This window comes from Agelaius phoeniceus, chromosome 35 (assembly GCF_051311805.1).
Source record: "Agelaius phoeniceus isolate bAgePho1 chromosome 35, bAgePho1.hap1, whole genome shotgun sequence".
Taxonomy (NCBI): Eukaryota; Metazoa; Chordata; class Aves; order Passeriformes; family Icteridae; genus Agelaius; species Agelaius phoeniceus.
In genome coordinates, this window is record NC_135299.1 from 3,162,011 (window position 1) to 3,419,143 (window position 257,133).

The 257,133-nt window shown below is 53.9% G+C and overlaps 15 protein-coding genes and 2 pseudogenes across 33 annotated transcripts; 6 read left to right on the plus strand and 11 right to left on the minus strand.

The window, feature by feature from the left end:
- Positions 1-14,538: 14,538 nt before the first annotated feature.
- LOC129130589 (keratin, type II cytoskeletal 73-like) lies at positions 14,539-20,231 on the minus strand. Its single transcript, XM_054649095.2, has 9 exons — positions 19,776-20,231; positions 18,575-18,789; positions 18,142-18,202; positions 17,425-17,520; positions 16,674-16,838; positions 16,469-16,594; positions 16,004-16,224; positions 15,719-15,747; positions 14,539-15,257 (listed from the first exon to the last, which is right to left on the minus strand). Exons 1-9 carry the CDS (start codon positions 20,229-20,231, stop codon positions 14,782-14,784), a joined length of 1,845 nt encoding a protein of 614 aa, XP_054505070.2. The 3' UTR covers positions 14,539-14,781.
- Positions 20,232-24,787: 4,556 nt separating this feature from the next.
- LOC129130563 (keratin, type II cytoskeletal 71-like) lies at positions 24,788-31,057 on the minus strand (annotated as a pseudogene).
- Positions 31,058-65,762: 34,705 nt separating this feature from the next.
- Positions 65,763-69,513, minus strand: LOC143696447 (keratin, type II cytoskeletal 6A-like). Its single transcript, XM_077192660.1, has 9 exons — positions 68,860-69,513; positions 67,791-68,005; positions 67,584-67,644; positions 67,328-67,423; positions 67,030-67,194; positions 66,796-66,921; positions 66,458-66,678; positions 66,145-66,179; positions 65,763-66,037 (listed from the first exon to the last, which is right to left on the minus strand). Exons 1-9 carry the CDS (start codon positions 69,367-69,369, stop codon positions 65,763-65,765), a joined length of 1,704 nt encoding a protein of 567 aa, XP_077048775.1. The 5' UTR covers positions 69,370-69,513.
- A 4,304-nt stretch (positions 69,514-73,817) lies between these two features.
- On the minus strand, positions 73,818-77,666 carry LOC129130565 (keratin, type II cytoskeletal cochleal-like). Its single transcript, XM_054649068.2, has 9 exons — positions 77,082-77,666; positions 76,090-76,304; positions 75,883-75,943; positions 75,627-75,722; positions 75,294-75,458; positions 75,060-75,185; positions 74,638-74,858; positions 74,258-74,292; positions 73,818-74,173 (listed from the first exon to the last, which is right to left on the minus strand). Exons 1-9 carry the CDS (start codon positions 77,664-77,666, stop codon positions 73,818-73,820), a joined length of 1,860 nt encoding a protein of 619 aa, XP_054505043.2.
- Positions 77,667-82,056: 4,390 nt separating this feature from the next.
- LOC129130764 (keratin, type II cytoskeletal cochleal-like) lies at positions 82,057-86,828 on the minus strand. Its single transcript, XM_054649366.2, has 9 exons — positions 86,217-86,828; positions 85,378-85,592; positions 85,122-85,182; positions 84,722-84,817; positions 84,423-84,587; positions 83,395-83,520; positions 82,925-83,145; positions 82,505-82,539; positions 82,057-82,400 (listed from the first exon to the last, which is right to left on the minus strand). The coding sequence occupies exons 1-9, from the start codon at positions 86,826-86,828 to the stop codon at positions 82,057-82,059; spliced, it is 1,875 nt and encodes a 624-aa protein (XP_054505341.2).
- Positions 86,829-91,030: 4,202 nt separating this feature from the next.
- On the minus strand, positions 91,031-96,542 carry LOC129130566 (keratin, type II cytoskeletal 4-like). The gene is made up of 9 exons (XM_054649069.2): positions 95,979-96,542; positions 95,054-95,271; positions 93,913-93,973; positions 93,426-93,521; positions 93,169-93,333; positions 92,826-92,951; positions 92,233-92,453; positions 91,992-92,026; positions 91,031-91,890 (listed from the first exon to the last, which is right to left on the minus strand). Exons 1-9 carry the CDS (start codon positions 96,489-96,491, stop codon positions 91,640-91,642), a joined length of 1,686 nt encoding a protein of 561 aa, XP_054505044.2. The 5' UTR covers positions 96,492-96,542; the 3' UTR covers positions 91,031-91,639.
- Positions 96,543-103,924: 7,382 nt separating this feature from the next.
- Positions 103,925-111,429, minus strand: LOC129130606 (keratin, type II cytoskeletal 8-like). Its single transcript, XM_077192717.1, is given in 10 exon segments — positions 103,925-104,852; positions 104,855-104,955; positions 104,957-105,070; positions 105,739-105,959; positions 106,376-106,501; positions 108,035-108,199; positions 108,277-108,372; positions 108,492-108,552; positions 109,202-109,410; positions 110,260-111,429. Coding segments are annotated over 10 exon segments (1,536 nt in total). The 5' UTR covers positions 110,587-111,429; the 3' UTR covers positions 103,925-104,736.
- A 3,234-nt stretch (positions 111,430-114,663) lies between these two features.
- Positions 114,664-120,609, plus strand: KRT18 (keratin 18). Its single transcript, XM_054649178.2, has 7 exons — positions 114,664-115,116; positions 115,910-115,992; positions 117,372-117,528; positions 117,598-117,762; positions 118,397-118,522; positions 119,258-119,481; positions 120,504-120,609. Exons 1-7 carry the CDS (start codon positions 114,664-114,666, stop codon positions 120,607-120,609), a joined length of 1,314 nt encoding a protein of 437 aa, XP_054505153.1.
- A 1,094-nt stretch (positions 120,610-121,703) lies between these two features.
- EIF4B (eukaryotic translation initiation factor 4B) lies at positions 121,704-132,532 on the plus strand. Its single transcript, XM_054649151.2, has 15 exons — positions 121,704-121,809; positions 124,978-125,115; positions 126,268-126,476; positions 127,510-127,626; positions 127,821-127,875; positions 128,045-128,188; positions 128,581-128,691; positions 128,857-129,024; positions 129,443-129,677; positions 130,142-130,260; positions 130,340-130,550; positions 131,192-131,259; positions 131,564-131,651; positions 131,762-131,816; positions 132,351-132,532. The coding sequence occupies exons 1-15, from the start codon at positions 121,797-121,799 to the stop codon at positions 132,426-132,428; spliced, it is 1,809 nt and encodes a 602-aa protein (XP_054505126.2). The 5' UTR covers positions 121,704-121,796; the 3' UTR covers positions 132,429-132,532.
- A 1,977-nt stretch (positions 132,533-134,509) lies between these two features.
- TNS2 (tensin 2) lies at positions 134,510-149,410 on the plus strand. 3 transcript variants are annotated; one of them, XM_077192724.1, is made up of 27 exons: positions 134,510-135,010; positions 136,393-136,504; positions 136,964-137,001; positions 137,088-137,126; positions 137,510-137,548; positions 138,068-138,111; positions 138,456-138,624; positions 139,052-139,102; positions 139,607-139,729; positions 140,095-140,159; positions 140,436-140,519; positions 140,879-140,991; positions 141,065-141,125; positions 141,795-141,861; positions 141,961-142,084; positions 142,679-142,744; positions 142,832-142,936; positions 143,333-145,135; positions 145,560-145,818; positions 146,173-146,297; positions 146,638-146,730; positions 146,933-147,010; positions 147,513-147,590; positions 147,961-148,147; positions 148,558-148,626; positions 148,722-148,751; positions 148,847-149,410. In XM_077192724.1, the coding sequence occupies exons 1-27, from the start codon at positions 134,945-134,947 to the stop codon at positions 148,986-148,988; spliced, it is 4,230 nt and encodes a 1,409-aa protein (XP_077048839.1). In that variant the 5' UTR covers positions 134,510-134,944; the 3' UTR covers positions 148,989-149,410. The 3 variants fall into 3 exon arrangements, with proteins under 3 accessions (XP_077048839.1, XP_077048838.1, XP_077048840.1); XM_077192723.1 differs by lacking the exon at positions 134,510-135,010 and adding an exon at positions 135,639-135,757; XM_077192725.1 differs by lacking the exon at positions 134,510-135,010 and adding an exon at positions 135,840-135,935.
- Positions 149,411-149,510: 100 nt separating this feature from the next.
- Positions 149,511-156,051, minus strand: SPRYD3 (SPRY domain containing 3). 2 transcript variants are annotated; one of them, XM_054649311.2, is made up of 11 exons: positions 155,895-156,051; positions 154,804-154,977; positions 154,492-154,567; positions 154,245-154,369; positions 153,578-153,713; positions 153,116-153,304; positions 152,440-152,589; positions 151,995-152,052; positions 151,149-151,268; positions 150,926-151,077; positions 149,511-150,376 (listed from the first exon to the last, which is right to left on the minus strand). In XM_054649311.2, exons 2-11 carry the CDS (start codon positions 154,962-154,964, stop codon positions 150,242-150,244), a joined length of 1,302 nt encoding a protein of 433 aa, XP_054505286.1. In that variant the 5' UTR covers positions 154,965-154,977; positions 155,895-156,051; the 3' UTR covers positions 149,511-150,241. The 2 variants fall into 2 exon arrangements, with proteins under 2 accessions (XP_054505286.1, XP_077048848.1); XM_077192733.1 differs by lacking the exon at positions 155,895-156,051 and adding an exon at positions 155,805-155,861.
- A 420-nt stretch (positions 156,052-156,471) lies between these two features.
- SLC61A1 (solute carrier family 61 member 1) lies at positions 156,472-160,180 on the minus strand. Its single transcript, XM_054649310.2, has 2 exons — positions 159,629-160,180; positions 156,472-159,095 (listed from the first exon to the last, which is right to left on the minus strand). The coding sequence occupies exon 2, from the start codon at positions 159,069-159,071 to the stop codon at positions 157,755-157,757; it is 1,317 nt and encodes a 438-aa protein (XP_054505285.2). The 5' UTR covers positions 159,072-159,095; positions 159,629-160,180; the 3' UTR covers positions 156,472-157,754.
- A 2,525-nt stretch (positions 160,181-162,705) lies between these two features.
- RARG (retinoic acid receptor gamma) lies at positions 162,706-171,325 on the plus strand. 3 transcript variants are annotated; one of them, XM_077192734.1, is made up of 8 exons: positions 162,711-163,392; positions 165,777-165,922; positions 166,446-166,587; positions 167,002-167,156; positions 167,986-168,162; positions 168,729-168,933; positions 169,306-169,464; positions 170,147-171,325. In XM_077192734.1, the coding sequence occupies exons 1-8, from the start codon at positions 163,272-163,274 to the stop codon at positions 170,320-170,322; spliced, it is 1,281 nt and encodes a 426-aa protein (XP_077048849.1). In that variant the 5' UTR covers positions 162,711-163,271; the 3' UTR covers positions 170,323-171,325. The 3 variants fall into 3 exon arrangements, with proteins under 3 accessions (XP_077048850.1, XP_077048849.1, XP_077048851.1); XM_077192735.1 differs by lacking the exon at positions 165,777-165,922 and having other exon boundaries at positions 162,706-163,392; positions 166,446-166,568; XM_077192736.1 differs by lacking the exon at positions 165,777-165,922 and having other exon boundaries at positions 163,297-163,392.
- Positions 171,326-172,855: 1,530 nt separating this feature from the next.
- On the minus strand, positions 172,856-176,921 carry ZNF740 (zinc finger protein 740). Of its 4 annotated transcripts, none has more exons than XM_077192742.1 (7): positions 176,791-176,921; positions 175,160-175,291; positions 173,908-173,994; positions 173,745-173,804; positions 173,487-173,601; positions 173,245-173,363; positions 172,856-173,163 (listed from the first exon to the last, which is right to left on the minus strand). In XM_077192742.1, the coding sequence occupies exons 1-7, from the start codon at positions 176,806-176,808 to the stop codon at positions 173,071-173,073; spliced, it is 624 nt and encodes a 207-aa protein (XP_077048857.1). In that variant the 5' UTR covers positions 176,809-176,921; the 3' UTR covers positions 172,856-173,070. The 4 variants fall into 4 exon arrangements, with proteins under 4 accessions (XP_077048857.1, XP_054505112.1, XP_077048858.1 ...); XM_054649137.2 differs by having other exon boundaries at positions 176,677-176,817; XM_077192743.1 differs by lacking the exon at positions 173,745-173,804.
- Positions 176,886-184,802, plus strand: CSAD (cysteine sulfinic acid decarboxylase). 7 transcript variants are annotated; one of them, XM_077192728.1, is made up of 16 exons: positions 176,886-177,005; positions 178,678-178,912; positions 178,986-179,449; positions 180,326-180,452; positions 181,103-181,193; positions 181,554-181,660; positions 181,763-181,878; positions 182,373-182,452; positions 182,529-182,583; positions 183,162-183,278; positions 183,353-183,417; positions 183,529-183,610; positions 183,695-183,894; positions 183,962-184,013; positions 184,293-184,382; positions 184,488-184,802. In XM_077192728.1, exons 3-16 carry the CDS (start codon positions 179,306-179,308, stop codon positions 184,659-184,661), a joined length of 1,500 nt encoding a protein of 499 aa, XP_077048843.1. In that variant the 5' UTR covers positions 176,886-177,005; positions 178,678-178,912; positions 178,986-179,305; the 3' UTR covers positions 184,662-184,802. The 7 variants fall into 7 exon arrangements, with proteins under 7 accessions (XP_077048843.1, XP_077048841.1, XP_077048842.1 ...); XM_077192726.1 differs by lacking the exon at positions 176,886-177,005 and adding an exon at positions 177,822-177,899; XM_077192727.1 differs by lacking the exon at positions 176,886-177,005 and adding an exon at positions 177,917-178,390.
- Positions 184,803-185,238: 436 nt separating this feature from the next.
- On the minus strand, positions 185,239-186,847 carry LOC143696452 (uncharacterized). Of its 4 annotated transcripts, none has more exons than XM_077192738.1 (2): positions 186,428-186,847; positions 185,239-185,916 (listed from the first exon to the last, which is right to left on the minus strand). In XM_077192738.1, exon 2 carries the CDS (start codon positions 185,878-185,880, stop codon positions 185,239-185,241), a length of 642 nt encoding a protein of 213 aa, XP_077048853.1. In that variant the 5' UTR covers positions 185,881-185,916; positions 186,428-186,847. The 4 variants fall into 4 exon arrangements, with proteins under 4 accessions (XP_077048853.1, XP_077048854.1, XP_077048852.1 ...); XM_077192739.1 differs by having other exon boundaries at positions 185,239-185,935; XM_077192737.1 differs by having other exon boundaries at positions 185,239-185,913; positions 186,428-186,845.
- Positions 186,848-198,514: 11,667 nt separating this feature from the next.
- LOC129130568 (cyclin-A1 pseudogene) lies at positions 198,515-201,755 on the plus strand (annotated as a pseudogene). The gene is made up of 2 exons (XR_013185912.1): positions 198,515-198,906; positions 199,664-201,755. The product of XR_013185912.1 is annotated as a cyclin-A1 pseudogene (transcript).
- Positions 201,756-257,133: the final 55,378 nt, after the last annotated feature.

Below are 257,133 nucleotides of genomic sequence, written 5' to 3' on the forward strand. Positions count from 1 at the left end.
TTTAATTACATTTCAAGACCTCCTGCAAAATGTCGTGGGGATGCCGCCCCTTTCAGGGTCCACGGCCAGCTCCGGGCGGGCTCTTGAGCAATGACCGCTGCTGACAGGGAGAGGGAAGGCGGATCCAGCCCGGCTCAGCACTGACGTTGTTGGGAGCGCTCTCGTAAGCATTTATTCCTTCCTCTTGTGGGGATGGCTGTGGCTCTTGGAGGGAGTTCGGGTGCTGACCGTCAGGATGGGGTTGGTGGTTTCCATACGGATGGAGCAGGAGCCGCGTGAGGTGGCGCTGAGGATGAGTTTGGTCAAGGGGAGGATGCTCTGGGAACCTGGGGGTTCACAGAATCGTGTAGTTATGGAATGATTTGGCTCAGGAGGAACCTTAAACCTCATCTCATTCCACCCTCTGCCCTGAGCAGGGACACCTTCCACTGCCCCAGCTTGTTCCAAGCCTCATCCAACTTGGCCTTGGTCACTTCCAGGGAAGGGGCAGCCACAGCTTCTCTGGACAACCTTTGCCACAGCCCAATGGGGCTTACACTGCCCCTTAGCATACCTGAAATTGAAGATAAGGCATTTCTGGGAAATGAGAGTGATTTATTACTGAGTTATGTGCCCAAGGAAAGTGCTAAATTTTGAACATGGGACCGGGGCAAACAGCAGATTCACTGGAACAGGAGAAGTAACAAAGAAGGGAAGTGTTACAAGCAGGTTGAGAAATGCCAGGTGGAGTGAAGGTTTTGCCTGGTCATCCCTTGACACACCTTTTTGACTTTAAATCCATCCAGTAGTATCTGGTAATGAGAAGGCATTGTCCCATCTTAATTAAAATTCCTAAAAACATTTTTGAATTTACTTGGAAACAAAGTTCCTTTTTTGCCTTAAAAAGGGGGTCTGATAACAGAAACAAAAGGAATTGCAGAGCTTGCCCTGAGAAATCTTTACATCTTTGCTGGGGCAAAATTAACTGGTTCTGAGAGGATTCGGTTCTATTGTCAATGTGAAATGCACAGGAAGTCAGGAAGAAGAATCAGGATATTTAGAATATTTTTGGAGTATTTCCTGGAAAGATCTTTCCTTTTTTTTTTTTAACAAATCTCATAATGGGTTGAAATGAAAAAATTACTGTATTTAATTATAATCATGTAGTGGTTCCATTATAGCTATGTTGGTCTGAGTATACACAGATGCACATCTTGCAATGAGATGTACTTTCATAGAGTCATGGAATCATGGAATGGTTTGGGTTGGAAGGGACCATAAAACTCATCTCATTCCAACTCCCTGTTGTGGCCAGAAACACCCTTCACTATCCCAGACTATTCTCATTCACAGAGAGCTGGAGAAATCAAATGAGCTTTTGGGCACCACATCCTTCATGTCCCTTCGAGGTAACCCAGGCACTGGGACCTCTTGCATGCAAGTGAAAAGAGAAGAAATATTTTGGAGATGAGTTTTATTTTGAGCCAAAGCATTGGTGCAATCCCTGGAGAAGACTCTGGGTGTGCGAAGCCAAACATGGAGCACTGCCTGGGGACAGGGTGTTCACGGGTAGGACAAAGCATCACTGAGCCCTTAGGGAGGTCCAGACATGACCTTCATGAACTCTTTTAGGCTGCCACAACCACGGGCAAGCTGAAAAGAGGGAGAAGCCAGGCTCCAGTCCTGCTTTCCATGTGGCTCAGCCCTGCACAGCTGCAGGATCCAGAGCAGCTGCTGTTCCGAGCTCTGCTGCCCAGCAGAACCACAGAGACACTGCATCTCCTCTTCATGGCCAGAAAGACGTGGCCCTTTTCCCTTGAGGACAACAACTTTCCAGTTTTTCCAGCTGTGAGAAATCTGCATCTGGCTGGGGTCAGGCCCCAGTTATCCCCCATATCTCTGCTCAGCCACCGTGGAGTGCCTTGTACCACATGAGTGACACACATTTCAGGGCTCTAGACCCTCCAAACCCCTGGCTTTGTTGGAAAACAGGGAAAATGCTGCTCATGGGACAATCGTCCTCCACCAGCTGCAAGCCCTGAGATCCCTTCTGGTGTATGAAGAGTTGTTGGGCTGTTCCTCCACAGCAAACCTGATCTTCAACCTCTGGCTCCTGCTCCTGTCCCTAAGAAGTGGCTTTTCCAGGTGCCCAGCCTTGCACATCAGAGGAAGTCAGTCCAGGGCAGCACCTGTGGTTTGCAGCTGCTGAGCTTTCACAAAGCCGGTTCAGAATCACATGGTGGAGGTTCCACCAACTTCAAAGCAGGAAGGACTCCAATGAGATTTGGGCTTCCCAAGAGAAGGTTTGCAATGGTTTTCATGCACAGGTCATCTTCCTTGAGACCTTTTCATGTGTCCTCACTTTGTCCTGGCTGTTTGTGGATGAGATGGTGTTGGCAGAGAGGGACCCAACCTTCCAAGGAGGACATGAAACCGCTTCTCTCAGGGATTCATCTTTGATTTAAACCTACAGTTTCCACCCAGGTTTACAGGGGAAACCCCTGAGCTGCTTGGCCCTAAACATTCCTTGAGCTGTGGTGGCTTTCATGAGACTTTAGAACCTTTGAGTTTTACATGTGCCCAGATAAATTCATTCTGCTTAAGCACCTACTAAACTGGGACCTGCTAAGCCACCCCTGCAGACAGGGAGAGCCTGGGGACATTTCCAACCTATTGTTGGGATTCTGGAAGAAAAAAAACATCCAACAGCCTCCCAAGTCTGCTTTGTCCCAGTGAGAAAAGCTCTTTTTAAGACCCTCTCCTTGAAAAACAGGGCTGTCAGGGCTGCTGGTGGTGGTGTGCTCCCTCCCTCCCTGCAGGCTCAGCAGTTTTTGTGGCTCCCTGCCAAAGGGACACAAAGTCACCATTCAAAGGGTTAATGAGGCTCCCAGGACACCTCCCACTGGTTTTGCTGGTCCTGCTCTCCAAAGGTGGCTGTTCCATCTCTTAAGTGCAGCTTGATTTGGCTCCCACATCAAAGCAGACAGGGATTAGTGGGGACAGGGGTAGAGATGATGGTCTGAAACTGGGAACCAGTAACACAGCTCCACAGCCGCTCCTCACCCTCAGCCTGGGTCATCCCCATCCATTTATGCTGCTTTGGGCAAAGAGATGGAAAAGAATTCCTGAGGTTCCTTCCAGGCTGTTCCATGATTCCTGCCCATGTGTACCGCTTGCATTTGAGGTGTTTCCAGGCACAACCTTCCCAGAACTTCACCCTTCCTTCTGCTGGACTGTGGGTGACCCCTGTGGTCCCATCACCAGTGTTGGGGTGTTGTGACAGTCTGCTCAGAGAACAAGCCGAGGGAACAGGATGCACCTGTGTGCCCAGGCAGCCAGGAGGGACACCACCTCCTGGTGGCACCAGGCCCGGCCTAGCCAGGCCAGGGAGGAGGATTGTCCTGCTTTGCTCTGGGCTGAGGCAGCCTCACCTCCATTTGGGGGGCAGATTTGGGTGCCACAATATAAGGAAGACCTAAAGATGCTGGAGAGGGTCCAAAGGAGGGACATGGGGATGGGGAAGGGTCTGGAGGGGCCACACGGAGCCAGCCTGGAGGAGACCGAGGGAAGACTCGTCAGGGGCTGCATCTTCATCTTCATCTTCATCTCAAGGGGCATCTCTGCTCTCTGCGAGCAGGGACAGGACCCAGGGAACAGCTGGAGCTGTGTCAGGAGGGTCAGGCTGGATATTGGGAAAAGGTTCTGCCTGAAGAGTGTGGTCAGGCACTGAACAAATTCCCTAGGGAATCGTCATAGGCACAAGTCTGCCAGAGCTCCAGGAGCCTTTGGACAGCGCTCTCAGGCAGATTATTGGGATTTTTGGCATGTCTTGTACAGGGTCAGGAGCTGGACTGATGATTTGGGTGCGTCCTTTCCAACTCAGGATATTCCATGGTTCTATAAAATGTCCCCCCTCAAGGTGGTGTCTCACAGGAGGAGCACATGGAGCCGCCTTTTGGAAGAGACAAAGAGGTTTCATACCAACAACCACAAGTGTCCATGCCTTTCTTTGTAACATTCCTCCTTTGCACAGGAATTTGTGAGGCATTTTGACATCATTCAGAGAACTTTGTGCCAGTGCTCAGGGCTGAGGGACCACAAGGGCTCTAAGTAATGGGGTGGGATCAGAGTGGTGGTGTCACGATGAGAGAAAAACAGCCAGAAAGGAGCACTGGAGAGAAGGAGCCCCCCAAAGGCACAAGGTGTCTACTGGAAGAGTTTTTTGGGTAAAGGTTGGCAAAAAATCTCCCATGGGGAGTGCATCAGATGTGGAGGTGGGAAATAGGGCTGTGCTGTTTCACAGGATAGCTGTCTTGTCTCTTCTATGGTACAGATGGTTTTAATCAGAAAAGGTGCTCCTTCATGCACAGAGCCAACTGGGGATACTGGAGATGCCTTCCAGTGGCTGAGTGAGAGGGGAGAGTGTGGGAGGAGGGAAATTCAGCCTCAGAATTTCAACTAATTCCCATCGATATGTGTGGAAATGTCTCTGTGTCATGCCAGTATCTGCAGTACCACAGGGAGGAGCTGCTCAGTGCTCGAGGTAACAGAGTTAATTTTGCAAACTTTTGTTTTAGAGTTTTCTTTAAAGCAAAAGTGAAGTGGAGACGATGCACAAACATTTCATGCTGTTTGCTGGCAGCAGAGCAGAGAACACTGAGAATTTATCAGCAAAACGATCTCTGTGCTGAATTTAAAAGTGAAGAAGGACAAAGAGAGGTATTGGTTAGAGAACAAAGCCTCTCACAGGCCATACAAAAACAACTCCACAGGTGAGATCACCAATAAATAAAAACAATTCCAGCGTGGGAGTCCTTTACCTAAATTCAGATGACTAAAAAACAGGCACCAAGTTGAAGAGAGACACTGTGAATAGCCAATGAGAGAGCTTGGGATCACCAAGGAAAAGATTGTTTTCTAAAGCCACCATTGCAGGAGAACCTGGTGACAGGAGTCAGCCCATGGAGGGTGATCCCAGAGCAGAAATTCAATCTTCCACAGCTGCCTCAGCAAAATAAAGGAACAAATTCGAAGCAGGAGAAATAACAACGGTGTGGTGAGCACCTATTCATTAAACTTCCCAGATGGACACTCAGATTAAGGAGATGACAGAAAGCTGAGCTTCTGGAGGATGTACCTATTACCTTAATGAATGGTTGAAGTCACTTTTGTGATTCATTTTGTCACCAACATGCAGAAAACCTCAGTGTGTCACCCCAGCGGTGGCAGCTCAGTGTGTGTGCTGTGTGTGATGGTTTCTCCACTGAAATAAGTGGAGATAAAGGCAGGATTTGTCCTGGAGGAGTTGGCAACCACCTCCACTGCAGCCCTAATACTCAGGCACACCTGCTCTAACGTTCCCTAAAGCCCCAGTGCCCTGGAGCAGCCAGATGGAGCTCTGGGCTCTGCACTCTTTATTTCCCTGGCTCAGCAAAGCCTGCAGGGTTGGAACCTTCATTCCCAGAGATTAACACCCTGAATTGCCACAAAACCACACGTTCCTGGAGATGCAGCAAAGCAACAGTCACGGCACCTCTGGAGTGATGATCCCTCCCCCCACCGAGCAAGGTCATGGAATTGCAGAACCACGGGATGGTTTGGCTGGAAGAGACCTCAAAGCTCCTCTCGTTCTGCCCCCTGCCATAGGCAGGGACACCTTCCACTATCCCAGGTTCCTCCAAGCCTCACCCAGCCTGGCCTTGGACACTTCCAGGGAAGGGACAGCCAGAGCTTCCTTTGGAGGTGCCAAGGCACACTTTGATTTCATTGCTTCTGATGGAGATTCCTTCACTGCTTGACCTAATCTCCTGTTTTGGGAAACTCTTCCTTTCATGGCCCATGCTAGCTTTGAAATCCAGCTGGGCCCCATCTGTTGGCACCAGGCTTGGGAACCTGGGCTGCAGGAAAACCCAGCACTGAGTGACTGGAAAAGAAAGCCAAGAAACAGCACAGATAAATGGGAATGGAAAATCCTCCTGTGAATCCTGCCCTGGGCTGAGACCCCATCGTGGGCAGCACGCAAGGGGGGCGGTTCTGCCACTGTGCCATGCTCAGGTGAGACCCCACCTGCAGAGCTCCCCCAGCCCTGGGAGCCAGCACGGGCAGGACATGGAGCTGCTGGAGAGAGGCCATGGAGATGATTAAAGGGATGGGGCAGCTGCTGTGAGGAAAGGCTGAGAGAACTGGGATTGTTCAGCCCGGAGAAGAGAAGGCTCTGGGGTGACCTAATTGTGGCCTTCCAGTGCCTGAAGGAGTCAACAAGGAACATACAAAGAGACTATGTGGAGTGCCAGGGCAAGGGGGAATGGCTTCCCACTGAAAGAAAGCGGAGATTAGGTACGAGGAAAAAATTCTTCCTTGTGAGGTTGGGGAGGCCCTGGCACAAGTTGCCCAGAGAAATTGTGGCTGCCCCTGGATCCCTGGAAGTGTCCCAGGCCAGGCTGAACAGGCTTGGAGCAGTCTGGGAGAGTGGGAGGTGTCCCTGCCATGGCAGGGGTGGCACTGGATGCATGTGTGGGTCAGACTGGAGAAGAGAAGGATCCAGGGAGATCTTGGAGCCCCTTCCAGTACCTAAATGGGCTCCAAGAGAGCGGGAGATGGACTTTGGACAAGGGCCTGGAATGCCAGGACAGGGGGAATGGCTTCCCACTGGCAGAGGGCAAGGTTTGGGAAGAAATTTCTCCTTGTGAGGGTCCAAGGCCAGGTTGGACAGAGTATGGAGCAGCCTGGCAGAGTGGAAGGTGTCCCTGCCTATGGCAGGGGTAGCATTAGATGATCTTTCAGGTTCCTTCCAACCCAAACCATTCCATGAATCTCTATTTCCTGCCAACAAGACTCTGGCCATGCTCTGTTGGAGGATCAAAGAAAGCACTTTAGGTAAACCTACACTTTTCTGGGCAAACTGTGCTGAGTGGGATCTTAGAAATTCACATTTTCATTTCTAGCTCAGCCCCTGGGTGATCCCAAGCTCCCTCTTCCCCCTCGGCTTGGCAGGATAGACACACTGGGGACATTCACTGGGGGAACTCCAGGGCAATTTCTCAGAGCAGCAAACACACATCAATGTTTGGCCTTGTTATTCCCTTTGTTCTTGTTATTATGTGGTTGATTTTTCTCCCTTAATATCCCATGGGGAAATCCACCTGCTGGGCACTGCGTGTGATCCCAGGGAGGGTGAAGCACCTGCGTCTCTTGTTCCCCATGCAGAGTGGTTTGCATGTGGAAATCTCAATGATCCAATGCCAGCTCGGTGTTCAAGGCATCCCAATAATTGCACCCCGGGTATTCCAAGCTCCTCCTTGGCTTCACCTGGAAATCGTTCCATGTTTTTTTTCCTCCCGGGCGTTTTTGCAATGCTGTCACTGCTCAGCTTAGCCTTCCTGATCCTGTCTGCAGCCAGGCTGCTCCCAAAGCACAGACAGGAGGCTTTACTTTCCCTTTAATTACTGAGCACGACAGCTGTGGCTTCCTCAGCCTCATTTCATTAAGGGCTGACAAACACCTTGGGCTGTCCCCAAAACATCACTGCCCCTTTGAGCAGCTCCTTTCAAGTCACTCCAAGAGTTCATGATAAAGGGGACTCGTTACTTCTGACATTGCTACTGGGTTTGGCATAAGTGCCTGTCCCCCTGCAGGGTTTAGCACCTCCTTCCCACCCAAACCCTTGTCACTGTCACACACAGAGCTCTGCAGGGCAGCCTGTTGGCCACCACTCTGAATCCAGACGTCTTGGCTGCACAGCTCACTCCTTTACCCTGAATCCTCATTCTTTGACCCCAAAACTGAACAAGAACCTTGAAATCTGAAAGTTTTTATCCTTTCCCTTCTTTCCCCTTACTTTATTCACATAGCAATTGCCAATTTAATTTTTGTTGTACAAAACAACCCATTCAAGGCAGCTGGCAGAGGTCCTGTTTAATTCCTTATCCCAGATCAACATCTGGGCTGCTCCAGAAATGGACATTCTCTTGTGCAATAATATTCAGTAGCTGATTCCTCCTTCCTTTACGGTTCCAAGTCTCAAAGCCTGCTCTGGGCTGTGCCCTGTGATTTCTGACAGGACCTGTATCCCAGAAATTGTCCATTTTCTCTGCAATGGAGGCATCACAAACCTTGTGCCTAAAGGTTGTAGAAAAGCTGCTGTCCGGAGTGAATCCCCCTCATTTGCATCACTTTTGGGGAAATGCAGAAGTAATTATCTAATGGGAGTCTCCCTCTTGCAGCTACAGCCCGGATTGGGATGATTCAGTGCAGAAGAAACCACCAAAGCCTCCTTTAATCCCAGAAATTAATAAATCCCCCTACTGTGCTGGGCCATGGCCAGTGAGTGCTGGGTGGAGACAGAGGATTCCCCACCTGAACCCTGAAGAATATTGGTGGTATTTCTGCTCCCATATAGAACCAGCCTATAAACCTTGGTGGGTAACACAGCCCAGCTCTGTCACCACCAAACCAGGCTGTGCTGAACACAAGGATGTTTCAAGAAAAAAAAGCAAATCCAACCTGCATTTCCCTATGGACAGAAAGGCAGGGATTTCTGCTCTTCAAACCCATCTCAGCAACCCCAGCTCCTGCCTCCCCCAGGGCACCATCCAGTTCCCAGAGCCAGGGCAGGACCGGTGACACTGGTTCACGCTTGGCTGCTTTGCATGGCTGGCTGGGGCATGGGTTCCTCTCCTTTCTTCTGAGCAGATTTGTGGAGGGTGTTGTCTGTGGTCAGGAGCTTCCTCGAGCCACCTCAATGACACAGACCTGGACAAAGCAGAGAGGAGGAATCACAGAATATTCTCAGTTGGAAGGGACTCAAAAGGAACACCAAGTCCAACTTTTACAGAGATAAATCTGCTCGTCTGTGCTCTGGGAAGAGCAAATTTCCTGAGAAGGTTTCATAGTTGTAGAAAAAAAAACCCTGAATCCCTTAAAATTGGGTCAGAATTTACCCAGATGTTTGGTTTGCCCACCAAAGAAATAGGTCCAATGTTCCCCATGTTGCAGGGCTGAAGAATCAAAAAAAAATTTGGGACTTCCACTGAAACCACCTTAAAAGTGAAGCCATGTTAAGCAGAGGAGGAAAAAACCCTGCATGATCCCACTTTGCTTTATCCAAGGAGGTGGAGAATCCTCCCCACATGCTAAGCCCAAACCACAGGCCTGGAATATCTTTGTCCTGCCCTGATCCACACCTTCACAACTCAGATCTCTGACCAAACCTTCCCCCTCCCTCCCATTAGTAACACTGACCACATCACAGGGAACAACTTGCTTTGGAATAAAGCGTGGATTGTGGAGCCATCTGACTGCAAGGGATGAGTGTTGGCAGGAGGAACTAATTAGGGACTAATTTCTTACCTATCTATCCACAACCTGCTCTGTTTCAGGCTCTCTGGGTCTTGTTTGTTCCCACCTCCCTGGGGCTGCAGGGCTGAAAATCCAATCTTGGATTTGCCATCAGGGCCGCTACGAGTCCACCATTTGGCTCTAGCAAAAATGAAGTGAAGTAACAGGTGTAGTAAATGGTGTGTTTGGTAATTGATAGAAAGCAATGTCTCAGGAGAATAGACATCTCATTTGGGGCCAGAAAGGGGAAACAAAAACACTGGACTTCCCAGTAGCTGGAAACAGACTGATAATTGGCTAGCTGAAAACAAAGAAGCCCTAATTATTCCTGAAAATCATTCCCGAAAATCATTCCCTGGGTAAAAGATGCCATAAATCTGCATCCACTCCACAGAATCCAGGATCGCTGAGGCTGGAAAAGCCTTCCAGGATCACTGAGTCCAACCTCTGACTGATCCCCACCTTGTCACCCACACCAGAGCTATAATGCCATGTCCAGTCATTCCTTGGACACCTCCAGGAATGGGAACTCACCGATCACCTTTTGTCCTCAGGAACAACTTCTGAGACATTTAAACCTTTTTGTTAACACCTAAAATCAAAAGCTGAAATGGCACAAGTTGATTTGGTTTAAAGTGAGATTATTGCAAACCAAATCATTGTGGTGTGACTGGGAACTTCCCAGTTTGACTTTGCAAGGAATCCACCATAAAGTGGAGTAAAGCAAAAATCCCACTCCTACATTGTCAGCAAAGGAGGCAGATTTGCTCCTGAGATTTCTGTATCTTTCTCACAGTCCCGGCTGATTCATCCCAGGATCTCTGCTCATGCTCCAACTATTTATTTTTCTTGCAGTGTGGGAGCAAATGGGATCACTGTAACCAGGATTCATCCTCCAACTTCTCTGCTGCCAGAACACCAAATCTCTGCACTCCCCAGGTTCTGAGGTTGTTAAAGCCAAGCCTAAGGCACAAGCGTCCTCTCCTTGTGCCCTCTTGTCTCCTCCTGATGTGTTCCATCACCAACATCTCCACAGAGGCCAAAGAGGGTTCTTGTTCCTGTAAATCTGATCTAATTTTTGCTGTTGCTGTTGATTCAAAGTCTGGATGAGTTTGGGTTTCCCTTTTCTGCTGCTCCTGAGCTAAAAGGCTTGGAAAACTCCTCATTCAATGCTAAAGTGCAGAGGTTCAGCATCTTTATCTTATTCCAGGTCAGGAGAGAAGGAGGGGAGAGAGAGGCCAGAGAAAGAGCGTGTCTAGTGACAGACTTAAGAAAATGTTCTTTATCTTGGATTCCTTATCCAGGCTGGATGGAAGAAATGTCTCTTGAGCCTGCCTGGTTTTGTTTGGCTTGTGATGGTTGGTGTCAGCTTTTGACGTAAAAAAACATTTTGGTAACTCTTACACACGGGGAATAATGAGCAAGTGGAAAAGCTTAAATGACAGCCTTGGCTCAGAGAATATTTCCTTGTTCCATTCATTCTGCTGGAGTTAATTACCAGCTCAGCTGTTTACTGGGATGGGTATTCTTCCTGCTGTGGCTGCAGTTGTGCTGCTGTTCCTGCCTTGTGCTGCAGGGACACGCTGTGGCCAGGATTTCTGAGAGATGATTTTATGGGAGATGACTTTCTGAGAGATGATTTTCTGGAGATGATTTTCTGGGAGATGACTTTCTCTCTGTTCCTGTCAGAGTCCCACCTCTTCCTCCTCTTTCTGCATTCCAGTCTTGGTGCAATCAGTGCAGAGAGATGATGTGGGAGAAGAAGAATCCCACTGAAGGATCTTAAAGCCCATCCCACTGCAGGTTGCTCCAAGCCTTGTCCAACCTGGCCTTGGAACTTCCAGGGATGGGGCAGCCACAGCTTCTCTCAGCAACCTGTGCCAGGCCCAACCCTCACCTTTCTAGTCTATAAATTAAGCTCAGGTTGGGTGGGTTGGTGCCATGAATCTCTCTTGTTTTAAAAATGAATTTATGGCAGAATTTTCCCACCCTGCTCAGGATGGTTGAACTGGAAGATGCCTATTAGGAAGGGTGGGGAGGGGTCTGATGCAGGAGGAGAGTCTCCCTTCACCTCATGCTGGTCTTCTGGCAGCACACGTTTGTTTTGTGAGGGGGAGCCCTCTGACTGGTCCGTGTGTCCCCTGCATGATGGAAGAGACCTGGACTGTGCACTCAGCCTGGATGGATTTGCTTCTCCCCTTTCTCTTCTTCATCTCCTCAACCATGGTAGGCTTTGGTTTGATGTCCTGGGTTTGGTTGGGATTACATTAATTTTATTAAATTAGTCAACCAAATCCAAGCCATTTAATAGAATAAAATTCCTGGAATGGTATTTCTAAATTTTTTTTTCTTGCTAGAAGAACTTCATGAAGACATTACTCCAGTAAAAACATGTTTTCTTTGATTATTTTTAATTGAAATTCCAGTTCCCCAAGTTATAACGAGTGTTTGAACTTGTTGCTATTGAAAAGGAAGGGAAAAGCAGTCAAAACACTCCTTAAGACTAAAAAGGAAATAAAAATAATAAAGTCAAAACAAGATTAAAACACAAAATAAATATTGGAAAGACAGGTAGCAATGCCTTGCCAGGAGAGAATTTTGAGCTTGTTTTACAGCTTTAATGAATGGTTTGAAAATCATTTGAGATGAACCTTTTCCCTTTGCTCCCGATATAAAACTTTTAAGAGCTATAGCCAGAGAGAGAAAAATAAATGCAGCCTTCATTTCCCTCTTTGGTTTGCTAATATAGCTCAGAATATTTGGGTGTTGGCTCCAGGAGGAGGAGGAGGAAAGGAGCTGCCCTTGTTTTGGATGAGGCAGGATCACCTCCCTTTCTTCTCTCTATTATTCAGGCTAGTAAAAGTTAATTATTCCTCTGAAATTAGGCAGTCATCTCCCGCTTCCTCAGTCAGGAATGAGAAGAGTCACCCTTGGTAATGCTCCAAATATTTCAGGCTTCTGTCTGAGCTCAGCCCAAGGCCCCACAGGGACAGCCCAGGCTCGAGTCCTCTCTCACCTGGGGCTGCCTCGGTGTCTGACTTTAATGGTCGGGGGGGAAGCTCTGGAAATCCTGGGGCGTGCCAGGCCCCCACCCCTCTGAGCTGGGAATGCCTTGCAAAGCTGGTTCCTGTTTGTCCAGGCCATGAAGGCAGAGAAGGCAGGGGAAGAGCAATGGGCCAGGTCAACCAGGTGAGGACCAAAGCCCAGCTCCAAAGCAGGGCTTCCTCCCGCTCCTCTTCCTCAAGGAGCCATCTTTTTAGCAAACCCAACAGAAAGGGACCTTGGCACAAAGCCAAGATGAATCATGCTGGGTATGGATTGTGAAGGGATGGCCAGGCCTCCTCACAGACACAAGACCCAGATTTGGAGCTGCAGAGTTTCCTGAACACTTGGCCAAGGCTGAGTGACATCTGGACACCACACCATGAATCCATGATGTTCACACAATTAATGGAAGCTGCCTGATGGGAGGGACTCCTATTTGCAAATTCCATTTGCAAGTGGTGAATGAAGCAAGCTCAAGTGCAGAATTCCCCACTGAGGTGGCTCCATCCCATCTACTTGGAGCCAATTAAAATTGAAACTGCTGAACTGGGATTCCTCGTTGGAGAGAGGGCACAGGTGGAGGACAAGTGTCCACCTCACCATACCAGGGTCTGACACGCAGCTGGTCAGAGCTGGATGAAGCCTTTTCCACTCTCAGCACAGAAATTACATCCCCTGCCATTCGTCAAAGGTGCTGATCTTATTCCCCACCTCACCCTTTAATTGTCCCCTTTCTTCAGGTTGCAATTAGAATGTTGCCCTGTGAGAGTGGAGAGATTACTGGGGCTGTGTGGCCTGTAATTCTTCCTGGGCTGGAGACAGGAAGAAATTCCCTGTGATAATAACGTCTGCAAGTCCGGCGGGAGAGGCAGGGAGGATTCCTGGGAATTTGCAGGCGCCTGGCATGGGACACCCATATTTGTGTTAATCCCCCTGCCCGGGGCTGCCTCCAGAGCCAGGACGGATCCCATTGGTGCAGACAGCCTCAAGCTCCATGCATTTCATGCTAAATTATGCACCTGTGTTTGGCTGGATGAATCACCCCGCGGAAATGTCATTTTTTCCAAGAAATGAATCCCCAGCAACCCTGCTGAGCTCAACATGGGAGACTCCAAAACCAGGGCAAAGTCAATCCCACCTCACTATGGCAAAGAGATCTCAGTGCTTTTTATGTCACACAGTTCAAATAACACTTTGGCATCACCAAAGCCACTAAAGCCAAGTTTTTGTGTCTGAAACACATCTCTGGTCTCACAGCCAGACCTATAAGCCCAGAAGGGCACTGCTGAATTCATCTTCAATCAACTGCTCGGACTTGAAAGGATCAAAGAAATACATTGTTTGGAGGTTGCAATAGGTTGGAAAATACTACCGTGTGGTGCTCAGGATTATTTTGGAGGTTTCTAAAAATCTTTGACATCAATTGTTAATTGGTCTATAAAATATCTTACATGATATGCTATGAGGAGATAAATAAACCACAGTTACCCCCAGTGACACCTGAGCCCCACAGCGTCCCAAACTGCCCACAGAGAATCCAAAGTCTCTTTGGTTCTTATTCTCCTCAGAGTATTTTTTCACCTATTTTGTAGTTTCTTTTAATACCATCTATGGAGAAATTGAGAGACAAAAGATGTCCTTTCAAAGCAGTTTATTGAGGACTCAGTGAGAAGCTGGGAAGTTTGAGCAGTCAGTGGGAACAGCTCCATTTGTCAACATGTCAACATGGACAATTTATGCACCAGTAACTTCCCTTGGCATTCTGGGGGAATGGAAAAGGAAAGGGGGTGATCTCTTCTAAAAATTAGCACTCCTTGAGCCAGCCACCCCAACATGCAGAAGCAAACAAAAGTACTATGTGTTCATCCACAAGCAAATTTTACACACAAAAAAAAAAAGCTGATGGCTGTGAAGTAACCAGCAGGTGCTTTGAAAATTGCTTTGTTTCAGATTTAAGCATAAATTTGCAGTGCAGGGTTTTCTTGGACCAAAAAAAGACAGGATAAAAATAGACGGAGTCTGCTCTTTGCAGCATCTCCTGGGAAGGTTTAAGCAGTTAAATCCTCACTCTCTTTTCTGAAATGCTTTGGGAGGAGCTGGAAGAAAAAAGAGGGCTCTTGGAGGGGGGAATATTGTTAATTAATCTACTTGTTATGGGAAAAGACAGAAGGGGAAGCAGCGCAACAAACAAACCCTTAAAACTGTGATAACCTAAAGTGAGTATTCAGAAATCACACTGTGCTGAGCACCTGCAGAAGTTTCTAGAGGGATCTTTGGGCTTGGGCATTCTGAAAACACAGCTCGGGGGGATAAATCTGGGGCTAATAAATGTGGGAATGGGTTTGGTGACAAATGTTGCTGCTAAGGGGCAGAGGAATCACCCTGCATCGCACGGGGCTGGCGCATCTGAGCGCCGCTGTCCTATGGGACCACACAGGGGTCTCTGACAACCCCAAAATTCCCCACCATGCCGTTGTTGCACCCCACGACCTCAGGGCCGCTGGACACAACGACGGGGGGCCCTGCCAGCTGCCGGATGACGCAGCCCTGGTTCCCAAAGCTGAGCACTTGTCCAGCCTGGCAGGGCGTCATCCTGGCATTCATGCCCGGGTTCCCAGCGCTGACCACGGTGCGGGCTGGGTACCCCCCGCTGCGGGAGCTGAACCCCCCGGCTTTGCAGCTGACCCCTCCAGCCTGGCAAAACACCTCTGGGATGCACTGCTTGGCCACGGAGCTGAGGACTCTCTTGGGGTGGATGCCGGCGCTGCGGGAGCTGAATCCGCCGGTCTGGGAGCTGTGGCGCCCGGCCCGCCTGCCCAGGGAGCCGTAGCCACACACGGCCCCGTTGGCCATCATCCCGCAGTCATCAGGGACGTTGTAGCCACTGCTGACCACAGCTGCAACAGAGCCCATGGGAGGCAGTTAGGGAGGAAAACTGGACGACTTCCACAAGGCACGTTGTTTCTTGACTGACAGAACCAACCAAACCCGATTTCCTCCGGATTTGTCCAATGTGTCTGAGCCCCTGCTCCTTCCTACTCCTGCCCCGTGTCCCAACACATCCCCTCATGCATCCTCCCCCTTCCCATGTTGCTGGTGCTTCCCAGGTTCAGTACATATCCCATGGTCCCCAGGACATCTCCCTGTTGCCTCCAAGGGTATAAAAGGGTCTTGAGTTTGACCTTCTCCCCTCACTCCAAAAGCTGGGGTTTTTTTAATTCAAAGGTATTTGAGATTTCTGGGGCTAAACTTTCCAGAACTGGAAAAGGGAGGCAGAGGGACCTGGGGCAGACAGATAATGTTGCCCCCAAAGGTCCTAAAACAAGAAATCTTCATGGCCGAAAATGCAGTTACTTACACACGCTCACAGGGTTCCCCACACATATCCTGTGGGGAGAAAAGAGAAACACACATTACTCACAACTTCCAGCCACAATCCAGACCACTTAGTCCCTTGTTGCAACATGCCTCACTATCCCTAGGACAGGAACTGTTTTTGCTGGCACCCATGTGGCCTTCATGGCCTCCAGGCACCTCTCCAGGTCCAGTTTCTGTGAGCCTGGGGAGACCTTGGAGGTAGAATTCACTTGGGAGCAGGAACTGCCATAGCCTCAGATACATAGGAGGGAAAAGTGTCACCAACCTGCTCTCTTCACCCTCCAGCAGAGTCTTGTAGGTGGCAATCTCAATGTCCAGGGCCAGCTTGACATTGAGCAGCTCCTGATAGTCCCGCAGCATGCAGGCCAGCTCGTCCTTGGCCTTCTGTAGAGCATTCTGCAGCTCAACGTGCTTTTCTCGAGCATCTTTGAGGGCACAATCCCCACGCTGCTCAACGTCACAAATGGAGGTTTGCAGGCAGGAGACCTGTCAGGGGAAGACAGCAGTGTAGGAGTCTGCAAAGCTTCTTATCCTGGTTTTTGGACGCTCTGCGTTTGGATAAATCTGCTCATCTAATTGCAAACAGGGAAAACCCACCAGCATCCCATCCCTCTCCACCCACTTTGCACTTTCCAGCTAGGGCCTCGAGCAGATGTCAAGTCTTCTAAAGATCAATGAATCACCTTGCCCTGTGTCTGAGCTGTCCTACTTCTCTGGAAATATCTCCTACCTGCTTCTTGACGCTCTCCAGCTCACACTGCAGCTTCTGGATCATCCGTGTCAGCTCTGAAATCTCACACTTGTTGCTCTGCAGGTCGTGGCAGAATTTCCCTCTCTTATCCTGCAGCTCCTGAAACTGGAACCAAGAAATAGGACAATCGTCACTCTTGGCCTGTGACACTGCCAGGCACAGAGCCAGCTGCCCTCTTACTCACCCTGTTCTGATAGAAAGCATCGACTTCTTCTTTGCTCTTCTGGGCAATCTCCTGGTACCAGCACTCGACATTCTTGATGATGCTTTCCATGTCCAGGTCTCGGTTGTTGTCCATCTTGACGATGACCGAGGTGTCACAGAGCTGGCGATCGACCTGGGCCCTTTCCTGGGGGTAGGAAGGGCTTTGTCAGCTCTTCTCACCTCTCAAGCTTTGCAGGGAGGGAAGGGCTGGGACATGGAGTGGCTGAGGGATAGAACAAGTCAAGAAATGTCCCTCGGGAGGGCTCAGCAGAAAATCCTGCGGCAGGATGAGTTGCCACCTGTGACTGCTGACCTACGTGCTGACCTGCAGCAATTCTGTCCACATCAAGGGCAAGAAATTGGAGTGACTTAACCCTTGGTATCCTCTCATCTCCTGCTGCCTGAGTGATTTAATGACAGGACTGAGCTGGGAGTTGCTTCAGCTCTAATCAGGCAGCTGCAATCCGGAGGAACGAGACGGACTCATCTTCTCTCCAGGGTAGAGTTAGGACACAGTCAGTTCCTACCTGGAGCTGCATGAAGGAAGGGGGAACCACCCTATCTCCGGCATAATCATGTTAATTTTATATCAACCTTGTACTTCCATGCTTTTAGTTATTCAGGGCTTTGTATGAGACACATCCCAGAGGAGTTTCAAGCAGTAGAAATTTGGAGCACCTGAAGGATAAGACAGGACCACCAAAGTCCCAGGATGTACCAGAGGAACTCACCTCCTCAAACACACATTTCAGCAGCTCCAGCTGCCTCCTTAACAGATCCACCTTCACCTCCAGCTCCTCCTTGTTTAAGAAGATGCAGTCTGCATCCTGCAAGAGGAGACACACACATTCCAGCCCAAACCTAGCTGTAAATGTTGGAGAAACACACAGAGGCAACACCAATAAGACAGAAACGTGCCTCAACAAGATTTCAAGAGAAAAAAGGTGTGAGAGGGTGAGTCAGGATATCCTGGTGCCTCCTGAAGGAAAACGAAACCATTCCAACATGACTTACAGGAATTAGTTGATTTATCACTTAGGACGCAGCTACAAACCCACAACTGTCTAATGAGTATTTAAACACAATTTTTAATATTCTTCAAATGATTCCTGCTTTTCTGATGTCCAAGAATAAAGGATGTGGAGAGACAGACAGAAATAACCTGGTGTTCTGGTGTGACCTGTCCTTCTCTGTCCCCCTCCCACACTTCAGGAATGTTTTTGAGGCAACAAAACTGGTGCTGTAGTGCTGATGATGTAAACTTTGGGGAGACATTATTTTTACTTTCTACTTGCCTCTTTTCCCAACCCTGTGCCTCTTTCTAAGTCTTCCTCCAACTCATCATAACACTTTTGTGGTTTTTTTGTTAATAATTAACTATTTCAGCCAAGTTTTGCCCCAAAAAAACTACTACAGGTAAACCTATTCATGTCATTTGAGCTTCTCACCTTTTTGAGTGCCACAAATTCATTCTCCACAGTTGTGCGCCTGTTGATTTCCTCTTCATACCTGTTGGAAAAGGAGGAAAAAAGGGCTGAGGAACAAAAAATGCTCAGACACTCAGACATCAACCATCAGGTATAAATTATAATGACTTCAGGTATAAATGACAAATAACCACCAGGTAAAAATGACAACTCTCTCTTGCTGGGACTGCCACCAGGCACTGCCAGATCAGTGTCTGGAGACCAACATTAAACCATCTCAAGATCAGAAGCTTCTTCATGAGCAACAACAACATTACCAATGCAAAGAGCTTCCCAGTGAGACAGAAGAATGTAGCACTCCCAGAGGGGACATGCCACAAGTCTAGGAGAAGTTGCCCAAGATGAACCAGAAAAGCAAAACGCCACCAGCTAGAGGAGCTCAGAAGGTCCTTACTTGCACTTGAACTCCTCCACCAGCTGGCTTGTGGCACATTCTTCACTGCCCAGTTTCTGCTTTTCACACAGCAAACAGTCCAGGCGCTTTCGCAGGTCACAGATGTAATTCTCGAAGTACAGTTCCAGATTTTTCCCTTTTTTTGGCAGCACGTATTGCTGCAGGAGGCCCCACTTGGTCTCCAGCACTTTGTTCTGCTGTTCCAGGAATCGAACCTGAAGGCAAAAGATAGCAATTCTTCAAGTAAAGAGGTGAAGGCAGGGACTCAACACCTGTTTAACTCTCTGGTCTTAATCACAGGTGCAGGAATGGGGTCTTCAGGAAGTGAGAGATGATACAGCACTATGATCTGAAAGTTATCTGCCCTTATTAAGAGATCTTTATGTCACAAGTATGAATTATTTCAAAATCTAGAATTCAGACATGTAAATTATTTAGAAATCTAAATGTCATGTCTACATTATTTAGAAATCCAGGAGGCTGGTGTCTAAATCTGCATTTCTTAACAAGTATTAGGAACAAAACTCCAGGCAGTGCCTCTGATGTATTTTAGGATAAAATCAAGTCCCCATCTGATGTATTTTAGGATAAAATCAAGTCCCCCAAGATAAAATCAAGTCTGTTTTTTCTACAAAGGGATCCTTGGGTGACAGATCAGATTTCATCTCTAACCTTCACATGTTTGGATCAAGACTAACCACCTTTGCCTTTGGGAAAGTTTTTGGAACTGTCACTATATTTAAAGTCAAAGAGAGAAGGAAATTATTTGAATTATTTAACACAGGACAGAAAGATGAACCAGTCAGGGCTGTAACTTCCACCTAAGCTGCAGCAAGAAATCCAATTTGAACTGAGACTGTCCAAGAGGAAACACGGGCGAGAAAGTCCAGTGGCTATGGTTCAAAGGCCATGGAATGCCAGAGCAGGGACAGGGCTGAAATGAACCCCATTAAAAAGATCTCAATCTGGATCAACATGCTCTTAAAATTATTATTAGTTATTAAAAATTGTTAGAATTATCTTAAAATTTTCTGTGGAAAGCTGGACCCCTGCGTGGATCCAGCTCAGGGATTCATGGCAGAGCTGGACTGAGGCTTAGGAGGAGGTCGATGGACTCGTGGCACAAGGTGGGTTTGGGAGGGGTTCGGTCAGGTTTTGTTTTCCTCGAAGGAGAGCAATTCTGGAGCAGGACTGCACTCACCTTGTCGATGAAACAGGCAAACTGCGTATTGAGGGTCTTGATCTGCTCCTTCTCCTGGCAGCGTATCTCATGTTCCAGCGGGTCCACCCCAACGCAGAGGGGCTTCAGCAGCCGCTCGTCGATGCAGATCCCTTGGATGCCGTCGGCCTTGCGCTCGGGGTACCCCCGCACGATGCTGTATCCACGGGGGCCACACAGGCCAATCCTGCCTCCTGCAGCGTTCCCGTAGGCCATGCCTCCGAAGCCCATCTCCCCAAAGCAGGCGGTGCCGCAGCCCCCGTTGACATAGGAGATCCTCCTGCTGCCGCCCAGGTTGCAAACGCTCCTGCTGCTGTAGGCGCCGCAGCGCACCGGCTGGCTGGCCGACGCCGCGTAGCTGCGGCCGCAGATCTCCGAGGCTGAACTGAAGCCTCTTCGTCCCAGGACAGATCTCACCGTTGGTGCCTGCCTGCTCATTGTGGCTTATTTGAAGGTAGAATAGCAAAGTTATGGGGCTGCTCTGGTGCAGGATAGGAACAGGGATCCCACTGGAGAGATGCAGGGATGCTGTCCCTTATATATATTTTGGGAAGCTGGCCTTGATAGGATCAGGACGGTAATTTAAGTACTTAAGGGTTTGGTTTGCCTGGCAGCAATAAATGCTCCTCAAAATGCAAACCAGCCCGGCAAATAGTAACTACTGAGGAAATAAAAAGGAATCTAAAAGTGCTCTGTTTGCAAGTTGCCTTCGAATACATTATGGTTTGAAGTGCTCCCCTAACTTAGTGCTAATTATAGTTTAGGAACATTTTTGAAGAACTCTTTGTGATTTGTTTGCAGTGTGTCGTTTGGGGTTTTGTGTCTCATAGGGCTGTGTGTGATGGGATGTTTTGCGGACTTGCACTTTGTGGGGGTAATTTCACAATTTTGGGTGCGGAAAAGTAACTCAAAGGAAAAATAAAAGAAGAAAGTCAACTGTAGAAGAACAAACACTGTGGAAGTTGTGTCATAATGGATCATTTCTGTATCTGAAACACCAGTAAATTCACTGAGCTTAAGGTCTGGATTTGTATCCAAGGACTCAAAATATCTCCCAGTTACATGCACAGAATCACAGAATTCTGGGAATTCTGAGAATGTGCAGAAGCCTGCGAATGTGCAGCATTTCACGATGACCTTCCCTGAAACACCAGTGAAGCAGATCAGGTTTAGTCCAGGACCTGTGACTTATTTCTGTTTGCTCACAGATGTATGTTCTGTGCCATCAGTGACCATTTTTTCTAGAATTGTGCTGGAAGTTCTTACTTGTGACAGTTAATTCTTTGGCTTTCACTATTCTGGAGCTTCTTCCAAGGCTGGGTGTCAGAGTCCTTTCAGACTCGCCTCCTGGAACTCTCTATGGGGAACAAAAAAGGAACAATAGTCTGTTCCAGCTTGGCAAGATCCGCCCCATTCACCAAGTGACAGCTGAATTTGGGTGACTTTGCCAGACGTGTCCTTGAGACTTGGGGAGACAGCTCCAAGGCAAGGAGTCCCTGGGGCTGTGCTCAGGGGAATGGGGGCAATTTGCTCTCCGCAGGGGCTGGGCTTTCTGCACCAACAGAGGAAGTCTTAATGAGTAGATTAGGCTGGACAACAAGGAAGGCTCTGACTCATGCTGGGGAGATGAATCCCTCTCTCTCCTAATCACTAGCCCAAGGAGGTGAGGCAGGAAACCTCTCCAGGCCTTCTCCAAACTGGCAGTTGGAAAGTCAAAACAAAAGGGCTCTTTCAGCTCTTTGCAGAAGAAGTGTTTGGGAGAAAAAAAGGACACTATAGTTCAAACAACTGAACACCCTCAGTCCTTCCTCTCGAAGGGAGCAATGCTTGGAGGAATCTCCATATTATATAATGGGGTGGCAGCTGGAGACCCAGGTTCTATGTTCCCTCATCCTCATTTACCTTCTCCAAAAACATTTTCCAAGAGTCAAGATGACAAAAATTATGCCAAACCTCCTCCAAACATGCAACTTTCTAATATCAAGTGGTTGAAAAGAAGATGCACAAGGAAACTGTGGGATGTGACAGCAGCTCCAGGATCCCCAAAGCCATTAATTGAACCTGTAATTGCAACTTCTGTGAGTTTGAGGGGCTGGTGGTATAAATTAGTTGTGTAAACTGCTACTTTTGCTGTATCCAAAAGGGATAATTCCAGATATTTACAACATTCAGATGACACCTTTGTTTGTAGTAGTTCAGGCTTACAGTGTAAACTCGGCTGCCAGCACAATTGGAGATATCAGATTAAACAAATATGAGAGGCTTCAAATGCTGCAGTTTGGAACTTCCACAGTCCTTGAAGTTCTAAACAGATTTATCAGAAGCAAAATACAGATTTGACTCCAAAGAAGAGCACACGTTCGGAACCCTGTGGAGGAAACCAGCCTCATCGTCAGACTGAAGATGTGCCCCGTTCCCACTCTGCACCCCATTATCCCAGTCGGATGTGTGGGAGACACTTGGAATGCAGCATAGGCTGCAATTAAACATCCTGTGAAACAGCTGTGCTGCAGCAGCCCCAGTGCCCAAACTCATCAGAGCCACTGGGTTCCTGAGAGGGAAAAGATTTTGGGTAAAGTTGCTCAACATTGGGTTAAATGTGAGTGTTAGCCAAATTCCTGTTGTTTCTTCTGGATCCCAGTGTGGAGGCAGCTTCATTTAATGTCTTTTAGGTCCTTCCAAGGAATAATAAGTGGTGCATAAGACCTCAAGAATAACCAATTTGTTTTTGTGAATATGGATGTGGGAAAGGGGAGAGCACTCCGAAGAAAAACCTGCAGCTTTTTGACTCGAAAGAAAAAAAGAAAAAAGAAAAAAAAAAAAAAGAAAAAAAAAGGAACAGATGGGAATAAGTGAGGAAATCAAAAAGGAAAATATTTTGATGAGGGATTGGATGAGTCATTTTGACAACTTGCAATCGCTTCCTTTGTCAGCATTTCACTCCCTTGAATGCGCTGCCAAAAAGGGAATTCATTAGAGGAACAGTGGCGTTCACTAATTTGTTTGTTGCCTCTGGAAATGAATCCAGATGAGCTCTCAGAAGGTGTTTTATGCGATAGTCTCAAAGGGCTCTGTTATTATCCTGAGCCATTGAGAGCTCCTCACAGTCAGGCTGGACAATGGCAGGAATCTGCCTGTGCCACAGTCATTTGATCCATGTAAGACTGGGTTGGAACATGGACTTCTACAGTTTCTTGGACTGGGCAGATTCTTGTCCAAGTTATTAATGGCATGTTGGAGGATTGATTTGATTAGTGCAGTGTCTTGTATCCTAAAGCCAAAGTTATCCAAGGCAATTCAGTCTGGTCACATGTTTTTGCCTCTCATTAAGAATCCACGTGAGGAGTCAAAGCTGGGATTTTTCAAGGGATATTCCTCATAAAACTCATCAAACACTGGGCTTGGGTGCACTTTCCTCCTTCCTTCAGCCATCAACCTGGCCACAGATTCTAATTTCCTCTTTGAGACTCCGTCTCTGGCTCATGGAAAGAGATCTGGCATCTCCAGACAGTGATTCATCACCTCCCAAAATAGGCAGTGGAAGCAGGTGGGAGGAATCCACCTCTGCAGCTCCTTCCCTCTGTTCTTCCTGGAGACCAGAGGCCGTCTAGACAACCAGACACCGGCCCAGCGCCTGCTTGGGGAGGTTGAGAGAGGTGAAATGAGTCCCACCCTTTGGGCACTAAATTTCTTCAGCACCTTTGAAGTCCTAATGAGAGCCCCAGCATCCCACACTCCTGGATCCACTCGTCTCGTGGTGCCACGTCGCCCGATCCTGTGATTGGAGGCATCAGAGTTCAGGTTTCCAACAAAGCAAAAGCTTGGTTTGATCTTCCTCCTATTGTGATCTTCCTGCAGTTGTTTTCTTTCTCCTGCAGTGGAAATGATTGTGGGATGTATGGGAACCCTGGGTCAGGATGGTGTCCCACTGCCTGGCAAAGCAAAAGTGTTAGAAAAGGTGAGAAAAGTACCTCAGTTGTTAAAAGGTTACAGAAATGTCCCTGTAAATCCACAAGATTGCTGATTCCTTCCAGCTGAAGGGGTTTTCCAGTTGGAGAGATTCCCTGAGCCATCCTAGGAAGGAACTGCTTGTGGAAAGTGGGAAGCATACTCAGCCAGGAGAAAAGCTCTTCCTATGCCAAAAGTCCAATGCCCAAATAAAGGATTGGATTGGATTGGATTGGATTGGATTGGATTGGATTGGATTGGATTGGATTGGATTGGATTGGATTGGTGCAGCTTTGGGAGGTGCTGCAGAATGTCTGATGTTCAGAGAGGCCAGGTTTAAGTTCAACACTAGCCAAGTTAGCTTATCACATCTTGAAATTGTGATAGGGGAGTTTGGAGGCAAAGAAATAACCCTAATTCCATGTCATTGCACTGATTTATTCTCCTCTTGTATAAAAAGTGAGAGGATGGTCTGTTTCTAGTGGGAAACCTTTGGCAATCAGAGCCCTCCTAATGAATATTTATACCTGTTTGATTGCTCTTTTCTTGTCAAATCTTTCTTGTGGTTTCCTTCATTAATGATTAAGCCTGATGTATTCTGTGCTTCTCATATTTGATTGGGAAATAACTTCTTATCACATGAGAGTGTGGGGGGAGAGGAACCTCTTGCAGTTCTGAATCCTGATAATTTTGGTGAGGAAAGACCTTTATTCTCAATTTTGCCTTCGGTAAAATGTATCTGCCCAACCTCAGGTTCATTTCTTTGTTGTGCTCTTTCATCAGTCTAATCACAGAACATTTTAATACTTTTTTTTATTATTGATTTTATGTTGATTTATGTTACTCATTTCTAGTTTCTTTTTTAATCTGCTCAACTGTACAATGAAACAAAAAGATCCCCATTTGATCTTTTTGAAAACCTGAATCATATTCATAGGACCTCGAAAACAATGTTGAAAAACCAACCAAGCACATTACAAGGCTTTTCCCCCCATAATAACCTCGTCCAGCAGATTTTGAAGAGCTATAAAAAATGTGTTTTGTCATCACATGTCTGCAACAGACACGACATAAAAACACAGAGGCTGACATGATTTCATTCTGAATTTTAGAACACCCATTTGAATCCAGGTAGGAGTCAAATTTGGTGCAAATCATCTTAAAAGACCTTAAATTTACACCAACCAAAGACTGGATCTACATTATTGATCCCCATTGCCGCAGCCCTGGAAGTCTCCAAGGCCAGGCTGGAAGGGGCTTGGAGCCACCTGGTCCAGTGACAGTTGTCCCTTCCCATGGCAGGGTGTGGAACTGGATGGGCTTTAAGGTTCCTCCCATCCCAAACCGTTCCATGATTCCATGACCCTCTCCAGACTGCTCTGCCTCCTCTGTTTAATTAAGACTTCTAATCATTAGATATGTCTTGTGCAATTAAGGAATGGCCGTTTGTGTACTTTTGGTAAACACCTAAAAGCAAATAGTAACATGTTGGCTCTCCATTAATTTTACTGGAAAAGGAGTAAAAGGTTTAAAGTCACCCAGGAGAAGTGAGGGTGGTGTAATTTATGTGTGTCCAAGGAGCACCAGTGGAGTAATTAATCTTTGTTGACTCCAGCAGGTGGAATTCTGAATTAAGATTTTCTTTATCGCTTCCCTGCCTGCACATGCATGACCAGTCATTCCCAGGACATCACTAAAATCCTTCCTTCCTCTCCGTGACTCTGTGTGTCCCACCACAAAACTCCACTAAGTCTCCTAAAGCTACATTGGAGAGACTTTGATGAGCTCCTTTTCCAGAAACACTTCCCAGAACACCTTAGGGAAAAGATTCTGGATTAAATCACACTGTTTGGCACAGAGATAGCAAAGTTTTAATGAGGAAAAATAAAAGGGAAACAGGAATTGAGTGATAAGTGCTCCTATCACTCAAAATCACACAACCAACAACCCTTTAAAGAAAGACTGGAAATCAAAAGGATTTGGGGGATTTTAATGTTCCGAGTGTCCCTTTTTGATGTGATCCCAGTGGAGGAGCTTTTCTGATGTGGTTTCCTGATGCTCCACTGTTCTCACACCCAGTCTGCCTCTCCCTTGTGTTGAGGTGGAGTTGAGGTTACTTTTAGCACTAAAAGTGGAGCAGGACTTTGATTCTTCTGCTTTAGCCCTTAAATCCTGCTTGTCACCACCCTCACAGCTGAAGTTCAGATCTGGCTGTTCCTGGGACAAGGAGGTCCAGTTGAAATCCTCACTCCTGGTCCACACATCCCTCACGGTTAAGCAGAGCTACCCATGCTCTTGGCAGCCCTGCAGCTCTTCCCACACCTCCCAAGTTCCCCATTGTCTGGAAAGGCTGAGCCCCCAGCTCTAGCCCTAAATTCCTCTCTCCTGGGGATGCAGCCAGGAGCACCAGGGATAAATTTCCTCACTTTGGAGCCAGCCACACTTCTGGAGGTGAATCCTCTATGAGGGGCACAAATGTTGTGGGGTGGGGATGCAGCACTGCAGGAGGACTGGAATCTTCTGGGCTGTCCAGGCCGACATCCCAGGTCAGTCCCAGAGCTGATGGAAATCACTGTTGAAAGAAAACACAACAGGAATCACTCATGGGGAGGACACAGACTTCGTTCTCCTCCTCCTCCTTCTTTTCCTCCCCCTCCAAGCCACAGTGAGATGATTTAATTTTGTAAGGAAATTTGAAAACCTTTATCTTACTTACATTCTCCAACAGGGTTCCCAAGGCAGATCCCAGAGGAGAAGGAAGTCACAAGGTTATCCATGATGCAATGAGCATTTCTAGCACTTTTCACCTTCCTGGGGCTCTGGAGGAGGAGCCCCAGGACTGAGCACTGCCCACACACGGCTGTGGTGGAACCCACCTGCCTCTTCACCCTCCAGCAGAGTCTTGTAGGTTGTAATCTCAATATCCAGGGCCATCTTGGCATTCCACAGCTCCTGGGAACCCTGCAGCATCCATGCCAGCTCATCCTTGGCCTTCTGGAGCTCATCTTGCAGCTCACTGAGCCTCCCCCAGGCATCTCTGAGAGCATGACCCCTGTGCTGCTCAATGTCACCAGGTGATGTTTGCAAAAATGACACCTTCTGGGGGGATGAGACATCCTGCCTTTTTGTGTCTTCTTTCTCATCATTCCCAACTTTAAAAGAAAAAATCCTGCTTATTTTGAGAGTCTCAAACTGAGGGGGTATCAGGGCTTTTTTTTAGATAAGCAAAATGTTTCCAAAATCAATAATCAATTATAAAATACTCCAGGAAGTCTGAACATTTCCCTGTACTGCCAGACGGGTTTGAGTTTAGTTTGGAGGATACCAGTACTCTGCCCTAACTGGAACTAATAATTAAGGTTTCCCATTGCTTCCCGTTATAAACTATATAATGAATTAGATGGTCTGGAAATTATACCAGTTTCTACAGGTGCTGAATTACTGGTGAGTCATAATTCTACGCATTTGCTGAGTGCTTTGAATCCATGTCAGAATCCAGAATTCCTGCTGAAGCAATTTCAGCAATTTTCTGAGAGCTGTAGCTAATCCCATGATCTAATTTGGTGCACTTAGCTCTTTGCAATAATCAAAAGGATCCAGCAGAAAATAGGCTGGGAGATAATCCTTCTTCCTTGCTTAGCTCTGGGAAGAGCTTCCTTAGACCAATGGAGCCAGTGTGAGGCAACTCACTTTGATAAAGATGAAAGTAATTGTGGGATCATGGAATTGTTTGGGTGGGAAAGGGCAGTAAAGCTCATCCAGTCCCACCCCTGCCATGGGCAGGGACACCTCCCACTATCCCAGGTTGCTCCAAGCCCCATCCTACCCAGCCTTGGACACTTCCAGGGGTGGGGCAGCCACAGCTGCTCTGGCATATCCATTCCAAGACCTCATCACCCTCACAGGGAAGAATTTCTTCCTCAAGTCTAATCTAAATCCACCCTTCTCCAGTTTAAAACGATCACCCCTTGTCCTATTGCCGCAGGCCTGTCCTATTGCCGCAGGCCCTACTAAGAAATTTGTCCCCATTTTTTTATAGATGCCACAAAGGTGTAGAAAACACAACTTGCAATGTGACACGTAGGATCCAGATGTTAAATCCCACCCTTCCCACCTGATCCTTCACGTTTTCCAGGTCACACTGCCTCCTCTAGATCACAAAGCTCAGCTCTTTCATCTCTCGCTGGTGGGACTTCAGCTTCTTGAAGTGCCTCCGCTTTTCCTCCTCAAGCTCTTGGAACTGTTAGTAAGGAAGGAGAGAGCTGGGAGTTGATACTTGTGGCTTACATAGGAGCCTTGAGTCTCTTTCCAGAGTGAATTAAACTCAGTTTAGAGAATAAGATTTGTGGATCCTGAGAGTGCTAGCAGAAAATAGTCAATTCTCCTACAACTCCCCATTCTCAGCACATGCCATCACCTCTCTTCCAGGGGTGTTCTCCCAGCTTTGAGACTCACAGAGTTTATCAGAAGGGGAAATTAGATCCAGAAATCATTTATTGAAGACAGGAACCAAATCCCACCACTTTTGCACTGTTATTTCTGACAGTGAGAGTGTTAAGAAGCTGTCACCAGACCTACCCTGTTTCAGTACAATGCTTCCAACTGGGATTTGCTTTTCCAAGCTATACCCTCATGCCAGCTGTTGTCCATTTTCATGGTGACAGAGGCATCACAGGGACTTCTCTCCAGCTCACTTTTCCTAGAAGCTGTGCCAGGCAGCCCTAGGTCACCAGAGCATCCCTGTCCCTGGATTTCTTATCTCACACCCCAGTGGAATTAACACCACCATGTAGAATCTGACCTGAGACACAGCCCAGGAGTTGAAACTGGGTTTGGTTTCTTTTTTTCAGATCTCAAAATCTTCCTGACTGGGATTCCCAAAAAGAGCCTGATCGGTTAATCAGGCCAAAATTCATATAGACAATGAGTGGATGGGAGGAAGAGCTGCCATGAGGAACAGTTGGGACAGGAGCGTCCCTACCTGAGCAGAAATACATTTCAGGAACTCCATCTCCAGTTTTAGGGTTTCCACCTTTGCTTCCAGCTCTGCCTTGGTCAGACAGACACACTCCACATCCTGAAAGAGTTTCCAGACATTTAGGAGTCAAAATTATGCCTACACAAGGATCTAAGGTAATTCCATTATATTTTTGGAGTAAGAAATTTTGTTTGAGAAACTCAGTTATCTCCTGACCAGCAACAGCTAAGGGGTTCCCAAGAATCCCAATATCCAGCATTGAAGAGTTCTTGCTGAAAAACCATCATCATTCAAGCATGAGTAGCAAAAAAACACCAGTTTAGAATGAAGTATTCTCTCGGTGACATGTTTTTCCACACCCCACACCTGTCCAAGGACTTCTAAGATTCTCTAGACCTGCCCCTTGCCTTGCAAGGAGTGGATCAGAGGAAACCCCTTGGATCTCTGCACCCAAACCTTCCATTGATCCCATTTCCTTACCTTCTCCAGCAACACCCAGTTGCTCTCAGCAGTAGCGCATCTGTGCACTTCCTGCTCCTATCTGGTGGGGAAGAGAGAAGACCAGTGAAGGGGTCATTCCAAGAATGGAATGACCACACTCTTTTGAATGGATATTGAGGGGACAGTGCTTTGGATCTCATCCTTTTGGATCTCAACCTTTTGATCTCAAACTTTTGGATCTCCGGCTCTTGTATCTCAATATTTCAGGTGTCAGGTTTTTGGATCTCAGGTTTTTGGGTGTCATCTTTTGGATCTCAGCCTTTTGGATCCCAGATTTTTGCACATCATCCTTTTGGATTTCAGCTGTTTGAGTCTTAGCCCTTTGAATCACAGCTTTTGTTATATCAGTTTTTTGGAAGTCTATTTGTGCAGCCCAAGCCAAGAGTCCCCTTAGTGCAGCTGTTGGATCTCCTGCCCCAAGGGTAGTTTCTCCTCACTCACTGGCACCTGAACTCCTGCACGAACTCCTCAGAGTGGCTCAGCTTGGGCTGCACCTGGTCCTGTTCCCACTGCAGTGAGTCCAGCCACTGCCACCAGCAGCAGGCAATGCTGCCCAAGACAGCCTTGATGTCCCTCTGGGCTGGCAGCAGCTGCTTCCACAGGACATCCCATTAGGCAACCAATGCCCTGTTCTGATGCTCTGGAAGTTTCCCCTGCACTCAGAGAGCAAAGCCACCTGTTCAGGTAGGCATGTTGGGATGACTCCTACTGGGACCACAGGAGTGGGGCGGGGGGGGACACAAGGAATCTGCTCTTCTGGGTCAGAATCACCAGGCTCATTGAGGAGGATGAGAGGAAAAAGAGGGTCAATGTGACTTTCCTAAACCTACAATCAAGTGGGAGGTGTCCCTGCCATGGAAAGGGATTGGAACTGGATGATCCTTGGGGTCCATCTCAACCCAAGCCACATGTGGTGGGATTGTTGGGGTGTGGTGCATGGGGCCAGGAGCTGGACTCAATGATCCTCATGGGTTGAGCCTTCCAGCTTAGCATATTCTGTAGTTCCGTGATTCCATGAATCCTAGAGCAAGGGGAGCCTGCTGCTCATCCCTTCTCCAAGGAAGCCCTGGACAGCACAGCCTTTGTGGTAGCTAACAAAACCCAAAGTTTTAAATAAATCTGCATCAATGGGCTGAAAGTGGAAACCCTCATTCATGAACAGGAGACCATGGAAGAAAGAAGCCAACAGTGCCAAAGCCCTGCTGGACACTTTGGAGGAACAGCCCCCTCCCACTATTAATAATAAAACCAGATGCAGTTCATCAAAGTATTTTAAAGTATAAATCAGATTAAAAAAACATAACATTCTCTACCTGTGGTCATGGCACTGGGGTCATACATACCAAAACCAGCTCAAGGCTCATGAACTGCAGTGGAGAGGAAGAGATACCAAAGTCTGGAATGCCAAAGTCTTCTCTCAACTCTCACTTTGTCAATCAGAGGCAAATTGGCTGTGGAGGCCCTTCAGCTGCTCCCTCTCCTGCTTTCAGATCCACTGGATTTCAGGGTTGGCCTTCACATCCAGAGGCTGCAGGAGGTCCCTGTTGACCTGCACGAGGTGAGCACCTCCACATTTGCACACCAACCCACAGGTGCCCCAGCACCCCTGACCTCCCCAGAGCCCAGAACAAACCCATTTCCATCCCTTTTTGTTTTGGAGTCTCTGGCCGTGGCTCCAGGTTCCATAGCCTCTCCCAAAGAATGCCAGGAGGCAGAAGTGCTGCTTCAGCCAAGGGTCAACCCACTAGAAGCAGAGGATGGTGAAAAGAATATTCTCCCATGGGAAGCTCACCCAGCTGACAGCTGCTGGCTCATGCTGGAAGGATGTCCTCACCATGGAGGAGAGGACACAACCCAGAAGGATCCCTTTGCCCAGACATGTCTGTGCTCCTCTTTTACACACATATCAGGAGTGGAGCTTGCTTGATGAAAAGGAATAATTTGGGGTTTTCCTGGGGTTTGCAGTACCTGGTAGAAATTAGGAAGTTTCAATATACAATACAAGTGAACATTTGAGAAATCCAGTGGAATTTCTCTAGGTGTAAATGCAGTCAGCTTGGATTCTTTTATTGAGTTAGTTTGTTCTCCTTCCTTACAGTGAATACAAGCTAGGAAATGGCCTGGAGAGTGTTTCTTTCTTCCAAGGACAGTTTCCTCTGCCATGAAGATAAGGTAGGAGAGCTGAGGGTGTTAGCCTGGGGAACAGAAAGCCCCAGGGAGGCCCTGGAGCCCCTTCCAGTGCCTAAAAGGGCTCCAGGAGAGCTGAAGAGGGACTGGGGACAAGGGATGGAGGGACAGGACACAGGGAATGGCTTCTCACTGCCAGGGGGCAGGGATAGGTGGGATATTGGGAAGGAATTCCTCCCTGTGAGGATGGGGAGGCCCTGGGATGGATTTCCCAGAGTAGCTGTGGCTGCCCCCTCCCTGGCAGTGCCCAAGGCCAAACTGGATGGGGCTTGGAGCACCCTGGAAGTAAAAGATGTCCCTGCCCATGGCAGGGGTGGAACTCGACAAGTTTTAAGTTCCCTTCCAACCCAATCCATGATTCTGTGATTCTTGTTAAGTCTTTGGCTTTGATTGTGTAGAACAGCTGGAGAACAAGACTCACTTGGAGAAGGTAATAAAAAGATTTGAAACTAGGAGGCTCTATCCCAAGTCTGTTATTTGGATGCTGGTTAATTATTTAATTGAGAGCAGTGTTAAGCTGGTTGTGGTGCGTTATTTTGCAGGATACAGGTTAAAGCAACCTGTATCCTGCAAAATTCCTAATTAATCCATCTGCTACTCCTTGTCACTCTCCTTTATATGGGAGCTTGTAATTAAAACCCTCGGGATAGCTCAAGGCAAATAAAAAGGGATTTATTGGAGTGTCTTGACAAGTGGAGAAGAAAAGGCTGAGAAGTTTCACAGAGTTGCTGAGAGCCCGAGAGGTGGAGCCAAGATTCCATCTTTCTGCTCGTGCCTTCCTGCCAAAGTCTCTTTCAAAACACAAAGTGGTGAAGGTTTCATTTCAGATCACCAAGAAGAAATCACTTTCCTCTGCTACTTCACCAGTTCAATCCTGAACTTTTTCAATAGGCTCAAACCTTGGTCAGTGTTTTTGTGGCCATTAAACTTTTAAACATTTCAAATCACCAAGAAATGGGATAATATTTCCCCTGCTAATTTCTCGCCTTGGTTTTTCAGGAATTTTTAAATTTTTTAATTATTTTTTTAGTTCCTGGGCTTGTCAAAGAGGTTTTCACAAGAAAGCTGATGAAAAACCAATCTGGTTACCAGGAACCTTGCTGGAATTCTGTTTCTGAGAGCAGCTGATGCCGAAGGTTTCCCTGTACCTCATTATTTGCAAATGTTCTGTTCTGGAACACTTTGCCCTCAGCCCAGCAAGGGAGATAATTGATAGGCTGAGGCAGCTGGAAAGACAAGCAGCTTAATTAGGGGTTCTTGACAGCGCTATCAATTACACCCACACAGGGCAGCAATTGAAGTCTGGATGTTTAATTTAAACAGAGGCAGCGTCCATGGCATTCCCTGCTGGAAGAGCAGGATTGGAGCCCAGGGGAGGACTTTTGGCCTGGAGCTGCTCTGATTCAGCTTCATTTTGTGCCTCCAGCTTGTCTCTCCTTGGGCTCTGCTGAATCCCCCTCCTGGTACTCCTGAGGTACCCCAAGGGTCCTGAGCAGGGTTCTCACAGCACCTGCCTTGAAAATGTGGAGCTTTTCAAACAAAGAAAGAGTTCACATAGAGTCTTTATTTCCTTCCTGTGGCCAGAGCCAACAGGTTCATGGCTGGGTCCAGGCTGTCCTCCTAGAATAAATTGCAAAATGTCGTGGATGGTTTAATTGAGTTTTCTTCTACTTTTCTAAGCCAAACTTTTGAATTTGAGCTTTCACAGCCCTGGATGTCACAAAAGATTCATCCATTGGATCACCCTCTCTTCTGGCTCCCAGCCCACTTGACCCCTAATGACCCCGAGTCCCCAAAAGGTACCTGGGGCCACCTGATGCCACCCTTGGGCTGTAGCTTACAGGGCCACAACATCAACTCTGCCTCCCTCTCCCAGTTCTACCCCATCCCACACAAATTGCTGTAGGAGACAAAATATTTATGCCTCATTTGACAGCCGAAGGTCCCCAGATGTGAGGCACACCAGGCCATATCCACTTCTCCCACCCAACTGGTGGAACTCGGTGTATCTGTGCCAGAGCAGTCACCTTTCTGCAGCTCCCTCCCATGACAGGGAGGGCTGGATGTGGCCTGTGTACCAGGGTAATCACAGCTCACCGGTGCTCTTCTAATCACCAGGAATTTTGGAAAGAGGCCCAGCAATGAGCCCCACAATTTTGATGGTGCTACAATACAGCCATGACTAATTTCACGGCTTTTTGCCAAAGTAAATCAGGAGGGAACGTCTTGTTCTGGTCACATCTGCACAGCAAAGATGTAAAAAACTCCACCAGTCAGACTGGGAGAACTGGGGCAAAGACCAGCTCCATTTTAGCACAGCACAACCTTTTCCTCCCACTAGATGGTGGTATCTCGTGCATTTGGGCCCCTGCTTGGGTCCCTGCGGGTGCCAGGAGCATCCTGGAGAATCCTGGAGCACCCAGAGTGCTGTGAGGATGGGGAAGGGTCTGGAGAGGCCACACAAGGAGCAGCTGAGGGTTGGTTTGTCTGGCTGGAGGAGTCTGGGGGGAGACTCACTGGGGGCTGCAGCTTCATCCCGAGGGACAGCTCCAATCTCTGCTCTGGGGACCAGGAACAGGACCCAGGGAATGGCTGGAGCTGTGCCAGGGGAGCTTTAGGTTGGATATCAGGAAAAGGTTCTTCCCCAGGGAATGGTAGAACACTGCCCAGGCGCCCCAGGGAATGGACATGGCCCAGAGGCTGCCAGAGCTTCAGGAACATTTGGACAATGCTCTCAGGAGGTGGGATTTTGTAATTAGTGGGACTTTTGGGATGTTGGTGCCGAGCCAGGAGTTGGACTCAAAGGTCCTTGTGGGTCCCTTCCAGCTCAGGATATTCCACAGTTCTGTGATTCCATGGGATGAGCCAGTTCCCTGGAAACAGTCAGGAACCTCCCAGGACGCCACAAGCAAGAGGTTGTTACAGCAGTGGGGGATAATATTTAGGACAGCACTTGGACAACGAGGTCCTCAATCCATGGAAGCTGACATTGCCCATGGACTCATGCTCTGAGGCTGACTCATCCTGGGATGTTCTGTACAACACGTGTGAGCCTCTGGCATAAAACCAGCAACGAGACAGAGTCACCACCAGCTCCAAAGAGAACTGACCTTCCTCCAGCGCCTCCCTTCTCCCTGTCCTCCCCCCATTCCCGAGATCCTGCTCATCCACCAGCACTCCCAAAGGCTCCTGCTCTGCCTGGGCACAGGGTGTCAGCAAACGCCTTCTCTCAGCATTGACAGCTCCGTGGTGATGGAAAACACACACCAAGACATCAGCCAGGGCCCCCTTTTCTTCTCATGGCTTCAGCTCAGCCCCTGAACGCCAAAACTCGAGATGTCTGCAGCCTTATGGAGTAAATCTCGTGACATTTTCACGGGTGATCTCAAATTGGCATTTGAAACAGAGGCTGGACTTGGATGATCCTTGTGGGTCCCACCCAGCTCAGGATATATTCTGCTGTTCTATGAACTTCGGGATGAGCTAATGAGGAGCCAGCAGTTGAAAACATCAACGTTGCATCTTTTTTTGATGCCTTCCACACATTTTTTGATGCTTTCCACACATTTGAGTACGCTTTGGCACTGGAAAGAAAATAATCTGGTTGATCACCGCTGCTCAAATCTGAATGGTCCAAAGAACTGAATCTCAGCCTTTGTCTTAAATTTCTGTGGTCCATAGACCTAAATGCTGGTGTTGGTCTTAAATTTGTCTGGTCCGAAAACCTGGAATTTGTGCTTGGCCTTAGATCTCTGTGGTCCAAACCCCTGGGATTTAGCCTTGGTCTTAAATTTTTGTGGTCCAAACACCTTAAATTTGACCTTGATCTCAAACTTGTGTGGTCCAAAGACCTGAATGTTGGTGTTGGTCTTAAGTTTTTGTGGTCCCAAGACCTAAAACTTGATCTTGAATTTAAACTTGTGTCTAAACCCCAGAAATTTGGTCTTATCATTAAATTCATGTGGTCCAAAGACCTAAAATTTGGTGTTGGTCTTAAATCCGTGTGGTCCAAAGTCCTAAAGTGGGCCAGACGCTTTCCTTGCAGAACCAGCAGGAGGAAAAGCTCACGGAGGAAAGGAGCCACCATAAATATTAAAAAATATGGTATTTTTAGGCAACTCAAACGCCAGATGAGATTTTGCCCTCTGACTCCAACAGGTATAATTGGATATGGAAGGAGGTGCTGGAACACGTCTCCAGAAACTAGGCAGCCCTTGATGGCTCCGCTGATGAGCAGAACAGGCTTGGATATTCCCTCCCAAGCCTCCCCTGCAGTACCTGGGACACTCCCAGCGTGTAAACAGCACAGAACCCCCTCGGGGGTTCCCAGCTGCTGCTCTCAGTTCTCCTCGGAACCTCAAAAGTCTGGCGGCACCTGGAGCAGAGGCTGTGTCTGATCCCCAGCAGGTGACTCATCCCCTCCAAGGCAAAGGCATGAATAGGATGCTGCAATTCCTCCAGAAGTGCTCATTTCTTACCCATTTTCTTCCTTTTTGTCCTTTCACACTAAAAAAGGGATCAGTAAAAAACACTCAGGCCTGATCACAGCACTCATATTTTTTATTATTAATAAAATATTTTTACTATTAATCAGATATTTCCATCATAATTCCAATTTTTTTTACTAAGCAGATTTTTTTTGTTGGCAATCCAATATTCTAATTATTAATCTGATGCATTTATTATTAGTCTAATATTAATCAAATATTTAATCCATAATCTAATATTTACATTATTAATCAGATAATTATATTATTGATAGGATAATTATATTAGTCCATTATTTTTACATTCAATACTTTTATTATATATTATATTATATTATATTATATTATATTATATTATATTATATTATATTCAATATTTTTATTATCATACATCTTTATTATCAATAATTTTTTTTCAATACTCATTTTCATTGTCAATATAATATTGTATTATTAATCAGATAATTTTAAATTAATTATATACTTGTATCATCAATCCTTTTTAATAATAATCCGATAGTTTTATTAGTTATGAATTTTTATTTCTTCTGATTAGAGATGAGAAACACCCTAGCTGCACAATTAATTTATCCATAAAACTAAAGCCCTATAACCATCCAGACTGTGTGGAATTAGTCCATTTTTTATCCTAAAAGATGAAGTTTTGCCTGAATTAAAGCCTAATCCCTTGGATTAAAAACAGAATTGTGATGATGCAGAGTGGCCTTTCATTTAGATCCTGAGGTTTCACCTGGATCATGAAGCCTCTTGAGAGCCATGAAAGTGAGGCCAGGTGAGAGCCAGGTGAGACCCAGTTTTGAACTACAACATCTGGGGCTCCCTCATGCAGATTCCAAAGTGCCTCCAGACTTTGCTGCAAGCTTGGTTTAGCCCTTTGTGGCTCCACATGGAATCATGGAATGCATTGGTGTTGGGGGTTGGGTTTTTTCTTGTTCTTTCCTTACCACCTGTGGAATTTCTTCCCATTAAGCTGCTAAGAAGCACCGATGGCTGGGCTCTTGAGATGGGGAGAAGGAACTCCCCTGGTTTTTGGGAGTTTGTCTGGGGCGAAGGGAGCAGAGATACCATGAAAATGGGGGCAGGTAAAAAAAGACAGAGTTGGGGCAGCCACTCTCTCGCTGCTGGTCTTCGTGGGAGGATGGTTGGACCTGCAGCTTGAGGAAGGGAGTTCACTGCCACCACCATAACCCAGCGGGGAACCCTTCTCCTGCTGCTCGCCCCTGTGGCATTCACATTCTCTGAACACGATTCCTTCGCCCAGGGCTTTTTCTCTTGGTAAGCTGAAAGGCTGCAAGAGGCCTCAGAGAAAAGAAAACCAATTCTTATCTCATTTGCTTCTCCTGTATTGTGCTCATATGGAATGTGTTTGGAAATTGTTTATCCAAGGTGATTGCTTGATTGGATGCCAGTGTGAGTTATTTTGACTCATTGGCCAATCAGAGCCAAGCTGTGTCAAGACTCTGGAAAGAGTCACAAGTTTTCATTATTATCTTTTTAGCATTCAGTAAGTATTTTTTCTGTATTCTTTAGTATAGTATTCTTTAATATAAATAGTAATATTACAATAAAGTAATAAATTAGCCTTCTGATAAGATGGAGTCCTCCTCCTCATTCCTTCCTTCGTCAGTTGAAAAGGGCAGGAGATCTTTCTCCTTTTTAATGCCTTTATTAAAAATCAGCTCGGGTGGGGAGAACCAATGGGTCGGGCTCACACCCCTGCCGCTCCCAGGAGTGGCATGGAGGGAGAGGAAGAGTGCAACTGTGTCCGCTGGTATGCAGGCAGAGCTGGGGGTTCCATCCTCACGAGAGCACCAGGAGATTCCTTGGTTTTTCAGTTTGACATTCAAGGTCCTCTTTCCAGCTGACATCTTTTTAGGTTAGGGTGAGGGGTAAAAAGGGTCTTAGCGAACATGTTCCTCACGTTTAGACATCACTCTGATCTCTTAATTCTGTGGTGGCTCGTTGTTTTTAGGGGTTTTTCCTGCTAGATTTGGTGAGGGGTTTCCTCCTTTGCATGCCAACCCTGATGTCACCTCCTCCTCACAGTCCCGAGTGCCATCGTCCAGGAAGCAGCAGGGTGATACTCAACAAAAGGGGGATTTCTAACCATCAAGAACAGGTAATTAAAGGAAAACTATTAACAACAGGGGATTACAACATGAAATTATTAACAACAAATAGTTACAACTCCAACTTGGCAGCAATTAGTTTAACTTGTGAACTCTGCACCCTTTAAAAAATTGACAACTTTTCTACTCATAACATCAGTGGCCCTGCATTCACAACAGGCCCTGTATGCCCCTGCCTTGCCAGGGCATCCCAGAGGTTACAGCTATTGTTGTGGAGTTTTGATACATCTCATCCACTGCACTGGGATTTCTGTTCATCCCTGCCGTTGCATCCTGCTGCTCCTGAAAGTCCTGCTGGGGCACAGGGATCGGCTGCCCCGGGGTTTGTGGATCAAAGCCTCCGTCTAGGCCCAGCCGCCATTGCCGCGTGCTCCCCGCGCCGCCCCACAGCGCCCCCTGCAGCCACGGAGGGATCACTGCACCTGCCCCGCCCACCGGGAGCCAGCAGCACCCCTGCTGGCTGTGCCCAGAACTGCACCAAACGGAAAGTGCCTGTCCTGGTTTAGGGCAAATTTGGGAGAAAACCTCCAAAGGGGCCCCTCCAAAAAGCAAACCCACACAGCCCCTCCCCGCAACCAGGTCAGGAAAGATTCCTCAGAGAGAAGTGGAAAGAACCTGTTTATTTAACAGGCAAAACACCCCCAACACACAAAATTAACAATACCGGATGACACCACTCTTTCACCATTCTGAAAAAGATTACAAATTCAGAAAGTCTCTCTTGGGGGTGGTCGCTCTGTTCTCAGTCCCTCTGACACTGGGGGTAGCTGCTGCAGGCCACAAGGTGCAAACTCTCGGTGTTTCCCAGGTCCCAGTCCGGAGCAGGTTTGAGTGGGTCCAAAAAAGGGAAAGGAGAAACAGTTCAGGGAAAATTTGGACTGCTTAGCTAAACTAACTAATGAGCAGAAGCAAAAAGCAAGAGCAAAGCAGGAGCAAAGCAGAAGCAAGAGCAAAGCGAAAAGCAAAGCAAAAAGCAAAAGCAGCACCAGGCACTGCCCTGTCTGTGTGTCCCACCAGCCATGGGGGAGCGGCTGAGAGCAAAACCAAAACAAAACATTCGCTCTTCAGAGCCAGTCTGGAAGGCACAGAACATGATATCCAGCATAAACAGAACACAGGAGTGGGGATACAAGCATCAGAACGTCATGACAGGACAGTGCCACAGCCCAAAGGCTGGGACTGGGTTTGGGTTCTGTTTGGTGTTGGTGCCGGAGTGGTTTTCATTTGTTTGCTTTATTATACACACCCGTATAATAAAGAACTGTAGCATCTCATGAACTCTCTCCTTTTGGTCAATCCCCAAGCACTCAGCCCTGGAAACATTAACTACTTACCATAGTTAGCCCTCCCAAAGGGAAAAACAGACTCCCCCATGGAGTTGGTGTGGGAACTTCCTCTGGTTTCTCCCTCCTTTGTCACTGGCTTGGCGTCCCTGGTGGCCACCTCCCTTCCCCTGGAGGCCAGTCCCCTCTGACCAGCCCTTAGCTCTGCCCCCTACCCCTTCCTCTTTATAAGATGACTGCTCCACGTGGTTCATCCTCCTTTCCCGGGTTTGTCCTTCAGCGGCTGTGTTGCCCTGCTGGAATAAAACCTTGCAAAAGAGCCTTTCTTGCCTCTATCACTGAGCCAGCTGCAGTGAGTGTTGAATGGAGGTTTGACTGCATTGCCTGAATGTTCACTCAGCTTGCTTTTTGATAGGAGAGGCTTGCTGGGGACAGGGATAGGCAGCAGCACCTACCATTCTAACACCCACATTTTTAAAGAATTGTTATTCCTATTCTCTTATCTTTGCCTGAGAGCCCCCTAATTTCAAAATTATAATAATTCGGAGGGAGGGGGTTTACATTCTCCATTCCAAGGGAGGCTTTTCTGCCTTCCCTTGCAGACACTTGTCTTGTAAATCAAGACAATTGGGATGGGAGGGACCTTAAAGCTCATCCTGCTCCACTCCCTGCCATGGGCAAGGACATCTTCCACTATCCCAGGCTGCTCCAAGCCCCATACAACCTGGCTCTGGACACTTCCAAGGATGGGGAATCCTTCGGTAAATCCATTCCAGGGCCTCACCACCCTCACAGGGAAGATCTTCTTCCCAATGTCCCACCTAACCCTCCCCTCTTCTGTCCTCTAACCCACCCCTTGTCCCATCACTTCTTTCCAAGTCCCTCTCCAGCTCTCTTGGAGCCGCCAGTGAAGGAAAATGACCATTAAAGATCACTTCCTATCAAAATAGTTCCATAATTCCATTGCATGTGTGGTTGTTTTTGTGGCTCTGCAGCCCTTTGCAAAAGGGTCTCCACAGTATTTGCCAGAAATCTGGGTCTCTCCTCATCACCCTCCTGCCCCTCCCAGGACTCTTCACAGTTGGAATTCTCTCCAAAAGAGAGGATCCTCCTTCCCTCCAGATGGGGAAAGGACATGATGTATTCCCAATGGGATTGGGACACTCCAGTAGTCTTAGTGGAGTGTTGCTAAACAAGGGTGACATTATTAAATTGAGCTTCTTGAACAAACTTTTGACATAAAATCAGCTGCTCTGTGCTTTGTCAGAACTTTTGATTGGACTTTAAGGAGGTTCTGGGAGAAATTTAGGGAATATCTTGCTTCCTGTTATAAAAACCACCACTGAATAAGATCACATATCCTGTCTTGGAAGTGGCACACAACAATCATCAAGACCCTGCACAGGACAGCCCCAAAATCAGATCTGGCCAAGAAATGTTTCCTCAGGTACACCCCATCTCACTTTAACTCGGGACTACAGGGGAAAACTGAACCAAAAGTGAGATGAGACTTTGTTATTCCCAGACTTTCTGCTCCTTTCTTCATCTGCAGCTGCAGTGACAAAAAAAAGCTATGCAGAGGATCTGCCCCCAAGTTATTTAATGAGTGACTCCTGGAGGGAATGATGGATCTGAGGTGTAGCCATGAGTCCTGGCTGACTGGCCAGACCAGACACAAAGGACTTGGCCCTAAACCCTATTTTTACAGCAGACAATCTGCATTTGTCATTCTTTTCCAGCCACTTTCTTCCACTTTTTAACTTTTTCCAGAAGCTTTTTTCTGTGGTTGGATCAGATTTCCATTAGTTTATTTATATAGAAAGTTCTATCAAATGTCTCATCAGAGACATCAGAGTCCTGCCCTCCCCAAGACCAAAACAAACACATCAGACAGGGTTTCAAGCTTTTAGTTGCCAAAGATAAAAGTTCCACACAGCCTGAGATTAAAAGCCCTGAGAAAGCCCAAGGAAGGGACACCATCACAATATCAGCATCCAGCAGAGGAGTTGGATCCCTAGAAAGTCCAGGGATGGTTGTGCAGGGAAAGCTCAGGATGATGCACAGCACGTCCAGACCAGTGGTGACAGCAGGAAAGTCCCATTGCCCCCGACAATGAGGGGGGACAACTTCATCCTGTTCCACTGGTGAGATTTTCCATCCAAGTTTTACTTGTGGGCAGCATCTCCAGGGGAACCTGAGCTGCTTCCATAGCCAGACCAGTAACCTGGGCTTGGAGAAGACCACTCTGCTCCTGACAGGCATTCCTCAGTCTTATCTCTGCAGCTGGGTGTCCCATATTCACAGGTCCCTCCCCCATAATAACTGTCCCCTCCAGAGCAATCCCAACCTCCTTCCCCCCCACTGCCAGGGCTGCAAGTGCCAGCAGAGCTCGATCCCCAAACTCCAGAGGAGCTTCCACCTCCAGAGATTGATGCTCTCCTGCCTGAGCTTCCTCCTCCATACCCTGAAACTCCACCAAACCCAGATACTCCCCCATATCCTGACCCTCCTCCGTACCCTGAACCCCCTTCTCCTCCACCAGTGCAGCCGCCACTGCCATAACTGGATCCACCATAGCCTGAGCTTCCTCCTCCTTCCCCACCACCAGACATGGAGCCTCTCCTAACAGAGCTTCCTCCTCCATACCCTGAGCCTCCTTCACCCCCACAGATGGACCCACCACTGCCATAGCTGGATCCACCATGACCTGAACTTCCTCCGCCTCCAGACATGGAGCCTCTCCTGCCAGAGCCACTCCAGCTTCCAGAGCTCATTCCCCCACTATGGGGGCTGCAGTTGCCAGAGCCTGATCCATATCCACCAGAGCTGTGACCACCTCCAGACATGGAGCCTCTCCTGCCTGACCCTCCTCCGTACCCTGAGCCCCCTTCTCCTCCACCAATGCACCCAGAGCTTGATACTCCACTGCCTGAGCTTCCTCCATACCCAGAGCTAATCCCTCCTCCAGAACTGCTCCCACCGCTGCCAGAGCCTGATCCCAACCCACCAGAGCTGTGACCACCTCCAGACATGGAGCCTCTCCTGCCAGAACTGCTCCAACCTCCAGAGCTCATTCCCCCACTGTGAGGGCTGCATCTGCCACTGCCAGAGCCCGATCCCAACCCACCAGAGCTGTGACCACCTCCAGACATGGAGCCTCTCCTGCCAGAGCCTCCATATCCTGAGCTCCCTCCATAGCCTGAACCCCCTTCTCCTCCACCAATGCACCCACCACTGCCATAACTGGATCCTCCATGACTTGAGCTTCCTCCTTCTCCAGACATGGAGCCTCTCCTGCCAGAACTGCTCCAACCTCCAGAGCTCATTCCCCCACTGTGGGGGCTGCAGCTGCCAGAGCTTGATCCATATCCACCAGAGCTGTGACCACCTCCAGATATGGAGCCTCTCCTGCCTGACCCTCCTCCGTACCCTGAGCTCCCTCCGTACCCTGAGCCTCCTTCTCCTCCACCAGTGCAGCCGCCACTGCCATAACTGGATCCACCATAGCCTGAGCTTCCTCCTCCTTCCCCACCACCAGACATGGAGCCTCTCCTAACAGAGCTTCCTCCTCCATACCCTGAGCCTCCTTCTCCCCCACCAATGCACCCACCACTGCCATAGCTGGATCCACCATGACCTGAACTTCCTCCGCCTCCAGACATGGAGCCTCTCCTGCCTGAGCTACCTCCATACCCTGAGCCTCCTTCTCCTCCACCAATGCACCCAGAGCTTGATCCTCCACTGCCTGAGCTTCCTCCATACCCAGAGCTAATTCCTCCTCCAGAACTGCTCCCACTGCTGCCAGAGCCCGATCCCAACCCACCAGAGCTGTGACCACCTCCAGACATGGAGCCTCTCCTGCCAGAGCCACTCCAGCTTCCAGAGCTCATTCCCCCACTGTGGGGGCTGTAGCTGCCAGAGCCTGATCCATATCCACCAGAGCTGTGACCACCTCCAGACATGGAGCCTCTCCTGCCAGAGCCACCTCCATATCCTGAGCTCCCTCCATAGCCTGAACCCCCTTCTCCTCCACCAATGCACCCACCGCTGCCATAACTGGATCCTCCATGACTTGAGCTTCCTCCTTCTCCAGACATGGAGCCTCTCCTGCCAGAACTGCTCCAACCTCCAGAGCTCATTCCCCCACTGTGGGGGCTGCAGCTGCCAGAGCCTGATCCATATCCACCAGAGCTGTGACCACCTCCAGATATGGAGCCTCTCCTGCCTGACCCTCCTCCGTACCCTGAACCCCCTTCTCCTCCACCAGTGCAGCCGCCACTGCCATAAGTGGATCCACCATAGCCTGAGCTTCCTCCTCCTTCCCCACCACCAGACATGGAGCCTCTCCTAACAGAGCTTCCTCCTCCATACCCTGAGCCCCCTTCGCCTCCAGCAATGCACCCAGAGCTTGATCCCCCACTGCCTGAGCTTCCTCCATACCCAGAGCTGGTTCCTCCTCCAGAACTGCTCCCACCACTGCCAGAGCCCGATCCCAACCCACCAGAGCTGTGACCACCTCCAGACATGGAGCCTCTCCTGCCAGAGCCACCTCCATATCCTGAGCTCCCTCCATAGCCTGAACCCCCTTCTCCTCCACCAATGCACCCACCACTGCCATAAGTGGATCCTCCATGACTTGAGCTTCCTCCTTCTCCAGACATGGAGCCTCTCCTGCCAGAACTGCTCCAACCTCCAGAGCTCATTCCCCCACTGTGGGGGCTGCAGCTGCCAGAGCCTGATCCATATCCACCAGAGCTGTGACCACCTCCAGACATGGAGCCTCTCCTGCCTGAGCTCCCTCCATAGCCTGAACCCCCTTCTCCTCCACCAATGCACCCACCACTGCCATAAGTGGATCCTCCATGGCTTGAGCTTCCTCCTTCTCCAGACATGGAGCCTCTCCTGCCAGAACTGCTCCAACCTCCAGAGCTCATTCCCCCACTGTGGGGGCTGCAGCTGCCACTGCCAGAGCCCGATCCCAACCCACCAGAGCTGTGACCACCTCCAGACATGGAGCCTCTCCTGCCAGAGCCACCTCCATATCCTGAGCTCCCTCCATAGCCTGAACCCCCTTCTCCTCCACCAATGCACCCACCGCTGCCATAACTGGATCCTCCATGACTTGAGCTTCCTCCTTCTCCAGACATGGAGCCTCTCCTGCCAGAACTGCTCCAACCTCCAGAGCTCATTCCCCCACTGTGGGGGCTGCAGCTGCCAGAGCCTGATCCATATCCACCAGAGCTGTGACCACCTCCAGATATGGAGCCTCTCCTGCCTGACCCTCCTCCGTACCCTGAACCCCCTTCTCCTCCACCAGTGCAGCCGCCACTGCCATAAGTGGATCCACCATAGCCTGAGCTTCCTCCTCCTTCCCCACCACCAGACATGGAGCCTCTCCTAACAGAGCTTCCTCCTCCATACCCTGAGCCTCCTTCACCCCCACAGATGGACCCACCACTGCCATAGCTGGATCCACCATGACCTGAACTTCCTCCGCCTCCAGACATGGAGCCTCTCCTGCCAGAGCCACTCCAGCTTCCAGAGCTCATTCCCCCACTATGGGGGCTGCAGTTGCCAGAGCCTGATCCATATCCACCAGAGCTGTGACCACCTCCAGACGTGGATGGTCCCCTGCCAGAGCTTCCTTCTCCTCCACCTCCAGACATGGACCCTCCCCTGCCACAGCTGCTCCCACCTCCAGAGCTCATCCCCCCACTGTGAGGGCTGCATCTGCCACTGCCAGAGCCAGATCCGTGACCACCAGAGCTCTGGCCACCTCCAGACATGGAGCCTCTCCTGCTAGAACTGCTCCCACCTCCAGAGATCATGCCCCCACTTTGGGGGCTGCATCTGCCACTGCCAGAGCCAGATCCGTGACCACCAGAGCTCTGGCCACCTCCAGACATGGAGCCTCTCCTGCTAGAACTGCTCCCACCTCCAGAGCTCACCCCCCCACTTTGGGGGCTGCATCTGCCACTGCCAGAGCCAGATCCATGACCACCGGAGCTCTGGCCACCTCCAGACATGGATGGTCTCCTGCCACAACTGCTCCCACCTCCAGAGCTCATCCCCCCACTTTGGGGGCTGCATCTGCCACTGCCAGAGCCAGATCCGTGACCACCAGAGCTCTGGCCACCTCCAGATATGGATGGTCTCCTGCCACAGCTGCTCCCACCTCCAGAGCTCATCCCCCCACTTTGGGGGCTGCATCTGCCACTCCCAGAGCCAGATCCATGACCACCAGAGCTCTGGCCACCTCCTGACATGGATGGTCTCCTGCCAGAGCTGCTCCCACCTCCAGAGCTCATCCCCCCACTTTGGGGGCTGCAGCTGCCAGAGCTGGACCCCCATCCTCCAGCAGTCTGGCCACCTCCAGACATGGAACCTTCATGACATGAACTTCCCTGTCGTCCACCTCCAGACATGGAGCCTCCCCTCCCAGAGCTATTCCCTCCTCCAGAACTCATCCCCCCACTTTGGGGGCTGCATCTGCCACTGCCAGAGCCAGATCCGTGACCACCAGAGCTCTGGCCACCTCCAGACATAGAACCTCTCCTGCTAGAACTGCTCCCACCTCCAGAGCTCATGCCTCCACTTTGGGGGCTGCATCTGCTGCTACTGGAGCCAGATCCGTGACCACCGGAGCTCTGCCCACCTCCGGACATGGAACCACCACTGCCTGAGCTTCCTCCTCCAGATCCTGAGCCTTTTCCTCCTCCAGACATGGAACCAGAGCTGGATCCCCACCCTCCAGAGCTGCTGCCTCCCTTGGACATGGAGCCTCCTCCACCTGAACTTCCTCCTCCTCCACAGATGGAGCCTCCACTGCCTGAGCTTCCTCCTCCAGATCCTGAGCCTTTTCCGCCTCCAGACATGGAACCAGAGCTGGATCCCCACCCTCCAGAGCTGCTGCCTCCCTTGGACATGGAACCTCCACCACCTGAACTTCCTCCTCCTCCACAGATGGAGCCTCCACTGCCTGAGCTTCCTCCTCCAGATCCTGAGCCTTTTCCTCCTCCAGACATGGAACCAGAGCTGGATCCCCACCCTCCAGAGCTGCTGCCTCCCTTGGACATGGAACCTCCACCACCTGAACTTCCTCCTCCTCCACAGATGGAGCCTCCACTGCCTGAGCTTCCTCCTCCAGATCCTGAGCCTTTTCCTCCTCCAGACATGGAACCAGAGCTGGATCCCCACCCTCCAGAACTGCTGCCACCCTTGGACATGGAGCCTCCACTGCCAGAGCTTCCTCCTCCTCCACAAATGGAGCCTCCACTGCCTGAGCTTCCTCCTCCTCCTCCAGATCCTGAGCCTTTTCCTCCTCCAGACATGGAACCACCACCACCAGAGCTAGACCCCCACCCTCCAGAGCTGCTGCCTCCCTTGGACATGGAACCTCCACCACCTGAACTTCCTCCTCCTCCACAAATGGAGCCTCCACTGCCTGAGCTTCCTCCTCCTCCAGATCCTGAGCCTTTTCCTCCTCCAGACATGGAACCAGAGCTGGACCCCCACCCTCCACAGCTGCTGCCTCCCTTGGACATGGAGCCTCCACTGCCTGAGCTTCCTCCTCCTCCACAGATGGAGCCTCCACTGCCTGAGCTTCCTCCTCCTCCAGATCCTGAGCCTTTTCCGCCTCCAGACATGGAACCACCACCACCAGAACTAGACCCCCACCCTCCAGAACTGCTGCCACCCTTGGACATGGAGCCTCCACTGCCTGAGCTTCCTCCTCCTCCAGATCCTGAGCCTTTTCCGCCTCCAGACATGGAACCACCACCACCAGAGCTGGACCCCCACCCTCCAGAGCTGCTGCCTCCCTTGGACATGGAACCTCCACCACCTGAACTTCCTCCTCCTCCACAGATGGAGCCTCCACTGCCTGAGCTTCCTCCTCCTCCAGATCCTGAGCCTTTTCCGCCTCCAGACATGGAACCAGAGCTGGATCCCCACCCTCCAGAGCTGCTGCCTCCCTTGGACATGGAGCCTCCACTGCCTGAGCTTCCTCCTCCTCCACAGATGGAGCCTCCACCACCTGAGCTTCCTCCTCCTCCAGATCCTGAGCCTTTTCCTCCTCCAGACATGGAACCACCACCACCAGAGCTAGACCCCCACCCTCCAGAGCTGCTGCCACCCTTGGACATGGAGCCTCCACTGCCAGAGCTTCCTCCTCCTCCACAAATGGAGCCTCCACTGCCTGAGCTTCCTCCTCCTCCACAAATGGAGCCTCCACTGCCTGAGCTTCCTCCTCCTCCAGATCCTGAGCCTTTTCCTCCTCCAGACATGGAACCAGAGCTGGATCCCCACCCTCCAGAGCTGCTGCCTCCCTTGGACATGGAGCCTCCACCACCTGAACTACCTCCTCCTCCACAGATGGAGCCTCCACTGCCTGAGCTTCCTCCTCCTCTAGATCCTGAGCCTTTTCCTCCTCCAGAGATGGAACCACCACCACCAGAGATGGATCCCCACCCTCCAGAGCTTCCAGCTTTTCCGCCTCCAGAGATGGAACCACCACCACCAGAGCTGGATCCCCACCCTCCAGAGCTTCCACCTTTTCCGCCTCCAGAGATGGAACCACCACCACCAGAGCTGGATCCCCACCCTCCAGAGCTTCCACCTTTTCCCCCTCCAGTGACTGGCCCTTTCGTTCTGCTCCCACTGCTACCACTGGAACTCATTACACCCTTCCCACTTTTTATGCCTCCAAAGACTCCAGAAACTCTGGCACTGTGGTCAATGACACCTGGAAGAAATGGAAATTACATTTAATTTATTCGTTTTTACCCCAAAAAATTCTGAGCGGGGCTGATTTAAGCATCATCCTTCCTACCCTGGTGGTCATGGACTTATCTTTGAAGGGGCCAACAAGAATCTCCCTGAGTAGACATCAACGTATGGAATATTTTCTCAATTTTCTGTGATTTTTAGATTTTTTTTAAACATCATTTATCTCTTATTTCACCCATGAACACTCAGTGCAGCCTATTCTTTACAAAGGCCAAAACTGTTTTTCTCTCTCCTTCAGCTTCCTCAATTTTCCCACGAATTTTAGGACTAGTTTTTATTTCCTTCCCTTCTGCCCTGCATCAAAAAGACCTATGGGTTAAAGGCGGTATTTCCCATTTCCTCCAAATTTATTAGGAATTAGCCAATAATTCTAAAGCCACTTGTTACATTAATGTGTGTTCACAAACTCCCCTTTGCATCCTTTCCTAAATTAAGATGGGAACTGGGATAGTTTGTTCCAATGGTGTCAAGACCACAAAGTAGGAAGAGTTTCCTGTGAAAAACCCTGAGAAAATCCTTGGGATACTCACAGATCGTGGCTGGTGATCCTTCCTGGATCCTGTGGAGGAAAAGTGACATTGAGGTAAGGCAGCCAATAAAACCAGAATTAAAATTCAGGTTAGGCTTTATCAGTGATCTGCAGAAAGGCAACTCCTCCCAGGGCCAGTGCATCCCAGAGATCCCAGTGACAGATCCATGGACATGCTGCTTTGTCTGGGTGTTTCACCCAGGATGGATTTTGCCCCAACCTGTTCTCCTCCTCCTCGAGGAGTGAGCGATACATGGCGATCTCAATGTCCAGGCCCAGCTTCACATTCAGGAGCTCCTGGTAATCACGGACAAGCTGAGAAAGGTCATCCTTGGCCTGTTGGAGGGCATTTTCCAGCTCCTCTAGCTTTTCCTGGCCATCCCTGACGGCCGAGCTCCCACGGTGCTCAGCATCTTTAATGGAGTCCTGGAGGCTGGAATTCTGCAGAAGGAACAAAGGGAACGTGACCATGTCCCATCTGTGGGGAGGATTTTATAACAGAATCATGGAATATCCATTATCAGGAGGGAACCACAGGAATCATCAAGTCCAACTCCTATCCCAGCACAGGAAAACCCCCAAGTCCCATAATTTTCACACCCTCCTGCCATTCCTTGGAAATCAAAAGGCTTTTCTCAGTGACAGAACAGCAAAAACACAGTTGACTGGGTAAATAAATGCAATTAAACCCCAATATAGGTCCCAAAAATCTAAATCTGCTTCAATTGGAAGAGAAAACTCCATCCCTACATTTGCCTCCAAACAATTGGCTGCTACATACTGCACTGAGATCCCATTGAAAAGGGGCTTAAGCCATTTAGTCAGGCTGGAAAGTATCAGCTTTACCCTTTTCCTTGCGATTTCAATTTCTGGTTGGAGTCGTTGGATGTGCCTGGCAAGTTCCTGGATTTCCTGGTGACTGTTCTTCAGCTGCTCTTGTTGACTCACCCACATGTTCTGCAGGTCCTGGTACTGATGGGAAGAGGACACAACACATTTTTGGCTTCTTTTCCAATGAGGAGATTTGTATTCCTGTTTCCCTGGTGTGCACTCACCCTGCCCCGGTACATGGCATCCACTTCAGCTGTGCTCCTGTGGGCTATCCCCTCGTATTCCCGCCTGACCTCCTCGATGATCCCATCCATGTTCAAGTCCCTGTGGTTGTCCATGGACAGAACAACGTCAACGTTCTCAACAACCGTTTGCAGCTGGGACAGCTCCTGCAGGGAAAACCAGATTAGGGATTTTAACAGTCCTTGTGGTCAGTCCAGGTCTTTATGAGGAAAAAATGGGACCTTGCGGCCAATTTCCCACTGGAATTTCTCCACCTGCTGCCCCCAGGTACCACTGTACCCCCAGCACTTGTAATTTGCAAGGTCTTCTAGCCTTTGGGACACACCAGACCCTTTTTCACTCACAAAAGGCCAAGGATAATTAATTCTCCAAGCCAAAAAATCCCACCCAAACAAAATTTCTGAGAATCTCCAGAAGGTGTGTCCTTCAAGACCTGAGGGTAAGATTTGAATCACTCACAGCTTCGTATAAACACCGGAGGAACTCCAGCTCCTGCCTCAGGATATCCACTCGGACATCAAACTCCATTTTTCCCATGTAGGCACTATCCAGTTCCTGTAAAAAAACCCAAAAAATATTGTAATATATTTGCATGTTGTTGACCCAAATGCTCCACTGAAGTGCAATTCTTGGGATATTTCCATAAAGCCTTCATTCCTGGGATCAAATAGTGGCCTAGAGATCTCAGATTTCATTTGAAAAGCAAGAGGAACAAAGGGAAAGCATTTAAGATTAAAAAATTGGCTGGGAAATGAGTACCACAGCTGCAGCAATAAATCCATTTCTGGGGAACATGAGAAATGGCTAAACACAATTTTTATTCATACTTCTAGTAAAAAGTTGCCTAAATTTTCTTTTCACAGATAGTTTTATTTTTCTAAGCCATCTACAGATATTATTTAACTTAATGACAATATTCCACCTGGACTGGGATTGAGTGAATAGGGAAAAACCAGCACTTTTTAGATATTTGTCCTACAAAGGACTGATTCATTCTCTAGAGGAAATAATCCATCCTCAGTCTTGTTCTGGTTTTCATTTACTTTGGTTAAAATTAAACAAAGCTCAATAAAAACTTAAGCTTTTGAGAACCTTGGCAACCATCCAGATATGCTTTTATTTCTAAGGCTTTGATTTGCTCAGGATCTCAGGTTAATTCACCTTTTTAAGCTCCACAAACTCCTCCTCCTTGGATGTGCGTTTGTCGATCTCATCCTCGAATCTGGGGGACAGAAGGAGTTAGATTATTATCTATTATCTATTATTAATTAATCTATTTAATTAATCTATCCATTACCTTTAATTATTGATATTAATTGTTAAGTCAGGTGGACCAGTAAACAATAGAATCAACCAAAGACTGAATGTGTTGAGTTTTCATTTTACTTTAATTACAATTTCTGGCAAGTGCCAGAAATTTTCTCCTCTGCAAAAAGAGGCACTAAAACAGCCCAAAAAATGGGGTCAATACAGATCACTTCTAAATTTAGTAATTCTGAACTAAACTGTCCATTTTTCAGATCTGTGGGTGGACATAAATTATCTAAGCCAGAAAAGGTGACAACTCTTCCCAACTTGACTCCAAGCTCAGCTCTGTCCCTTCCCACCAGGGCCCCGCGAGTGGAATCTTGGGTCACTCACTGCTAGGGGGAAGAAAGAAAAGGAAGAGTCTGGGAAGGAAAAAGCATGGGAGAGATCATCACAAACTTTGGTTTTCCTCTCATTTTTGGGAGTTCAACCCTTACCAAATTCCTCCAGCAGTAAAGTCAAGCCCCATAATGCACCTGAAGCGGAGCAGGGCTAAGAAACTCCAAAGTCCTGCAGATGCAAAGTTGAGCTTTGCCATCCAATGGCACAATGAGCATCACCTAGGAAAATCCTAGCACCTGTTTTCCCAGATTTGTGACTATTCACCTGTTTTTATAATCCTCAACAAGCCGGAGCATGTTGTAGGCCTCAGGATCCAGCTGCTCCTTCTGGCTCTGGAGCGTCTCGAGCTGCCGCTGCAGGTTGGTGATGTAGGCCTGGAAGAAGTTGTTGATGTTCCTGCTCTCCTCAGGGCCAGAGCTTTGCTGCTGCAGAAGTTCCCACTTGGCCAAGAGTGCCTGATTCTGCCGCTCCAGACATTGAACCTGGAAGATGAAGCAGATCCAGAGGGGCTGCATGTCTCCAGTGGGCATCTCTGCCATGGAGACAGGCTGGGAGAGCTGGGGGTGCTCACCTGGAGAGGAGAAGGGAAAGGAGACCCTGGAGCCCCTTCCAGTGCCTAAAGGGGCTCCAGGAGAGCTGGAGAGGGACTGGGGACAAGAGCCTGGAGAGAAAAGACAAGGGGGAATGGCTTCCCACTGCCAGAGGACAGGGATAGATGCAATATTGGGAAGAAATTCCTCCCAGAGGGGGTGGTGAGGCCCTGGAATGGATTTCCCAGAGGATGCTCCTTTCTTGGAAGTGTCCAAGGCCAGGTTGGATGGGGCATGGAGCAGAGTGGTCTAGTAGAATGTGTTCCTGCCCATGGCAGAACTGGATGAGCTTTAAGGTCCCTCTCAACCCAAATCACTCCACGATTTCTATAATATTGACCAGGTGATAACCTGGACACCCAAAAGTTTAGGAGGGAAAGAAGAGTCACAGACATGCTAATTTTTCAGGACTATGGAATCTTAAACCTCCTCAGTTTAACCAACACATCCTGTCCAGTGAAATAGGAAACCCTGAAGTCCCCACATGTAAAAGAGAGAAGCAGAGACAGAGACACCTCCCAGATACCAGCGGGATGGAAGAGCTTTTGTGGCTGGTTTGAGTAGATGCAGAAGAGAAGACAAAACTGGAGAGACAGAAAGTAATGAAAAAGCTGAAGATTGACCACCTAGTAGAGGGCAAGGCTTCCAAACCAAGTGATTTGTTTAATAATTCAGAGAAACTGAATTCACTTGCAATTTCTGGTAAGTACAAACCCCTGCAAGAAAGGCACTAAAACAGCCTGTTCTTGCAAGGTTTGGCTTTGCTTGAGAAAAAAAATACTAACTCATCAAGATGTCTGTCCCTCACCCACTTTTTCTGCTGGCATCAGCAACCTCCAGGCACCAGAATATAGGAATATATATTCCCAGAAACCCCTTTCCTCAAAAGAAGAGTGAGTCTATGTGCTGGTGACATCTCGGCAGTTTACTGTCCTGCCACAAAAGACAACTCTGAGATCTTTACCCCAAGGCAAAAAGTGATTCACAGAACAACGTTTACAGGGACCCATTGTGAGCTTCACAGCACCATTGGGAATTCAGCCAGTGCTGGGATATTTTGGGGGGAGAAGATGGAACATGAAGGTGTCCCCATGACTCACTCCTACCTTTCACCTCCCCCTTTCCAGATAACAGTACAGAGACCAGGACTCACCTTCTCGATGAATGAAGCAAATTTGTTGTTGAGAGCTTTGATCTGCTCCCTCTCATCCGAGCGCACTCGCTGGAACTCAGGGTCCACCTGGAGCCGTATTGGCCTCAGCAGGTTGGTGTCCACATGGACTTCCCCAATGCCTCGGAGAACTCCAGCCTGTCCCAATCCCTGCCCAGCCCCTTGCACCCCTGCGCCAAGGCCTCCTCTGAGTACCTCCCTGCCTGGACCTCCTCTGTAGGTGCCACCAACTTGAAAACCTCCCACGAAACATCCTCTTCCACCAAAGCCCCTCTCAGCCTGTCTCCAGCCACCAAACCCAAGGCATCTCCCATATCTTACTCCTTCTCCTCCGTAGCTTCCACCAGTATAGACATTCCTGAACCCTCCAAGGTTGTGGAGGCTCCTGCTTCCATACCCATGCCCAAAACCTCCGAATCTCCCATCTCCACCACCCAAGGTCCCACAATGAGCAGAAGAAGAACTGAAACTCCCATCCCCATATCCGGAGAAATATCGTCTCATGGCAGCACTTCCAGGTGGGAGAGCTGACGTAGAAGTTGGTAAAACAGGAGGAGAAATGAGAATGAAGGATCCTCAGCTACTCCAGAGGAGTATGGAAGTTCTCCTTTATACGTTCTGGAGGAGCTCATCTCCATTCCGTAGTAATTAGCAGGTCTCTAATGTTGTTATTGGGTTTGGTTCATCAGGCAGCAATTAATGGCTGCCCAGAGAGGTCAGATAAACACCAGCACCAGTGGGGCAGTTATGAAATTCCCCAAATCCTGCCTGACTCATGAGCTTTGCTGACGGATGTCCTTATCTCATTAACCTCCATCCGTAATTACAGTTACCCCTGCTCATCCCCACAGCTCATTCTCCCCCATATTTCCCCACCTCTTTTGGAATTTTAAGGGGCACAGGACTTTGATGGTCCTTGGGGGTGTCTGACCCTTCACTACATCACCAGGAGCACCTGCTGCACCCTTTGTTTCCCATTCCTGTCCTTCTCTCTTTCTCAGAATATCCCAGGAGCAACTTTTGCTTCTCACAGGGAGGATCCATCCCTCTCCCCATCTCTGTGCCAGACTCCACCTCTCCAGCATTTAGTAGCTATGGACTAAATGCTGGAAAAGGGAAAAGCATTTGGGAGCCAAATCCCACTGCTGGCAGCACCACTTGGAGGCTCCAGCCTGGGTTAATTTCTTGAAAAATAACCAAGATGTAGTTCCTCCAAAACCACCTCTGGAACCACATCCCCATGGGTAGAACCTCCTCTCTGACCCTTACATGACTTTAGGAGGAGCTGGACTTCACCTGGCAGGATTCTCTTCCTCCCAAAGGAGCTGGACGAAACCAGGCTGAGAATCCACTACACATAGAGGTTCTGTGGTCAGGGCTGTGCAATCCTGGCTCCATTTGGAAAGTGCCTCATAAACTCCCTAAATTAGGGGGTTGTAGCTGGAGGTTATTAAAACAGCTGGATTATCTCAAGATGGACAAGACTTTGGATGCTCAGACACTTTTCTCACCTGGAAACACAGTGTTTTCCAGGAAAACAGCTGAGAAATCCACTTTTCCCTACCAAAATCCCCTACCTCACCTTACACCAGGAAAAGCCAAACTGGTATCTCAGATCTCCCTTTTGTGCTAGTTTTGTAATTAAATTTTACTCATTATCAACATTTCCTGCAGAAATTCAACCATATTTCCAGCTGATTTCCCCCTTTTTATAAACCTGTAAAAAATTCTGACTTGGATTGAGAATTCTGTCTCCTGCAGGAATTAATTACAATGAACATTTTAAAATGGTGCAATTACCAGTATTTTAAGAGAAGGGGAGAGGGGAGGGAATTCCCAAAGGAGACTGGAAAGGTTGGAGCCAGGTGGGGTCTGACTCTTCTCCCAGGTTATGAGTGACAGAATGAGATGATATGGCCTCAAATGGTGCCAGGTTTAGGTTGGAAATAGGGGGAAATTCCTTCCTGGAAAAGGTTGTCTAGCCCCAGCACAGCTACCCAGGACAGGGGTGGAGTCCTCATCCCTGGAAGTGTCCAAGAAATGTGCAGATGTGGCACTTGGGGACACAGTCCGTGGTGGCCTAGGCAGTGCCAAGGAAATCATTGGACCTCATGATCCCAACCTAAATGATTCTGTGATTCAGAAGGGCTGGTGCTGGCTCCAGTGCGATTCCCCTCTCCACCCCTCCTCTTCTCACTTTGCAAGTGCCTCATCCCAGAGCTGCACTGGGCAACACTCCAGGTAATCCCCATGGATCATGGAAGGAAGTGATGTGACCCCAGAGAGTGGAACACCTGTGAGAGACAGCCCATCCCAAAATCCTGCCCTGTGCAGCAGCTGAAGTGAACCAGGTGTGAATTCTGAGCTTTCTGTAGCAGCTGGAGCCCAGAGCCCAAGCAAAGAGAGCAGCCATCCCACCCCACGTGCCGTAACCCAGAGTGTGGGCAGCTGTTGTGATCGCAGCTGACACCGGATCAGCCTTGGCAGCACATCCCAACCACACCTGGACCTGTCAAGCTGGCTCCAGAAACAGGGATGCATCCCAAGAGATGTCTACGCATCCTGTGGAAGAAAGGGGAGCTTCCTGTCATTCCCTCTTCTTTCTGACACAGCTGGGACAAAGGGACCACAGGTTCATCCATCATCCATCCCAGGGAGATGGATTTTCATCGGACCAGGGTGTTACAACCACAGGGTCAACCTGGCTCTTTGTCTTGGGATTTTAAGGATAAGTTTAAATTGCATCCCAAAACTTGATCCATTAAAATTGCCTGCCTGGGCACCTTGTGCAGCTGTTGGAGCAGGGGCTGAGGGCCCTGTGTTGTCCTGCCCATCCAAAGCAGTACCTGGGGCAGGTGGGGAAGGTAGGAAAGTTCCTCCCACCTGGAATAGACTCTGAGACAGTGACATGGGTGTGACTTTTTGTGGACAATGTGGGAACCAGAAGAGCACCAGGATGGACATGTTGAAAACTTCCAGAAATTTAAAGACAGACCCAAACTGGAGATTTTTGAGCACAACCTGCCAAACTCCATCACCCTCATCCACTTCTGTCCACCTTCAACTCAAACCCTAAAATGGACTAATAAATCCCAGTTCTCAGTCTGATGCTCAAGGAGATGCCTCAATATTCCCACAGGATCATCTAAATCAGCTCAAAATAAGGTCATGGAATGGTTGGGAGGGACCTTAAAGCTCATCCAGTTCTGCCATGGGCAGGGACACCTTCCATTATCCCAGGGAGCTCCAAGCCCTGTCCAACTTGGCCTTGGACACTTCCAGGAATGGAGCATCCTCTGGGAAATCCATTCCAGGGCCTCACCACCCCCTCTGGGAGGAATTTCTTCCCAATATTGCATCTATCCCTGCCCTCTGGCAGTGGGAAGCCATTCCCCCTTGTCTTTTCTCTCCAGGCTCTTGTCCCCAGTCCCTCTCCAGCTCTCCTGGAGCCCCTTTAGGCACTGGAAGGGGCTCCAGGGTCTCCCTTCCACCAGACCAGATCGCTCCAAGCCCCATCCAACCTGTTCTTGAGCACCTCCAGATGAGGCAGCCATAAACTCTTCAGAAAATAGAAAGAACTAAAAGAAAAGGGGGGAAAAAAGAACTATGGAAAACACAAAACCTAAAATTACTGAAATCCTGAGAGTGTCTTGGAAAACCAGATCCTAAATACAAATGAAGGATCTTTGCAAGCCCCACTGGCAGAAAAGAGTGCATAAATAAGGATATCAACACACTTCTGACTATTCAAGAAGTATGCCAGAGCCATACAGTAGCACATGAAGAAATCCAGTATTTAAATTTAATAACTGCCCGAATGAAGAAGATAAGTGAGCACGAGAGAGATCTTGATCTCCAGCTGCCAAAGTTCCTGCATAATAGGGCCCTCAGTCACTTGGAACTGGGGCTGGGATGACACAGACACACTCATAAAAATGCCTGTAGCCCGCAGACTTTCCTTTTCTCCCCCTCTCCCTCCCTGGAATAACCACAAACTCTCCCTGTGGTCAGCGAAGGCAGCAAGGACTTGGAGAAGGAAAAAAAAAAGGAGAGAAATGTCAAAAAACCTTGTGTTTTTTGCAGAACAAGAGGTGAAATGTTGATACTCTCCCAAAGTCTATCCTATTTTCAGCCTGAGGTTTCCCAGCTGCAAGAATATATATTTGTCCTAATGATACAGATAATCCAAAGTGGATCCCACATTCATCCTTTAGGGGACAGGGAGACCAGATGGAGTTTCCCTCACACAGACCTAGAGGTGGGTGAGACTGGAAGTTGCTATTAAACCACAGGAAAAAACCCCTCTATCAGGAAATTTTTAGAATTCTATGAATTCTCAACACTTTGTGATAAATAGTGAAGTTTTCTGGTGAGAAAACTAACTGGAGGGTGTCTGGAAGGCTCTAAATGGGAGGGATTTGTCCTGTGCAGACAGGCAGAGCTCAAGTGGTTGGGAATGACTTTGGTGGGGGATATCTTCCTTTGCCTTTGTTGAACAGCGGTGTTTGATGGAAACGCTGTTGGAATTGTGGGATCCAGGGCAGGGAGTGCAGGGAGGGAAAGGAGCAGTGCTGGGTGCTCCAGACAGGACAGGTAAGGAGGAACAGGACCCATCACTGGGCTACTCCATCAGGAGCTGCTCCCAAACACGAATGGAAGGAAGCAGCTGGGGGATCACAGAATTCCAGAGCAGGAGGAACGACTCTGCTACCACAGAGGAATTTTATTTGGAGGGAAAGGAGGACACGAGAAGATGAAGTGGAGATCAAGATCTCTGGGGCAGCAGGGAATAACCTGGTAGAGGTTGGAATCGAGTCCAAGATCCAATGAGAGCAAGGGAAGCAAAGGAGATCAGTGTGGGAAGGGCTGGAAAGCCCTCAAAGAGCAGGAAGAGCTTCCCTAGAGCCAGAAACATTTGTGCAGGGACTGGCCACAACCTCTCGCCATGCTCAGCAAAGGCAGGAAGGGAAATGCCAAAAACATGGTAATTTTTTCAGAAAAAAAAAGGTGAAATGCCCTGGTGAGAACTTTGAACTGGAATTTTGACTTTGAGAAGGCTAGAGGGAGCTTCCAGAGTGGATTCCACCAAGAGAGGGAAGGGAGGTCGTCACCTCCAGGGTCGGACAGTCCTGGTGTTGTCCCTGAGGGAGGGGGTCTCTGGTGAGGCTCATTTAGGGACCAATGACCCAAAACCTGACTTTAATCTGTGATCCTCTTAACAAGGGCCTGATGGCTCTTTTAATCTCTTTTAATAAATGGTTCGTGACTTGTGGTTGACAGGAAGGTAAGACAATAATGTCCTCAATAACACCCTTGATATTAAATCACCAATTCAGAAAATAACAACATAATTATGATATCATTTTTATTATATCAGTTAATCTCCTCTTTCCTCCTGACAATAATGTGAAAGTTTATTAATTAAATTTAATATGATTTGTGAATACACTGAAGTAATTTTTCTATTGCTCTTATTATTAACAATAGTGGCGAGTGGACGAAGGACAAGCTCATTAATTTTTTTGCTTAATTGGCGAATGCCAAGTATCAGCCTCTGATCCCTGAGATCTCCAACAGGCTGAGCGTGTCCGGGTGCCTCCACACACAGATGATGCCCTCGGGCTTGGGCGGGAGGTGCTGGAACAAGGCAGAGATAAAATCTCCAAAGGGTTTCAGAAGGAGGAGGTGGAGGAGGAAAGTACAACCTGCAGAGAAAAAAAAGATTAAAATAAGAAAAAAAAAAAAAAAAGAAGAGGAGGAGGAGGAAACTGGGTTGAACTCCAGGTCAAAAACACAGGGAGACGTGAGATTTTTTTTCTATGTGCACATGTTTTTCAGCAGAAAAATGGTCCATGGGCATGGCAGTCATGATATAAATTTATTTTCATTTCTATTAGGGCAGGATATTGATGAGGATCTCCAGGTGACCCAACAATCAGAGGTCTCAGGAATGGCCTCTCCAGGTGTTTGAAACCTCGGGAATCTCTTCACTTGGTCCCCAAGGTAAAGAAGAGTCTGTGTTCAGCAGCTTCAGAAGCTGCTGTGTGAGTTGAGGATGATTTTAATCACATCCTGTCCCACAGGAAGTTGAAGCAGCTGGAGTTAATTCTGGCAGATGTTCCAAATCCGGTAAACAAGGTGATTACCAGCAGTGGGTCTGGTGCTGCTCTCCCATCAGCAGCAGGAGGGTGACTACACCCAGCTCCACCTGGGCTGGACTACAAGCTCATAATTAGCCCAATCAAGGTCAGACTTTGCGATCAATTGAGTAAATCCCTCTCTTGATGGATCAAAATGGCTGTGATTGCCTCTGCAGCAGCAGAAGGAGCGGCCACAGGACAACGAGGCAGGTGCAGAAAAGGTAAAGCTGCACAAAAAGCACCAAAACCATGATGGTTCCAGAGGAAATCTCCTGCCTGGGGAGGGAAAGGCCTGAGGGTGGGGTGGGGAAGGCCATTTTAAGGCTTCAACAGGTATAGAATCCCAAAATATCTAGAGTTCCGGAAGGGACAGACAGGGATCATCAAGTCCAACTCCTGGCCTTGATCAGGAGAATCCTAACAATTCCACCATGAACCTGAGACTGTTGCTCAACACAGGGAGGATGAGGAGATGCTGGAGTGAGTCCATAGGAGGCCACGGAGCTGCTCCAAAGGCTGGAGGCCCTCTGGAGCCAGGCTGGGAGAGCTGGGGGTTCTCACCTGGAGAGGAGAAGGGAAAGGAGACCTTGGAGCCCCTTCCAGTGCCTCAAGGGGCTCCAGGAGAGCTGCAGAGGGACTGGGGACAAGGCCTGGAGTACCAGAACAAGGGGGAATGGCTTCCCACTGACAGAGGTCAGGGTTAGGTGGGATAGTGGGAAGAAATTCCTCCCTGTAAGTGTGGTTAGGCGCTGGAATGGATTCCCAGAGGATGCCCCATGGAAAGCAATGCAGGTGAAGGGCTGAACTCCTTGGCTGCCAGCTCAACCTTTACTCCAGGGGGTCACAAACACCTGCAGAGCCTGCCCAAAAATGGAAGAATTTATTCAGGAAGAAGTTTTGTGGGGGTGGAGGGAGGGAGGCAGCTCCAAGGCCCCCCAGGGCCAGCAGGAGGTCCTTGTCCAAGGCTGACACACAGAGCACTTCCCATTTCAGCTGATTCTGGTCCCAAATCAAATCCTGAATGGATCATACTCAGCAGAGACACCCCCCCCCCCCCCCCCCCAGCCCAGAGACACCCATCACAAAAATGGGCACAACCCACCTCTTCTCCTGTCACCTTCCTGCTGATTGTCTGCTGGAGTCATGACCTGGAGCGGTGGTGGGTTTGGGCCCAACCCAAAATTCCTGTCTCAGCCTGACCCATAACTTATGGGAAAGTAAATTTGTCATCGACCTGGAGGACAGGGACAGGTTCTGGTGTCAGAGCAGCACCTGGAGGTCATTGTCAGGTTGAGTTGTCAGAGCAGGATGGAGGACAGCAACAGATTCAGGTATGTCAGAAGGTCTGGAGGACAATGACAGGTTCAGATGTTTCACAGCAGGACCTGGAGGACAGTGACAGGTTCAGGTGTGTGAGAGGGGTCTGGAGGTCAATGACAGGTTCAGATGTTTCACAGCAGGACTTGGAGGACAGTGACAGGTTCAGGTGTGTGAGAGGGGTCTGGAGGTCAATGACAGGTTCAGATGTTTCACAGCAGGACCTGGAGGCCACCATCAGATTCAGCTGTGTCAGAGAACTTTCCCTTGCACAGGCTCCAAACCTTCCAGTGACATTTTGTGACATTTTGTGGCTGTGTCCACCCCCACCAGACCAGCTGAGTCCCCAGGCCACGGGAGAGGTAGAATTGATTCAACCCATGCTCCAAGAGAATTGGTCATATAATGTGTGTTTTGGGGTCCTGCCTGTAGACCTTGTGGAATATCATTCCACTCCAAGGACAGAACTAGGGAGTGTGGAAGGAAGATGAAGCTCAGGAAGCACCACCATCCCAATGGGTGGGAGGAGGAAGAGGAGGAATGGTCTCTGTCAGCAGCAGGTGTGGATGATGCAGTTGCCATAAGTTGTGCAAATCTGGCTCTACCTGTCCCAGATGGAGCTGAGGCAGCCCTGGATGGAACAGGGAGGGAGCGGGAGGCACCACATTCCCAGGCAGCTCATCCAGGTCATGGGGCTGGGTGGCAGCAGCTGTTTTATTCAGAGGAGCAGGGTCAACATCCAATAGGGGCCAAGTCCAGCAGGAAAAGTGCTCAGATGTCAGCTCAACCTGTCCAAGCAAAGCTGGGGTGAATATTAATTAGATGAAAGGCCTAAATTTTTCTGCACAGCCATAGATGATGTTCTGGGACACAGATTCCTCTGGATCCCAGCACAAGTCACCCCTGGAGCCTGGCAGTGGATTCACTCACAAGGAATCCAAGGCAGGGTCCAAAGAACAGGAAAGGAGGTGATGGAGTATTCAGGATTAAACATCAGGAGCCTAGTGTGGAAAGCAAAGGGAAGAGCCTCCCTTAGCTAAATTTCTTTGGAAGTTGCACAGCTTTAGGTACCTTTGTCAATGTATGAGCCCACAGGAGTTTTAGACCTCCTCCCAAGCCCAGATACTCCGTCGCTGTCACTGTTTCCATAAGCTGCTGATTTTGGTCTCTCTTGAGGAGGTCAGAGGGTTTTCTAGTGCACATCTGAGCTGGTTTTTAGGCCAGTCGAGTTGGAGGTGACAGAACTGGGGGTGTTGCTGTTTGAAGTGCAGAGAGAGGACCAAAGGATGTTGGTCCCCAATTTTAACCTCCTTTAAACTCTCTGCTCCTTAATTCCTTCCCCTGAATGTCCCATCCTCAAGATCCCAAAGGACTCCAGCTGCTCAGGAGAAGCGTGCCAGGTAAACCCCAGTCTAGAGGATGCAGAGGGTGGTCTCCTCCCAGGTGACAAACCAGTACTTTTCACAAAAGCAAATATTTCCTGCTCCCCAGCCAGCCCAAACTGGGGGAGTGTCCTCCATGTTTGCACAATGACCCACCCAGGGGAAAAAATATGGTGGCTCACGAGGCCCTCCCACCATAAACGTGATTAGTAACAATTAAAAACTCATTCCAGCTCTAATTACAGCCAATAAAATCCCACTTGGGCTAACTTCCTAAGGAGCTCATAAAACACGGCACCAATTCAGTTTCTTCCCATGTTCTAATGCAAAAGATCCTGCACAGCCCTGACCCCAGAGGAGCAGTAACTTTTCCCTGCCCTCCAACCCCAACCTGGCTCCCTCTTTTCAGGGAGTTCTGGAGAGTGAGAAGGTCTCCACAAAGCCTCATTTTTTCCAGGCCTCCACATCTCCTTCAGCTGCTCCTCAGGAGCTCTCCAGACCCTTCTCCTTGTGCTCCAGCCCTTCCCCAGCTCTGTTCCTGTCTCTGGACATGCTCCAGCCCCTCAGTGTCTTTTGTGGCATCCCTGGATGGGATCCAGCAGCTCTCACAGTGCCCCACTGAGCGGGCAAAGGGGATCCCAACCCTTTCATCCCAACACGATGCACTAGAGCAATTTCCTTCAACTCCCTTTTTCATGATTGCAGCAGGTGGGAATGATAAACCCCGGCATCTCTTGGCTCCTCTCCAGGAAAAACTCAGGGAACTCAGAAAAATCCCGTGTTTTTTGGCAGGATGGCATCAGCACCTTTGGCTCCCAGGGCTTCAACAGGCTGGAGATCTCTGTCCTCTCTGCCACTTTCCCAAGGGTGTTCTCAGGACATTCCTGGGCTTTGAACCACCTGGGTACATTTCTGTCCCTGAACTCTTCCCTGGGATGAGGAAGAAGGAGATGATTTCAGACTCTTCCCTGGGATAAAGAAGAGGGCTATGACTTTTTGGTCTTTCCCATCCCAACTTATGAATTTTAGAATCAGAAATGTTATTTTTGACTCAAACAGCAGGATAAGACACATTGCAGCCTGGTGTAAACATCCTTCAGAAGTCAGGAGGGTGAACTGGAAGGAAATTTGGGGGTAAATAAGAAAAACAGCAGGAAAGTAACACTAGTTCAAATGAAAACAATCATTTCTTCCTTATTTTGCTCATTTAGATGATAAGGACTTGACAATACTGATCTCCATTTCCATATTTTTTTCTGTGCCAGATCAATCATAGAATCATGGAATGGCTGAAGTAGGAAAGGACCCTAAATCCCATCTGGTCCCACCCCCCGTAACACACACACTGCTGAGGAGTCAGGGCTGATTCATCTCTTGCTCCTCCCAGAGCTACAGAAGAATCCAGTCAAGCATTAATCAAATTAATTTGGTTGCAGTGGGATGTAATTTGGAGAGGGCTAATGACTAAGCTGGCTAGGCAACCTGGAGCTCTGATGGCAGTTTCTGGGCTCTGGCTTATTCTTTCATGCTGTTGGTTTTTTTTTTTTTTCTTTGTGAGTAATTTGTGTCCACTCAGAGTTGTCAGACCTTCCCACCGCTCACAGGAGCTGGTGTAAGAGCCCAGCCAGACAGGCAGAGGGTGCTGCTCATCCTTGTGCCAGCCCTGGGGAGGATTTATCCTCCTCACCCTGGCTCCAACCCCCCACTGGAGACTCCTCCATGGCAGGAGTTGGAATGAGATGATCACATGAAGCCCATGCAGTTCCACCCCTGCCATGGGCTGGTGCAGTGTGCCAGGGTGGTAGAAATGCTGCAACCTTCTTTGAGGCCTCTCCTTCAGGAGCTGCTCAGAGAAAGGCCCCAAGAACAGCCATTTCCAGTCCAGGCACACACACACACACACCTCACAGATAGCTCAGGAGAGGAAAGACAGGAAGGGCCTTTGCACGATGTATTCCAGACAAGGTTTATTACATCCACCACGCCAAAGGGATCAGAGATGAAGACAAAATAGTGTGGGGTCAGTGACCAATGTGGGGTCAGTGACCAATGACCTGAGGGCACAGGAGTGGGCAAAGGGCAGGGTCAAGGGCAGCAACCTGTAGGGCCAATGAGGAATGAATAATTGGAGTGGGCAGTGTCAACTGGCCAATGGGAGAGGCAATCTGATGTAGATTGGCAGTAGTGCTGCAGAGCACCATGGGCTGAGTCCTCTCTTTCAGCCTAAGTGGGGAAAATTCTGTGATCTATTCTTCCAAGGCAAGGCCCTGGGGATTTCCCTGAGTGGGAGGATTCAGAGGATTCCACAATGGGCAGGGACACCTTCCATTAGACCAGGTTGCTCAAAGCTCCCACCCACCTCCAGCCCAAGCCCAAGCCCTAAATGGGAATAATGAATCCTAGTTCTCAGGGTGATGCCCAAGGAAACACCTTGACATTGCCGCAAGATCATCTAAATCAGCTCAGAATAGGATCATGTAAAGGTTTGGGTTGGACAGGATCTTAAAGCTCATGCTGTTCCACCTTCTGCTATGGGCAGTAACACATTCCACTATCCCAGATTGCTCCAAGCCCCATCCAGCCTGGCCTTGGACACTTCCAGGGTTGGGGCAATCTCGTGGAAGTCCATTCCAGTGCCTCACTGCTCTCACAGGGAGGAATTCCTTCCCAACATCTCATCTAACTCTCCTCTTTTCCATTTTGAAGCCATGACCTCTTGTCCCATCACCCCCTTTCCAAGTCCCTCTCCAGCTCTCCTGGAGCCCCTTGGAAGGGGCTCAAAGGTCTCCTCTCTCTTCTCTGCAGGTGAGCACCCCCAGATCTTCCAGCCTGGCCCCAGAGGAGCTCCAGCCCTCGGAGCAGCTCCATGGCCTCCTCTGGACTCTCTCCAGTAGCTCCACATCCTTCCCCAAGGCTGGAGCAGCTCTGCAGGTGGGGTCTCACCTGAGCAGAGCAGAACAGCCCCCCCCCACTGCTGCTCATGTTGGGGCTTCAGCCCAGGCTCGTGGGTCTCTGGGCTGCGGCAGGTCCAGCTCTCACCCACCAGCACCCCCAAGTCCTTCTCTCAGGCCTGCTCTCAATTCTTTCTCAGTTCAGTTTGTGTTTGCCCTGCAATCACTCTGGCCCAGGGCAAACCCGTGTTTCTCCTCTGCTGGGGAGCATCAAGTGATGAGACAACACAAAAATATCTTCATATCTCTGCATTTTATTGGTACTGAATGACCCTGGGCCAGGGCACCAGCAGGAAGCAGCTGATTCACACGACAGAGGGGGGCAACAGGGCCACACACTCCAGGCAGGAAGGAGAGGAGGGAAAAGGATCCATAAAACATTAAAGCTGTCAAATTACTCCACCTGGGGAAGATGGACAACTCCAGACACCTGTTTCTCACTCCTAAATCTGACTATGGGGCATCATCTCCTTCCTTCTGTTCATGTGGGCTCCTGACACAGCTGGAGCAGGATGAGGGGGACCCATGAGGGGTGCAAGGGAAACACAGGCCTTAAAAAGTGACAGGAAAGAGCGGTTTTCCACAGGCTACTCCCCAGCTGGTGCAGCAGCGCTGGGAGCTCTGCAGGGCTGGGGACCCACAAGGGAGATGATTCACCCCAGTGAGGCTCAGTGAGAGCCAGGCTGGGCCAGAGGGATGTGTCTTGATTTCAATCTCACTTTAGGGAGATTTCCCCCAGAAACAGTTTCTTTCCTCCTGAGTACCGATGGGGATGGAAGGGGCTGTGCTGCTGGCGGGAGGAAGAGGAAGGTGCTGCTTTCCCTGGGAGGATGGAGATGAGGGCTCAGTATTTGACCCCGGAGGATTTGACCGTCGTGGTGGTGACGCATCTCCGCACAGAGGAGGAGCCTCCCCCGGCCATGAAGCTGCCACCTGCAGTGCTGCACATCCTCCCGCTCCCGGAGGAGAAGCCTCCACTGAGGATCCCTCCTCCCACACCACAACTGCCGCCAATGATGTTTCCGCCACCAACCGTGCACACTCCTCCTGCACTCAGGCCATTGCTGGCTCCAAAGCTGCCAGATCTGCCTCCGCACACGGTGGTTCTGCCCACCACAGCTGGAAGAGAGGGAGAGGCTCACTGAACACCAGGCAACATCCTGGGAATCTTTACAAAACCAAGGACAAAGGTAATTCAGCAGAGAAAACAATGTGAGAATACTTACAGACATTCACGTTGGAGGGGTTCTCTAAGCAGAGCCTGTGTTGGGAGAGGAACATCAGTTGTAAATCTGTATACAGTCAGAAGCAAAACTCTTCCCCAAATATTCCATTTATATCATGTTTCATATAAGATCAATCAAGCCCCCTGAGAAGTATTCCCCATGGGAACCATGTTTCTGTTTTGGCGTTAAAATTGGGAGGAAAAAAGGAAAGTAACCAAGTTTTAATATTAAATGTGTTGTGAGGGATGGGTAAAGATGAATCTGACCCAAGGGGAGACAGAACCCTGGCCCAGCCAATGGTAGGAGGTCTCACCTGTTCTCCTCTCCCTCCAGCAGCTTCCTGTACATGGCAATCTCAACATCCAGTGCGATCTTGATGTTCAGCAGCTCCTGGTACTCCTTCAGCAGGCGAGCCAGCTCCTCCTTGTCCTTGCTCAGAGCACATTCCAGCTCTTCCAGCTTCCTCCTGGCATCCTTGGTGGCCATCTCCCCCCTCTCTTCAGCCTCAGCAATGGCTGACTGCAGATGATGGTTCTGGGGAGAAGAAAGTAAATTTCCTAATTCCCTCTGCCCATCCTCTACTGGAGCATCCTCATGGCACAAAGAGGAGGGAAAACAGAAAGAACCCGTGAGACACTGGCCAACCCCCACCTGTTTCTTCACATTCTCAATCTCTGTCCGCAGCCTCTGGACATTCCTGGACAGCTCCTGGATCTCAATCTTGGTGTTGCGGAGGTTGTCCCCATGCCGGCCGGCCGTGCTCTGGAGCTCTTCATACTGGATAAGTGGGGACAAAGACACCCATCAGGACCAAAGCTGACCAAACGCTCAGGTGGTTCAGACAGTGGGGACTGTCCCAGGAGCCTTGAGCCCTTCCCAACTCACCCGGCTCTGGTACCAGGCCTCGGCCTCAGCCCGGCTGTTCTGAGCGATCTGCTCGTACTGGCGCCGGACCTCCTCGATGATGCTGTCCAGGTCCAGGTGCCGGTTGTTGTCCATGGACACCACCACGGACAGATCCCGGCTGATCGTCTGCATCTGAGCCAGCTCCTGCAACCAAGACATGAGTCAGAGGCACCATCCACCATCTGGAGGCCTAAATCCACCCAGACACCCCATCCAACCTCAATGTTTGGCCTCCTCATTGCAACACCAGTCCCCCAGGAGAAGAGAGAGCTCCTACCTCCTCGTAGATGCACCTCAGGAAGTTGATTTCGTCTGTCAGAGCTCCCACCTTGGCTTCCAGCTCAACTTTGGTCATGTAGGCACAGTCCACATCCTAAAGGAAAGATCTCAGAATTAGACCATGGCTTCCGTTCATCGCACAAGAGCTGTTGGCTCTTCCTGTTGGGATCTGCCCATCTTGGAGCTGAGTCCTTCCCATGTCTTTACCTCCTGTCCCCCCTCACCCTATCCCTGCTGGTGTCTTCCAGACTCACCTTCTTCAGCACCACAAACTCGTTCTCAGCAGCCGTGCGACGGTTGATCTCCTCCTCATACCTGTGGTGGGGCAGGACAAAGTGAGACTCTGAGACCCCCTCAGAGACCCCTGGGGGTGCTCACCTGCAGTGGTCACTCCACTCACGGGGTCTCCTCATCAGCTCCGCTCTCCCCGCTCATCCCTCCCTGTCTGTCCCCACACTCACTTGGTTTTGAACTCCTCCACGTACTGCCTCATGTTCTGCAGCTCCGATTCCAGCTGGCCCCGCTGCCCCAGCAGAGAGTCCAGCCTCCTCCGCAGGTTCTGGATGTAGTTCTCAAAGATCACATCCAGGTTCTTCCTGGGCCCTGACGGCCCTTGCTGCTGGAGCAGCTCCCACTTGGTGGAGAGCACCTTGTTCTGCTGCTCCAGGAATCGGACCTACGGCCAACAAAGGGTGTGTGAGACATTCACCAGAGAGACATCCCACTGCTCGAAGCTCCAGGGAGCTTTGAAAGGCCATGGGAATCAATCCCCAAAACCCTTCCCACTGCTTCCAAGGGGAAAATTCCTCCCTTTTTTCTCCTTTTTTTCCCAATTATTGTTAAATTCCTCTTTCCTCCTCCTGTATTTCTGCTCTCTTTTTTTTTTTTTTTCTGGGGGCAGCTATTGAAATGCTTCCATTCCAATCCTACAACTTATTTCCAATACCAGTCAGGATTTTTTGACATTAATTTTCAGGAGCATCAGATCCTTTTTGACCTACCAGTGAATGACATCCCAGTGGTCTCCATATTCAAGAACATTCCTCTTATTAGACAGAAATTATTCCATATACACATCATATATTTAAAAGACAAAAGAGCACGCTTATAACTAACATTCTCCCAGTTCAGATTATTTAAAGGGAGCTCATCTGCACTTAAACTGAAAGAAGAAATGGTTGGGAATTTTTTTTTAATTTCATTCCTAGATTTTAAGTTCCTTGAGAAAAAAATTATCCCAGAGAAAGGACAGACTTAAATAAACACTTTGGTCACTGAGTATATCCCCATCCCTTTGGCCTGTCTACACTGGAGTGAAAACCAGTGTGCATCCACCAAACCTGGAGAAAGTTGTTCAGTTTCTCTGTGCATGCTAAATTTTGACACTTCCTCAGGAGGAAACCAGGTGGAACAGAATGGAAACAATTACAGCCCAACACTGAGCTGAGAAGGATGTTATTTCCTTCTCCAGAGCACAAGGAATTTCTGCAGTTTTCCCATTCCCAAGCAAATCCAGCTCCAACCTCTCACCTTGTCAATGAAGGAGGCAAACTGGTTGTTCAGAGTCTTGATCTGCTCCTTCTCCTGGCACTTCACTTGCTGGATCTGAGGGTCAATGTCAACGTGGACCGGCCGCAGGAGGGTTGGGTCCACCTGCACTGGCTGGATGCCTCCAGGGAACCCGGGGCCACCTCTGATGGGGCCACAAAAGCCACCCATTCCTCCACCAATGACACCTCCTCCAATGCCACCGAATCCTCCTGGAAATCCTCCACCAAAGCCACCAATTCTACATCCGTAGCCACTGCCGTAAGAGCTGCCCATGGAAATCCTTGTGCTGCCACCCAAGTTGTGGAGGCTCCGGCTGCTGAATCCTGCACAGCGTCCGCTGCCACCTCCAATCCCCCTGGATGTGGAGAACGAGCTGTAGCTGATCCTGCTCCGGCCGCCACCTCCAAAGCCACCACCAACAGCAGAGCAGGAGCTGAATCCCCTTTTGCTCCCAACTCCGAAGCTTCTGCAGACAGATTGACGAGACATGACTGCTTCTCCTCAAAAGAGCCCAAACTGGGGAAGGTGAGGAGATCCACAGAGCTGAGCTGGTGCTGAGGGCAGAGAGAAGTGCTCAGAGTCTTCTCTGGCTCCACAGCTCCAGGCATTCCCTTTTATCTGCTCCTGGAGGTGGGCTGGGACAACTTGGGCGTGAAGAGGAAACAAATTTACTGTCTTCATCAGCTTGGTGCGGTTAACAGATTTTTTGCCAAATTGGTGACTCCACCCAGAAATCCGCTTCACCATGCAGAGGGAAAAGCAGGAGCACCGAGGCAGGTCTCTGTGAGTAAGTGGACTCCTATATCTTTATGTCATCTGGAAAAATATATTTTACAGTGATGTTGTCATGTTCTTCCCTCCTCCCACTTCCCTGCCTGCTCCTAACGACTCCACAGGTTGTCTGACTCCAGATTTTTTGCCTGACACTCCACACCAGGCAAGGATTTTGGTGAAACCCAGGTAGAACGAGTCTTTCACAATTCCCCCAAGCACACATCGCATCTCCTTGTTAAGCAGAAAATTCCCAATGGCTTTCCAAGTAGAAAAATGCTGCATCATTAACATTTAATGGGTCAGCATTTCTGTTTTAACCAGAAAGGAGCTGCTTAGTTCCTTCCTAAGAGCATCAGGTGGAATTTTTCCCTCCAAAATGTGTCCCACAAAGTCTGAGACAATCAGGTCCTGGGATTCTGAGCACCAGAGCAAGAGGACAAGGATGTCCAACTCTTTGCTTGTGTTTTTCCAATGGCCACAGGGATTGTCAAGCCACAGAGGATGGAAAGGACGCTCCAGGCAGTAGATGTTGTAATGATGACTGACAATAATGTTTCATTTCATGTACCAGCTCCCCGGCAATGGGTTTGGACACTCACGTGAAGGACATCTTGTAATGTACCTTCTGAGCCTCACTAATCAAATAAATATTTTTGTTACATTTATTGATTTTATTGGTAAAAAACACTAACATTTCCTTCATTCTTATTTCCTTAAAATCATGAATAAAAGTCAAGGGAAATACATATCTTGAAGCACTTCAGCACTCAAAAAATACCCTGTTTTTAAGCTTCCCAGCTGCATGTTTTGAGTTTTCATCATCATACCAGAGAGATTTGGGCAGGTAAATGTGGTTTGAAAGCATCCCTAGAATCAGCTGGTGGCCATGGACACAGCAAACACTTTGGAAAACCAGCCCAGGAAAACACTTCCAAAAGCCACTGGAGGAATCAGAAACATGAATTGTATTGATTGTCACTGGGATGATGCTTCTGGAACCACAGACTGTGTGGAACGGGAGGAAGGAGAGGACATTACCCTTGTCGTGGATTCAAATGTTGGCCAAGATTATCCCACCCTTAGGGACTCAACTGTTGCCAGCAGTTATTCAGCAATTGAAGTACACAACAGGTCACCAAGGATTATCCCTCTTTAATGGACTAAACAGTTGGCAAAGGATTGTCCCACCCTTGAGGGACACAAGTCATGGTTGGCCAAAGGTTGCCCAGGTGTGTGTTCCCGCAGCTGGAGAATGGACAGCACCCCCAAAGCACAGAGGGGACATCCTCCTTTCCAAAAGCAGGTGCAATCAAGACGGGCTGGTTTCTCCATGGTCATCTCCCAGATGGACATTTAAGCTCTCCAGACCATCCTGCAGCCCAGCTCACTTGCTCATGACGAGCAGCCTGGGACAGCTGCAGAGTGGCTCGGGTTTAGGTGGAGAAAGCAGGTTGTCCCTTCTCCTGGCCTCCCTCCCAGCTGCCAAACCCATGGTATGAAGGCACCAGCACTTCACTGGAATATCCCACAAGGAGGTTCCACAGCAAGGAGGAAGATCTGCAAAGTCAGCCAGATGCCTGGGTGCTGACCACACTCAGCTCCTGCAGATAAGACGCCCAGATTGAGTCACTCTGACGTCTTCAGACAAGATGTGCAGATTATTCCAAACCTGGAGTCACCCGAGTCTCCTCCAGGTAAAACTCGCCAGGCAGCTGGGCTCCAGCCATGCTCTCAGATCTCTTGCGCAAGGAGCTGTGCACAGCAGAATCATCAACACCAGAGAAAATGTGAACTCGGCAGAAAACATGGATGAAGACTGAGCCACACTCCGGCTTCGCATCTAACCCAGCCAGGAGCACGGAGGAGGTGTCGCAATGACTCTTCTCAGCAGCGCTACAACGCCATGTAAAGTTTGTTGTAAAGTTTAGAAGAAACAGGCCCTTAAAATTATACACCGAAACAGGTGATTAAACACCAAAACAGGTGACTCTTGCCCCAAGCCAAACCTCAAAGTGCTCCTGGCACAACACCAGCTTTGCACAGGCATTGCCTACTCAGCATCTTTATTTGGGCCAAACCCAGCCACAATTCCAGCTCCAGCACCCTTCAACGTGGGGAGAACCCCCTTTTCCAAGAGCTCACTGCCTTTCCTGGACCTCTTCCTCGGTCTGCAGCTTCCTGTCCCACTCTAGGAACATCAGCAACTCCCAGAGGCTGTTGTGGGACTCCTGAACCACCACTGGCAGCATTTTCTGTCTCTTTGATCTCTCCAGGTGGTGGAGAGACCACAGATCAAACACTCTGGACTCCCCTCCCAAACCCTCCTGTAGGAAAGACATTTTTGTGCTGTTCTTGTGAGCCAGTGAAGGCTTCCCGAAGATAAGGAAAGCCTTGTATCTCCCTCAAGGAAGGTACCAAGGCTATCACCATGACAATGTGAAGAAAGAGAGAAAGTCAAAAGATAAGGACTTTAGTTGGCTCACATGGCTCCTTTTCACCTATTGAGAGTTTTGTTTCGTTTTCATGACCAATGGGCAGTGTATGTGTTTGTTAAGCAAATGTAATTATCCTGTAAAACTATAAAGGCAACCTGTTGCTTTAATAAATAGCCCTATACAGCCTTCTGATCTGAGTCTTGGTGCTTGCACTGTGTCGTGCTCTATAGCAACACCCCCGCCTTGAGCTCCTCCAGATCTGTCCTGCTCTTGGAGCAAGGATGAGCCGCTGGGGAATTAATCAGCTTCTCAGGGAGAGGATGGTACCTGAGCTCATGGATGAGGATGAATCACACCTTCCCAGCCCGTCGTGTTCCCATGGCTGGTCAGGGATGGTACATGGCTCTCCAGTGCTCCCCCTGCTCTTGGGTGCCAAGCTGTGCATCCCACCTGGCCATCCCACAGCCCAGGTGTGCACCAGAAGCAGGCACTTGACCAACATCCTGATCCATTGTTATCCATGTTCACCAGCTCCCCCACCCAAGGGGCTCCTACCCTGCCACTTCCTCATCACAACTTGAAGACCATTCAGAGGCAGAAAACTCAGATGACTCTTATCCAGTGTTGGCTCCCACCTGCTGCTGCTGATTCTCATCATCCATCATCAGGCCCTGTGGGTCTCTACTGGTCTGGCAACAGGGCACTGGGAATGTTCCTGACCAAGTCCCGGGGCACAGGTTTCACAGACCCTTTGCAGAGCTTCCAAAATCCAAGAGGGATTGAGAAAGTCCCTTTCCTAGAGCTTCAGGAATTGGAGTGTTGCCACATGTGGAGAGATGTGACATGGGCACCAAGGCACTGAGTGCCTCTGTGTGCCTAAAGCTGAGCCCAAAAAACTGGGGCAGGGCAGCTTGTATTAGCTCAATGACTGGGAAGATACTGGAACTCTTTGTGCTGGAGCTTTCCAGATGCAACAATTGCAGAAATCTGCTGTGGGAGTAACTTTACAGGATTCTAGGGATGAACTGGATGATTCACTATGTCAGGAGATGCCTAAAAATTGAGCAGGCTCCTGTATTCCTGTTTGGTCTTCTGCTGCCTCAGTTACTGAGTGTTGTGTGAGCTGAGCATCCAGCATCCAGCACCCAGCACCTGGACTTGTGCCCTCAGGTAAGAGTCAGTCATCACTTGAGCTGTGATTGCTGCCCTGGTCCACCCTACCTGTTCACCTCCATCAAAGAGCAGGTACGACACATTGAGCAGAGAATGACCCCCCCCAGCTTCACAATGAGCTGCTTCCCAAAGCATGAACCGCCCTTCCCAGAGTGGCTCCCGAAGCATTGACACAACAACATCATGAATGTTCTCTGCAATTTATTGGGAATGGCAACATCCTAGGGAAGGAGGGCAGGACACACACACAGAGGAAGGGAGCTGGGGATGCAGAACAGGGGGAGAGAGGAGGAAAGAGGAGTTTTATACACATTTGCCAAAAGAAATGTACAACACAGCAAGGAAGGCAGGGCAGCCCCTCCTGCCGGGCAGCTCCCGGTGCCGGGACGCCCACGGCATCGCCACCAAACCACCGGGTGGGACCAGGATCTGGGACAAGCTGGGCGAGAGGGACACAGTTCATCCCATTGCAGGACACCAGAGCTGGGCTTCAGGAGGCTGGGCTGCTGCCAGGGGGAGAGAGGAGGTGCTTCTTTCCTTGTCAACCTTCGGGGCTCAGAATCTCACTCCCGAAGATTTGACCGAGGTGGTGGTGACGCATCTCCGCACGGAGGAGGATCCCCCGCCAGAGCCGCACATCCTTCCGCTTCCAGAGGAGAAGCCACCAGAGTACATTCCTCCCCCCATCCCACAGCTGCCACCCATGCTGCCTCCTCCAAAGCTGCTGCCTCCTCCGCAGATGCCGCCTCCTCCCATTCCTCCTCCCATTCCTCCTCCCATGCCGCTGCCGCCTCCGAATCCTCCTCCCATTCCACAGCTGCCGCCTCCGAATCCTCCTCCCATGCCGCTGCCTCCGAATCCTCCTCCCATGCCTCCTCTGCCTCCAGAGACAGTCGTCCTGCCTACCACAGCTGGAAGAGAAGCACAGGTTACTCACCTGTTGCCCAAAAGAACAAGTTCTACCACTTCTGAAGGACCCCAGGGCAGATACTTACAGACATTGACGTTGGACATGCTGTCGTTGCACAGCCTGTGAAGGGAAAATGGGACCAGTTATTCCTCTGGGAAGTGCACGGCTCTTCAGCTAAGAATTTCCTTTTCTTGTACAAGTTTATGTTTCTCAATTATTCTTTAAAAAAATCAGCAACCTATTCAATTTTTTTTCAGAATTTTCCAATTATTCTTTAGAGAAACAAGCAACATTCTTTTAAGATGGAAAACCCACTCAAGTATGTTTAAGCCTAATATAATTAATATATACTTGGGAATTAGAGCATGAATGACACAAAATCAGTCTTTAGTGTGGGTTCAAAAGTTTTAGCCACACATCTTATAATCCGTCAAGAATTTAGTCAAATAGATGCCAATTAGCTACCTGTTCTCCTCTCCCTCCAGCAGCTTCCTGTACATGGCAATCTCAACATCCAGTGCAATTTTGGTGTTCAGCAGTTCCTGGTACTCCTTCAGCAGGCGAGCCAGCTCCTCCTTGTCCTTGTTCAGGGCACATTCCAGCTCTTCCAGCTTCCTCCTGGCATCCTTGATGGCCATCTCCCCTCTCTCCTCAGCCTCAGCGATGGCTGCCTGAAGCTGCTGGTTCTAAGGAAGAGAAAACCAGTGTGTGAGATCCCTTTTGCCCACTGGAGCATCCTCATGGCACAAACAAGAAGGAAAACAGACAGACATAATCTATCTTCTCCAAAGGGTTTGAATTTTCATGATTACTTTCCCTCTCACCACCCAGCCCCATTCTGACCCAGCACACAGCTGTTACCCAGTGAGGAGCTGATGGTCCCTTACCTGCTTCTTCACGTTCTCAATCTCAGCCCGCAGCCTCTGGACATTCCTGGTCAACTCCTGGATCTCCATCTTGGTGTTGCGGAGGCTGTCCCCGTGTTTTCCAGCAGTGTTCTGGAGCTCTTCATACTGGATAAGTGGGGACAAAGACACCCATCAGGACCAAAGCTGACCAAACGCTCAGGTGGTTCAGACAGTGGGGACTGTCCCAGGAGCCTCGAGCCCTTCCCAACTCACCCGGCTCTGGTACCAGGCCTCGGCCTCAGCCCGGCTGCTCTGGGCAATCTGCTCGTACTGGCGCCGGACCTCCTCGATGATGCTGTCCAGGTCCAGGTGCCGGTTGTTGTCCATGGACACCACCACGGACAGATCCCGACTGATCGTCTGCATCTGGGACAGCTCCTGCAACCAAGACATGAGTCAGAGGCACCATCTCTTGAGGGGAGAGAAGAGCAGTAGCTCCAGGCAACCTCTCCAGATCAAATCCACAAAGACGCTCAGTCCAACCTCAGTGACTTTGGCCACCACACCCTCATTAAAACTTCACCAAGGGGAAGAGAGAGCTCCTACCTCCTCGTAGATGACCCTCAGGAAGTTGATTTCATCTGTCAGAGCTCCCACCCTGGCTTCCAGCTCAACTTTGGTCATGTAGGCACTGTCCACATCCTAAAGGAAAGATCTCAGAATTAGACCATGGCTTCCGTTCATCGCACAAGAGCTGTTGGCTCTTCCTGTTGGGATCTGCCCATCTTGGAGCTGAGTCCTTCCCATGTCTTTACCTCCTGTCCCCCCTCACCCTATCCCTGCTGGTGTCTTCCAGACTCACCTTCTTCAGCACCACAAACTCGTTCTCAGCAGCCGTGCGACGGTTGATCTCCTCCTCATACCTGTGGTGGGGCAGGACAAAGTGAGACTCTGAGACCCCCTTGGAGACCCCTGGGGGTGCTCACCTGCAGTGGTCACTCCACTCACGGGGTCTCCTCATCAGCTCCGCTCTCCCTGCTCGTCCCTCCCCGTCTGTCCCCGCACTCACTTGGTTTTGAACTCCTCCACGTACTGCCTCATGTTCTGCAGCTCCGATTCCAGCTGGCCCCGCTGTGCCAGGATTGATTCCAGCTGCCTCCGCAGGTTCTGGATGTAGTTCTCAAAGATCACATCCAGGTTCTTCCTGGGCCCTGACGGCCCTTGCTGCTGGAGCAGCTCCCACTTGGTGGAGAGCACCTTGTTCTGCTGCTCCAGGAATCGGACCTATGGCCAACAAAGGGTGTGTGAGACATTCACCAGAGAGACATTCCACTCCTAGGAGATTTGGGAGCCCAGGGAATCATTCCCCATCTATGTCTCATTCAAGTACTCAAGCTCCTGAGGTGCATGAGAAGCATTATTTAATTTATTTGTTATTAGACAATTAATTTTGAGTCATTCTGAACTTCTCCCCTGGGGACAAAGCAATGTTCCCAGTAAAGACATCATCCCAATTTTCCATAGCATCAGGATTGGGCTTTGTCATTATCTTTCCAGCACTGAAGTCAAGAAAGATTAAATTTTTATTCCCTAACTGGCCATGCATTCTCTTGGGAGGGATTTTCTATTTCTTTGGCTTCTATTTGAAATTAAAATAATCCAAGAGTATTGAAAAGGGGTTTAATGCTCTGCAGTTTCTTGAATCAGGCTTTGAGAAGAAAGTTTCATCAAAAAGCAAATCCCAGCAATGAGAACTCTTAGGACAATTAAATTTACAGTCATGACTTTGCCCTGAATCACCCAAAATGAGGCTGCAGAAGTGCCTTGGCTAGACAATCCCCAGAATATCCTGCAGATGTTCTCTTTAATCTTCCATTAGCACAAAACCTCCTCTATTGTTTAGTGTTACTTATTAAGTAAACCTGACTAATTACAATTTGATGCTGAGGCATTGGTCTGACAACTCCAACAACTCTTCGTAGGTGAAAAAATTCCCTGTCCATAGCCCAAGGAAGTTGTTTGACATTCCACCTCCAAAAAGACCCTGTCCTAAACTCTCACCTTGTCAATGAAGGAGGCAAACTGGTTGTTCAGGGTCTTGATCTGCTCCTTTTCCTGGTTTTTGACTTGCTGGATCTGGGGGTCGATCTCAACGTGGACCGGACGCAGGAGGCTGGGGTCAACTTGCACCGGCTGGATGCCTCCAGGGAAGCCTGGACCACCAAAGCCACCCATTCCGCCCATTCCCCCACTGCCCATTCCACCACCAAAGCCACCCATTCCTGCCCCACCACCCATTCCACCACCAAAGCCACCCATTCCCATTCCTCCACCGCCCATTCCACCACCACCCATCCCTCCACAGCTCATTCCTCCACCAAAGCCACCCATCCTGCCACCGTATCCACCACCACCATAACATCCGCCCATGGCAATCCTTCTGCTGCCCCCCATGCTATGGAGACTCCGGCTGCTGAACCCCCCACAGTGTCCTCCTCCACTTCCTCCCCGGGATGAGGAGTACGAGCTGTAGCTGATCTTGCTCCGGCCACCACCGCCTCCAAATCCACCACCAACAGCAGAGCAGGAGCTGAATCCCTTTCTTCCCCCGACTCCAAAGCTCATGCAGACAGACTGACGAGACATGGCTGGTTTCTTCCAAGCAGAATCAAAATCCAGAAGAGCGGAAAGACCAACAGAGTTGATGAGGGCAAAAAGAAGTCTGCAGTCTTCTCTGGCTCCAGCAGCTTCGGGCATTCCCTTTTATCCACTGCTGGAGGTGGGCTGGGACAGCTTGGGCGTGAAGGTGGAAAGCAATTTAGTATTTTCATCAGCACGGGGTTGTTGACAGATTCTCCATGAGCTTTGCCATATTTGGGACTTCCCAGAAACACACCCTGTAATCTAGAGGTGAATAAAAAAAGAGCTTCGAGACACGTTTCCATGACTAAGTGGACTCTCATATCTTTATGACATCTTGGAAATCAATTTTATTCATAAACCCCTTTTCTAAAGCCCCTCATTGGCTATCCAGCCCTCATTAGTAACTCCCAATAATTCCAGATAGAGATCTCCCTATCAAAGCTCCACAGAAAGACAAAAGTTTTGATGAAATCCCAGCTATAATATGGCTTTCACAATTCCTTACACACACCCTTAATCTCTTTTTTATATGTTAAATTGCATTTGCGTTTCAGGAGATGTTTCCCAATCCTGAATGGGAATTCATGACACCAAAATTTGAGGAGACTCAGCATATTCTCCTGCTAGAGAGGAAAAATATCTCCTTGGAGCATGTGGTGTCACTACTGTGGGAGTGTCTTCTGCCTGTAGACTGAATTCCCTCCACTTGCAACTCCGCAAATCTGGGACAACCAGCTGGGGCTTTGGATGATGCTGGAGCAGAGGGAAGAATGTGACTGGAATCATCCTACTCTCCTCAATGTTCTGAGGGTGACAGAGAATGACAACTTGAGGAAGAATGAAGGGACACATTGGGAACTCTTTGGCGACAATGTCAGGGACAGACAGACAAAGACTATGGAGGAGGAGCAACAGATGAACAATTTGAAGTGGTAAGGGGTTCCTGCTACTCTGGTGAATCCCACAACTTCTGAATTACCTTTTTTTTTTTCCCAAAAATGAGATGACTGACATGGAAAAGCCTTCTGAGAAATGAAGCTGTTACAACCCCCAAGGCACAGTATAACCTTTTGCTTCCAAATAACTTATTGGGAAAGGAATGTGGTTTAGGAATGTGGTTTAGAAATGTATTTTATAGAATGTCTCTGAAATAAACCCTTTTTGTGTGTGTGTGTTACATGTAAATGAAATTTAATTAATTACAGAAAATACAAATAATATCAGTGGGTTCCAAAAAAAAGTAGATTTTAGTTTAAAAGGAAGCCAAGTCTGTAAATACTATATAAGAGGCATTCTAAAGGTTTTATCTATCTGGATATTATCAATTAAATACTGGAACAATTTAATGAATTAAATAGAAAATGAATATTCACATTTTCCTAGAAAACAGCACAAGTAATGAAAAAATTACAGAAAATGCACATTCTAGCCCTTGAAACATGAATTTAAGGCCATTCAAAAGACTCGTATATGAATGCAGAACTTGAGAAGGAATTTTCAGAGTCCCCAATGAGATCTAGGTAACTAAATGTGGTTTGAAAGTAACAAGAGGCATCAAAAACCGAAATGTCCCTGACTGTCACTGGGACAGGGGTACTGAGCCCCCCGGTCAACCTGGAACAGGGAGGAGAGAACATTCCCCTTGAGGGAGTCAATGGTTAGCCAAGGGTTATCCCACCCTCGGGAGACTCAACAGCTGGCCAAAGTTATCCCAGTCCTGGGGGCTCAGTAACACTTGAACAGAGTTGTCCCACTCCTAGCTCCTGGCTGGTCAAGATTATCCCTCTCTCAAGGGATTCAGGTACGAGTTGGACAAGGTTATCCAGATTTGAGGGGGACCAATGGTTGGCCAAAGGTTGCCCAGGTGTGTGTTCCTGCAGCTGGAGAATGGACAGCACCCCCAAAGCACAGAGGGGACACCCTCCTTTCCAAAAGCAGGTGCAATCAAGACGGGCTGGTTTCTCCATGGTCATCTCCCAGATGGACATTTAAGCTCTCCAGACCATCCTGCAGCCCAGCTCACTTGCTCATGACGAGCAGCCTGGGACAGCTGCAGAGTGGCTCGGGTTTAGGTGGAGAAAGTAGGTTGTCCCTTCTCCTGGCCTCCCTCCCAGCTGCCAAACCCATGGTATGAAGGCACCAGCACTTCACTGGAATATCCCACAAGGAGGTTCCACAGCAAGGAGGAAGATCTGCAAAGTCAGCCAGATGCCTGGGTGCTGACCACACTCAGCTCCTGCAGATAAGACGCCCAGATTGAGTCACTCTGACAGCTTCAGACAAGATGTGCAGATTATTCCAAACCTGGAGTCACTTCAGCCTCCTTCAGGTGAGACTCAACACCAAAGTGATCCTTCAGATCTCTCACACAGGGAGTTGAACACGGTAAGATCAACACCAGGGAAAATGTGAACTCGTCAGAAAACATGGATGGAGACCAAAGCCATGCTCCGGCTTCGCATCTGACCCAGCCAAGAGCTTCCGTCATGGATCTTGCACAGAAGAAGTGTTGAAACAACTCCTCACATGGCACTACAATGCTGTGTTCTGGATTTTAAAGCTGAGAAGAAAGAGACTCTTAAAATTAAGCACCAAAACAGGTGACTCTTTCCCCAAGCCAAACCTCAAAGTGCTCCTGGCACAACACCAGCTTCTTAGAGCCTTCTCAGCATCTTCTTGTTGGGCCAAACCCAGCCATGTTCCCCAACCCTGGCACCCTCCTGTTGGGCTTCCAATGGTATAATTGTCTCTTCCAAGAAGCCTGTAGTCATTCCCTGTTGCCTTTCCTGGACCTCTTCCTCAGTCTGCAGCTTCCTGACCCACTCTGGGAACATCAGCAACTCCCAGAGGCTGTTGTGGGATTCCTGAAGCACCACTGACAGTGTTTTCTGCCTCTTTGATCTCTCCAGGTGGTGGAGGAACCACAGCACAGCTCAGATCAAACACTCTGGACTCCCCTCCTAAACTCCAACCTTGAGCTCCTCCAAATCTCTCTCCCTCCTGCTCTTGGAGCAAGGATGAGCCGCTGAGGAATTAATCAGCTTCTCAGGGAGAGGATGGTACCTGAGCTCATGGATGGGGATGAATCACACCTTCCCAGCCCATTGTATTCCCACGCTGAAATCGTGGCTCATCCTGGGGCAGATGAGTTTGTGGCTGACTGCAGCCAGTGGCAGGTGCATCACCAACATCCTGATCCATATTCACCTGCCCTACCACCACTGCACACGGCAACACTGGTGCCATCTCCTTCACCTAATGCAGGTCAAAGTCTCCTGCACCTGGAGATGATCCCAAAGGAACCTTAGAAGCAGCAACTTAATTTCATTGGTTGGTCCAAGGGATGCGACAACTTCTGTCTAGTGGAAGGTGTCCCTGTTCATGGCAGGGGTTTGGAATTGAATGATCTTTATGGTCCCTTCCAATCCAAACCATTCCATTATTCAAAGATTCCAGGTCTCCAACCTGGGGTCTTATTTCTTATTGTTCAGCTGGAGGATCCAGACCTCCACCATTCCAGATATAGGCTTGTGCCTTCAGGGGAGAGTCAAGAGCATCATCTGAGCTGAGGCACCTTCCCTGATCCATCCCCACCACTGATCTGCTCCCTCAAAACATAGGGACAGGCTGGAGAAAAACCCCCTCTCCCACCCTGCCCAGAGCAGCTCCTAAAGCAACAACACAACAATCATGAATATTCTCTGCAATTTATTGAGAATGGAAACATCTCGAAGAAGGAGGGCAGCCCACAGAGGAGGGGGGGAGGTGGGGACACTACACTGTGTCATGGGAGCTGGGCACTGAAGGACAGTTTTGTTCTCCTTAGGAATAGTCCAGGTGTGTGTGCGGTGTCCCAGGTGTCACTGAGAGCTGGGACTAGTGGATTGGAAGCTGTAGCTCCAGGGAAGGTGTGCTGGCAGCATGCCTGGGGCTCCCAAGTAAGCAAAGCTGCCCAGAAGCTCGACCCTGGGCCACCTCCTCCCTCCAGCCGCTGCCTGAGATGCCCCCTCCCCAAGGGATGAGTCCCACTTGCCCCACACCCACCCTGACCCCAAAGGCCTGCAAAGGGAACAGCAGGATGGACACACACAGAAGCACCCCAGGGACACAGAACAGGAGGAGAGAGGAGGAAAGAGGAGTTTTATACACATTTGCCAAAAGAAATGTACAACACAGCAAGGAAGGCAGGGCAGCCCCTCCTGCCGGGCAGCTCCCGGTGCCGGGACGCCCACAGCATCGCCACCAAACCACCGGGTGGGACCAGGATCTGGGACAAGCTGGGCGAGAGGGACACAGTTCATCCCATTGCAGGACACCAGAGCTGGGCTTCAGGAGGCTGGGCTGCTGCCAGGGGGAGAGAGGAGGTGCTTCTTTCCTTGTCAACCTTCGGGGCTCAGAATCTCACTCCCGAAGATTTGACCGAGGTGGTGGTGACGCATCTCCGCACGGAGGAGGATCCCCCGCCAGAGCCGCACATCCTTCCGCTTCCAGAGGAGAAGCCACCAGAGTACATTCCTCCCCCCATCCCACAGCTGCCGCCCATGCTGCCTCCTCCAAAGCTGCTGCCTCCTCCGCAGATGCCGCCTCCTCCCATTCCTCCTCCCATGCCGCTGCCGCCTCCGAATCCTCCTCCCATTCCACAGCTGCCGCCTCCGAATCCTCCTCCCATGCTGCTGCCTCCGAATCCTCCTCCCATGCCTCCTCTGCCTCCAGAGACAGTCGTCCTGCCTATCACAGCTGGAAGAGAAGCACAGGTTATGTTCCCATTGCCCAGTCACAGGCTCTGTCTCTGATAAAACAGTCTGATGCTTTTTCTGAAGGACCCCAGGGCAGATACTTACAGACGTTGACGTTGGCCATGCTGTCGTTGCACAGCCTGTGAAGGAAATTGGACATTTTAATTACCCAATAAAAGAGGGGTTGTAAAAACTTTAAACTGTGTTTTGACTGTCCAATCATTTTCCTGGTTCACCCTCGTAAACCCCTTTGGAATCACTAAAAGATTGGAGGACAGAAGGGGTTGGCAATTCCTCTTTACAATGAGGTTTCTCCAGATTTGAGGTTCATTAAAACCTCAGCAGTGGCAGACATGGGGCAGCAGCTCTGCCATCTCTAGGGAGCCAGTTAAGGGTTCTGACCCCCAGAATATCCCACAAAGTATCAAGCACAACATTTACCCTTTAGCCCAAAGAATTGGTTTTGGATTTCAGTTAATATTCCAGGTGTAGATCACAGCACCCAATGAGAGCTCAGTTGTTTACCTGTTCTCCTCCCCCTCCAGCAGCTTCCTGTACATGGCAATCTCAACATCCAGTGCAATCTTGATGTTCAGCAGCTCCTGGTACTCCTTCAGCAGGCGAGCCAGCTCCTCCTTGTCCTTCTGCAGGGCACTCTCCAACTCTTCCAGCTTCAACCTGGCATCTTTGAGAGCCATCTCCCCCCTCTCCTCAGCCTCAGCAATGGCTGCCTGCAGCTGTTGGTTCTGGGGAGCACGAAGGGAGTTTTCTCAGACCTCATTTTGTCCCTAATGATCAGTCCTCAGACCCCCAAGAGGAGAAATCAGGAGGCAAATAAACATCTGCATGAAGTGAACTTGGGGTGACAGAAGGTTTCTGCCCCACTCATGGTCTTTTGTGATGCAACCTGCTGCCATCTTCCCCTGAGACACCAACCAGCCCCTTCCTTTCTTCATGACCTCAATCTCATCCCTAAGACATCAACCAATCCCTACCTGCTTCTTCACGTTCTCAATCTCAGCCCGCAGCCTCTGGACATTCCTGGTCAGCTCCTGGATCTCAATCTTGGTGTTGCGGAGGTTGTCCCCGTGCCGGCCAGCCGTGCTCTGGAGCTGCTCATACTGATGGCACCAAGACAGAATGACCCATCAGTGACACATTCCTGGTGCCTCTAGGAGATTTGTCCCCATTTTCAAGGCTCAGGTGACACTATGAGGACCCACTGTACTGATGATAGCTGCTCAGCTCAGTGGTCAAGGTGGCTCTGGGACTCAGTCATGGGGTTTGAGCTTTGAAATGGATCTTAGTGACACTATAAAGCCTCTCTTTGCTTCTGAAAAGTCACTTGGGCTGGAATTTTCTCATTAAGGTGCATTTTGGGCCATTTTTATTGAGAGGTGCCTTAAGTTTTAGTGTTCATATTGTCCAGATTCTGTACTGCATTAGTATGTAACTCTGAACTTCATAAAAAGTGTTAGCAAGTTCTCCTCACAGTTTAGTAAGACAAAACAATCTTTTTCCAACCCAAAAACCAAGCTCCAGGCCCAAAAAGCATAAATAACAGCAAATTGAGGAGCACAATCTGGAAGGATGGGACTTCATAACCTGAAGCTATAATTGGACAATTAACCTCAATATGTAAACAGACCAAAACCTATAAAAGTGATAAAACTCATGACCCGTTGTCCATCTTGGGTCCACCTTGGTAGCCCTGGCTGGACTCTTGTACTGCCCAAGGTGTATCGTTTGAAGGCCTTTTTAATAAATACCTACTTTATTCCTTTAACAGTCCGGCCTCTGTTCTAGGCAGCCTCCCAAGGCATCAGTTTGTGCCACACACCTTGGTGAGTTTGGGACGCATGGGGAACAGTGAGTCAGATCCCTCAAAAGCAGTTCAATCCCTCTGGACCTTCCTTGCACCACAAGCTCCAGCCCCGTTAGCTTGAAAAGGTGTCTCACCCAGACATAAATTATTGTAAATAACCCAGCCACACCCAGGAGTCTCGACTGCTCCCTGACTCACCTGGCTCTGGTACCAGGCCTCGGCCTCAGCCCGGCTGTTCTGAGCGATCTGCTCGTACTGGCGCCGGACCTCCTCGATGATGCTGTCCAGGTCCAGGTGCCGGTTGTTGTCCATGGACACCACCACGGACAGATCCCGGCTGATCGTCTGCATCTGAGCCAGCTCCTGCAACCAAGACATGAGTCAGAGGCACCATCTCAAGCCTAAATCCACCCAGACACCCTGTCCAACCTCAGTGTCCTTGGCCACCACACACCTGATGAAAATTTCAGCCCCCCAGGAGAAGAGAGAGCTCCTACCTCCTCGTAGATGCACCTCAGGAAGTTGATTTCATCTGTCAGAGCTCCCACCCTGGCTTCCAGCTCAACTTTCGTCATGTAGGCACTGTCCACATCCTAAAGGAAAGACCCCACAGAAAATAATATTTTTCCTCTTGGGAATCCTTCAGGCCTGTGGGAATCGCTGCCTGTGCTGAGGGTTTGATGTTATTCACTGGGACATCATTATGTTTATATATAATTCAGTAACCATATATGCAAATAATTAAAAATAAATAATGTTATGGTGTCATCCACTTATGCAAATTGAGTATAAGGAGTTCCAGATATCAGCTGGGACATCTTAAAAACTCCACGATTCCCATTCAAGCAGAGGTAAAGCGAAATATTGAGGGATTATTTTGTGATGCCTGTGACTCACCTTCTTCAGCACCACAAACTCGTTCTCGGCTGTTGTGCGCCGGTTGATCTCTTCCTCATACCTATGGAGAGGAAAAGTGCAAATTGTATTCCTGAACTTTCCTGCCTAAGGCCATTAGAAACAAACTAAAAGGGAAAAAATCACTAAATTAAAATATTTAGGCTGAAAAACTATCTCCACTATCACCATAAAAAGCAGTGGGGGAAAATTAAAGTGACCAAAAGGCTGCTTGAGCTGCTCCTGGCTCTGCACTCACTTGGTTTTGTAATCCTCGACGTACTGCTGCATGTTCTGCAGCTCCGATTCCAGCTGGCCCCGCTGTGCCAGGATTGATTCCAGCTGCCTCCGCAGGTTCTGGATGTAGTTCTCAAAGATCACATCCAGGTTCTTCCTGGGCCCTGACGGCCCTTGCTGCTGGAGCAGCTCCCACTTGGTGGAGAGCACCTTGTTCTGCTGCTCCAGGAATCGGACCTACGGCCAAAACACGGAGGACCCACCATCACACAGGAACAGCTCCCACCAAAACATCTCTTGGATCACTCACAAAGATTTGTATGGTGATCAGAGAACCAATAAACTCTGGTTTTTTAAACTTTCTGTTGGTGCCTAAGCTGCAAAATCAGGAAAAGAAGGAAATTTCTAATATTTTTCTACTCAAAGGAGTTTTTACACATTGCCCTTACTCCAAGTCTGTCCCCATCACAGGTAGTGTGGAAATCTGATATCCAGCCTAGATTTAAAAGCCTAGAGATTTGAAAGAGAAAAATATATAAATTAATACTTAAATGGGAGGTTGTTTGGGCAGAGAGTGGTGGAGGAGGGAGAATCTGTGCCCGAAACCTGCGGAGGTTGAAGGTGTTGAACCTGCTTGAGAGTGTAACCTCAGAGTAGAGCTTGGTGCAACAGGACAGATGAAAGCCCTGGAGACACGGCTTTGATCTTGTGTGGAGGAGAGATTCCCATCTCTTCCCTTAATGAAAAGGCTCTGCTCAAGCTTCTCTGCCTGCTGGGATTTAGCTCCAGAAGGACATTTCTGCGCAACTGTAAAGTTCCTCCTGATTTTGGCCTTAATCAGGCACAATCCCCCCCTCTCACCTTGTCAATGAAGGAGGCAAACTGGTTGTTCAGGGTCTTGATCTGCTCCTTCTCCTGGTTTTTAACTTGCTGGATCTGGGGATCAATCTCAACATGGACCGGGCGTAGGAGGGTCGTGTCAATCTGCACTGGCTGGATCCCAGGGCCACCTCTCCCAGGTCCACCCATGCCAAAGCCTGGGCCACTAAAGCCACCCATTCCTCCACCACCCATCCCACCACCAAAGCCACCCATCCCACCACCAAAGCCACCCATTCCTCCTCCACCCATTCCTCCAAAGCCACACATTCCTCCTCCTCCTCCTCCACCCATTCCTCCCCCAAAGCTGCCGAGACCCCCGTAGCTCCCGCCAAAGCCGCCCATCCTGCTGCCGTACCCACCACCATAGCACCCGCCCATGGATATCCTGGCGCTGCCCCCCATGTTGTGGAGGCTCCGGCTGCCGAAGCCCCCGCAGCGTCCTCCACCTCCGAATCCCCTGGACACGGAGTACGAGCTGTAGCTGCTCCTGCTCCGGCCACCACCTCCAAAGCCACCACCAATTGCAGAGCAGGAGCTAAAGCCCCTTCTGCTCCCCCCTCCGAAGCTCCTGCAGACAGACTGACGAGACATGGCTGGTTATCCTCAAAAGAGCCAAGAATGGAGAAGCTGAGGAACTCGACGGGGTTGTGGGTGAGGAGGTGGATGGAAGAAGGGAAGTCAGTCCCTCTGGCTGGAGGGCAGCAGACGCTCCCTTTTATGTGTTTGTGAAGGTGGGCTGGGTCTGCATGGGCGTGAAGGAGGAGACAGGTCCTGTCTTCATCAGCGTGGCGTGGCTAAAGATTTCCATCTCCAATTTGCCAAACATTGACCCTACCCAGAAACACACCCTCTAATGCAGGAGAAAAAGCAAAAAAGATCCAAATGGAGCTCCCAGCACTCCATGACTAAGGAATCCTACACCTTGTGGAGCAGCAAGAGCCTCCCTGGGATATACAAGGCATTTTTTTCCACCTTTCATCCACTGGGGTTGTTTCCCTGCTTGTGTTTATCTTTAAATCTCTCACTCCAAAGCCCCATTGCAGGCAGGCATTGCGGTTTATGCCAAGTTGTAGCCCGACTTTCACAATTCCCAAAACACACCTAAGTTACACCCTCAGCCTTCTTTTTACTTGGAAAATTGCCTTTGGCTTGGAGAATTGAGTTTCTCAATCTACAGCCAGAGCTCAGCAAATTGCATTTTGATGAGGCTCTGCACCTTTTTGATAAATAAAACCTCACCAGTGACGAGACGCCGGTGCTGGCACTGGAAATTCATTTATTGTTGGACTAATGCATGTCCCACTGTCTTCATGCCAAGATAATCTCAGCACTGGTGAGGAAATACCCTATCCGGGAAACCTGTGTAGGATTTTCTGAAAGCTTCAGGACCATAAGGAGACACCAGGCACCGGCTGCCATGGTGGGACTTGCAGAAAAATGGAAGCACAGCCCCGGGAGCTCAGTGGGAGGAGGGATCCCAAACCTTGCTTCCCACATCACATGCCCTGGAACAATTTAAATGCAATTAATAGAGCTCAACTCATTTATAGAGATGTGAAAATCCGGAGAGCACAGGGCTTGGAGGAATCACCATGCTTTTCAGCCGTTTCACTTATTTTGGTGTTTATATGTAAATATATCTTTGTCAGATGTAGATTTTAGAAAGGCAGGAGTTTGTCGGAATCATCCAGTTCAGATCCCCAGCTGAGGGTGGATTCAGACTATGATCCCTCACAGAATTCCAGAATGGTTTGGGTTGAAAAGGACCTTAAAGCCCATCTCGTTCCACTTCCTGACATGGACAGGGACACCTACCACTATCCCAGGTGGCTCCAAGCCCCCTGTCCAACCTGGGCTTGGACATTTCCAGGGATAGGGCATGCACCACCCTTCACAGAATCATGGAGTGATTCAGACTGACTCTGTAAGTCATTTAATCCAAAAATCCATCACAGATCCACCCTTTTGCCTTGCTTGTCAAACAGCAATTAGTCTCATTTTCTTTTTTTGTAGAAAAAATAGATTTTTTTATTACTTTTCAACATTTTAAAGCCACCTAGGCCATATTGAAGTCCAAACCCACAGCTCTGGAGACACCTAACTGTGCTGGCAGCCATCTGGTGCAGGTCTCAGAATTCTCACAGGACACATGTTAATTAAGAGCTTCTGGAAAATCCACACCAGCAACTTCTGGTATCATCAGATGTTTAAATACCTCTAAAAATATTGCCCAGACACCCATTTCCAAAAGTGCCTTGGGACCTGGATATGCAGCTAAACTGGCATTTCCACTGGAAAACATGACATTTCCTGTGTTTATCCCACCTCCAGGACCTGTGTGGGTCTGGGAGGACTCAAGGAGATGGATTAGGGGGGTAGATAAGGCTAAGAAAAATCAGGGAATCATAGAATTGTTATGACTGGAAAAGACTTTCAAAGGTCATCAAGTCTTACTTTTGAAAAAGTATGTAATATCAAAACCTCACTGCGAGAGCAAAGAAAGAGAGGGGTTGTGGGTTGGACAGAGATTTTTATAGGCAATAAATCAGAAAAATAGACAAGAAATCAATACACAGACAATAAAAATGGGGGCTGGGGCACTGCCCAGCCAAAACCCACCTTCCTCAGTGTTATCAAACCTCTGGTTACGCTTTCCTGGGGGATTTTTGTTGGGATTTTTTTCTCCTTCTGTGGGCGGGATGACACGATTTGAAAGTTCTCCTGTTCCCAGGGGAAGAGAGTTCCCGAGTCAGCAAACGGCAGAGCCCCGAGCGCCCATGGAGAGATAACGCAGAGCATTGAGTCACGGCCCTGGCTCCAGCCAAGCTTAGGAAATCGAACTGGAATTTGGGTATTGATATCCCTTCCCGGTTCAGACATGATGGGCAGAGCTGGAATGGCTTGGTGGGAAAAGAGTGGAAAGATCATCCCATCCTACCCCTGCCATGAGCAGGGACTTCTTTCAGTGGACCTCACTGTTCCAAGCCCCATCCAGCCTGGACCTGGGTACTTCCAGGGATGCAGCAGGCACAGCTTTTCCAGAAAATCCATTCCAGGACCTCACCACCCTCACAGGGAGGAATTCCTTACAGATATCCCATCTAATCCTCCCCTCTTCCAGCTGGAAGCCATCACCCCTTAGCCCACCATTTCAGGCCCTTTCCAAGTCCCTCTACAGCTTTCCTGGAACCCCCAAGGCAGGAAAATTACCTTCAGAGGTCACTTCCCACCCAAACTGTTCCATGTTGCTGTGAAAATAAACAGGCCTTGAATAACTGAGAGGAAACCATGAAATAACAGAATCATGGAATGATTTGGGCTGGAAAGGACCTTAAAGTTCATCTTGGTCCATTCCCTGCCATGGGCAGGGACAAACCCTGATGAATCCAATCCTATTTTCAGACCATGGAAAACATTGTCTCTCCTCCAACCAGAGGCAGGAATTATATCACCTCTGTGTCCAGCCTGGGATAATTTTTCCCTAATTGCTGGTGCAATCCCAGGAACAAAAAGGGAGGGACTTGTAAGTATGTTTGTTGTAGCGACAGCCTTTGTGCTCCTGGAGAAGCCCTTTGTCTCTCCTCAGGCAGGAGTCACTGCTGGAAGCAACTTTGGATTGGGGTGACTCCGAGGGAAGTCAATGCCTTTTCATTCAACAGCACTTCAGGTCACTTTTACAACTCCCTGAATGTTTAACACCACTCAAACCATGTCCCCACCCAAGCAGTGACAAGCCCGTGCTGGCAGCATTGTGACATTCCATTGTGACATTCCGCCTGTCACTGCTGGTACTGGATGTCTTCAGCCTTTACCAGCTCAGAATGGAACATGGGAGAAATGGGATGAGTCACCCCAAGCACAGGCTGTGGTTGGCCAGGGATGTGATTCAAGGTCTCCTGAGCAAGAGGTCAAACCACAGCAGGAGTTCGGGGATCGAAATTCATCCAAATACTCTGCTTTTGGGGAGAGGTGTGGTTTGATGGAGCAGGGGGGGAAGGTCTCCTCCCATGGTCTCAGTTACCTTTTGGAGATGCCTTAAGAGCAATCCATGGATCCTTGATGAGTGCAGACAGTAGGAAAAGCTGCAGGGCTGGCTCCAAAATAATGTACACCAAGGAATTAACTCCAAATTATTTGGAGGGGTGATGATTGCTCTTCCTTCTCCCACCTGGAGTGCACACAAAGAGTGTCCTGGGAGCTCCAGCTGTGGCACCCCAAGCTGGGGCCACCTCAGAAGACAGGATGGGCAGTTGTGTGGTCAGGCACAGTGGCCAGGGAGAGGTGGGATAGCTGGGGAACATCCCAAATTGGCTAACTCCAGCATGGAAAGGGCTTAGGAAGAGAAGAAGGAAGGGAAGAGTCTCCTAAAATCTACAGAGTCTGAAAGTCTGCTCAGACCTGGTGGGGACAATGGTGGAACAACAATCTCTGCCATGTCCAGGGATCCTGCAGGACACGTAGGAGGATCCAGGGGCTGCCTCTTTCTCTCTGCTAGGAGTAGGCTCATTCCCAGGGCTGTCACCAAAGTCACCCCCAACTGTGTCACTGTCATTTTGTACCCAGCGTCCCTTCACCCTCCCTGGTGAGACCCTCCTTATTCTGCAAAACTCACAAACTCCCCACATTTTTGGAGACAGAGGGGCGAGAGGAGACCCGGTTGCCCCTTCACCTGAGTTCCTTTAAATTCAGACTTCAAAGGGCAGGAGAAAGTCAGGAAATGTTTTCAGATCTCATCAGAAGATGAGACTTGTTACAACATGAAACTCTTTGGTCGGGGAGAAAACCACACCAGGTTTCTGCCTCTTATGTTTATTGGGGGATGGCACATGCCAAGGAGAAAGGCTTAAGCAAACACACGTGATTGTTCCCATGGTCCCAAGGAAAAGGTGAACCCTGAGTAAAAATAAACATTTTACAACAGGACGAGTGAAACTTCCAGGGGAGCAAACTAAAAAGTCAGTTGGGTGACAAACATCTTCAGCCAAGGCACCAGGAGGAAATTCCTGTTTTGGAGCTCGAGCTGCGTCTGATGAGTGACGTTGATTAAAGTTGCACCATGGCTGGATCCAGCACAAGAGCTTGAGAGAAGCCAAGGCTCCCCTGCACACTCGGAGCTGCGCTTGGATCCATCCCTGCTCCTGCCTGTGGTCGGGCGCCTCTTGCTTGGAGGGTGCTGGGCTCATCCCAGCCAGGTTTGCGGCTCCCCATGAATGGGCAGGTCCCGCTCCCAAAGGAGAGCTGGGCACCTTGATGTCCAGCAGCTGGACGGGAGCACGAGGGATTGAGCTGTTCTTGGCTGCTGTTGGGAATCTCAGTCCTTACCAGGTGGTCACTGGGGGGGTCATCGTGCAGTTTGTTCCCTTTCTCCTCTGGCTGCCGCGGTCGGGGGGTTGATCCCTTTCCTATGCCCTCCTGGTGGGGCCACTGTTCTTCAGGATGGTGCCAGATCCCCCCACCACCACTGAGTTAGATCCCCCACCCAGGGAGCCAAATCCACCCCCAGCACCAAATCCACCCCCTCCCAGGCTGAAGCATAAACCAGCACCGCCCGTGTTGCAGCTGCCTTTCCCGCTTCCAAAGCCAATTCCTCCTCCTCCAAGGCACAGTCCGCTGCCATATGAACCTCCCACAGAGCTGCTGCCGCCCACCACAGCTGCAGAGAGGAACAAAAGGCACCAGGTTACCTCTGATGCCACCAAGAAGTGTGGGAGCACCAGTCCCAGCCCACCACACTCCTGTGGGAACAGTACTTACAGATGCTGACAGAGCTCTGGCACTCTCCAGACATCCTGCAAGGAAACGAGATGGAGTGTCAAATCCAGCCAGAGCATCTGGAGTGGTTCAACTCCATGAAGTCAGGATTGGTCCACTGACACAGCCACAGGACCACGGTCCACAGCTCATAACAATACTATTAATGTTTATGAAGACGATGGTATACATTTTTCCCATTGACTGATCAGGATACAGGGAATTCCTGCTGTATCCCACCCACCTGCACTCCTCGCCTTCCAGCAGCTTCCTGTAGGTTGCAATCTCCACATCCAGGGCCAGTTTGACGTTCATGAGCTCCTGGTACTCCCGGAGCTGCCGGGCCATGTCAGCCTTGGCTTTCTGCAGGGCTGTCTCCAGCTCGGCCAGTTTATCCCTGGCATCCTTGAGAGCCACCTCCCCACGCTGCTCTGCATCCGCAATCGACGTCTGAATGGTCTCACACTGGAGGGCAAGGCATGGGGGGGATGAGTGGGGTGGGAGCAGCCAGTGAGAGATGCAGCCATAATCCCAGATCAGAGAAACATGTAATGGTTTGGGTTGGACAGGACCTTAAAGAGGATCTGGAGCATGCACAGGAACACCTTCCACCATCCCACTTTGCTCCAAGCCATGTCCTACCTGGCCTTGGACACTTCCATGGATGGAGCATCCATAACTTCTCTGGGCAACATGTGCCAGAGCCACTCAGGCTCAGCTATTCCCAGGTCCCTCCCATGCCCAACAATTCCCATCACACTTATTTTCCTTCAGGGAAGTTTCAAAAGGCATGACCAAGAGGTCCTCCCCCTTTTGCTCCAAAAACATAACCCCCACCTGCTTCTTCACACTGTCGATCTCAGCCCGGATCCTCTGGATCATGCGGTTGAGCTCTGAGATCTCAGTCTTGGTGTCCTTGAGGCTGTCTCCATGCTTGCCTGCGGTTGCCTGCAGCTCCTCATACTGGTGGGATGAAACAGGAGGAGCATGTTGAGTCCACTGTAACCTCACAGCTGCTCCCACATCACCACAGAGAAGCCAAGGAGAGCAAATAGGTGCCAGGTCCGCTCTGGATGGGCCAGCACCAGCAACGTTCCAGATCTTGCATGGCCAGACCTGCTACCAGTAGCTCTCCCACCCCCTTGGACACTGGAGAGCCCCAGCAGAGTGCCACCCTCACCTTGCACCGGTACCAGGACTCGGCCTCAAGCCGGCTGCGGTTGGCGATCTCCTCGTACTGCGCCTTCACCTCGGCAATGATGCTGTCCAGGTCCAGGTTCCGGTTGTTGTCCATGGACAGCACCACCGAGGTGTCGGACACCGTCTTCTGCATCTGGGCCAGCTCCTGCAGGTAATGCCCAACCCGGATTTAGCCCTTCCAGAGCTTCCTTATGGTGCCACAACCCTCCCCCATCCCGGTTGCCCCACAGTACTCACGGCCTCGTAAAGACACTTGAGGAAGTTGATCTCATCCAGCAGAGAATCCAGTTTTCCCTGGAGTTCCACCTTGGCCATGTAGACTCCATCCACATCCTGCAGCAGAGATGGGATGAGAAAAGCTGCTCAGCACACACCAGTTAATCTAAAATTTCATGGAATCATGGAACAGTCTGGGTTGGAAGGGACTTTAAATGCAATTCCACCCCCTTCCATGGGCAGGGACACCTTCCACTCTCCCAGGCTGCTCCAAGTCCCATCCAACCTGGCCTGGGACACTTCCAGGGGTTAGGCAGCCACAGCTTCTCTTGGAAATCCATTCCAGGGCCTCCCCAACCTCACAGGGAAGAATTCCTTTCCAATATCCCATCTATCCCTGTCCTCTGGCAGTGGGAAGCCATTCCTTGTGTCCTGTCACCCCAGGCCATTGTCCAAAGTCCCTCTCCAGCTCTCCTGGAGTCCCTTTAGTTAAAAAGCAAGGATTGACCTTCTTCAGGAGCACAAATTCATTCTCAGCTGCCGTCCTTTTGTTTATCTCCTCCTCGTACCTGTGGATGGGAAGGAGGGAGATGGAATCTGGCTGCTTGTTTTGGCTCAGGCTCAGGCTAATGAACATTGTTGGCCTCAGACTCATAAACCCAGCAAAAATAGATCTGCCATGAGGGAGATTTATGGACAGGGAATTGCACTTCGCCTTTCAGGACAAGCCCTGGCTCCTGCACTTCCAGCACCTGGGTGAGGAAAGCCTGGAAAGAGGAATTCTGGCTCTGCTAAAGGGAGTCCTGGTGCTTGCGGCCACTCCAAGCTCCTTCTACGAGATCCAAGAACCTTCAGCTCCTCACAGGTATCGTAGAATCTCCTGATTTGGAAGGGGCCTACAGGATCATCAAGTTCAGCTCCTGGCCCTGCGCAGGACACCCCAGAATCCCAAATGGACTCAAATTTTCCAGATGCTTGTCTCCAAATATAAAGTCAATTTTCACTCAGCCTCTGGTTGATCCCAGGTCTTGTGGATTCCCATGATTCCCAGACTTCTTTGCCCAATGTTTTTTGTAATTCCTCAAGTGGATTCCTTTCTCCAGTCTTTGTTCTACTTTTTCAAACTGGACACATTTTATGTTCATATTTATAGACTAAAATAAATTATATATTATAATATTATAATAACTAACAGCAGGAAAATAGTCTTTACTTTTCCTTTTTTTTTTTTTAACTTCTTGTCAGCCTTCCACAGAAACCCTCAAATCCTGAATGATATTATGTGAAAGAATCATGAGGAAATCCATAAGGAAATTAGAGCTGGATTTAGAAACTGATTAATAAATTAAATCATAATGTCACTGATTCTTAAGGAATTCCTTCTTGAGGAGGACAAAGAGTGGAGGATCCTCCTTCAGGAAGAAGCACAATTCAAGCAATATATTGAGAAAATCTGAGAACAGTTGAAAAAAAACTTGAAAAAGCACCACTTTTCATCCAAACTCACTTTTCCCAAAACATTTTACATTTTCTAACCATCGGGAAAAAAATCAATATTGATAAATATTATCAATATTTTTCATTTTTTCACTGTTTGAAGTGAGTTTTTCTCTCTGATTATTCACCACCAGACACTTCAAGCAACTTACTTTGTCTTGAAGTCCTCCACCATGTCCTGGAAGCTCTTCAGCTCTGTGTCCAGCTGGTGCTTCTCACTGGAGAGACAATCCAGCTGCTTCCTCAGCCCACTGATGTAGGTCTCAAAGAAAGGGTCCAGGTTCCTGCCTCCCGTTCCTGTGCCGCCCTGTTCCTGCAGCAGCTTCCACTTGGTCTCCAGGACTCGGTTCTGCTGCTCCAGAAACCGGACCTGAACAGGTGGGGAAAGAGTCAGATGCTCCCTTCAAAACCCCATCTTTTTATTGATTTTTTCCCCCCATGTGCTTTCCATATTTTATTCCCATTTAACGTGTGATAACTCCCCAGTCCTACAGGACAGGTAGGACCACAGTGAATGGGGCAAGTGGGCAAAAGGGGGTCACATCCCCTTCCCAATGTTGGAGCTTCTAAACAGGAGAAACACAATGAACTTCATGGGTTTGGCATCTTCTTGTTCAAAATAGCCAAAAAAGTCGCAACATCTTCAAAATGGACCAAAACACCCAAAAAGTCCAATCGTCTCCTTAAAAAAAGCCTAAATCACTACTTATCCCATCTTCTCCTTAAAAATAGTCCAAAACACCCCAAATCCCAACATCTCCATGAAAATATAAAAAAAAAATCCCACCTTCTGCTTTAAAATAGCTCAAGTCACCAAAATCACATAATCTCCTTAAAAGAAGCCTAAGGCATCCAAAATCCCATTAAAAATAGCCCTAAACACCCAAAAAATTTCACCTACTCCTTCAAAGTAGCCCAATGTTCCCCATAAATTAGCCCATTTTCCCCTTAAAAACAGCTCTGAACACCTTCAGTTTATGGTGATCTGGGCAACTGCAGCTCTGGGTGCCGCTGGATGAGCATCTCCTGGTCATTCCCACCCTCCAGAGCCCATCCTGGAGTGAAGCCCCTCCAAACCTTGTCGATGAAGGAGGCGAATTTGTCGTTGAGTTTCTTGATCTCCTCCCGTTCCTGTGTCCGAACCTTCTGGATCTCAGGGTCAATCTCCAGATTGAGGGGGGCTAGCAGGCTCTGGTTGATGGTCACCTCCCTGATGCCACCCGGGGGGCATGGCGGGAAGCCCTGGCCCCCCATCCCACCGTCAAATCCTCCACCAAAGCCACCAAAGCCACTGCCAGGGCCTCCACCAAAGCACCCTACACCATAGCCACCCCCAAATCCTGCTCCGGCCCCGAAGCCGAAGCCTCCTTGGCCACCAAAGCCTCTGCAGGCACCACCAGCACCCCCAAATCCTCCCAGGGAGGTGCTTTTACTGCCCCCCAGGGAATAGAGGCTCCTGCTGCTGAAGCCACCAGCAGTTCCCCGGCACCCTCCACGGGGCATGGAGCCAAACGTGACCTTGTTCTTGCCCCCGAAGCACACAGAGCTGGAGCTGAACCCCTTGCCAAGAGCGCAGGACTGGCGAGACATGGTGAAGGGTCCCCAAAATTCTGAGCAAAAAGCTGAGGCTGGGGCTTGAGAGGCAAGAGAAGCCAAGTCTGTGGGAGCAGCTGCTGGGTCCCCCTTTTTATGGGCACAGGGAGTTGATCGGTGCCAGGGGGGAGTGGAAATGTCACCTTTTGGGGATTGTTTCATTCTCTTCATTGTTTTCAGGTTTGAAAGGACGCCCTCCTCACTTTGGCACAACCGTGACCTGCCTGCAAACACTCTCCAGAGTGCAAAGAAAAACAAAAGTATTGTTGGTGTTGGAGGCGAACTCCAACCCAAATTCCCTGGGCCATGGCCAAAGCCCCGTGAACTCTCTGATGTATCACACCCTCGAGGGAAACCCTTGTTTTAGCTAAATCTGTCACTTTCGGCCTGGCTCCAGTGGCTGGGTTCACTGAATTCCAACAAAAACCCAGCTCCCAGACACACCCTCAGATGCACTCAGTTTCAACCTCCTGCTCCGAGGAGGGGTGACGTGGGTTGTCCAAAGTGTTTCACAACTGGGAGCATTAGTGTTGGGCAGGGTTCTAAAACTACTTTTATGTCAATAAAGGTGATTTTAAAATCTTCTTAAACCTTCTGAAAGCATTTTGAAGTCATTCTGGATCTCTCTGAGTGATGGGTTGAGCTGGGTGAGACACACTGGGATTTGCAGAGACTGAAATATCTCAATATATCTGTGTTGGGCACACCCCAGCAGCATCAAGACTGTTCCCTGACCCACAACTTTGACAGGGGATCACATCCCTCCTCTGAGGAACCCTCCAGGGATTTTGTGATGTTTCCTGAGGGTCCCTGTGGATCTCCAGTCCCTCCACAGCACGTCAGCACATGGTATTCAGCAAAGCCACTCCCAGCCTACCACATTGTTAAAACAACACAATTTAATTGCTTAATTGCTTTAAATTTCTATTTAAATGAGGTGTTGAGCTGCCTCCATTGAGGATCCCGGTTTATCCCACTGTTAAAACAAATAAAAAGCCTCAAAACTTCCCCCAACCCCACACTGCCAATAAAATCCAGCTCTGGATTATCCCATTTATTGGGAGGGGTTTGTGGAACCAGTTTCAGCTGCAAGATTGTTCACCCCGGCTTTTTTTTCACTGAAAAGATGTAAATCTAGGTCTGGGTGCATGTCCCGGTGTTTCCTCCTGAATCTCATTGGGGATTCCTGAAGCTCCAGGATTTTCAGCCCCAGGGAATTTGCAGTGCAGGGAACAGGGAAGTTGATGCTCCCCTTGAACAATGCGCGTCCTGCATGCCCCAATCCCACCTGGAAACCCCCTCCCACCCTCCGGGGTTCCCCAGCTTTCCAGCTGGAGAGGAGAAGCGGTTTGAACTGGCGGAAGAAGGCGGAGGCTGCATCTCCTCACCTTACGCAACCGGCAGATCAGCCCCAAAACCGAATGAACCTGTTGGAGCCTGGGCGGAGAGCATTCCTGCCAGGAGTTCCCAGGGTGGCTTCAGCAGCAGCTCCTGGCCCAGCTGCTGCCCTGCGGCCAGCCCAGCACTTGCCCAAGCAGCTGCTGGGCCAGCAAAGCCCTGCCCCACCCTGCCACCAAGGGGTGAAGACACCTCACTGGGACATGGGATCAGTTCCCAAATCCCTCCTGAACTCCAAGGTGGAGCATCTCAGATGCTCCAGCACATGCCGGGATAGGAATGCATCAGGAGCAAAGCTGAGGGTCCAAGGTTGGCCACTGTCACCCAACCAGTGCTGGCCACCATCACCCACCCAATGCTGGGCAACATCACCAGCCAACATTGGCCACCATCCACTCCCCAGTGTTGGCCACCATCACCCACCTAACACACTGGCACCCATGGAGGGCCATCCCCCACTCAGTGTTGGCCACCATCACCTACCCAACGTGGGACACCATCCTCTGCTCAGTCTTGGCCACTGTCACCCACCCAACACTGGCCACCAGCACCCACCCAGCAGCTCAACCTCCCACCTTCCCCGTGTATCCTGTGGGACAACCGTGCCCAGCAGTCCCAACCAGGGCAATGTGTAGCACAACCAGAGCCCAAATACAGCCATTTTCACCCCAGAACTGTGCTGGGACTGGGTTCAACTGGGAAAACCTCAGATCCGGAAACTCCTGGCTGCTCCGTTGGCAGCCACCGAGCTGGGAAATTGCAGGGCTGGGAGCAGGAGTGGTGGCGGCTGGAACAAGATGGAGTCCCGGGAGATCAAAGCAGGTGTTGCAGAAGACGGGCGGCACCTGGCACTGCCGAGAGCCCCGGGCGCCCCGGGATCCACGGCGGGTGCAGAGCTGGCAGCAGGAGCTCATGGCACCCCCAATCCCAGGGGTCACAGCCCCCAGGGGCGGGTTGGCTCATTCCTGATGTGGTGCCATTGGGGTCACCTCTCCTCCTGTCCCACTGCCGGGGGGGACCCCACACCATGCCCAGCCGGAGGGAAAGCTCATCTGAGCCCCAGCGCTGGGAAACAGATCCCAGGGAAGGAGGATTGGGATCGTCAGGGAGGCAGCCCCAGGAAGGAGCACCCACTTGGACTTGACAGCCCCCCATGATCCCCATGAGGGGGTGAGGACCCTTCTGGGGGTCACAGGGTGGGGGTGGGCGCCAGACAGGGGCAGGGCTGACCCTGGGGATCCCACAGGAATCCACGGGAATATCCCATGGGAATAAAGACCCACGGGATACACAGGTCCCCCTGCATGGGGGGCAAACAAGGACACCAAAATGGGGTGAATTCAGTGTTAAAAGGGTCAGGGCAGGTGCTCAGGGTGGGGGGGATCCCGTGTTTTTGAGGGAAAACCATTTGGACTGGGGGTGTTGAACCCAGTAGGCCCCCCAGCTGCAGCATCACCAATTCCCGAGGGTGGGAAGCAGGTGGGCTGCACCCCAGGGTATTCCTGCATCCATCCCTGCATCCATCCCCACCCTTCCTCCATCCCTCCCTCCCCAAGCCCTTGGGATCACAAATCCAGAACCACCCCTAAAGGGCCAGAACGTGCCCCAAAGCCCAACCAGGGTCCCAAAAACGAGACCACACCCCAAGCTACCCGCCCAGGCCCCATTCCTGGGGGTTCCCCAGCTCCGGGGGCACTGCACATCTCCCCCCAGTTAAAAAGGCAACACTGACTCCAAACGTGCTGGCTCTGGGGGTGCAGAGTCTCAGGGGCTGCGGGGGATCACAGGGAGGGGACAGGAGGAGGTTTGGGGTGCTGGGAGGAGAGGAGTGCAGGGGTGTGCGTGTGAAAGTACTGAGTTTGGGCGGCTCCTCCCGACGCTAATTACACAGTTAATTGCCCCAACAGGCCCCAGCTTGTCACTGCACCCCAAAACCCCACCCGGGTGGCAGCCAAGGGACCAACCCCCAATACGGGGCACGGATACCCCACTGTGGGGCAGAGACCCTCCCCAAAAACACCCTGGACACATCTGTGTGAGGAGGTGCCCACCTGAGCACCTGATTTTGGGGGTCCTCTCTGTGGAGAGGTGGGTTTTGGGGTGAAGGAGCCCGTTCAGGAGGTGGATCTCTGGAGGGCTGAGCTTGGGGGGGGGGTCCCCATAAAGACAGAGATGGGGGCTGAGGACTCCCTGATCCAGGAACACTTGGGGGGCAGGAAGTGTCTGTCTGAGCCCGCAGATTTTGGGGATCCCCTCCATGGGGAGGTGGTGTTTGAGGAGAAGAAGCCCATTCATGGATTTGGGGGGTCTGAGCTTGGATGGACCCTCAGGGGTGGAAATGGGGGTTCAGGTTCCCCAGCAGAAAAATCTGGGGGGGGCACAAACCCCCAAGTCCCCCGGGCCTGACCTCATCCTCAGACACAGGGGAACCCCCCAGAGGGCAGGGTCCCCCACATTTCCTCCATCACCCCTCATGAGGCCCCAGAACCACCCCCAACGGTTCAGCACCCCCAAACCCCTCACCCCACTCCCCCCATCCCAAGAGGAACCCAGGTGATCCCAGAAGGAGCAGGGACCCCCCAAAGCTGCGAAACCCAAACACCCTGAGCTCGACCCCAGACACCGGAGGACTCCCATGTCCCCCAGCATGCCTTGAAGGCCCCGAGAATGGGCCCTAAGGGACCCCAGGGTCCGGGTCCCCTCTCTCGGCTCCTTCTCAATGCCCTGAAAGGCTCAGGGACTCCCCCAAACCAAAGGGGGCGCCCCCGGGCAGGTGAGTCACGGCCCCACCCATGGGATGAGCCGGGTCAGGTCTCAGCCTGCCCCACCCCACCCCCCCCCCCCCCCCCCCCCCCCCCCGGCCTGGGGGTCCCGAGGTCTCGGGCATGAACCCACAGGGTGGGTTCGGGGTCAAACCCTGCATGGGGAGGGATCCCCGAGATGTCCCCGTGCCTCAGTTTCCCTCCCCGGCCACCTCCAGCACCCACAGCTCCAGTGCTGGCAGGTTTGGGTGATGGGGGGATCAAATCCCTCCCCAGGACCCTGTGGGTGCCCCGGGACCCCCGAGGGTCCCCCGCAGTGTCCCAGCGGGGAGGGGTGAGACCCCCTGCCCCAGAGACCCGCCCATGGTTGCCCCCTCCCTGGTTTGGGGTGCCCCCCCGTGGGGAAGGGGGCGAAGCGAGCAGGGGATGCTGGCACTGAGGGGGTCATGGGAGGGCTCCTCTCCCACCCCCCGAGTCCAGATGGCTCTGAGGGTGACACGGGGTGACATCCCGGGGGTCCCACCGAGCTGGAGGGCTCCAGCTCCCCCCCCCAAACAATCCCTGCCTCAGTTTCCCTGCAGGGTCCCCGTGACCCCCAGTTTCCAACCAGGAGGGGTCCGTGGGGCTCAACCCCCCCAGAACCACCCAGATCCCCCCCACCCACCCCCGAAGCCCCTGAGACCCCAGACCCCCGCTCGGCCGCACCCCCCCACACCCCCCCCCATCTACTTCTAGACCACCGCAGACACCCCCAGACCCCCCCCGACCCCCAGCTCCCCCCAGCCCGCCCGCAGCCCCGCAGCCCCCAACACCCAAACCCCTCCGGACACCCCTAAACCCACCCCCTGCCCCCCCCCCCCCCCCCGGCACCTCCAGATCCACCCCAGAGTCCCCCAGACCCTTCCCGACCCCCCCATAACCCATCAGACTCCCCCCTAACCTCATCTGCCCCCAGATCCAGCCCCTGGTACCAAACCCCCGCCCCCAAATTCTCCGTGCAGCCGGACCTGGGCGGGGACCCCCATTCCCAACGGGGACCCCCCATTCCCGACTCACCCCACCCGAAATTGGGGGGGTCCCAACTCCCGGCTGCCCGAGCCCCGCCCGCGGCTCCATTCCCGCTCCTCTGCCGCCCTCCAGCGCCCGCGAACCCCAAAATCACCGGGCCGGGAGGGCCGGGGGAGCTCCGAGGGCTGCGGGGGAGACCTCGGGGGTCCCCAAACCAGCCCTCCCCCCCCAAAAATAACCGGACACGGGGTCAGGGGGGCAGGACGGGGGTGCAGGGAGGTGACCCCAGTTTAACCCCCCGGTTAAATTGGTTTTTTAAGGGGGGGGCGGTGTCAGCCCCCCCGCAAGCCGGTGCCCCCCGTCACCCCAAAGGCCCCCCAAAAGCTCAAGCCCGAATCCCAGGGACCCCGAGTGCCCGACCCTCGGACTCCCCAAATCTGAGGGGCTCGCGGTGGCTCTGAGGGAGCCCCCCCAGCTTGGGAGCAGCCCTCCCCTGCCCCCCAAATCGGGGAAGGGTCCCCAAAACCCCCGGGGTGCGAACTGGGGAGCCCTGAGGGCTCCGTGTGCTGCAGGACTGCAGCGCCTCCCCAGCTCCTTAATTAATTAGTGCTTAATTAATCAACCCTCTGCTGGCACTAATTACGGACACCAGGTGTCACCCCCCGGCCTGCGGATGGAACGCGGGGGGGGACACCCCAAAACCTGCAAGGCCGCCAGATTCTGTGGACACTCCCACCCCCCCAAGCCATGGAGGGACCCCCGAACCCTCCCTCCCTCCCGGGCCCCGAGGGCTTAATGATTAACGGGGGTGTCCCCCTTCCCCCCATGGCGACCCTCCAGGGCGGCTCCGAGCCCCCCAAAACGGCTCCGAGGCCCCCAAACCATGCCTCGTACCCCCAAATCTCCACCACACCAGCCCAAACAGCCCAGGGCACCCCCCCGACACCCCTAAACCAACTGGGGGGGCCCAGGACCCCCAAATGAGGCCGCTGCCTCCCCCCCTCCCCTGCTGCTCCAAAATGGGGGGGGTCGGAGGGCAGCCAGGGGTTTTGGGGTGCGGTGGCACCCCGAGAGAAAAGGGCCCCACAAAGGCCCCCCGGAGGGACATGGGCACCCCAAAACAGACCCTGGTACCCCTGGATGAGCCCAGGAAGGGACCCAGGCACCCCAAAATGGATTCTGATGTCCCAGAAGGGGTCCTGACACCCCAAAACAAGCCCTGGCATTCCAAAACAGACCAAGGCACCCCAAAATGAGCTCTGAGGGCCCAGGGTAGGTGCTTGTACCCCCAAACTGACCCAAGTACCCATGAACTGGTTCTGGCACCCCAGAGGGTATCCAGGAACCCCAAAACAGACCCTGGCACCCTGAGATGGGCCCTGGCACCCCCTGAGGGAACTGGCCACCCCCAAAAAAACCCTGGCACTCCAAGATGGGTCCTGGAACCCCAGAAGGGACCATGGCCCCCAAAACTGGGATGGGTTCTGAGATGCCAAAATCGTCCCAGGCAGCCCAGGATGGGCACAGACACCCTAAAACTGCTCTAGGCGTCCAAGAAAGGACCCAGGCACCCCAAAACAGGGATTGCTATCCCAAAACAAGTCCTGGCACCCCTGGAAGGGTCCTGACGCCCCAGGAGGGACCCTCGTACCCCCAAACAGATATTGATAGCCCAGGACGGGTCCTGGCACCCCAAAGCACAGCCAGACATCCAAAAAGGGACCTGGGCACATTGGCACAGTCACAGACACCCCAGGAGGGACCCAGGTGCCCCAGGATGAGTCCTGGTACCCCAAAACAAACCCTGGCACCCACAAATGGGTTCTGGCCCCCCAACACAGACCCAGGCACTCCAAGATAGGTCCTGGCACCTGGGAGAGATCCAGGCAACCCCAAACAGGTATTGGCACCCTGGAATGGGTCCTGGCACCCCAAAACTCGTCCTGGCACCCCAGGATGGGGGCCGGGCACCCCAAGATTGGTCCTGGCAGCCACAGATGGGTCCTGGCACTCTAAAACAGATTCTAGGACCCCCAAACACACCCAGAGACCCCAAAACTGATCTGGCAACACCAAGACTCGTCCCAGTCCGCCAAGAAAGTCTTGGGAACCTCAAAACAACACCAGGCACCCCGAGATATGGATCCCACCACACCCAGATTGATCTGAGCACCCCAATATCGTCCTGGCACCCCAAAACACCCCAGGCAGCCTGGGATGAGCCCTCCCCCACTCCCCTTCCCCCCAGTTATCAACACTCCCGAATTTCCAAGGTTTTATTCCAGCAGCAAGCAGAACACCCAGGGGAGGCCCAGACCTCCCAGTTTCCACCTCCCCGTCCAAGAGGGGACAATGGGGGGAGTTGGAGCCCCCGGGGGAGACTGGCACTGGCTCAGGTCGTCAGCAGAGGGTGCCTGGTGTCCTGTCGGGAGCTGGGGACCCCCGGGAAGGGGGCCAGGATGGAGGGGGGACACACCAAGGGCGGGGATCAGCAGATCAGGACATGGGGGACCCCCCAGGAAGGGAATGGGCTCAGCTGGCCTGAACAAGAGGGATGCCCCACCAAAGATCCCCCCAGGACATGGACAGGACCCCCAGGAAAGGGGACTCAGCCTGGACTTGGGGGCACCCCCCGGGCAGGAAAGAGGGGACCTGGGGGAGGGCTCAGAATGTCAGGACATGGGGGACCCTCCCCCCCACCTCAGAAAAGGGGGTTCAGCTTGGGAGGATATGGGGGAACACCCTGAGAAGGGGAAGCCCAGGGGTCTCAGCTGGGCTGGACATGAGAGACCCCCAGGAAAGGGGGAGGGCTCAGCTGGGCTGGACATGGGGACCCCCTCTCGGGAAAGGGGGTTCGCTTGGCCAGGACTTAGGGGGACACCCTGGGGGGGGCAGGGAACATGGAGGAGCCCCCTGGGAAAGGGGGGGTTCGGTTTGTGTGGGCATGGGGGACAGCCCAGAAAGTGGGGCCCAGGGCGGGGTCAGCAGGTCAGGATTTAGGGTTTGCTCAGGAAAGAGGGGGGCTCAGCTCAGCCAGCCAAGCCAAGGCCTAGGGGTCCCCCAGGAAAGGGGGTTCAGCTTTCCAGGATGTCGGAGGACTCAGACACGAGCTTCCCATCGCGGGTCTCAATCTTCTTGATGACGATGGCCCGGGATTTGAGGGGGGCCGTGCTCTCGGGGGGTGGGGGCGGCACCGAGTACCCTGAGCTGACCACGGCCCCCCCAAACGCCCCCCCAAATCCCCCCCCAAAACCTCCCCCGAGTCCACCTGTGGGGAAGAGGGAGCAGCTGTGAGGAGGGGCACGGGGGGGCACCCAAAATTGGGGGGTTCTGGGGACCCCCCCAAACTCACCCAGGTACCCCGAAGGCTTGGTGTGGATGCTCAGGTTCTGCACAGCAGCCTCCAGCCTGGGGGATCCCCCAGATAGGATCAGTGATGGGGTGGGGGATAAAGGACATGGCCTGGGGGGAAATCTGGGGGGGGGGGGTGGGTCCCCCAGACTGAGTGGTTTTTGTGGGAATCCATAAAATCTTGTCATAGCGGCCCCGTCCCATTTGTGTCTGTATATAAACTGCCAGCGCACAGTTTTGGGGGGAGAGGAATAAGGGACATGGTCAAGAGGGGGGAATTTGGGACGTTCATGGGATGTGAGACATGGGACATGCAATGTCCGTGGGACATGAGATACCCACAGGGTATGGGATGTGGGACATGGGATGTCCATGGGACATGGGATGACCACAGGGTACGGGATGTGGGACATGGGATGTCCATGGGACATGGGATGACCACAGGGTACGGGATGTGAGATATGGGATGTCCATGGGATATGGGATATGGAACGTGGGATGCCCTGGAATATGGGATCCTCACAGGATATGGGACATGGAGTACAGAATGTTCATGGTATCCAGGATGAAGAGCATGGTAAAGGGGATGCCCATGGGATTTGGGATGGAGCATGGGACACCAGGTGTGAGATATGAATGCCCAGAGGTTATGGGATGTGGGATGCAGTGGGTTATGGGATGTGGGATGCCCATGGGATCTGGGATTTGGGACTGGGGCTTCCCACCTGCTCTCCTCGCCCTCCAGCAGCTTCCTGTAGGTCGCAATCTCGATGTCCAGGGCCAGTTTGACGTTCATGAGCTCCTGGTACTCCCGGAGCTGCCGGGCCAGGTCCTGCTTGGCCTGGGCCAGGGCCCCCTCCAGGTCAGCCAGCTTGGCCCGGGCGTCCCTCAGTGCCAGCTCCCCGCGCTCCTCAGCCTCGGCCACGGCCGCCTCCAGCCCAAAGCGCTGTGGGACAGGACACTGAGCCCAGCATCCCCCCAGACCAGTGTCCCCATCACCCAAAATCCCCAGTATCCCAATGTCCCTCATCCCCTCAGTGTCCCCATGTCCAAGTACACCCAGTGTCCTAGTATTCCATGTCCTGTCATCCTCTGTGGTCCAGTGTCCCTGTGTCCCAGTATTCCTCACCCCCCAGAATCCCTCATATCCCACTATGCCTCACCCCCCTTTTCCCACCAGTATTCCCAGCCCCCCAAAATCCCCCACGTCTCTGAGCCATCGCTCTCTCCTCCCGTTTCCCGGATGACATGCCAAGGGATCCTCAGGAATCCAGTGTGGGGGTTCCCTGGGGGTGCTGGGGGATGTGTGGGGGAGGGGCAGGCCGTGTGCTTCCAAATTTCCATCCGAGTTGGACCCCAGACCTGGTTTTTCAGAGCTTCAATCTCTGCCTGGATCCGCTGGATGCGCCGGTTCAGCTCCTGGATCTGGCTGCGAGTCTGGCGCAGGTCGTCCCCCTGCTTCCCAGCTGCTGTCTTCAGCTCCTCGTACTGGAGACACCAGACAGGGGTGGCAATGTGGGGCATCCCCCAAACCCACCAGTGCCCCAAAACTGGTAGGAAAAAGCTGGGATGTGGCCAAACTTGGAGGGATAGTCCAGGGTGGGATGCGGTAGGTCTGGCTGGGTTTGGGGCTGGGATCTTGGAGGGATGGAGATGGGGGACCCCCCTTTTTCACCAGCACCCCAAAAAACTGGGATGGAAGAGCTGGGATTCAGTGGAGGCAGAAGGGATGCCCTGACAGGGATGTGGTAGCTCCAGTTGGAATTTGGGGGGTCCAGCTGGGTTTGGAACCGGGATCCTAGGGGAATGGAGATTGGAGGGACCCTTTTTTTCCCCCAGCACCCCAAAATTTGGGAAGAGCTGGGATTTGCCTGTATCAAGAAGGATGTTCCAACTGGGATCTGGGATCTCAGGGGATGGAGATGAGGGGACCCCTCTCTTCCCCTGCACACCAAAACCAGGGTGGAGAGAGCTGGGATGTGGCCATGCCAGGAGGGATGCTCCAGCTGGGATGCCATGGGTCCGATTTGGAGTCAGGGTCTTGGTGGGATGGGGAGGGGGGAGCGTAATTTTTCTACCAGCACCCCAAAAATTCAGCGGAAAGAGCCAGGATGCAGCGCTGCTGGGAGGGCTGATCCAGCTGGGATATGGCAGCTCTCATTGGGATGTGGTGGGTCTGGCTGGGCTTGAATCTGGGATCCCAGTGGGATGAGCCCTCCCCACTTTCCACCAGCATCCCAAAACGGAGGATGAAAGAGCCTGGGAAGTTCTGGCACTGGGATCTGCACCAGGAATGGAGATGGGGCCCCTCCCTGCCCTGTGGCTCCCCGGGACTGGGATGATGCCAGGGGGAACACTTCAGGCTGGATGTGGCAGCTCCGGTTGGGTCTCAAGCCAGAATTTCTCCCACGCAGCAGCTGCTTCCTCCAGGGCAGGGAGGAAGATGAGGAGGATGAGGAGGAGGAAGAGGAGGAGGAGAAGGAGGAGGAAGGATTTGGGGAAGGGAGGAGGAGGAAGATGCAGCAAGGAGGAAGAGGAAGGTTCAGGGAGCAGGGAGGAGGTGACAAGGAGGAAGAAGGATTGAGGAACAGGGAGGAGGAGGAGGACGGGGCAGGGAGGGAGGAGGATGAAGGCTTGGGAACTAGGAGTAGTATCAGGGAGCAAGGAAGAGGATGAAGACTTGAGAAGCAGGGAGGAGGAGGAGGAAAAAAGCTCAGGGCAGGGAGGAGAAGTAGGAATAAGAGAGGATGGGGCAGGGAGGCGGATGAAGGCTCAGGGTGTGGAAGAGGAGGAGGAAGTTTTAGGGAGCAGGAAGGAGGAGGAAGTGTCAGGGGGAGGAAGAAGAGGAGGAAGCATTAGGGAGAAAAGAGGAGGAAGATGAAGGTTTGGGGAGCAGGCGGAGAGGAGGAGGATTAGTGGGTAAGCAAGGAGGAAGAAGGTTTGGGGAACAAGGAAGAGGAGGAAGAGGAGGAGGAGGAGGAAGATAAAGGCTTGGGCAGCAGCAGCGGGTGCTGTCCTGACCTTGACCTGGTAGAGGCCTTCAGCCTCAGCGCGGCTGCGGCCGGCGATGTCCTCGTACTGCGCCCGCACCTCCGCCAGGACCCCGGCCATGTCCAGCTGGCGGCTGTTGTCCATGGACACCACCACGGCCGTGTCCGACACCTGCACCCGCAGCTCCTGCAGCTCCTGCACACACAGGGGGTGCCTTTAGCAGGGGGGCACCCCCTGAATCCAGGCACCCCAAATCCCAGGCACCCCCAAACCTCCTCATAGAGCTGCCGCAGGAAGTTTATCTCGTCCGTGAGGCTCTCCAGGCGGGATTCCAGCTCCACCTTGGACATGTAGGCTTCATCCACGTCCTGCAGGAACACCCCTGTCACCCCCTGTTCCCAGCACCCCAGGGACCCCCACAGCAACCCCTTGGTCTCAGGGACTCCCCCTATGTCGGGGTCCCCCCTCAATGTCGGGGTTCCCCCACCTTTTTGAGCAGGACAAACTCGTTCTCCTTCTCCGTGCGGTGGTTGATCTCCTCCTCATACCTGGGCAGGGGGACACAAGGATGGGGGGGGACAGGGGCACATGGAGAAATGGGAATGGGGGACATGGGGAACATGGGATATGGGAATGGGGGACATGGGGATATGGGAATGGGGTGACATGGGGACAGGGATATGGAGACAGTAGGGAGGGGACATGGTGACAGGGGGGACATGGGTCTATGGGGACATTGGGACAGGGAGGGATACGAGGATGGGAGGACATGGGAACATGGGGACACAAGGGGATGGGAGGACATGGGGAGGTGGGGACAGGGGGACAAAGGGACAAGGCAATGGGAGGATGTGGGGACCTAGAGAGGACTTACACCAGGGATGTGGGGACATGAGAATACAGGGAGACCCAGGGACATGGTGGGGACATCGAAGGCCATGGGGACAGGGGGACACGGGGATGAAGGGACATGGGGGTGAGGGCACACAGGGTGGGGACACAGGCATATGTGGGGGAACACTCGGGGACACAGACGTGCCCTTGAATTCCTCCAGGAGGCTGCGGGCGTGGCGTGGGTGGCATCAGCAGGCACAAGGTGGCATTGGGGGGCTACAAGGTGGCATTGGGGGGTTGTGGAGGGGTCTGGGGAGACATGGGGGTACCCGGGAGATTTAGGGGACATTTGGGGACACTGACTTGGCCTTGAACTCCTCGACCAGCCCCCGGACGTGGCCGAGCTCTGCGCGCAGCCGCTGCTGCTCCTGCCCGAGCGCCTCCAGCTGCCGCCGCAGGGTCCCCGCGTAGCCCTCGAGGAGCCCCCCCAGGCTGCTGCGGGGAGGGGGCTGTGCCCGCAGGAGCCCCCATTTGGTCTCCAGGAGTTTGTTCTGCTGCTCCAGGAACCGCACCTGCGGACAGGGAACAGCACCCCAAAACCAGCCAAAATCACCCCAAAATCACACCTGGGGGAAAGCAGGATCAGGGGCACTCCCATACCTCAAAATCACCCCAAATCACCTCCACCCCAAAATCACACCTGGAGGAAAGGGGGTCAGAAGCAATGCCACTCCCCAGAATCACCTCAAAATCACTCGACATCCCAAAATTACCCCAAAATCACCCCTGCACCCCAAAATCCCACTTGGGCAAAAGCAGGATCTGGGGCGCTCCCATACCTCAAAATCAGCCCAAAAACACCTCCACCCCCAATTCATACCTGGGGGGAAAGGGGGAAAAGGGAATCAGAACCCTAAAACTACCTCCAAATCACTTCTGGGGGAATGGGTTGGGCTGGAGAGGGGCATGGAGTGGAAGGGGGGGGGGGGGGGGGCAGGTGGAAGATTTGGGGTCCTGGGGCAAGCTGGAGTCTGTGTGTCCTTGGGTAACCCAGGAGGGGGTTCAGAGTGTCCCCAAAAGGGGGTGTCACTGTCTCTGAGGGTCTCAGAAAGTCCCCAAAGGTGCTCAGGAGGTCCCAGCTGATCCAGAGGGTCCCTGAAGGGCACCCAGAAGGGCTTCTCAGTGTCCCCAGGGGTCTCAGGAGGGCCCCAAAGGTGCTTGGGATGTCCCATCTGAGACTCAGGGGGTCCCAGAGAAGGTCTCAAGTCCCCAAGGGTACTGAAGTCCCCAGAGATGTTCAGGAGGTCCCAGGGTGGTCTCAATGTCCCCAGGTGTCCCAAGACGTCCCAGGTGCCCCAGGAGGTCCCAGAAGCCAGTCCCCAGAGTGGTCCCACCCCTCCTCGGGGTCCCCCCAGCCCCACCTTGTCGATGAAGGCAGCGAATTTATCGTTGAGGGTCTTGATCTGCTCCTTCTCCTCCCGGCGCAGCTCCTGCAGCTCGGGATCCACGGCCACGTCCAGCGGCGCCAGGAGACTCCGGTTGATGGTGACGGCCGTGATGCCCGCGCCCGGCACCCACGAGGGTCCCCCGAGCCCCCCGGAGCCGCCCCGGAGCCCCCCGTAAGGGCCGAGGGCCGGGGCCGTGCTCATCCTCAGCGCCGGAGCGGCCGTGAAGGAGCGGGATGAGAAGGAGCGGCCCGGAACGGCCGAGCTGCTCCGCAGCGGCTCCCGGGGGATGGAGACCGACATCTGAGAGGGGAGAGTGGGAACAGAGGCTGCAGAGAGCCTGCCAAGTGCTGGGGAGGTGCGAAAGGAGGGCGGCTGGAGGATGAGGAAGCTGGAGAAGATTGGGAGGAGGTTGGAAGTTGGGAAAGGAGATACGAGGGAGTTTGGAAAGAGGTTGGAAAGTGGATGAAGAAGGTCGGGGATGGTTGGAAGAGGGTTGGAGGAGGCTGAGGGGGATGAGGAGGCTGCAGGGAGGATGGAGAAGGTTAGAAGGAGGATGAGGAGATTGGTGCAAGTTTGGAAGAGGGTTGGAGAAGGTCCTCAGCTGAGCAGGACGAGGACGACTGGAGGAGGCTTAGGACGGCTGGAAGAGGCTGAAGAGGCTCAGGATGATGAGGACGGCTGGAGCAGGTTGGAGAAGGCTGAGGAGGGGAAGGCCGAAGGCCGCGCTCGGGGCAGGGAGGCTCCGGCGGCAGCCCCGGCAGGACCGGCCGGACGGGTCGGGGCAGGACGGGCCCGGCCGGGCGGAGCGGCCGGGCGGGTTCCGGGCGCCTTCCCGGTTTGGTTCCCGGGTTGGTTCTCGGGTTTATCCCAGAGCCGGGGGAGGAGAAGCGGGGGGAGGGACTGGAGCTTTAACCCCTTCGGGACGTGGGATTGGCGGGATCACCGGGATCCACAGGCATAGGGACGGGAGGGTACGCGGGGGTGGGCTTACCCCAAAATGCGGGTCCCTGTGCTCCCCGTCCCCCTCCGCGCCCCCTCCTGAAGGAGGAGACCCACCAACACTCCCTAGGGAGTGTCCCCAGCCCTTCCCCACCGTGTCCCCACACCTGAGTCTCCTAATCTGAGTCCCTGACTCCATGTCACCAAGTCCTGTCACCCAGTTTGGGCCCCCGACCCCAGTCCAGATCCCCCCAGTCTCAGCCCCCAACCCCTGACCCAAGCCCATGTCCCCAGCTTGTCCCCCAGTCTGGGTCTCCAGACCACTGTCACCACCCTGTGTCCCCCAGTCTGCGTCCCCAGCACCACATCCCCAGTCTGTGACCCCAAACTATTCCCACAACCCCTGACCCCAGCCCCTGTCCCCAAATCACAACATGGGACTCCAGTCACATCACTCCAAATCTAGCCCCAGACCTGTCCCCAGGCCTCACCAGGGCCTGTCCCCAGTGCCAAACTCAGCAGCAAAATAGGAAAAACATCCCCAAAATGGCATGGGATGGATGGATGGATGGATGGATGGATGGATGGATGGATGGATGGATGGATGGATGGATGGATGGATGGATGGATGGATGTGAGTTCAGGTGAGTTCAGGTGTGTGCAGGTGGGTCTGGCAGGTGCCATTGTGTGCAGTGGTGTCTCCTGCCCAGACTTGCCCGGCACGAGGGCGGCACACGCTGGGCACTGGGAGGGCGGCACCCACGGGTTTGGGATCCCGCAGCTGGGATCTAGAGGGAGCTTCCTTCCTTCCTTCCTTCCTTCCTTCCTTCCTTCCTTCCTTCCTTCCTTCCTTCCGCCACTTCCGCCACTTCCGCCACTTCCGCCACTTCCGCCACTTCCTTCTGCCACTTCCGCCACTTCCTTCTGCCACTTCCGCCACTTCCTTCCGCCACTTCCTTCCGCCACTTCCTTCCTTCCTTCCGCCACTTCCTTCCGCCACTTCCTTCCTTCCTTCCGCCACTTCCTTCCGCCACTTCCTTCCGCCACTTCCTTCCTTCCTTCCGCCACTTCCTTCCTTCCTTCCGCCACTTCCTTCCTTCCTTCCGCCACTTCCGCCACTTCCGCCACTTCCTTCCTTCCGCCACTTCCGCCACTTCCTTCCTTCCTTCCGCCACTTCCGCCACTTCCGCCACTTCCTTCCTTCCGCCACTTCCTTCCGCCACTTCCTTCCTTCCTTCCGCCACTTCTTTCCGCCACTTCCTTCCTTCCCCCACTTCCTTCCTTCCGCCACTTCCGCCACTTCCTTCCTCCTTCCCTTCTTTCCCTTCCTCCCTTCTTTCCCTTCCCTCCCAAATCCATCCAGATTCCACCCGGGGGGGTCAATGGGTCTGAGCAGCCCAGCCCTACAGGGAGGGTCTCAAGCCCCCCCAGACCTGCGATGCCCAGGAGGGAACACGATCTGCTTCCCCCCTCTGCCCCCCCAGGGGCTCCCACCACCTCCAGCTCCCTCCCTAAATCCCGCCCGTCTTATCAGGAAGGAATTTCCAGAGATAACCCTGGTAGGGGGGGTAGGGTAGGTCCCAGACCCTGCAGGACACTGCCCCAGACCCCCAAGACCACCCAAGGAGCAGTGGGGACCCCCTAAGCCCTTGACGGCCCCAGCTGAGCCCCCCCTCGCCATCAGATGGGGACACTGAGGCACGGAGGGACACGGGGGGAACACGGGGTGGCCGTGAGGTGACGGGGGGATGGGGGACGTTATTGGCATGGGGGGGACTCAGGGGGACACGGGAGGACACGAGGAGTGGACACTGGGGGATAGCGGGTGACACGCAAGGGACACACTGGGGGGATGTGTGGGGACACCGGGGGCTCACAGGGACATGGGGGACATTTGGGGCAAGTGGGAGGGGGAACACGGCGGGGCGGGGGGACACGGGTGGGACACGTCACCCACCCGGAACGCCCGGAATGTTCCTGATAAGGCCCAGGGTGGGAGCAGCCCTGACACCCCCGCCCCTCCCCCATGCCCTTCAGGGGGTCCCAGGGGGTCCCCAAAGAGGGACGAGGCCACTGCACCCTGGGCGGGACCCCCTGGGACCCTCGGGTCCGGCACCTCAGGGACCCCGCGGGGAAAATGGAGAAAAAAGAAGGGAAACGGGGCAAAAAGGGGGAGAAGGGGGAGACGGGGCAGAACAGGATAAAATTGAGCATAAGTGGGGGGAAATGGGGAAAAATTGGGCAGGAATGGGGCAAAACAAAGGGAATGGAAGGGAAGGAATGGGGCAAAGCGGAGAAAAACATGGGTGAAAAGGGAAATTGGAGAAAAAGGGGAAGGACAAAATGGGCAGAAACAGCAAAAAAAAAGGGGGATGGAAACCAGCAAAACTGGACAGAGATGGGGCAAAATCGGGCAACAAGGGATAAATGGGACATGAATGGGATAAAAACAGGGCAAGATCAGGCAAAAAGGGTTAAAGTGGGACTAGAATGGGATAAAATGACAAAATAGGGCAAAAACTAGTAAAATGGGACAGGAATGGGGTAAGACAGCAAAATGAGGCAAAACAGCAAAATGGGAAGATTTTGCATAAATGGAGTAAAATGAAGCAAAAAGACAGGAATGGAGGAAATGGGGAAAATGAGAAATGGGCAAAAATAGGACAGAAGAGATAAAGCAAGGCAGGGATGGCTCAAAAGTGGGCAAAAATGAGTAAACGGGATATGAACAGGGCAAAATAGGACAAAATGGGGCAAAATGGGGAAAACAGAGCAGAACAGGCCAGGAATAGGGTAAAACAGGGGGTCTCAGTCAGGCAGGGGCTGCAGCAGTGCAAAGATTAGTAGGGTGATGTGGGGCTGGCTATGGTGACCTGAAAAGGTGTGGGGCTGACCCTGCCCCACATCCCACAGTTCTGGGGCCAAGTCCTATTCCTTCGTTCCCCACCCCACAGTTATGGGGTCGATGCCATCATTCTGAACACACATCACAAATCCTGGGTCAGATACCCATCCCTCCAACCCTCATCCTACAAGTTCTGGGGCTGATTCCTTTCCCTCTGTCCCCCACCCCACAGTTCTGGGTCATACCCCTTTCCACCCACCCTGCACCCCACAAGTTTTGGGGTTGATTCCCTTTCCCTTGCCCTGCATTTCCCATTTCTGGGTCAGACTCCCAAACCTCTGCCTCACATCCCTCGAGTTTTGGGGCTGATTATTTTCCCTCACACCCCACTCCTCAGGTTTTGGGGCCGGTCTCCGCAGGAACAAAGCCCTGGGCTGGCTCCAGCCGCACCTTCCCTTCCCGGGAGCGAGGCCGTGGGGAGGTGCCGCGGGGCCGCTCCCGGCTATAAATCCCGGCCAGAATTCCCGCCCGGAATTCCATCCGTGCGTCCGTCCGTGCTACTCTCGGGCTCCCGCCGTCGTGCCGCCGTCCCCATGAGCTTCTCCCGCCGCACCGTCTATTCCAGCTCCGTCCGCTCCGGCGGGATCGGGACCCTCGGGACCCCCGGGATCGCCCCCGGCCGCCGCTTCGCCCCCCTGGGCAGCGCCGCGAGCGTGTACGCGGGGGCGGGGGGCGCGGGGTCCCGGATCTCCGTCACCCGCACCCTGAGCAGCGCCGGGGGCGCCTTTGGGGCCGGTTATGGGGCCGGTTATGGGGCCGGCCTGGGGGGCAGCCTCCTCCTGGGGGGCTCCGGGACCGTGGCCAACGAGAAGGAGGCGATGCAGGACCTCAACGACCGCCTGGCCACGTACCTGGAGCAGGTGCGGAGACTGGAGCGGGAGAACCGGCGCCTGGAGACCCAAATCCGGGAGTTTATGGCCCAAAAGGGACCCAGCGCCCACGACTGGAGCCCCCAGTGGGAGCTGATAGAGGAGCTACGGGACAAGGTGGGCGCGCGGGGGGGTTGGGGTTAAACATTAACTGGGGAGGGAGAGGGAAAGAGCTGAACTTTGTATCTGTGGAAGGTCTGTACGTCCCTGGGAGGGCGTAGGGGGGCTTGGGGAGGTCTGTAAGTCCCGTGGGTGGGGGGCTCGGGGGGGGGGGGGGTCTCCCCACGGGGGGAGCGAAGGACGTGACCAAGGCCACCGTGGTGGGGCAGTGTCGAAGGAGTCCCCCCTCCATTCTTACTCCGATTTTTGGGTAAATTAGACCCCCCCGGTGTCCCCAAAGCCCCTCCTGGAGCCTCCTCAAGGTGACCGGCACCCCTCCCCCCCCACACACACCTAGGCGCCCCCGCCCCGCCCCCACCCTGGGCTATCGCAGCTTTTCCGGGGCGAGGCCCTGCAGGGAAGGGGGGCCGGGGAAGTCACCCTGCCACGGCGACGGTGACACGTGTCCCTGTGTCCCTGCATCCCTGTGAGTGTCCCTGTGTCTGCGTGTCCATGTGTCCATACCCCCCATATCCATGTGTTCACCTGTGTCTGTCTCCGTGTCTGTGTGTGTCCACCCGTGTCCCCTCATGTCCGTGTGTCCCTCCACACGTCCCCCATCCGTGCACCCCCATGTCCACATGTCCCCCTGTCTGTGTCTCCCCATGCCCCTCCCCATGAGTCCCCATTTCCCCGTGTCCACTCATGTCCGTGTCCCCATGCCCATGTGTCCATCTGTCCCTGCATGCCCGTGTGCCCCCATGTCCGTGTGTCCCCTGTATCCACGGGTATCCTCGTGTCCCCATCCCAGATCCTGGAGAGCACAGTGGAGAATGCACGCACTGTGCTGCAGATTGACAACGCTCGGCTGGCGGCTGATGACTTCCGGGTCAAGTGAGGGAGGGATACTGGGGATACTGGGAATACTGGGAATACTGGGAGTAATGGGGGTGGGAACATGGCAGGAGTGACATGGGAATGAGGATGGAGTGAGAATGGGGATGGAAATGGGGGTGGGAATATGATGGAAAAGAGGGTGGAGATGGGGTGGAAATAGGGGTGGGAATGGGGATGGGGTGGAAATGGAGTTGGAAACAAGGTGGGAATGGAGATGGGAATAGGGGTGGGATTGGGTAGGAATGGGGATGAAGATGGAGGGGGGATGAGGGTGAGGATGGGGGTGTGAATGGGGATGAGGATGGGAATGGAGACGAGATGGGGATGAAGACAAGGACAAGGATGGAAACAGGGGGGTGGGAATGGGGATAAGGATGGTGAGGGAGATGGGATGGAGACCAGCATGGAAACAGGAGTGGGAATGGGAATAGGGTGGAAATGGATGGAGATGTGGATGGGGATGGTGACTAGAGAGAGAACAGGTGGCAATGGGAGTGAGGATGAGGATGGGATGGGGACTGAATGGGGATGGGTGGAAAGGAGGTGGGTACAGGGATTGGAAAGGGGTGGAGATGGGACAGGGAGTGCACAAGGACAAGGATGGAAATAGGAGTGGTAATGGAGACTGGATGTGGACAGGGACAGGGATGGGCTGAGGATGGAAATCAGGATGAGGACAAGGTCAAAGATGGAAACAGGAGTGGAAATGGGGATGGGAAACTGGATGGGGACAGGGAAAAGAACAGGGATGGGGACAGCTGTAGGTTAGAGTTGGGATGAGACAGGAATGGGAACATGGATGGAGACAGGGATGGGACAGAACTGGAGATGAGGATGAGGAATAGGATGAGACAGGAATGGGAACGGGAACAGGGGATAAAAATGGGGATGAAGACAAGGAGAAGGATGAGAATGAGAATGGGAACAGGAACAAAGATAGGATGAGTGGAGGTGGCAGAGGAGATGAGACAGGGATAAGAACATGGATGGAGACAGTGATGGGATGAGGTCAGGTGGGGCTGGAGATGGAAATGAGGTGAGGGTGGGACAAGGAGATGGGATGGAATTGAAAATAGAGATGAGGACAAGGATGGGAAGGGAAATGGAGAAGGAAATGAGGATGATGGGAATGGGATGGGGATGGGACAGGGATGGGGAGAAGGATGTGTTGGGGATAGAAACGGGGCTGAGGATGATGGGGATTGAACGAGGATGAGGAAAAGGCTGTGTTGGGTTGGGGATGGAAATGGGGCTGATGATGGGGGTGGGGGACAAGGATACATCAGGGACAGAAACAAGGACAAAGTAAAGAACGGGCACAAGGCTGGCTCAGCTCCGTGTCCCACCCTGGCTCTCCATTCCTGCGGCGTGTCCAGGTTCGAGGCAGAGCTGGCCATCCGCCTGTCGGTGGACAGCGACATCGCCGGGCTGCGCAAGGTCCTGGACGACACCAACATGACGCGGCTGCAGCTCGAGGGGGACATCGAGGCCCTGCGTGAGGAGCTGATCCTGCTGCGCAAGGACCATGACCTGGTGGGTCCAGAGGACTTGGGGGGCTCGGGAGGGGCTGTGGGACCCCAAACTGACCCATGCTGCCTCCAGGAAGTGCAGGACCTGCGGGCGCAGGCCTCGCAGTCAGCGCTGACGGTGGAGGTGGACGCTCCGCAGTCACAGGATTTAGGGAAGGTCCTGGGAGAGCTGCGGGCTCAGTATGATGCCCTGGCCCAGAAAAATCTGGAGGACCTGGAGAAGCAGTGGGGGCAGCAGGTACGGAACCCTAAAAAACCTCAAATCCCACCCAAAACCAGCCCCAAAACGATCCTGGGGGAGCAGTGGATCCAGGACAATGGTCCTGGAGGACCTGAAGAAGCAGAGGGGGTGAGAGTTGGAGACCCCAAACCCCCACCAGTCCACATCCAAGGGTCCCCAATGACACTCCATAGGGGTGTCCCCAATGGGAGGCCACTGGGGGGGGTCCCAAAAAAGGGGAAACCCCTTTTGGGGGGTGTCCCCAGGGTAGCATGGGAGGTCCCCAAAGAAGCCCCACAAAGCCAGGGGGAAGAGGGGTGGCACACCCAGGAGGGACCTGGGTGGACACTCGTGACATTTTCAGTGGCAGCCCTGGGGTGAACTGCTCCAGGAGGTTCCTGGTCCACCCTTGGGGACACTTTTGGGATGGCCTCTGTCCAAGGTGCAAGTTTGGAGCCCCTCCTAGGGCACCCCCACAGTGTGGGACCCCCATTAGGGTCCCATGCCTCAGTCTGGCTCTTCTTGGGATGGTCTCACTCCCCCACCTCCCCTCCAGGACTTGGGGTGCTCCTGATGGGTGGCACCAAGGCTGCTGCCCCCCAGACCCCAAGGTTGTCCCCAGGCCCCCCCAGACCCCTCCTTTCCCTCCCAGATCACAGAGACCACCCTGGAGGTGACGCAGAGCACGAAGGACCTGGACGTGGCACGAGGCACTGTTGGGGCCCTGCGTCGCTCACTGCAAACCCTCGAGATTGACCTTGAGGCCCTGCGCAACCAGGTACCCCAAAATTCTCCAAACTCCCCCAAAAAACCCCAACCTGCCCCCCAAATCCCTCAATTCACAGCCTCACATTCCCAACTCCCCCTCCAAAAAACCTAGCTCCCCTTAATCCATGGCTCCAGAGCCCCAAAACCCCTCCAACCCCCAACCCATAACTCCAGCCACACAAAGGCCATTTTTGAAGTCTTGACCCCCTCCACTGACCCCAAACCCTCTGAATTCCCCAGAACTCGGGGCTGGAGGTGGCACTGCCTGAGCCTGAGGCTCAGGGCATGGTGAACCCCCATAAGACGCCCTAATCCTCCCCTGATCCCCCCCAGAACACAGGTTTGGGGTCTGCATCAACCAATGCTCAGGGTAAACCCCCAGGATTTGGGGTGAACCCCTGAAAAACCCCTACATTCCCCTGAATGTGGGTCTGGAGTCACTGGCTGAGCCCAAGGTGACTCACCCCCCCCATTTTCTTGGTGCAGATCCTCCAATCCCCCCATTTTAGGGGTTCTGGCTGCCCCAAAACCCCCTAATTCCCCCACGAACACCCCATAACACAGATTTAGAGGCTGCCGTTGTCGAGGCTGAGGCTCAGATCAAAGTGAACTCCCCCAAAACCGCGTTAACCCCCCAATCCCTCCAGAACTTGGGTCTGGAGGCGGCGCTGGCCGAGGCTGAAGCTCGGGATGAACTCGGGGTGCTGAGTCCCCCGAACCCCGCTAATCGCCCGGGTTCCCCCAGAACGCGGGTCTGGAGGCGGCGCTGGCCGAGGCCGAGGCGCGGGCCGGGGCTCACCTGGCGCAGGTGCAGCTCCAGGTGAGCGCGGCCGAGGCAGAGCTGCGGGACGTGCGGGCGCAGCTCCAGCGGCAGAACGAGCAGCACCGGGAGCTGCTCGGCCTCAAGGACCGGCTCGAGGCGGAGATCGCGACATATCGGCAGCTGCTGGAGGGCGACGACGGCTTCAGGTTAACAGGGGGGGGGAACTGGGGAAGGGATCGGGTACGGGGGGGTTCAGCTGGGGGGAAGGAATTCAGATAGCGCCGAGGGGGAAGTTCAGGTGGGAGGGGAAGTTCAGGTACGGGGGCGTGAGTTCAGGTCAGGGGAGGTTCAGGTGAGGGGGAGGAGTTCAGGAGGGTTCAGGTGAGAGGGAAGTTCAGGTATGAGAGGGTTTGGGGGGGAGTTTGGTGGAGAGGGAAGGAATCCAGGTACGGGGTGTTAGAAGTTCAGGTGAGGGGGGAATTTGGAGGTATAGTTCAGATATGGGTGGTTTGGGTGAGAAGGGGAAGGAAGGCAGGTACAGGGGGTGGGAGTTCAAATCAGAGGGGAGTTCACGTACAGGGGCTCAGGTGAAGGGGGGGAATTCAGGTTTTGGGGGAAGGTGAGCAAACAGAGCTCAGGTGAGGAAGTTTGGGGGGTGAGTTCAGGTATAAGGGCTTAGGGGGGGGAAAATTCAGAGGGATAGAAATTGAGGTGAGGGGGAAATGGAGACAGAGGGGGGAGTATATGGGCTGGGAAGGGGATGGAAAAGGATAATTCCAGGAATTGAGTGTCCAGGTGCCGTCCCTGGCATGGGGAGGGGACACCCAGGGCAGATGAGACCCCTGTGATGAGGTGTCCAGGTCCCACCAGTTATAAGATTTTGGGGACAGCCAGGGGACAGCAGTGACATCCAGGGGGATGATCCCAGGAGATCATGTATCCCAGGTCTGTCCTTCAGGATGGCCTGGGGATGGGGACAATGGTGACATCAGAGGGGATGAGCCCCAGGTGTCCCAGTGTCCGGGTCCCAGCAGTTACAAGATCTTGGGAACAGCCAGGGGACAAGGGTGACACCCAGAGGGGACAATCTCCAGGGTGCTGGGACACCCCAGCCCATCCCACTGGACATGCCATCTCCATCACCTGTTGGGTGACACTGAGGGGGGGACACTACCAGCATGGGGAGGGGACCCCTGGGTGCCCCCACCGCTAACCACCCCCCCTACAGCCTGAGGGATGCCCTGGACAAGGAGACCACGGCCACCACGGCAGGGACAGGGCCCACCAAGCGCGTGATCACCGAGACCAGGGAGGTGAAGGTCCGCACGTACTGAGGGGGTCACGGGGGATCCCTGGCCCCCAAAACCCGGGGGGGGTCCCCGAGCTCCCCCCAGATCCAAATAAAGTGCTGATTCCTATGAATAGGAGATGGGATGTGTTGGTGTGTCCTTCCGGAGGGGGAAAACGGGGGTGGGGACATGGGGCTGAGACCGGGAGGAAACTGAGGCACGGGGTGTGCGGAGCTGTCGGGGGAGGGATGGATTCCTGTACCCCCTCCTTGTCACCATCCCGACAACGACCCCCGGTCGCCCATGCCCCCCGGGACGCCCCTTTTGCCCCCTGCTCATGTCGGTGTCCCTGGGGGCATCGACCTCCCAGAACCAGCCGGGAGGACCCCAAAACGTCCCTGTCCCAGCCGGCCCCGGGATCAGCCCCGAGCTCCGGGCGCCGTCCTGTCCTGAACCGCTCCCGGGGGGACACGGGGGGAACGGGAGCGGGGATCCCTGTGCGGTACCCGAGGGTCCCGGTGCAGTGCTCGGGTGTCCCGGTGCGGTGCTCGGGGGTCCCGGTGCGGTGCTCGGGGGTCGCGGGCATCCTCGTGCCGAGGAGTCCCGGCGTCGGGAGTTCCTCGGGCGTCGGTGCCCGGGGATCCCGGCGCAGATGCCTGGGAGTGTCAGTGGCCGGGGGTGGCGGTGTCCGGGAGTCCCCGGGGTGTCAGCAGACCGGGGGTGTTGGTGCGCAGAGGGTGACGTGCCCGGGGATGCCGGGACTGGGGGTCTCGGGGCGCTGCCACGGGTGTCGGTGTGCGGGGCATCGCGGTGCCTGGGGCTGTCGGTGTGGGTGGGAGCCTGTATGCGGGGCTCCTGCTGTCGGGGCTCCCAGAGACCGGGAATCCCGGGGGTGTCAGTGCCGAGGGGTCGCAGTGTCCCGGGCTCCGGGGAGTGACGGGGTCGGCGCGTCTCGGTGTCCGGGGTGTCGATGCTCGGGAGTTCCGAGCACCCCCGGTGGTGCCTGGGGCGCCGGGAGCTGTCGGTGTCGGCCGATGCCCGGGGGTGTCAGTGCCGGGGGTCCCGGCGGTCCCTCCCCCTCCGGCCCCACCCCCGCAGAACCAGCCGGCCCCAGGCCCCGCCCCCGCCCCGACCACGCCCCCGAACTTCGCCCCGCCCCCTGACAGGGCGCGACGCTCGTGGTCACGTGACGCCGCCATCCGGGTCCTTTGCCTTCTCTGCCTCGTCCCAACATGGCGGCCCCAGGTGAGCGCTGCGCCGCGGGCCCGGGCCCCGCCGGCCCGCGTGGAGCTCCGCGGGCACTGATCGCGGCACCGATGGCGGTCCCGGGGCTGCTCCGAGCACCGTCGCTTCCGGAGATGGTGCTGGGGGGGAGGCGGTGGCGGGAAAAGCGGGGGAAGCGGCGGGAAAACCGAACCCCCCCCCTTCCTCCTCCGCCGCGTCCCCTCAGGGCGGGCGCGCGCCCTTCCTCCCCCCTCCCGCCGCTTCCCATTGGCGGGGGTGCGCGCGCGGCCTGTGATTGACGTGCGCGCGCCGGGCCCCCCAACACCCCCCCCGTCTCCCATTGGCGGGGGCGCGCGCGCCCGGCCGGTGATTGACGTGCGTGCGCCCAGCCAGTGATTGACGTGCGCGCGCCGGGCGCGGCCCGGCGCGCGCGCGCGGAAGGGGGGGAGGGGGCGACGCGCCCACGTGGCCGCGAACGGGGGGGGTCGGAGGGGCCCCGGTACCGGGAGTTTGGGGGGAGAGGTGGGATCAGGCTCCCCCCCTCCATTTGCCCGCAGGGGCTTCACCGGGACCCCCTTCCCGGGCCCGCGGTGCCCTTGAGGCTCCTCGGGGTCAATTACGAGGGAGGCGGGGCAGGATGTGACCCCTTCCAGCCTCTTCAGGGGTCGGTCCCGGCGTGGGGGGGCACACCAGACGCCCCCCAGTTCCAACCCGGCTCTCCCCTCCATTCCCGATCCCGCAGCATCTCCCGGGGTCCCCGGCTCTGCTTGGAGAGGGAGGTGGGGTCCCGGTACTGGGGTGAGCACGGGGGGGTTGGAAGGTGCCCCCACCCCACCTGGATCCATCCCTGTCCCGGCTTTCCCTGGGCCTCAGGTGCTTCCCGCATTCCCAGCAGTGTCCCAGGCTAGTTTCCTGCGGGAGGTGGGGTCACCCTGGGGCAGCTCTGAGCACCTTGGCGCTCCTGCATCCCAGGCTGGGATTCCCATAGGAGTCCAGGAATGGCCCCACACTTCCCTGAAATCCATAGTGCAGAGGGAAGGGATGGACTGGGAGAAGATGGAGCCATCCCGAGGGTCTCACACACCACCACCCCTCCCAGTTCCCATGGGAAAACACCGGTGGTGGTGGTTCTCTCCATGCTGGATTTCCATGGAATAACGCATTTCCAGGCCATTCTATGAGCAATCCGACCTCCATCCTTTTTATCCTCGTTAAAGCCCTTTGGTTGATTCATTAATTATTATTATCTCTGGTCAGGGATATCTGACTAGAAGCTCTGCCCATCCAAAAATTCATGATCTCTCCTTAAAAAAAATAGGGGAATATTTTTCCAAGCCTTTCTCTTTCATGTCCTTGAAACCCATCAGTTTTGCTCCCCCTGGGACCACTATTGACCTCCCCAAAATCTGATGGGGGAAGGAGGTGACTCCACCATTTCTCTGGGGCTCCAACCCCCCTGGCTCCACCCAGAGGGATTTTTCCTGGCAAATGCAGCAGTTTTTGCCAGGAAAGGTCCCAGATTCAGCGACAGAGCCACATGAGGGCAGCAGTTCCTCCCAGAGGGAGGGAATTGTAAATCCAAAGCCACCTTCCAGGAAATACCCAGGTTTTCCAGGAGGGTCACAGCTTGTGCCTGGGTGTGTCCCCACAGGGGGTGGGATGGGGACAATGTTTCCAGTGGGAATAACAAATAAAGGGGGCTGGGGGGTGGCTCCTGGCCCCTGGTATGTCCCCTCCCAGTGGCTCCTGTCCAATTCTGGTGTCCCCTGTCCCAGTCTGGAACCCCATCCACCCCTGTGTCTCCTGTCCCTATCCTGGGTCCTCATGTCCAGCTCCTCGTATCCCATCCCATGTCCCATCTTGTGTTCTATTCTGTCACTTCCTGTCCCCTCTTGGCTCCTCCTGTGCTGCCTCCTGTCCCATCCCAGTTCCTCATGTTCCATCCTGGTGCCCCACATCCATTCCTGGTTCCTTCTGTCCCGTCCTGGTGGCTCCTGTCCCACCCTGATGCCCTCATGGCACATCCCAGCACCTCGTGTCTCTCAGTGCCATATTCCATGCAAGTGCCTGTGTCCCATCCTGTGTCCCCTCCTGGTGCCTTCTGTCCCATCTCAGTACCTCATGTCCCATTTGTGTCCCATCCTGGTGCCTCATGTCCCATCCCACTGACTGCTGTCACATCTTGGTGGCTTCTGTCCTCTCTCAACTCCTTGTGTCCTATCCTGACACCTCCTGTCTCCTCTTGACTCCTCCTGTCCCATCCCAGTGGCTGCTGTCCCATCCTGGTGCTCTGTGTTCCATCCTAGCACTTCCTATCTCATCCTGGTGCCTTGTGTCCCATCTCATGTCCCCTCCTGGCACCTCATGTCCCATCCCAGTGGCTTCTGTCCTGTTCCAGCTCATCCCATCCCATCCCATCCCATTCTCATCATCCCATGTCCCCATCTGTCACCTTGTGTCCCATCCCAGGGCCTCCTGTCCCATCCTGGTGCTCCATGTCCTCCTGTACCGTTTCCTCCTGGCTCCCGCTGTCCTGTCTCATGTCCCTTCCCAGTGGCTCCTGTCCCATCCCAGCTCCTCCCATTCCATCCCAATGTCCCGTGTCCCATCCTGTCACCTTGTACTCCATCCCAAGGCCTCGTGTCCCACCCTGGTGTCTTCTGTCCCATCCCATTGTCTCGTGTCCTATATCCTGGTGCTTCACGTTCCATGTCAGCTCCTCGTGTCCCATATCCCATCCCTGTGCCTTATGTCCCACCCTGCTGTCCCCACTCCCATTATTCCAGTGTCCTGTGTCCCACCCCAGTGTCCCCAGTCCCTCTGCCCCCACCCTGTTCCTGTCCCTGCTCTCATGCCACCTATTCCCACTCTCCTTCCCTCCCATTCCCACCCATTCCTGCTCTCATTCCCTCCTGTCCCAGCTCTCATTCCCACACATTTCTGCTCCCATTCCCGCTCTGATTCCATTCTCATTCCCTCTCTGTCCTGCCCATCCCCACTCCCATTCCCACCATTTCCATTCTCATTCCCTCTCTGTCCTGCCCATCCCCACTCCTATTCCCACCATTTCCATTCTCACTCCCTCTCTGTCCTGCCATTCCCACTCTCATTCCCACCCTTTCCCTGTTCAGTTCCCCCCGTCCCCACTCCTGTTCCCGCTCTGATCCACATCTCCGCTCACTCCTGCAGCGGCAGCGAAGAAGAAGCCAAAGAAGGGGAAGACGCTGACGCTCACGGATTTCCTGGCTGAGGATGGGGGGGGCGGGGGGGGCCCCACCTACATCCCCAAACCTGTGAGCTGGGCCGACGAGACCGACGACCTGGAAGGTGAGCGTGGCATTCCTGGAGCCGGGATGGCATTCCCAGCCCTGGGGTTGGCATTCCCAGCCCCCAGAGCCAGGATGGCATTCCTGGAGCCAAGATGGCATTCCCAGCCCCCAGAACACCATCCCCAGGGCTAGGATGGCATTCCCAGCTCTGGGGTTAGCATTCCCAGCCCCCAGAGCCAGGATGGCATTCTTGGAGCCAGGATGAGAATGGTATTCCTGGAGCCAGGATGGCATTCCTGGAACCAGGATGAGGATGGCATTCCTGGAACCGAGACAGCGTTCCCAGCTCTGGGATTTACATTCCCAGCCCCGAGAGCAGCATTCCCAGAGCCAGGATGGCATTCCTAGAGCCAGGACAAGGATGGCATTCCTGGAGCCAGGACAACATTCCCACCTCGGGGATTTACATTCCCAGCCTCCAGAGCAGCATTTCTGGAGCCAGGATAGCATTTTTAGTCCCCAGAGTGGCATTTTCAGCTCTGTGATTGGCATTCCCAGTCCTAGAAGCAGTATTCCCAGAGCTGGAACAGCATTCTCAATCCCTGGACACCATTCTGAGCTCTGAGGTTGGCATTCCCAGCTTCCAGACTGTCATTCCCAGGTCCTGGAACGTAATTCCTGCCTTCCAGATTGGAAGGCTCCAGGATTGGCATTCCTAGCTGCCAGTGGCATCCATAACTGGAAAAATCCACTGGCTATTCAGTTTTTGGGGAAAAATGAAGCTGGGAGAGCCGTGCAAGTTTTCCTTAGGGATGGGACTCAGTGTCCAGCCAAGTGGGGGAGCAGCAGTGGGATATTGAGGTTTTGGGGACCGGATTCACCAGAGCTTCCCACTGAGCCAGGCTGGAATCCAAGCTGGAATGAATCCTGGAAAGCCACTCATGGGATTGTCTGTCCCTGCCTTGGGTGCTCTGGATGGCTTCAGGGCACCTTTTCCGTGGATTTACCAGTTGCCTCTGGGTGCCTCTGGATGACTCTGGTTTCTTCCCAGTGCCTCCAGTTGCTTCCAGCTGCCTCCATCTGGGTGGGCTGTGGGATGATTTGCTGCCTCCAGCTGACCTGGCCAGCTCAGGATGGCCCCAGTTGGCCCCAGTCAGCTCCAGCTGGCTCTGGCCGTGTGTCTGTGCCCACATCCTGGGTTTCTCTGCAGTCTCCACCACGTGGCACAGCAATGACGACGACGTTTACCGGGCGCCTCCGATCGACCGCTCCATCCTTCCCACGGCCCCGCGCGCTGCCCGCGAGCCCAACATCGACAGAAGCCGCCTCCCCAAATCCCCTCCGTACACGGCATTCCTGGGAAACCTGCCCTACGATGTCACGGAAGAGTCCATCAAGGATTTCTTCCGAGGACTTAATGTGAGTGACATTCCAGAGGGCAGAAATGCTGCTCTCTCTCTATTGGGCACCCGTATTCTATTGCCATGGGGCGTTTTCCTGGGATGTGGGTGTCTGTAGGTTGATCCTGAGAGAATCCCTTGATTCCCCAGCCATGGATCAGCCATTCCCGCTCTTCCAGTGGGATTGAGGAACCTCCAGTGGGGGGGTTTCCCTGTGGAATCGGGTGGAGGTTAGACTGGGGGGTGGGGCAGGGTAGGGCAGCTCATTTGCTCCCAGGTGGAAAGAAAACAGCATCAGGAAGCTCATGGATCACACAGAGGTGTTGAAAACCACAAATTGGGAAAAACCAAGTTTATTCCCATTTGAACCTGTCCTGTTTTTCCCTCTCCAGCTCTGTACCTGACCTTGGCCTTCCTCATTCCTTTTCCCTATTTCTTGGCATTTGTCATTCTTTAAATATAATTCCATGGACGTGTTTGGTCCAAGCAAGATCCTGGCTTTGCAAGAGGTTTCCCATCAGGAAATCCACCCCAGAAAAATCTAAGGGATGCTTTGGGGACCCCATGACCCCCTAAGATGTCATTTAGGAATGTGGCTCCTGACATTTCTCAGGGCTCCGATCAGTAATGAGCAAGGAGCTCCCACACTTTGGGAGCCAAAATCTAGGAAAAGGAGGTTGTGGGCTACCCTGTGTCCACGTGGGACTTGTGCTGGACACATCCGGGGCTGGTTTTCCACTGGAATGAGCTTTGAGATGGCTCCTGCTTCCCTGAGCCCGGGCAGGAGCCTGCAGAGCATACCTGGCCCTTCCCATTGTTCCCAGTGCAGCTGCCAGAGCTGGGATTCTCTTCCCAGTCCCTCAATCCAAAGATGTTGGAACGTTCTGCAGTGTTTAGGGTGGGACCCCTGTCTTCCTCCTCGTGCACGAGGAGCCCCCTCAATCCCTCGATATCCATGAGTTGCTCCATCCCAGATCCTGCCACCCTTCCGCATTCCCCTTTTGGAAGCCAAGATCCTGAGGTGAGCTTCCCTGCCTTCCCTCCCTTCGCAGATCAGCGCCGTGCGGCTCCCACGGGAACCCACCAATCCCGAGAGGTTGAAAGGTTTCGGATACGCGGAATTCGAGGATATCGATTCCCTGTTCCAGGCCCTGAGCCTCAATGAAGAGGTGAGTCCAATCCCAGCTTCCAAGAGCACATCTCAGGGCCTAAAGGGGCTCCAAGGACCTGGAGAAGGGTTTGGACATGGGCCTGGAGTTGGTGGGAAAAGGGCAAATGGCTTCCAGCTGGAAGAGGGGAGGGTCAGGTGGGATATGGGGAGGGAATTCCCAGCCCAGCACTCACTTCCCATTGTTGTTCCCAGTCTTTAGGAAACAGAAGGATACGAGTGGATGTGGCAGATCAAGCTCAGGATAAAGGTGAGTGTCCAGCCGAGGACATGGATCAGGCAGGGTAGGGATTCAGGGAGAGTGGCCAAGGGCCCAGCCCTGACCCTGCCCTGTTTCCTTCCTTTCCTTTTAATCTTCATTCCCTTTCCCACTCCTTTTGCCTCCCCTTGTCCCTGGCTGTGTCCCTGGCTGCCAGCAGACCGGGATGATCGCTGCTTCGGCAGAGACCGAGATCGCTTCCGGGACTCAGAGCGGTTCGAGAGCGACTGGCGCGCGCGTCCGGCTGCTCCCGATGCCTTCGATGACTTCCCCCCACGCCGGAGCGACGATGGATTCGGGGACAGTGAGTGAAGAGAATGGGCCCAGCATTCCAGGCACTCCCTCCTTCCCCTGTGTCCTGGCAGCTAGCATTGTCCCAAGATCTAGGGGCAGCTGACACTGCTCTGCCTGAGATTAGGAACCACCTGAGCTCATTGCCACCCTGAGTTTGTTCATTTCCATTTGGAGCTCAGTCCCACCCTGAGCTTGTTCATTCCCCATTTGGAGCTCATTTGTTCTCAGCTCTCATTCCAACTCCAAGCTCATTCATTCCCAAAACTCTTCATTCCTACCTGAGCTCATTCCCAGTTTGTAAGGATGAATGGGGCCTCCTCCTTTCCCACATGGAGCACTGGGATTTTCCTCCTTCCTCGTGGAATCTGTGCCTATCCCAGTAAAACCCCATCCTGCTTCCAGGATATCGTGATCGCTATGACGACCGGTATCGGGACGGGCCACGGCGGGACATGGATCGTGGTTTTGGGAGCCGGGATCGCTACGACGACCGCAGCAGGGATTACGACCGAGGTGGGAATTCCCAAGGGTTTTCATGGGCAGAGAGAGTGGGAGCGAGACCCCCCCCCCCATGGCCAGCGAGTAACTGGAAATCCCCCAAATTCCCAAACTGTTGTCACTGGGAATCTGGGCTGCATTATCCCTAGTGACTCTCAGATGATCCGTCTCCTTCCCCAGGCTACGATTCCCGAATAGGCAGCGGCCGGAGAGCCTTTGGAAGCGGGTACCGCCGGGACGATGACTACCGTGGCTATGAGGATCGTTATGACCGGCGGGATGACCGGATGGATCGGTGGAATTCCCGGGATGATTACGGCCGGGATGACTTCCGCCGTGAGGACAGAGGTGGGGTGGGACTAGGGCCGTTCCTTTGGGAATGGTGGGATATGATGGGAATGATCCCGTGGAAAAGGTGGGAGCAATAGGGAGTGGTCCCTTGGGAATGGTGGGATATGATGGGAATGATCCCTTGGGAAAGAAGGGATGGGGGGAGAAGGGTCTCTTGAGAAAGGCAGGATGGTACAGGAATGATCCCCATGGAAAGGTGGGAAGGACACAGAATGGTTCCTCAGGAAAGGTGGATTAGGATGGAAATGTTCCCATGAAAAAGTGAAAGAGAATGGGAATGATCCCTTGGGAAGGGTGGGCTGGGGAAGGGGATGATTCCTTGGGAATGGCGGGATGGGACAGGGATTATGCTGTCAGTCTCAGCACTGTTGCAGGTGGGATCAATGCCCACCTGGATCTCCTGGCTCGTTCCCAGGTCCCACCCAGAGACCGAAGCTCAACCTGAAGCCCCGGAGTGCTCCCAAGGAAGAGGAAACTTCAGCAGCTCCCGCTGCTCAGTCCAGCCGGGCTGCTTCCATCTTCGGGGGGGCCAAGCCTGTGGATACAGCGGCTCGGGAGCGGGAGGTGGAGGAACGGCTCCAGAAGGAGCAGGAAAAACTCCAGCGGCAGCTGGAGGACGACAAGAGGATCGACAGACGGCCCCGGGAAAGGTGGGAATGCTGCCTTGGGAAAGAGGGAATGGGATGGGGATGGTCACTTGGGAAAGGTGGGAAGGGCTGGGAGTGGTCTTTTGGGAAACATGGGATGGGTAAGGAACGATCACTTAGTAGTGATGGGATGGACAAAGAATGATTTGTCACCCAAAAGGTGAGGGGATATGGAATGGTCTCTTGGGAAAGGGGGTATTGGCTAGGAATGATCCAGTGGCAAAGCGAGGGATGGGCATGGAATGATCCCCACGGAGGGGTGGGATGGAATGGAAATGATCCCTCAGGAGATTGGGGCTGATCCCCACAGAGAGATGGGAGGGACAGGGAATGGTCCCCAGGGAAAAGCGGGATGGGTGGCAGTGATCCTTGGGAGTGGTTCGGGTGGGATGGCATTCATCCTATGGGAAAGGTGGGATGGGGCAGCCCTTTCCCAGTCCCCTGATCCTATTTCCACCCTATCCCAGGCATCCAAGCTGGCGAAGCGAGGAGAACCAGGAGCGATCCCGGACAGGCAGCGAATCCTCCCAGAGCGGCCCCGCGGGACCCCCGGGAACGTCCACGGGCTCTGGCCCCACCGGCCGGAGTGAGTCGGGGTCCGGGGCAGCCGCAGCGTCCCAGCCCGGGGCGGCCAGCAGCTGCCACACGGGTTTGTGTCCCCCCAGCCACACGGAGGAGGGAGAGCGAGAAATCCCTGGAAAATGAGCCCCTAGGAAAAGAGGAGGAGCCACCCTCACCGCCCCCCAAATCCCGGGAGGAGAAGCCAAAGGTGATGCCGGCACCGCCTCCCAAGGAAAACGCCTGGATGAAGCGGAGCAGCCAGAACCCCCCCGGCAATTCCCAGAGCTCTGACTCGGAGCAAGCCTCCCCAACCAGGTGAGTGTCCCAGGAAGGAGTGGCCTGGGGGTTGCTTTTCCAGCCCTAATCATTCCATGGGTCCCTGCTTTTCCCTAGTGGAGGACCCCAAGGGCCAGGAGTAGGGGACCCTGACATTCCCAGGGATGATCCTGTAGTACATCTCAACATTTCTGTTGCCTATCCCAACCTTTCTAAGGCCCATCCCAACACCCCTTTATCACAGACATGTTCCTGTGCACCATCCCAGTGTTCCTGTGGCCCACTCCATGGAGTCACTGGCACATCCCAACATTCCTGTGGCCTGGGGATGCTTCTGCCACACATCCCAATATTACCAAGCCCCATCCCCATGTTCTGTGGCACATCCCAACATTCCTGCAGCCCCTGGAGACTCTTCTGCTCATCCCAACCTTCCTGGGTTCCATCCCAGCATTCTTGTGCCCAATCCCAACTTTCCTGTGGCTCAGGGATGTTCCTGTGCCCCATCCCAACATTCCCAGGAATTCCCTGTGGACAGACCATTCTAATACTCCTGTCCTCCACCCCAGCATTCCCAGGCCCTATCCCAACATTCCCATGCCCCATTCCCCCATGTCCCTTGATTGGGGCCATTCCAGGGACCCCCCCTGATGCCCCTCCCCCCTTTTCTGTCTCCCCAGTGGGGGCCCCTCTGGCCCCACCCCCCCTGGAGATGATGCGGGCCCCCCCAGGACCACCCAGAGGAGAGGTGAGAATGGGAGGAGGGGATTGGGAAGGCTTGGGATGGGTTTTGGGGATTTGGGGAAGTCTTGGGAGCACTTGGGGGGCTCAGAAGGTGTTTAGGGGGGCTTTGGGGGATTTTAGGGGGGCATGGGGGGGGGCTCGGGGGGAGGTTGGTATCAGGGGATCTGGGAGGGTTGAGGCATTTTGTGGGGGGTTTTAAAGGGGGTTGGGGGGTTCCAGGGATGTTGAGGCCTTGCTGGGAGGCTCAGGAGGGCTTGGGGAGCTCAGGGGATTCTGGGGGCTGTGACCCCCCCACCCTTTCCCAACAGAGGAACTGAAGCCTGAAGGGGGTCGGGAGAGCAGCTCCAAGGGCCGGAGCTGCAGCCGTGGCCCCGCAGGAATGGGGGACCCTGAAAGGTGAGACACCCCCCCCCCCCCCCCCCCCCCCAAAACCCCCTCAGGAACCGGGAAACCCCCCCAGGCACATGGAATTTCCTGGGAATTGACCTCTGACCTCTGCTCCTCAGGAGGGACCCCCGGAAGGAGCACGAGCCAAAGAAACTGGAGGAGAACCCCCCCTCTGTAAGGATCCAGGGGGACCCAGAGAAGGGGAGGGACCCCCCTCAAATCCCGGGTTTGGGGGGTTTTGGGGAATTTCACCATAACTGATGCCCCATGCCTCCAGTTACCAGCAGGGGCTGTGACCCCTCTTGGAGGTGACTGAACCCCCAGGGGACTTCGACCTCTCAAATCTCATTTTTTGGGGTATTTTGGGAATTTTCTGCTTTACTGTCCCCCTCCCTCTGCCCACCCCCACAGTTCAGCCTTGGGCAGTCTGAAACCCCTTTGGAGGAGGCTGTGAACTCCCCTTTTTGGGGTGCATGACCCCCTGGGGGTCTTCACCCCATTCAAATCTTGTTTTTTTGCGGGCTTGGGGATTTTTTTTTTCACCAATGACCCCTCTGGCCCTCCCAGCTCAACCACCCCAGCAGTTTTGGATTTCTCTGGCCCCTTTTGGGAGGCTGTGACCCCCTGGTTTTGGGATGTGTGAGTCCCTGGGGATCTTTATTCCTCTCAAATCCCATTTTTGGGAATTTTTCCTGGTTTTTCCTGCAGTTCAGCCATGCCAGCAAATATGCCGCGCTCTCCATGGATGGGGAGGATGAAGGTGATGATGAAGAAGGAGCTGAGTAAAAGCTTCCTCCCCCTCCTCCTCCTCAGCTGCCGTGGGAACCTCCGGAGATTCCCAAAAATCCCAACCTTGATCCAGGCGAGACGGAAATAAAGCCTAAAACTCATCAATTCCCTCAGCTTCTTAAATCCCGAAAAAAACCCACCATGAATGAACGGGAATCACCCCAAAATCAGCACAGGGGGCGGGAGGGGTAATTCCAAGAGTTTTCTCGAAAGAAAAGCCCCCCTCTCTGTGTTTTCCATGGAATAAGGGGTGAGGAAGAGCTGGCCTTCCCCCCACCCCCTCCTCACTGGAGCCCCTCCAAAACAGGGATTGGGAGGGATCCAACCCCCCAATCCCCCCTCCTGGGATCTCCCTCTGCCTCCCATTTTCCTCACCTCTGGAATGTTGATTTCCCCCTGGACACCTTCATCATCCTCCTGCTCACAGGTGCCCCCCAATTCCCCCACCCAATTTTTGGGATGCAAACCCTGCCCTTTACACAGGAAAACCTGGATTTCCACCCCAGAACCTCAAGATACTCTGAGATTTTGGGATTTGGGGTGGGCTGTAAAAATGTGTAAAAAGAACCTTCCCAGGGGTTTTGGGAGGTCCTGGGGGAGTTTTGGGGTTCTCCCCCAGGCTGGGGGCTGTTTGTCTTCTCCAATAAAATGAGCTGAAAAAGATCAGAAAGGCCCCAAATCCTTCTGCCCTTCTCCTCCCCACCTTGGAGGGGAGCGGGGCAATTCCCAAAGCCCCCCAGGGGGAATTTCCTGTCCTGACATTGGTCTTCCTTTCTCTGGGCTTCCTTTTTCCTTCTTGCATCCTTCTCTTCCCTCATTCCATCTTTCCTCCTCCTTCCTCATCCTTCTTCATTCCTTCTTTCTTCCTGCCTTTCCTCCTCCTTCATCCTCCTCCTTCCTTCCGTCCTCTCTAGCTCTTCCCCCCTTTCCTCTTCCACTTCCTTATTTATTCCTCCTCTCCATCATTCCATCTCCCGTTTCCCCTTCAACTTCCTCTTTCCACCTCATTTTCTTCCTCCTCTTTCCTTCTTTTTCCTTCTTCATCCTTCACTTTTCTCCTCCTTCCATCTTCTTCCTCCTCATCCCTGATTCTTCATCCTCTTCCTCCTCCTTTTTCATTTTTACTCCTTCACCTTCATCCTGATCCTTCCTTCTCTGCGTCCTTCCATTCCTCCTCCGCCCCCGTTAATTAACGGTAATTAACTGGGGGCACGGGCCCAGCACCGAGCCCCGGGATGCCGCCCCCCCCCCCACCCTTCCTCTTTCCCGGCTCTTCCCAACCGCTGGAATGCTGGAGCCGCCTCCCCACCGCTGGAATGCGGCCCCCCCCCGCGGCGGCTCCGGCCCCACAAAGGGGGGTCTGTCCTGGCCGGGACGGGGGCGGGGGGAGGACCCCAGGGGCCGGGAGAATGGGATCCTGCCAACCCCAGCCGGGCTGGGACCTGATCGGGCCCCTCAATCCCGTCTGCACCTCGAAAACCTCAAACCCAAATCCTCTTCTTGCACCCCGAAAAGCCCCTCCCCAATTCCCCTCCTGAACCCCAATCCCCTCCCTGCACCCCAACGCCCCCTGCACAATAACCCGCACCCGAAACCGGCCCTGCACCCCAAAACCCTCTTTGCACCCTATTTCCTCTCTCCCTTCAATAACCCCCACCCCAACGGCCCCCAAAACCCCTGTACACCAATTCCTCCCCTTGAAACGAGCTCCCCCCGCAGGGGCCTCGCAAGGGAGGGGTTTGGGGTCCCTGCAGCCCCTGGGGAGCCCATCCCGAGACTCCGTGGGGTCCCTTGAGCCCCTCCGAACCAACATCCCCCGGCCGGAGTTTGGGAGTCCCGTGTGCTGAGGATCCCCTTTCCCACCTAATCTGGGGGTTCCGTGGGGGGGTCTCAGCCTCCCCTTTCTCCTTGACTTTGGGGGTCCCCATGGGGTGGGTCTAGCCCCCCCCTTACCCCCCGAGTTTGGGGGTCCCGGGGGCCCGCGGGAGCGGGTTAACGGGGAGGACGGTAGGAGGAGGAGGAGGAGGATGAAGAGGAGAGGGCGGGGGCAGCGCCAGGAAGGTGCCGGGGGGGGCTCGGGAGGAAATTTGGGGGATCCTGGAAGTGAGAAAGGGGGAAACTGAGGAACCGTCAGCAGAGGGAGGTGTCACCCCGTGTGTCCCCCCTGTGTCCCTCCCCTTGTGTCCCCTGTGATCCTCCCGGTGTCCCGTCCCCGTGTCCCCCCCGTGTCCCCCCGTGTGTCTCCTCTGTGTGTCTCCCGTGTCTCCTCCTTGGCTCCCGTATGTCCCTCCCGGTGTCCCCTCCCCGTGGCCACACGTGTCGTTCCCGTGTCGTCCCCCCCGTGTCCCCCCCGTGTCCCTGTCCCCCCCCGGCACGGGAAGCGGCTCCGGGCTCGCGGAAACGGCCCCTCCCCGCGCGCCTTCGGCCACGGAGCCGCTCGCGGGACCCGCGGGGAGCCCCGAGAGCCCCCCGGGAGCGCCTGGCACCCCCCGAGGTCCCCGCGGAGCCCCCCCATGAAGCCCCCCGGGGCTGTGGGGACGCTGCTGCGCGCGCTCGGCCGCCGCGATGGCCCCGACACGGTAGGAGCGGGGGGAGGTCCCCGTGGGGGGGGTCCCGCGGGGTGGGGACCCCCTCGGCGGGGAAGGGGGGGCTGGGGGCGTGGGGAGAAGCGGGGGGACCCCCCCCGTGGCGCCCCCGCGGGGTTCCCGCTCCAGCCGCCCCCTCCCCACGCGTGACGCTGGGTGACCTCGGAGGGCGGGGGGGGCAAAGTCGAGTCTGACCCTCCCCCTCCCCCTGCCGCCCCTCCCCATATTTTCCCACGCTCACCCCTCGCTTCCACTTTCCCTTTTCCCCCATTTTCCCCCATTTTCCCACTTTTTCCCGTTTTTCCCACGCCCCTCCCTCCCCGCCCACGCCCCCCCCGCTGCCCCCTCCCCCCGCTCACGCTCCGACGCCCCTCCCCCTCCGTGGGAACGGCGGGGTCGTCCCAGGGGTCGCCGTTTCCTGGGCTGGTCCGGCCCCGCTTCCTGCGGGACGCGCTGTCCGTGGCCCGAGGCCAGAGGGGCCGGGGAGGACACGGGGGGGACACGCGGGACGACACCGGGGAGGGGACACGGGGAGGAAGGCGAGAGGACCCTGGCGGACACGGGTGGGACATGAGCGACATGGGGGGGACCCGGGGGGACACGAGAGAGAGCGGGGCTGCCGGGGGAGGGACCGGGAATTCCGGGAGGGGCAAGCGGGGGGGACGCGGGGACACGGGGGTGGCGCGGGGAGTGACATGTGGGACACGAGGGGCTCACGGAAGGGACATGGGAGACACGGAGGTGGCACAGGGACGATGTGGGGGGGACAGGAGCGGGATCCGAGAGAGGACACAGGGGAGGACGGGGGGGGCACGGGGGAATATTGGGGGTGACAAGAGGGGGACATGGTGGAGACACATGCGGGGACACGTGTGGCGCCATGGAGGGGACACGGGTGACACGGAGGAGACGCGGAGTGGTCAGTGGGAAGTCATGGAGGGAACATGGGGGACAGAAGGAGGGACACGGGTGACACCGAGGGGACACGGGGGTGACACCTGGGGACGTGTGAGGGGTCAGAGGAGGACGGGGGCTATGCTGGGGGGCGACACGAGGGGACACAGAGTGACACGGTGGGAACTGGGTGGGACTGGGGGCCGTACACGGGGGGGTCACCGAGGGGACCCGGGGAGGACACGGGGGGGTTCACGAAAGAGACACAGAGAGTGACAAGGGGGGAGGACAAGGAGGGGACACGAGAGGTGACATCGGGGAGGACATGGGGGGACACGAGAGGCGACATCGGGGGAGACATGGGGGGACAAAAATGGGATCCGGGAGGGTGGTGAGGGTGACACAGAAGTGACGCGAGAGGTCGTGGCAGTGGCACGGGGAGGACGCGGGGGACAAGCGGTGACCCCGCCGTGTCCCCCCAGCCGAGGCCGTCCCCAGCCGCCCCCCACGCGTTCCGCGAGCGGAGCCTGCGCCGGGGGGCGCCCTGCGGGGGCTGCGGGACCCCCCTGGGACCCCACGGGCTCGTGTGCAGAGGTGACACCCCCGGGACACCCCTGGGACACCCCTGGGTCACACCGGGGGGGCTGGATGGGATGGTGGGGGGTTACTGGGGCCAGTGGAGGTACTGGGCAGCTCCTGGGGGCACTGGGAGGGCACTGGGAGGGCACTGGGCAGTTACTGGAGCACTGGGGGGGCACTGGGAGGGCACTGGGCAGTTACTGGGAGCACTGGGGGGGCACTGGGCAGTTACTGGAGCACTGGGGGGGGCACTGGGAGGGCACTGGGCAGTTACTGGGAGCACTGGGAGGGCACTGGGCAGTTAATAGGAGCAATGGGGGGTTCCTTGGGTGGTTACTGGGGGCACTGGGGAGTTCACTGGAGGCAGTGGGCGGTTACTGGGGATACTGGGAGGTTGCTGGGGCAGGGGAGGGTGGGGAAGGGGGGGGTACTGGGGGCCCTGGGGGTCCCTGATGTCGCCGTTGTCCCCCACAGTTTGCAAAGTCGCCGCCCACAAGAGATGTGAGAGCAAGGTAGGACGGGGGGGCGTCACTCATGGCGGGGGGGGCCCTTTTGGGGCTGGGGTCCCATTTGGGATGATCCCCGTATCCTCCTCCAGGTGACGGCTCCGTGCCAACCTCTGCCCCCGCCTGAGCTGGTGAGTGGGGGGGGGCGCGACCTCCCCGAAGCCGCCGGGCAGGACCCGAGACCCCCCCAAATCCCCCTCGAGACCCCCAGACCCCTCGGACACGACCCGAACTCCCGAAGCATCCCCGGGCAGGACCCCCGAACTCCCCTCGGGACCCCCAAACTCCCCAGGCAGGATCAGGGACCCCACGGAAGGGGTGAAACCACCCCAAGCCCCCCCGAGCAGGAGACGGGACCCCGCACCTCGGGAACCCCAAACGCCCATGTCAGGACCGGGCACCCCCGATATTCCCGCTGAACCCTAAACCCCCCAAATCCCCCTCGGGACCCCCCGGGCCGGACGCTGCCCCTCCCCGGTGCTCGGGCCCCCCAGACCCCGCTGTGTCCCTGCAGAGGCGGAACACGGCCCCGGTGCGGCGCAGCGAGCGCGTGGTGAGAGCCCCGAGACCCCCGGAACCCCAAAACCTCCTGGACTCGCTGAGCCCCTCGTGACCCCTAACCCCTCCCTGTATTCCCAGTCCCCCTCCCGGGAACCCCCCAATATCCCCCCTGGGACTCCCAAAACCCCCTGACCCTCCCCAGGAGTTGGGGACCCCCGACCCCTCCCACCCCTGACATCCCCGTGACCCTGCGGTGTTTTGGGGACCCCTCTGACACCCCCCTTGGCCCCCCCTTACCCATCCATGACCCCTCCCGACCCCTCCGAACCCCCCTCATGTTTTGGGGACCTCCCTGCCCCTCCTCGTGTTATGGGGACACCCCAGGTACCCCCGACCCTCCCTTGATTCCCTCCACCCCTCTCTATTTTGGGGACCCCCCCTGACCCCCCTCCTTTGCCCCCCCTTCCCCACCCCCGTCTTTGGGGACAGCCCTTAACTCCCCCCGTGCTTTGGGACCCCCCCTGAGCCCCTTTTGCCCCCCTCGTTTTTGGGGCTCCCCGGGACCCTCCAGGGCTCCTCGCTCGACAGCGCCCCCCAGCGGAGCACCCTGCCCAGGTACAGGGTTTTGGGGGTGCTGGGGGGTCTGGGGGAATTTGGGGCGATCCCAAGAGGTTTTGGGGTGCTGGGCGGGTCTGGGGGAATCTGGGGGAGATCCCAAGAGGTTTTGGGTGTACTGGGGGGAGTCTGGGGAATCTGGGGAGATCCCAAGAGGTTTTGGGGTGTACTGGGGGGAGTCTGGGGGAATCTGGGGGAGATCCCAAGAGGTTTTGGGGCCCTGGGGGGTCGCGGGGAGGGTTGGGGTGCTGGGCGGGATTTAGGGCGCTGAGGGTGAGGTTCCCCCGGCGCGTTGGGGGTTCTGGGGGTGCCCCCCCCCGTCCTGAGCCGCTGCCTCCCCCCAGGACCCCCCGAGCCCCCAGCCCCGAGGCCGCGCCCCTGCCCCCGCTGGACCTGGCGTTCGTCACCGAGCGGATCCTGAGCGTGGCCCTGCCGGGGGGCGAGGGGGGGCCCGGGGCGCACCTGCGGCACCTGGCGCGGCTGCTGGGGGCGCGGCACGGCCCCAACTACACCGTGAGCCTGGGGGGCACCTACAGGGCAGCTGGGGCTGCTGGGGGGCAGCTGGGGGGTAACTGGGCTGCTGGGGGGGTAACTGGGGTGCTTGGGGGCAGCTGGGACTGTCAGGGGGGTACTGGGGCTGCTGGGGACAGAGTACTGGGGCTGCTGGGGGGTAACTGGGGCTGCTGGGTGGCAGCTGGGGCTGCTGGGGGGGGGGCAACAACTGGGGCAACTGGAGCAAATGGGGCTGCTGGGGGGGCAAGTGAGGCAACTGGGGCAACAGCTGGGGCATCTGGAGGGCTCTGGGGGCACTGGGAGCCCTGGGGGTGGGTAGGACACGGGGGAGCCGGGGGTGGTGGGGCTGGGATCTGGGGGTTCCAGGGCAGTTTTGGGGCGCTCCCGGTGGGTCCGGACTCCCCCCGACCCCGCGGTGCCCCCGCAGATCTTCAACCTGGCCGAGAAGTGCCGCGACCTCCCGCGCCTGAACCCCAAAGTGAGGGGGGGTCCGGGGGTCCCGCGGGTTTGGGGGGTCCTGGGGCCGGTCCCACGGGGTTAGGAGGGGGTGGGGGATGGGTGGGGGTTCCCTGGGGGGTTGCGGGGGTCTCGAGGGGTGAAGAGGGTCTCGGGGGATGGAGTTGGGGTCTCGGGGGCCTCCCGGTGGGTTTGGGGTGCCCCCGGTGGGTTTGGGCTGTCCCGGTAGGTTTGGGGTCCCTCGCGGTGTTTGGGGGTCCCGGTGGATTTGGGGGTGTCCGGTGGGTTCGAGGTCCCCGCGGTGTTTGCGGTGTCCCGGTGGGTTTGGGGTGTCCCGGTGGGTTCGGGGTCCCGCGGTGTTTGGGGTGTCCCGGGGGTTTTGGGGTCCCCCGCGGTGTTTGGGGTGCCCCCGGTGGGTTTGGGGTGTCCCGGTGGTTTCGGGTCCCCCGCGGTGTTTGGGGTGTCCCGGGGTTTTGGGGGTCCCCCGCGGTGTTTGGGGTGCCGGCTCTGAGCCCCCCCCCCCCAGGTGCTGGATTTCGGGTGGCCGGACCTGCTCGCCCCCCCCCTGGAGCTGCTCTGCTCCGTCTGCAAAGCGCTCGAGGGGTGTCTGGGGGGGCACCCCCGCAACGTGGCCGTGCTGCTCTGCAAGGTGGGGCCGGGGGGGGCTGGGGGGGCATCTCGTGGGGTCGGGGGGGCTGCGGACAGCGGGGAGGGGGCGCGGAGGGGGCTGGGGGACGGGGAGGGGCGCGGGGGGCACTGGGGGGGCACTGGGGCAGGGAGGGGCACTGGGGGGGCACTGGGAGGCACTGGGAGGGGCACTGGGGGCAGGGAGGGGCACTGGGGGGGCACTGGGGGTCCCTGGGATGCGCTCGGGGCTGTGGGGGGCACTGGGTGGTGCTGGGGAGACTCTGGGAGACACTTGGGGGGGCTCTCGGAGCCATGGGGGGTACTGGGAGGTACTGGGGGGTACCGCGGGGTTCTGAGGCTCCTCCCCTGTCCCGTCCCGTCCCCCAGGGCAGCAAGGCCCCAGTCGGGGTGGTCGTGGGGGCGTTTCTGCACTACAGCGACGTGTGGGGCAGGTGAGGGGGGGCGGGGGGACTTTGGGGGGACCGAGGGGGGTAAGGGGGGACTTGGAGGCTTTTGGGGATAATGGGGGCTGGTGGGGGTTTATGGGGGGTTGGGGGGCAGGGCGGGGGTCCCGGGAGGGGGGGGAGTGCAGGGTGTCCTGGGGGGGTCAAGGGGCCGTGGGAGGATTGGGACTGTGGAGAAATCCTGCGGGGTTTGGGGGAGTCTTGGGGGTCCCGGGGGTTCGCGGGGTCTTTGAGGGTACCTTAACCCCCTTTTCCTGCCCCCAGCCCCGAGCAGGCACTGAACGCTCTGAGCATGAGGAGATTCTGCGAGGAGAAACTGGGGGGGGTCCTGCAGCCCTCCCAGCGCAGGTGGGGGAGCTGGGGGAGGCCATGGCGGGATTTGGGGTGTTTTGGGGGTGATTTGGGGCAAAGGTTTTTGGGGTGGTTTTGAGGGGTTTTGGGGGGTGTTTTGGGGTGTCTCTTCTGGTGACTTTTGGGTGCTTTTGGGACGGCTTTTAGTGTTCTAGGGGTAACTTCTGGTGTGGTTTAGGGTGATTTTTGGGATGGTTTTAGGGTGATTCTTAGGGCTGATGTTTTGGGGGTGGTTTTGAGGTTATTTTTGGCGTGGTTTCAGTTGGTGTTTGGGCTCGTTTCGAGGGGATTTTTGGCATGGTTTTGGTGTGGAGTTGGGGCGGTTTTGGGGTTCCACCTGTGCCCCATCCTCCCAGGTACACGGAGGATTTTGGGGCGCTGCTCTCGGGGCGGCTCCGCCTGAACAGCTCTCCCCAGTTCCTGCACCACGTCCTGCTGCCCCCCCTGCCTGCCTACGACCCCCCCGACGGTCAGTTTGGGGTGGGGGGAAGGACTCCAGCACACCCCCAGGGCCGCCAGTAATCCCCCTGTGCCCCCCCTAGGTTGCCGCCCCTTCCTCAAGATCTACCAATCGCTGCAGCTCGTCTACACCTCGGGGGTCTAGTGAGTGACCCCCCCCCCCAAACCTGACCTCCCCTGCACCTCGGGGGGGTCCGGGAGCCTCCCAAACCTCGCCCCCCCCCCCCGTGCCGTGCCTGCTGGGGGCATCCCGGCCCGTCCCCCACCCCTCCCATCCCCCACTGTGCCTGTTTGGGGGTCCTGGGGCACCCCCAAAGCTCACAGCCCCGCCCCCCCAACCTGACCTGCACACCCGACCCCCCCCCTTTGAGGGGTGCAGGGACTCCCCCCAATTTCCCCCAGTGCTCTGTGGATGCTGAGGTTTCAGAGGGTACCCACAATCCTGACACACCCCCCAAAATGATTGCCCCAAACGTGCCCCCCCGAACCCTGCCCCCCCAATGCCCCCCCTTTCCCCGCAGCCCCCCCCAAACCCTGACCCCCCAAACCCTGACCCCCCTTTCCCCAGCAGCCCCCCCAAACCCTGACCCCCCAAACCGTGACCCCCCCTTTTCCTCAGCAGCCCCCCAATGCCCCCCTTTCCCCGCAGCCCCCCCCAAACCCTGACCCCTCAACCCTGACCCCCCTTTCCCCAGCAGCCCCCCCAAACCCTGACCCCCCAAACCGTGACCCCCCCTTTTCCTCAGCAGCCCCCCAATGCCCCCCCTTTCCCCGCAGCCCCCCCCACACCCTGACCCCCCCCTTTCCCCGCAGCCCCCCCGCCTCGCAGTCTCTCTGTGTCACCCTGGAACCGGCGCTGCTGCTCAAGGGGGACGTGATGGTGAGGGGGAGCCGCGGGGAGGGGGGACCCCCGCCCTCTGTGTGTGACCCCCGCCCACCTGTGCGAGCCCCCCGCCCACCTGTGCCCCTCCCCCCCCAGGTGCGCTGTTACCACCGGCGGCGGGGGGGGCGCGAGGCGATTTTTGGGGTTCAGTTCCACACGGGGACCCTGCGCGGGCCCCGCCTGAGGCTGCGCCGGGACGAGCTGGACCTGGCCTGGCAAGGTGGGGGCACGGGGGGGGGCACGGGCCGGGAGAGCCGGGGCGGTGCGGGGCTGGGGGGGCGCGGGAGCACAGGGGGGGTTTGGGGTGCTCAGGGGGCTGGGGGTGCTTGGGGTTGGGGTTGAGGTATAGTGTTTGGGTTTGGGTTAGGGTTAGGGTTAGAGTTTGGGTTAGGCTTAGGGTTTAGCGTTAGGGTTAGGCTTACGGTTAGGTTTAGGCTTAGGGTTCAACATTAAGTTTAGGGTTGGGGTTAGTGTTTAGGTTTAGTCTTTGGGTTAGGATTAGGGTTTGGGTAAAGGTTGTTTTAGGGTTAGGGTTAAGGTTTGGTTAGTGTTAGGGTTTAGTGTTAGGGTTATGGTTAATGTTAGGGTGACTCAGAATTTATCTGGAGGGTTGCATGGGTGGATTTGGGGTCACAAATAACAGGAACGCCCCCAGTTCCCCCATGCCCCCCCCCGACGAAAGCAAGCAGGGCGGTGCTGGGGAATTGGGGTGTGCAGGTTGGGGGGTGAGGGCTGGGAATGGCACCACCGGGGGTGCAGGTTATGAGGACCCCCCCACCTCCACCCTGCCAAACGCTCCTGCTGATCCCCCCAGACCAGCGCTTCCCCCCCGACGCCACCGTCGAGTTCATCTTCTCCTCAGGCCCCGAGAGGGTCGAAGGTGGGTTTCGGGGTTTTGGGGGGCAGAGAGAAGCAGGGGTTCCCCGCTGTTCCCCCCTGACCTCTCACCCCTGCTGGCCCTTCCCAGGCTGGGTCGCCCCCCGCGGCCCCCCCACCACCCCTATTGATTATGGGGTGCAGGACCCCGCAGTGCGGCGCGACTCCTTTGAGGAGCCCTGGGACAGCCCCGAGGGTGAGTGGGGGGTCCGGGCAGGAATTGGGGTACGGGAGGAGGGACCCTGTGACTGGGGTTTTGGGGGGTGCAGGGGGGTCTGAGGGTGCTGGAGGGTGCTGGGCTGTCCTGGGGCATCAGGGGTGGGTGCATAGGAGGGTTTGGGGGGCCGAGGGGACTTTGGGGGTGCACGGGGGGCTTTGGGGGAGGCCAGGGGGTCCCCCCTTCAACGGGGGAGTTGAAGGCCTGGAGAAAATGCCAGTGGGTACTGGGGGTGCCCGTGGGGCTCTGGGGGGCAACGTGGGTGTACGGGGGGGTGTCCCCATGGCCTGAAGGGGTGCGGGAGAACACGGAGGGTCCCGTGGGGGTTTGGGGGTCCGGGTGGAGGGGGGGTTTGACCGCCCTTCTTCTGCCCAGAGCCCTCCCACACCTGGGGTCCCCTGGATGGCAGCCCCTACGCCCGCGTGCAGAAGAAGGGGGGTCCCTCCTCCCACGGGGGGGACTCTGACTCCCCGCCCCCCCCCGGAGCCCCCCGCGGCCCCCCCACGGCCGCCGAGCGCCGGGAGCTGGAGCAGCTGCTGGGGGGGTTCGGGGTTAGGGGGGGCCGCGAGAGCCCCGGCCCGGGGGAGGAGCCCCCCGACACCCCCGAAGCGCTTGGGACCCCCACAGCCTATGGGAGCCCCGAAGCACTTGGGAGCCCAGCGCCCTACCGGAATCCATTACCCTACAGGACCCCGATATCCCACGGGAGCCCCCCCTTCCATGAGACTCCCCCATCCCACGGGACACCACCATCCCACGGGACACCGCTGTCCTATGGGACCCCAATATCCCATAAGACCCCCCTATCCCACGGGACCCCCCCATTCCATGGGACCCCTGCTCCCCACAGCCCCCCTGGGACCCTGACACCCCACGGCTTCCCCACATCCTGTGGGGCCCCCAAACCCCAGGGGTCCCCCACACCCTATGACCCCTCAAAGCCCTACAGGACCCTGACACCCCATGGCCCCCCAGCACCCCAGGGGTCCCCAACTTCCTTCGGGATCCTGGCACCTCATAGCCCCCCAGCATCCCCCGAGACCCCAATATCCCACGGGGTCCCCGTGTCTTATGGCACCCCGATATCCCACAGGACCCCAATATGCCGGGGGTCCCCAACATTCCACGGGACCCCACTTTCCCAGGACACCCTGTTGCCCAACAGCACCTTGGGATCCCAGGGTACCTTCACATTCCAGGGCTCGCTGCTGCCCTACAGCCCCCCAGCGTCCCACGGGACCCCCACATCCCTGGACACCCCGACTCCATATGGCACCCCAACATCTCAGGGGTCCCCTTCACCCTATGGGACCCCAAAATCCTACGGGACCCCCCCATCTCATGGATCCCCAACACCCCAGGGCCCCCACACTCCCCAGAACCCCACCCCAGCCCAGAAGTCCCTGGTGTCCTACAGCCCCCCAATAGCCCACGGGACCCCACTGATCCACGAGACCCTGACACCCTATGGGACCCCAACATCCCAGGAGAGCCCAGCCCCCCACAGCCCCCCGACATCCTACAGCCCCCCAAAACCCCACGGCACCCCGGCATCCCCCGGGCTCCCCATCTCCCACATCACCCCGATATCCGAGGGACTCCCAGCCCCCCACGGGACTCCCATGTCCCATGGCCCCCCCGCATCCCTCAGCCCCCCGGGAGCCCACGGGACCCCCTCACTGCACAGCCCCCCCGCATCCCACGGGATCGCAGCACCCCAGAGCCCCCCCTGTGCCGCTCACAGCCTCCCGGTGTCCCCCACCCCCCCGAGCCCTTGGGCCCCTCCTAGCACCTGGGCCCCCCCGTGCCCCCCCCTGTGCCGCCGAGCCAGCCTGGCCTCCTCCCGGGACCCCCCAAAACGGGGGGTGCAACGCTCGCTGTCCGAGGGGTTCCCCCCGTGGGGAAGCTACGGGCGCCCCGTGGCGGGGGGGTACCTGCTTTTGGGGGAGCTCCCGCCCCTCTGCCCCTGCCAGGACTGCCAGGGCTGGGGGGGCATCTCCCCGCTCCCCACCCGCCCCATTTACGGCGGGCACGGCTGGGGGGACCCCGCCGCGCCGCCTCCGGAGCCCCCAAATTGCCCCCACTGCGGCCGCCCGGGGCTGGGACCGGAGCGGGACCCCCCCCCCGGAAAAGGGGGCTACGACCCCCCCGCCGTGGGGGAGCCCCAGGAGCCGACAGGTAACGATGGGGGCGCGAAGGGGTTAATGGGGGCGCTGGGGGGTGTTTGGGGTTTGGGGGGATCTAAAAGGGCTTGGGGTGGGTTATGGGGCATTAAAGGGAGTTGGGGGGGGGGGGTCTTGGGGGAGATCGTGGGAGGTCAAAGGGTCCGTGGGGAGGTCTGGAGGGGTCGAGGGGGGACTGAGGGGGGGTCTGAAGGGACTGGGGGGTTCTGGGGAGGGGTCGTGACCACTGAGGGGCTTGGGGGGGAGGAGGGCTTGGGGGAGCTGAGGCGTAAACTGAGGGAGGCTGGGGGATTTGGGGGGATTAAAGGGGTACCCGGGGGAGTTGGGGAGTGCCGGGGGAATGGAGCCACGGGGGCAGGTCTGTGGAGGCCCCCCCAGAGGGTTTTTGGGGGTCTCCCCTCTCTTTGTGCCCCCCCCAGGACGGCGGAGCCCCATTGAGGGGACCCTCTGGCCGGGCCCCCCCCGCGCCCCCTCCCCCGGCAGCGGCACCCCCGGCTCCCCCCCGCCCCCGCAGCCGCCCCTGCCCGAGAAGCGGCACCCCCCGGCCCCGGGGGGGCCCCGGGACCCCTCCTCACCCCAGCGCAGCCCAGGGGGGACCCAGGGACCCCCCTCAGCGGGGGAGGGGCCGGGCGGGACCCCCCCCGGGGGCACCTTCGTGCAGGACACGAGCAAGTTCTGGTACAAACCGGGGCTGTCCCGGAGGAAGGTACGGGGTGGGGGGGGGGGGGGGGGGACGCGGATGGAAGGGATGGGTTTGGGGGGGGTCTTGTGGGTTTTCAGGGGGGATTGAGGGGCTGGGGGGGCTTGAGGGGGATCGGGGGAGCATGGGGGGGTCAGTGGGGGGGTCAGCGAGGGGAGGTCAGTGGGGGGGGGGGGGGGGGTCAGTGGGTGCTGGGGGTGTCTGTGGGGAGCACCGGGGGGTTCGGGAGGGATCTATGGGCGGAGTCATGGGTGAGGTCTATGGGTGGCTTGGAGGGTTAAACAGGGGGGTTGGTGGGGTTCCCCCCCTGTGACCCCCCCGTGTCTCCCCAGCCGTGGCGCTGCTCAAGGCGGCCCCTCCCGGCTCGTTCCTCGTCCGCCGCAGCAGCAGCTTCCGGGGGCCTTCGGGCTCGCGCTCAGGGTGGGGGTCCCGCCCCCCCGCGCCACCTCCAGAGCGGGTATGGACCCCTCCGAGCGCCCCCGAACCCCACAGACCCCCCTGCATGCCCCAAATCCACTTCCTCCCTATGGAATACTGGGGGGGGGTGTCTCGGGCGTCTCCCAGGGCTCTGACACCCCCAACATCCTGGGACCCCTGAAAATCCCCCCAAATTCCCCACCAGCAGCCCCCAAATCTACCCAGAGACTCCCCCCCGCCCCGCAGTTCTGGGGGGCCGTGGGGGGTTGGACACCCCCAGCACCCCCCGAACCCTCCCGGACCCCCCCATGGACACCCCCTGGAGGGGCGGGGGGGATCTCGGGCGTCTCGCTGGCGTCTGACGCCCCCCGGTCCCCCAGGGGACCCCCAGGAGCAGCTGGTCCGGCACTTCCTGATCGAGACGGGCCCGCGGGGGGTCAAAATCCGGGGGTGCCCCGAGGAGCCCTACTTTGGTGAGGGGGGGCTCGGGGGGTCTGGGGGGAGGGGGAATGGGGAGGTGGGTGGTAGGGGCTGTGGGGGTCAGTGGGGTCTCAAGGGGAACTCGGGGGGGGCTCAGGGGGGTCGGGGTGGGGGGGTTGGGGTCCGAGGGAATCTGTGGGGGCTTCGGGCAGTCCGTGGGGGTTTTGGGGTGCCCTGACCCCTCTTCCCCCCCAGGGAGCCTGCCAGCGCTGGTACTGCAGCACTCCATCACCCCCATCTCACTTCCCTGCACCCTCCGCATCCCCCATGCAGGTAGGCACCCCAAAAACTGCGGGAACACCCCAAACCCCCACAGGAACCCCCCCTCCAACTGCGGGTACACCTTCCCAACCCCTTCCCGGGACACACAAAAGCCCCCGGGAGAAAACCAAAGCCATGGGATGCCCCAAAAACCCCGCGGAGACACCCCAAAACCCCAGGGAACCCCCCAAAAGCTCCCCAGGGAAACTCCCAAAACTCCCCTGGGAAACCTCCAAAACCCACAAGGGAACACCTCAAAACCCGCGGGGACACCCCAAAACCCCCACGTGGACCCCCTGAACATCCGCTGGGACGCCCCAAAACCGCGGAAACCCCAAAACCGCAGGAGCCCCCAAAATTGCGGGGACACCCCCAAACAGTGGAGACCGCCCCGAAAAGCTGATGGGACGCCTCAGAGACTCCTCCAGCCCCAAAATCCCCCCAGAGTCCTCCCAAACTCCCCCAGCCCCTCCATGTCCCCGGCCGCCCCCCCACCCTGAGCCTTCCTCCCCAGAGCTGCAGGAGGAGCCCCCGGAGCCGCCGGGACCCCCCAATGTCAGCACGGCCGGAGCCCTCCTGAGGCAGGGGGCAGGTGGGGCTGGGCACTGGGGGCACTGGAGTGGGGGGCACTGGGATGGGAGGGGCACTGGGGCACTGCAGGCACGGGAATTGGGGCACCATGAGGGGTTGGCATTGGGACAGGGGGTACTGCGGGGGCAGGTCCCGGTTTTGGGGAGCTTGGACCCGGTTTTGGGGTGCTGGTCCTGGTTTTGGGGTGCTGGTCCCAGTTTTGAGGAGTTTGGTCCGAGTTTTGAGGAGGTTGGGCCCAGTTTTGGGGAGCCTGGTCCCGGTTTTGGGGAGGTTGGGTCCGGTTTGGGGGTGCTTATCCAAATTTTGGGGAGGCTGGTCCTGGTTTTGGGGTGCTGGTCCTGGTTTGGGCAGCTCTCCCTGTTGCCCCCCAGCCTGCTCTGTGCTGTTCCTGGGCTCGGTGGGCACCGAGGCCCTGACTGGGCCCCAGGCCGTGGCCAAGGCCGTGGGGTCCCTCCTGGAGGGGGCCCCAAGCGCGGGGGGGTCCCCCCGGCCCCCCCCCAGCCCCGTGCACTTCAAGGTGTCGGTGCAGGGGATCACCCTGACGGACCGGCAGCGCAAGTGAGGCACCCCTGAACCCCCCCCAACCCCAAACCCAGACCCCTCTGACCCTCCCCATCCCAAACCCAGACCCCCCTAATTCCCCCCAGCCCAAACCTAGACCACTCTGACCCCCCACCCCAAACCCCGACCCTCCCCAAACCTCCCAGCCCCCACACCTGGGCCCCTTCAAACCGAGATCCCCCCCAAACACCGACCCCCCCAAACCTCCCAGCCCCCCAAACCCCAAAACCTCAAATGCCCCAAAGCCCCGTCCTGAACCAGCAACCCCTGCAAACCCCGAATCCCCCAAACCCCGAATCCCCCCCAAAACCAACCCCGGCCTCCCTCGGAACCCCTCGGCACCCACCGACCCTGCCCTGCCCCCCACACCCCCCCTCACCCCGTGCTCCCCCCGGTGCCCCCCCCAGACTCTTTTTCCGCCGGCACTACCCCGTGAGCAGCGTCACCCACTGCGGCACCGACCCGCAGGAGCGCCGGTGAGCGGGGGCACGGGGGCACGGGGGGGGGCACGGCGGGGAACCCCAACCTCCCAAACCCTCTCACACCTCCCAACCCCTCCAACCACCCCCAGGTGGGCGAACCCCGACGGGACCACGGCCAGGTAGGCGGGGAGACCCCCAGAACTCGACCCCCGGGAAGGAGAGGGGGCACAGCTCTAACTCTGGCTCGCCCCTCCCCCCCCGCCGGCCCCCCCAGGATTTTCGGGTTCGTGGCGAAGCAGGCGGGGGCCCCGGGGGGGGGCAACGCGTGCCACGTGTTCGCGGAGCTGGACCCGGAGCAGCCAGCAGGGGCCATCGTCACCTTCGTTACCAAAGTCCTGCTGGGGACACGGCACTGAGGGACACTGGGGACCGCCCCCGCACCCCAAAAACCACCTGGGCAGGGGGGGCTCGGGGGCACCCTCCAAACCCAGCGGGACTCCCCCCGCCACTCTTCACGGAGGTCCTGCTGGGGACACGAAACTGAGGGACCCCCAGAATCCCCTGGGACCTCCAAAACACCCTGGAGTCCCCTGTGCCAAGGGGGGGGACAGGGGGACACACATAACCAAGCCCCCCCCCTCCATCATCACCTTCATCACCATGGTCTTGAACACCCCCAAACCCCCCAAAACCACCCCCGGCTCCCCCAAACCCTCCCAGACACCCCCGATTTGAGGGAGCACAAGGGGACCCCCATAATTGTCCTTCCCACCATCTTAAGCACCAAAGTCCTACTGGGGATCCCCAAACTCCCCCTTAAACCCCCCCCCGACACCCCTCCAAATACTCTCCAGACCCTCCAACCACCCTTGAAGGACCCCAAACACCCTCAAGTGAAGAAGTGGAGATTGGTAGAAAAGGAGGCACAGGGACATCCCTTGCAATTTGGGGGGTCCTGGAGGAACCCCAATAAATCCACATTTATTTTGGTGTAAGAAATTGGTTTATTTGGTGGGGGGGGCGGCATGGGGACCCCCGCCCGCCATGTGCAAACATCAAAGGGGACCCCAAAACCAGCCCAGCCCCCAGCACAGAGCTGGGGACTCCGGGGTTCCATGGAATTGGAAGGGTCTGGTTACATTCATGATGGGGGACCCCAAATCCTGCCCCCTGGAACCCCCCCAGGAATGGGGAGTGCTGGAAGAGATGAGGGGGTGCAAGTGTGATTTGGGGGGCACTGGGGGTCAATGGAGTGGGAGGGGTTGGGTGGGCTGGGGAGGGTCAAAGGGGGGGGCACGAGGGTCACCCATTGTGGAAGGGGCAGGACTGAGACCCCCAAATCCACCTGGGGGGTCACTGGAATAATTGGGGGGGGCAGGAATGGGTCCCCCAAAAATGGGGGGGCCATGGCTGAGACTCCCCAAAAACCATCTGGGGGGGGGCATGGGTGGGGTACTTTTGAGGGGGGATTCAATGAGGGGAACCCCCCTCAAAGAGGCCCCATAAGAGGGACATTATGGGGGTGGGGGCAGGAGTGAACCCCCTAAAAACCACCTTGTGGGGGTCTCCACTGCCGTGGAAACCCCCTAAAGTGCACTGGGAGGGCCCGGGGGGGCACCAGGAGCACCGCAGGTTTCAGGTTTTGGGGGGGCCCCACGCGGGCCTCCCCTTATCCACTCAGGGGGTGCAGGTCCACCTTGACCCTCTCGCCAGTGCTGAGCATCCCCACGGTGGGGAAGAGCCCCCCGGGGGGGACCCCAACCTCCCTGCGCCCCACGACCATCCCGTTCCGTGTGAAGAACACCTGGGGGGCACAAACCAGGGGGTTCACCCTGAGACTGGGGGGCAGCGGAGACCCCACCCCCCCAAAATAACAGGGGTGAAGGGGGGAGTAAGGCAAGGAAAGATGAGCCAAAAGGGGGGTATAGGGGGATTTTTGGGGTGAGAGGGCACAAACACATGGTGGGGGGTTCAGGGACACACAGCAGAGTCAGCCCAAAATATGAGGGGGGGGCGGGGAGGCCCCAATCTCCAATGAAGTGGGGACAAAGGGGGTGACCCCAGAGTGAGTCACTGTCAAGGGAACCCAAGGGGGCTGCAGGGTGGATTTTTGGTGTGATGGAGGGTCCAGGGGTGGGGCACAAATACGTGTGGGGATCGTAGACAAACCAGGGGTCACCCTAAAATATTAGGGAGGCGGGACACCCCAACCCCCCCAAAATCCAGGTGTTGGAGCCCCCAGACTGATTCAAAAGGATCCCAAAGATGGACAGAGAATTTTGGGGTGAAGGAGAAGCTTTTTGGGGGCTTTTTTAGATTTTTTTTTTTTTTTGCGGGGTGTCCCCACCCTTACCACGACCTTCCTGCCCTCCTGCTCCTGCTCCATGTCCTCCCCATCCTCTTCTTCCTCCTCCTCTTCCTCCTCTTCCTCCTCCTCCTCCAGGTACATCACGTTGCGCACCTTCACCTTCACCTCGGGCGGCTCCGAGGCGTCATCGCTGTCACCTGGGGCGGGGAAAAGGGTGAGGGACCCGCCCCGAGCCCGCCCGGCCTCGGGGGCCCCAGCCCCGCGGTACCTTCGCTGTCCCGGCCGTAGTCCCGAGGGAACATGATCCCACAGCCCATCACGTCACCCTTGTAGCAGCGGGGGCCGAAGGGATCCCCGACCCCGCTGCCATGGAACAGCTTTCCGTCGTCTGGGGGGGAGACCTCGAATTAGGGGGACCCCCCCCAGTTTGTGGAGGAAACCCCAAGATACCTTCCATGGGGGTGCACCCCAAAGAAAGGGGGAGAAATGGGCAGAGAAAGGGGAGGAGGAGGAGGAAAGGAAAGGGAGAAGGGGACAGCTGGGGATGGGGGTGCATAGAGGGATCCCCAAATCCCACCATGAGGAGGAGCCCTCCCATGGGGCTGCATCCCAAAAATAGAAGAGAAATAGGCCCGAAGGAAGGAAAGGAAGGAAAGGAAGGAAAAAGAGAGTGAAGGAGGTGAAAGGGAAAAGGGGGAGAAAGGAGCTAAAAGGGTCGAAAAGGGGGAGGAAGAGGCCATAGGGCCCCCTCCGCCCCAAGGAATAGAAAACCACCCCTCAGACCTCCCCACAGAAGTGCACCCCAAAAAAAGGGAGGATACTGGGTTGGGAACGGAAGAGGATGAATAGGAAAAAGATGGAGGAAGGGAGAAAGGAGGAGCCATGGGGACCCTCCAAATTAGGGGGGACCCCCAAGGTCATGGGGAAGACCCCCAGACCCTCATTATAGGGGTGCAACACAAAATAGGGAGGAAAAATGGGAAATGGGTTTTCAGGGGCAGAAAGAGTAGGAGGAGTTGCCACTAGCCACTATTGGGGTCCCGTGTTTGGGGGGTTCTGGAAGGGGGGGGGGTCCTGGCCATTCTGGGGGTCCCCCCACTTCTGCGGGGCTCACCTGCATGGTAGGCCACCGAGCCCCTGCTCCAGCCAGGGTGACGATTTTTGGGGTAATCCTGAGGGCATGCACAGGGGAGGGAGGGAGGTAAAGGCAATGACAATGTGTGGGGGGGGGGGGGGGGGGTCAACTCATAGACCCCCAACTCATAGACCCCAATTTTCCCTCCCAAACCCTCATTTTTGACACCCCGCCCCAACCTTTCAGCCAAGCCCCAGCCCGGGGGAGAGGTCCAGCACCCCCGTACCCCAAACCTGAGCCCCCTCCCTTCCTTCCTTGGCCACTCCCAGCCCTAGAGGAGGCTCTAGCCCCCCTTTACTCCCTCTGTAACCCCCAGACCTCCATTTTTGACCCACATCCCCCCACTTCCCTACCACCCCCAGCTCCGTAGGTGTCTCCACCCCCCTCAGCCCCCCCGTACCCCAATTCCGAGCCCCCCGCGCACCTTCCTGGCCACACCCAGGGCGATGTAGCACTTCTCGCCGGGGTCCAGGATCTCCAGCTCGAAGTAGTGGCTGCGGGGGCTGAGCGGCCGCCGCGCCTGGGCCAGCCCCACATCTACAATGCTCTTCCCCTTCCCCACGTACTCCAACACCTGGGGGGGCGCGGGGGGGCTCAGACAGGGGGCAAAGGGGGTACCCCCCAACCCGGACCAGCCCCAGATCCAGGAAATTCATTCCCTTCCCCACCTAAAAACAGCACCTGGGAAGGTTTGAGGGGTGCTGGGGGAATTGGGGGATCACAGGGGCTGAGGGGGGGAGCCATAGAGGGTTGGGGGGGGCACACACAGGGGATTTGAGGGGCACCCAAGAACCCCCAGACTCCTGATGTTTCTGCTGGGACTCCCTTACCCCGGCCCCGTGTCACGGCCCCCCTTTTCACCCTCCCCAGGATTGGGGACCCTTTTTGTCCCATCCCCAAAACTGTCCTCACCCAAACTCCCAAAGCCCAATTCTTCTCACCCCATAACCTCAATTTCTGACCTCCCAACCCAGGAAGGAGCTCCAATCTCATCCAACCCCACTCCCCTGCACCCTCATTCTGAGCCCCCTCCCCACCTCCCTGGGCCATCCCCAGTCCTGGGGGAGGCTCCAGCCCCCATTTCCCCCCCGGGTGCTCACGGAGCCGTAGAGCCGCACGTCGTGGAGCCTCCCCCACTCCTCCTCCAGGCTGTCCACCAGCATGGCTCCCCCCTCATCCTCGGGGGGCCCGGGGGGGGGCAGGTGCAGCCGAACCTCCTCGCCCAGCGAGTGCAGCCCCACGGCTGGGAACAGCCCCGGGGGCGACAGGGGCACCCCCAGACCCCCTACCTGCAAATGAGGGAGTCAGGATGTGAGGGGGGCTCAGGGACACCCCTAGGCCCCCCATCTGGGATTTAGGGAAACTAAAGTAGGAAGTGGGGGGGGGGCTCTGGAAGCTTTGGGGTTTCAGAAGCTTTGGAGATCCCCCCATCCTCTGTCCATTCTTTGTGAAGAGCAGCTGGGGCAGGGGTAGAAGGACCCCAGTTTATGGGGTCCTGAAAGGTTTGGGGGTGCCCCAGTGAGTTTTGAGGGTGCTCTGAGGCAGGGTGGGGATCCCCTCACCCTCTGGCCGTTCTTGGTGAAGAAAACCTGGGCTGGGGGGGCTCCGAACGAGCCCCTCTCGACGCCGCAGCCGATCCGGTCCCCAGAGCTGCACTTGGAGCCGAACTGGCGCCCCTTGGCCCGGCCACTGTAGAGCCTGGGACACCCCAAAACCGGGAGGGACCCCGAAAAGGGGGGGTCAGATTGGAGAGAGTGTCACTAAGGGGGGACCTCAAACCTGGAGCAGACCCCAAATATCGTGACAGGCCCAGGTGCCCCCCAACACCTCCCAGTCCTGCTGCCCCCCTGGCCCCCCCTCCATATCCAACACCCCTAAGGTCCCAGCACTCCCCAATATCCCAACAATCCCCAATATCCAACACGCCTAAGCTCCCAGCACTCCCCAATATCCAAAACCCCCAAGGTCCCAAAACTCCCCAATATCTGACATCCCCAAAGTCCCAACACTCCCCAGTATCCCGACATTCTCCTGCTATCCCAATACCCCTGACATCCCAAATCATTCCGTCCTTCATCTCACATTCTGACATCTATCAGCGTCGTCAAATTCCTTACCATCCCAACACCCGCAATTATCCCAACGCTTCTCCGCTAGCTATCGCGACATCCCCACTACCCGAACAATCTCCGCCCTCCCGGCCCCGCCCCCCGCTATCGCGACACTCACTTTCCATCATCGGCGTGGTAGGCGACGGAGCCGGGCCCCCATCCCGGGGGGTGCTCGAGGCTGTGGCAGTGCGGGACCAGCCCCACGGCGATGGTGCCGCGGACGCCGCTGTCCACGATGGACACCTGGGCACGGCCCGGCGGGGTCAGGGCTCCGTGTCCCCCGGCACAGCCCCCCGGGATAATCCCCTTGTACAGCCCCCGGCACAGCCCCCGGGCCGGCCCGCGCCCCCCGCACCCCCGCTCACCTCGAAGTAGTTGCTGTCGCGGGTCAGCGGCCGCGGGGCCACGTAACAGCCAACCTCGCCCGAGGGGCCGCGGTAGCTGCGGGGAGCAGGGGCGGGGCTGAGACAGCACCGGGGGCTGAGACAGCCCCCGACACCCCCCGGGTACCCTCAGACACCCCTCAGGTGTATGGGTGCCCCCAGGCCCCCCCCCCCCCATCCCCCTGGGTGCATCTCCCCCACCTTCCTTCCTTCCTTGGGCCCCCCCCCCCAGGCCCCTCCCACACCCCCTTTTTGTGGGTGCCCCCAGCCCCTCCTGGGGCTCCCCCCGGATACCTGAGGGTGTCCCCGTCCACCAGGATGTGTCGGGCGCGCTCCTGGCAGCGCAGGCCTCGATCCCGGTCCCGGTCCCGGTCCCGGCCCTCCCGCACCTCCCGGATCTCCCGGATCCGCCGGCGCCAGTTGAGGAACCTGAAGTGCAGGTTCAGGTCATCCATGGCGGGGGGGCTCCTGCGGGGAGGCAACGCTGGGACCCCCGAAAGGACGGGTGGGACCGACACACCCGAAACTGACACCCCAAATCGGCCAGGAACCCCCAGAACCCGAGATCCCCCAAAACCGCCCCCCAAACACTCACCTGACACCCCAAACACACACCTGATACCCCAAAACCCACACTCGACACCCCAAAACCGCCCCTAAACACACACCTGACACCCCAAAACCCACACCTGACACCCCAAAACCGCCCCTAAACACACACCTGACACCCCAAAACCGCCCCTAAACACACACCTGACACCCCAAAACCCACACCTGACACCCCAAAACCGCCCCTAAACACACACCTGACACCCCAAAACCCACACCTGACACCCCAAAACCGCCCCCAAACACACACCTGACACCCCAAAACCGCCATCAAACACACACCTGACACCCCAAACACACACCTGACACCCCAAAACCCACACCTGACCAAGCCAAATCCACACCCGACCACCCCAAATCCACACCTGACACCCCCAAACCCACACCTGGCACCCCCAAACCCACACCTTGCACACCCAAATCCACACCTAACACACCTAAATCACACCTGACACCCCCACATCACACCTGGCACACCCAAATCACACCTGACCCCTCCCCCCCCCCCATCACACCTGCCAGCCCAATCCCGACCCCCGCCCCACACCAAGGTCCCCCCATGCCGGGGGTCTCCCTTCCCCAGCACCCCCGACCCCCCCCGTTCCCCCCGCACCGCGGCCGCCCCCCACCATGCGACCCCCCCGACCTCCCCAGTTCCGCCCAGGACCCCCAAATCGCTGCCATACTCCCCAGCCCGGGCTCTTCCCGTCTCCCCAGAGCTCCTCAGGACCCCTCCCCATCTCCCCCAGAGCCCCCCGGCGCCCAGCGCCCCTTACCGGGGGTCCCGCCCCCTCCATGGGCCGCGCTCACATCCGGGTCCCACTCGCTTCCGCCTCTCTGTGCCCGCCCACTGTGCCCCGCGGACTAACCGCCACCCGCTGCGCCCCCACTGACGGCTCCCTCAGCCAATCGGAGGACGAAACGGGAGGAAGGCGGAGCCTACTGAGGAAAACGGGCAGTGTGCGTCATGACCACGTGACGTTGCAGGCATGGGGCGAGATGCGTAAGGGCGCCCCCTGCGGGACGGGGGGGGGGGCGCTCCGTGGGGAATGGAGGGAACTGGGGAGAACTGGGGGGGACTGGGAGGGATTGGGGAGGACTATGAAGGACTGCGGAGGGATTGGGGGGAATGGAGGAAACTGGGGAGACAGGTGGGAACTGGGAGGATGGGGGGGGTTACTGGGAGGACTGGGGGAACTGGAGGATACTGGGGGCACTGAGGGGCTCAGCCTGGGGACAAACCAGCGCTGTGCTCACACTGGAGATGTGGCTGGATTGGGAGTCACTGGTTTGAACTGGGGCCGCTCAAGGGGGGTTTCAGGGTCCCCCAGACCCAGGGGGGAGGAGGAGGACTTCACAAACACCTCTACTGGGTGGGTTTATTAGAAATTAATTAAGTAATTAATACACCCCCACACCCATGACAGCACACGGGGTCGGTCACAGGCCATAGCTGGTCTGGTGTCCCCATGTCCCCTCTGCTGTGCCGTGGGGGAGGTGGCACTGTGACTGTCACAGCCCAGGGGTTACCTGGGGGTGCACCAGTGTCCCCATCCCCTCGTTATGGGGGTGACACCGTGATCTGTCCCAGCTCAGTGTCACCTCGGGGTGTCCCCATGTTGCCACCCAGAGCTCGTTGTGGGGATGGCACTGGTAATGGGTCACCAGCAGAGCTCTGTGTCACCATCGGAGTGTCCCAGTGTCACTGTTACCCACAGCTCAGCCATGGGGGTGACACCGTGACCTGTCACAGTTCCTTGTCATGATTGGGGTGTCCCAGTGTCAGTCACCCAAAGTCCATCATGGGGTGGCACTGTGACCCACTGCAGTTCAGTGTCCTCAAGGGGTGTCCCAGCCACCCACAGTCCATTGTGGGGTGACACTGTGACCCCTCACCGCTCAGTGTCCCCATGGGGTGTTTCTGTCACTCACAGCTCAACACAGGGGTCACACTGTTGAACCCATCACCGCCTGGTGACCCCATGGGCTCGTCCCGTGTCCCTGACCCTGTCACATTCTGGTGTCCCTGTTGAGCTGTCCCAGTGTTCCTGTCCCAGATAGGTGTTACTGTCCTTGTCCCCGTAAAATCCCAGTGCTCCATCAAGCTGTCCCTGTGTCCCTGGTGTCCCCATTGAGCTGGCCCGGTGCTCCTGTCACTGTGACATCCCAGTGTCTCTGTCCTTCTCATATCTCAGTGTCCCTGTCATACCTTGGTGTCCCCACTGAGTTGTCCTGCTGTCCCTGTCACACCCCAGCATCCCCATTCCTATCACACCCCAGTGTTCCCATCAGGCTGTCCTGATGTCCCTGTCACACCCCAGCACTACACCCCTATGTCCCTGTCAAGCTGTTCCAGTGCCCCTGTCCCTGTCTCAGCCCGGTGTCCCCATTGAGCTGCCCCAATGTCCCTGTCATACCCCAGTGTCCCCATCGAGCTGTCCCAGTGTCCCTGTCCCACCCCAGTGTCCCCATCGAGCTGTCCCAGTGCCCCTGTCCCCATCGAGCTGTCCCAGTGTCCCTGTCACAGCCCAGTGTTCCTGTCACACCTTGGTGACCCCCTCAAACTGTCCCAGTGTCCCCATCAGAGCCAGGTGTCGCTGCTGAGCTGTCCCAGTATCCCTGTCCCAGTGTGCCTGTCACTCCCCAGTGTCCCCCTCGAGCAGCCCCTCGTCCCCCACCCTCAGCCCCTCGTCCCCACGGCTGGTGCCCAGGACCCCCCCGGCTGCCCCCAACGCCACCAGCGCCGCCAGGGCGGCGGCCCCGAGCACGGCCCGTGTCCCCGCGGGGTCCCCGGGCAGCGCTGGCAGTGCCAGCGCCACCCCCAGGCCTAGGGGCAGCCGCAGCCACCGCGCTCCTCCCGCCGCATTACCCCCGCCCTCCAGGCGGCGCCGCAGGAACGCCATGGCCGGGAAGTAGATCCCGCAGGAGAGCTGCAGCAGCAGCACGGCGAAGAAGTCGCCGGGGGCGTCCAGCGGCAGGGCCAGGAGCACGAGCGCCAGCGCCAGCAGCAGCACGGAGCCGGGCAGGAGCCGCAGCGGCTGCAGCCGGAGCCTCCCGGTGGCACCGCGCCGGAACAGCGCCGAGCCCGCGGCGCTGGCGGCCATGAACGCCGAGAAGGCGATTCCCAGCGGGATCCCGTGCGGCTCCAGGACCGGCGTCCAAAGGAAGGCAAAGATGAGCAGGATGCTCTCCACCAGGGCCTGGACCAGCCCCAGAAGCAGCGCCCGGGGCTCGGACACAAGGCCCCGAAGGCCTTCCCCGCAGGCCTTCCCACAGGGCCGGCTCTTCCCGTAGTTCTCATCCCAGTTTTTCCCAGCGAAGATCCCCGAGAGAGCCAGGAAGGGCAGCGCCGCCAGGAACGGGGCCGCGGGGCCCAGCAGCAGCCCCTCGGCCAGCAGCCAGGCCAGCAGGCCAGCTGCCACGGCCAGGCCGCTGTTCCAGAGCGCCACGCGGGAGAAGGTGTCAGGAATCCACTCGGCAGGGAAGTCGTGGCGCTCCAGGTGCTCATGGAGGTACCAGGACTCAAAGGCGGAGAAGAGCAGGGAAGTGCCGAGCCCTGCCAGGACCCGGGCGGCCGCCAGGGCCAGGAAATCGTGGGAGAGCTGCAGCAGGCAGGACACGGAGCACAGCCCCGAGGACAGCACACAGGACTTCTTCCGGCCCAGCCGGTCCACAAAAACCCCGGAAACGAGGCCGAAGGCGACGTTGGAGGCGAAGCCGCAGGAGTAGAGGGCGGCGATCTGGCTGCGCAGGAAGCCCCGGCTGTGCAGCAGCTGGAAGAGCAGCGGGCCCTGCAGCCAGTCGGCGGCCAGCGCCGGCAGGTATCCCAGCAGGAACTGCCGCTGGAAGCTGCGGAACGCGGGGTTGGAGGGCGGGGGGCGGCGCGGGGCCGGCTCCAGAGCCAGGCAAGTGAGGAGGAGGAGGGCGAGGGCAGAGCAGGGCAGCACGAACATGGTGGGGAGGGGGCTCAAGAGGGCCTGGGGAAGGGAAAAAGGGAGATCAGCACTAGGAGGAAGTGGGAGAGTTCCGAGGCACCACCCAGGTGCCCCAAATTCCTCAGACAGCCCATGGGTTCCCTAGGGACCCCCCACCACACAGGGACTCCCAGCACCACACAGCTCCTCCACAGGCCACCCCTCCAAGGCCACAGAGACCCCCCCCCCCAGGCCCCACAGAACCCCCACAGACCCCAAACCCCCAGCAGAGTTCCCCACAACCCCCATACCCCCCAAGCTCCAGATTCCCACGGGCCCCACATAGAACCTCCACAGACTCCCCATAAGACCCTCATAGAACCCCCACACCCCCCCACAGGACCCTCGCACCCCAAATCCTCCTTAAGCCCCCCACATATACCCCCTACAGAGCTATACAGCGCCCCCTCCACTCCCATAGCCCCCACCCCGACCCCAGAGTTGCCCCATAGGATGCCCCCAGACACCTCTCAGACCCTCCAAACCCCCTCCATCCCTTCCGGTAACCCGTGGGTCCCTCAGGGTCCCCTCCATACCCCCGGGCCCCGCCAGCGTCGCAGCTGCTCCGCGGCGCCTCTGCCGAGCCACTTCCGCTTCCGGTCCCATGGGCGCCGCCATGTTGGCCCGTGTCACGTGACAGAGGCCTCCCGCACTGGCCCCCCAGGTGCCCACAGAGACACCCAGAGACCCACGGGGACCGGTGGGGACCCCCCGAGGGACCCTCAGACAGCACACGAGGGATTGCGGAGACCCCCGAGTGTCCCCCACTGTACCCCCCGTGAGGGGTGTGCGGCATCCCAGCCCAAAGAGCCGCCCCCTGACACGCCGCGGGGGGTTTGTGGGGACCCGCGCCCTCAGAGAGCTCGTGCGAAGAGCCTCGAGCAAACCCCCCCGGTACCCCCGGAACCGCCCGGAACCCCCTCTCCGTGTCCCGGTACCGGGGGCTGCCCTGCCCGCCCCTCACTCACCGCCGCCTCCGGGGGTCCGCGCTGCGGCGCGGGGGGGCCGGGCCCCCCTCACTTGAGGCTCAGGCGGGGCCGGGGGGGGACGCGGCGCGGGGGGGGGCAGCATCGGGGGTGACACGGGGGAGGACAGGCCGGGGCTTGGCACTGGGGACAGGCGGGGGGGGCGCAGCAGGGGGGGCGGCAGGGCGGGGGGTGATACTGGAGGCAGCAGGGAGGGGGGTGACACTGGGGGGTGCAAGGAGGGGGGTGGTAGGGCAGGGGGGGACACTGGGGACAGCAGGGCAGGGGGTAGCACTGGGGGAAGCACTGGGGTGGGGGGTGACACTGGGGACAGGGGGGTGGGGGGCACCAGGAGGGGTGGCAGGAAGGGTGACAGGGCAGGGGGCAGTAGGGGGGGGCGCAGCAGGGCGGGGGGTGGCACTGGGGGCAGCAGGACGGGGGTGAGCAGAAGGGGCAGGGCGGGGAGCAGAAGGGGGGGGCGCAGCAGGGTGGGAGGTGACAGGGGGGGTGACAGCGCGGGGACGTTCCCCCGCGCCGGCGGGGCCGGGGTCGCGGCCAGCCCAGCCCCATGGCCGAGCCTCCCCCCCCGCAACCCACGCCCCCCCCGGGGATTTACCGGGCAAAGCGGCTGAGCGGGGGGAGCAGGGGGGGGCACGTGGCGGCACCCGTGGGTGAGAGACACGGGGACATGAGGACACGGAGTGGGGCACAGGGGACATGGGGACACCGGGGACATGGGGAAGATGGGGGGTGGGGGAACACGGGGGACATGGGGCGACCTGGGGATAGGGGGAATGAGGGGGGTGCAGTGGGGAGGGGGATATGGGAGAGCACCGGGGACACGATGGGGCACAAGGGATACGGGAGAGCACAGGAGGACACAGGGGTTATGGGGGTGCACAGTGGATGCAGGGGGGCACAGGAGACATGGGGGGGCACAGGGGACATGGGAGACATGGAGGAAATTGAGGGCAGGGAACATGAGTTTGGAGGCAATGTGGGGACATGGGGGGACACACAGGACATGGGGGACGTTCGGGACATGGAGGAAATGGGGATGTGTGGGGACATGGGGAACACAGCTGGGGGGACACAGGGGACATAGGGGTGCACAGGGGACATGGGGAGCATGGTTGGAGACACGGGATTATGGAGGCATGGTAGGGCACAGGGGACACCGGGGAGACACGACTGGGGGGAGGAAGGGGTTATGGGGCATGCAGCAGCATAAGGGACACGGGGGCCATGGGGAGACACACGGGACCCTGGGGACATGGGGAGGTCACAGGGGACACGAAAGACATGGGGCAACACGATTGGGTGGACCCAGAGTTATGGTGACTTGGGGGTCATGGGGATTACGGGGGGATGCTACTGAGGAGACACAGGTTGGGGACATGTGGGACACGGGGGACACGATTGGGGCTCACAGGAAATTATGGGGCCATGGGGGCTGTGGGGAGACATGGGGGGACAAACGGGAGAACAAACGGGGGGACACGGGGGTTGGGCTAGGCACACGGGGGGGTCCCAGCGTGGCGGGGGCAAGGCCGGGGCTGCACAAAGGGGCCATTGAGCTGCAGTGGGGGAGGGGCAGGGAGAGGAATTTCCACCCAAAACATTTTCCATGAGCCCATTCCTGCCCCTCCCCCACTCCAGCCCCTCCCCTCCCCTTTTCCCGGCACGGGGGGAGAGGCGGGGGTGGGTTACACGCATGTCCGGACATGGGGACACGTGTGTGCGTGCGTGTGACGTGCAGGGACACACCCTGCACATGTGTCCTCATGCCCAGACATGTGTGTGCTCACTGGAGGCTGGGTAAAGGTGTGTGACACGTGCAGTGACATGTGACCATCGCATGTACAGGTGCGTGACACATGACCATCCTGTGTAAAGGTGTGTGACACATATAGTTACATGGGATCATCCCGTGTACAGGTCTGTGACACACATAGTGACATGTGATCATCCTATGTACAGGTATGTGACACGCACAGTGACACCTCACCATCCCGTGTTCAGGTGTGTGACACGCAGTGACATGTGATCATCCCCACGTACAGATGTGTGACATGCCTTTCTTTACATGTGATCAACTTGTGTGCAAGTGTGACACATGCAGTGACCTGTGCAGTGATCCTCTGTACAGGTGTGTGACACGTGCAATGATCCTGTGTGCAGGTGTGTGAGCTGTGCAATGATCCCGTGTGCAGGTGTGTTACTCCTGCAGAGCCCCAGAAATGCAGTCGGGCAGGCAGTGCTGGCACAGCCCTTGCACACCCAGACACAGCCGCGCACACCCACTCATACCTGTGCACACCTGGATATGCTCACACACACCTGGACATGCTGGCACACACCTGTCCACAGTGCACACACTGGGGGAAGTGACAAGGGGACTGGGAAGGACTGGGGAGATGGCGCGGGGGACTGGGAGAACTGGTAGGACTGGGAGGGATTGAGGGGTGACAAGGGGACTGGGAGGGACTAGGAAGGGCTGGGGTAGTGACAGGGAACTGGAAAGGACTGGAAGAACTGGGAGGACTGGGGAGACGGGTGATGACATGAGGACTGGGAGTGCACGGCGTGGAATTGGGAGGGACTGGGGAGGGCGTAACGACGCGGGGACTGGGAGGACTGGGAGGGGTTGGGGGAGACAGGGGGCGGGCCTGGGTGCCCCCCAGGGAGGGAGGACACAAGGAGGGAACAAACACGCCTGATACCATGTGACACATATGACACGTGTGTACGAGACACCGCGTGCCCGCGCCCCAGGCCGCGCCCTCTGCTCCAATACCCGCCCATTCCCCGTCCAGCCCCGCCCATCCCTGAGGCCACGCCTCGTTCCTGCTCAGCCCGGCCACTCCAGGCCCCTCCCCTTCCAAGCCCCTCCATCTCAACCCCGGCCCTGTTCCCAATTTAGCCCCGCCCATTTAAGCCCCGCCTATACTCCAGCTCTCACATTCCAAACGACCCCGCCCCTCCAGGCCCCGCCCCGTTTCCCATCGCCGTTCACCACCTCCCACCGAAGCCCCGCCCAGACCCCGCCCCATTCCCCGCTAGCCTTCCAGCCCCAGCTTGTTCAGGACCCGCCCCTCGCTCAGGCCCCGCCCCCGCAGCCGCACCCTCCGGGGCCGCTCGGGGCCGATCGCGACCGGGGCCGATCGCGACCGATCGCGGCGGGCCCGGGGGGCCCGGGGGGACTGGGGTCGCCATGTTCGGCTGCGTGGAGGCGGCGGGGGCGCCGCGGCGGCTGCACGACGTGACGAACCGCGGGGGCTGCGCCCTGCGCAGGGTCCCGGTGCCCGCCGGCTGCGGGGGCCCCGCCCGCAGAGGTACCGGGGGGGCCGGGGGCGAGGGGTGAGGGGGATCGGGAGCGCCCGAGGGGTGGGAGGGTTCTCGAGTGTGTGTGGGGCTGGGGGGGGCGGGGAAGCGCGGCCAGGTGTGAACTGAGCGTGCAAACGGGTGTGAGAGCGAGTGGGGGCGCGCGGTGGGTGCGTGGGGAGTGTTCGTGTCGCGAGTGGGTGCTCGGGGTGCTCGGGAGACCCTCTGGGCGTGCGAGTGCGTGTGCAAATGAGCGTGAGCGTGCGCTGGCTGTGCCCCCGCGGGGGTGACTGCGCGGGAGAGGCGGGGGCGCGGCTGCGAGTGGGTGTGGGGAGCGTGGGGGGTCGGGGCCGTGGGGAGGGGTCTCCGAGAGTGAGCCCGGCTGTGCCAGCGAGTGCCCGTGTGCGGGAGGCGGCGTGTCGGGGCGGGCGTGGGGTTGGCCCCGTGTCCGCGGGTGGGTGCGTGGGTGTGCCGGGAGCTGGGGTGCGAGCGTGTCCCAGGGTGTGAACGCTCCTGAGGGGGGGTGAGGGTGACCCGGGGGTGCCGCGGGGGTGGCGGGAGTGACGCGCGTGGGTGCCGGAGCGGCCTGGGCGTGTGCGGGAATGACGCGAGGGGGTGGCCGGGGGGCGTGCGCGCGGCGGGGGGCGAGTGAGTAAGGGGGGGACGTCCCCAAATTCCCCCCAGGAGGGACCCGGGGTGGCGGGGGGGGCACAGGGACGCGGGGACCGCACTGGGGGAGCCCCTTTGGGGGCTCGAGGGACCTGGAGCCTGTTTTTGGGGGAGGTCGCGGTGTCCCGGAGCCCTTTGGGGGTCAGAAATGGGGACCCGGTATTGGAGGGGCACAGGGACATGGACCACACAGGACACTTTTGGGGAGGTCGGGGTCCTGGACCCTGCTTTGGAGGGGCTCGGGGGCCCCGACCCTTGTTCTTTTCGGGGAGTCGCAGACCCCTTTGTGAGGGTAGAAAGAGGCACCCAGTTTTGGGGGGGCCCACGAGGGGGGTCCTGGGGGCTCCACAGGAACCCTACCGTGTACATCTGGGCACAAACGGGGTGGGAGGGGATACAATCCCCTAAAACGCCCCTAATTTCCCCCCTTCCACCTATGCCAGTGGTGCATTGCCCCCTCCTGTGTCCTCCCCCCTCCCAGTTCCTCGGCCTAACTGGTTCCAGTCGTGGCCGCGCCCGCGTCCCCCCGCGTCCCCCCCGCGCTGCCAATGTGGCACTTTAACCCCTGCGGGGCTGCCCCAAACCCGCCCGAACCCCACTTGGCGTGGGGACGGGAGGGAGGGGGCCCTTTTCAGCAGGGCGGGGGGGGCGTCACCCCCGGGTTTTGAGGAGAACCCCCGTGGCCCCCCCAAATTCCACCCTGGGCGGAGGAACTTCCCCCCGCCTCCCCCAGTTTAAGCCTGATGGGAGACTGCCCCTTGGAGCGCAGAGACCCCAGAAAACTGGGGGCCCCACAGAGTCGTGGCCCCCGCCGATGTTTTTGGGGTGCTGTTTTTTGGGGCGCTGTTTTTTGGGGCGTGGATGCTTTAATTCGGGTTCCTCCCCCTTCAAAAATCAAACTTTAAGAGAAAACACGCACGGTGTGGGTCCCCCAAATGTGCACCCCGAAATGAAACCCCCTCCCCGCCTCAACCCTCCGCGGGGAATCCCCAGTATTGATGCGGGGGGGGGGGGGGTTGGGGGTCAGAGCCAGCCCTCTCCAAACCTGGGGTGCGCCTGGGTGGGTCCCCGTGACAGGGGCCGGAGTGTGGTCCCCAATTTCGGCCTCGTTTTTTTTAGGGTGGGGTCCTCCCCCGCCCCCCCGGGTTATTTTAGGGTGCCCGTGGCACGCGCTGGGCGGGGTCCCCTCGCTCCCCCTTTCCCCCGCGGTTACAAACGCGCTGCTCGAGGCCGGAATTTCCTCAATTTCAGCAATTTTGGTTTTTTTTTAGCAAAACACACAAAACGTACCCAAAAAAAAATCTGAAACCAGCCGCCCCTCCCCCACTGCCGCCCGGGCTGCGCGTCGGGGGGCTCTTCCCTCCCCCCTGTGTCACCCCCGGCACTGCGAGGGGGGGATTTGAGGGGGCTGGGGACCCTTCTCCCGGATTTTGGGGTTTGGGGAAGCTGGGTACGTCCCCACGCCAGGTGTTGGGGATCAGAGGGGAGAGGATGAACACTGATATGTCCCACACCCATGGTGGAACCCCCGGATTTCAGCCCCCCAGCCCCGATTTTGGGGATTTGCAACTCAGGTTTTAGGGCCGTGGAGGTGACAGCGAGACCCCCAAAATCACACTGAAGCCCCCTGTGCTTCAGTTTCCTCCAGCCCCCGTTGTGGGCTGGGGCCCCTTTGGAGAGGGGTTGAGAGGGGCTGTTTAACTCCCTCCATCATTTGCCCCCGCAGCCCTGGAGCCCTCCCCTGGGCGGGTTTTGGGGGACACGGGCCCCCCCTCGCCACCGCCCCCGCCCCGCGTGCACAAGCCTTGCTTCGTGTGCAGTGACCGCAGCTCTGGCTACCACTACGGAGTGAGCTCCTGTGAGGGCTGCAAGGTGCGGGGGAGCCGGGGGTCCCGGGACCCCCCGGGCAAGGGGACCCCTGAGACAGTGGAAACTCTGGGGGGGGGCAGGGGGGGCCCCCTGAGGCTCTGGAAACCGTTGGGGGGGGGGCAGTGGGGACCCTGTGATGGGAGGGGGGGCACTGGGGACCCAGCACTTGGAGGAGGGGGCATCACTGGGGACCTGCCCCAATAAAAGGGGCTCGCCGCAGGCAGGGGGGATCCACCTGAGGAATGGTGACCCCTTGGGAGAGTGGGAATCCCCCAAGCACTGGGGAGCTGTAATGGGGACACTTGGGGACATCACAGACCCTGTGGAGCGAGTGGGACCACGCCTGGGGGATGGGGACTCCTCCCTAGGTCAGTGGGCACCCCCTGGGGAAGTGGGAGCTCCCCAAGCCCTGTGCCCCATCCTGGGATACTGGGGAGCCACCGAGGAGCCTTACTGGGATCCCTGGGGGTGTGATAGTGGTGCCCCCAGTTTGGGGGTGCCCTGACTCCCCGTTTTCCCACTGCAGGGGTTTTTCCGGAGGAGCATCCAGAAGAACATGGTGTACACGTGTCACCGGGAGCGCAACTGCCAGATCGACAAGGTCACCCGCAATCGCTGCCAGTTCTGCCGCCTCCAGAAGTGCTTCCAGGTCGGAATGTCCAAGGAAGGTGCGAGGGGGTCTGGGCTGGGGTCCCCCGAAGTTGGGGACCCTCCCAAACATTGCTGAGGGGCCCTGGTGGTGTCGCGGTGGGCCTGGGGATGTTCCTGTCCTTGGGAGGGACTTGGGGAGGATTTGGGGTGGTGGAGGGGATTGTGGGTATTTCCCCACAGTTTGTTATTGTGTTGTTATTGTGAGGCTTTCCCCCCTTGGATGTGAGGCTTTCCCGCCTTGGTCCTGCAGAGGAGTTGCCTAAAATTGAGAACCCCTCCCCCAAAGCCTTGCTGAGGGGTCCCAGGGTTCTGGGGATGCTCATGGTGGGGATGTTCCTGTCCCATGGGGGATTTTTGGGGGAGGAAACCCCACCTGAGAGGGATCTGAGGGGACACACCAATGCCCCCAACCCCCAATCCCACCCCCCCAGCCGTGCGGAACGACCGGAACAAGAGGAAGAAGGAGGTGAAGGAGGATTTGGGTGGGGATGAGCTGAGCCCCGAACTGGCTGAGCTGGTGCGGAGGGTGAGCAGAGCCCACCAGGAGACCTTCCCCTCCCTGGGCCAGCTGGGCAAGTACACCACGGTGAGCAGGGCTGAGGGTCTGCGGGGACCAAGGCGGGGGGGCCCCAACGGGGGGGCCCCAACCCTCCCCCAGCCCTTGGATCTGGGGCAGGGTCACTGCTCCCTTCTGATCCTCCCAAACATGAGCACTGGGGGCAGTTGGGACTGTGGACATGTTCAGAGGGAGTGGGGCACCAAGTTTCTGTCCTTAGGGGGTTTTGGGGGTCCCTTTGGGGGTGACCCCAATCCCAGCCCTCACACCTATAGTTGGGTCCCTGTTCCCTCCTGATCCCTCCAAACCATAAGTGCTGAGCCCTAGGGGGGGGGGGCTGGGAACAAGTTCAGTGGTAGGGGGGCACTGGGACAGCACTGGGGGTCGTGGGTGGTGTTTGGGGGTTACTTGTAGGAGGGACTCTAATGCTGGAGCTCAGAGCGGGGTCTCTGCACACCCTGACCCCTGAAAACTCAGCTGCTGAGTAAGGGGGGCAGCTGGACCTGGGGCTGGGGGTCACTGAGTGCCAGCACTTTCCAGGGAGTCCCAGCAGGTCCTGAACCCCCATAACTGAGCCTGTGTCCCTCATAAACTGAGCACTGACCACATAGTGCAGCTGGACCTGGGGCTGGGGGTTACTGAGATGGGGGTCTCAGTGGTCTCAGGGAGTCCCAATCCACCCTGAACCCCCATAACTGAGCCCATCGTCCCCAAAACCTGAGCACTGACCACTGGGTGCAACTGGACCTGGGGCTGTGGGACAAGTTCAGGGTGCTGGGGTTGGGGTCCCAGAGGTTCCAGGGGGTCCCAGGGGCTCCTGAACAGTCCCCTAACAGCTGTGGCCCCCCCGTGCCCCCAGAACTCGAGCGCTGACCACCGGGTGCAGCTGGACCTGGGGCTGTGGGACAAGTTCAGCGAATTGGCCACCAAGTGCATCATCAAAATCGTGGAGTTTGCCAAGAGGCTCCCAGGCTTCACAGGGCTCAGCATGGCCGACCAGATCACTCTGCTCAAGGCTGCCTGCCTCGACATCCTGGTGAGGCTTGGGGGGCGCTCCTCAGGGGGCTTAGGGGCTCCTTGAAGGGGCTTGGGGTGGCCCACGATGGTCCTGACCTCGCCTCCCCACAGACAGATATCCTGGAGAGGGGCTGGGAGGTCTCCTGGGAGGGCCTGGGTGGGTTTGAGGATCCCTTGGTGGGAAACTTTATGGTCCCTTAGGTGCTTTTTGTGACCTTGGGCTGTTTTGGGGTGTCCCTGACCCCGACCCCCACCCAGTGCTGTGTCTGTCCTGTGGCAGAGCCAGAACAGGACAGGACAATGCTCCAGGATGGGCAGATCATGGGTGGATTTTGGGGTCCCTGCCCTGCAGATGCTGTGGATCTGCACCTGCTTCATTCCAGAGCAGGACACAGTGATGGGATGGGCTGACCCTGAGTGGATTCTTGGTGTCCCTGGAGGTGTTTTCAGGCCCTTCTGTGGATTTTTATTGTCCCTGTGTGGATTCTATTGCCCTTGGGTGATTTCAGTGACCCTGGAGGGATTTTTGGTGTCCCTGGATGTATTGTGGTGCCCCTTGGTGATTTTGGGGTCCCTGCCCCGCAGATGCTGCGGATCTGCACCCGCTACACGCCAGAGCAGGACACGATGACGTTCTCGGACGGGCTGACGCTGACCCGGACCCAGATGCACAACGCGGGGTTCGGGCCCCTCACCGACCTCGTGTTCGCCTTTGCGGGGCAGCTGCTGCCGCTGCAGCTCGATGACACCGAGACCGGGCTGCTCAGTGCCATCTGCCTCATCTGTGGGGGTGGGGACATGGGGGACATTGCAGGACACAGGGGGGACAGGGGACTGAGTCAGGGCTGCTCATCTGTGGGGTGGGGACGTGGGGGACATTGGAGGACAGGGGACTGAGCCAGGGCTGCCCAGTGCCATCTGCCTCATCTGTCAGGGTGAGGTTTTGGGGGACATTGCAGAGATGTTGGGAGCGTATCAGGGCTATGGCAGACATGGGGACATGGGACTGAGTTGTGGCCGCTCAACTGCGGAAGTGGGGACATGAGGGGATAGTGGGGGGAGATGGGGATCTCCAGAAGATGGGCATGTGGGGACATGGGGACGCAGGGACAGGGGAAATGGGGACGATGTCTATGCAGGTGGTGTCTCTCTCTCTCCCCAGACCGGATGGAGCTGGAGCAGCCCCGGCGCGTGGAGCGGCTGCAGGAGCCACTGCTCGAGGCTCTCCGGGTCTATGCCCGGCGCCGGCGCCCGTGGCAGCCTCAGCGTTTCCCTCGGATGCTGCTCAAAATCACTGACCTGCGTGGCATCAGCACCAAGGGTGAGCAACCCCCAGATCCCCGGGGCCCCCCAAACTGCAGCAACCCTGCCAGGACCCCAGAACCCCCCAAACCCCCTTGGGATCCCCCAAAAACCCCCTAGCCACAGTGATCTTCCCAAATGCTGTTCAAAGTCACCACCAAAGAGGACAACCCACAAACCTTCCCAGGACCCCAAAACCCATCAGGACACCCCCAAACCTGCCCCTGGCACCACAGGATTTGAAGCTCTCAGGGAGGCACAGTTGAGGGTCCTGGGGGTGTTTCAAGGTTTTGGCAGTGCGGGGGGGGGGGGTGGGGGGGGTGGCGGGGTCTGAAGCTCATTTTGGGGTTGTTCAGGGTATCTGGGGAGTTCAAGGTTTTGAAGGCGTTGAAGCTTTTGCGGGGTTTTGAAAGTTGGGGACTGTTGACATTTGGGAGGGCATTGAAGTTCATTTTTGGGTGGGATTCAAAGCCTCAGGGGGAGATTCAATCTCTTGTGGGGTTTGCAGCAAGGCTTTGCAGCAATTGAAGCTTATTTTGGAGGTGTTCAAGGTCTTGGAGGGGTACAAGGTTTTGGGGGTTCAGGGTTTTGGGCGGGAGTTGACATTTGAGAGGGTGTTGAAGCTCATTTTTTGGAAGGGGGTTCCATCTCTCAGGAGGGGCCCAAGGCCTTCAGGGGTGTTGACATTTTGGCTCCCCCAGGGGCAGAACGAGCCATCACCCTGCGCACGGAGATCCCGGGGCCGATGCCCCCCCTGATCCGGGAAATGCTGGAGAACCCCGAAATCTTCACCGAAGTGGGGGGGGATGCACCACCCCCGGCCCCAGACCCTCCTGCTGCCCAGGACAGTCCCCCTGGCCCCCCCACATCCCCATAGCCCCCCCAGCTCGGGGAGGATCTCCAAAACCCATCCCCAGTGGGGTGGGACATTCAGAGCTGCCTTCCAGGGAAGCTGCCTTCCTCCTCCCTTTTGCTCCAGGGAGGGGGAGCTCCCCAAAGTGCCCCCCCGAATTTGGGGAAGGGGGCAGAGACTGACAGAGCAAAGCTATTGCCTTAAGCTGGGGGAGTCTGGGGGCACCCCCCAAACCTCAGCTTCACGCCAAAACCTCCTCAGACCCTGCTGCCACCCCCCCCTTGTACTGGGGGGGCTGTGAGGGGGGGGAGAGTTGGGGGCCCCAGCATCTCCCCACCAAATTAATGCCTGACACTCCCACGGTGCCCCCCATGGTTTATTTATTGGACACAGGGTGGATTTGCGAGGGGGGACACACCCCCCTTCTCCCCCAGGACATCCTACCCCCCAAATCTGGGGGCACATTGTTTATATTGGTGGGGGGCTGCTTGTGGGTTTTGCTTTTTGATGCTGTTGGGGTGAGGAGGGAAACCCCAAAACTGCCCTCCCCTGGTGGCCCCCCAAACACTACAGAGACCAAAGATGGGGGACACAAGGTGACCCCCACAACCTCCCCCCATTTCGGGGTGGGCTCAAGCCATAGGGTGACCCCAAAATCCTGGGGGTCCCCCCAGACCCAACTGCCCTCCCAAATCTCTGTTACCCCCAGCCTGGCTGGATTGTAGGGTCTGGCCTTACTGGCCCCCCTACAACTGCCCCCCTGAATGTGGGGGTGCAGAGCCCTCAAGGGGAGCCTGTTACACTACACAGAAGGGTACCCCCCCGGGGGCTGCACTTTCACCCCTATTTATTCCTCTGCGTTTACATCGGGCCCCCCTCAGAACAGGGCCCCCCCCGCTGCTGCACCCTGCTAATTCCCCCCTTTTTGGGGGGCCCCCCTGCCATGTTTACAGCCCACCCACCCCCTCCCGCGCTCAGGGGGGACATGGGACTTTTCTATTTTTGCAAAATAAAGTTATGGAAATTTTGGGGGGAGTAATGAATTTGGGGCGGGGGGGCTGTAAAGGTGACTTGGGGGGAGAGGGGAACCTTGGAACCCCCCCTGAGGTGAGGGGGCACCCCTGGGGTACGGGGGAGGGGGGGAGGTACCTGGGGTCCCTTCTGACTTAGAGACTCCCCCAGGGACAAAGAGGCTACTTGAGGACCCCTCCCCAATTGGGAGGACCCCCCAGAATAAGAGGGTCACCCGGGGACTACCCCTAGCTATAAAGAGGGGACACCTCTGTGCCCCTCCCCAATTTAAATCCCCCACAGTCCCAATGTAATCTCCCCTGACTTTGTTTGGCATGAGTGGGTTCTGGGGTCCCCCCTCACTCCCCAAAGGACTTAAATTTGGGGTTAAAAAAGGCAAAAACCCAAGTTTTTATTTAAATAAACCCTAACGGAGGAGGGAGGACACACAGTGGAGGGGGAAACTGGGGGGACACAGTGGAAAGGGGGGACACAAAATTTGGGGACCCTTAGAAAAATCTACAGTTTAAAAGTGACCCCCCCCGCCCCCCCTCCCCCCCCAGGGCTGCACCCCGCTTCCCCCCCATAGCAAAATAACTGTATTAAACCCTAAATCCCAACAAAACACCCCAAAAATGAAGCCAGGGGGTGTGAGGGAGCTGGGAGCCCTCGCAGGTGGGGGACCCTGGGGTTCCCCCCCGCCCCCCCCCCCCCCCACCTCTCCCACCAGAATCCCCCAACCTCCCCCAGCACCCCAACCCTGCCGGAGCCCCCGAACTGCCCCCCTGGGCCCCACAAATTTGGGGGAATGGGCTCAGCAGAGCCAAAGTCCTTCTTGAAGTGTCATTGGGGGAGGTCCCCAAAATTTGGGCCCCTCCAAAAACTCCTGCAGGCCCAGAAAGGGGGTTCAGGGCAGAAAAATGGGGGGGCGCAAACTCATCTCTCTTGCCACTTGGAGCAGTCTGTGATGGGGGGAGAGGGACCCCCCAAAATGGGGGGAAGAGCAGGGCCCACCTCGTGGTCTCTGGGGGCTGCTCCTGCCCCCCCCCCACCTTGCCCCTGATCCAGGGGTTTTCCTTTCCCTTGGAGCAGGGTTTCCCCAGAAACTGGGGTCCCCTTGCCCCCCCTTCCTTGCCCCCACCTAGGGCGCAGACCTCCCAGCATGGGGGACATAGGCAGCACCCCAAAACTATGTGGAAGTAGGGGAAGCCCCCCAAAATCTGAAGGAGTTCCAGAGGAAATGGGAAGTGCTGCTGAGTGTCCCACAGGATGCGCCGCTCAAGGGGGCCCCCAAATTCCTTTTCCTATTTTCCAAAAAAAAAAAAAAAGGGGTGTACCCCCCCAAGCTGAGGCACTCCCCAACATCTTCAGTTTTCCTCCTTTTCCCAAAGAAGAGAGGGATTGTTGCTGCTGTTCCCAGTGGGACCCTCCTACCTGTGCACAGGCATCCCGGATCCGCCGGGATTTCAGGCAGTTTGGGGGTTCCCAGTCTTTCCTAAGAGGGGGAGGGGTGGATTCAGGGGTATAACGATGGCGGGGGGGGCACTTGAAGATTCCAGGAGGATTTTTGGGATCATAATCCAAGTTTTTAGGCCGGAGGGCAGGAACGATCCAAGTTTTTTCATGCTGGCAGCACTCGTGTTCTTCCCCATCCTTAGAGGGGTGAGAAATCCAGGTGAGGCAGAGCATGGTGATGTGCGGGGGTGCAGGAAGAAACACCCCCCTCCCGCACCCCCTGAACTTCCCGGTATTTCCAGATTTTCACAGCAGGAGCTGGGAGTCGGGCGGGGTCTTGGTCTGGCAGCCTTGGCACATGCGCTTGTGTCGGAGCAGCCGGTCCGTGCGGGAGAAGCTCTGCGGGGACAAGGCGGGCTCAGGTCTGGCGGTGGCGCTGGGGATGCCCCGCCCATTCCCACGGGAATTCTCCGGGAATACCTGCATGCAGCGCTCGCACTGGTAGGGCTTCTCCCCGCTGTGCACGCGCTTGTGCCGCTCCAGGTGGTACTTCTGGATGAAGCGCATGTCGCACATATCACACTCGAACGGCTTCTCCCCTGGAATTCCGGCCGGGAATTAGTGAGGGAAGGGCCGGGGAGACTGGGACTGCTCATTAACGAGGGTTCATTAGCGGTGGAGGGAAGGGGTGGGGGGGCTGCTCATTAATGAGGGCTCATTACCGGTGTGGATGAGGATGTGCCGTTTGAGGTGGTAGCTGCTCCGGAAGGCGCCGAAACAGTGGTCGCAGATGAAGTTCTTGAGCTGGAAGGAGCCGTTTTGCTCAATCACCACCATCTGAAATGGGGGGGATTTGGGGGTTCAGAGCCGGGGGGACCCCCAGCAGCCCCCCCAAATCCCCCCCCCCGGCCGTCCTGCGCCTGCCGGAGTTTGGGAGATTGTCTTCCTCCTCCTCCTCCTCGTGCGGCGCGGCGGCAAACCTGGGATCCTCGGCGGGAGGAGCTTGGGGGTCCCTCGGCGCCGGGAACCCGCTTGCGGCGCTGCCGGGGGGGCGAGGGGGTGTCAGCGGCCCCCGAGATGGCCCCCGACCCCCCCCAGACCCCAAAATCGAGGGGGGACCCCCCGCTGGGGGAGGGGACCTGCCTTTTTCATGGATTTCTTGGGGTTGGAGGCCTCAGGAGCATCATCGTCCTTGCGGGCACGGGGCTTGTCGGGGTCCTGGCGGAGGGACTGGGGGGGACAGGAATTGGGGTGGGGGTTGGAAAGGGGGGTTTGGGGAGCAGAAGTTGGGAGGGGTTTGGAACAGGGCAGGAATTGGAGAGAGGGGATTGGGAAGAGGGGATTGTGGGTCCAGGAATTGGCAGGGAGGGGTTTGGGAAAGGGTGATTGGGGGGCAGGAATTGGGATGGGGGATGGCGAGGGGGGAAGTTGGGACGGGGGGGAAGTTGGGACGGGGGAAGAAATTGGGGGGCATTTGGGAAAGGGAGATGGAGGGACCAGGGATTTGGGACAGGAATTGGGGAGGATGGATTGGGAAGGGGGGATTCGGCAAGCAGGAATTGGGGCAGGTTGGGGGAGCAGGAATTGGGGGACGTGAATTGGGATGGGGGGATTAGGGAGGGTAAATCGGGGCAGGAAATTGGGGAGGGGGGGTTCAGGATGAGCGGGAATGGGGAGGTTGGGGGATAATGGAATTGAAGGGGAAACAATGGAATTAGAACAGGAAAATCCGAGGCAGGAAAAGACCAAATAAAAGAGGAAAAATCCAAATGAAGGAGAAAAAGTCCAACAAAAGAAAGCAAAGGGCAAGTGAAGGAAGGAAAATCAAGTAAGGGCCGGAAATAGGAAATGAAAGGATGAAAAACTCAATTAAAGCAGAAAAAGGTCAAATGAGAAGTGGGAAAATGAAACTAAAGTAGGAAAACTAAAGGAGGAAAAAGCCAAATAAAGGCAGGAAAAAGCCAAATTAGAAGTGGAAAAGGTCAAACAAAATGTAGGAAAGGATGACTAAAGGGAGAAAACCTCAAATTCGAGGAGAAAAAATTCAAATTCAAGGAGGAAGAGGCAAATTAAAGGTGGAAAATGCCAAATTTGGGGCAGAGTAGCCCAAGTTAAAGCAGGAAAAAAAATTAGTTGGAAACCCCCCAAAAAAGTCAGAAAAAAAGAAATTAAACATAAAAAAAGCAAATTAAAAGTGGAAACCCCCCAGATTAAGTGTGGCAATACCCAAATTAAAGGTGGAAAACTCCAAATTAAAGCAGGGAAGCCCCAAATTAAAGGTAGGAAAAGCCAGACTGACGGCATAAACCCCCAAATTAAGGGCAAAATCCCCCAGTCAAAGGTGGGATCCCCCATGGAAGGTGCCAGATCCCAGCCAGGGCGTCCCACTCCGTACCAGGAGGTCAGGGCTGGAGCCCCGTTCCCGGTTCCCGTCCTGTTTCCCGCCGGATTTGGGCATCATCTTCTTGCTGGCGACGGTGGGGACGAGGCAGACGCCCGAGAGCCCCTCGCAGGCCAGGAGACTCGCCTGGAACAGGGAGGGACCCCCAGGATCAGCCCCCAGCCCGGGAACACCGGGGGGCACCCTGGAGGGGGGTGGGGCAGCAGCCCCCTGCTTCTGGGCCCTGATGGAAGCTTTGGGATAATCTGGGGACACTCTGGGATGATCTCGAGGGAAGTTTGGAATAATCCTGGGGAAACTTTGGGATGATGTCAAGGGAAGTTTGAGGTAATCTGGGGAAGCTTTGGGGATGATGTCAGGGGAAATTTGGGATGATCCCAGAATAGTTCTGGGAAGACCCCCAAAGTGGGACAGAGGGGGTTGAACCCTCTTCTTTCAGCCCAATGAGGATTTAAAGTCAAATGGGAAAATTCAAGGGAATTATGCGCAACTTTGGGATAATCCTGTGGAAAAGTGGGATAAACCCATGGCAAAATGGGAAGACCCCAAAACTGTGAATGGAGGAGGATGAACCCCCTTTTTTGAGGCCTGTTGGGACCTAAGGGTTAATGGGAAATTAGGGGATAATCCCAGGGAAAAAATGGGGAATTATGGGGAAAATCTGGGGTAATTCCTGAATAATTTTAAGAGCCCCAGAGAAGGAGGGTTTAGGGGGGGGTTGAGCCCCAAATTGATTTGATGCCTGACAGGACCTAAATGCTACCGGGGAAATTTGGGAAATCCTGGAGAAAACTGGGATAATCACAAGGAAAATTCAGGATAAATGTGAGGAAGTATTGAGAGAATACCAGGGAAAACTGGGATAATCCTGGGGTAACTCTGGGAAGACCCCAGGGTGTGTTTGGGGTTGGAAAATCTTCTTCCAGCCCAGAGAGGATCTAATGGATAAGGAAATTTCAAGATAATCCTGGGGAAAATTTGGATTATCCCAGGGAAAACTGGAACAATTCAGGAATAACTCTGGAAAAACCCCAAAAGTGGGGAGGGAAAGGTGGGGTGAGGCAAAGACACTCCCAAACCATCTACTGAATGACTGACCTGCCTTTATTGGGGCCCTAAAGGCTACTGAAGAAATTTGGGAAATCCTGGGGAAAACTGGGATAATCAGGGGAAAAATTTGGGATAATACTGTGGAAGTTTGGGAAGAATCCACATGTTGAGGGGCAGCTTGAACCTCCTTTTTTGAGGCCTCACAAGCCCTCAGGGCTAAGGGGAAAATTCAGGGTATTTCTGGGGAAAATCAGGATAATCTTGAGGGGAACAGGGATAATCCTGTGATATCCCCTGAAGCAGGATGGGGGGATGGGGAGGCACCCCCCACCCTGGCGCAGGGGGAGGGAAGCTCCAGCTCTCTCCCCTCTTCTTTCCCTTTTCCCATTTTTTTGGGGCCATTGTTCCCCCAAATTCCTGGGCCTGGGGGTGTCAGGATGCAGGGGGTGGGGGCTCATTACCTGAGCCATGCTGTGGGAGCCTTTGGCCTTACTTCTTGCCCAGGTAAAGCTCGTTTGGGGTAAGAAAAGGTGGGATCAGTAAATTTTTATGGATTTTTGGGCGGGCTCCAGTACCCGCCACGGCGCCGCCATTCCTTCTTCTCCTCCTCCTCCTCCTCCTCCTCCTCCTCCTCTTCCTCCTCCTGAGGGGGCCACTGGGGCAGGAAGGGGGGGGAGACAGGGCCGGGCTCTCCCCCAATGCCGGGACCCCCCGAGCTGGGCGGGTGCTGGATCTGCAGGGACGGAGCTGAATCCAGAGGGATCCGCCTGGGGGAACAGCAGGAAAAGGGGTCAGAGGCGGGGTCGGGGGAACAGAGGGGGGGTTGGGGTGGGGTCAGGGGGGAACAGTGGGGGGGCAGTGGGGGTCAGAGAAGGGCCTGAAGAGGACCTCGGGGTGGGAGCCGGGGGGGAAACAGGGACACCCCGCGAGGAATGTGGGGGGGTGTCCCAGGACCGGATGGCACTGGGGGGGGAAATTCCTGAAACAGGGGGCGTCCCAGGGGAAGAAGGAAAATGAGGGTCCCGAGGGTGGGTGACTCTGGGGAGCGGGAGGTGGGCGTGGGGACGGTTCCGGGGATCCCGAGAGTGTCTGTAACCTGCGGGGGTTGGAGGAGTCGGGGGGTGACACAGTGGGGGATCACCAAGTCTCGGGGGGGGGGGCGTCACGCCCGGGGGTGAGCGGGGAGGGAGGGAGCACGGAGGGGGTGGGACCACCAGGGAGACCCCGGGCACAGTAGAGATACCGGGGGTGTCCCAGCGGCTGTGTCCCGGGGAGGGGTCACAACCGGGGAAAGGCCTGGGGAGGGTCACGCCGGGAGGGGCCGCACCGGAGATCGGGGCCGCCTCTCTCGTTAGGGACCTCCCCCCAATCCCTCCCCATCCCCCTCCCACCCCGAGCCCGTTCCCCTTCCCTCATCCCCCGTGGGAACGGCCCCCCGGTGCCGGTCGGAGTCCAGGCGGCCCTCAGGGTGCCGGAGAGTCTCGCAGGGGGTGTCACGAGGGGGTCGATCCGTACCTGCCGCGGCCCCTCCGCGCTCCGACCGCCCGAGCCCGGCCCCGCCGCCCCCCCGCCGCCGCCGCCACCCGGAACCGGAAGCCCCCGCCCCCGCCGCCGCTTCCGGGGCCGCAGGGCGCCGGGCGGAAGTGCGGGCTTCCGTGCGCATGCGCAGAGCGGCGGCGTGACGGCGAGTGCTGCGCCGCCATCGTGGGGGAGCTGGGGGGGGGGGGGGAGTTACCATGGCAACGGCGCGGCCTGGACTCCTCTGAGAGCCCCCGACCCTCTCCAGGGGAGGGACCTATCCGGGGAGGGTCGCACCCCCCGTCGATCCCCCCTGACTCACCGCGAGCGGGACCCACTACAGCCCCCTACATGTCCCCCCATCCGCGACAGGGACCGAACCCTCCCACCCGCCAATCCTCCGCCGGCGCCACGCCCCGCGGCCCCCACTCGCGACAAACCCTTGGGGACCCCCCACTACAACCCCGCTTTGGGCTCCCCCCCTCACTCCCACCCCTTCCCTTGGGGTGTCCCCCGTTACTCCTTTTGGGGGCTGGTCCGCCCCTTTCCTCTGCCCCCCCTTTTTGTCCCCCCAGACTCCCCCGGGGCCGGTACTGGCTCTCCCCGTGGCGTCTGGGAAATGAGGGGGATACTGGAAATGGAGCACTGGGATTTGGGGTACACTGGAAATGAAGGGCACTGGGAATGGGTGTGGGGACACAGGACATGGGGGACACCAAACACTGGTGGGGGGACACACTGGGAGTGATGGGAGGACACTGGGGACAGGTGGGCTGCACAATGGGGACAAGGGGGACAATGGGAATAAGTTTGGAGACCCTGGGAATGGGTGGGGGCCACACTGGGAATGGGTTGTGGGGACACTGGGAGTGGGAGGTCATATGGGGTCACCACTCTTCCCATAGATCCGGGGACACAGTCCTAACCCTGCCCCCTGTCCCCAGAACCCTCCGGGGCTCCTTCCCGAGTCCTGGACTTTGCTCCTTGCCCCCTGGCGACGTGACCAGAGGAAAATTCCATCCTGGGGAGGGAAGAGAGAGGAGCTGGGAAAGCCTGATCCAGAAGAGCCTGATCCCAGGAAAAGCTTCTCCTGGGAGCACTTAATTCTAGGATCCCCTGGTCCCAGGATCACCTAATCCTGATCTTGGAAAATTGCAGCTGGCAGAAGTGAGAGGAGAGGTGAGTCCAGAGAGCCTGATGCCTGCAGAAACCCATCCTGGGAACACCTAATTTTGCAATCATCCTGTTCCAGAACTACCTCATTCCAGAAGAACATCATTCTGGAATCGCCGTATCCCAGGAGAATTTCATCCTGAGAGAGCCTTATTCCAGGAGCACCTCATCCCCAGGGAAAGCTCAGCCTGGGATCACCTTATCCCAGGAGATCCTTGTCCCACAATCACCTTGTTCTGGGACCACCTTATCCCAGAAGATCCTTGTCCCGGCATCACTTTATCCCAAGATTATCTCCTTCCAGGAGAAGCTCATCCTGGGATCCCCCACTCCTGCCACCTGCTGCCAATTCCAGGGTCCCTCCCGCTGCACTTTGGGGTCTCCTTGTGTTCTCCTGCCATGGCTGAGCCCTCTGGGTCTGGGGACAGCATCTCATTGGAATGTCCTGGCCTGGACACGGCCGCTGGGGAGGAATTCCTGCAGGAAGTGTTCCAGATCCTGCTGGAGGAGGGCGTGCGGAAGAGCACAGATGTGACACAGAAGGTTGGGACACTGGGGCACTCGGGAGAGGGGGGGTCCCCAGTCCCATCCCTCCCATTCCTGTTTCCAGTACCATTCTCAATCCCAATCCCATTCCTGTCCCCACAGGTATGTGACTGGAAGGAGCTCCCTGGGAAGGGGTGGGGTTCCTGATTTGTCCCTATTGCTTGTCCTGTTCCCAGTCATTCCCTGTCCCAGTCCCAATCCTATTCTCATTCCCAGTCATTCCCAATCCTATTCCCGTCATTCCCTGTCCCAGTCCCAATCCCATTCTCATTCCCAGTCATTCCCAATCCTATTCCCAGTCATTCCCAGGCATGTGACTGGAAGCAGACTTGGAAGGGGATGAGGGTCACAATATTGCTCCTTTCCCAGTCCTATTCCCATTCTGAAAACCAGTTCCAGTCCCATTCCCAATCCTGTTCCTAATACAAGTCCTGCTTCCAGCCCTGTTCCAACAGCTAGTCCCATTCCCAGTGCCATTCTCAGTCCCATTCCCATTTCAAGTCCTGTTCCCATTCTGAGTCCCCTTCCCAATCTTATACTCTGAACAGGACTGGGAGTGGCACTGGGGCTGGGAATGAGAGTAAGTCCCAGTTGCAGTCCCATTCTCATTTCCAGTCTCGTTCCCCATCTTGTTTCCATTTCCAGTCCTATTTGCAGTCCCACTTCCAGCCCCATTCTCATTCCCATTCCCCATTCTGTTTGCAGTTCCGGTGCCAGTCCCATTCCCATTCTGTTTCCTGGTTCCAGTCCCAGTCCCATTCCCAGTCTTGTTTCCATTCCCAGTCCCATTCTCAACATCATTCCCAGCCCATTCCCCCTGCGGTTTCCAGTCCCGTTCCCAGTCCCTCCCAGTCATTCCCAGCACTTTCCCAGGTGTGTGACTGGAAGGAGCCGCAGGAGCTCCGGGACCTGCTGGATCTGGAGCTGCGGAGCGACGGGGAGGGGCGGGAGCGGCTCCTGCAGCGCTGCCGGGACGTGCTGCGCTTCAGCGTCCGCACTGGTGCGCTCCCAGTACACACCAGTGCACACCAGTACAGCCCCAGGCAGGCCCAGTGACTCCCAGTTTAGCTCTGCACAAACTCCATTTGGCGCAGCAGCTCTCACTTCAGCCCAGCAGTTCCCAGTGTGGCCCTGGTGCCTCCAGTGTCAAACACTGTGGCCCCTGCCATGTTCCCCTCCATGAACCCCCGATCTTCTGTGTCTCGCTTGACTGCCCCCGTGCGCCCCCCCATTTCCCCCCCTATCCACTCCCTGACCCTCCCCATGTGCCCCCAACTCCCCCATGTTCCATCTGTTCCTTCCCTACCCACCCATCCTTCATGTCCCCCCATCCTCCATGTCCCTCTTGTGTCCCCCCTGATTCCCCTATATCCCCCCTGCCCCCTCATTTTCCCACTTCCTCACACCCCCTCATTCTGCCCTCCATGTCCTCCTCCTGTCTCCCCAGTCTCCTTATGACCCTGCTATGACTCCGCCGAACCTCCCAGGTCCTTCCCTTATCTTCCCGTGTTCCACCCCCCACGTGCCATCCCAAACTCTCTCATGGTCCCCCCCATTTCTCCCTATCCCCTCCCATATCTCTCTCTGTTCCCCCCTCTCCCCCCCCATGTCCTCCCCTGACCACCCTCTGTCCCCAACGTGTTCCCCCAGGTCACCCCCGCTTCTTCAACCAGCTTTTCTCAGGGCTGGACCACCACGCCCTGGCTGGCCGGTTCCTCACCGAGACCCTCAACACGAGCCCGTGAGCCCCCGACACTCCCAAAGGGGGGCTGGTGGGTGGGGAGACCCCTCAAAAACCTGCTGTGACCCTCCCCTCCCCCAGATCCACCTGCAAGGAGCTCCTGGTGCTGATGGAGTGGGGGGAGGATTTTGGGGTGCTCAGGTTTGGAGGGAGGGTTTTGGGGGGATTGAGGAGCCCAAATGAGAAAGTACCTGCCAAAACCCTTTGCTGACTCCCCTGATCTGGCCCCCAGTGTTGGTGCTGATGGAGGGGGGGTTTTGGGGGGAGGGTTTTGGGGTGCTGAGGCTCTGGGGAAAGTTGTTTGGGGTTCTGAGGTTTCAGGGGGAGGGGAACCCCCCAACTCCTGCTGGGCCCTTCCAGGTACACATACGAAGTGGCCCCAGTGCTGGTGCTCATGGAAGAGCAGGTCCTGGCCAAGCTCCGGGAGCTTGTGGGGTGGAGCAGCGGCGACGGGATCTTCGCTCCCGGTATCCCAGACCCTTCCTGAGGGGTATCCCTGTCCCCCCTCTGCCCCTGGCAGCCTGTCCATGGTGCCCTGGGGGTGAAACAGAGGTCCCTGTCCTGGGCAGGGGGCTCTATGTCCAACATGTTGGCCATGAATGTGGCGCGATTCCGGCGTTTCCCGGAGAGCCGGAGCAGAGGGAACTGGGACCTGCCTCGCCTGGGCCTGTTTGCATCCCAGGAGGTGGGAGTGGGGGCTCGAGGTTACCCCAAAACCTAATCCTCAGAGTAATCCCAATTCTAATCCATGGGGTCATTCCAAACCTTATTCCTGGGGTCACCCCAAAACCTGATCCCTGAGGTCATCCCAAAACCTGATTCCTGGACTCATCCCAAATGTGGCCCCCTGAGGTCACACCGAACCTGATCCTCTGGGTGACTCCAAATCTGATCCCTGGGATCCCCACAAAACATGATCCAGGGGGTCACCTGGAGTCATCCCAAAACCTGATCCTGCTGTTGCCCCAAAGCTGATCCTTGGAGGTTGCCCTAAACCTGATCCATGGGGTCACCCCAAAACCTGCTCACAGGTTACCCCAAAACCTGGCCTGTGGGGTCACCCCAAGTCTGATCCCTGAGATTACCCAAAATCTGGGGTTACCCCAAGTCTGGTCCCTGAGGTGACCCCAGATCTGGTTCCTGGGGTCCCCCCAATCCCAGTCCTGTTTTCCTGCCCAGAGCCATTACTCCATCCTAAAAGGAGCTGCTCTCCTGGGAATTGGCACGGACAATGTTCACCTGGTGCGGACAGATGAGAGGTGAGTGCTGGGAGGTCCCGAGGGACCCCAGGTCAGGGGATTCCTGCATGTATCCATCCCTATCCCTTCCTTTCAGGGGGAAGATGATCCCGGAAGAGCTGGAGAAGGAGATCCAGAGGGTGAAAGCTGAGGTCAGGAGAGGCTGCACACCTCAAAGCCCCTCAAACTCCCCAATGCCTCCACAGTATCCCCAACGGCCTTCCCAGGGTTCCCAAAGCTCCCTCAAAGTCCGTGTGTCCCCCTCTAAGTCCCCAAAGCCTCTCCAATGTTCTCAAAGCCTTTCCCATGTCCACAAACCACCCTCCATGTCCCTCAATGTCTCCTCAAATCTCCCCAATGTCCCCCCAAATAACCTGAATATCCTCCAATGCCCCCCCACTGTCTCTTCAACTCTTCAATGCACCAAAGTCCCCTGTCCTCCCCAGACCTCCTGTCCCCCCTTAAAGTCAGTCCCCTGTCTGCCCCAAAGTCCTCTGTAGCCCATTTCCTGCACCCCCAATGTCTCCCTGTATCCTCCAGCCCCCCCCCAGCCTTCCTCCTCAGCCCCCTCAAAGTCCCCACAAATGCCCACCCAGGGCTCAGAGCCCCTTCTTTTTCTGTGCCACCATCCTGGCCACCTTTGACTCCCTATGCTCCCCTGCCCTCTACCCCCTTCCATGCCCCCTGCACCCTCCAATACCCCCAGACCCCTCCCTAATCCTCCCCCCAGGGCTCGGAGCCCCTCTTTGTGTGTGCCACGAGTGGCACCACTGTCCTAGGTGCCTTCGACCCGCTGGACGCCATCGCCGACGTCTGTGCCCGCCACGGGCTATGGCTGCATGTGGACGTGAGTTCAGGGGTGCTTGGCTGGCGGGGGGCTCGGGGGTCCCCCTGTGGGTGCTGATCCCCCTTTTCCTGCAGGCAGCATGGGGGGGCAGCGCCCTCCTGTCCCCCCGACTCCGTCACCTCCTTGCCGGCATCCACAGGTGTGTCCCTCCCCCTACCCCTGCAAAAGACTCCCACGCACCCTCTGAGCTTTTGGGGATACCCTTTTTCCCCACAGGGCCCCCCCAAACTCTGCTGTTTCCCCCCACCAGAGCTGACTCAGTGACCTGGAACCCCCACAAGCTGTTGATGGTGGGGTTGCAGTGCTCGGCATTCCTGCTCCATGACAGCTCCGTAGGTGCCCCCCATCCTGAATTCATGCTCCTAGGATGCCTTCTGGGCCCCCTCATTAATTTTGGTGCCCCCTGCTCCTCCCAGGGGCTCCTGCAGCGCTGCCATGGCGTGGGGGCCTCTTACCTGTTCCAGCGGGACAAGTTCTACGACGTGTCCCTGGACACAGGGGACAAGAGCCCCCAGTGCGGCCGCCGTGCCGACAGCCTCAAGCTCTGGATCCTCTGGAAAGCCGTGGGGACCCGGGGGCTGGCACAGCGTGTGGAGCGGGCGTTCAGTGCCACTCGGTGAGCCCCAGGATCAGGGGGACCCTCCACCCTCCCAAACTTGGCTTCACCCCTTTGCTCTCCCCAGGTACCTGTTGGAGCAGGTGAAGAGGAGGGAGGGATTCCAGCTGGTGATGGAGGTAAGGGTGATGGTGGAATGTAGGATGGGGGATATGGACACCTAAGAGTCCTGGAGGTTGGAATGCCACAGGTTTAAATTATCCTGGAGCTTTAACTCCCTGGGGGTTAATCCCAAAGGTTTGAATCCCCAAAGTTTAAATTCCAGAGTTTTCAATCCCAGAGGCTGAAATCTCAGAGGTTTGAATACACATGGCTGAATTCCTGGCATTCCGAATCCCAATCAGATTCTGAGAATTGGGTGAATGGCCATGATCTCCTTCTTCTTCCTCTTCCTGCAGCCAGAATTTATCAACCTCTGCTTCTGGTTCATCCCACCCAGCCTGCGGGGCCAGGAGAATTCCCCGGAATTCTGGGACAAACTGGGAAAGGTGAGCCCAGAATTCCAAATTCCCCCACCACCAACAGCCTTCCAAATCCCCAAAAATCACCCAAAAAGAAAAACAAAATCCTCCTGAAATGGTGTTTCCCCCTAGGTGGCCCCAGCCATCAAGGAAAAGATGATCCGGAGGGGCTCCATGATGGTGGGATACCAACCCCAAGGATCCCACGTCAACTTCTTCCGGCAAATTATCACCAATCCTGCTGTCACCCGCCAGGACCTGGACTTCTTCCTGGATGAGATACAGGAATTGGGATGGGATCTGTGAGCACTCCCCAAAACCCCTGTGAAAGACCCCAAAACCTTCCCCCCATCCCTGAGGAACAGAGCCTTGATTTCCTCCCCACATCCCAAATTGGAAATGACCCCAAAATTCCACACTTTTGGAATAAAACAGCATTTAATGGTCCTGATCTGATAATAATTTGATATAACCCCACCCTCAAAATAGGGTTTGGGGTGTAGGGGGTCCCTTAATTCCCCTGGAAGCTCCAGAGGAGGTTGTGGATTCTGGGAACAGCATGTAGTGAGTGGCCTTGTGACTCTCCTGACATTCCCATGACTTCTTGAAGCTCCAGAGGCTGGAACTTGTAGGGAAGAGGATCTGTTAGTACCCAAAAAAACTCTTGTGAGAGTACTGCAAAACCTGCTGCGTCCATCCCTGAGGAGGTGGAGCAGAGCCTGGACTTCCTTCTGGGATCTTTAAATCAGGAGTAAAGATGGATGTTCTCCGCACTTGATCCTAAAACTCAGCACTCATGGAATAAAAGAGCATTTAATGGTCCCAATTTTAAATTAATTTGATATCACACTCCCCTCGCCCAGAAATGGAGTTTGGGGGTCCCTCAATTCCCCTGGAGGCTCCGGAGGAAGTTGAGGATCTCGAGATCAAGACGATCGGCTTGCTCAAGGCAGGCTAGGAGCTGGGACGCCGTGGCTTCGTGTCGCTGCCGCCGCTGCCAATCCCGCAGCATCTCAAAACTCCGCAGGATGGAATTGTTCGGATTTTCCTCCTGGATCTGCTCCAGCCGGCTCCGCTCCAGCCCTAGATACAGAATTCCCACCTCCTGCCACTCTCTTCCCAATTTTCGGGCGACTGTCATCAAATCCTTCTCTGTCAAGCGTCGGGAATTCACGGGTGGAGCTGGAATCCCTCCAGGATGCTGTCCTGAAGTGGGGTCCCCGGTCACGTTGGGGGTGTCCCCATTAGGTTCCCTGGGGGTTTCCTCCAGGATTTGCTCTTCCAGGGGCAGCTGGAAGCGCTGGATGAGGTCGAGGCGGCCGATCTGCCGCAGGATCCTAGCGGTCACATGCAGGAAATTCCCCGGGAAGCGCTCGAGGAGGATCTGGCACAACTCTGAGCGCGATGCCTGGAGCACAAGCCCGGCAGGAATTTCGCTTCCCAGTAGGTACTTCAGGTCCTGGAACTGCTTTTCCGAGAGCGCCTGGTGCACATCCAGCAGTGCTGCCCGCTCGTCTCTCGCCATCGGGGCAGAAAATCCCGCAGGGAAATGGGGTCACTGCTGGGACACAAGGGCTGGGCTAGAGGAATCACCATGCAGCCCAAAAAGTGGGGGATAAAGGGGGTGACCCCTGGGCCCAAAAAATTCGGGGTGTGAGTGGAGAGGGGTCACCCTGTGCTCCATAAATTGGGGATAGATGGGTCACCACCCACCCCGAGGGCTTTCCTGGTGCCCCCGGGGCTGAACCCTCCCAGCGTCCCCCTAGAGCACCCCACCCTGCCTTGGGCCTGAGACCGCCGAGCCTCCCCCCAGTGGCCCCCCAACCCTGGGGCTGGGTCCCCACTGTGCCTCCCCATCCTTCCTTGGGCCTGGGACGCCCAATGTCACCCCAGTGCCCCCACTCTGTCCTGGCTCCCCCCGATGTCCCTCCCGATGTCCCCGCCATGTGCCTAGTGCCCTTCCTTCCGGGTCCCCACGATCTCGCGGCGCCCTCGGTACTTCCCTAACCCGGATTCCCACCGTTCTCTCCCTCAAGCCCATCGTTCTCCCGCCGCCGCCGCCCCGCTCTCACCGCGCTCCGTTCCCGCCAGGGCAGTTCCGCATCTGCGGAGTGGAGGCGCGGCTTCCTCTCCCGCCACAGCGGAGCGGGGCCGCTTTGAATGGACGGGGCGCGTCCTGCGTGGGGCCGTCCGGAGCGGAGTCCGGAGCGGAGTCCGGAGCGGAGTCCGGAGCGGAGTCCGGAGCGGAGTCCGGAGCGGAGTCCGGAGCGGAGTCCGGAGCGGAGTCCGGAGCGGAGTCCGGAGCGTCGTTTGGGGGCTCAGGGGCGGTTCGGGGGTGCGGGTAGTGAGTTTTGGGCCCAATGTCCAGCCCCGAGTGCGGCCGCGCGGGAGCCCTTCCCTTCGCCCGGCCTCGTCCGGTGCCCCTGAGCCCCCGTGCTCCCCAACAGCGGTGAGTGGCCACCGGGGACACCCCACCCCCCAAACGGAGAGTGAGCAATTCCCCTCGCCCCCGCCGTGTCCTTTCTTTTTTCCGCTTCCCCTTGCGAGAGCTCCGCCGCGATTGCTGAGTTGCGGGAGGAGGGGCGAGAGGGAGCGACCCCCCCCCCCCCCCCCCCCCCAGATACAGGGGTTCCTCCGTGGGGGAATGGGAGGGGCTGTGGGGTGGGACGAGGGCAGTGCCATCATGTCACTCTGTGTGACCCCAGCGTCAGGAGGAGCACGGAAGGGCTTCGGGCAGGCCGAACCCTCCCTTGGGGGAGGCAGCGGCCCCCCCGTGGGGTGTCCTCGGGTCACCCCAGTTCTCTCCCTGCCCCCTCTCTTCCCCCCATGTCCTTCCGTCCAGGGGACAGCGGCAATGGACGCTGGGGGGGGGGGTCGGCCCCCCGGGATCCCCCCGGCCCCACGGATCCCCGGGAAACCCCACTGCTCGAGGGCCCCCCCACAGGTGAGACCTCTCCACCTCCTGCCAAAGAGGCCTCTGGCCACGGCAAGAGGTTCTGAGGGGGAATCGTGGAGGGGGGGGTGGATGCTTTTTCTGGGGTCCCTTAACGACCTGCAATGGGGGAGACCCTGCCCTTGTGGTACAGGGAGACCTCAAACCTCAGGGAGGGTCCCAGGGGGTCCCAGGGATGGGGGGGCTTGTGGTCCCACGGTGTGGAGGGACCCCGATCCCAGAGTATGGAGGTGACCCCATCCCAGAGTAAGGGAATCTTAGGAATGTTGGGGTAGCCCATTCCTATGGCACAGGGGTACCTCAATTCCAGGGTAAGGGGGGACAGAGATGTGAGAGTATCCTGCACCCTTCGTGTGGGGGTAGCCCAGTTCCAAGGTATTCCCCTTTTCCATGCCCCAGGATACAGGGGTGTCACATTCCTGTGGCCTAAGGGTACACCAGTTCCAGGGTCTGGGGGTGCTCCAGGGATGCGGGGATGTCCCAGTCCCATGGAATGGGGTACCCTGATCCTGGAGTATGGGGGTTCCCCAATCCCAGGATATGGGAATCTCAGGAATGTGGGGTTGTCCTGTGCCCATGGTGTAGGATGCCCTGTTCCCAGGGTATGGGGCTGTCCCAATTCCAGGGTAAGATGGTGCCCTGATCCAACAGCCCAGGGGTGCCACAGTCCTGGGGTGCAGCGATGTCTTGTTCCCATGGAATGGGGGTGTCCCAGGGTTGGGGTACAGGGATGTCCCATTCACATGGAATGGGGTACCCCAGTCCCAGGGCATGAGGATGCCCTGATCCTAGGACATGGCAGCACCACAATCCCAGAGTTAAAGGTCAATATCACCTGATTTGGGGGTGCAGGGTTCTAATCTCATGGCATGGGAATGCCCCAATATTGGGATGCAGGGATATCCCAGTCCTGTGGGATGGGGGTGCCCTGATTTTGGGGTGTGAGAATGTCCCAGTCTCACGTATCAGGATGTCCCAGTGTTGGGGTACAGAGTTACCCCAAACCCATGGCATGAGGGTGTCCTGATTTTGGGGTGCAGGGGATTTTCTGGGTACCCCAAGTTCATCCCTGTTTTCCGGAAGGAATTTGTCTGTTCCAGCCCCTGGCCCCCCTTGCACCCCAATCCCAGACCCTTGTTTGGGTGGCAGTGCGGAGCTGCGGGAAGTGAACTCCGGCTTCGGAATATGATAGGGATGGGGGTAGGAAAGGGGAGGGAGGAGGTGGCAACAGGTATGGGGAAGAGGGAAAAGGGATGGAGAAGGCTCAGAGGAGGTGGAGAAGGGAAAGAGGGGATGGAGAATGCAAAGAGGGGATGGAGCAGATAAGGATGGGAGAAGGAAAGAGAAAAGAGGATGGGAAAAGGGGAAGAGGAGTTGGAGAAAGGTGGGAAAGAGGATGGGGAAAGGACAGTGGGAATAGAGAAGGTAGAAATAGAATGGAGAATGTGGAAAAGGAATGGAAAAGGGAAAGAGAGGATGGAAAATGGAAAGAAGGATGAAGGGACCATTGGGACCAAGCTGAGACAGAGGGCCAGGTGCCAGTTGGAAAGGGCAGGTGTCATTGGGATGGAGCAGGCGGCAGGGGGCCCCAAGCCCCTGTCCTTGCCCAACTGGTGCCCACCCTCCTCTTGCACAGCCCATCCTGGCCCGGCCTAGCAACACCGGAAGCCCCCCAGGCCCCCTGTGGGGGGACCAAGTCCCCTGAAGGAGCTGCTGAGGCCAGAAGGGGCTGGGCTGCACCCCACTATCTATGGGGAATGTGGGAAGGGCTTCAGCTGGAGCTCGGGCCTGGCACGGCACTGCATCACCCACACTGGGGGGTAACCGTTCACCTGCAGCGCCTGCGGGAAGGGCTTCAGCCAGAATTCCAACCTGGCCACGCACCGGCGCATCCACGCCGGGGAGAACCCCTTCGGCTGCCAGGACTGCGGGAAGCGCTTCGGGGAGAGCTCGGCGCTGGTGCAGTACCAGTGGATGCACACCGGGGGGCGGTCGTACACATGCAGGGAATGTGGGAAGAGCTTCAGCGTCAGCTCCAACCTGCGGCAACACCACTGTACCCATGGCCGAGAGCAGCCTCACCTCTGCCCTGAGTGCAGGGGCACTTTCTGGAACCCTGGCCAGCTCCGGAGGCACTGCAGGGGGCATGGGGACAGTGACACCTGGATGAGCATCAGGACACCTGGATGGGGTTGGGACACATGAATAGGGATAGGGACATCGTGATGGGCACACTAGGATGAGGATGGGGAGGAGGGGATGGGATGGGGACAAGGACAGCAGGGGTGGGGCACAAGGATGGAGATGTGTTGGTTTGGCCTGCAAGGCCTGCGGCGAGCCCTGCCTGTGTGGCTGCCCCAAGCCAGCTGCACTGCCAGTGGAAAGGGCAGGGACAGTGGCACTAGCGTCCCCTTCCCAGCACCCTGCATGAGGGGAGGCGTTAAATAGCGCCAGCACCACAGCAGCCTCCACTGCCCTGCAATGGCAGCAGGGCTGTATGGCCAACAGTGCAAGCACAGCGAGCAGCTCCCTGATGCAGAACCTAGACAAAATCGACTTAGTGCTGTGTTGGCAATGGAGAGAGACAGGGACACTGACTCAGTGATCAGAATCTGATTTTTTTGTGGGATACAAACGCTTATATACTATTTCAGGGAGACTAGTAATGTGTACTACAATGATTAGGTTTAAATCACATACACAGGCATATAGCATCTCTTGCTTGCAGAGTTTAATGGTGTTGGAATTAAATCCAATATAGCCGGATGGAACGTGCCTGGGCTTGTCCCGCCCTTGCTGCTTGACCAAAAGAGGCAACTGTGGTGACTTCACCTCAGAGACACCTCTGGCTAGCTGGGTGGATGTTGCAGCTGGGTACTTGGGACAAGTCCAGGCATGCAGGAGCTCAGGTTTACCTCTGGCAGAGGTAAGCTTTAAGGCGAGGTGAAGGAAAAGGTGTCGGGTTCTGCTAGAGGGTTTCGATCCAGAGCTTTATTCCTAGCCCACAAGCCTCTGAATCCAGCAACAGCTCTAACAGAAGTTCCTGAACCACGTGGTTGCTGTTCCTTTTAACCTCGGGGAGAGGGGGAGGGAAGGGGCAGGGATCCCACCAACCAGGTGAGGGGGGGGAAGTCTCAGGGGACAAATGACACCTGGATGGCCCAATGTCCCCCAGGGCTGAAAGGCATCTTTTGAACTCTGCCAATCCCTCAACGCCCTTCTGGAATGCCAAGATTGACAGACAGCACTCAGCAGGGGGCAAGGGAGAGGGAAGGGAGTGGTCATTGGCAACTGGGGAAGGACCGGGAAACTGAGGCAAGCTATGCCATCACACCGCAACATCTCCCCCTTGTTTCGTTTAAAATGAAGAGGACTGGGTTTGGGGCACAGAATTCTTGCCAAACCACGACTGGTAAATTGGTTCCTCCTCTTCAGGAGGGTCAGTGTTTTCCACTGAGGCTTCCATGTCATCCATTGGAGCACTAAGGGCTTCCAAATGGTAGACTTAAGGAGGGGGAGATGAGCTTGAAATTAGCTTGTGAATCATGCGCTTGATTAGTCCGAAAACAATGCTAACGACTACAATAACAATAACTAAAATAAACAATACTAAAATTACAGTTTTCAGAATAGATCCCAACCCGCCCGAGAGACCCCAGCCCTCGAACAGTCCACTCAGCCAGTCATCAGTTTCTTTCTTGATGTCGTAATTTGAAGGTGGTCCATACATTTGCTTTCAGCTGAGAGGCTATCCAGGAGATCGCTGGTGGAATGATTGCGACAAGGAGCAGAGTCGCTCTCATGGCATCTCAAGACTGCACACTAACCGTGGGATCTAAACTGGTACAAGGAACTTAAGACAAACATATATTACAAACTATTCCAGATAGGAGGCTTAAATGGAATTTCCTCCAGGGAACGCGTGTGGCGTTTCCTTCTCCAGGCAGCATTGGCAACCTGGGGCGCTTCTGTAGACTTCCCTGAGACTTTGGGGACATAGGGCCTTACCCATTTAGAAGGAACCCACTTTAAACCAGAGGAGGTGAACACACAGGTGTATCCTTGTCCCCATGTAACAAATTTTTAAGGTCCCACTGTCTTCCAAGTCTCAGGGTCCTTTACTAAGACTGGAGACTTTTCTATCATCGACATCTGACTGCTCCCCCTAAAGTGGCGTAGGATGGGCGGATTCAGGCTGTCAAAAGAACAGTTCAGAAAATTGATTTTGAACATTGCCCTGGACAACTGGATTTGGGGAGGCTCCACTTTCAGGACCTGATGTTGCTGGTCTAGAACTCTTTTGATATCACGGTGAGTCTTTTCTACTACGGCTTGACCTGTAGGGGAGTAGGGGATCCCAGCTTTGTGCTCTACTCCCCATTGCTGCAGGAAGCTCCTGAATTCCTTGGATTTGTAAGTGGGCCCGTTATCAGTTTTCAACTCCTTGGGCATGCCTATGAAAGAAAAGGCCTGTAGGACGTGCTTTCTGGCATTGGAAGATGACTCTCCTGTGTGGGCAGAGGCATAGATTGCTCCAGAAAAGGTATCTACACTAACATGAACATATTTCTGCTGTCCAAATGCCTGTATGTGTGTAACATCTGTTTGCCACGGTTCACAACTGTTCAACCCCGTAGGGTTTGCTCCCGTACTCACTGTAGGGAGTGCATGTTGGGCATGTGTCCACAAACGCTTTGGCCTGTTCTCAAGTGATGTGAAACTGACGAACCAGGCCAGGTGCATTTTGGTGGAAAAGCTGGTGGCTGATTTTTGCCTGTTCAAAAACATTTGGAAGAGTGGCCATCTCTGCAGGTACAGCAAGAGCATCTGCCCTTCTGTAGCCTTCAGCGATAAACCCTGGCAAGTCGGTGTGTGACCTGACGTGCATCACATAAAATGGTTGCTCTCGGTGGGTGACTGACTTTACAAGTTTTGAGAGCAATTTGAAAAGTGTGATGTTAGACACTTCTTGCAGTATTGCTTGATCTGCCCTGGATACCACTCCTGCCACATATACAGAGTCTGTAATCAGATTGAATGGTTCTGAGAACCTTTTGAAGGCCCTAACAACTGCAGCCAACTCAGCAACCTGAGGTGAACTTTCCACTTCAGCAATGTCTGTCTCTCACTGCTGGGTTTGATGATCCTTCCAAGTCATAACAGACTTGTGGGATCTCCCGGACGCATCTGTAAAGATGGTCAGAGCCTTTTTTAAAGGTCTCCTACTTTGAATACCTCCCAATTTCAGAGTAAATTGAACTTTTTGTTCGAAAAGTTTGTGGGCAGGCAGATATATAGAAATTTGTCCTGGGTAGGAATCTAGACCAAACTGCAACGCCTTGTTTTCCTGAAGCAAATGTTCTAACATTTTCTTAGTAATTTGGCCCGATTTTAACTTGATTGGAATGTGAATGCACTCAAAGTCACATCCTGCCAGCTCTCTGATCTGGGTGCTAGCTTTCCAGGTCGGTTCTGCTACTAGCTCTTGGGGGTTTGTCATTCTCTTGGACCTTTGGTGACTGAGGAAAACCCATTCTATGATCAAGAGAAGGTCCCACTGGTCCTGGCACTTTTTAGGTGTTTTCTTTGTCTAGGTGTTTGTTTTTTCTCCCACTGGAAAATGATTCCATGGAGGTGTGGCAACTTATCTGAGATGATAAATTGGAATGGCAGGTCAGGCTGACATCAGTGGGCCTGTCTTGTGGACATTGCAATCTGAACCTTTTCTAGAGCCTTCCGTGCCTCTGGGGTAATAGACCTAGGAGAACTCGGGTCCCCTCCCCCTTTCAATAAATCGAAAAGAGGAAAAGGTCTTCGTTGGTGAGACCCAGCCACGGCCTTACCCAGTTCAAAGACCCACAGAACTTGTGGACATCTGCAAGGGTCTTGGTCTTCGTTTTATTTCTAATTTTTGAGGAACAATGGTCCTATTTCCAATTTCTAAGCCCAAATACTTCCAAGGTGGCATCTTTTGAATTTTCTTTTCCTGGAGCTCGAACTCTGCAGCAATCAATGCATCAATCGTTAGGTCAAGTGTGGGGGTGAGTAAATCATCATTGGGGGCACACACAGGGATATCATGCATATAATGATAGATGATGGCCTTTTCTGCAGCTGCACGCACTGGGGAAAGCAGGGAAGAGACATACCATTGGCAGATCAATGGTGAGGCTTTTAGTCCCTGAGGGAGAACTGTCCAATGGTACCTTTTCATAGGGACTTCCCTGTCGATAGTGGGGACTGAGAATGCGAAATGCGGTGCATCGTCAGGGTGTAGGGGAATTCAGAAAAAAACAATCTTTTATATCAATAACAGCCAATTTCCAATCTAGGGGAAGCATCGCTGGGGATGGCATACCAGGTTGGAGAGAGCCCATATCTTCAATGACGTTATTAATTTGTCTGAGGTCGTGGAGGAGCTGCCATCTCTTTTTGTGAGCCTTCTGGATGACAAACACGAGAATTCCATGGAGACGTGGTGTCTGCAATGTGACCCTTTTTCAGTTGCTCTTCCACTAGCTCCTCGAGTGTGATGGTGTTCACAGGGGTTTTCAGGTGAAGGAAGAGACGAGAATGTTGACTCCATGTTCAGAAGGCTTGATTTATTATTTTGTGATATATATTACATTAAAACTACACTAAAAGAATAGAAGCAAAAGTTTCATCTCAGAAGGCTAGCTAAGCTAAGAATAGAAAGGAATGAAAAATAAAGGTTTGTGTCTCAGACAGAGTGTCCAAGCTAACTGGGATGTGATTGGCCATTAATTATAAACATCCAAGATGGGCCAATCACAGATGCACCTGTTGCACTCCACAGCAGCAGATAACCATTGTTTACATTTTGTTCCTGAAACCTCTCAGCTTCTCAGGAAGAAAAATCCTAAGAAAGGATTTTTAATGAAAAGATGTCTGTGACACTCGAGCACCTTCAGTTTTTGTTTACTGAGTGGCCACTGTTCTACCCAAACTGGTGTGTCTGTCTTCCAATTCAGTTTTTGGATAGAGTGCTTTTCAGTGACTGTTGCCCAAAAATCCTGTGGAAAGTCTGGAATATCAATTGTGACACCCCACTGGGCCATTAAATCTCTTCCTAACAATGATTCCAGATAATCTAACACAAACGGATGGATATTTGCCAATTGTCCATTTGGCCCCTTAATTTGGACAACGCTCTTGGATTGTCTTGCCAATTGCAGGCCTCCTACACCTCAAACGTGACCAGCCACATTTTGCAAAGGCCAATGTGCAGGCCAGTCTTGTGCTGGGATCACTGTGCAGTCTCCACCTGTGTCTACAAGCATCTCAATGCATTTTGACTCCCCACCCCCACTGACATTACACCATAATTTGGGTTTGTCCTTCCCAATAACTTGGACCCAGGCGACTGTGGGCCCTTGTTTTTCAGTGTCTTCAGGTAAACTTGGCACTGTAATGGCTTGTGCAACAATTTGTCCTTTGGGAAGAAACAGGGGTGGGTGGAAACAATGCAGCCCGAGAACGAATTGCTCAAGATCTGATGTTGTCATTCCTGGAGCAATTTCAATCTCGTGTGGTGTGTGTTTGGTGTCCCCAATGACAATGTACTTACAGTGAATTTGGTGCCAAGTACCCTGCTGTTGTGGGTTGACGGAGACAAAATTCCACTCAGTGTCTTTCAGGTGGAGTGGTTCTGTCAGCTGCAATCTGAAAGGCTCATTGACAGAAGTTGTGGTTAACATAGGTTCACCTAAGTCATAGTAAAGGTTATTTGATTTCACTTTCAATGGCGGACCAGCAGAAGTGGTCCTTGAAGCATCTGCTTCACTTAGAGAAATACGGATATTACCTGAGGGAAACTTTTTTGTTTCCCTCATTTCCTTGGCCTGCTCTTTTTGTGTCTGCGCGCCTGGCAGGCCGGCACTCCTCATTCAGTTTTTTCTTGTTGTTGACCCTCTGGAAACGCTTGTAGTTCTCCTCCCTTGCTATTTCTAAATTCATCAAATTGCTTTTTCAGGGGGCACTGGTTACTCCAGTGCCCAAGGTTGTGGCAAAGCAGGCATGGCTTTGTGGGGTCCACCGTTGCTGGTCTTCGCTGCTGCCCAGGGTACTGCTGTGCTGAGGGAATGGGCGCAGGGCTGGCAACGGCGACACGCTGTGGTGGTCTTGGCAGCAGCCTTGGTCTGATGTCTTCAGCCACACTCATCAGAGGCACTTTCCTGTTACAAACTAGAAGCATATCTTTTAGTGTAGGGGAGTTCTAGAGGTAAGCTTAAAATTGCCGCTCGACCCTGTTAATTTGCATTTGTAAATGCCATTTCTTCTAAAACTTCTTCCCCTGCATTCTCTTTTTTTAACTTGGATTTCAATGGCTCTAGTCAACCTTTCTACAAATTTCAGAAAAGGCTCGGATGTTAGCTGCTTGATCTTACTATATGGTTTGAATGGGCCTTCTGGTTGGAGGGTAAAAAAAGCTTTCTCAGCTGCTTCTTTGACTCTCTCAAGTGCTTCTACAGGAATTACTGCAGCTTGGATTTGGGCTAAGGACCATTGGCCTTCACCGGAGAGATGCTCAATGGTAATTGGCAGGCCATTGGCATCTTTTGCTGGTTTTGGGTCAGCATGCAAGTCTGGGAGAACTTCTTTTAGCAGTTGTTTCTATGCCAATTCCCATAATTTGAATTCTGTAGAGGTCATGAGGCACGAGAAAAGCTGTTTTAAATCATACGGGACTATTACAGTCCTACCCAGTTCGGCATTTAAAAGGCCACAGAAGTATGGGCTATATGGGCCATACTCTTTGTTTTGCAGACCTCTCTTATAATTTCTTGTCCAAAAGCTTTCCAGTTAGCAGTTGGGACTCCTCCCCCTTGCCCTGCATACTGATATGTAACAGGAGCGAATGACAAAGGGGGAGCCTGTATTGGGTCTGCTGTTCCCTGCCCTGTATCCTCTGAATTGGAAGCACTGGGATCACAGGTACAGCTGTGGGGACAAGCAGCGCATGTGCCTACACCGTGGGAACCTGGGGAAGGGGCAGGGACACCGTGGGAACAGGGGGCAGGGACAGGGGATCGGTAGGGAGCGGGGACGCCTGGTGACATCACTTTGGCAGACACTCCCTAGGAGGGGTAGAGGGGCGGAGCTGAGGGAGTAGCAGGTAAGGGGGGGGAGGGAAGGTGTCACGAGGATCAGGAGGGGTGGGGGATGAGGAATTTTGGGATGCTCAAGGGAATCATGGGAAGAAGGAGACCAGGTATGGCATGGTATCATGTGGCATCTGCCATTTTCTTGGCTCTCTGGGGACTGGGAGCCAATTTGGGGTTACTGCTCTCCGAAAAGCCAACACGTGCTCTGGGTTACAGAGCTGGGGACACAAGGGTTTGGGGACAATTCCACATGGTCTGGCCAGGGGAACTCAGGTATTTTAGGGTGCTCAGGGAGCCGGCTTCCCTGGGCATGAGCAGAGTCAGCTCTCTTTAAAATACCAAGTTTTGGGGTACAGGGTTCAGAGCTGGTGGGGGGAGAAACAGGAAGAGCAGAGGTACATTCCTTGTTATTTAGGTTTTTTTCCACTTCCCTTTGCTTGAGCAAGGCTGATAGAACTTGTAATCTCCAAAACACAAATTTAGCTGAGGACATGTCCCCGGACTTTCCCAAGGTTATCAATTCATGCCCTACATAATATCCATAATTGGATATTATGGACTTGATCAGGAGAAATTTGTGGGAAGTAAACTGTGTCAATTTTCCTTTAGAGAACATTACATTTCCACTAACTAAAAATCCAACAATCTGATAATACACTCCTTTTTGTGCTGTGCTTAACTTAGAGCCCATTTTAGATGTAAAAGGCACAACACAATCTCCCACTGACCGAAGACAAAACCAAATCAGCTACCAATTTCCAAAAACCGCGGTTAAGAAGCGAAAACATGCAGATCTTTAGCCCTTCACAACGCAGCTGCTTGTACTACTTTGAAAAGCGCCACTGGCAGTGGCATGGAATTGGAAGTCACCACACCGTGCTAGGGGATAGACAGAGCCCCCCTGCCTGTGCTGCACAGCAAACCTGAGACCGGAGCCGCTCCGCGCCGAGAAAGGCCCCCTGCGCCGCAGTGAGAACTCTCCTGCGCCGCGCTGCAACCCTGACCCGCACGAGCCACGGCGCCCAGAGAAATCTCAAGAGCTGAGCCGGCGCCACGCTGCTGTGAAGGGGAGGGGCAGGGACAGCTTCCCCACTCCTCTGAGCTGGCACCGTGGTGCAAGCTTGCTGCCGCATGAGTTCTAAAATCGGCGGTGCAGCGCTGCTGTGGGCTATGCCTAACCTGCTATCACTCCCCCTTCCACGTGGCTGCACAGCCTTTTCGTGCTCTGAATAAGAGTGAAAAAGAACAGATCTCTTGGCAGAGACTGTATTTGAGTTTCTATCCCTTACGGAGCAGATATACTCACCCCAAATCAGTGCTGTTGATGCTGTGGTCTGGCAGGGTCTTCTCTTCAACCTGAATAGGACCCCACGGGCAGGAGGGGCTACCCTATCCTCCCTATCAAAAGTCGCTCACCAAAAAGGAGCTGTGCTTTCCAGAGGCGCAGAATGTCCTCGAGGCTCCTGTGGGATAAGTCCCAAAGTCTCTGCTGCAGAGCTATGCCATCAAAGCTCTGCCAGTGAATGCTAAGCTGCCTTAAAGTCTCTACGTGGTCTTCTGAGGTTCCGGGAGCTCTGGAGTGTCTTCTCGGGGCTGCAGGATCGAGCAGCCCCACATTGGGCACCAATTATTGGAATTAAAAGCCAATATAGCCGGATGGAATGTGCCTGGGCTTGCCCAGCCCTTGCTGCTTGACCAAAAGAGGCAACTGTGGTGACTTCACCTCAGAGACACCTCTGGCTAGCTGGGTGGATGTTGCAGCTGGGTACTTGGGACAAGTCCAGGCATGCAGGAGCTCAGGTTTACCTCTGGCAGAGAAGCTTTAAGGCGAGGTGAAGGAAAAGGTGTCGGGTTCTGCTAGAGGGTGTGGGGAAATATTGCGAGGTCTCGAGATATCGCGAGGTCATGCAGAACCTCTCCCCTTTTACTGGTACTGACCGTTACCCCCGTTATAAATGACCCTGTCTAACCGTTAATAGAGGCCAGTTACTGTCCACCACATTGGTTTATGCATGTGCTTGGCCCATGTGGCAGAGGCGCCGCCACTGAACCGTCCTCGACCTGGGACGCCACGCCCCCAAGCGGCGGCAACAAGTGGTGCCGAAACCCGGGAACAATCCGGGAAGTGGGAATCGCCTGGGCGAGTGGACGGCGGCCGGAGCAGCAGGACTGTCTCCGGCGGGGAGGACGCTCCCAGAGGACCGGCAAGAGGGAAGGGTCTCCCACTGGCATTCAGCGAAGGAGGAGGGCTCGCGCCTAGGACTGACGAAGGAGGAAGGCTCACGCCGGGGCGGCGAAGGAGGAAGTCTCGCGCCAGAAAATTGGCGAAGGAGGAGGGCTCGTGTTGCAGCCGGCGGAAGAGGAGGTCTCACGTCGCGAATCGGCAAAGGAGGAAGTCTCGCGCCAGGACCTGGTGAAGGAGGAAGTCTCGCGTCGATAGCCAGCGGTGGAGAGGATGGAGCCCCTTGCTAAGGTCATTTTTAAAATTCACAGAGATTGGGGCATAGATTGTGAGCCGGGAGATTTTGTCCTCGCAGTGTCGAGGCTCCTGCGTGCTGGGGTAATCAGGCATCCGGAGGATATCTTCTGCCCAGAAGTATGGGATAATTGTACTGGGGCCCTAGTGGAGGAGGCTACGTCCTCAGGCTCAGGGCAGAGTCTAAAATCATGGGGCAGGGTCATGCGGGCTCTGAAAAAGGCTCGGCCAGTCCAGCAGAAGCGGGGAAAGTGGGAGGCCACCCAGGACTGCTGGCGGGAGGGGCCCTGGCAGGGTGCGGACAATCGTGGGTCCACTGGGTGTGGGGATTCGCAGCCGCGGGAGAGCTCTTTGCAGCTCCCAAGCCCAGGCACCCCGTCTACGGGGAAAAAGCTGTCATTTTGGGACGGGCTGCTAAAGGAAGCGCGGAACGCAGCCGTTGGTTCAGAGGCGCAGGGTGCGGCCGTTGGTTCAGAGGTGCAGAGCGTGGCCGTTGGTTCAGAGGTGCGGAGCCCCACCGTTAACTCGGAGCCGCGGGGCCCCTCCATTAGCTGGGAAGCGGGGGGTGCTGCCGTTGACTCGGAGTCCGAGGGAGCCTGGACGGGGCCTTCACCTCATGTGCCTCAGGGTGACGAGCCCCAGAGGGAGGGGGTCACCATGGCGACCCGCGGCCGGCGGGGCTGTCGAGGCGGCGCGCCGGGGGTTGAGCTGCCGGGCTCCCAACTGGCTGCCTCCAGTGACCGCTCCTACGCAGGGCCGGCGGGCAGCCTGGGCGGCGCGGGCCGGCCGGACCCTTCAGTGGGCTGGTGGCGAGCGGAGCCGGGCAGCGTGGTACCGACGTCGGGGCGATGCATCACACCGGAGAGAAGAGCTGTGCGGGGCAACGGGAGTCCTGCCCTGCTGCCCTCCGCAGCAGCGGCGGCTGGGCCGTGCTGGGGGTGCTGACGGAGAACGGGCAGCAGCAGCAGCAGCCCGGCGGTCAGGGTGCTGCTGTTATCAGTTGCTTTTCTGGCTTTGAAAACACCATCACTTCATGTAGAAAAAATGAAGTGCCCAACTGCATCATCAGTGCTGCATTAAAGCAAGGTTTTGCTATCTATAAAGAAAACTACAGCTGCCAAGTGTCTGAAGAGCTGGAATTAAGCCACTGTGAACTGGATACCAGTGCAATGATATCCAGTATTCATTGGCGGCTGGATCTGAGTTCAGGCTTTCCTATAGTAGTGGAAGATGTTGTAACTCTGGCTGTGGGAGAGTATGCAGAAGACATTTATCAGTACCTCTGAGAGGCAGAAGTAAGATTTAGGCCCAAGCCCTACTACATGAAGAAGCAGCCAGATATCACAACAGGAATGCATGCTATCCTGGTAGACTGGCTGGAGGAAGTAGGGGAAGAGTATAAACTTCGGACAGAGACTTTGTACTTGGCAGTGAACTTCCTGGAGAGGTTTCTTTCCTGCATGTCTGCTCTCAGAGGGAAGTTACAGCTTGTGGCAACAGCAGCAATTCTTCTGGCTGTGAAGTATGAAGAGATCTACCCACCAGATGTGGATGAATTTGTCTATATAACAGATGATACCTACACAAAGAAGCAGCTGCTAAGAACGGAACACTTGCTTCTCAAAGTGCTGGGTTTTGACCTAACAGCCCCAGCCGTCAGCCAGTTCCTCCTTCAGTCCTTCACAAATTGCTGCAGCAGCCTACTGTTTAACAAACTATACAGTGAACAGATCTTTCTGGCCAGAAGAACACCTTAACATTGTGACACTGGGCCACCCGAGCACTTGAGGAAGGCCCACAGGTCATAATTAAAAATGAACTAGGAGAATGGGAACAGGGTTGGAGACTGGTACTCACAGGGCGAGGGTACGCAGCCGTCAAGAAAAATAGTAAAATCAAATGGTGCCTGCTTAAGTCGATAAAACCGGACCTTCAGGGCAAAAACTAATGAAATTTGTAAAGTTTGTTTTGCAGGACTGAATCCTCAGACACCCCTGCGGCCTGTATCTTCCTAAAGGCTGTGACAAATCATCAAGCAGCCCGATGGCAGACCATCCCGGGGTCGTGAAAGAACTCAGTGACCAAACTAAAGGAGCGGCTGGCACAGAGAAGGACAGGGGGAAAAAAACAGCTCAGCAAAAATGTAAAGAGGTATCCATCAAGTAGAGTTCGAGCTCTGGCCAGGTTCTGGCTCTACTTGGATGGAATGCCAAGTAACCCAGAGTTCTTCCCTGCGTCAAAGGATCAAAGGGCGATTTGGAGGGAACATAAGTCCAGACATGGACTCTCCAAATCCTCTCTAGTTTAAGATCAAACAGGTCGCAGACTCTGGGAAAATAATTTGGTCCTAGGAGGTCAACTAAAAAAAAAAAAAACAAAACTGAGGAGGTCCTACAAAGATATTCAAAGATAGGGTTCAGTCAGCACCATGACTTATCGCCTTACATTTTAAACAAGTTTGTGTTGGTTTTTTTTTAGAAAAAAACAGAGATAGTTAGCTTTTCATTTGTTAAAACATTTGCAGTTACAAGTTTATTGCAGTTGTGTTATGTTGTTCAAGTTAATTGCATTTTGCCAGTTACATGTTTCCTACTTGTCAGTTTTGCTTTATGTTTTTAACTGGTCATAAAAGGGGGGGAAATGTGGGGAAATATCACGAGGTCTCGAGATATTGCGAGGTCATGCAGAACCCCTCCCCTTTTACTGTTAACTGACCGTTACCCCCTGTTATAAAAGACCCTGCCTAACCATTAATAAAGGCCAGTTACTGTCCACCACATTGGTGTATGCATGTGCTTGGCCCATGTGGCAGAGGCGCCGCCACTGAACCGTCCTCGACCTGGGACGCCACGCCCCAAGCGGTGGCAACAAGAGGGTTTCAATCCAGAGCTTTATTCCTAGCCCACAAGCCTCTGAATCCAGCAACAGCTCTAACAGAAGTTCCTGAACCGTGTGGTTGCTGTTCCTTTTAACCTCGGGGAGAGGGGGAGGGAAGGGGCAGGGATCCCACCAACCAGGTGAGGGGGGGGAAGTCTCAGGGGACAAATGACACCTGGATGGCCCAATGTCTCCCAGGGCTGAAAGGCATCTTTTGAACTCTGCCAATCCCTCAACGCCCTTCTGGAATGCCAAGATTGACAGACAGCACTCATCAGGGGGCAAGGGAGAGGGAAGGGAGTGGTCATTGGCAACTGGGGAAGGACCGGGAAACTGAGGCAAGCTATCACACCGCAACAAATGGATTTTCTTTTTCCAGTAAACCCATTTGATTTAATCTTCTTGCAATGCTTTTGCCAAGGCATCCTGTTATCAAATCTCTTATGTTAACCAGGTCCAAAGTCCATAATCTGTCTTGTGTCCCCCAACATTCCAACAGCGCTGCGGGATCCTGCAGGAATCTTTGAACTGGTGGAACTTGTTGGCAATGGTACCTGTGGGCAGCAGTTTTTCTTCTAAGCAGAGAAGAGGAGGAAGTGAGGACATGTGAGGTAAAACAACATGGCAGCACCAAGGTCAATGGAAAAAGAGGGGGAGGAAGTGCTCCAAGTGTCATAGCCGAGATTCCTCTGTAGGCCATGGTGAGAACTATGGTGAAACAAACTGTCCCCCTGTGATGCACATAGTCCACAGGGGATGCAGACATCCACTTGCAGCCTGTGGGAAAAGCGTTCACGCTGGAGGGGGTGGATGCCAGAGAAGGCTGTAATCCAGTGGGAGACCCAAATAGAGAGAGAGAGCCCTTGCTTCCAGACACAGAGAGAGAGAGAGAGAAAGCCCTTGCTTTCCAACTAGAGCAGCCTCTTCTTAGAGGACTGCACCCCAAGGCCAAGCGACCCATGCCACAACAGTTTTGGGACAACTGTTTGTCAGTGGGAGGGACCCCATGGCAAAGTAGAAAAAAGACTCCTCTCTCTGAGCAAACAGAAGATCTCGAGTGATGAACTCACCAAAACCCCCATGCCCTGTATCCCAGTGCTGTTGGTGGGAAGGAGGGAGGGGAAAAAAGTTATTGTAAGGGCTTATTTTACTTTTCCTTGTCCCCCTCTGACTCTGGTAATAATAAATTTACTTTATGCCTTTAAATTTGAACCTGTTTTGCCCTTAGAGTGTTTTTCTTCCAGTTCTTATCTCAACTCATGAACTCTTCATTAATTCTTTTTTTTCCTCTCTCTCTTCTGCCCAACTGTAACAAAATAGGGTAAGCAAACAACTCTCATGGGTGCCATGGGATTTGAACCCATGCAAAGGTTGTGTTACTGGGCATTACCTGCCCAGGGCCCTAGATCAGCTGTATATCAAGATACAGCATAGTTTCTTATCTTGTCCAAAATAAATGCACTGCCAAAAATTTCAGAAGACCACCTTTGGGAAGGGGAAATTACGTGCCAAATTGCATCTTCCAGGAGACTACCTTCAAAAGATGGAGATCAACTCCATAATCGAACTAGTTGGGGCAGTGAGTTTTCAGTAGGGGAATGCAAGGTTGGGGTAGACAAGGCTAGGCAAATCTAAGGAGGGGCAGGCAACAGAAAGGCAAGACCAGGGAAGAAAGGGCTAGGTAGGTGAAGGTGGAGGACGACTGTGTAGGGCAATAAACAGTATTTGCCTTTCCTCGGCTTGCCCTTTTTACCCCTTCCTTGCCTGACTTGCCTTCCATGACTATCTTCTCTCTTGTCTTACCTTTCCTTTCTTTCTCAAAACTTGCTGACTGCTCTGTGTCGTTCCCTTGCTATTCCTGGCACTCCATTGCCTTGCTCGCCCATCCTCCACCCTGGCTTCTCTATCTCAGTTTTCCTGGCCTTGCTGTACATTGCCTACTCCTCTTAGGACACTCATTGCCTTGCCTGTCTAGCACTTCCCCTGCCTTGCACACCTATCCATTGCCTAGCCTTGCCCTGCTTAACACTTCTATAGCCTGTGCTGCGCTGCATGCCCATACCTTGCTATGATATGACTAATTTTCTTCCCTGGCCTGACTTTACCCTGCCTGTCCTTCTTTCAGTTCCCTTTGCCTTGCCTACTCACACCTTGCATTGCTTTATTGACCCCTCCACATCATTCAATATCTTGTTCTTCCTTCCCCTCCACTGCCTGGCTCACTCACACCCACCTTGACTTCCCCAGTGCTTTTTCCCTAGGACTCTCATTGTCTTGCCTTTCCCACCCTTGCATTTCCTTGCTTTTCCTGCTCAACCTTGCTTTCCATTTTAATTCCTGACCATCCTTTGCCTTGCCTTCCATCCCCCAACCTTCCATTGATTTCTCCAGGGTTCTATGCCATTCCCTTCCAGTTCCTACCACTGCATTGCCTGGCATTGCCTTGCTCACCCATTCCCCACAAAGACTTCTTTAACCATTTTTTACAGATCTTGCATGCATTGCCTTGCTGGTTTCTCTAAAGACTCTCACCGTTTTATCTATCCTTCCCTTGCCTTGCCATTCCTACCCAACCTTGAATTTACTTGCCATTTCTGAACATTGCTTGCTTTGCCTTTCTGACCCCTCTTTGCAATTTATATTCCCTCCCTTCTCTCAATCACCTTGCTTTGATCAGCTCACACATCCCATACCATTACTTCCTTACGCCATTTTCCCAGTTCTTGCCTTGTTGCTTGATCCTCACGTTGACTTCATACAGCCCCAGTGTGGGGGCCAAGTGAGGTGGTGAAGTCCCGCTACCTTCCCTAAAAGTGTCTTTGAGGAGACCGCATTCAGGCAGGCTCACAACACACACACACAACTGGCATTCAAGCATGCCACGGATTGTAGCAGGCATAGGGCCTGCAAGGCCTCCATGGCAGTCAGCAGCCTAAGATAGGAAATGCCTAGTCATGATGGCTGGACTTAAGAAGCTCTTCTCCCGCCTTCAGACCCTTGCTTATCTCTCTGTAAGATGATAGGTCACTTTTGCCTCGACCCTTACTATTGGACTGTTTTCTAAAACTCCTGTACCCTATATAAACCCCTATTCCTGCCCAGTTTGGTAGAGGAGATGTCACTGGGACCCTTTGCAGAAGACATCAATAAAGACATCTCTGTGGAACCTCACACAGTGCTTCTCATGTCTCTCCCAGAGTCTGCCAAAGGTACTTAGCAAGCCAAGAGCTGAAATCATGAATGAGCTGATAATCACTAAGAGTTGATCTCACTTAAGAGCTGAGCTTGCTAAGACTGCCTGTGCCTCTGGAGCCTGCCTGGGGGGCCTGGACAGGTCGTGCTTAATTGGACTTCTCTGTCTTGGGCACCCATGGCAGCCGGAGTTGGGAGACCCCAGAAGCCCCAAAAACCACATTAATGGATAGCTGCCCACAAGGAAACACAGGAGGTACTTCTGTGTGCGGTTCCAATGAGGGTTATTTGGGTCCAACGCCAAAGGGGTCCAGGGAAAGAAGACCCAATACAATGCAGGGTCTGGGGTTAAATGCAGGGAGAGAGGGGGCGGAGCAAAGCATCAGAGGGCTAACGATCTGAGGGCACAGGGGCAGTACACAGGGAAGGGACTAATAGGGGATGCCAGGGTGGATAGGCAGGGTTACAGGAGCCAGTGAGGGAACAGGGAGTGAAGAACTTGCTGGAACATGTACATCTGAGGGTCAAAGGGGTAGGGAAGGCCAACGGGCCAATGGGGAGAACAGAACTGGGGATAATTTACATTGTGCTGTGAGGCACCATGGGGGAAGCCTTTTTTCCCCACCCCAACCTGTAGGGAATGCCCTACAGTGTGAGAACTCAGCACATCACTCCGGATGTCCAGAATTACCGAGAGAACCCTTGGAAGTCTCAGAAATCCTAGAATGTTGCCAAGAGTGTTTAGTAGCTTGATTTTGATCCGTCCACAGAAGTGACAACAGTTTGAAGACATGAGAATCACTTTAGAGTAAAGAGTGTAAAAAAAGACACATTTATAAGGTGAAATATAGACTTTAAAGTTTTTAGTACAGGGGAGTTATAGAAACAAGATGGAGAGATCAAGGCGTGTCTCATCCTTCTTCTTTCTTCTTCTTGTCTTCCATCTTCTGTGGTGATGTTGGCACTTAGAGATTGGTTTATGGTGAAAGTGCACTTGCTAACATAACTGAAAAGTATTAGAAAATAAAAGTAAATATCATGTACATAGATTTTAGTATAAAAAGACATGACCGCCCCGTGAGTAGTCAGAGTGCCCTTGGCTGCCTTGCAAGTCAGACCTCTGTTAGGCAGACAGAAAATTTTGTAGATAAGAAACAATAAACAATCTGAAGATTGAAAAGCTGAAGAGTCCAGACTCGTCCTTTGAAACGCGTCCACCCAAGAACCTCCCTACCCGTGTCTGGGCAGAGACAGACAGCCGAACCAGACACTACAGGAGCCTACAGTGCATCTCTCCAGGGCCATCACCATTGCCCTCTCCTCAGAAGGCTCATGGGCCTCCACATCCCAGAGTTTCAGGAGCATATTAGAGGTTAACCAAGCAAGGTCAAAGCCAGCCAGACTTGTCTGTCTTGGCAAATTTCATCTGGGAGGGTACCATGACGTAATGCTCACTTGCCTTGCCTTGGAAACCCAATGATTTCCTTGCTTTGCCCTCTCACCCTCCCTTGCCCTGCACTGCCTTGCATGCCAACTCCTACTCTTGAGCGGCCTACTGCTCTCCTCTAGGGCCTTGCTTTGCTAGGCCTGTACCTCCTTTACATTTCCTTGTAATTCCTGACAATCCCTTCCCTTTCCTTGTCTTCTGGATCCATCCATGTCCTTTCGTTGCCCTTCTTACCACTCCATTGCCTTGCCTTGACTTGCTCACCCACTCCCCGCCTTGACTTCCCTACTGCTTTTTTTTTTGCCTTGCTTTGCCTTACCTGTTTCTCTTAGGACACCCATTGTCTTGCATTGCCTTGTCTTGCCTTGTCTACCATACCTTGCATTTCCTTGCCATTCCTGACCATTCCTTTACTTTGCTTTGCTTACACACACCATGCATTGCCTTGTTGCCCCTTCTGGAGCCGTCTCTTGCCCTTCATTCCCTTCACTGCCTTGCTCACTCATCCCCCACCTTGAATTTTCTAGCCATTTTTCCTGGTCCAGCCTTGCCTTTCCTTGTCCTTCTAGGACTCTCATTGCCTTGCTTATCTCTCCCTTGCCTTGCCTTGTAAAGCCACCACTTGCCTTGCCTGGTCTTTGAAGTCTTGCCTTGCTTTGCTTTACCTTGCTGGAAATCAAGACCCCCTTTTTCCATGTATTTTCTGGCCTTGCCCTGCCCTGCTTGATCCTGCAAGGGCTCTCACTGCCTTCACAGACCCCAGTGTTTCAGAAGCACATGAGAGGCAGCCCAGGAGAGGTCCCATCCAGCCAGACCTGTCTGTCTGGGCAGCTTTTGTCTGGGATCAATCCTTGGCTGTATTGAATTTTGGACAGGCAATCCACATTTCGCCACAGCAATCCATGGGCTCCAGGACCAAAATGACATTTTCCTCTACAGGAGGGAAAGCACATAGACCCACTATTTCTGGTGCACATGACAGGAAGCCCAGGGGAGGTTAGACCTATTCGTCCTTGGCAGTTTTTGTCTGCCACCAATCCTTGCATGTCTTGAATTTTGAACAGGCAATCCTCATTTCACCCTTGGGCTTCAGGACTAGAATGACAGATCTTTTGCACAGGAACCAAAGCGTGTAGCCAGGGTGTTTCAGGTATATATGATTTATGCCCTTTCCACTGACTAGACCTTCACAGCATTAAATTGCTGTGTTGTAATATAGCAACGCTTAGTGCCAGCAAGAACATGCTTTAAGCAGATAGTAAGCAAAAATATTATAGTAAGGCTACGAAACGCAAGTAATAAATGACATGATTATGAAAGTTTCTTTTTAAGTGAACAGAGAGGGGGAATTGTAGGAATCCATAAAATTTGAGGGTTTTAGGAAAGCTGCAAAAGAGAGGCCTCGGATACAGCAGAATTGTGAACAGTGCTAAAACAGCAGTTATGACATATGTCAGCAGAAAAAAATATTTAAACTGTAGAAAAGGCAAGGGCAAATAGAACAATAAACCTATGTATTAGTGCTTTTCTGAATAGCTTTCTAAGTTGCAGAAAGTTTATCTAGCAAGATATTAGGAAGGTTAAGCTAATGAATGGAGCTCTGTGCATTGTCTCTTACAGACAGGTATTGTATTCGAAATAAGCAAGCACTGTTTTAACCAAAGCTATGTGTGTGTATGGTGATTGGATAGAACTACTGTCAATATGCTTTTGCTTTATGTAATTGGTCAAGAAGCTTATAAAGTATGTTGTAACATTAAGTTTTCTGGCTTGCTGCCTCGATTGTAAGCTGTTAGCATCTTCCCATTATCATAATCATGTAATGAGACTGATGCTGAAAAAATAAATAGCTCGAGATACTTTCCATAGCAGCCCTGTCCTGTTCACGTCTGTAAATAAACTCCCGGCTGGGGTCAATAGTCACAGATGTCAAAATTTTAAAAGAATGTATTGTATGAATTTGTGTCCTAGGATGACATTATGATGCTTATATCTCCAGCTGTCTGTTCTGTTTATGCTAGATGTTATATTCTGTGCCTTCAAGACTTGACCTGAGAGTAAAAGCAGAGAGTAGAAGAAGCACAGAGTTTTGTTATCAGCCTGGTCTCACTCCTCCACTGTGGTGTCTGGGCACGGATGGGGCAGAACATGGTGCTCTGTTGTTTTTTAGTTAGTTTAGCCAGCTAAGGCACAGAAGTTTTCCCTGGACTGTTTTTTTCTTTCCCTTTTCTTGGAACTGTTCAAACCTGCTCCGGACTGGGACCTGGGGAGCACTGAGAGCTTGCACTTGGTGGCCTATGGGGGCCTACTCTGGGCAGCAGCCTTTCCCAGTGCCGGAGGGATTGATAACAGAGCGAGCATCCACAGGAGAGACTTTCCGAATTTGTCATCTCTTCAGAGGAGTGATGGAGTTTGGTCATCTGGCATTGTTCACTTTTTGTGCTGGGGGGTGCTTTGCCTGTTAAATAAACAGGTTCTTTCCACTTCTCTCTGAGGAAATGTTTCCCAAACTGGTTGGAGGGAGGGGCCGTATGGGTTTGCTTTCTGGGGGGCCCCTTTTGGAGGTTTTCTCCCAAATTTGCCCTAAACCAGGACAATTTTCAAATCACAGTGAATCAATTTACAAGAGCACTACAAACAAAAGAGAGATTTATCAATTACACCTAAATGAAAGATAGCTAAATAGTCTTTTCAAGGGTTGGGCCATCACTAGATAGCTTAAATTGCTGTTAAAAATTGGATTACTAATTTTGTTAGTGATTGTAATTATTGTTTTGTGTCTCCCCTGCCTGCTTGGATTTTTGCAAAGAGCCCTGCAAAAATCCTTGGCAGCTGTGTTTGTAGCTCAAATACAAAAAGGGGGAAGTATGGACAGGCTTGGCAGCTGGTCTACAGGCCAAACAACTGAACTACAGAAGAAGAAATTGATAAAATATGAGTGTATCTATAACGAGGAAGAAAGTAAGGCTGTTAGCATAGAAACTGATAAAGTAGACACATAAAAGGATACTTGCAGTTAGAGGAGTTAGAGTGCCATAGTGAGCCTTCTTAATTTGTTGTAAACTCTTGCCAATTAATTATTGATGTTAATTGTTTTGTACCAATAAAACACAATAACCTATTGCTTTGTCCAATGAATACAATAAGCTGTTTTAATGTAACTAATGACTTATGATCACACTTTGTTAGGGGTATAAAAATTGAGAATAACTTGTAATAAAGAAGCCATTGTTGTCACTGCACAATTGTGTCCGTGTATGTCATGTGTCCATCTCTACAGTGACACCCCTGTGCCAGGGCAATGCCCTGGGCCGATTCTTCTATGAAGTGACATAGATCCTCAAGCTCTCCTGTTCCAAATCCTACCTCAGGGAACTTGGGTTCATTGCTGTTAGTTTGGTGTTTGGTTGGTTTGTGTTCATTGTTTTCTCCTATGTGCAGATCTTCAGGGCTGTGCTGAGGATCCCCTCTGAGCAGGGACGGCACAAAGCCTTTTCCACCTGCCTCCCTCACCTGGCTGTGGTTTCCGTGTTCCTCAGCACTGGCACATTTGCTCACCTGAAGTCCCCCTCCATCTCCTCCCCATCCCTGGATCTGGCACTGTCAGTTCTGTACTCAGTGGTGACTCCAGCACTGAGCTGCCTAATCTACTTAAGGAACTAATAAGGCTAATAAGCCTAAGGAACCAGGAACACAAGGATGTCCTGAGAAAAACTATGACTTGATACTTTTCAGAAGCAAAAAAAATGCCTGTTTTCTGCTGCATATTTTTCAGAGTGGAACTCGTGACTGGCCCAGTCTGCCTTCTCAGGTTTTTGGTGGTAGTAATGGGTTCTTATTGCCATAATGTTTTGCTCAATGAAATGTTATTATTCATCCCTAATCTAATTCCCTGTATACCTCTTGAATTTGATACAGAAGCTCTGCAAACCAGGATTTGTACTATTGCTTTATTTGAACAAAATAAACTACCTTGCAGTGTCTTGTTTACCTGGGATCCCAACTCTGAGACCTGCACAAAGTAATAGAGGAGAAGGGGAAAAGAGTCCCAGCACAACAGCACTGCCAGGGAGCAGGGCTTGGTTCTTTCAGAGCTGCTCTTCTCAGCTCCACATTCCCTTTCCCAGACCTTTGGTGGGTGCAAAGTCAGAGTGCTCTGACAGCTTGGTCACTGTCCTGCTGTGTGTCCGTGCTGTGACCACAGGCAGGGACAGGCCATGGGCACTGCTGGGACACAGATGGGCTCCAGCACAGCAGCTCCATCAGCAAAGGGCATCTCCTGAGGGCAGAGCGGGAGGGCTTTGCTCTCCTCCAGAGCTGCTGTCAAGAATGTGCCCCAGCAAAGCCCAGTGCCTGGGGCAGAGGGGGAGTGTGGAGGGGGGGCTCACAGCAGTGTCCTGGCACAGCCAGAGCTCCTGGCATGGACCTGACGGAGCAACAGAGCAGGGCCTGGACTGTGTCCTAGTTCCAGGGAAGGTGCCCTAGGGCAATTGCCCCAGATAAGACCCTTCAACCACCATTCCCAGCACTGACCTCTCTCCTCACCTGCAGGAGGTTGTTTGTCCCTGCTTGGAGGGACACCAAGTGACCAGGCCTGCAGGCCGTGTTTGCTTTGTACTGAGGAGACTTCAGCAGTGTATCGTGTTTGTGTGTGAGGAGATGAATCCAAGTGAACACAAACACCATCATCAGCACTTGGGGGTGGCACAATTCCAGTGGCACAAACAGTGCCTTGAGGCCACTTCACTCTGTTATAGATGGGTAATGCAATGGTTGGCTCTTGCAATTAAGAGATTGATATTATATGTATGTTAAGGAAAGTTTTACTGATGAATAGTTATGTTACAGTGATTTGTTGTTTAGATGTCCTCTGTTCTCCCCATAGTCCCCCTTCTCCCTCCATATAGTTGCCAAGAGACTGCCTTAGTAGTCTGGGAATGCAGACAGAGGGCGTGTACCTGTGCCTTTGCATAAAACATTTGAGAAAAGCGGAAGCTTGTTACACTAGGAGGTGCTGCATGACAACACCTCACCTCCAATCAAGTGGCAAGAAAGAAGACTCCACCAAAAAAGAGTCAACTGACAGACTTTGGGAAGGGCCAGGTTGCTTGAGGCAGTGCCCAGGGGTATAAAACGTGGACCAGCCATTTTATAGATGAGCTCATGGCTGCCGGGGTCACTAACTCCCAGCATGCTGTCCTTTAAAAAAACCTTCAAAATTTTTAATAGTGAATACCGTTTTTCACAAATGGGGACTTGTCCAGGATTTAAAAACCACATCTCTGTGTCCCTAGGATATGCTGGACAAGACGCTTGTCCCTGGCCAGTTTGGTGGCTCAAATGACTTCTCCTGCAACTATTGGTGATGAAGGAGCTGGCAGATGAGCTTGTGAAGCCACCCTCCATCATTTATCAAGAGTCATGGCTCACGGGCGAGGCTCCAGATTGGAAACTGACCAATGTGACACCTGTTTACAAAAAAGGTAGGAAGGAGGATCCTGGTAATTACAGGCCAGTTAGCCTGACCTCAGTACCAGGTGAGATAATGGAGCAGTTCATACTGAGTGCTATCACACAGCACTCACAGGATGGCCAGCATATCAGACCCAGTCAGCATGGGCTTACAAAGGGTAGGTCATGTCTGACCAACCTGGTCTCCTTCTGTGACCAGGTGACCTTCCTGGTGGATGCAGGAAAGGCCATGGATGTTATGTATCTGGACTCCAGCAAGGCCTTTGGCATTGTCTCCCACAGCACACTCCTGGAAAAGCTGCAGCCCATGGCTTGGACAGGAGCACTCTTTGCTGGGCTCAGAACTGGCTGGATGGCTGGGCTGGAGTGTGATGGTGAATGGTGCTGCATCCAGCTGGCAGCCAGGCACCAGTGACATCCCTCAAGGGTCTGTACTGGGACCAGTTCTATTTAATAGTTTTATAGATGACATGGATGAGGGCATCGAGTCTTTCATTAGTAAATTTGCAGATGACACTAAGCTGGGAGCTTGTGTTGATCTATTGGAAGGAAGGAGGGCTCTGCAGAGAGACTTAGATTGGCTGGATGGATGGGCAGAGTCCAACAGGATCAAGTTTAATAAGTCTAAGTGCTGAGTTCTAAATTTTGGCCACAAACATCCCCTACAACGTTCCAAGCTGGGGACAGTGTGGCTGGACAGTGCTCAGGCAGAAAGGGACCTGGGGGTGCTGGTCGACCGCTGATTGAATATGAGCCAGCAGTGTGCCCTGGTGGCCAAGAAGGCCAATGGCTCCTGGCCTGCATCAGGAATGGTGTGGCCAGCAGGAGCAGGGAGGTCATTCTGACCCTGTATTTGGCACTGGTGAGACTGCATCTTGAGTACTGTGTCCAGTTCTGTGCCCCTCAGTTTAGGAAGGATGTTGAGATGCTTGAACATATCCAGAGGAGGGCAACAAGACTGGTGAGGGGCTTGGAACACAAGCCTTATGAGGAATGTTTGAAGGAACTGGGGTTGTTCAGCCTGGAGAAGAGGAGGCTTAGAGGTGACTTTATTGCTCCTGAAGGGAGGTTGTAGACAGATGGGGTCGGTCTCTTCCACCAGGCAGCACTGACAGAAACACAGGACACGGTCTCAAGCTACATCAGGGAAGGTATAGGCTTGATATTAGGAAAAAGTTTTTCACTGAAAGAATAATAAAGTACTGGAATGCTCTTCCCATGGAGGTGGTATAATCACCATCTCTGGATGTGTTTAAAATAAGACTGGACATGGCACTTGGTCCTGTAGTCTAGTTGAGGTGTTAGGGCATAGGTTGGACTTGGTGATTCCAGAGGGCTCTTCCAACCTCATTATTCTGTGATTCTGTGATTGGAGATTGCGGGTCAATACCTTGGAAACAACAAAAGAATAAATAATGAAAAAGAAGAGGAGAAAGAAGGGAAACTGCAGATGGTCTAGAAGATTGTGAGTACCTGTGCATGTGAGTGAGACGCTCCGTCAAAGGCCTTGCTGGAGTCCAGATACATAACATCCATAACATCTCAATTCTACTTGAGAAATCACACCCATACATTGCCATGTTACACTGCTAGTAATGCTTTCACAACCTTTTCATCATTAGGTCTTCTGGTGAAGTGAATGATTAGAACATAAGCAAGGGCATTTGTTCAAGATGCTCCAGAATGAGTTGTGGTCTGTTCTCTTCTTTGCTGCCTATGTTAGCACTGAGCTGCAAAAAATGAAAGATTACTATGAAAAGTGTTACTTTTAGTCTAAATTTGTAAATGATGTTTGGAACACCCTGTTAAATGAAATGGTACTTTAGATACTCTTTTAAAATATGGCATCTTAAGGGAAAGTTCTGCCTTTAAGTAGTTGAATGTTCTGGTCTGAAAGTAGCACCTTCTATGTAGCCATGCTCTTAGCTGCCAGTGTCATCTTGAATCCAAACACCCTCCTGCAAGGAACCACTGGTTCTGTAGTCCACTAAGGGGAAAAATCAAAAATCGGTCCATCCATGCTTCCTGATTTAAAATACAAAGATATATAAAGGTATGGTGTCCCTAAACAATTCTCTGCAGTTGAACACTACTTATCTGTGCTGTGTTTCTTCAACTTACTTGCAAGTAATTCATGCCTTAGGTTATAGTGAGAATTGCTTGGTTTGAAGATGATTAAAAAGGGTATGATAATACTTTTGTGCCTCTGCTATAAGGATGCTTTTCAAATCCATACAAACTTCCTGCAAATGCAAAAACATGCATCCTGTATTGTCTTAGGTTACAATATAAAAATGTATGTAAAAATGTTCCCATCCTCAAGAGCTGCTGAAACCAGGAGGGGCATTGTTTTTTCCTTATCTCCTGTTAATGCGCCCATCAATGCCTTGCCACATGATTCAGAGATGACTCCCTCCGGGAGCCATTTCTGTTTAACGGGTAATCAAGGACCCACTGCATGACTCAGAATGATATCAGCCCATTGTGAGATGCTCCGCCCAGGGGAGAGGAGCTAAGCATCCCCAGCTGGATATAATCTGGGCTTTCAGACAGCACAAGCAGTCTTCCCACTGGATTCCCAGAGGAATGGTCACCCTTACCCACTGGTCTTCCAGAGGACAAGAGCTACCAGATGGTTTCTACAGGATCACCACTTCAACAAGACCATTTCATCTGGTCTGCTGCCACCACCCTAACTAGCAGGGTGTCAGGTTGTATTCTGTCAATGGTTTTTCTTTTGTATTATTACATGGATTTGGTTTTTCCCCTTTGCCTAAGAAATTGTATTTCTGACTTGGAGTCTTGCTGCCATGCTGGATTTCTTCAGACCGACTAGCTCCTGACACCAACAGCCAGAGTGGGCTGCCCCCAGAAAGCTGTCGAATCCAGGGTGCAGCTGTAGGGCACAGCTGCTCTATGGCACAGGTGGACTGCATTGGGGATAGGACTGCACCGAGGGCAGGGACAAGGAACAGGGAGAGGTCTTCTGTATGTTTTCCAAAGGAGTTTCTTCCCTGGAGGGTCAGGGACACAAAGACACTGACCCAAATGCATACATCAACTTAGAAATGGGGAGAGGTCCCAGAGGAGGATACAATCTTTAACACACTGGGAGCAACTGGGGGTGGACTACAAGGCGGGGAATACAATGTTTAAATTAATAGGGGACTACAGGGGAGGAGAATAACTTAAACAAACCAATGGGGTTTTGAAGACTATAAAATTGATAGGGAAGTTTCTAGAGAAAGGGGCAGGCTTGGGGAGGGATTGACATTCAGTGGGAGGAGGAAAAGGGAACAAAAGGGCAGGTCTTTGGGGAGATGGACAACTAGGGCAAAAACTAACAACACGGGGGGAAAGGAACAATCCCTTAATAATAAAATATGCTACAACAGCACAAAACAGGAAGTATTATAAAACTGGCTACTAGAACTGCATTACAATCAAAAACACACATGACTCAGAATGATGTCAGGCTGCAACAGCGTCTCTTGCTGGTTTTGCTTTCATACCAGAAGAGGTGCCAACCGAAAAATTTGCAAATTTAAAAGTTAACTGGCTGCAGTTTTGATTTCCTTCTTATATATATCACCAAGGGGCTACCTACTTCTCTAAGTGGCTTAGCAGCATGTCTGTTCTTAGTGCCAAGCAGGGATTCACTTTGCCAGGCATGGAGGAAGCTTCTAGGAGCTTTTCACAAAAGATTCACTTCTGTGGCCGGCTTCTTCCCTCCCCACCAAAAACCAAGCTATGCAAAACCAACACCTTAACTAATCCGTAGTACTTAGTATGCATCCAATAATTCCTTTTAAACGATGCTTTAGAATTTTTACCAAATGCACTGAAAAAAAATGGATCAATAATACTGATCAAAATAGTTCCAGTTCAATAGAAATATTGGGTCATGCAACTCAGGTTTACATAACTATTTTTTGTACAATCAACAGAAGCTTTTTTCACCTCTAAAGAAATGTTTCCTGATGGTTTGGATCAGAAGATCCAGTATTGCCATCGTGAGATTTTTGTTTTGAAGGCCATAAGCTGTGCTCAGTGTTTTGGGTATATTCTTTGTTGTGCCTTGTGTATATTTTGGCTAGAAAGCCAGTATAGATGATGTTCTTGCTGCAGTAGCCATGCTAAATAAGGCAGAGCGTCTGGCTGATGTACTGGAGCCATAGACTATCCACCAGATATATTCCTATATCTCTAAAGAAATATAATATTGGCTATGCTCTGGGAGTTTTACAGAGAGAAAGATCCTCATAGCTCTAATGATTTGTCTCCTGGAGTTCTGAAGAATATATTGTAAAGAAGAAGGCTGCTGTCTTTCCCAACAATCTTCCGTGCATTCAAGAGGATCATTTAACTTCTTGTCTGAGAATGAAAGAAATATTAGTAGTAATTAGTTCTTTTTCTCTGTCTGTGCATCACTGATTGAGTTTGAGTAGGTTACATTTTATTTTTTTTTTCTTTAAATATTACATCGTAAGGTGTTCCAAATTCCCAAATTCTGCTTCACTTTATTTTGTAGGCCAGACTGGTTCATCTTCTCTCTGCTGTATTATTGTAGACCATATCTGAAGGATTTTTTTTCATTTTGAACATTATTAAATTTAAACTGTATGAACAGAACACTTTATTTATCATTATTTTACTAGTTTGCAAGGAAATACAGAATTTGGAAGACAAGTGCTTCGACTCCGCTTGTGGTTTTCAATGGAAGAGAAGAATTACAGTGTCCTACATTCACAGCATTGTTTGCAGTAATATTGCAGCTAGTTTCCAGCAACTTAGGTCAGGTTCTGGAAGCAGGCACCCATGATAGTATGGAAGTCTAAACAGTTTCAGTTTGGCGGCTTTTCTTGAACAATAGCTAATATGTCTCAACGTTGTGCTGAATCTTGTTGTACAGACTCTTCTTTTGACGTCTGAACTCCTTCCTGGACTTTTGTATCTCAGAATCAGCTACAGTAAACCTGTGTTTCCTTATAGCTTTAAGAATTTGGTTCTAATCTATAAAAGCAAGAAAAGGTTGCCATATTAATACAAGAGAAAGAATATGTTAAGAAAGCAGTTAATGGCATGGGTTTTTTTCTACAAATTGGAGCCGAGATTTAGTTGTTTGATGGGGTTTTTTTGCTTCTCAATAGAATTTTAGAAGTGGTGGGGTAAGAAAGTGTAGATTTTTACAGGTTTGCCTTAAAAGAAGAATAACAGGCGAAATTGTTGAAAAGAATTAATCCAGAACTCTATGCCTTTCATACAGAGTTTCAGGAGTGAAAAGCAAGAGGAGAGAGTGCAGACAAGATGATTGAATAGAATGAATTCAAAATAGCTTTCTTTTCTCCCTGAATTACAGCTCTAAACCTCGGGGTATTAATAGGAAATACATCACAATCTCTAAGATTTAAAAATGGATGATGAAGTTTTATATCCAGTAAAATGTAAGGCTTCACATTTTAATCTGATTTGCATTTTGGTGAAAGCCTGGCATCTTTTGCAGTTTGCCAGATAACAAGGGATTTAGAACAGTAAGTATGCAAGTAATCTTTTGGACCCTTCATCTCCCTTCTTATGACAAGGAATAGATTTATTATGCTCCTATTTTTATTCCATCAGGGGATTTGATCATACAAATGTCTAGTCATTCTTTCCTTGTTTTCAACCACTCTAAGAGCATTCATCAGAACTATTCAGTAGTTCTTGATCTGCAACAGTGACAAGCACTAGACTGGTAAGAGTCAGTGGGCATCAGCAGATCCCCTATGACAGCACGTGGCGGGCTGTTCTGGCAGGACTGATGTTTGAGGGGCTCGAATTCTGTGAAATAGAACATTCGAGGGATGGGAAACATGGAAACAGATTCTGAGCTTTCAACCCAACGCATGAACAAGTAATAAGGCAGGTAATTTTCTGTGGAAATTTCTTTAGGCCCAGTGTTGTGGATGATGATTACTCTTCCTACCTCCTTTGGCCAGCTACCAGCGCAGACACATTACTCCACTTATGGACAGAAAACCAGAAGAAGGGCTTTTTGACCAAAACACCTATCAGGACCTTAGAGTGTTTTTTGCTCCAAAATGTTTCAAGGCAGATAGGGAAACAATTCCATTTTCAAGAGTGTGTTGAGAAGACAAGGCTGAAAGTTAAAAACCATGGGTTCTGTTTCTATATATTTTACTGATTGTGCTTATTATCTTAGTCATGTAATACATATATATATATTTGGTAGGGTTTTTTTCTTTTTTCTTTTTTTTTTTTTTTGTTAATGCATCCTTGGGATAAAAGCATAGCACAGAAAAGTACTGTACGGTTAAAATACTTTTGAGATGGCTCATGCTGAAAAACTTGTAGCTACTGCTAAAGCCCATTGGCCAATTCCTGCTTCATTTCTGAGAAGCTATAAAATTCCCATCTGTTTTTTAGTTCTAATGATCTGTTGTTATGGTGGAGATGCAAATTAAGAACAACCATTTTTGAATCTGTAGGGATGTATTCATCATTTTGTAGCTGCCTTTTCAGTTTCGGAGCCACTAATGAATAAAAGAAGTATCTACACTGTTTTCAGACCATCCACTACTGTCCACATGCTCAGATTCAAAGCTGAACAATCCTGTCTGGCCTCATTGGGAGGAATTATTTGCATTCAAAATACTAGACTAGTATTTGATTTCCACCAGCAGAGTCCATTGGGCAGCTTCTATCATCTACATTTCAATATTTAATCCTCCTCTATGTTTACTGTGCAAAGCTCTTTCAGAATGATGGTGTGCCCACTGTCTCACCAGCTGTGACGTTTGCAGCGAGTCTCCCATGGAAAGGAGCTGTAAAAAAGGCAAGCCAGGGCAGTGATTTCTGTTGCTCACTTGCAATACCCACAAATCAAAGCTATTTAGCCTAATTTAAGGCTGAAAAAGAACATGCCTTCAAAGGATTCAAAAAATCATCATTCAATACTGCAGTTCAGTATTCAGGACAAGAGCAAAACCCACAGGCTGAGAGAATTAGGGCTGTTTAGCCTGGTGAAAAGAAGGTTGCACGGAGACCTCACAACACCTTCCGGTATCTGAAGGGAAGCCGGAGCGGGATCCTTCATTAGGAACTATGGAGACAGGACAATGGGCAATGGCTTCAAAGTGAAAGAGGGCAGGTTGAAATTAGATACTAAAGAAATTCCTCCCTGTGAGGGAGGTGGTGAGGTGTAGCAGGCTCCAGGCCTGCTAGGGCCCTGTGGAGGGAAGAGGCTTAAAGATAGGAAATGCCATGTCCCAGTGAAATAGCAAGCCCCTCTCTTCCACCTTTCAGACCCCAGCTTACCTCTCTGTAACCCCATAGGTCACTTTCCCTTAACCCCTTCTACTGGATGATTCTGGATACCCCTATACCCTATATAATGGGCTGTTTTAGCCCATTCTTGTAAGAAGAGCCATCGCTGGAACCCTTCACAGACCCCCAGTAAAGACATTGCTGTGGAACACCAAGATGGCCTTCTCCTCTTTCACCCTGCATCTGCCAGTCAGCCTGCAGCGCCTTAGCAAGCAAAAGAGCTGAACTCAAAAGAGCAGATAATCACAAAAGAGCTGATGTGCCTTATGCTTGCTAAAGGTAGCCAGTGACTGAGAGCTGCTTGGGTTTCAGGCAGTCTGTCCCCATAAGAGGACTGAGCTATCCGGCCCATGCAGCCTGCTCAGGGGCAAACCTGCTCACAGCAGGAGGCTAGGACAGTGAGGCACTGGCACAGCTTGCCCAGAGAAGTTATGGACACCAGAACCTGGTGTTCAAGGCCAGGCTGGATGGGGCTCTGAGCAACCTGGGCAAGTAAAAGGTGTCCCTGCCCATGTCAGAGGGTTGGAACCAGATGGCCTTTAAGGTCTTTGTCTACCCCGGCCATTCTATGATCCTGTGATTCTGCTGTGGTAGCGTTCAGGATGGAGCATGTTCTGCATCTTGGCCATTTCCAATATACCATTGGTTCCAGGTGCCATACACTAGCTTGCTCCCTGAAAATTCTGTCAGAATGAAGAACATCTCTATATATATTATATAATAAATGAACAAATGGGTTTGCACATTTGTCCACTAAGTTGTTGATGAGATTGCTGTGAAGTTTCATTTGGTTTTCTTGTTCGCTCATGACGCTGATGGTCCTTGTGCCAGCTGCCTCAAAGGCAGCATGTGCCTCCTCCTCCCTTCTCCCGCCTCCCTCTTTCAATTTCTTTCCGTTGACAAGTTAATGTCATTTTCCCTTTCATACCTGAAAATCCCTACATGCTTCTGGGTTTTCTCCCTTTTCATACAGATCTTCTTCCACCCTTGACAATCCATACTTTTCATACCATAAGGGCATGCTTGCAGGCATAAAAGATTTTGATTCCTTATTATATCTATGGGAATTTAATTAATAGCTTCATGCCTTTTCACAGAAACAGTAAGGAACTGATAGCTTGTTCCCTGAAGTACATTAGGAAGAGAATGAAACATTAATCATGTAGAGTGGAAAAGTTGCTATCTATTTTCTTCCAGGAACTACCCTAAAAGATGCAGGGGGTGATGAAGCCTGGCTAGATGAGTTTCCCTTCTAATGGAAGGAAACAACCACGCCACTTCATACAAGTCAGTCCTATAGAAGAGAGAAATTCACTTCTGGGAACATTGCAGGATTTGAATGCAGAGTCACACTCATCCTTTGTTGCTTTGTTGTCTGCTTGGCATGGAACACGCTGCTTTGAAGAGGGAAGTGACTAACAGACAGTCCACTTTACAAACACATCTGCTTCCCTCTTCTTCTGAGACCTCAGCACAGAGCCCTCTTTGGCATGGTACTTCAAGGTAAGAAGGAGCGGGCAGAGGGCACTGCGAACAGACAGCAGTTTGTAGGTTGTATAGGGAAGAGGACTGCCCCTTGAATGTGGTGTGAATACAAACTTCCACCAGTTTCAGGGGTATGCTCCAGCCAAGCTTGTTGTCCTGGCACATTTTTTCTCTGTGAAACGCTTTGCGGTATGATCTGGACGACAAGAGATGCAGAATACGGGGCTACGTAGTGCTGAGAAGGTAAGTGCCTGGCCCCAGTGTCTTTTGGCAGAAGCAGCGCACTAGAGCCGTTGGCTGCTGCCACAATGATCTGTGTGAGAAACAGATGCCTAATCCCCTCCGGGAGAGTAAAAGCAGGATTGGTTACAAGAGTCGAAGAGCACTGGGCTGGTGGCTGCCGCATACCAGCTGTAAAAGGAGCATGACTCCTACTGGCCTACCAACCAAACTCATGGTGGCAGTGGTAAGGATTAAAGTTCAGTGAGAGCTATTTGTGCTGCTACCTATGGCCCTTCTGTGGAAACAAATGTGCCTACTTTTAGGTTCCGAGATCCAGAGAACACAATGCAGCAGAGAAGGGAAGGACAGAGTGCACTGGTGAGTTTGATGGGGCATATGTGGGGCAGGCAGAAGGTGCAGCCCAAGGCTCACTTTTATTTCTAGAGCCTTTTTCTACGCAAACAGCTGCTGGACGTTTGCAACAAAGATGTGAGAGTGAAAAAGTGAGGGCAGGTCTATGGGGGAAAGAAGATACAGAGCATTGTGCACAGTTTAAAAGCTGTTTAGAAAAAAAAAAGGAGATACTTTGAGAACATCTGTCTTGACGCTTCCACCTGTGTGACCTCTAGCTGCTTGGACACGGCCACAATGAAAGAATGTGAAAATATTTGTGCTGCCAATGTCAGTTTGCACAGGAAAGAGGGTAGGTTGGCAAATGCCTTCTGTCCTGGCACATCTGTCAGTGAGACGTGCAGTTGAAAATGCTTGGCTGTAACAATAGTCTCTGCCACTTTGAGAGAATGTGCTGATGCTATATATATATGTATATATATCATTGAGAAAGAACGTGTGAAGCGCTAGTATGTTTTGTTTGGTTGACAGACTGCAAAGGGACTGTTATGGCCAGCACTGCCTTTTTGTTGTAGGACTTTTTCTTTGAGAGCAGCCGCTGGACATTTTGAAGCGGTTTGGGATCTTCAAGCGTTCGAGTGCAAGATGGTACCTAGATCTTGAGGGAAAGTGCATATCTCCAGGAAGCTGGATGCAGTTCAGTGGGTGTGAGTTACATGTTGAGCAGCTGATGGCCCAGAAAACATTCTAAAATGAGAGGCCGTGCTGCAATTGCCTTTTATTTTGAAGCTTCTAAACTGTGCAGCCAACAATGAAATAATTCCTCTCCCTTCTCCGCTACATGCAGGATCCCATTCTGTCAGTGCGCAAGAGCCAGGATTCACAGCAGAGCTCTTGCCCCCACACTGCTCCCACACGAACAGGGCTGGGCTAGAAAAGTGCTTGTCTTTTTCCTGGGCACTGTCAGCGCTCATCTAAATAACCACAGCACAGCATTGTCAACTCACAAAACAAGGACACGCACCGAGCCCAGCTCACAACCACCCCCAGGACCCAGCCAAGTCAGAAACGTCCCTGCTCTCCAATCAACTGTGTCAGGACAAAAAGATTTCACCGATCTACCCCTTCCAAGTGGATACTCTTCTTTGCCCCACACTCAAAGGCCAACACCAGCTCTTCTGCCCTAACAAACTTTTTCTCTCTCGTAGAGTCTGGTAACAAACTTGAAAACATCAGCCAAGCTCACAACAGGGCTTGCAAAACTTTTGGTGGAGAAAGCTCTTTGCTGCCTACAATTTCAATTGCACCCATCAAACTATAAACGTGCACCCTGCTATCGCCACTTTCCTTCTCAGCTCTAGGTACCACCGTAAGCCTTCAATCTCTCAGAGTCAGGATCCAAATGGGATGGCACCAGGGACTGCTCACACAGTCCCTAAAGCTACAAGGGACAAAAACCTGTCCTGCAGAGGCCTGGCCTGGCCTCTGCATTGCCACTGACAGTTCAACAGCTCTAACCCAGAGAACTGCCTATTGGGAAAAGCCTTTCAATTCACTGAGACCACCCAAAGTGCCCATCCAAACTTTGCCAAAGGGAGGAGGAACTAGAAGCCCATCTCAAAAGAAATGGCATCCCCTCCTCCAAAATCCAAAGCATCCAGGGCCTGATCCTCTACAAAGGTGTCAGACCACTGTAATTGGGCATTACCTGTGCGGGGCACTAGCTTGGCTGCACACCAAGACCCAGCACAGCTCTTTACCTTGTCCAAAAGAAGTGTGCTGGCAGAATTTCAAGAAGGCTGCCTCGAGGAAGTGGAAAACACATGCCAAATGGATTCTTTCAGGAAGGAGACTGCCTTCCAAAGATGGATACTGACTCCATGATTGTACAAATTGAGTCAGTGCTTCCAAACCAAATATGCCAGGATAGAAAGTTGCTGCTGCCCTTAAGCTGCACGACACAGCTTCTTATCTGCACCTCCAACAGTGGGGCTAAGTTCTTTCCTTCCCATGAGAAAGCATTGCTGTTCTCCTTCAGGAACTTACTGAGCAAAAGTTGCATACCACGTCCGGTACTGACTCTGTCCAACAATGGCTCCTACACAGAAAGGACCAGGACAGAAATGTCTTGCTGTACTATACCTTCCCACGATACCTTATCATCTGCCCTACCAACATTGCCACCATATCTTTTACTTCCCAAGCAAGGAAAGGCACTCCAAGTCACTTGGCTTTGCCTTGCCTCCAGTACCATGCCTAGTTTTCCTAGCCTACCCTACCCTAGCTTTGCTTGCTTGCCTATGGCTGCCTTGCCTAGCCCTACAAATAACTTCCTGGCTTTGCTTTGCCTTGTCTACCACTCTTTGCCTTCCCTTCCATGCGGGTAAGGCAATGCAAAGCAAGTGTAGGCAGTTGTAGGCAAGTCAAGGGAGAGGTTGGCAAGGCTGAAGCTGTGAGGGGAAGCCAATGGAATGGTAGGTGAGAGAAGTCCCAGAAGTTAGAGGCAAGGCTGGGCATAGGAAGTAATAGTAATAGGAAGGGCTAGGCAAGGCAAAGCCCTGTAGGAAAACTGTAGGCAGGTCAAATGTGGGGCATGGGAATGCAAAGCAATGGAGAATCAGCAGGGCAAGGCAAGAAAACTGTTGGGTTGCCAAAGCAAGGCAAGTGGCAGGTCCATTCAAAGATTGCTGGTACACAAAAGCGGCCCGGACGGACCGCTCTGTCCAGCCTTGATCTTGCATGGGCCATCTCTAATCTGCACCTAAGGCACTTGGGTTGCCTGCTTTCCTTTGTATGCAAAAGATCTGTCATTCTGCTCCTGAAGCCCAAGGGTGGAAGATGAATTTTATGTCCAAAATTCAAGACATGTAAGCATAGATGTCAGAAGAAAGCTCTTAAGACAGACAGGTGTGCTTGCACGTGACATCCTCCAGGCTTCCTCTCACATGCTCCTGAAACACTGGGGCCTTGAGAAAAAAAAGCCAGTGGAAGCCTGGAGAATCCTAGGAGAAGCAGGCAGGGCAATGCAAGTTGAAGAAATTCCACAAAAAGAGAGGTGGTGAATTCCAGGTGGGGGACTGGTGAGCAAGGTAATGCAAGGCACGGGAGGGGTTCAAGGGCAAGGCAAGACAAGTGGTGGCTTTGCCAGGCAACACAAAAGAGAGGGAGGCAAGGCAATAAGAGTCCTAGAAGGAGAAGGAAATGAAAGATTGGAGCTGGACAAATGGGAAGGAAAAGGATAGGTGAGCAAGTCAATGCAAGGCACTGGGTTGGTATGAATGGTAGGGGAAGGACATGTATGGGTCAGGAAGGCAAAGGAAAAGAAAGGAATTGTCAGCAATGACAAGGAAATGCAAGATTGAGTAGGAAAGGCAATGCAATGTGGGGGAGGGATAGGCAATGCAATGGGTATCTTAACAGGAAATGTCCATGCACAGCAAGGCCAAGAGAGAAGTGGTAGAGAGGTCAAGGTGGGAAATAGGTGAGTGAGTGCAGCTAAGAAAGAAAGAAAGAAAGAAAGAAAGAAAGTGCATAGCTCTCGTGTGTGTGTGTGTGAAGTTTGCAGGATGTAAAGCAAAGAAAGGTGTCTCTTGATTGTGGAGTGAATGGATATTTTCGAACATAAGTGGCAAGGTCCAAGCAACCTTTTCATCCTGGCCATCTGTGAGTGTGAGACATAGCCAGAAACGTCTCCATTTAGATTCAGACTGCAAGCACAACATAGAATGTGATGGTGTGAATAGCTGAGCAGGAAAGCACATCACATCAGCATGTTTCAACAGAAGCAGTTTGTGCGAGAAGGAGATGGACACGTGGGACTCCAGCAATATGGCAATGCACTCAGCTGAGAAGCAAAGTGCAATGCCTCGGTGTGTGCTCTGAAAATAAAAGGCTGCAAGGAAAAGGCAAGGGGACAGGTCAGTGAAAGTTTTCTGTCCTGGCACACTGAGCTGTTTGAAGGTGAACCGCTGTTTGGTTTCACTAAGGACTCGGCGACATGGAGAGGATGTGCTTGTCCATGTAGCTGAGAAGGAAAGTGAGAATCACTGGTACGTTTGGCAGAGTTTGTAGGCTGCGAGGAGAAGGTGACGGCCAGGCCTGGCTTTTGGCTGTGGCACTTGTTGCAAGGAAGAAGCTGCTGGATGGTTTAAGCTTTTGGGGATCTGCAAGAGTGAAAGACTACGCTGGTACCTCATAAAACTAATGCTTGTTGATCATCTGGCTGAATCTATGACATAAACCAGAAGTGAAATTTCCACCCATTCACCCCAGTTTTTTCACCTTTTCATCCAACAGCCTGAGCCTTTTTGAGGCTGCTGTCAAACGCCTTGCCTTGAAAGCTAGAAGTGTCTCAGTTTACCCACTAAGAAACATGGAAAACAGTTCAAGTCAACTTCAGAATTGCCCCGAGCAGAGCTGGTGTTTCAGTACCCAAAATTACCATTGCGAATATGTGCAAGAATCATCATTTTATTAGGCAAACATTTGAAATACAGTAGCAGCTTCATCTTCTTGTCGTTGCAGTCCTTGGAAGTTTTGCTATTTACTGAAGCAGGAAACAGTTCAAACACGAGAAACTTAAGAATCCAAGCTCACTGGCCATTGTGCAAATAGCACTTGATGAATTCCAACCAGCCCGAGAGTCCCCAGCCTTTGAACAGTCCACTCAGCCAGTCGTCAGTTTCTCTCTTGATGTCCGAGGTCTTTTGCCAAGGTAGTCCATACATGCTTTGGGCTGAGGGGCTATCCAGATCGCTGGTGGGATGATCGCGAGCAGGATGAGGAGCAGGCTTGGTCTCATGGCGTCTTGAGGCTACACACGAACCATGGGATCTAAACTGGTACAAGGAACTTAAGACAAACATATTACAAACTATTCCAGATAGGAGGCTTAAATGGAATTTCCTCCAGAGAACACGTGCGGCGTTTCCTTCTCCAGTCAGCATTGGCAACCTGGGGCGCTTCTGTCAATTTCTCTGAGACCTTGGGAACATAGGGCCTTACCCATTTGGAAGGAACCCACTTTAACCCAGAGGGGGTGGACACACAGGCGTATCCACGTCCCCAAGTAACCAATTTGTAAGGTCCCACCATTTTCCAAGTCTCAGGGTCTTTTACTAAAACCAGAGGCTTTTCTCTCAACATCGTATGACTGCTCCCTCCAAAGAGGCGCAGGATGGGAGGGTTCAGGCTGTCAAAGGAACAATTCAGAAAATTGATTGTGAACAATGCCCTGGACAACCGGATGTGGGGGGCTTCCACTTTCAAAACATGTTGTTGCTGGTCCAGGACTCTTTTAATATTGCAGTGAGTCCTTTCTATAATGGCTTGACCTGTAGGGGAGTAGGGGATGCCAGTTTTGTGCTCTACTCCCCATTACTGCAGGAAGCTCCTGAACTCCTTGGATTTATAGGCAGGCCCATTATAAGTTTTCAATTCCTTGGGGATGCCCATGAAAGAAAAAGCCTGTAAGAGGTGCTTAATGGCATCATTAGGTGACTCTCCTGTGTGGGCAGAGGCATAGACTTCTCCAGAAAAGGTATCTACACTAACATGAACATATTTCTGCTGTCCAAATGACTGTATGTGTGTAACATCTGTTTGCCACAGTTCACAACTGTTCAACCCCCTAGGGTTTGCTCCTGTGCTTACTGTAGGGAGTGCATGTTGGGCATGTGTCCACAAACGCTTTGGCCTGTTCTCAAGTGATGTGAAACTGATGAACCAGGCCAGGTGCATTTTGGTGGAAAAGCTGGTGGCTGATTTTTGCCTGTTCAAAAACATTTGGAAGAGTGGCTATCACTGCAGGTGCAGCAAGAGCATCTGCCCTTCTGTAGCCTTCAGCGATAAACCCTGGCAAGTCGGTGTGTGACCTGACATGCATCACATAAAATGGTTGCTCTCGGTGGGTGACTGACTTTACAAGTTTTGAGAGCAATTTGAAAAGTGTGATGTTAGACACTTCTTGCAGTATTGCTTGATCTGCCCTGGATACCACTCCTGCCACAGATGCTGAATCTGTAATCAGATTGAATGGTTCTGAGAACCTTTCAAAAGCCCTAACAACAGCAGCCAATTCAGCAACCTGAGGTGAACCTTCCACCTCAGCAATGTCTGTCTCTCACTGCTGGGTTTGAGGATCCTTCCAAGTCACAACGGACTTGTGGGACCTCCCGGATGCATCTGTAAAGACAGAGCGTTTTTTAAAGGTCTCCTACTCAGAGCACTTCTCAATTTCAGAATAAATTGAACATCTTGTTCGAACATTTTGTGGGCAGGCTGGTGGACAGAAATTTGTCCTGAGTAGGAATCCAGAGCAAACTTCAACACTTCATTTTCTCGAAACAATTGTTCGAATATTTGCATAGAATTTTGACCCGATTTTAACTCAATTGGAATCTGAATGCACTCAAAGTCACATCCTGCTAACTCCCTGATCCGGGTCCTTGCTTTCTGGATCAGTTCTGCTACCAGCTCCTGAGGCTTTGTCATTCTCTTGGACCTTTTGTGACTGAGGAAAACCCATTCTATGATCAAGAGAGGGTCCCTCTTGTCCTGGCCCTTTTTAGGTGTACCCTTTGCCTTAGGAGTTTGTTTTTCCTCCCACTGGAAAATGATTCCATGGAGGTGTGGCAACTTACCTAAGATGATAAATTGGAATGGCAGGTCAGGCCGGCATTGGTGGGCCTGTCTTGTGGACATTGCAATCTGAACCTTTTCTAGAGCTTTCTGTGCCTCTGGGGTAATAGACCTAGGAGCACCCGGGTCCTCTCCCCCTTTCAATAAATTGAAAAGAGGGGCAAGGTCTTTGTTAGTCAGACTGAGCCATGGTCTTACCCAGTTCAAAGACCCACACAACTTGTGGACATCCGCAAGGGTCTTGATCCTTGGATTGATTTCTAGTTTTTGAGGAACAATGGTCCTATTTACAATTTCTAGGCCCAAATATTTCCAAGGTGGCATCTTTTGAATTTTCTTTTCCTGGAGCTCGAACCCTGCAACAATCAATGCATCGATCGTTAGGTCAAGCACATGAATGAGTAAATCATCATTGGGGGCACACACAAGGATATCATCCATATAATGATAGATGATGGCCTTTTCTGCAGCTGCACGCACTGGGGAAAGCAGAGAAGAGACATACCACTGGCAGATCGCTGGCGAGACCCTAAGGCCCTGAGGGAGAACTGTCCAATGGTACCTTTTCATAGGGGCTTCCATGTTGATGGTGGGGACCGAAATGCGAAACGCGATGCATCATCAGGGTGTAGGGGAATATGGAAAAAACAATCTTTTATATCAATAACAGCTAATTTCCAGTCCTGGGGAAGCATTGTTGGGGATGGCATACCAGGTTGGGGAGAACCCATATCTTCAATGACATTATTAATTTGTCGGAGGTCGTGGAGGAGCCGCCATCTCTTTTTGTCAGCTTTCTGAATGACAAACACTGGAGAGTTCCACGGGGACGTGGTCTCCACAATGTGACCCTTTTTCAGCTGCTCTTCCACTAGCTCCTCAAGAGCCTTTATTTTTTGTTTACTGAGCAGCCACTGTTTCACCTCAACTGGTGTGTCTGTTTTCCACTTCAATTTTTGGGTGGGGCGCTGTTGTTCAATGACCGTTGTACAAAAATGCTGTGGAGAGTCTGGAATATCAATTGTGACACCCCACTGGGCCATTAAATCTCTCCCTAACAAAGGTTCGAATAATCTAACACAAATGGATGGATATTTGCTAATTGTCCGTTTGGTCCCTCGACTGGGATGATGCTTTTGGATTGTTTTGCCAATTGCAGGCCTCCTACACCTTTAACATGACTGTCAACGTTTTGCAAAGGCCAATGTGCAGACCAGTCTTGTGCTGGGATCACTGTGCAGTCTCCACCTGTGTCTACAAGCATCTCAATGCATTTTGACTCCCCACCCCCACTGACATTACACCAGATTTTGGGTTTGTCCTTCCCAATAACTTGGACCCAGGCGACTGTGGGCCCTTGTTTTTCGGTGCCTTCAGGCAAAAACGGCACAGGGATAGCTTGTGCAACAATTTGACCTTTGGGAAGAAACAGGGGTGGGTAGAAACAGTGCAGCCCGAGAACGAATTGCTCAGGATCTGATGTTGTCATTCCTGGAGCAATTTCAATCTCATGTGGTGTGTGTTTGGTGTCCCCAGTGACGATGTACTTACAGCGAATGCAGTGCCAAGTACCCTTCTGATCTGGGTTGACAGAGACAAAATGCCAGTCAGTGTCTTTCAGGTGGAGTGATTCTGTCAGCTGCAACCTGTAAGGCTCATTGACAGAAGACGTGGTTAACATAGGTTCGTTTAAATCATAACAAAGGTTATTTTGTTGCATTTTTAACAGTGGACCAGCAGACGTGGTCTTTGAAGCATCTGCTTCACTTACAGAAACAGTAACATTACCGCGCACTTGGTTTGTTTTGGTTCCCTTATTCCCTTGGCCTACTCTTTTTGTGTCTGTACGCCTGGCAGGCCGGCGCTCCCCTTCTAGTTTTTTTGTTGTTGTTGACCCCCTGGAAGTGCTTGTAATTTCCCTCCCGTGCCATTTCTAAATTCATCAAATTGCTTTTTCAGGGGGCACTGGTTACTCCAGTGCCCAAGGTTGTGGCAAAGCAGGCATGGCTTTGTGGGGTCCACCATTGCTGGTCGTCGCTGCTGCCCAGGGTACTGCTGTGCCGAGGGAATGGGCGCGGGGCTGGCAACGGTGACACGCTGAGGTGGTCTTGGCAGCAGCCTTTCTCTGGTGTCTTCAGCTACACTCATCAGAGGCACTTTCCTGTTACAGACTAGAAGCATATCTTTTAGTGTAGGGGGACATTCGAGAAGAAGGCTCAAAATTGCCGCTCGACCCTGTTCATTTGCATTTGTAAATGCCATTAACTCTAAAACTTCTTCCCTTGCATTCTCTTTTTTAACTTGGATTTCAATGGCTCTAGTCAACCTTTCTACAAATTTCAGAAAAGGCTCGGATGGTAGCTGCTTGATCTTACTGTAGGGCTCAAAAGGCCCCTCAGGTTGGAGGGAAAAGAATGCTTTTTCAGCTGCTTCCTTTACCTTCTCGAGTGCTACTGCAGGAATTACAGTTGCTTGGATTCAGGGTGAAGACCACTGACCTACACCGAAGAGATGCTCAGTGGTAATTGGAAGGCCATTGGCATCTTTTGCTGTGTTTGGATCAGCCTGCATGTCTGGGAGAGCCTCTTTTAGCAGTTGTTTCCATGCTACTTCCCATAATTTGAATTTTGTGGAGGTCATGAGGCACGAGAAAAGCTGTTTAAAATCATGTGGGATTACTATATTTCTACTCAATTCAGAATTTAAGACGTCACGGAAATATGGACGGTGTGGGCCATACTCCTTGTGAGATTTACAGATCTCTTTAATCAATTGTCGTCCAAAAGAGCTCCAATTAGCAGTTTGGGCTGCTCCCCCTTGGGCTGCAGGCTGATACGAAACAGGGGCAAATGACAAAGTGGGACCCTGTATTGGGTCTGCAGCTTCCTGCCCTGTATCCCTCGCATTGGAATTACTGGGAAAACAGAAGCAGGTTTGGGGACATGCAGTGGGTGTGCCCCCACCGTGGGAACTCGGGGAGGGGGTGGGGACGCAATGGGAACGGGGGGCGGGGACAGGGGCAAGGCAGGGGGCGGGGACACCTGGTGATGTCACATCAGCAGACGCCCCCCTGGGAGGAGTAGAGGGGCGGAGCTGAGGGTACAGCAGGTGAGGGAGGGGGAGGGAAGGTGTCACGAGGAACAGAAGGGGAGGGGGATGGGGAAGGAATTTTGGGATGCTTAAGGGGATCTTGGGAAGAAGGTGACCAGGTCTGGGAGGGTGCCACCTGGCATCCTCCATCTTGGGTACCCCCTAGGGACTGGGGGGCATTTTGGGGATCGCTGCTCTCTGAAAAGCTAACACGTGCGCTGGGATTTAGAGCGGGGGAAGCAGGGTTTTGGGAAGTTTTCCACGAGACCTGGCCAGGGCCTTGTGGACAAGGGGATTCAGGCATTTTAATCTGCTCTGGGAGTCGACTTCCCAGCGCATGAGCAGGATTTGCTCTCTTTAAAATACCAAGTTTTGGGGTAAGAGTTTTAGGGCTGGAAGGGGAGGACACAGGGAGAGCAGAGGTACATGGCTTAATATTTGGCTTTTTCTCCAATTCACTTTGTTTGAGCAAAGCGGTCCGAATTTGTAAGCTCAAGAACACAAATTTAGCTGAGGATGTATTCCCAGACTGTCCCAAGGTTATCAATTCATGCCCTACTTTATCCCAAAATTGAATATTGTGGACTTCCTCAGGAGAAGTTCGTGGGAAGTGCAGAAAAAGCCACCTTATAAACTGTTTCAATTTTCCTTTAGAGAACTTTACATTTGCATTAACTAAAAGTCCAAAAATATGATAATACACTCCTTTTTGTGCTGTGCTTAATTTTGAGCCCATCTTAGATGTAAATGGCACAGAACAAAGTCCCGCCGACCGAATACAAAGCCAAAATCAGCTACCGATTTAAAAAAAAAAAACACGGTTAAAAGGCGATAACAGACGAAAGCTTTCGCAATGCAGCTGTATACACTGCTTTTAAAACTGCCGCAGCAGCAGCAGCAGGGAATGGGGACCCCGCCTGGGAACGCAGCCCCCCCCACGCGCCACGTGGCGAGCCGAAACCGGGGCCGCTCTGCGTGCGTGTGGAGAGACAGACAAAGCCTCCCCCGCACCGAGAGCCGGGCATGCAGCGCTGCCGAGCCGGGGGGAGGGGCAGGCAGACCTGTCCCGCTCCTCCGAGCTGGCGCGAATTCTAAAAGCGGCTAAAACACGCCGCAGAGTTAAAGCTTTACAGGGAACCACCTTAGCTCCGCAGGGCTGCGCAGCCTAAAATGCAAAGAGCAAAAAAAAACCTCGTCTCACGGCAAAAACGGATTTCTGGGCTTCTACCCCCCCGAGGAGCAGAAATACCGAAATCGAAGCTGTTGCTGGCAAAGTCAGGCAGGCTGGTCTCTTCACTGAATAGGACCCCTTGGGCAGGAGGGGCTCCCCTATTCTCCCCTAGAAAATTCGCTCACCAGAAAGGAGCTGTGGCTTTCCGGAGGCGCAATGCGTTCCTCGAGGCTTTTTGTGGGTTTTGTCCCAAAGTCTCTCTGGAGAGCTGTGCAACCACAGCTCTTTCCAGTGGAAGCAAAGCTGCTGTAACACTTTTCCAAGGTTCTGAGATTCCTTCTGAGGCTGCAGGTCCGTGCAGCCACACGTCTGGGTGCCAATATATTGAATATTAGACCCCGAATGTTTCTGGGAGTGTCCTGCCTGGCTTCGTCTAGCCCTCGCTGCTGGACCAAAGGCTGCAGCTGTGGCGTTTTTCACCCCAGAATACCTTTGGCCGGCTGGATGCTGCAGCTGTGCACTCAGAACAAATCCAGGCAAAGTAGGAACTCAGTTTATCTTTGGTGGAAAAGGTTCAAGCAGCAGTGAAGAGAAAAGAAGCGGGTTCTGTCATAGAAACTTAGTCCAGAGTTTTCTTGCAGCATGGTAGACCTCTGAATGTGGTAACAGCTCACAGACAGACACCCAGCCGCATGGCCTTGTGTCCTTTTTCAGCCCCGGGGACAAGGGGAGGGGAGGGACAGGTGAGGGCCAACCAGGTGGGAGGAGGGGAAGGCTCCCGGGATACAGACACTTGGACAGGCCAATGAGCCCAGACCTGAGGAGCATCTGCCAACCACATGACGCCCTGCTGGAATGTTAAGATTGATGGACAGCTCTTAGGCAGGATGGCAAAAGGCGGAAAGGTTGGCACACCCCTGAGGAGGTTGGGATAGGTAAAATAGGAAATCGCATTGCAACAGATGTCTCAGCAAAGTTTTTGCAGAGATGCCCTTTTGTTTCCTTCTCTGGAGCTGCAGCAGCAATGTCTGTGTGCAGAGCTGGGGGCAGATTAGTGCTGGCTCAGCAGCTGTGCCCAGCAGCAGCAGCACAGGTGCCCCATCCTTGCAGGCACAGACACGGCAGCACTGGCTCAGCAGCCCCTGTTTGCATTGCACACAGCAGGCGGGAGCACCCCCATGCTGTTGCTGTGGGGACATGAACCTGAGGGAGCACAAAGGCCATCAGCCCCTGGGGCCAGCAAGGGCTGGGGGACGCCAGGGAAACCACTCAGCTTTGTCCTGGCCTCTGCAGTCAGCCAGAAAGTTTGTTCCCATCAGCTGGGAGTTTCCTGTGCCACTGCAGACTCTCTTGCTCAGAGCCAGGGCTGCCTGGCAGCCACCCCAAACTGCCCTCAGCATTTCCTTTGCTTCATCTTTCTTTTCTCTTTCCTGATACAAATTTCTTCCAATTGCCCATGGCTGTTTCCTCCTTCTGCAGAGGAGGCCCAGGGCTCATCCTGCAACTGCTCCAAGGGTGGTTTCAGAGAATCCCAGAATCAGCAAGGTTGGAAAAGGCCTTGGAGGTCATCAAGTCCAACCTGTGCCCGGACACTGCCTTGTCTCCTCTGGGCCTCCTCTTCTCCAGGATAAACAACCCCAGCTCCCTCAGCCGCTCCTCACAGGACTTGTGTTCCACACCCCTCCCCAGCCTTGTTGCCCTTCTCTGGACATGCTCCAGCCCTTCCAAGTCCTTCCTAAATTGGGGGCCCAGAACTGGACACAGCACTCGAGGTGCTGCCCAACCAGTGCCCAGCACAGGGGAAGAATCCCTGCCCTGCTCCTGCTGGCCACACCATTCCTGATCCAGGCCAGGAGCCATTGGCCTTCTTGCCCACCTGGGCACACTGCTGCCTCATGTCCAGCCTGCTGTCCATCAGTCCCTGCAGGTCCCTTTCTGCCTGGCTGCTCTCCAGCCACTCAGTCCCCAGCCTGTAGCACTGCAGGGGTTGTTGTGGCCAAAGTGCAGGACCCGGCACTGGGACTTGTTAAACCTCACCTTGTTGGATTTGGGCCCTGGATCCAGCCTGTCCAGGGCCCTGTGCAGAGCCCTCCTACCCTCCAGCAGATCCACACTCACACCCAGCTTGGTGTCATCTTCTAAATTGCTGATGATGGACTCAATCCCCTTGTCCAGACCATCAGTGCAGATATTGTAATCCACGCTGGCTGGCTCTGATCCCTGGGCCATCCTGTGGGTGCCCTGTGATGGCACTCAAGGTGATCTGTTCCATAACCTTGCCAAGCACCCAGGTCAGGCTGACAGGCCTGGAGTTCCCCAGATCCTCCTTCCAGCCCTTCCTGGGGATGGGCTCACACTGGCACCTCCAGTCCTCTGGGACCTCCCTGCTGAGCCAGGACTGATGGTGAATGATGGAGAGCAGCTTGGGGAGCTCATCCACAGCTCCCTCATCCCCCTGGGATGGATCCCATCTGATCCCATACACCTGTGAGCATCTGAGTGGCTCAGCAGGTCAGCAGCTGCTTCCTCCTGGATTCCAGGGGGATGTTCTGCTCCCTGTGTCCATCTACCAGCTCAGGAGAACATTTGTCCTGAGGAAAACCTGTCCTCATACTGAAAATTGAGACAAACAAGGTGTTAAGTAGCTCAGACTTTTCCTTATCTTTTCTTACTGTATTCTCCACTGCATCCAACAATGAGTAGATGTTCTTCTCCTACCTTTTGCTATAAATTTTTATAAAAACTCTTTTTTTTTTCCTTACAGAAACCACCAGCTTAACTTCTAATTGAGCTTTGACGTCTATAATTTTCTTTATGTTTAACCTAAGGACATCCTTAAACACTTCCTGAGTTTCTGGTCCTTTTTCCCTCCGAGTTCTCACAAAATCTCCATGTGGAGCCAGGACAGTCATTTTCCTCTCTAGCTCATCTTTTGCCATACTGGGACAGGCTGCTCCTTCCCCCTTAAGATTACTATCTTGAAGCATGTCCATTATTCCTGGACCCTTTGTTTTTAAGGGTGTTTCCCTTAAAAAAATCAGTACCTGATTCGGTACTCCCCAAATCTGCATCCTAAAATAGCCAAAGCCTGCCCTTCCTAGTTCCAGTGTAGAAGTTTTGTTGCTGCCTGTCCTTCTTTCACAGAAGATTGAACTCTTGATTATTTCATGGTCACTGTGCCCCAGGCAGCCTCCAAGCCCCACATCTGCCACCAGCCCTCCTCTGTTTGCGAACAACAGGAGACAGAGCTTTCCTTGTCAGTGGGAGTGTTAGCAAAAATTCGGTAAAACAGAAAACTCCTTAACACCAATGTAGCATTAAGAAGCAGCATTCTTTATTCAGGGGGATGCACGGGGGATAGCTCCTCCCAAAGCCATGCAGGCTGAGTACAGGAAAGTTTCTGTTTATTTTCTGTATTTTTCTCACATATTCATTGATTGTCTTGGACTAAACATACATATGATAATAATTTCCCCAAAATCATTAGCATATTTCCCCTCCCCTTTACCTATGCGTTCTTCTGTCCTGGGGGTCTCTCTGGTGGTCCCTGGTGGTTGTGGACCCCAATGTTCCAGTGGGCCTGGCTGAGCTGGCAGGACACTGAGGCTGCTGCACTTCCAGTTCCCCTTCTCACACAATGGGCATTGTGTGGTTTCCATAGGCCTGGGGTTTTGGAGAACAAGCTCCAGGTGTCAGCTCACCTGGTGTAGGCAATTGACCATCTGGTAACATGAGGTCACAGAGTGCGATATGACATCACAGAGTGGGGTATGTGAGGTCATGGGGAAGCTATGACATCATAGGCCATATCTGTGACACCACACGGCAGAATTCTGACATCATAGCGCAGATGATGACATCAGAGAATGGGCTGTGACATCACAGAGCAGGCTGTGACATCCCAGAGGGGCTGTGTGACATCCCAGCAGGGCTGTGTCAGGTCACTGGGTTGGTCACTCCGCTCCAGCTCCCCCTCACAGTTTCTCCCAACAAGTCCAATGCTGTTCATGCCTAGTGGAGCCCCTGTCCCCTGGGATCCCCCTGGCCCACCTGGAGCCACAGCCTCCACCAAAGGATGTTCCACAGGATCCACCCCAGAGCCTGACATGGGGACAAGAGGCCAGGGCTGTGTGACCAGGACATCAAGGACGGGGATTATCCAGGTCACTGTGGCCTGGGTTAGGTTGCCCAGGGCAGGAAAGATGTCTGGCAGCTGGAGCAGGGCTAGGGAAGGGCCTCCAAGGTGGGGCTGGAGCCCTTGGGCTGTGAGCAGAGGCTGAGGGAGCTGAGCTTGTGCAGCCCAGAGCAGGGAAGGCTGAGGGGCTCCTCATCCCAGCCTGGCAGTGCCAGCGAGGAGGGGATGGAGAACACAGAGCCAGGCTCTTCACAGGGGGGCTGGTGGGAGACAAAAGCCAATGGGTGGGAGGGGAAAGAGGGCAGATCAGCCAGGACAGGAGGAGATGAAATGAGTCAGGCTGGTTTCAGCATTTCCTCAACACCAAGAGCAGCCTGACTTCCCTTCTCCATCCACCACTGACAGCTTTGCAAATCAGGAATTGTTGGAGCTGTTTCGCCCCCACTCCAGGATGAGCATCCTGATACAAGAACTTAATTGTGTTTATATCTATTACAGGATCACGTTTGTCTAAAATGAATTTTATATGGAAATCACTTGTGGATGGTGGACTCATCAGACGTTGCTGGGTCATTGCACATAGCTCAGGGAGAAGCGTGATTGTTATTAAATTGTGTCCTGTTCAACTATGGTCTGTTGGCCATGAAGAGAAACTTTCTGTGCCTCTGAGTCCCACCAGTTCCTGACCCCCAAAGGACACAAACCTGATGAGTTGTGGTTCCCACTCCAGTGGTGGCACTTGCACCTCCCTCCATCCCCAGAGCAGAACTCCCTTGTCCCAGAAAGTCCCTGGCAATGCAGGGATGAAGGAAACAGGACAGGCTGTGGGGATCAGGGGCAGGACAGGGCCAGGGATTTGGGGTGGTTGTGAGCCCAGGGCAGGACCCAGCCCTTGGCCTTGGTGAACCTCATCCCATTGTCCTGGGCCCATGGCTCCAGCCTGGCCAGATCCCTCTGCAGAGCTTCCTGCCCTCCAGCACAGCCACACTCCCACCCAGCTTGGGCTTACCTGGGAACTGACTGAGGGTGCCCTTGATGGCCTCATCCAGATCAGCAATAAAGAGATTGAATTGATCTGTCCCCAATCCTGAGCCCTGGGGACACCCCTAGATGTGACTCCATTCCTCAACTGCTCTGAGTGCCAGGGGTTGGGTGAAGGAAATGGTGGGGAGGGGATAGGGACAAAGTGGGATTGATTGTCAGCCATGAAGGGTCTTGATTTTCATATCTGTTCAGAGTGCACGAGGAGGTGCTGGGGGCCAATATCTATTGGACATTGCTGATACCAATCTATAAAAGGAAAAGAAAACTTAAACAGGCAAAACAATTCTCTCCGCATTATTTTCAATATAGCATATTCACTTTGAATACACTTCTGAAATTTGTCTAATTAACCACAGAAGAATTGAAATCGTTCATTATTCCTCCGGGCTGTTCTTGTTCAGGTGTTTTGAGCAAATGTTTATCAGCCTTTTTCACTGAATTCCTCAACTGAAGAGCTCAAGAAAGAGGCCTCTGGAGTAATAAAATTCATTAGCAGCCTCCAAGTGGCTGAGGATCCATGCCCATGAGAGCAGCAATGAACAGAAATGGGCACAGCTTTGTGGCTGCCCCAGCTTTGGGATGGACCCTGGGCCTGGAGCAGGAGCAGCTCTTGAGGGCCCCAAGGCCGGGGCTCTTGTGCTGCCCTGGGCAGATGGGATGGCAGCAGGGGCTGCAGAGCCCTCAGCACCTCAGGGGAGAAGGGCAGCCAGGGAGCCTCCTTTGGCCTTGGCCAAGCACCTTCCCCCATGGCTGGGGCTGAGTCCTGTGGCAGCTGCAGCTGCTGCTGTGGCCTTGGCAGGGGCTGAGGCCGTGGGGCCAGTGCCCAGAGCAGCCTGGCCTGAGCAGAGCTGTGGGGCCAGAGCCGGCTGGGCTGGGCTGGGCTGGGCTGGGCTAGGCTGGGCTCAGAGAGGCCCTTGGTGCTGCCCAGAGCTCAGGGCAGCTGGCAGAGCGTGCAGGGAGCTGGGCTGGGCTCCGAGAGCCTGGCCCAGAAACCATCAGTGTCCATCTCAGCCTGGCTGAGCGTGCAGGGGCAGGACTCAGGCCAGGCCTTGTGGGGCAGGGCCAGCGCCTGTGCAAGGCATTGCAAACAGGCAAGTGGCCCAGACAGGAGGCTGCTCTGTGCCCTTGGTGGCACGGACAGAGCAGGGAGGGGGCCCAGGACATTTGTCAGCACCAGCCTCTGTGCCCATGCGTTGGCAGCCCTGGCTGCTGAGCCCAGCTTTGGCCTGGGCTGAGCTTGGCTGTGGCCCAGCTCCATCCTCCTGTGGGGCTCAGGGCCTGTTCCTGGCCATGGCCAGCCCTGGCTGCCTCTCTGCTGGCCCAGAGGCCGGCAGAGCCCGGGGCAGGGCTGTCTGTGCAGCCCCACAGGTGCCACGGGCTCTGCAGGAGCTGGCAGAGGCTGCCCAGCAGGGAGGCCATGGGGCACAGAGCCCCAAGGCTGCTGTGGGCACCACGGCACAGGGGCCGTTCCCAGCCGCAATGCTCCTGGCCTGGGCTGGGACTGCACAGGGGCTGGGCCACCATGGCTGGGCCAGCACAGGGCCACAAAGGGGCCACGCAGCTGCTGACGGGGCTGACAGCAAGGCCAGGCACACACAAGCAATTGCTGAGCATGGCCTGCACTGGCCAGGCCTGACTGTGCCAAAGGCAGAGCTCAGCTGCCCTTGGGGGCTGCAGCAACACTCCAGAGCCCAAAGAGTCTCCATGGCTGGGCTGGAGACCAAGGCTGCAGGAGGGAAATGCAGGGCTGCTGTGGGATGGGGAGGCCATTGAATTCCAGCACACACCTCAGCTCTCTGATGATCCCGGCACCATGCTGGGCCCTGTTTCAGACTGGAGCAGAGCAGATGTTGATGGGACAGGAGCCCTGTGGTGCTGTCAGGGACCTGCAGCTTGCAAGGTGCTCTGCTCTCCCTCAGGTGCTCTGGGAGAGATCCAATCCCAGCTGGGCACCTCAGGGCACAAATGGCACTGCCTGTTCATGGGCACACAGCTAATGTCTTCCTGGAAAGGGGCACAGGTGTTAATACCTGTTAGTTTTATAATATAGAAGCAAATCTTTATTATCTGGGTCACTTGAGTACTTTTAAGAAACAGCAAACTTTTCCCAGCAGGAACAGGAATTTCCTGGATCTACTTGATTCTTCTACTGATGGCAGGAGAAGAAATACTGATCTTCCCCTCTACCTTTGCCACTGACATTCACTCTAATATTTAGTGACCCCACTTCCTTCAGGTGTTTCCAGCTCTCCTGTTTAAATGTCCATGTCTAAGAACATCTCTTCATTTAGAGCAACTGGATCTATGTCCTTTCCAGCACTCCCAGATTTTCTCATCCAGGTGCTCTCTGGTCATTCAAGTGCCTCTCAAATGACTGGTTTCATGTGGAGTGCTTTTTGGATAATTGGCTAGCTGAGAAAGGCCACTTCGATGTGACACCGTTGGATAAGGATAGGGGAAACAAGCTGGGGATTAAGCAACCAGTGTCCAATCACTGACAAAGGTCATAGTGACCTTCGCTGAAACAGGAAGATGGGGGAGAAAATTGCTTGCCAGAAAATGAAGATAGCCTAGGTAGAGAAGCTATAAGAATGTAAACATAGAAACAAAATAATCATTAGAGCATGGAAGTAGGTGTGGTTGATCTAAGTGTGCTTTAACCAATAATGAGCTCAGCTTTTGCAATATGTATAAGCTTCATTAACACCAATATAAATATGTGTGAGCTTTCAATAAACTTTGGGATTTGCTATTCACGCATATTGTGTGAGGCATTTCTTCCGCCGTTCACGACAGTTTCATGCTTTGAGCTTCAGCTAGTTGCCAATCTTTCTGAAGTTCAAATATATACCACCTTAGCAGTATATATTTGAACTTCACATATTACATATACAACTCCACATTACATATAAACATCCTAATTGTGTTTATATGTATCACAGAATTACCTTTGCATATGTCTCTGTCTAAAACTGTTCCTGTAAGAAATCCCTTGAGGATGGGGGACATGTCAGAAGCTGCTGCGACATCACAGAGAGCTGAGGGAAGAGCTGTGATGGTTATTAAACTGTTCAAATGTTCAACTTGTGTTTGTTGGCAAGAAACCTTTCTGTGCCTCTGAGTGTCACCAGGCCCTGAGCCCAAAGGACACAAACCTGATGAGTTTTGGTTCCCACGCCAGGGGCACTTTGACCTTGGCTCTGCACAGGAGAGCTCTTCATCCCCTTTCTCTCTTTTCCTCCCTCTGGGCACGAAGGGAGCTCCTGACTTCAGCGTGTGACTCGTGTGTGCAAAGAGCAAATCTGGGCAGAATTGGGGCAGGGAGGGTTTGGGGGGACCTTGGGATCTGTGCTGGGCACAGAAGGTGTTTTCCATTGCTCTGAGACTGTGGAAAGTGGATTTAATATCCAGCAGAGGAATGACTTTTGCATTTGATGGAGCTGTGCCTTCCCTTGGCTTTGTTGGCTGATAAGAAATGAACATCCCTCTGTGTCTCGGGCAGCTCCTTCTCCAAGGAAAGCAGGTGGGAGTTGGAGCCAAGGAGCTGAAAGCTGCAGGTGCAGCCTGGGCTGGAGGGAGCTCAGATTTGCACAAGGCTGCTCTGAGCGCCAGGGCTTGGATGGGGAAAATGGTGGGCTGGGGGTAGGGACAGAGTCTGATTGATTTGTCAGCCAGGAAGGGTCTTGATTTTCATATCTATTCCAACTGCATGAGGAGGTACTTGGATTCAGTGTCAATTGGAGATTGCACATATCAATTAATTAACAGGAAAACAAAACTAAACAGGACCTAAAAATTCTTTTCTCACTGTCTTTTTAAATATCATGTATTCACTTTGAATACACTACTGAGATCGATGTAACCACAAATGATTTGAAAATTAAAATCAAATTATTCCCAGAGGCTTGGCTTGTTCAGGTGTTCTCAATGTTAATGAGCCCTGGGACACTGAATTGCTGCACTGAAGAGCTGAAGGCTGAACAAGCCTCTGGAGCAGGAAAATTCAGCAGCAGCCTCCAAGTTGTGAGGATGTCAGCAGCCCCCACTGAGGCCATCCCTGCCCAGAGACCGTGGGGACAGGACAGACAAGCCCTGACTCCCACCCCCCAAACAACTCCCTCAGTGAGACATTTAAAAGGAATTACAGCTGTTTGTGTACTCTGAGTTGGATGTACTGGAGTAATACCAACAAGAGATTCTCATGAGGTCAAAACAACAAACCAGCCTTTACTGGTAACTTTAGAAAATCAGAAAAACTTTAGCAAAAGGTTTAATAGGACATTCAATCAACAAAAAAACACTTCTCAAAGCATTAACTTGGCCCATTCAACTTCACAAACTCTAAGCCTGTTCAATTTCAAGTTACTCAAAATTTGCAAGAGGACAAAAATAGAAGAAGTAGACACACAGAGAGAGGAAGACAAATAAGATTTAGAGAAGCACACACACAGCTACCAACTCCTGGATTCCAGCACTGTTCAGATGGAAATTCCAAGAGGATGCAGGGGCAAGATGTGTACTTGCCTTGTGGTCAGCCTTCAATACCCCTTTGTCTCCCTGGGCCCTTCCCCCAGGTGGGACTTGGGCTCATTTGGTCCCTCAGGAGCTGGGCTGGGGGCTGCAGAGGTGGCTGTGGAGCATTGCCTGTGCTGTGCCAGGGACTGGCAGCCACTGCTGGGCTGGGATAGAGGCTCTGGGGGGATTGGGGTTCCAGGGCAGGGCAGGGCTTATAGGGCAGGGCAAGGCTTGACCTGCCCCTTCATCCTCCCCCATATGAAAAGTTTTGAGCCAACAATCTCCTCCAGTCTGTCACAACAGGCAATGTTGGAGGTGGAACACAAATTTGGCCATGGGCACCTGGACAAGAAGGACAGTTCTTTTCCATAGGAATGAAAGCACAGAGCCCCAGTGTTTGGGAGGCAGGTGAGAGCCTCACCAGGCCAAGGCCAGCCAGACTTGTCAGGAATGGCAGATTTTGTTTTGGAGCAGTCTTTGGATACGGGGAATTTTGGAGGTGGAACCCAATCTCAGCCATGGGCGCCTGGAGGAACTTGCAGTGACTGAGTCTACACTGGGGGCATCTGGGATTGACTGGGACCATGCTGGGGGAGACTGGGATCAGAGTGGAGTCATACTGGGATCATTCTTGGGTCAATGGATCTATGCTAGGGGCCACTGAGAGCAACTGGGATCAGACTGGGAGCAACTGTAACCATGCTGGGAGCAACTGGGATCATCATGGCATCAGAGTAGGATCATACTGGGAGGGATTGGGTCTGTGCTAGAGGAAACTGGGATCACACTGGGAGGAAATGGGACCATGCTGGGACAAATGGGAACACACTGGGAGCAACTGGAACCACACTGAGTGAGGGTGACTGGGGTCATTCTGGGATCACACTGGAAGTGACTGGGAGCAGACTGAGGGCAACTGAGACCATGCTGGGGCAACTGGAATATACAGGAAGTGACTGGAATTGTGCTGGAGGTGACTGGGAGTGGCTATGAGCAACTGGAATCATGCTGGAAGCTACTGGGAGCAATTGGGATATACTGGGAGAGACTGGGAGTGACTGGGATCACAGAGGAACCATAAAAGAAGTTACTGGAATAATACTGGGGGGATCTGGGAGTGACTGGAATCATACTGGGTGACTTGGAGTGACTGGGACCATACTGGGGGCAAATGACACCATACTGAGAGTGACTGGGTTCATACTGGAATCCTACTGGGAAGGACTGGAACCATACTGGCAGTGCCTGGAACTATAGTAGGGGTGAATGGGAACACCTGGGACTGTGCTGGGATTATACTGGGATCATACTGGGAGTGACCAGGATGATACTGGGAACATACTGAGTATAACTGGAAGTGACTGGGACCATCCTGAGGGTGACTGGGAGCCACAGGGCCCATGCTGGGAGTGACCTGGGGGGAACTGGGGGAACTGGCCCAGCTGGGCTCAGGGTTGTTCTCCCCAAGGGCTGCCCTGGGTCCTGCTGCCACCCCTGGCCCCACAGAGCTGAGGGACGGGGGACAGCCGAGGGACAGGGGACAGGGACAGGGCACAGCTGAGGGACAGGGCACAGCCAGGGAACACGGCCTGGCCAAGGGACACTGAGCTCCAGCACTTTGGGCTGTTGCCCTTGGGGTCCCAGCACAGGCCCAGGGACAGAATCCCCTCCAGGAACTGTTGTTTGCTTTAAGCTTTGCTCTGGAACATTCCCCAGGAGCCCCTGCAGTGGCTGCAGCCCGGCCGGGTGCCCGGGGCCACCAAAGCCACTCCGGCCATGCCCTCCTGCCCCGGGCAGGGCACAGAACAGCCAAGGAAAGGCTCGTGCTGGGCTCAGGGCAGGGACAGGGCACTCCCCTGGTGCTCCCACGGGCACAGCAGAGCCGGCCTGGGCAAAAGATTGGGATTGATATCCCATGGAACCCCAGCAGGGATTACTTCTCATTGCACTGCTGGCATTGGATTGGTCATAAATTCAAATCATTTCCCCATGGAATTCCCATGGCTGTGGGTTAGGGGGGAGATCCATCCATGGAATTCTCACCTGACTGGGATGAGAGTGAGATCTGGCCATGGAAATTCCATGGCAATTCCTGCATTCCCAAGTCCCCCATTCCTGAATACCCCATTCCCATAAGAATTGCCCTTCCCCTCCCATGCCCATCTTTGTTCTCCAGAGCCTCTCGACCATATCTGATGTATTTTAGGAGCCCTTCCACACAAGTGTGTCCCAGGAAATGCTTGATCTCCTCCACCATGATCCCTTTGGATTCCCAGCACCTCTGGGTGATCCAGGTGGCACCGTACGACCCTGCAAAGCTCCTGGATCCCAGCTGGAAGGAGATGAAATCCCAGCCCTCATAGCCGTACCCATGGGATCCATGGACACTCTGTTGGCAGGAGGTCACAGCTGGAAACCACCTGCAGCGTGTGGAGACCTGGGAACAAGGAGAGAACGGACCCATGGAGTCGTGTCCCAGCCCCAGGGAGCTCTATGGAGCTCCCTGGATTCCCATCCCAGCCCCTCAGAGTCCTCCATTCCCACAGATCCAAGCCCAGCCCCCAGCTCCCCCCACTCCCCCCGCTCTGTTTGTACCGGCCTCGTCTCCAGGGCACTGTTGGCCACGGGCCGGGTCCTGTCCTTGAGCCGGGGCTGGATATCCCAATATTCCAGATCTGGCTATCCCAATATCCCAGCTCTGGCTATCCCAGTGTCCCAGCTCTGGCTATCCCAATATCCCAGCCCTGGCTATCCCAATATCCCAGTTCTGGCTACCCCAATATCCCAGCTCAGCTCTTTCCCCCATCCCCGCTCTCTGCGGCTCCATCCAGCCCTGCTCGCTGCCCCAGTGCTCCCAGGGGGTCCCGTCCATGTCCCCCACAATCAAGGACTGGGGGATCCCCGGGCCAGGCTCTGACAGTGCCACTTCCAGGCACTGCAGGGAGTGCAGAACTGGGGGGACATGGAGATTTGTGGGAGCTGGGGCGCTGGAAGTGAGAGTTTGGGGATCCAGGAGTGTCAACAGGCCAGGGAAAGGGGGAACATTGTTATAAAATTGACTCAAAACGAGCAATTTCCAATCAAAGAATTTATTAATTATTGAAGCTGTTATACTACGTAAGCAAAGGCTCAGCGCTGGGCGACAGGGGAGTCTCTGCTCCACCTACTGCCGCACCAACTAGTTTCTGATTCAGTCCTTTTATCCTCTCCATCCTTCAGGAGTCCATGTCATCTTGGAGTACTCTGCGCCTGCGCTGGTTGTTGCTAGAGGGTCATCCTTCTGTCTCCTGGTGGTCGGTGATAAAGGCTGCGGAGTCTTCCTCAGCTGTGTCTTCTTCACCCTATGTCTTTATTTGGTGACTTCTCCGTGGAAAATTACCAAAATCTTATGATTAACGCAATATGTGCCCTATCAAGTTTCAGCAAGCAAATATCCTGCCTTGCAGACTGTTTATCTGCCCCTGCCCCTTCCCCAGCTTTTCCCTGGTCGTTATCTCTGTGAGTTATCTGCTTGTTCCATTTGTCAGCGGGAAAGGTTTCCCTGCTGGGTGTTAATCTGCCCCTGCCCTTTCCCCAGCCTTTCCCTGGTCGTTATTTCTGTGAGTTATCTGTTTGTACCATTTGCTGGGTGGGACTATGTGTGGGCTCCTGCAACCCCTTCCCTGGTATCCTTGTAGCTCATATCTCATGAAGTAGTACAGAAATAGTCAGCAGACAACTCTTGTAACACACTGGTCTCTTTTTTGTGATGAACAAAATGTAGTCCTTCATCTCAATCCCCCCTTTGTTTTGATACTCAATTTTGTTCATCAAAACGCTCTAATTCCCTTTTGCTGAGCTCCAGAGATTCTTCTGGATCATCCATCTTCAAGGTTTCGTATTTTGCTCGTATGAGCATAAGGTGAGCAGCTTCTAATCTGCCTTTTACAATGCTAATCAATTTATTAAAAATACAAGGGCCAAACGTGAGTCCCAATAGTAAGAGAAGTAGTGGACCCGCTATCGTTGATAATAAAGTTGTAAGCCAAGGAGAATAGTTAAACCAAGATTCATACCAGCTTTGGTGTTCTTCCCTTTCTCTTTGTCTTCTTTCTAGCCCCTCCCGTAGTTTTGCCATTGAGTCCCGTATAATTCCGCTCTTGTTTACATATGTGCAGCATTCTTCTCTTAAAGCAGCACATAGTCCTCCTTGTTGCAGGAATAATAGATTTAACCCCCTTCGATTTTGTAAGGCTACCTCTGCTAGGGAATCTAATGATTCTGTGAGGTCTTTGATGGAGGTTTCGATCCTCCTGAGGTCTTCATCTACAGAGGCTCTTAGTTCTTGGAATCCTCGGTGTTGCTGTATGAGTGAGGCTATTCCTGTTCCTGTCCCGGCTGCACCTATTCCTAGTAACATTGCTACAGTGAAGGTTGTGAATATTTCCCGTTTCACTATGTGGGGTCCTATATTTTGATATTGTTCATAAACGTACTCTACGGGGTGGTAAAGGACTCTGGGTACTATCAATACTTGAATACAAAAGTCACTGGATTCATTAAATCGGTCTATATTTATACATGGGGTGACTCCGAGAGTGTTACAGACCCATTTAGTATTTGCTGCTGGCAGTATCCAGCTGGCAGGTTTCTTAGGGTCACTCAAATTCCCCATAACCTGACATAGATGTCGTTTTTCCACTGGTACTCGTCCTATACATCTTCCTCTCCCCGTTACCCTTGCCAAGGTTATCCCTCTTGATTCTTCTCCTTCTTTTTCCCATAGGCACCTAGCTGGGTTGGTCCCATTTACTCGTCTGCTTTTTGCTGTTACCCCTATGGCTTCATAGAACGGGGGGTTTACGGTGTAACACAGCCAACATTCCTTAGTTAGATTTGGATGGGTCTCATTCAGGACTAGGAAAGTGGCCTGTAATATTTTCCACAAGTCCCCTTCTCCCGGGTTTTCAGGTCCTCGGGTCAAATTAGTAAAGTTTTGCTTATACATTTCTGGAAGACTAGTGGTTGGGGCTGTTTCTGATTCATTTCCATTATTTTCTCCTAGCTTTAGTTCTCCAGCTATCGCCTGGTTTGGTCCAATTGGTTCGGGGTCGTGTGGCACGGTTGTCTTTTGGATTATAAAGTGCCCCCCTCTGTCTGTCCCTGGTTCCCATAATCGGGCTCCCCACATTTTCCCTAATAACCAGACTTGGTCATGTGGTTTTGTCACATTAATGTAAATCATATTGCATGTTCCATCTAACCCTCCTTCTTTCTGGGTATATGTGGAAGTGGGCTGTGTACACCCGTATGGACCCCATCCAGTTCTGATAAACCCGTCCTCGTTCCCCCCAAAGGAGCTTACTGATACACAGTCCCAATAAGCACAGTAAAAGTGTCCTGGATAGTTACAATACCCTTTTCCCGGGTTTAAGCTTGGACAAAAATAATATCCAAACTGATTTAAACATGGATTTACAGGTATTAAATCACACAAAGTACATAAAAAGCTGGGTGCGCCAGATGTGATTTTGGTCTGGATAACATACTGGTCTTCCCATCTAATCAGTGACCATTTGAAGGGTTGATGTGAATACCCTTCTGCCCCTGAACTTGTTACAATGCACCAGAAAAGAATTAAGGCTTGTAATTTGGGGCTGTCATTGTCGGAGCTCAGGTTAAATTTTACCTTTGGTTTCCCCAGTGGTGGGTTACCAATCCTGGGGCAGGACGGCCAACATTTCCTGGACATCCCATATGGGGGTCGAGGCTTCCGACGGACTCCACTGGTTATTACCTCTCTGCCTCGCCCGACGACTCGGTTGCTGTGAGCCTCGGGGTTTACCATCTTCTCAGCAGCAGAGGTATTCTTCAGGAGCCGGATAAACCTCCCGTTTCCACTTTTTAGCACTGGCGGCCCAGTTATCAGCTTTTATTAATGAGAGGTCACGCCGCAAATTGGGGGCTTTCTTCCGACACACCACTTCCAGGATGTCCAGGAGAAAGGGGATCGGTTCGTTAGGGTGGTAGCAGAACCGATCAGGATTTACCCCTTTGGAAAAGGTTTCCCACCACTCGTCAGATCCAAGCTTTACCTCCCCCGTAGCAACTCTGCTACTAAGAATGATAGAAGTTAGTCTCCTCTCTTTCTCATAGCACGGCGTGCAAATTCCCCTAGGTGTTCTACCACTCCGACAATGAGACCACCAAGGTTCGTGACACAATTTACAGGAAAAGCATACAAGGGGGTGACAGTCACAATCTAACCAGTTACACTTTAACCTTATATCTTTGTTCTGTGCCTTTTCCCCCTTCCATGGGTGCCCTTTATGTTCTAATCTTGGGGACTTAAAGTAGGGCTTTCTTAACTCGTCCTCTAAGAGTTTGCAATATCCAAGAGCCTCCCGATTCCCTATTAGCTGGGTTTGGAGATAATGGTTATCTCCAACCCAGATTACTATCCAAATCATTTATCAGTTCGTTTCAGCTTTAATTTGGTTTCTCCCGGGAGACTGCAAACCTCCCAGCTGTGAGGGGGTTTTACCGGTCCTTTTATGCGACTAGCACGAGTCTATCCTTTTTCAGCGGTTCGTATGGCTGCTTCTGTGCTGAGGAGTACTTGGAACGGTCCTTCCCACCTTGGAGTCAAGGGGTTTTCTTTCCAGTTTTTTTCACAAGCACCCAATCTCCTGGCTGTACCTGGTGTAAGATAAAATCTAAAGGAGGCCGTTGTGCTAACATACCTTTTTCCCATAATGCCTTTCTGTACTTTGTCAATTCCACCAAATATTTTTGTGTACATGTGTCATTAATGACAGGATGTTCGTTAGGATTTTCTAGGTTATACGGCATCCCATACATCATTTCAAAGGGTGATACCCCTAAATCAGCTCTAGGTCTTGTTCTTATATTTAGCAACGCTAGAGGAATACATTTAACCCAGGTCAAATTGGTTTCTGCTACCAGTTTGGTCAATTGCTTTTTTATTTCCCCATTCATTCGTTCAACTCGTCCAGAGCTCTGGGGATGCCAGGGGGCATGTTGTTCCCACCGTATGCCCAGATCTGTTGCTAAGTTTTGGGTAATTTGGGAAATAAAATGCGGCCCTCTATCTGAGTCAATGACTTCTGGGACCCCATATCTCGGGATTATCTCTTCCATCAATATTTTCGTAACTACTTTGGCTGTTTCTCTTACGGTTGGGAAGGCTTCCACAAAATGTGTTAGGTGGTCCACCAAGACCAATAAATATTTGGTTCTCCCTACTTTGGGGAGCTCGGTGAAATCTATCTGAATGTGGGAGAAAGGCCTTTTCGCTAGCGGTCGGCCTCCCTCCGGTAATTTTCTCAAAAAAATTTTTTTTTTTTTTTTTTCCTATTTACTTGTAAGCAAATTAGGCATCCTCTGGTTACTTGTTTGGCAATGTCCCAGATTCCCACACTCACATACTTTGCAGCAAAATAATCTACCAGTCCCTGTGATCCCCAATGTGTTTTTTTTTTTTTTTTTTTGGTTTTTTTTTTTTTTTTGATGTATCTTAGTCAGTAATCTATGTGCCGCATTTTGGTGGTCCCAATGGGAGTTCTGTAGGGGCCATTTAGTGTCCGCAGCCGGGCCTTGGACGTGCTGCGTGTCCCAAATACGCATTCCTTCCCTTCTTATCATATTCCGTTCTTCAGTAGAGAACAGAATGCCCAAAATGGACTGCATTTCTTCCCAGGTATAGATGTTTGGTCCTAAGAACTGGTCGACCCTCTCAGCTACCCCAAAAGGGTCCTCTAATAAATGTCCCATGTCCTTCTTAAAGTCTCGTACATCTGCCGAACTCAAGGGGACAGTAATAAATCCTATACCCGCCTGTGATCCACCCATAGGCATCTCCCGTAGAGGGAATAGCCCCGTCTCCATCCTACTGCGGCTCCTTGTAATCGGGCCTTGGTAACCAGTTTGGTTAACCTCCCCTTGGTTACCCTCTTCATCATTGTTTGGTGCAGGTGGTTGTGGAGGTGGTGGGGCATTGGGTGCTAGCGGTGGGACATATGGGGGCGGTGCTATAATTAAGTCGCCCAAATGATTGTCCCTCTTCCCCTTTTTGTCCGGATCCCCTTTCCCTTCTCTTAATTGGAAAACATACACTTCGGGTCTTGCTACCCATATTTTGGCATAATCACTCTCCTCTTGCGAGAAGGGCTCTTTAGAATTTACCCATAGGTTCAAGTCCTGTCGAACCCAGTCTTCAGATGATCCAAACACGGGCCAAAAAACTTTTTTTTTTTTTTTTTTTTGGAAATCTCTTTCCCACCCCATACTTCCATACAATAATGTATCATTCTGGCCCTATCCTTAGTCTCGGTCCCCGGGTAATGCTTCCAATTACTAAGCATAAATCCTAGGGGACTGTCCCTTGGAATGGGGGGGAGTTTGACTTGGGTTGGGGTCTTGCTTTTCCCCTGCCCCATTCATCCAGAGTGCCTTCTTTCACTCTCAAATTCCTTTCACTTCCCCTTTTTCGTGGCCTGAGCCCTCGCAGGTCTGCGGGAACCGCACTACTCAAGGGTCCACACTCACTTGGAGAGTCCGGCTGCCGGCCCTCCTCTCATTCACACTTGTCCACCGCCACACTCCGGGATCCCAACCCCGCCCGAACGGATTCCCTTTTATACTTACGCGTCCTGCGTCTTCGTCCGGACTCCATGCACAGATTATTAAGGGGTTCACCGGTATAATTTGTCCCGTTTGCTTACTAGTATATATTTTAGGGTCGTCGGTGAGAGTGGCGGAGGTTCTCCCAGAGGGGCCACCCAGAAAGCACTGGATGAGGCGCCCCCCACTCTGGGTAGATCCTACCCGATCCAAACTCTCATCCGAGTCACGGCACCAAATTGTTATAAAATTGACTCAAAACGAGCAATTTCCAATCAAAGAATTTATTAATTATTGAAGCAGTTATACTACGTAAGCAAAGGCTCAGCGCTGGGCGACAGGGGACTCTCCGCTCCACCTACTGCCGCACCAACTAGTTTCTGATTCAGTCCTTTTATCCTCTCCATCCTTCAGGAGTCCATGGTATCTCAGAGTTCTCTGCGCCTGCGCTGGTTGTTGCTAGAGGGTCATCCTTCTGTCTCCTGGTGGTCGGTGATAAAAGGCTGCGGAGTCTTCCTCAGCTGTGTCTTCTTCACCCTATGTCTTTATTTGGTGACTTCTCCGTGGAAAATTACCAAAATCTTATGATTAACGCAATATGTGCCCTATCAAGTTTCAGCAAGCAAATATCCTGCCTTGCAGACTGTTTATCTGCCCCTGCCCCTTCCCCAGCTTTTCCCTGGTCGTTATCTCTGTGAGTTATCTGCTTGTTCCATTTGTCAGCAGGAAAGGTTTCCCTGCTGGGTGTTAATCTGCCCCTGCCCTTTCCCCAGCCTTTCCCTGGTCGTTATTTCTGTGAGTTATCTGTTTGTACCATTTGCTGGGTGGGACTATGTGTGGGCTCCTGCAACCCCTTCCCTGGTATCCTTGTAGCTCATATCTCATGAAGTAGTACAGAAATAGTCAGCAGACAACTCTTGTAACACACTGGTCTCTTTTTCGTGATGAACAAAATGTAGTCCTTCATCTCAAACATGAAGAGCTGGCAGAGCTGGGAAGGATGTTCAGGGGCTCAGAGTCAAGGAAAGGGGGTGCAGGGACTGGGAGAGCTGGGATGGGGTGTCCAGGGAATCCTGTGCCCAGGAAAGAGGATGCCAGGGCTCCTCAGTGTGAGGAATGGAGGGGCTGGAGGCTGGGAAAGGCAGGAATGGGGGCCCAGGGGTCCCAGGTCAGGGAAAACGGTGGGGCTGAGGGCTGGGAGAGGTGGAGGGCTGGGAAAAGGTTGAGTTGGTGCCAGATAAGGGGGTGCAGGGGGGCGGGGTCTCAGTGCCAAGCAAAGGGGTAAAAGGGCATCTGGGTTCTCAGGAATGGGGGTGCAAGGGGGGTCTCAGGTTCACAGAAATGGGGAGGGCAGGGATATGGAGAAGTAAAAGGGAGTTCTAGGGGGTCCTTGAGCCCAGGAAAGGGGAGTCCAGGATTTCCCAAAAAAGGAGGGTACCAGGGTGGGGACACCCGGGATGTTCGGGAAGGGGGAGTTCAAGTAGTCTCTGGTTTTGCACAAAGGTGGGGCTGGGGGCTGGGAAAGGCAGGAATGGGGGACCAAGGCGTTCCAGGGTGTCCCGGAGTCAAGCCTACGCCATGTCTGGAGCCTGGGAGTCATGGGATGGCCAGGAAAAGGGGAGCAGGGGCTCCTGATGTCCGGAATGGGGGATCCAGGGGGGGGTCCCCGAGCAGGATAAGGGGAGCAGGGGGGTCCCGGTGCCGGCAGTGGCGGTTTCAGGGTCCCGGTGCCGGGGGTCCCACTCCCCCCTGGCCCCCAGGAGCGCCCCCAGCCCCAGCGCTGGAGCCATCGCGCTGCTCCTCCTCACTCCCAGTGTGATCCCAGGATGATCCCAGGAGAACTCAGTCACCCAGGAGCTGCTCCCAGGACGATCCCAGTACAGCCCAGTCACTCCCACTCCTGACATCCCCCCACCCAGCCCTCTCTGCGTTCCGACCTGTCCCGGCTCCATCCCCGCCCCTCCCGCGGGCTGCGAGGGCTCCGGGAGCGGGGGAGGAGGAGGAGGAGGGAGGAAGAGGCGGAGCGAAGGAGGAGAGGGGGAAGCACGCGGCTCCGGCGGGGCCTGAACTTGAAGCAGCCTCTTGTCCCCTCCTGTCAGGGAGTTGTGCAGAGCCAGAAGGTCCCCCCTGAGGCTCCTTTTCTCCAGGCTGAGCCCCCTTCCCAGCTCCCTCAGCCCCTCCTGCTGTTCCAGCCAGGGTAGAATAGTAGTGCTACAAAGAGCAATGAATAGACCTGACATAGGTGCCTTTATCAGCACATTTTAACCTGTCCTTACTTACAGAAAGACTCTTGGGAAGCACCAAACTGAAGTCAGTCGCTCGAGTGACAATCTCCTTTGGAAATCCCCTCGGCCCGGCCCGGCCCGGCCCGGCCCGGCCCCGCACTCGGTGCCGCGGTTGCCCGGTAACCGCGCCCGGGCCCTCAGCGTCTGTGACAGCGGCGCGGCCTCAGCCGCCTGAGAGCGCGGCCCTGGCTGGGTGTGCGCAGCCTGGGCTCCTGCAGGCGGCTGCAGCGGGCGATTCGCCAAGGGAATTGTTGGCGGAGCATTGGTCTGCGCAGAGAATTCCTAAAGGTGCAGAGCATTGGCCTCTGCGAAAAGTTCCTCAGCGTGCAGAGCATCGGTCTCTGCTAGGGAGTCCTGAATTTCATTTGAAGGTAAAGACCAACTAAAGTTGAACTTTTTGGTTTTGTTTCATCTGTGCTCTGAAAGAGAATGCCAAAGGGCAATAGAGGATGTGATCATGCCAGTCTTCTGGCACAGTAGTTCAGTACACCTGAGAGGATGAACAATAAATGGTCTACTGATTGTGCTTTTTTTTCACTGAAGAAATGCAACATTTTCTAAATATACTAGTCTATACATTTTTCCCTATAGTAATTGCTTAAACTGCTTAAAGGTGAATGAGTTCTGTTCAAGTTTCAGTGGGTTTTTATCACTTGGTTATCAAAATTATTAGGGAGATGCCTCTGTATTGAGGTGCAAGTGAGACCACATGCCAAAGTCAATGGTCTGGATTTTATGTAACAGTAAATGTGAGGAAGAAAGAGAGAGAAAGAAAAGAAAAAGCGGGAGGGTGATGGGGGTTGGGAAGGGGAGGGGGGAGAAAGAGAGTGACAGAGACAGATTTAGTAGAAAATATCACCATTCCATGAATCCCATCAGCATACCATTAAATCCTCTTCTGGTCTTCTATGTGGTGAGGTCTCCCAAAACGTAAGACTCCAATGGATTCATGCAGATTTGGGCAAGGTGGGACTGCCCAGGTACCTCCCTGGGGTGGGGCAAGTTTGACTCTGTCTCTTGCTACTTTCAAATAATATAAAATCTTTAGCACCCGTATATCCTTCGAGTCTGCCATGAGTTGGGTTCTGGATTTTCAGGTTTGTTGAGTTACTTTGCATGCCCTGCAGTTGTCTGGTGCAAGCCCTCAGGAATGGGTCTGGAGGCACTGTGGAGGTCTTTGATGGGAGGTTTGTGTGCAAACCTGGCCTCAGCAGAAGAGTCTGTGGCTGTGACTTCCCCAGCCTGAACCCAGACTGGGCTGATTTTCAGGACAGCTGCTGGGTTGGGCTTTGTTGTGGATAGGTTTTTCTCCTCAGCCTTGTTTACTTCTCCCCAGCCCTGAGCTAATGGGACAATAGTGTCACCTTGATCTTGTCTCAAGTTCCCTTAGGCAGCTTAACTCACAGTGCCAAGTTCCAGTCAGGAGGTATTTTCAGGGAAGGCTGGGCTTTGGTGGTTGCAGCTTCTTTATACAGTTTTGTCCCAATGGGCAGAAAGTCCTTTATAATGATATTTAAGCCATTAGCCATAACATTCCAGTCTCTCACGAGTCTCTCAGCTGTGAGGAACAGCTGAGAGAGCAGCGGTGCTTTAGCCTAAAGAAGAGGAGGCCCACTCTAGCTATTTTTAAGTAATATTTAAGCTACAGCTTTGTCTGTTCCAGCTCTTATTAATGTTCAGCTTTTGAGCTCCAGGTTTCAGTATATCCATCTTTGAATTGCACAAGGTAGCCATAGAGTTCAAATAAAGTCCAACTAGAGGCCTAACTATACTAGCTACTTACACCAAACAAGCACTTAGCTACTTTCAAATAATATAACATTTTTAGCACCAGTATACCCCTAGAATCTGCCATGAATTGGGTGCTGGATTTTCAGAGTTCCATTGTTGCTCCTTCCAGTTTTGTTGAGGCATTGTCGCTCATCTGCGACATCCTCCCTTGGAAATGGCGTCAGGATTGCCAAAGAAGACACCAACACCTCGTCTTTTGTCCAGGGAAGGACTGAAGTCTTTTACTGTAAGTACCCACTGGGGCTGTGTTCAGGCTGGCACTGCCCTGGTGTCCCTGCTCTCCCTGCCCCTGTTGTCCAGCAGTGCTGTGAAGCTGCAGAGCCCCTCCCCAGCCCTTTGTGCCGTGCTCCTGTTGCTGGGGCTGTCCTGGTGCAGTAGGGAACACTGTGGGATGCTTCAGTTGTGCCTTGCCTGGCTGTGCCAGCGGAGCCAAGTGAAACCAATGTACAGCTGAAGCCCTGAGCATGTGTTCTGTCCCTTTCCCTTTGCCACAGGAATTCCTTCTGTCAGGCTGGGCACTCACCTGTGCTGCTCTGACCATCCTGCCCTTGGGCACCCGGGCATTTGGGGGGGAGGCTCAAACTCTGCCCCAAGCCTTGAGAGCCACGGCTGGTCCCAGCTGGAAGAGCTTGCAAAGCAGCTGTTCTCTCCCAGCTCCTGTGTGGGCACAGATCCAGCCCTGCAGGCAGCACTGGGGCCAGGGCCACAAAGGTCCCTTGCTGTCTGCAGCTCACTTGACTGAAGATGCCCCACTGCTGAGGCTCTGTCAAGGAGATCCCTCTGTTTTCTTCTGTGGAGGGCTCTGTCAGCCCAGACAGAGAAAACAATTAACAGGGAGAACTAAAACCTGGACACATTCCTGTGCACCTTACTCTAGGTACAACTTTGTTTTCTTGCATCTCTTGGACTCAGCCAGCAGCGATATCTCCTTGCTGTGAGTTCTGAGTGTTGTGCAGGGATGGAGTTCAGGCAGCTCTGAGAGCTCCTCCCCATTCTCTGGAAAGGTCACTGCCTCAATCCAATGAGACATAAGAGGAAACAAATGCCCAAAGAGCAGAAATCCCCAACCATGTCCCATCCAGTCACGGAGAAGCTCATGGGACAGAGCCTTGTGGCTGGAGTATGTGTATTGCACTCTGTTTTATTAATTGACTGATGCTAAGTATTTCAGCAGGAAACTTCCAGGGCTTCCAGGGCTGTCCTAGTGGATGTGATCACAAGTTATTCACCAGTGCCACTTGTTCAAGAAAAGCCTTTCTGAACAAGCGCATCTCTGAGGCTCTAGCTGGTGTATTTTTGCCTTTCAGCTGCTTCCCTCTAAGTTCTTGAGGGAGAAGTTTCTCAGCAGGAAGAAGGAGGCTGGCACTGGAGGGAGTATTCTGCCCAGAATTGGCCCATTTCTAGACAGGAGTGAGACTGGTCCAAAGGTAGCCTTTTCCTACTCTTTTCCTTTCTGTTTAAGAGGAAGTTTGAAGAGGGTGTGTGCTTGTGACAGGCTTGCCTCCAGCAAAAGACCTCAGTGTCCAGGTCCTGCTGTCATTGCAAACTGCTGGGAGTGGTGGACTGGGAGTCCTGATCTGCACTAAGCAACACAAATAACCTCTGCTGAAGCTGCTGGGGTGTGCTGGAGCGTAGCTGCCATTGCTAACGGGGGGAAGGCTGGGGACACAAAGGCACAGACTGCCATTTGCCATTCTCCTGCTGAAGGAGGCACCTCTTGCTTTGGTGTGGTCACCATCAAATGCTTGGGGTCACAGGATTCCTTCCAGAGTGGCAACGTTGGCCTTTGAAGGCCAAGGATCTGCAGGAATTACTTCAGATTTAACAAAACAAATTGCATTACTGCTGATGGGGTGTTAGATTTTGCAGGCTGCCAGATGTACAGGGGACTGGCCCTGGGCAGAGGGGAATGGATGTTCTTTATCTGGATCAGTGCCTACTTAGAGGTGTGTTTAAAGCTGCTTTTCTGGCAGGACTGGCTCAGTAGAAAGCACAGTCCAAAGGGGTAGGTGATTGAAGTGGGCTGTTGAGCAGGAAATTGGCCCCAAGAGACATGGAACACAATCCAGGTTAAGGATTGTCCTGGACAGGGGCCTTGGGAACACCTCAGGAAAGGGCACAGCTAAGGGACAGTGTGCTGCAGCCACTCCCTTCAGCAGAATGTGTCTGCTGTGAAGTCACAGAGGAGACCTGCTTGCGTCTCTGCAGTGAGAGCAGTGTGGCTGGAGAAGGCAGACAAAGCAGGGCAGAGTTTTCTCCAAGCAATGTCTCTGCTCCAGAAGCATTTGCTGTTGTTGTGTCATTCCAGACGTGCCTCTACAATGGCATTAAATAAGATAGCAATAATGACAAGAAAGCACCCATTTAAAGCTCATGGAAAAAGGAGATAGCAACTCTACTTTTACCCAAGTTGATGAGAAAATAACTGAACCTTATCCTCATTCAGCATTCACTTCACTTGTCTTTTTCTTTGCAGCTCATTTGTCTTTTTATTTTTGCCTTTCCCTCTGTTTGAAACACACGAACTTTTGAGCAAAAGAAAAGTGTTTCTTAGTAAGGA

What these genes read in the sequence shown, in the direction of transcription:
- RARG (XM_077192734.1), top strand. Translation starts at nt 163,272, where the DNA reads ATGTTCGGCTGCGTGGAGGCGGCGGGGGCGCCGCGGCGGCTGCACGAC. An exon ending in AGCTGGGCAAGTACACCACG is followed by an intron (nt 167,157 to 167,985) that starts GTGAGCAGGGCT and finishes CCGTGCCCCCAG; the next exon opens with AACTCGAGCGCTGACCACCG. An exon ending in GCGTGGCATCAGCACCAAGG is followed by an intron (nt 169,465 to 170,146) that starts GTGAGCAACCCC and finishes TGGCTCCCCCAG; the next exon opens with GGGCAGAACGAGCCATCACC.
- SPRYD3 (XM_054649311.2), bottom strand. Translation starts at nt 154,964, where the DNA reads ATGGATGACCTGAACCTGCACTTCAGGTTCCTCAACTGGCGCCGGCGG. An exon ending in CCCTGGGTGTGGCCAGGAAG is followed by an intron (nt 152,053 to 152,439) that starts GTGCGCGGGGGG and finishes GCATGCCCTCAG; the next exon opens with GATTACCCCAAAAATCGTCA. An exon ending in AGGAGGGCAGGAAGGTCGTG is followed by an intron (nt 150,377 to 150,925) that starts GTAAGGGTGGGG and finishes TGTGCCCCCCAG; the next exon opens with GTGTTCTTCACACGGAACGG.
- LOC129130566 (XM_054649069.2), bottom strand. Translation starts at nt 96,491, where the DNA reads ATGTCTCGCCAGTCCTGCGCTCTTGGCAAGGGGTTCAGCTCCAGCTCT. An exon ending in GTGGAGGACTTCAAGACAAA is followed by an intron (nt 93,974 to 95,053) that starts GTAAGTTGCTTG and finishes TCCCATCCACAG; the next exon opens with GTACGAGGAGGAGATAAACA. An exon ending in TCGACAGTGTGAAGAAGCAG is followed by an intron (nt 92,454 to 92,825) that starts GTGGGGGTTATG and finishes CTTGCCCTCCAG; the next exon opens with TGTGAGACCATTCAGACGTC.
- LOC129130589 (XM_054649095.2), bottom strand. Translation starts at nt 20,231, where the DNA reads ATGAGCAGGCAGGCACCAACGGTGAGATCTGTCCTGGGACGAAGAGGC. An exon ending in CTGGAGGGTGAAGAGAGCAG is followed by an intron (nt 15,748 to 16,003) that starts GTTGGTGACACT and finishes TTCTCCCCACAG; the next exon opens with GATATGTGTGGGGAACCCTG. An exon ending in GGGGAACCCTGTGAGCGTGT is followed by an intron (nt 15,258 to 15,718) that starts GTAAGTAACTGC and finishes GCTCTGTTGCAG; the next exon opens with CTGTGGTCAGCAGTGGCTAC.
- KRT18 (XM_054649178.2), top strand. Translation starts at nt 114,664, where the DNA reads ATGAGCTTCTCCCGCCGCACCGTCTATTCCAGCTCCGTCCGCTCCGGC. An exon ending in AGAAGCAGTGGGGGCAGCAG is followed by an intron (nt 117,763 to 118,396) that starts GTACGGAACCCT and finishes TTTCCCTCCCAG; the next exon opens with ATCACAGAGACCACCCTGGA. An exon ending in GAGGGCGACGACGGCTTCAG is followed by an intron (nt 119,482 to 120,503) that starts GTTAACAGGGGG and finishes CCCCCCCTACAG; the next exon opens with CCTGAGGGATGCCCTGGACA.
- ZNF740 (XM_077192742.1), bottom strand. An exon ending in CCAAGAAATCCATGAAAAAG is followed by an intron (nt 173,805 to 173,907) that starts GCAGGTCCCCTC and finishes CCCCCCCGGCAG; the next exon opens with CGCCGCAAGCGGGTTCCCGG. An exon ending in AGTGCGAGCGCTGCATGCAG is followed by an intron (nt 173,164 to 173,244) that starts GTATTCCCGGAG and finishes TTGTCCCCGCAG; the next exon opens with AGCTTCTCCCGCACGGACCG.
- EIF4B (XM_054649151.2), top strand. An exon ending in CTCTGGCCCCACCGGCCGGA is followed by an intron (nt 130,261 to 130,339) that starts GTGAGTCGGGGT and finishes GTGTCCCCCCAG; the next exon opens with CCACACGGAGGAGGGAGAGC. An exon ending in GAGCAAGCCTCCCCAACCAG is followed by an intron (nt 130,551 to 131,191) that starts GTGAGTGTCCCA and finishes CTGTCTCCCCAG; the next exon opens with TGGGGGCCCCTCTGGCCCCA.
- SLC61A1 (XM_054649310.2), bottom strand. Translation starts at nt 159,071, where the DNA reads ATGTTCGTGCTGCCCTGCTCTGCCCTCGCCCTCCTCCTCCTCACTTGC.
- LOC129130565 (XM_054649068.2), bottom strand. Translation starts at nt 77,666, where the DNA reads ATGTCTCGTCAGTCTGTCTGCATGAGCTTTGGAGTCGGGGGAAGAAAG. An exon ending in AGGCCTGGTACCAGAGCCGG is followed by an intron (nt 75,186 to 75,293) that starts GTGAGTTGGGAA and finishes CCACTTATCCAG; the next exon opens with TATGAAGAGCTCCAGAACAC. An exon ending in TTGAGAACGTGAAGAAGCAG is followed by an intron (nt 74,859 to 75,059) that starts GTAAGGGACCAT and finishes TCTCTTCCTTAG; the next exon opens with AACCAGCAGCTTCAGGCAGC.
- TNS2 (XM_077192724.1), top strand. Translation starts at nt 134,945, where the DNA reads ATGAAGCCCCCCGGGGCTGTGGGGACGCTGCTGCGCGCGCTCGGCCGC. An exon ending in TGCCTACGACCCCCCCGACG is followed by an intron (nt 140,992 to 141,064) that starts GTCAGTTTGGGG and finishes TGCCCCCCCTAG; the next exon opens with GTTGCCGCCCCTTCCTCAAG. An exon ending in CTGACGGACCGGCAGCGCAA is followed by an intron (nt 148,148 to 148,557) that starts GTGAGGCACCCC and finishes TGCCCCCCCCAG; the next exon opens with ACTCTTTTTCCGCCGGCACT.
- CSAD (XM_077192728.1), top strand. Translation starts at nt 179,306, where the DNA reads ATGGCTGAGCCCTCTGGGTCTGGGGACAGCATCTCATTGGAATGTCCT. An exon ending in GAGACCCTCAACACGAGCCC is followed by an intron (nt 181,194 to 181,553) that starts GTGAGCCCCCGA and finishes GGGCCCTTCCAG; the next exon opens with GTACACATACGAAGTGGCCC. An exon ending in CTCCTTGCCGGCATCCACAG is followed by an intron (nt 183,418 to 183,528) that starts GTGTGTCCCTCC and finishes TCCCCCCACCAG; the next exon opens with AGCTGACTCAGTGACCTGGA.
- LOC143696452 (XM_077192738.1), bottom strand. Translation starts at nt 185,880, where the DNA reads ATGGCGAGAGACGAGCGGGCAGCACTGCTGGATGTGCACCAGGCGCTC.
- LOC129130764 (XM_054649366.2), bottom strand. Translation starts at nt 86,828, where the DNA reads ATGTCTCGTCAGTCTGTCTGCAGGAGCTTCGGAGGGGGGAGCAGAAGG. An exon ending in GTCGAGGATTACAAAACCAA is followed by an intron (nt 85,183 to 85,377) that starts GTGAGTGCAGAG and finishes TCCTCTCCATAG; the next exon opens with GTATGAGGAAGAGATCAACC. An exon ending in CATGGCCAACGTCAACGTCT is followed by an intron (nt 82,401 to 82,504) that starts GTAAGTATCTGC and finishes CTTCTCTTCCAG; the next exon opens with CTGTGATAGGCAGGACGACT.
- LOC143696447 (XM_077192660.1), bottom strand. Translation starts at nt 69,369, where the DNA reads ATGTCTCGTCAATCTGTCTGCAGAAGCTTCGGAGTTGGGAGCAAAAGG. An exon ending in TGAGGTGCATCTACGAGGAG is followed by an intron (nt 67,195 to 67,327) that starts GTAGGAGCTCTC and finishes TCTTGGTTGCAG; the next exon opens with GAGCTGGCTCAGATGCAGAC. An exon ending in AGGCCTGGTACCAGAGCCGG is followed by an intron (nt 66,922 to 67,029) that starts GTGAGTTGGGAA and finishes CCACTTATCCAG; the next exon opens with TATGAAGAGCTCCAGAGCAC.